The sequence below is a fragment of the Podarcis gaigeae genome (assembly GCF_964106915.1).
Source record: "Podarcis gaigeae genome assembly, chromosome: 15".
NCBI lineage: Eukaryota > Metazoa > Chordata > Lepidosauria > Squamata > Lacertidae > Podarcis > Podarcis gaigeae.
Genome location: NC_139692.1, coordinates 16,629,635 through 16,838,522, shown reverse-complemented (window position 1 = coordinate 16,838,522; position 208,888 = coordinate 16,629,635). Strand labels below are relative to the sequence as shown.

Sequence of the window (208,888 nt, the reverse complement as noted above, 5' to 3'; positions counted from 1 at the left end):
GGCCTGCCTGGTTACAGCACGTTGGAGAGCGCTAGGAGGACTCTATGATAGAGAGAAGCGGTTGCGGTGGGGGGGGGGGCGCGGAAACAGTGTGATGAGGGGGTGAAGAGAGATTGATGGAGTAGGGGGAAGGAAGAGCAGGGGGGGGGTCAGTGTATCACTAACTCAGCACTTTCCAGAGGGTTGTTGTTTTTGTGTGTTTCCCACCTACATACAGATCATGCAGAAGGAAACCAGAGTTTGCTGCAGCTGTCAGAAATGCAAGGGCAAAAGAAAACAATTTGTGCAACTCAAATGGGAGAAGAGACAAGGAAGGTAATGGCAAGGAACAGTTGCCACTAGAAAGATTCCTCCAACTGAGTTAAAGCACAGACATCATATTTCCACCCGCACTTTATAAAAAAAGTATGCCTCTGTTTTTGCAAGCAAGTCGAAGAGAGATTTGTAATTGAAACCCACCTGGAAAGAACCCCAACCAACCAGCAGCTATGAGAAACAGGTAAGGAGACTGCTTGTGGTTCCAATTCCATTTAATAAGTTAAAAGTCCAGCCCATCACACAGCAGTGGAACTTTCCAACATATACAAAGGTGCAGAATTTCACAATCATCCTTAAATATACTATTTTTTCTAGTCCTTTAAATATCTACACAGTTCCTATTTCTTTTAATCTAAACAATCTGGGGGTTACAACAATCCACCCACAGAGAAGGCCTCAGGTACAGAGGAGCCCATGTGTTTGGGGAGCAGGGGAAGGTGAGCTTGGGCTCCATTTTGGGGGGTTTGGTCCAGCACCTGCACAAAGGTGAACGAAGGTTTCACAGCCTAGAGGGCAGTGACGGCTAAGCAGTAGAGGACGGTGGTCGGCTGGGGTCAGGGCGGGGAGACAAAGCAGCTCAGCTTCCCATCAAAACCCACCTCATGGAGCTCCTCACTGCCACCCCAAAACATGACTGAAAAAGCATTGTGAAAACAGAGATTTCTCCACCCCCTGCCTAGTTGCTGCCCCATCCTACCTCAAGTGGGCAGCCATTACCTGCCCGTAAGTTCACAGCCTGCTCTCCTTCCTATTAAAATGGCAAGGATGAAATGAGAAACTCCTGGTGCCCAGGGAGAAAGGAATCTGAATGCAGATGGACAAGGGGTGAGCAGAGAAGGCGAAGGGACCCAGCTTGTTCTAACCTAAGTAATGTTCAAGGTGTTCCATCCTCACCTTCCTGCTGGTGCCTGGCAGTGAGACATTAACACTTCCTCTCCCTCTTCCCTATGCCACCAGCCAGGTTTGGTTTTCCCTAACTCCAGGTGGAAATTGGGGTGGGGCAGGGAAGGTGATAAAAGACAAGGCCACAAATTGTTGCATTCAAAAGTTGACAAAAGCAAGCACTAGGGGAAAGTCCTTTTTTTCCATAGGGAAAGACTGAAAGGGGAAGATGCCAGAACCTTAAATTACTATTTAGCCGCCCCCCCAAGACATTCATCTGAGTCTGTCACATTTCATTCCATTGGAATTTTTTATCACATAATGCCGTTCCCAAGGGGAGACCCTCGTGCCCATTTCTCAGCTTGATAAACCCTGAGCAGTGGAAAGGTTCTCCCTTACCCCCCCTCGCCCCCATACAAGCTGTTGGCAGCACAGCGAGTGCAAGTCTGAGCTACTCAAAATACACATCCATACTGTGCTGTGCTCAGCCTGGGCTTTTTAATTCTTTGATGGTCACTGGCTTGGAGATTCCTTCATTACCTGTATCCAGGGATCTCTATGTTTAATTTCCTCATCAAGCTATATATACACTGACCATCCTGAACCATCAGCAGGCTTTTAAAAGAGAAAAAGACCTGGGCTAAGGTGCCATGGTGATGAAGCCTCAACTCCTAGCATAAGGTGGAGCCATGAACCTTCAGCTGCCTATCACAAGAACATTAAAAAACCATTTAAAAGCCTCTTAAGAGGAGACAAACCCAGAGAGACCCATACGCATCTGCAACCAGAAGGCTTCCTCTGTCAGGATCCCTGACATCAATTTTTAAGTGCAAAAATTAACCCTTGCATTTTTTTATTTTTTCGCCAAGAACAATGCCTGGGTGCAGGCAACCCCTGCCAATCGTCCGGTTCAAGCATACCACCATTGTTGCAAATTTATGCAGCCCCAAGAAGCAAGCCAGAGTGGAAGAGTAAGTAGGAGGTTTGTTTTTTTATGACTGTGATCCCATAATTTTTTTAAAGACTATGATCCCGATCTATACCCCACTCAGAAATGCAAAAATGGCCAGAAGTGCAGAGAGTGGAAGAAACCCCTGAACACCTCTAAGGAATCCATGATTAGTGAACTGACAAATTAGGGAACACGGACAAAGTTGCAGTGTTCAAACTGGCTTAATTCAAGTGAAGGGGTTTCACCCAGGAGGTAGGTAGGTAGGTGAATGGGGGGGATTAGGGGTGGGGGGGGAGCAATGCACACAGCACAGCCTATCTTCACAGTTCAAGTGGACTGGGGGGGCGGCTTCAACTTGCACTGCCGCCACCACCCTCCCTCAGTCAACATGGGCAAGTGCAGCTATCAGTTTTCCCCGTGCACAAATGGCTTCCACAAGATGCCAGGTGGACATCCCCTGGATAAGAACCGCCACCCCTCCCCATTGTTATTTTTTATCCAAAAAAGACCAATTCAAATAATATGTTAAAATGTGGTGGAGTCCCTGGTCCAAGGCTGAGACAGTCACTGTGCAGGCAGATTGAGATGGCTAACTCGTTCCACATGTGAGCACTGTCACAGAACAGTCAAGTTGTTGCAGCCCTCTAGGTGTTGCTGGACTCCAACTCCTGCCCTCCTGGATCATTTGCCATGCTGGCTGGGCCTGGTGGGTGCTGTAGTGCAACAACAGGTTCTCCACTAGTGCTTTTGCAGGAAGGAAGTCTCTGGGGATGGGCAGCAGCTCAGGATCTCCCTTTCCACTGTGTTCCTTCAATACCAGGGCTGGGGAGCCCACCACCCATGACCCAGCTGGCTTCTGTGAGCTGCAGTACAGCAACAACTAGAGGCTGGCAGATTCACTATCCTGTTGAGCTGCCCTTGCTCCGCATTGCCAGAAGTCTCTCCAAAGCACACCCTCCAAGAGGATTTTCCCCCATAGTTTCTTCCAGCCCCAACACAGAATCCAGACTCTTCAGCCTCTGTCACTTTGGACCACGATGGAGACAGTGACCCCAAAACTAAGAGGGATGGAGGGCTGCCTCCAGCCTACAATGGTGACAGAGGGGGGCTCCAGAGGGGACAAGGAAACCACAACTGCAGCACATCAAGGGGTTGCCTAGGTATGCTTTGCACTGCAGAACAAGCCATGGTTTGCCAAAAGGCTGCAGCTGGCCTCGTGTAGGGGAAGACGATGGCAACTTCGCTTGAAGACACTAATCAGAGGAAAAATGAAAAATGGAGGGAGTGGACACCATGAAGCCAGAGGCTGCCAGCGGCCCAGTCATTGCTGGCCAAGCCTTACCTCTGCAGAACTCAGACAGGATTGCTTGGATTCATTAACCCCACTATGGCTGGGCTTCTCCAGCATCTTCCTTGGACTAAAATGCCCTGCAGTCTCTGCTTCCAAGAAAAATACATTTTGTCTTGGGCAAGTGTCTTCCACAATTGTTGCAAAACCTGAGTACTGACTTTTTGGATGACCCAAGAGTTTGTTTCCTTAGCCCCCGCCCCCACCCCTACCCCTCATCTATTTTCAGTAAGCTGCAGGGAGGGACCAGCCCAGCCTAAGCAGATCCCTCCCTCCCTTTCTCCCTCCCTCCCTTTCTCCCTCCCTCCCTCCCATCACACACACTGCCTGTCAGGATCTCTGGTCGCATCCGGCAGGATTTTACAAAAGGTGCTGCTCAACTTCACTCGGGTACACACAAGGCCTCATTTCGGGAGAGCTGCTTCAGCCCTCTGTCCTACTCAGAGTCGAGCACAAGTTTCTGCTGGAGTGACCTTTCTCCGGTCTCAAAGGGAGTTGGGAAGCAGTTACCTGCAGCACCGAGTTCTCTTCCATGCCCTGACGCAGGGCAGATCGGCAACGGTCCTTCCACATAAGCTAATCCCAGTTTGTCAGAGAGAAGGTTCAAAACACAGAAAGAGCCACTTCTTTCTATAGAAGGCAGAGGCCTCTCCCTGCCCAAACACTGTGCAGGGTCCCCTTCTCATCTTCATAAAACACAGGCCAGGTAGGAGCCGGTGGCAGCAGATGCCTCTGTATTGGAGGACCACAACTGGGAGTTCCTACTATGGAGACCTCCGTTGCCTCCATGGAAGAGGAAAGAAGCCACTGGATTGCTCAAGGAGGCTCATCCAGTTTGACATGTCCACACAAATCAGGCAAAGACCAGTAGCTTAGCCAGATAAGCTGGCATCAATTTCTACCTCATCCCCTGTAACCATGTCTTAACACAGGCCCAGCACAGAGAGAGGGGTTCTTGTTAAGCCAACCACCGAAGTCTTCTCCTTCGCGCACTCCCAGGATTTCAAATTCAGGCTGAAGGGAGCGTGGGGGTCTGCATCCCCCGCCACGCCAAGACAGAGCACACAGATCAGCTACAAACAGGGCCATTGTGTGCCATTTGTTCCTCCGGGAGGCAGCGGCATTCACAGTAGCTACGTGGCAAAAGCTCCAAACATCAAACACCAACCATCCAGGTAGGCTCTGGAGGAGAGAGAAACTGGGCTGTGATGTAGATACGGAGTGGGGAAAGCTTCGACAAAAGGGGGCTCCTGGAGAACACTGTTTGACCACTGACGTCTCAGTGCTTGTCCATGGCCAATGTACTCCCGTTGGCCTTGGGTTTAGGCTTAGACTTGAAGGAAAAGCGCTTGATGAGGCGCCGAGAGAAGCTGCCAGATTTTTTCCTGCCAGAGGAGCTAGCACCGGCATTGGGCAAGTCATCATGAGACTGGCTGAGGCCGGCTTCCTTCTGCTTGTTCTTCCTCCGGAAGATGAGTTTGGTGCCACTCCGAAGGAAGTTCACTGCAGCGGGAGAGAGAAACACGTGAACATCCAGGGAACTCTGCCACATCCCATGCCACCACCCTAGCTTCTCCGACGCCAAAGCAATGGGTTGAAGCTCTGCTGAGGTTCTGGGCACCCCCTGGGCACACACTCAGCCTCACCTTTGTGATCTTTCAAGCTCCTGGTCTCCAGAGCACCTGTCGAGCCTGTTTCGGATTCCACATCCTCCAACGAGGGCCTTTCGGAGATGTCCGAGCGCGTCGTCTCATCCAGCTCCCTTTGGGCAGAGTATGAGGCTTCCAGCTGCTGAGTGGCATCAGTGATGCTGTGCCCATATTCAGATATGCCAGTCGCAATGGAGTCATCCTGGAGAGTGGCCTCCAGCGAAGCAGCGTAACCAAGGGAGAGAGCCATCTCGTCTTCAGCAATTGGTACCTGGGGTCAGGTTGGGTTGGTGAGTGAGAAGAACAATCCAACAGAAGCCAAAAGTAGTCACTGTCTCCCTGCCCCTACCCACTGATCAGAACCACCTCTTCCACCCACTTCATCATTCGGAGCTTCCTAAGAAAGGATAGCTGACTCCAAGCAAGTAGATAAGCAGTTACCTTGGAAACTCCTGAGATGATCAGTGTACTTCGCTTTGTCGGGGTCTTTTTGGCAGGTTTATTGGTCAAATCTGTCAGCTGCCTGATTGCCGTCTCGGCCACTGGGTCCAAGCCATTGGACACACGGCTGCTTCCTGGAGGAGACACAAACACACAGATATGCATGGATATAGAAGAGTTATTGTATTGATTTATGGGGCAAGTGAAAAAGGTGTGTAAGACCTTCCTTCTTTGCCACTCCTACTGTCTAGAGCAGGGGCTCCCAAACTTGGGTCCTCAGCTGTTGTTGGACTACAAGTCCCATCATTCCTAACTAGCAGGATCAGTGATCAGGGATGGTGGGAATTGTAGTCTACGAGCAGCTGGAGACCCAAGTTTGGGAAACGCTGGATTGGAGGTCCAAACTGATCGGAACAGATGTTGAAGTGCAGCCTGCTTTTAATATACAAGGTGAGCCAGTTTCTGCACTCTGTCTTCACCCCATCTTTCCTCCAAATGAATTCAGGGTGGTGTATGTGGCTCTTGCTCCCTCCCTTTTTCCCACCTCAATTTTATCATCTGAGCAATCTAAGTAGGTTAGGAAGAGGAGACGGTGACTGGCCCAAGGTCACTCAGTGAGCTGCATGGCTGTGGGGGGATTTGAACCCTGGACTCCCAAGTGCAACACTCTCACAATTACGCTACACAGGCTTCTCAGTGGCTCTTCCTGGTCTCCTCCCAGACAGGAACAAAGCAAGCCAGCAAGAAAATAGTTGAGGAGGAGGACAAGCTTTCCATGGGTTTGTCTCCAGTTGGACCCAAAGGACTCTTCAAGCATTCTCCTGGCACGAGGTGGGGCAGGGAAAGGGATGCCACGTGGCCTAATCCAGGGTCCACTGTCCCTCAGACCTTGTGGGGGGCCAGACTATATTGGTGGGGGAATGAACGAATTCCTATGCCCCACAAATAACCCAGAGATGCATTTTAAATAAAAGTGCACATTTTACTCATGTAAAAACATGCTGATTCCCAGACCATCTGTGGGCCGCATTTAGAAGGCGATTGGGCCTATCCATGGCCTAATCCTTGCAGCTCTTTGCAGTGTGGTCGAGGACAAAAAAAAATGTCTCCCTGATGACTTACTACTACTGCAGGGGGAAGAGCTGGGGCAGCCATTTTCTGGAAGCATTGTGGTCACTTTCTCTGTCACTTCCACCTTCGATGGAGACCTTGAGGGTGAATCTGGGCTCCAGAAGAAAAGGGGTGCAAAATCAGCAAACAAGGTCACAGGACCCAACAGATGCTTCACACACACACACACACACACACACACACACACACACCTTTCCAGGTTTTCTGACAATAGGCATGCGGTTCACTTGCTGGGGAGGTGGAAGACTCCCTGCCCTGATAGAACTCAGTATCCAGTATCCTCAAAGCAGGCGTGCTGTTATATGCCAGAGTGGTACTGCTGCACAGGGCCCAATATCCAAGGGGAAGGCAGGGACTTCAAAACGGAGGGGTTGCTATATAACCCAACAGCCCTGAAGGAAGCTGGCCATTGGGAGAAATCCTTCCCTACCCACCAAGTATGTTTTGCCTGAAAGCGTTGGATGAACTTTAAGCCAAGGCTCACAAGAGCTCAGCCCCAGAAATAGATATCCACACCAGGGACAAGTAAAAGCAGTGAGGAAGTCCTTCTGCCTCTCACAGCACTTGCTGCCAAGTGCATCTCCTTTACAAATCGGTCGCCAGCTACTTGCTGCATCTTTCCAGATCCTGGATAAGATGCTCTGTTTCCAGGAAGGTGTTACTCCCATCGCTATGGCCCATTTGGCAAACAGGCTGGGTTCATAATAAATTGCTGGTGCCTCTCCAGCAACTGCAGGTCCCTCTTGGCTGCCTTTGCCATTCCAGAGGAGCAGACAAAACAGCACCACTGCACTTGTGAATGCATTAAAACACACACACATACACAGAGAGAGAGAGAGAGAGAGAGAGAGAGAGAGAGAGAGAGCGCACTGTGGACACCCTGAAAACAGGGACCCCTTACCAATCTTGCAGTCCATTTTGGGCCTGGACTGGATGGTGGTGACTGTGGTGACGATGGTCCCGTCAGGCATGATGGTGCGGTCCATCTCAATCTTTTTGGTGGGGGTGATGCTGGTTCGCAGCGAAGAGGCCAGCTGAAGCTCTGGCAGTTCCTGATAGAGCAGCTGCCAAGAGAGCCAGATGCAAACGCTTCAGACAGACAGGTGGGGTCACATAGACACACACCGGGGGTAGCACTCAATTCAGGAGCTCCCCCTCAGCAATACCAGCTTTCCTCCAACAGCGGGTGATCTTCTTGCCCCAGAACAGGAAGAGACCAGCACCCCAGAACCTGCCTGCTTTGCTCTTTCTGCAGACATAAAGCTGGCCCAGCCTTGGGAGAGGGATTTGCATGCAGAACAATAACAACAACAACATTTTAATCATTTATTATTATTTATTGAATTTATATACCGCCCTATACCCAGAGGTCTCAAGGCGGTTCACATAAGTTTATATTTATATGCCACCAAACTGGTGGGCGGCTGCCAACAGAATACTAAAAACACAATGAAACATCAAACATTAAATACTCAGGTTTCACCTGCAGCCTCTCCAGGCAGAGCTGAGAGAGACTCCCTGGCCCAAAACTCTGGAGATGCGCTGCCAGTTAGTGTAGGCAATATGAGCGAGATGGACACAAGGGTCTGACTCAGGATGAGGCAGCTTCCAATTGGTTTAGTTGGGAGACAAGGGTCCGTGCCCCTCAAGGGACTGTGGCAACATCAAGGAAGGAGGCTGGTGCCTTTGCTTAATGACTCTGAAGCAGGGGTGGGTGTGGGCAGGGGACCTTCCAGTAAGTTGCAGCTGGACCACTTTGGTCTCAGTCCCTTGCTTCTCCCTCCCCAACATCTGCATACAGAATCTCAAACTGAAAGAGGAAAAGCCCTGCAGAGGCCGCTGGTTATTCTACTCCAGAGATTCCTGCATGGAGTTCTTGCCCCTTCTGCCTGTCACTTCACACTTCACCTCCAGTGCAACGGCTGCTCCTGCAGGCAGCTTCCTGACAGCTCCGGGGGTCAGTGTGTACTGCTGCTGTCCCCGTGGCTCTTTGGAGGGAGAGTCCAGCGGGATAGTGGCAAATCCCAAGAGCACATCTGCAAGAGAGTAGCAACAAAGAGGGAATACAAGTGCTGGCAGCAGCCCATGCTATGCCAGCTAACTTAAATCATAGAAACAGAGCGTTGTAGAGTTCAAAGGGATCCCCAGCGGTCATCTAGTCCAACCCCCCAATCACTGATCCCTTTTTCCAAGTCAGTCTCCAACCTAGCTGCTCCCACTGCCCACTCATCAATATCCAGCCACCACTTCTCAGTGTCCAGCCAGTCCCTGACACCTCATTTGAGAGCCGCCACCGGGCCCAGCAGCCTTGGCCACCCACAGGTCACAGCAATCCTCAGCTCCATGGCTGGTCTCAGAAAATAATTACCTTCTCCAGAACTGCTGCTCCCAAGCACACTCAGCTTCAGCTCTCTGCTCCTCGGTCCAAGCTCCCTGTCCAGGCACAAGAAGAGGAAGCAGGCATTCAGCGGTTTAGAACATTCTCCCTCTGCAAAACACGGGCTCCTTCTCCCATCCTCAAATTTGAGGTCCATGAGTAGTGCTCTCCAGAGTAAGAGGGGAAATGGAAGAGCACCATTTGGGGACAAAGATTAAGGCCTGCTCTGTCCCCTCTGGGTGGAGGTGCTGAAGGGAAAGCATTGAAGTTGTGCAGCAGGACACCCAATCCAAGGAAGCTGGCTGCAAACCAGAGATGGTGCTTCCTACTCCAGACAGCCCTTGGGTTCTGGCCAGCCAACACACCCTTCCCCAAACATGCAAAAGAACAAAAAGGCACTGCTCCTTACAGAACGAGCTTGTCCGCCCACTCCACTTCGGCTGCAGGGCTGGAGCTACTGGCTGGCACCAGCTTCGTCCTCTTCAGCTGCCGGGGGCTGTCCAGCTCTGCCACGCAGCACAGCTGCCCACTTCCTAAAAGGGGCACAGAACAATGCTGGGGTGATGCCATGCAGACACCTGATAAGCCCTGGGAGGGGCTGCCCAGAAAGAAGCAGCAATAGGGGCCACTCGCTGAGCATCAACATGCTGAGCAGGGATTTGTCTTCCCGCCCAACTCACCTGGATTCCCACCCACATCTTTGCACATCTTCAACACATGCATGGCAGACTGGAAAGGAAACCCTGACTCCTAAAGTCACCCATCCCCTGAAATCTGGCTCTCCATTCAGTCTTAACCCTTTGAGAAGCTCAAGTGATGCTGCTTACAGAATCGCCTTAACCCCTTGGCAAGAGGCCTGCTTGGTTCTGCAGGTGAGAGGAAGCAGCCAACGTTGGGTCTTCACACCTAGCCCAAAGCTGGCCAGGATGCTCCATGCCATGCCTTCAAACACAGGTGCTCACTCTCACCCTGCAGAGCAGCCAAAGGCCTGAAACATCCCCTGTTCCTGCATCATACCTCGCGTCTCCTCAGAGCCCAAGTGCAGAGCTCGCAGATGCTGGAGAAGCAGCTTGGGCACCACTGGAGCAGCTGTGCTGGATGGGGACCCCTGGGAAAGTTTATTGCAGGACACCTGAGATAAACAAGGAAGGAAAGCACTTGAGCAAGGAACCACTGACACATACAGTCCCAACTCTCTCCAGTCATGAATGGGGACCTGCAGAGGTGGTTGGACCACAATTTGCATAACTCTCAATCATTGGCTAGCCTGGCTAGGCTTGATAGGAGCTGGAGTTCCAAAACTCCCCATCCTTGCTGCAAAAGCAAATAGCTGACAATAAATGCCAGCTACATCCAAGGGTGTGGAATAATAATAATAATAATAATAATAATAATAATAATGCATTATTTATACCCCGCCCATCTGGCTGGGTTTACTCAGCCACTCTGGGCAGCTCCCAACAGAATATGAAAAGCACAATAAAACATCAAACATTAAAAACTTCCCTAAACAGGGCTGCCTTCAGATGTTTTCTAAAAGTCAGATACTTGTTTATTTCCTTGACATCTGATGGGAGGGCGTTCCACAGGGCGGGCGCCACTACCAAGAAGACCCTCTGCCTGGTTCCCTGTAACCTCACTTCTCACAGGGAGGGAACCGCCAGAAGGCCCTTGGAGCTGGACCTCAGTGTCCGGGCTGAACAATGGGGGTGGAGACGCTCCTTCAGTTATACTGGGCCGAGGCCGATACCAAACTCCCCCCACTCATACTGGGCTAGAAAGAAGAGTCCCCTCACTCAACAGCAAAGAAGCAATTTCCTCCTGGTCCCAAGTGAGGACGTCCATGAGCTTTCCCCTACCACTACCCCCTTACCCAACCCTGCAATCACACAGCAATCGCATGTGGGAAAGACACACCAATGTGGGAAAGATCTTTACCGCATTGCTGCCAGCTACACAGGCCTTCAGATTCACCATCATGGCAGGCTGAGTGCTGACGACAGAGTCCTCAATCAGGTCCTTTATGGTGGACAGGTCCACTTTCCCGTCATTCTCCTGGATCACAAAAATAAGGTCAGAAAACAAGCCCCGAAGGTGGGAAAGACTGCATTTCTTGCAGAGAGTGTTCCCCCCTTTACAGGAAGGTTAAAAAGCAGCTGCAGCCCAAGGGAGGTGTCACCCTCAAGACTTCCACTGACCCCAGGAAAGGAGCTTCTATCAAGTGTTCCACACACACACACACACACACACACACACACAGTTTTACATTTTCTGTTTTACAATTTAAAATACTCATTTAAACATCCTTAAAATATCAGTGACTATCAGTGATATTTTGCATATTTTAATCCCTGCATATTTTACTAAAACAAAACCATTCAGTATTCCACTGCTGTATCCATCAAAACTTATTTACACTGTTGAATTTATCTTAATGCTGCCAACCTTTTCAAGTGTACACATTTCCCCCATATATTCAATAAACGTTTTCCAATCTTCTCTAAAAGTATGTTCTTCTCTTATTCTATATGTTAAATCTGCAAGCTGCGCCCTCCACTGACCCCTGGAAAGGAGCTCCTATCAAGTGTTCCTATAGCACCAGCTGGGTGCCGGGAGTTGTAGAATACAAAGCTTTCATTTGAGCACCCCATGCAATGCAGGTCCTTTCAGGGGCATCCTGAGCAGGTTGCAGAAATGGCTCTGCTGAAAAGCAAGGCAAGTCTGGCAGCACTTTCCTATGCAAAGATGTCTCATGTTATGGAGAATCCACTTTTGCTCCCTCTGAATGTAGCATCGCGTTCGGCAAGCAAGCCCACATAGGTTTGCATGAAAGACAGGGACATATGTCCACCCTGCTGGAGCATGGAGGTGAGCCAGGACAAGCACAGTAGTGAGTTTGGTTCTATTACTGATGGCTTGAATCAGAGTAACAGATTTTCAGCACGCTCCATGTCTTCATTAGCTGACCAGCAGTAGTGGCTGGTAGGTGAAAGCAACTATTTCTAGTTTTGTCCCCATCCTCCTCCCTTTTGAGCTCTACAAGGGGCCAGGGAGGAGGAAGCTGACAGCCAATACTGATTGCTGTAAGGAAGAAGGCAGGCAAGTGGGGGCTGGCTGAAGGTAGACTGAAATGGGGAAGGCAGCCCCCCCCCCCATTTGCCCTGATGGAAAAACATCCACTGCTTGTCACTGCTGAATATTTGTGTTAAGAGCAATACCGCTTTGCAAAGGGTCACCAATCAGCTTCAGCATAATCTGTACTTTTAACTTCCCTCTGACCTCGCTGGTTACAATTTCAGCCCCCATTACCACCGGCAACACTCCCCCATGTGTATATATATCACTGCAGTTTTTAGGAGAAGGCTCCAGGCACTGCATGAAGTGGGCTCTAGGTCCTTAAAGCTTTCAGCATAATGAACTTGTTGATTTCGCCAAGTTGCTTTGCTGTTTCTGCTGCAATCTCACTAGCCTTGCACACACGGTAGCCAAATGAGGGGTGTGCCACTGAGCTTTCTCTAGCAGGAGGGAAGAATTCGAAAGCAGTCATGCATGTGGAATCAGGGCCAGTGGAGTCCTCTGGCTCCCCCCTGCAGAACAGGCGAGTGTGACCTTCCACCTGGCATTGCTCATCTGTTTGTTTGCTCACTTCACGTAGCTGCAGCCTTGGAACGACGGACAGGTTCAGCTCTGGTCTGTCTTTGAATGCCCAGGATACCAGTAGCCCTTCATCTTGAATTTCCTCCAGGTGGATCTCCAACTGGCCCAGTAAAAAAAAAAGTCTTATCGTCATCACCACCGCCATTATCTGCACAAAGATATTTATACCCACCTATTTTGTATAATCTGTAGGCTGGCAATATTCATCTAAAACCACCCAAGTAAACAATATCACAAGCCAAGCTTTTATGCAAAATAGACTTAAGCAAAATAGGCAGAGACCTCTACCTGCAGACCCGCCCAGGCACAAAGCCTGCTAGCAGCAGCCTCTGCCCACAATAACTCAGAGGGTGGCCCAGGGCAAACTCCCTGGCAGGGGAGAAACACAGAGTGGTGGAGTGGACAGGGGTGGGAAGGAGAGAAAGCCCCAGACCCCAGACCCACAGTTACCTGGGCCTGCAGCACAGCCAAGGTGACGTGATAGGTGTCCATGGAAACGGCAGCTGGAGACTGCTGAGTGACTGAGACAGGGAACTGCAGGGTGCTGGCAGAAAGGTGGCAACACAACATCTGGAAGGAGAGACGGGAAGGGAGAGATGGTCATTGTGCCCAGCCGGAGGGCCAGCCAGAAGGCAGGTGACAAAGAGCAGCAGGCAGGGAAGACGGTTCAGGGGAACATTCAGGGGTCTGTTGTTACCACTACGCCCAGTCCCAGACACCTCCATTTGGGTACAACTAGGGTCAGCTGGTAGGGGAGAATGATTCAGCTACCCTTATATTTTTATATGTGCTGGAAGCCACCCAGAGTGGCTGGGGAAACCCAGCCAGATGGGCCGGGTATAAATTTTATTATTATCATTATCATTATTAGGGAAGCTTTTAATGTTTGATCCATTACTGTATTTTAATATTTTGTTGGAAGCTGCCCAGAGTGGCTAGGGAAGCCCAGCCAGATGGGCAGGGTATAAATAACAAATAATAACAAATAACAAATGATAATTATTTTCCCAACTACATCTCTCTCATTTTATACATAAACATAAACCCTGCACTCAAGCATGTGGCCTTGGAAGGAACACCTCTCCCACCCCCATTCCCCCTTGCATGCTTATGGTGCAAAGTGGGGGACACTCATTCTCTCCACAGCAAATGTGTTTCTCCTCATGCCTGCTGACAATCATGGGTTCTCTTCTGATTTCCTGCCCAGATTCTGCCCTGGTCTTCCCCATGTCACGGCAGGAGCTTCCAGCCTCTGCTGCTGCGGCAATTAAACATTCATGCAAGACCCACTGCCAAGATCCTGCACAGAACAGCTAACTCTTCTTTGATCGCCTGTTGGCCTCCGCCTGTTTCTCGTGATGCAACTTGGTATCTTTCCTTCCCTGTCGCTCTCACACCATCTCTCTCTAATCACTACTAACTTCTCCTTTCGGACCTTCCCTGACCGTTTCCTCCCTCGCGGTCCCTGGGGGTGGGGGTCTTAAACATCACTAACCACAACTCAGCCCTGGACTCTAAAAGCCAAAACCAAAGCAGTGAAATGTGTGAAGCAGGGAGGAAAGTTGTGGAGGCAGTTCATTTGGCCATATACAGAGTGTACTCCCATAGCTCATGCCCACATGCCTCAAATTATGGGGTTTTCTGTGGCTCCATACTTTGTTTTTTATATATACACATTTTTATTGATTTTTTAACATATCAGTTCCAACAGTCATACAACATATCTTCTCATCTTATACAATGTTTTAGACTTCCGTAAACACCTCTGATGATTTTTCGTTCTTTATCACTTATTCTGCATTTCTTAATTTCTATATTGCATTTAATTATCCTTAACTAATAATTCTTTTCATATTTCAAATAACCCACCTTACAAAACTTGTTGCAGTCCTACTAGCGTAATCTGTTCATCACAATTACTTTTCAAATAGTTCATATATTTACTCCAGTCCTCTAAGAATCTCTGATCCTGCAGGTTTCGAATCCTTCCTGTTAATTCATCTAATTCTGCATAGTCCATCAACTTCATCCTCCATTCTTCTTTTGTCGGTAATTCTTATTGCTCTGTGGCTCCATACTTTGAGGTAGTCATTGTGTTTGACCTTCTCCAAAATATTCCCTTCCCGATTCTCTGCCTCACAGCCCCACTGTCTATGGGGAATCCTTTTCAGACAGAGGGCCACACATTCCCTTCTAGGCAGCTGTTAAGGGCCACATGCCGGTGGTGGGTGGGGCCAGAAGAAAAGTGGGTGGAGCATGTTATTTTGACTTCCATACAGTAGGCTTGCTTCCACACATACTCAAACATACCCCTCTAACGTCCACCCAGACAAGCAACAATATCAAAGGGCACATTCCAGCATGGAAAAAAACTTTCAAGGATGACATGGAGCAGGATCTGTCAGGGGTGTGGCCTAGGAGAGTCCCAAGAGCTGGATAGAGAGGCCTGCAAGGGCCACATTCTACCCATGGTTCTGAGGTTTCCCATCCCTGGTCTTGGTTGAATGTTAGATTGGTAGTTTTCAGCAGGTATGTTTTCATCTGACACTGAAAGGGTCAAGAGCATCTGTCAGGAGGTCCGTGTAGCTTCTGAGGCTGCCAAATCTTCCTACTCAGACTAAATAAAGCTGGGCAGGCCCAGGGCAGACGCCCCTTTAAGCAACCACGATTTCAGGAGTGCAAATTAACACAGGAATCTGCAATCCAAAAACGGAGCCTGAACATTGCAAAGAATGGCAGGAAGAGGGCAGTGCAGCTGTCTGGATCAGGGCGGCTTTCCAGTGGTTTGGTTCTGAGCACTGAAGGCCAAGGTGAAGACCGGCAGCAAATTCCCATTGGCCTTTGCTGCTCCCCCCTGAACTAACATTGTGCTCCCCTCTAAAGGTGGTGGCAGGGAAAAGTAACAGTACAAGGATCAGAATGTGACAGCAGTAGCCTACCATACTGCGATCCGACTGGTCTGTGCACGTCACGTGGTCAATCTTGACAGCCGGTAGTTGCTGAGGACTCTCCTCAAATGTAATCTGGACTGAGCTCTGGGTCAAGAAGAAAAACGTGTTACTCCCCAGGCCGAGAAACCCCAACACAAATAGGTGAAAATGGGTGCATATCTACATAGGCAAGGCAAGCCTTGCCACACCAGCCATGGCACAGGGGATGGGCAGAGGCATTTCACAAGGCTCACGGACCACCAAGGAATCCCCTGCAAGCATCCAGATATTACTGTCCTCCAGCTCCCATCAGTCCAAGGCAATGTGGCCAATGGCATTGTAGGAGTCCAGCAACATCTGGAAGGCCACTGTTTCTCCACCTCTGGCTTATGGACTCAGAATTGACTTTCAAGCCAGTTATTTCCAATTCTCAGTCCATAGAGAAGACCTCCCCACCGAGTTATAGTCCAAAGAAGCTTGAGAACCCCCAAAGGAAGCATCTAATAATAAGGCTTTGCATAATGTGTTGTAAACTGCTTTGAGATTTTTTTCCTTTAAAATATAAAGCAGTTTAGAAATTAAATGAATAATAATATATCACCACAAAAACACTCTGTTGTGGCATCCATAACCTATGTTTAAGATGCCATTTGGCAATTCACTTATATATCTGATTTTCTAACACTGCTCTCCCCCCATAATTCAGTGGGGGAAAGGAAAACTTGACTTCACTGCAGAAGTGAGAATGAAACAGGAGAATTCCAGATTCAAGTGGTACTGGGGCAGAGGGAGGGAGGACCACACAGGTTGCAACCATAGTTTCTGGCAGGGGTTGTGTGCAGCTGAATAGAAACACAATGGGGAAATTTGGCAGGTGAAGCTTCCCCCAGATGTAATCAATCAGAAGTCTGTGCTATTTTGACCCGATAAGCACCATGCAGAAACTAGATCAGGCAGCCCCGAATCAATAACTCCTCTAACAACAGCCCTGCAGTGGTTGCCTGTTTGGAAAGAGAAGAGATTGCTATGCCCTGCTGGGCAGTTCCTGGCAACAAGGCAAAAGCGAAGGCAGGAAAAAAAGAGTTCTGTGCTTCACAAGCAGCAGGGAGAGTTCCCAGTTTGCTGCAGTTCCTCCTCTCAAGGTATTATTTACTGTGTGCCCAGCAGCCAAGGAACTGCTGTGAAAGCAGCACTCCCCTCCATTCAAATCTCAGATCCGTAGGCTGGCCAAGGCAAGCAGGTTAAGCAAAGGCAGAGTTGCCATGGGAGCCGGGGGGGGGGGGAGCTGGCCCAGCGAGTGGCAGCACAGAGGCTGCCTCCGCACTCTGCAGGACCCTGGCAGTCACGTTGGACAGTGTCTGAGCAACTAGAGGCAAGGAGAGGCTGGCTGGCTGGCTGGCTGGCTGGCTGCTGCCCTCCAGTTTGTTGAAGTGCCCCTTTCTCTGGACGCTGGGATCCACTGAGGCAGATCCACTCACAGCCTTTCTCTGCTGCCACCAACTGGCTGGGACTCTCCCCAAACAGGCCTTGATCTCCAGGGAGAAATGCAAACATTGGTTGCTGGCAGTGAATTCCACTCTGCAAGAGGGCTTACTGTGGCAGCCCCAAGAAAGCAGCTTAGCCCAACCTGGAGCAAAACAGGTTTGGTTGGTCAGGTGCCATTGCCCTGCAGGGAGAGCAAGGGAAGGCCTCCCTGCCCCCAGTCAGAGGCACTCAGACCATCCTTGCCAGGCCAAACAGACGCTGCTGCAACCTTCCCTCTTCCTCTTCCCCAGCCCATCGAAGCACACAGCAAGGAAGGCCAGCTCTTCCCTAGCTCTTGGGGTTGTTCAGCTCTCTTGTTGATCCAGCCACATCTCCACCAAGGCCTTCTGGACAATTCCTGGATCCAGAACAAACTCTTGGTCCTTAGCAAAGCTGCCTTATAATGAATCAGACCATTGGCCCATTTAGCTCAGTGCTGCCTACACAGACTGACAGCAGCTCTCCAGGGTTTGAGGCAGGGATTCCCTCCCAGCCTTACCTGGAAATGCTACAGTACCTGCATGAAAACCCCGTGCTCTACCACTGAGCTATTTGGGACTTTCAGGCCATACTCCCTTCCCCATCAAACTTTCTGCAAGCATCTACCAAGACATCCCGTTCATTCCGCCATCTGCTTCCAACAACTCCACCCATCTGGTGGCCCTAGAGCACCTCTATGTTCCTTCTAATCCTTCATCATGATCCACTTGTTCTATATGGCCTTTGGCACCATCCCTCAAGTCCTCTCCTCCCCTTCTGAAACCCAAGGTCATATAATTGGAGACACAACCTCCTATCCATGAGTTTCACTTCCACCTTGTCTTCAACCTTTAGCTTGCCCAGGTCCCTGCCCAGAAAGACTCCACAAAGCACCACAAACACTGAGAGCATAACAACAAACAACCCGGGCAGGTCTCCCTAGAAAGACACAGGTACACCTTCAGAGGATGCTTAGACATGCCCCACCCCCCAAAAAATCAGTGCAAGGTTGTTGTGTGGATGCAGACTGAAGCATCCAACAGCATGTGTGCATCGGTTCTTCTGCTGGTTTACAAAGGCCGAGATGCCTATAAGGCAAGCATCTCTTTTTCACAAGGTTTCGGCTCCCCTGGGATTAATCTTCCCCCAACTAACTAACACCAAAAAAGCCATTTATATTTATAGTATGCCACACTCTCTGGGAGAGACCAGCCTCACACTGGTCGCCTGATTCCTTGACAACCTTCTTCAGCATAACATATTTATTTCTAATTTCCAAATGTCTTTCTGCATGACTGCATCATTAAATATCAGGGTGGAAAACCATACAAATAACCACGAAAGTGACTGGCTAGTTAAAGAAAAAGAAAGAAAAAAATGTGAACAGCTGCACAGCATAATAAAGCCAAGAGGTGCATGGAAGTTAGCAGCATGAATGCCTGCTGGAAGCATCTTCCCAGCTCATGGGACAAGTGACACTAAATTCCTGACTTCTGATTGAGGCTGGTTGGACCTGTATACCACAGGGGACAACTATAACTGTGCTCCTGCAGATGATCAAGCAGTGATACAAGGGCTCAGATGGTCCTCAAGGTATGCTGGGCCCAAGCTGTTCAGGGCTTTGTGCATCAACACAAGAGCCTTGAACCTACCCAGGTAGCTCATGGGTAACCAGTAGAGATATATTAGCAGAGGCGTCACATGCTGTCAGCCACCTGCCCTCACCAGCAATCTAGTCACTAGCTGGAGTTTCCAGACACATTGCAGTAATCCAGTCTAACGCATGGACTACGTTGGGTATCATGAGGCTTCAGCAGCTGTTTGCTTGTCTTGTGGAGTGGAGCCCATTGTGACCAACTTGGTGAATCCATGACTTTTTGTGTGGAGCGGGGGAAGGGGGTCTTGTGGCTCTTCTGAAAGCCAAGCAGGTATAAAACCCAGAGATCCATTCTGGAAGGGAAGCACCTTGGACAGCAGCCACCTCTAGCCTCCAGGATTCTGAGGGCAGTAGCTCCAGGGCACCACTGCTCAACTGGCACAGAGGGCACAAGATCAATCGTGAGCCTCCATTCTCTCCAAACGGTGCCTCTTGTGCCAGCTCATAACTAGAAAAGGCCTAGAGATAGGTAGGTTTGGATTTGTTCCGAAAAAGGAAAGTCACGGAAACAGGAACTGGGTAAAGAGAAGGCTGCAGAGGATGGCAAGCATGCAGGGCTATTGGGGTCTCTAAGCCACAAAGCCCCTAGGATGGAGGGAAAAGGAGCCCAATCCTGCCCTGCTCCAGTCAGCTCTGAGCACCATCAAATGACTCACACAAGTTCTCCGAATTGGCAAAATTCAGCAACATTCTGACAAGGGCAGTTAAACACTTTAAAGCTTGGAGATTGAAGTCAAGCCCTTTTCATTGTGGCCAGTAGAGGTCTACTGTTAACCTTACCATGATCCTTATCATGTCCTCACAGCGACAGAGACATGCCACCATGTATGTTGCCAGCTCTATTTTATCTCACGTTAACTGGCTCAGTATAAGGCAGCTTCCAATCTGTCCATCATCTGCCCCAGTACTGTCTCTTTTGACTGGCAACAGCCCACTGGAGATGTCAAGAGCTGAAAGGCCAAGCAAGGGCTCTGCTACCACTGAGCAAGGCTCCTTCCCCAAAGGGCAGGAATAGTGATCCCTGGACTGCTCTAACAAGACAGAACAACACAGAAGGAGCAGAAGCCACCATCTAAAAGAAATGTGAGAATTTAACACAAGAGAAAGCAACCATAAAATGCAATCAGGGCTATTTCTCTAGAAAAAGAGGTGCTGGAGCTCACCACAAACTTTCCCCTTGTTCTGTAAGAATGGCAATGGTGCTCACCTGAGAAGCGCCAGAGCTGAGCTCTGGCTGAAAAAAAAAGCCCTGGATGAAATAAAAATGCAACCTAGGAAATATACAGTTGGTTTCTGGTATGGTTTCATTAAAGCCAATAAAAACAAAAACTTGAACATGAAAAATTATGAGAATTCTAAACCCATTACAGTGGTACCTCAGGTTACATACGCTTCAGGTTACAGACTCTGCTAAGCCAGAAATAGTGCTTCAGGTTAAGCACTTTGCTTCAGGATGAGAACAGAAATCGTGTTCCAGCGGCGTGGCAGCAGGAGGAGGCCCCATTAGCTAAAGTGGTGCTTCAGGTTAAGAACAGTTTCAGGTTAAGTACGGACCTCCGGAACGAATTAAGCACTTAACCTGAGGTACCACTGTACTATTGGATTGATGTGCCTGGAAAACACAGCAATATCAAGAGAACCAGCAAAATCTAGAACTCTTGAATACTCAGAATATTCAGGAAGGGACAGAAAGCCTGCAGAGTATGACCCAATATCTAGAAGTAAGGTTTCTTCTTTCATAAATTAACCCTAATCTGGTTGTGTAGGGTTCCCTGCATGCCTTCCAGAAATCCTGAGATGCATTGTCACCTGAGCAAGATGCTTGTGAACAACAAAGACTTCTATTTCATAAGTCCCAAGAATGTGATTCCCATCTGCTTGGGCAGCAATAATGCTTTAAGTCATTAAAATATGAGCAGGAAAGATGACAGAAGTTCGTTGAGTCAGCTGTCTGTGGTAAATCACTGGAAGATGTGAAGCCCGATGCCTCAGTCCCAAAATGAGGAACTTCACACTCCCAAATGCAAACAAAGCTTGGCCTCAAACAGAATGGGAATGGCTCTTGCTGTCTCCTTCCTGCACATGCTGGTGGAGAATGAGAGGGAAATGTTGAAGCAAAAGATGTAGAATATTAAGTCTAGTGCACTGGGAAATGCAAAAAGGGAATGAGAGGTGGGGGGAAAGAGGAAGAGGAGTTCCACATACATACACATCTTTTCCACCCAGCACATTTTTAAGGATTTTCATTTTCATAAAACTAAAATTGTTAGCCGCCCTGAGCCCGGCTTCGGCTGGGGAGGGCGGGATATAAATAATTTATTATTATTATTATTATTATTATTATTATTATTATTATTATTATCCAGTTCTCATTAGCTCTCTCTCCCCCCAATCATCCCAGGGTTTTTGTTTTTTCCATAAGATAGATTTTTGTATGGCTTCTCTACAATTCAAATGGCTAAGAGGGGGAAACTGTGACATCAGAAGGAGCTAAAAATAATCCTATCCAGAGGGGACCTGAGATCAGTTGCCTCCAAAAGAACATTTATCCCAGATTCCTCTTGGATTTTCAGAGGGAGAGAGAGAAGTTTTCATCACTGATTGCACAGAGAAGGATCCAGCCTTAAGCCCCTCCTTGCTCCCCAGATGAAAGATCATCATCATCATTGCAGTCATTGTGGATTAGGCGGGGGGGGGGGGTTAGAGAGAAAAAGCTTCTTATTAAGAGGCCAGAATGTTTTCAGTGGCAAATCACCAGAGCCCATAAGTACTCTGCTAAAACTGAATTTCACCTATGTTAAACGAGAGGGCTTGACTGGTAGTACACCTGATTACTCAACAGTGGACAATTCCTATTCCTAAACATGTCCTTTTTTTGTTTTAGCTTATTTTGATGGTTTAAAATCATCCAGAGGACACAAAGGAGATAACTCGGACAAGCACAAAATGATCAAATACCAAAGGAAAGTAACCAGTCTAATTTAAAACCATGAAAAAAGCTGGCATTGAAGAACTCTCAGGATCAGACTTTGGACAGCTTCTGGAGTAACAGAGTTCTGCAGGTGTTGAGAGTGCCCTGTGGTGCCCTTGCCATCTGGATCCAAGGCACCAATGATAGAGACACTCTCAGATAAGCAGAGATAACAGCAGCAGCAACATCAGCAGCTGTTTCTCAGGTATAGAGCACTGAGCTCCCATTTAAGCTTGCACCATCATTCATCAGCCCTGTCATTGGGGAAATTTAAGCAACGCCAGCAGGATCCTAAGAGGCCTTGAGCAGAGCAGCCTCCTCTTTGAAAAGAAGCTCCACAAACAGGGTCGGTCCCTTCTGGAGACCCCCCCCCCAAGCTTCTGCCTATCCTGAAAAGCTGGAGGAGTTGCACCACTATCTTGGAAACTGGTTGCCAGGCATGGAATATTCCAGCTATGCCAAGAGAGTCCAAGCAGACATGCAGGGCAGGTTGTTGGGACCACAGAGGAAAGATGGAGCAAGCAACTGGACTTAGGATGCTCTTTAGCAAAATAAAAATAGGAATGCTTTGGTGTCTCATATTTGTCAGCTTCCTTACATAATATCTGTAATGAAAAATGACCCCAATACCTACATGAGGTTTGGTCACATGAAACCTGCTTGTTTTTGAGAGCACAGAAGCACCTCACAAATGGCAGGAAAGGCTCCTGCCCGGTTTCTCACGCTGATCAGCTGACAGCTTGCAAGCGTGATTAGGTTTCCGCCCTGCCACTGCAAAGGTCATTACTGGTTGCTCTTTCAATCTGGCTCCGGTTTAAAATTCAGATCTTGCGGAAACAGCCAGAGCTGCCATCTTTATTCTATTCCTTTTGCTTCTAACATTGCCTCCCACCCAGCGAGCTAGTCATGCCTGCTCCCTTATCAATCTCCTCACTCTGGCTAGTTATGAGCAGATTTCTCAAGTAGGTGGGTGTGAACCTAATGCATATCCTGAGTTCTTCCAACAGGCTTCCAATAGGCTTCACCTAAGAGGATTTTTCTGCCTGGGAATCTGTCTAGTGCAGGAAACCATGCATATAAATCATAACATATTGATATTTTGTTGTATATAGCATAGAATTGTGGAGTTGGAAAGGACACTGAGGATCATCCAGTCCAACCCCCGCAATACAGGAATATGCAGCTGTCCCATACAAGGATCGAACCTGCAACCTTGACATTCTCAGCACCATGCTCTAACCAACTGAGCTATCCTGTGTGTCCAAGAAAGGCATTCATGGCTCCCAGCCTCTGTACAGGTAGCAAAACAGAGAGGCACCTGTGACGTGCTATGGAGCACAGCAAACAAATTGGAATGGATTCAGAGGACGCCAAAAAAGATGGAATGGAAAGCAAGTTGTCCCCTGAGGAAAGTTGAAGGAACAAGGTAGGTTTAGCTGGGAAAAGAGAAGACTGAAGAGGAGGAAGAATATGGGAGTACAGTACTCTTTTTGCAGGCAAGATGCAAAGACTGGCGTTCTCTGCAGCTCCAAAAGGCAGGGCTAGACTAAATAACCTTACATTACAGGAGGGGAGATTTGGGCTGAAAACGAGGAGAACCCATTGGATTGTAAGAGCAGCTTGGAAACAGGACCAACGACCCTGGATGGGTAGCTGGGCTCTCTCCTGCTGGAAGTACTTGAACAGAGGCCACCCAGGGAGGTGGGTGAAGCAGCAGCAGCTCTGGATTTCTAGCACTGAAGGAGTGGTGCTGGACAAGGTGTCCCTCCCTAGTTCTAGGTACACACAAGACTCCCAAGGAAGAGTCACCAACTCCCAGAGGTCACCATTACTCCAGTTTTAGAGATGGGGAATCACAAGTACTGGTTGGCCCACATCTACTATGCAAGTTTATGATGAAGCTGCCCTGCGCTAGCTTAGACTCACTCTCACCATCAACATATTTGTAGCCACACCAAATAGGGCGACAGGAATGCAACAGTATCAGAAGACAGCTTGCATTTCCTTTAACAGGATGCTGCGTGCAATGGGTGCTGGGGCAGAAGAGACTTAGCAAGAGAGGGAAAACTCACACAGAAAGCCTTTTGTTGGGAAGGTGGAAGATCCAAGCGAAGACTGAAGCAGGAAGCCCTTATAGATACAGGACCTTCACCCCAACACCACCACAAAGGAAGGTGCTTTCTGTCCATACACAACTAGGAAGGAGCATGCCTGCTGCCACTGCAGTTTTCCTTTGGATTTGGTATCATTTACTTTAAACAAGATGCAAGTGAAGGTTTCAGTTTGCACTGGGAGGAGTCAGCCTGGCCTCTTGTATATACCAAAATGCCACTGGCCAGGCAGCCAGGAAAGTGGGGTGCCTTCCCATTGTGCTAATATGCCTTCTTAAAGAGCAGCTCCCCCCCCCAAAAAAAGGAAGATGAACCCAACTCCACCCTGTTATCAGTGCAATGCTCTTTAGTATAATTGCAGTCTTTGTATTTTGCCCTTGTTTGCAAACTTTTGCCACCCCAGAAGGAATTGCAGTGACCTTTGGCTGATGTAACGAAACGCTTGATTATGTTGTTTACAGAAACAGCAAGGAAGAGGGTTTGGTTCCAGGAGCCTGCCAGCCGGAGTCCCAGCACCTGCAAGACTGAGAAGCCCAGGAAGTTTGATGCGCAGATCCCTGGAGCCGCCCCCACCCCAAGCAACCTCATGCAAGCAGATGGCACATGCATCCCTTTCCTCCCCTGCTTCTTTACTGGTGCCAGAGTCAAACTGGTTTACTCTCCAGGAAAAATCAGGGCTGACTTTCCATTTATTGCCATTTTTAATGGAATAACGCCTCCCACATTTTAAAAAATAGGCATTTCGAAATTAGAGGAAGGGAAGAATATGCGAAACCTTTTATACACCAATCGGAAGGGAAGCAGCTTTGGGGGCTTTTAGGGTCCCCAAAAGGAGAAAGGAAAGGCACATATAAGCAAGAAATAAAAACTTTCGCCTCCCCTCCCTCTCCGAAGGACAGTGCCACGGTAAAGCGACCCTGCCCCGGTCGCTGCTGCTGCCCTAACCTCTGCGGGAAATGGGCCTGGCCGGGGTGGGTGGACAGCGCCGGCGAGGACCCTGCTGCTTAGCAGGGCAACATGCGGGGGCGGAAAGGGAGCTCTTGGCGAAGGCGGCGGCGGCGGCGTCAGGGCAGCTACATGGGCAGAAAGTGGAACCCGCGCCGCTTTCGTCTTTGCTGCTGCGCTTGGCTATCGGGCTGAACCAGCGGCAGGCTTGGGGACCGATCTCTGAACACGTGCAGAGCGCCTCCCTCTGGGATCGGGTGCCACCTCGCGCAGGATTCAGCCTGGGATGCCCCTTTCTCCGCGGGGTCCGGGAAAGAGCAGGCAGTCGAGGAAGGCTGGCACGATGCCCAGGTGGCTCACCTGTCACCCTCTCGGTGTCACCCTCCGAGGGCGCTGCCCAGACGCACCGCTTGCCCCTCCCCACCGGGACCCCCTGGAGCCGGGCAGCCAAGCGCCTGCCCCCGCAGCCTGGGCTGGCAGGAGACCCGCTCCTCGCCCCGCCCCGCCCCTGCTTACCCCGTGCCGGCGGGCCTGCTCGTTGAGGGCTCTCAGCCAGGCTCGCTGCCAATTCTCGCGGAAGGCTCGGAAGGCGAAGAGCGACGCCAGCAAGCCGCGGGCCCCCGCCGCCGCCGCCCCCTCGGAGCCGGCCGCTTCCCGGGCCGAGCCCAGGCGCCGCAGGGATGCCCAGAGGCCGGCGGCCGCAGCCGCAGCTCGGCCCCGCGACGGCAACGGCGCCTCCTTCTCCGGCCGGCGCCGTCCTCGCCACAAGCCGCGGGCGAACTGCAGGAGCCAGGCCGAGACCGTGAGCAGCGAGGCGGCGAACAGCAGCACCAGCGCCGCCCAGCCCAAGCTCAGCCCCGGCTCCGGCTCCGGCTCCGGCTCCATGGCGGTGGCTCACGGGGCGTCGCGGCACATCGCGCTCCCTCTCGGGCAGGGGCGTCGAGGAAAGACAGCCGCTTCCTGCCTCCTTCCGCGCCGGCTTCGAGCTACAGGGGGAGGCGCGCAGCGCTCTCCTTCCTTCCTTCTCGCCTTCCTTCCCGACCGTGCTGGGCGGAGCGCGTTGGAGCTGGAGACGAGCTGCCCTCGACGGCCAGTAGCGGCTTAGCTGGGCAGGGCCAAACGCTGCTGGTGGTGCTGCTGCCGCCGCCTCTCCCCTTCCGCTCTCCTCTCCCTCCCTCCGACCTCTTAAAGGCGCAGAAAGGAGCGCACCGGACCTCCAGCTCGGAGGCCACCGAGGGCAGCTGCTACTGGAAAGGAATGAGGCAGCCCAGGGGAATCCTTCGACAAGCCGCCCACTCGGTAAGGGTACCGTCTGAGGGTATGCGAGGAGCCGGCGGGGGTTACCTGGAAGCGGGTCTGGCTGGCCGGCCAAGATGCGCAGAAAGAAAGAGGCGGCTCCTGCCTTGGGGACCAGGATGACATAGGAAAGGGGAACGTCCGCAGGTCGACGACCGTCGATCATGCCTGTGGAAGCCGGGACGTTCCTTTGCAGCTCGAGCCTAACTTTATGACAGGAGGGGTGTTTAGGATTCCTTCCCAGGTGTGGCTACTGGGAGCGAAGCCGAGCTGAGGTCCCCGGGGAGAGGAGAACTCTGGGTGCTCTGGACGCGTCTAGGGAGGTGGGGACCTGGGCTGGGGGTGAAACCAGGACCTTGGCTCCACTAGTAGACTTTTTCTCTTTTCTGATTTTGTAATCGAGCAGGATATGGCAGGGACGTTGGGATGAGGGTGGCTGTTGATCTGTAGTAACCGAAAGATCTGAGGGGAAGTACCGTGGCACTGAGGATCCGCGACGGGTGGTTCTGAAATGTGGATCGCGGGCACCATTCTGTTGCGGCAACATGCGGAAATAAGAGCCTTCTGCAGAAATGTTGGACTCCAACTCTCACCACCATACAGTATGATTCACAGGGCTGATGGGAGTTGTAGTTGAAAACATCTGGAGAGCATCATGTTGGGGGCGGCTGGTCGTGTGGCACCTTAAGAGATTGGCGGGTTCTGCTACAGTAGATGTTGAAGGTTCCAGAAGATGTCTTGACTGTTTTTTTGCAGGAGGTTATCACCGTTTGGAATAGGGGTGTGGTTTTCTCGTGGCCCTCCAGATGTTGCTGGGATGCCAAATGGCCATCATCCCTGACTACTGGCCATGCTGGCAGGGGCTGCTGGTAGTCCAAAACATCTGGAGGGCATTGGGTTGGGGTAGGCTGGTCGTGTGTCATTTTATAGCATCATCCGAAACTAGGGTGCCTAACCTGTGCTCCACCGGTGCCACCACCACCACGTGTTGTTGGGATTACAACTCCCACCATCCCTGAAATGTGCTGTGCTGGGTGAGGCTGACGGGAGTAGGAGTCCCGAGAACATCTGGAAAAAAACAGGTTTTCCCTCCCGGACATAGAATTTTAGGGAAGAGCTCCCCCTCGTGAGATTTACTAAGAAGCTGCTGTCCCTTTAAATGGCCCCGCTTGGCTCTGGAGCGCCTCGCCGAGCCAATCAGCAGCTAGGTGACGTGTAGTTTAACGAAACGTCCAAGGGCAGTTGTCACGTGATCCTCGGGGGCCGCCATGTTTGGTGTGGGCGTTCCTTACAACTCTGTGACCGTCGTATTTCCTCCGCCAAACCTGTCAAAGAGTTACGGTCACCGGATCTCTCGCGGCACATGGGGCCCGGCTTTGAGGATCTGATATGCCACACCGTCGAGTAGCCAGTAACGAAGATGGCGTCCGCGGCTTCACAACGCGTGGAGTGCGTTTTGTAATATGCTCGCACTGTGTGGGTCGCGCTAGGATTTGGCGGTGTAACGTCATATAATGTCCGGGTGGAAACTCCAGCCAAGCTTATAGGGACGTTAAAAGGAAATCCCCCGCGCCCTTGCCAGAGAGACTCCCTTCCCGAGTCTCGACGACAGCTGGATCAAGCCGGTGTTTCGGTGCAGACGGGCAGGAACCCAGGGCAGCATCCTGCGCCTCTGGTAGGCCGGAGTCTGGCCACTTTATTCGGGCAGGGAGGGTAGAAATTTGGGTGCCGTGGAGCAGACAGAACACGAAAGTCTACCGTCTTCCAGGTGGTGTTGGACTCCTATCAACTCCACCCAGCGTGGCCAGTTGTCAGGGATGATGGGAGTTACAGTCTAGCAACATCTGGAGGACCCCTAGTTTAGGAGGAGACAACTGTACCCCATCACCAGGAACAGTCCAGAGAGCTCATGGAATCGTAGAAACATAGAGTTGGAAGGGACGCTGAGGATCATCGCGTCCTACCCCCTGCAGTGCAGGAATATGCGGCTGCCCCATATGGGACTCAAACCTGCAACTTCAGCGTTAACAATGCCACACTCTAATCCACTGAGCTATCTAGGTCTATATCCTATTCATTGGCACACTTTGCTGTTTCAGCAAAGTGGGTGGGGCAGTGATTTATGGGCCCCAGATTGCTTGATCCCAATGTGCTTTTTTGTCAGTGGTCATCTTAGACACACCTGTGGTGATCCCCCCTCCATGGGCAGGATGATCCCATTTGTGGCTAAGGTGTGCATTCACATCATCTGAGGAGAGTATGAAATGCATGTAAATTTTGCATTCAGTATGAATTGTTGGTTACCAACTATTTTTTTATTCTTAGTTATGAAGATCCATCACTATGGCTGCTGCTGAAGCAGGAACCTTTTACCAGTGGTTGTGGCCTAAGGGTCCCTTCTCTGTTATGTTACTTCTGACAAGAGGTGTCTGCTGTGGCTGTCCCAGATAGGCTACGACTGGAAGAAGTGCACGGACGACAGACAGACTTCCTTGGCTTATTGTCTTTGTCATTTGGGAGCACCCAGATCCAGCTCTGAGATGGGGAGGCTGCTAACCACCCCCCTGCTGATCAATTTCTTTGGCTCCCTTGTGGGCTTTGTAGCAACACTGACACTTATTCCAGCCTTCAAGGATCACTTCATTGCTGCCAAGCTCTTTGGGATTGATTTGAACAAAACTTCCAAGCAACCCATGTGAGTAGCTCTTGATTTTCCTGTATTCAGTTTTGATCCAGACTGCACTTGGAGGCTGCCAGGTTTGGGGCCTGAGAGGAAGTGTGGGGCTCTGATCTGGTGCAGGCATACTGGGGCCCTGTGTAAAGACTGATAATCCTGGGCTGGATCTCATACTCCCAGAGCTGGCAGTCAGCAGTCAGTAAGGAGAATTCCCTTTTTCTCATTGTGCGTTCCAGCTTTCTTTCACCTAAGTCTTAACCCCTAACCCGGCACCCCAGTAAGCAGGACAGGCAAGGTCCTGGTGAGATGAGTAGCGCAGAGAAAACATGAAACTAACCATAATTACCTTGAATTTCTGCTTATCCCTCAAGAAAAAAGGGCATTTTCGCTGGCCAGGTTTAATTCAAATCCATCAAACCTCCTTTGGGGAAGGTTCTCAGGCAGGGTGGAAGGAGAAAGAACTTGCCCATGTGAAGACCACCTGGTGGAAACCCTTACACATATGGCTCTCAATTGTAAACTATATGCTGATCTCCGCCAGCAATTTCTAGATCAACTTTGTATCCCCAAATGGAAACCAGAGTCAGAGGTCATACATTTTCTATTACTATCAGGAGCTCACCAAGTTAGTGGCTAAATATCTCTATTTGGTTTTTGTCGTCGAAATAGACTGCAGATGTCCGATCTCCCTAGAGACAAAGAGATGTGACGATAGACTGCTCTGCCTCCTTTCTTTTTGGCAAATGTTTGTGCCACTGGGGAAGTGGTAATTCTGTATTGATTTGTTTTAGATGTTGTATATGATGCCAATAAAAGGTTTTACGGAGGTACCCATTACCTTCTGTGTTGTCTTTTCCCAGCCCGGAGTCCCAAGGTGTCATAAGTGGAGCAGTGTTCCTGATCATCCTCTTCTGCTTCATCCCAGTGCCCTTTCTGAGCTGCTTTGTGGAAGAGCAATGCAAGGCATTCCCACACCATGAGGCGAGAGTGGCTGTATTGGGTGGAGCTTGGAAGGGATTGGGGTGGGGGTGTTAAGGCTTGAGTCGACTAGATAAGTGCAAGGGGCAGGACTCTTACAGCGTCTCCCTACCTTGCAGTTTGTGGCCCTCATTGGCTCCCTCCTCGCCATTTGCTGCATGATCTTCCTGGGCTTTGCGGACGATGTTCTCAATCTGCGCTGGCGCCACAAGCTGCTTCTGCCCACCATGGCATCCTTGCCCCTGCTCATGGTCTACTTCACCAACTTTGGGAACACCACCATTGTGGTGCCTAAGCCCTTCCGGATGTTGTTGGGCATGCACTTAGACCTAGGTAAGTAGCCCAGGGCTTGCCCAAGCAGGTCTGGTCTGAGAAACATGCTGAGCATTATCCCCATGGAGAATTATTTATTTATTTATTCATTCATTCATTCAACTTATACACCACCCTATACCCAGAGGTCTCGGGGCATTTCACAACAAGACCACAACATATAAAATCAAACCAAAAGCAGTATCCCAATAAACTGCACCACCCAAAGCCACATTCTAAAAGAGTGTTGGATGTCAATCAGATCAACCAAAGGCCTGGTTAAAAAAGAACATTTTTGCCTGGAGCCTAAAAGGGTATAATGAAGGCACCAGACGAACTTCCCTGGGGAGAGCATTCCATAGACAGGGAGCCACTGCAGGGAAGGCCCCGTTCTCATGTTGCCGCCCTCCAGACCTCTCGAGGAGGAGGCACACAAAGGGAGGGCCTCAGAAGATTATCTCAGGGACTGGGTCGGTTCATATGGGAAGAGGTGGTCCTTGAGGTATTGCGGTCCTGATGTTGCATGGTTGGTGGAATTTGAGTAAAAGTGGGTTTTCTCTTGCAGGAATCCTATACTACGTGTACATGGGGATGCTGGCTGTGTTCTGCACCAATGCCATCAACATACTTGCGGGCATTAATGGCCTGGAGGCTGGGCAGTCGCTGGTGATCGCTGCCTCAATTGTAACTTTCAACATCGTAGAGCTAAACGGTGAGAAAGATCTAATGTCAGAGGGCTGGCACATGGAGTTTCTAGAGTGGGATGATATTCAGTTCTTCAGGCTAGATGCAGAGCAAATGTGAGACTGCCCCTCAGCATACATGCTGGGATTGTAGTAGCAGCTGTGGGCTTGGTGTGGACTAGCACATGTGCAGCTAGACTCTCTGCAGTTGGTGCCAACTGGTTGACCTTCCTACTTTTTTATTTTTTTACTCCCAGGAGACTACAGAGATGACCACGTTTTCTCTCTCTACTTCATGATTCCCTTTTTCTTTACCACATTGGGACTGCTGTACCACAACTGGTAAGAAACTCCATGGAATTGAAAAAGCCAGCCTGTTTCCAATGGAAGTGGGTGTGTTTGGGGGAGGTTGCAGGCTTCTGAGTTCACTCATAGCAAGGCAGGCTATGGTGCCTTGATACAGCTGCCATTTTGAGGGTTTGCGTGGCTTGCATAATTCCAGTCAATGTTCTTGTAAAATTTCCAGAGCAGTGCCTTCTCTGGATTGCTTTGTGGGAGAATCTGGTGGCTACGAGGGCAGCTGCATTAGAAGGAGCTTCAAAGTGCTCAAATGTTCCCGTTTAGAATATTTAAACAAAAACACAAATGTGCTTGTAGGTCATACATGTGAAATCTAACTAAGAGGAAGATCCCCACCCTACCAAATGCCAACAAACACTACTGTAGGTGCAGCTTTCTGACACCACTGAAACTGGAATAAGCACTCCAGGACATAATCTCTTTCCTCTCATGCTGTGCCCAGTGTTCCACAAACTGTTTCCTCTTCCTACATCCTTCACCACTCCACATTTAACAACAACAATAACAACACCACACACACACACACACACACACAGAATTAAATCTTGGCTCCCAAACACCAAAAACTCAGATGTAAGTGCTCCATTTTTTTAACCTTTTCCAGGAGCCAAACATCCAACACGACTTCTGCTTGAGTGCAGGAAGCTCTTGCAGCCAATCGGAAGCTGTGCCTTGGTTGTCGAACATTTCAGAAGCCAAATGGGCTTCCGGAACGGATTACGTTCAACAACCAAGGTTTGACTGTAATATGTTTTCAATTCATAAAGTCCATAGAGACCTCTACAGGTCAGTTACATTCTGCGTGAGATGATGCTGTCATAGGAATTGTGAGGCTGTGGGGGGAGAAAAACTAATTTAACCCAGCAAGCTCTTCCCTCTCTCACACACAAACAAAACTCACTGCAATTAACTGAATGCAACCAACCATGCTCTGGGCTCTCCAACCTCATGCACCTCCAACAAAAACAAACACGTTATTTACATTTGACATCATAATGAGTGCCTGGAGTGACCCCCTGCTGGGTCTTCTTCTGCAATGCATTGCCTGTGTTCTGACTGACTGTCTCTCCTCCGGCTGAGCGCAGGTATCCATCCCGTGTGTTTGTGGGTGACACCTTCTGCTATTTCGCCGGCATGACCTTTGCTGTGGTGGGGATCCTCGGGCATTTCAGCAAAACCATGCTGCTCTTCTTTATCCCACAAGTGCTCAACTTCCTCTATTCATTGCCACAGCTGTTCCACATCATTCCTTGCCCACGCCATCGGCTGCCCAGGTAAAAACAACAACAACAACAAAAACCCTTCGCTCCCTGTTAGATGCTGCCGTGCTTTGTGTGCAACTAGAGCACCACAAATGTAGTCCTTGGCTTCTAACCAAGGGATGTTGAGAACTGTAGTTCGATAAAGGGGTTAAGGGTAAGGGGACCCCTGACCATTAGGTCCAGTCGTGGCCAACTCTGGGGTTGCACGCTAATCTCACTTTATTGGCCGAGGGAGCTGGCGTACAGCTTCCAGGTCATGTGGCCAGCATGACTAAGCCACTTCTGGTGAACCAGAGCAGCACACGGAAATGCCGTTTACCTTCCCGCCAGAGCGGTACCTATTTATCTACTTGCACTTTGATGTGCTTTTGAACTGCAAGGTTGGCAGGAGCAGGGACCGAGCAACGGGAGCTTACCCCATCGTGGGGATTCGAACTGCCAACCTTCTGATCGGCAAGTCCTAGGCTCTGTGGTTTAACCCACAGCACCAAGGGGTTAGGGAATCACTATCAAAGGCTGGAAAGCAGTTGTAAATGCCAGTTTCCAAGAATATTTTGTTGAGGCCTGGATAGTGTAAATATGCCCTTCAAAGCTGCCTGTTTTCATAGGAAATGGATTGGTGAGAGTCTCCTAGGTTGGGTACTTTCATCCATTCCTGGCAGAGCCTCATCCTGCATTCTTTCTCCCATTGTTTCCCTTTTCATTGCTGACGGGAGCCTATCTCTCTGCAGATTCAATCCGGACACAGGAAATCTAGAGATGAGCTATTCCAGATTCAAGCCCAAGAACCTCTCTCCCTTGGGAGCAAATATCCTCAAGGTAAGGATAGAATAATATAACCTTCCATATTCTTTGATAGCTCAGCTGAAAGAAAAGGCTTTGAGAACCAGTTAGAGGGGAAAGTGTAATGGGGAGGGGTTGTGTAAGAGAGAAAAGTTGCAGTGGAGGTAGGAGCACCCAGGTTTACTTTGGGCTAATGAAATACAATTGGGTGGAACACTTGCTGCTTCTTTCGCTTAATCCTAGAGCAGCACCAGTAACAAAGGTTCTCTCCCCAGATATCTGAGAAACTCCATCTAGTGGATGTGCATCAAGGAGTGGACAAAGATGGAGAATTCACAGAATGCAACAACATGACGCTCATTAACTTTGTGATAAAGCTTATAGGACCAACCCCTGAGCGAACCCTGACCCTTCTGCTGTTGCTGATGCAGGTAAGAGGCACTGGGAGAAAGAGCAAGCCGGTGTGAAAAGTTTTGAATAATGCTGTATCTCTGTATCTCAAATGGGTTGGTAATCCAGCTCCCTTCTCTGAGTTAAAATTCAGTAGGCATTGAGCCATATCAACTGCCACATAATTTTTAATCAAACATTGATGCGAGGGTGGGGGTGGAGAGAGAGCAAAAAGATTTGCCCTTCCTCTAACCTGCCAGATCCAATTTCATGGTGTTGACAACTATGTGGGCAATATCTCATCTTCTCGGATTATACAATGCCCTTTGCCTCTGTTTTATAGGTTGTAGGGAGCATCATCGCCTTTTCTATCCGGTACCAGCTCGTGCGGCTGTTCTATGACGTCTGAGCAGCCCTTGCCCTGTTGGTGCTTGCTGGTGGACTGCCTCGCAGCTCTCTCCCACATGGCCCACAGCTGCACTTGCCCCAGGGCAGTCAGCCTTCCTTCGCAAGAGGGAGAAAGGCTTCTGGGGGGACTTTGGGGATGCACTGATGTCTTGTGGGCTTTTGTATCCATTTGGAGAGCATCTGCTGCTGCTGCTACTCCTGTTATAGGAACTGCACTTTGTTTGTATGTCAGTACTCTCTCTCTCTCTCTCCTGTATACTGACAGGGGAGGAGACGCCATAATTTGGGGTGGCAGGAGGGTTGGCTTTTGAATATCTTTCTGCAGTGGAGCATTGTGCTGCTACCCTGAAACACAAACAGAAGCAAACAGGCAAAAAAATGCATGTAAGCAGAACTCAGCTCTCCCTATTGCAATGCTCCCCACTTTCCCTGCATCTTTTGTCCTTCAAGTCTCCTGCTGTGAGAGAGAGCGAGAGAGAGCTACGTTATGCTCTAGGAGTAAGTGTGTGTGTCCCTCCACAACAGAAGGAAGCAAATTTCCCCATCAGGCTACCTGTAAGTACTTGAGCAAGGCTTCACTGTCAAAATATTGATAGAATCAAAGCACCAGACAGCTCTGATGGGGGCTTGGGCTTTGCAATTGCAGTTTCCCTCCTAGTTTGTGCTGTGTTTGTTTTGAAGGACTTTGTTTTTATAGTCTCATGGCTAATGCAGTGCCAAAACAGTGACCCCGAAGCTCCCGCAACCAAAGTGGGAAGGAATTCCGATTGAACCTGGTGGGACTGACTTCAATTCAAACCTCCTTAAGATCCTGTTGACGGTCTATTCAGGGCTGCTCTTCTAAACCGTTTCTATACTACTGTCCAACTCTCTCTCACAAACCCAAATGAAGATGATTTGGTATAGTGCTTTTTGGTTTCGTTGTCTTTTGCTTAAACGGAGCTGGCCTGAGTGTTGAAATGGAGGAGGAGGCCTGGATTAGCTGGAAGTGACATCTTGCGGATGGAAGAGGAAAGAGGGAGGAGGGAATGGAGAATAATACATCACCCAGGTGACATCCTAGCTTTTAGTCATGAGGGAAGGACAAATGACTGAAGGAAGAGCAATCTGAGCAATCTTAGGTGCACAACAAAGTTTTCAAGCTTTCTCAGCCAACTATCCCTCTAGAACAGGCATGTCCAACTCCCAAGTGACTGTGATCTACTCCCAGTATAAACATTCTGGAAGTGATCTACCCATGGCGGGGGGGGGGGGGGGGAGAGAGCAAAGGTTTTTGACCTTTTTTTAGAGGGAGCAAAGACAAAGTTGATGACCTTTTTCTAGGGGCGGGGGCTAAAGTTGATAAACTTTTTAAATTTCAGATAGGTAGCCATGTTGGTCTGACACAGTCAAAATAAATAAAATAAATAAATTATCCAGCAGCACCTCAGAGACCAACTAAGTATGTTCTGGGTATAAGCTTTTGTGTGCATGCACACTTCTTCAAATACCACTTTGTAAAGGGAGAAATAGCAAAGCTTGTAGAGCTCACCTACAACAACAACGCAGCTCCTCAACAAAATATTCATTTCACACAACAGGAAGAGTGGCGGCAGGGACTGTCTCTCCATTTCTAATCACTACCGCCAATCAAAACGGATCCCGCAAGCGACCAGGATCATCCTGGGATCAACTGGTTAGACATCCCTGTTCTAGAACATCTACCATGAAGTGCACCCTAGCTACTTCCCCTTCTAGCAGAGCCAGGGCAGCCCCCTTCCCCAAGCTGCTGGGACCTCTGTTACTCCCCCTACCCTTCCATTGCTTTCTCTTAATCCACACTATTCTCCAACATCCATTTGCAGCAGCAGGGCCAATGGCATGGGTGTAGCAAGCATTTTTGTTTTTTTTTTGGGGGGGGGAACCCACGTGATTGGTCATTTAGTTAAGTATTTCTATTGTTTTACTTGATCTAGAGGGGGTAACTGTCCCCCCTTGGCTAATGGTGAGGGAGGATCAGAAGTCATCTTGCCATACTTCCTACTGTCTTTGAGAGATGAAGTTGGAAACTAGATTATATTGCCCCACAAACGTGGGATCTTGCTAGAGAGCTGTATCTTTCTCTGATAGCTCTTCACATGGAGAGCAAGATGCACTTTTTCTACCAGGTTTTGGGCTGATTATCTACTTGTTCTTCTTCCTACTACTATGGGTGCTCGCTTTTAAAAGTAGCATTTACTTTGGGGGTTAACAGTTTAGAAAAGTGGTAGATAACACAAGTGCACATTAATGTATCTGAAGAAGTGTGCATGCACACGAAAGCTCATACCAAGAACTGACTTAGTTGGTCTTTAAGGTGCTACTGGAAGGAATTTTTTTTGTTTTGACTATGGCAGACCAACACGGCTACCTATCTGTAACTGGCACATTAATGTGTACATGATGAATGTGTGTTGGCAGACCCTGATTTTCTACCTGCTGCAGACATACGAAGCAGCAGTAAAGGAGGGGTGGCAGTGGCTAGCTACCTTTCATGAGCACAGCCAGGGAGGTGCAGAGACAGCTGCCCCCGCCCAAATCAAGCAAATAAATCTAAATACAGTAGTGAACTAACTGACCAGATCATTTGGTTCTTCCCCTCACCCCCCAACATAAAGCCTGCCACTCCTAAAATAAATCCTGATTCTGCTCATGCTGCATTTCCTGTTTAAGGTGGAGCTAAAATCGAATGCCAAATACCTCCCCCACATTTAAATTTGGCGCGCGTCTTTCCTACTGGCTCCGCAAACCAACCAATGGGCGAGCAGATAACGATCCGTGCGCCCAATCCCTGCGTTCGCCTGACGCAGCCGAGGGCCAATGGGAATGCTAAAAGGTTGCGTCCAATGAGAAGAAAGAGCGGCGGCTATAAATGGGTAGGAAAGCGCGGGCTTTCTTTCCCCATTCATTCTTCGGTGTCTCGTTCACCTTTGGCGCCAGATCTTTCAGCGGAGAAGCATGTCGGGCCGCGGGAAAACCGGGGGCGGCAAGGCTCGGGCCAAAGCGAAGTCGCGCTCGTCGCGGGCCGGGCTGCAATTCCCGGTGGGGCGCGTGCACCGGCTGCTGCGGCGCGGCCACTACGCGGAGCGGGTCGGGGCCGGGGCGCCCGTCTACCTCGCCGCGGTGCTGGAGTACCTGACTGCCGAGATCCTGGAGCTGGCGGGCAACGCGGCGCGGGACAACCGCAAGACGCGCATCGTACCTCGCCACGTGCAGCTGGCCGTGCGCAACGACGAGGAGCTCAGCCGCCTCCTGGGCCGCGTCACCATCGCGCAGGGCGGCGTCCTGCCCAACATCCCCGCCGCCCTTCTGCCCCGCAAGGCCGGCGCTGGAGGAGGAGGAGCGGCGAGCGGAGCGGCGCCGAGGAAGAAAGCCACCCAGGCCTCCCAGGAATACTAGGCGGGCGAGCAGCAGCAGCCTCTGGACGGGACTCCGGTAGCAGCCGGCGAGGAGCCGGCGAGGGATGGACACGAGGACGGGTCACGCAACCCCCCTGTTTTCCTTGGGGTTTGGTTTGGGACAAGGGTCAGGCGCCGGGACTGAGCGCATGGTTGCCTGGCCCACAAACGGATTGCTGAACTGGGTGGAGATCCCGTTGAAATTACGTTGCAGGGATCGCGGTGTTGGCTTTTCTTTTATTAAACGAATTTGCGCTGTTTAAACTGGGCTTGCTTAAGTTTATATGGGTGGGGGCAAGCCGTTTAGAAAATAAGCGGCAGGTGAGCTCTGCAAGGTTTCGCAAGAGCTACGTTCAGTGCACCAGTCTCAGTAGGCTGTATGATAACTCTTTATGAAGAAATTCTTACATTCTTGCACTTTGCCAGGTTCAAACTCTGGGGAAGACTGGGATTGCCCCTTGCCTGAAGGCATCTGCAGGACCTTTGCCCGTTACTATAAACAGTACTGTACTGAGCTGCATGAGCCAGTGGCCTGGCTGAGTGTAAGGCAGCTTCCTGTGTCCTCTTGGTCCTTACCATAAAAAGTTGAGGGTGTGGTATAGAAAAGCAGAGAGAGGAGTATCCACTGGTGCAGATTAAGATTAATGGCAGCCCAAAGCAGCATGGCTAACAGGCAGGAGAAAGGTCATTGTTGGCTTGGCATAGAAAACAGGTGGGCTTTCCCCCACCCCCCAATTAGACCATGCTGACTGGGACTGACATTTGTTTGGTGAAAGCAGCCAAAGGGAACTCTCTTTCCTAACTTAATGGACTTTCCTGCCATTAGGCAAAAGGGTATTAAATTAATGGAGGTGACAGATGGCTCTGTGGAGCTTACAGCTTCCTGCATCTCGCTTTCATGTCCTGCTTATTGTATGGGTGCCTGGAAGCAGCTAGTTAGCCACTGTTGGAAAGAGGATGGAGTTCTGGAGATCATTTGAGATTTACAAAGTTTTCTTTCTACCCACCCTTTCTTCATGACGGTTCTATTATGACCAGGCAGGTTTGCTCCTTCCTGCTAAAGCCCTTTGGTGATTGTTTTGCAATACTCAGGTGAAAACAGGTCTGTTTACAAACTCAAAGAATTCTGGAAATTGTGGTTGGTTAAGAGTGCTGGTATTGCAGCTCCCGGGGGCAGACTGTGGTTCCCAGGGTTCTTTGAGGGAAAGCCGTGTGCTTTAAAGGAGCTGGCATGCATACGCAAGTAAGCCGCAGTAAATTCAGCTATAGCTAAACAAATAAGAATTCCACTACTTTCAGTTTAAATCTCTTTAATCCATTTGGCAATAATTAAAAAAATATACACTTCATTCTATGCAACTGTACCAGGTTACATTATTCCTTACAGCAATCAATGAAGGCACCAACTTCTTTTAAATGGTTCTCATTCTCAAAATTCAGGCTGTGTGTTAAAGGGAGTGTGATCCCTGCCAGCATGAATCTTCCATTGGAGGCTACAGCATGAGTCAGTCCTTAGCAGCACAGGTAAACTGTGGCGTAGCTACCATAATAAATTAAGATTCCCTTCACCGAGAGGGCAGTGGTTGATTTGCAAGAGACTTCATTGCTTCCATGAAGGACAACGGCTACAGCTTGACATCCACGTCAGGCCCCCATCAGGCATCGTTGAGCTGTCGGGCCACGTTGAGGATGTGCTTTGCCCCTCTGCTCAGGAGGAGCTCAGCCACCTGAATGCCTAACTTCTCTGCAGCCACTTGAGCAGACTGAGAGAAATTCTTTGCAGTGATGCCAACATGCTGGATGTCATCGTTGGGGCCATCTTCATTCTGAAAAGTAAAAGTAAGATGCAAAATTCCTTAGCCAGCAATAGGACATTTGAGGGTTAGAGGCAGCAATTCAAGATTCACATTTATTGAAGGATAGTGGGGGATGCTGTGGTCTAAACCACTGAGCCTAGGCCTTGCCGATCGGAAGGTTGGTGGTTCAAATCCCCGCGATGGGGTGAGCTCCCGGTGCTCGGTCCCAGCTCCTGCCAACCTAGCAGTTCAAAAGCACATCAAAGTGCAAATAGATAAATAGGTACCACTCCAGCGGGAAGGGAAACAGCATTTTCGTGCGCTGCTCTGGTTTCGCCAGAAGCGGCTTAGTCATGCTGGCCACATGAGCCGGAAAAACTTGTGGACAAACGCCGGCTCTCTCAGCCAGTAAAGCGAGATGAGTGCTGCAACCCCACAGTCATTCACGACTGGACTTAACTGTCAGGGGTCCTTTTAGTGAGCCTCCTCAAATTTAACATTGGTTTTGTATCCTGCAGTAAAATTAGAGGAGGGAAAACAACCCATATAAACAAGATGCTAGGATTGTACAGCTGGTCTTTTAATGGAGGTGGCTGAACAAGTGTGACTAACACTATTGGCCAAAACATCTATGAGCTTGTTAGCATATTACAATAAGCCATGGTTTAGTGTGAATGAGGAGCATGCTACTGCATACTTTGCAATAGTTCCTGCTTCACTCCTGTGAAGCAAACCAGGAAGTTGCACTTAAGCTTTGCTTCCTGTTAACACTGAAATCCAGGATTAGGGTCTGTTGCTGCCTTACATACAGTGGCTTGTTTGGGAGCAACAGGCCAGTGTCTCCGTTTTGGATATAATAGGAAACAAAGCTTAAATAAGGTGTGGGGAAGCTTTGTCCCTCCAGATATTACTGAACTACAATTTCCATCAGTCTGAACAAGCAGGACCCATTGCCAGGAATGATGGGAAGCGTAGTTCAGCAACAGCCAAAAGCTCCCCACACTTTGCTTAGATGTAGTTTTATTGGGGGGTTTTCTCTCTGTGTCATGGGAGGAGCCAAGCAGAAAGGTTTTCCCCTGTGTGGAAGCCTAGAAAATGTGCTGTTTTGCAATACAGTAGCGAGTACCTCATGTGGGAAATAATTCATGCTTGCTTGCATGGTCTCACGTAGGCTCTCTGATCCATCAAGGCTGTAGACTGCTCCAGTCAAATATAACTAGGGAAAATAAAGAGAAAACGTCAACAGCACCGCACACAGCTCTCCCTTTGGAGAAGGGATAGAGAAGGGAAAACCAAGGGATAGGCAGTGTGTGACATCTTCTACAAGAGTCTGGGATTCAGAATTAAGTCACCTTTTTTAAAAAGGAAGGGTCCTAGAAGGACAGGAAGGAATTATCAGGCTGGAAGCAGCAACTTAAACTTTTATGTGAACTACCAAATCTTCCAGGATGAGTGCTGAGACTGATCCAGTCAAAAGGGGAAATGAATGTCTGAAGTGGGGGGACTGCCAACTCAGCATTTTTAAAGTGGTTTATAAATGCTTTTTAATAATAACTATCAGCCACAGCCAATAGGATGATGGGGATTGGAACCACAGATTCCCCATCCCTGGCTAGCAAACAGCTAGTCGGTTGATAATAACCATAGATTATCTTCTGGTGATCCTTACAACAACCCTATAGAGTAGGCCAGTGTTGTTATCCTTGTATTGCAGGTGGAAGGCCAAGAAGGTGGGTCACATGTCATGAATGTGAGTTCACTGGTTCGAGGGTTCTTTGCTCCATCTCAGTCAGGGAACCCTTCATACCAAGCAGGGCTATTGCATCCAGCACAGGTCTCTCCCTCCACCAACTGCTTTCAATGCTGGGAGCGGCCCACAAACCATTGCTAAGAGAGACCCAGCCTGGCTGCTGGCTGGAAAAAACAAGGCCTATGGTATTCTGAATTGTCATTACCTGGAAGTCCTTCAGCACGGTGTTCACTGCCACAGGGACACTGCAGCCACCTTCCTGGAATGGAAAATGTCGGGGAGATGAATGACGCTGTTGCCAAGCCTCCCTCTTCATTTTACTTTTAATTAGCATAGCATACCACTTTTCCATATTACTAAACAAGGCGGTTCACAGCAACAAAATATACAACAAAGAACACACAACTTGTCATAACTTGATCCAATTAAAAAAGCCATAACATGGCATAACTTTAATGAATGACATATCAAAGTAATATTCAATAATCTATTTGACTATAATGGTACACAATAAAATAACTCAAAACATCAACCAATGATGACTAAACAAATTCACTCTTAACAATTGCAATAAACTATCAATAATAACCGCAAGTCACAATGCATGCCATGGGAAAGGATCAAACTGAGAAACAAATGCAACTCAGAACTATTTAAAAAAACAAAATCCCTGAATTCCTCTTCTCCCTGGGAAGGAAGCACCCCACTGCCCTGAGCCCCACATAAGCAGGTGGCTGCTGTGGCCTCCGATCAAGCACTTCCTGAAACCTACCAAGTGCTTCATGAAGGCCCTCTCTGCAATGCAGCGCAGCACCGTCTCACCGTCGTGCAGGACGGACACCATATCAAGGATCTCCTGGTCCCTGGCTCTCACCTCCACTGCTAGGGCTCCCTGGAGAAAGGAAGAGGAGCAGGGAAAGAGGCCCTTCTCAGCTTCTAGAACAGCCTAGTGGCTACGCAGCCCCCACAGCGTTCAAAGCCTCTGCTCTGCAACGACCAGGGTCAGCAGTCAGATAACAACAGGAGCAGTCTCTCTCTACTCTGTGAAGCAGGCTTGAGCTTGAGATGGAGACATATGACTACCAAAGCATCCACTACCCCTTTCCCCCACAAGCCCCTGCTAAAAACTGCTTTCAGTGGGTGGGTGGGTGGAAAGCCAGCCATACTGACCCATAAGAAAAATTACTAAATCCATATTATGCCAATGCCTTTATTAGGTCAACCAAAATGTCACAATATAGTGCAAGCTTTTAAGTTTCTGTGTTTTCTTTACTTCAGCCCAATGAATAGTTCTGGGGGACTCAAAAGCTGGCACAATATTTTGTGACATTCTGGTTGGCTTTAGAAAGGAATTGCCCTGTGATGGATTTTGGCATTTTTGTTGCTGGGATTTCCGAGAGACAAAAGAACATGTCTTCAAGGATTCCCACAATGCATACATTTCACCCACTTTTGGACAAGGGGCAAGCAAGGCATGCAGTGAAAAGAGAGCTTAGCAACATTTTTAAATTTGGGGAAACCCACTTTTACAGTTTACAGTTCATGCACTTTACAGTACATGGCCAGGATTGATTTGGGGGTGTAGGCCAACAAATTCTAGAGGGCCACAGGTTAGCCATACCTGCACAAATGGGAGGATGCAGAAGCTGGTACCCATCAGGGCAAGCGGCGCAGCCTCGGAGCACCAAGGCCATTTAACCTTCCAGCTTTGGGATTCACACCAGGTGAGAGTTTGCTCTCTAGAGAGAATTTGTTGGAATGTGTGCATAGCCTGACTTTGGGGTGCTCATTTGAGGGCGAGGAGCAGTTGGAGAAAGAGCGAAAGGCACCCTCAAGAAGAAGGGTGTGTTGGGGAGGCTCAGCTGTTCGCACACACAGCAGGGCCAGAACGGAGAGCACATCACATACTGTACCTGCCCAACTGCGTACAAGCAGTCTGCGGGGCTCAGGACCTGGAAGGAAGCAGAACGAGGGTTGGTGATGCTCAGAACAAAGGCGGAGCAAAATATTTTATTTATTTTAAATTTGTATTCAGCCCTATACACCTCAGGGCGTTTCACAAATTCATTCAGTTTATATATCCCAAAGGAATGCAGAAATCAGTGAGCATCTCAAGAACTGAAGACACAAGGAGGAGAAGCTCCCTGGGCACGATGAAGGGGCTGCGGCGGTGGCGGGAACGACGACGACACAACCTCCATCCCAATCTCTTGTGCCCTACTTACTTGACCAATGCGGCTGTCCCAGCCCATCCGCCTGAGGCCAGCCGCTGCCAGGACAATGGCGCTGAAATCCTCCTTCTCATCCAGCTTCTTCAAGCGAGTGTTCAAATTTCCCCTCTACAAGAAGGATTAAGGGAAAACCACAGAGATCCCTGGTTGGATGGCCCATGGCCTGCACTTCCAGAGCTGGCCACCAGGGAGGGTGTTCTAACATCACAGTCCCTCTCTGCAGGGGAGAAGGCGGCTCAAGACCTTAGCTCCTCTGCCAGGCCTCCGGGCTGCATCTCAGCACAATGCCTGGCTAGGCCCCGATTCAAAGCCAAGCCAGGGATGTGGGGCCTTGAAAAAGTTCATATTCAATATAACAGAAGCTGCATATTCAAAGGAATGGCCACATTCTCCACTAGGACATTCAACCTCCACAAGGTGTCCTTTTCGCACATGGTGGCAAAATTTGAGTGCAAAGGCTAAGCATGGTGAGACGGGGGGGTGTACAGAGAGGGGGCATCACTGTTTGGTTTTTCAAGGGCCAGTCTAAGTCCAGGGGTCATTTTCAAAGGATACAATATCCCTGAATTCCAGGTGAGGGAACTTTCTCTTCAGCTGAGCTGCCCGGCGAAGTGAGCTGGTCCCGATCACGCTGCCAGAGAGCCAAAAGGAAAACGGTGTCAAAGAAGAGTCTGGACTGGTCAGCCTCACCCGTCTGAGCAGAGTTAGGAACAGTCCCCCGGACACCTCTGCAGAAACATTGTCTACATGGGACCATGTGCTGTTATTTCCTGGCAGCAAAGTGTCAACTCTGGGCAAGACCTCAGCCAGGCAGGGACCCCTCTCAGCACTGCTACCCAAGAGGGGTTGAAGCTGGGGCAAAATGCTAATTTCAGCCCTCCCTGCACACCAGATGGAACCCAAGGAAGGAACAAGTGGAACTCACCTCTTCTCAGGGAGGCTGTGGAGGCTCTTGCCTGCATGCTTAGGGTGGAAGACGACCGCATCATATGGACTCTCTCTCCTGCAACGGACAGACAGGGTTGCCTTTTAGGGAGCAGGTCAGCAGGGCTGCTGCTGCATCAGCAGCAGTTGCCTCCCAAATTTCTTGCAAAGAGACAGTGGGAGGCTACACGACCTGGACTTTTGTCTGTTCACAGCAAAGGCCACCACTTGGCCTAAGGCAGTGGCCAGTTGAAATGGGTTAAAGAAGGCGTTACCCATCTGATGCTCTGGAAGTTAGGTGGTTTGGTGGGCAGGGCCACTTCCACAGGGAACCAACAGCTGACGTGGAAATGGGAAGTCGGATGCCTGGCCAGGGCAAACTTTGATGGACCAAGAGCCGGAGCGTTGAGCACCAGTCAGGCAGAAGGAAGCAGAGGAGCCCAAACTCACTTGCAGATTCCACCAATGGTGAAGCCAGGTGGGAGAGATGTGGGCAGGTCCTTCAGGGAGTGAACCACCAAGTCAACCCTGGAAGGGAAGAAATAAGCTGGTCATGGGTGTGTCAAACCTATGCGCCCAGGATGGGCAGAGAGAGCAATTATGAAGCATAAGACCTCAGCGCAGATGCCTGCTTGGCTATGAAGCTTTGCTGGGTGGGCCTGGGCATGTCAGCCTCAATGTGGCCTACTGCTCAGGATTGCTGTGACACAGTTTTAAACATCAGACCCTGATGTTTCAGAAAGAGCAGGAAAAACACCCGTTATTTTACAGAAGGCACCAGAGCTCTCCTCAGTTATGCGCCATGACTAGGTTCCCCCTCCCCACAATTGCTGGACTCCCAACCTGCAACGTTGGGTTAGAGGAAACGCTTTCGCTCAAGAGAAGACTTCCTGGCTCTGGAAGAATCCATTGCCTACCAGGACATAGACTCCTGCTCAAAGGAAAAGCACCAGCACCAAGGGCACCACCAGGCATTGCCTGCCAAGGAGAGCTTTCTCCTGCACTTCCCAGCCAAACAGAACTTACTCATTTCTTTCCAGTGCATTTTCCAGTTCCTTCGTAAATAAGCTTTTCTCACCAATCTAAATAGGAAAAGAGCATGTTACAACCTGGGTTGCTTTTTCTATCCACTGCTGGTTGCGTCTTGAGCCCATGGAGCATACGGCTGCTTACCTTGGACAGAGCTGTGTCCAGGATCTTGTCACCTGTGGTTGACATGGCAACTATTCAGAGAGAGAGGAAGGAAAGAAGGAAGAGGGAAGATCAGGAAGGATGACAAGCACCAGTAGGACATGAGCTACAACAAAGGTGAGCAATGTGTGGACTTCCTAGATGCTCACTGCTTTAGTAGGGTAGGATACAAACTGGCGCCAGGAAAAAACACCCCTCTTATCCCAGGCCTTTGGCTACTTAAATAATCTATGGCCTTTTAAACTGTGTGGGTGGGGGATATTGTTTATGTTTGCTACTATTTAACGTGTGGCATAACTGATAATGTGTTGGGAGTAGGACCTGGGAGACCAGGGTTCGAATTCCCACTCAGCCATGAAGCTCACTGGGTATCTTTTAGTCTAACCTACCTCACAGGGCTGTTGAGAGGATGAAATGGGGAGGAGAACTATGTACAATGCCTTGAGCCCCTTGGAAGGGAAAAAAGGCATATAAATGTATTAAATAAATAAATAAATAAATAAATAAATAAATAAATAAATGTTATGTATTTTGGGGTTTTACAAGGTAAGCCACTCTGTGAGTCTTGAAGGAATGGTCATATAGAAATTAATTAATTAATTAATTAATTAGTAGTAATAATAATAATACAAAGCTAGGTGCCACACAAGCCCATCCTCTCCATGCACCAGGTCAGAAAAGCTCAGCACTCTTTCTGTGCACCTGAGGCTGCTCTCACCCAGCACCTGGATGGAGCTCCTGTGTTGGCTTGCTTTCTCCCCATCCACTACTTGGTCAATACCTAATTCCCAGGCTTCCTGCCTCACACACTCACCAATCTCAAAGCAGAGGTGAGGGTGGCGCTCCTGCAGCATCTGAACTACACTGTCCGTTTGGATCCGGGCGAGCTGCAATTTCAGAGAGAAGGAAGGCAAAGTCAATCAGTGTGCCCTACCTATGACCCAAGAGGCGCAGGCGGCAAGTGTGCCCAACGCACCTGCTGTCAGAGGAAGACATGTGCGCAGATTCTTGCTCCGATACGCTGTTCCCACAAGAGCCCAGAAGACATGAGACTTCAAGTCCCACTTCCTATGCACTTCACTCTCATCGGTTTTGGGTCCGGTTCATGTCTGTGATCTGCTCTGCCCCCCCCCTCCCCCAGCTTTGGGGGCCCACAGAGAAAAAGCCAGACATGAAGAGAGCCAACCTGGCTTGAGCCAGTCAGAGAATGAAAAGGAAGAAGGCAGCAGCGCAGCTGATGTGCGCTCAGCAAACCTCCCAGAATGAAGCTCTGCAGAAATACCATTCATTGAAGCCAAGTGTTGCAGGATTCCGGACAGGCAAAGGGAAGGACTTCTTCACACAGAGCGTAATTAAATTTCAGGGTTTGCTCCCACAAGACATAGAGATGGTCATCAATTTCAGGGGCTATAAAAGGGTGTGAAAGCCTATCAGTGGAATATTAGCTACAATGGCCGTGTTGTGCATCCATTGTTGGTGGTTGTGTGCCATTGAATATCAGTTGCTGAGAATTGCAATAGTGAAAATATTGCTGCTGGACTCAGGGCTTCTTGTGGGCTTCCAAGAGGCATGTGGTTGGCCACTGTGAGAACCGGATGCTGGACTAGATGGGTCTTTGACGTGACCCGGCTGAAGGGCAATTCTTATGTTCTGAGAGAAGGAGTGGAGAACCACTTCTGGCGCCCAGGACAAGGCTTCTAGCGAAAAGGAGATGCCGCCCTGAGGTGCCGCCCCATCCTAGGCCCCTGTTCCAAACAGGCTTTCTGGGTTTATTCCTGAGCTGCCACCAGCCTCAACAACAGGAGGCAGATGGGAGATTAGCTCTCCACCGCAAGGGTGGAGCATTATCTTTCTTTACAAGTCTGCCCCTCCCAGTCTTGGCTCTTGGGCGTACTTCTTTGCTCCTGCTAGGGCGGCCCATGAGGAAATCTTTGCATCCTCCTGGCAAAAGAAAGGTCAGGGGAATTGATGGTTGCTCAACACCACCAAAACAATTCAGCTGGAGAAGTATGGATTAATTGCCAGGTGGATACAAATGAAAAGTTTTAAGGTCGTTCTTCAATAAGCAGCAGCGAAGTAGCACAGCTGACAAACACTTAAGGCAGTATAATGCAAATGACGTAACAGCCTTACAAACGAAACCCTGTGGCTGCTAGCAAATTAGGGTTAGTAGCAAAGGGACAAAGTATTGAGGAGAAGCACTGAGTGAAATATAACTCAGAAAGATGCACATTTGGGAATACAGCTCCTGTGATACTTAGCCTAATATGAATTTGGAATTTGCTACTGCTGAAGGGGAGGGCAAGGATAGTTCCCAGAATATGTGAGTTCCTGCAAAGCAGCCATTAAGAGCTCCGGCAGCAGTGGGGGACTCTAAGTCTAAGCTCTGCTTGATACAGAAAACCCAGCAACATCTCTAAGAAAGGACTGTCCAGCCTCTGCCCCCAGTGAGGCAATACAGGAAACTGCATTATCCCAAGACAAACCATTGCTCCCTCTAGCTCAGTTCGGTCAGCACTGACTAGCAACCATTCTTCCAGGCTTTCAGGCAGGGAGTCTTCTTTCACAGCCCTACCTGGAGATGCCGGGGATTGAACCACAAGGGCTCCACCACTGAGCTCTGACCCTTCCACCATGGTTTCGGTGTCAGGACTGCTCTCGCCTTTAAGAAGTCTCTCCAAATGCTCATCTGAGTTCTCCCCTCCTGGGATTTAAGCCCCTAGGATCTAGTCCTGTCCTCTGGCACAACAGAGGATAGTTCTTCGTCCTTTTCTTAAGGCATTTTTATATATTGCTATTATCCACCCCTATAACTCAGGCCTTTAAGAATACACTTCGTTCTATGACTTGCTCTCTTCAGCACCAGCCGTCTTTCCCTGCCTTCCTCTGTTCCAACCTGGTTACTAGGAAAGCAACAGAAAATGCCCTGTTGTCCCAATGCAAATTCATTCACCAGTCAATGCACAGTCCTGTTTGTACGAACACTTTGCAAGAAGCAGACCCAGGGAAAGCAGAGAGAAAAGCAGCAGGCAGGCAAGAAAACAGTAATGACAAGAACCTCACCTGGCTTTTCCTTGTTCCCACGCGGATAGTCTCTTTCTTCAAGCCATTCTTCTCCTGTGAAGAAATGTCTCCAATTACTCCAAAGAGGGAGGGTTATTATGGTGGCATTTCCACAATCTCCCCGCAAAACCCTACATCAAGAGGAAGCTTGCACCAGCCAAGCCTTTCCTCGCAAAGGGGCTGCCAAGCAGGGTGGGACAGTTAAGCCATGGAAGTGGACACAGAAGGCATCCCAGGAAGCTCCACACTGGAACTTACCTGGGCAGACACCTTCTGCAATGTTCGCTGCATTAAAAGGAACAGCCCTAAAGGTTAGCTGAGCAACGTGCAATTAGATACCCATCCCTCTTGCCTGCCTCCCTTGTGTCAGATCTAAAATTCTACGCTTCTCTGGGCAGGGGCCCGCCTTTCCCTTTGTTGTGCTGTAAAACACCAGAACATTGTTGGCACAACCACAAACAACTATTACTAATGTCGTTTTTATTGCCTGACCTGACCAGCCCTAGACCAGCAACCCTTGACAGGCTTTAGGGCAAAGAACACATGCGTCAAAGACCTGAAAGAAGCGGAGGTTATTCAGTAGCACAACTGGCCCCAAGGGGCAGTCATTTGCTTCCCCAAAGATCAGGCTGTGTAACGCAGGTAAGCAGCACATGGAACGAGCAAGGGCCCTGCAGGAAAAGGTGCCTGCAGAGCCATACAGGGCACAGGACAAGATAGCACTGAGACAAACATTATCAGTTAAGAGCCTATCAAGTCCTAATTGCAGATAGAAGTATTCCTCAGTAGGGTCTGTCTGTTGTGGTAAAGTTTCACCCCTAAATATGTCATAATACACACAGCTGAAAAGAGAGATTGTGTATGCATGAGTGTGGGTAAGAGGCAGGGAGAGAAGTATGAAGTCCTGGACAATAACCCAGGGCCAGAAAATCTTCAGACCTGTCAAAATGGCTCTTAAGATTTGAAATATTTCCTGAGGCCTGGAGAGACATACGCCTCTTACCTGACTGTCCTGCAGCACCACCTTTGCCATCTCAACAGAGGTTTGCAACCCAGGACCCAGTGAAGAGGAGAAGAAAGATGTCTTTGCTAGAGGGGAGAGGAAGACCTGCTGCCTTGCTCTGTCAGCGTCTAATCAAGGGAGTCTCTCCTTGCAAACTAGCCCCAACCTGGCAGCAGAGATAAGGCAGAGAAGGGGAAAGGGTGTTCAAGGGGGGTGGGGAGAAGGAAGGAACTGAGCCTGGAGGGAACTGCAGCTGCAGGGGCTGCTTGCAAGGAACTGTCCGGGTTTTGCACAGAAAGAAATTGTTCTGGGAAAGACAGGCAGCAGAAGACAATCTCCCAGAGCAAAGCAATTGACAAAGGAGCCATTTGCACAAGTGAACAAGGGACATTTCAACCACTTATTTGCAATATAGGGCAGGGGGAGGGTGGCGGCGCAGATGGGGAGATACAATCAAACTGCATGGCAAACAACTATAATCTCAATGGATCAGAATGCAGGAAGCTATCATCCTGAGAACCTCCTTGCTTCCGCCCATGGTGGCGAGGGCTATCTGTGCCATCCACAAAGTTCTGCAGCAAGGAAGTGCACAAGCTGGGCTGATATTTACTTTCTAGGACATCTCCCAAGAGAATGCGGCTCTTCTTAGGGTGGTGGCTGTGGAAAGGAGTACATAAAGACAAGAAATGGGATGCAGCGAGATAGGGCAAAACACAGGAGGTCGGAGCAAAACAATGCAAACTTAAAGCTTTTGCAGATGACCTAGTTTTGACTCTGCAGGAGCCAGAATCTAGTACGAAAAGAGTATTACAACTGATTCAAGACTTTGGTCGGGTGGCGGGATTTAAATTAAACAAACAGAAAACTAAGGTGTTGGGGAAAAATTTGACAGATTCAGAGTCAGAACGGTTTCAGAGAGAGACAGAACTAACTGTGGTTAAAAAAGTAAAGTACCTAGGGGTAAACATAACAGCAAAAAATCTGAGTCTTTTTAAGGATAACTATGAAAAATGCTGGTCCGAAATTAAGAGAGACTTAGACAGTTGGACAAAATTGAAACTTTCTTTGTTAGGCCGAATTGCTGCTATTAAGATGAATGTATTGCCAAAAATGTTGTTTTTGTTTCAAACACTACAGATTGTGGACAGGACGGAGTGCTTCCGGAAGTGGCAGAGAGACATCTCTAAGTTTGTCTGGCAGGGCAAAAAGCCCAGAATTAAGTTTAAGATATTAACTGATGCGAAAAAACGAGGGGGCTTTGCCCTGCCAGACCTAAAGCTGTACTATGAGGCCGCAGCTTTCTGCTGGCTGGCTACTTCTCGAGGACACTGACGTTCTGGATCTGGAAGGTTTTAACAATGCTTTTGGTTGGCATGCATACTTATGGTATGACAAGGTTAAGATCAATAAGGCCTTTAAGAACCATATTGTCAGAAAAGCAGTGTTTAATGTCTGGACAAAATATAAAGACTTATTGGAAAATAAAACTCCAAGGTGGCTTTCACCGCTGGAAGCTAAGGCTCGAAAAAGACCCAATATGGAGGCCAAATGGCCAAAATATTGGGAAATATTAGAAAAAGATGGAGACAATTGGAAATTGCAGAGTTTGGAGAAAATGAAGGATAAAGTGCGAGACTGGTTACACTACGCTCAGATTAATGAAGTTTTTAAAAATGACAAAAAGTTAGGGTTCCAGGTGGAGAAATCGAAATTGGAAACAGAACTGTTAGAACCTAAGACTAAGGTACTTTCAAGAATGTATAACTTGCTGTTAAAATGGAATACACAAGATGAAATGGTTAAATCGGCTATGATAAAGTGGGCTCAGGACATTGGGCATAATATCATGTTTGAGGACTGGGAAAGGTTGTGGTCTCACTGCATGTAATGCTTTGAAGGAAAATGTAATGAAAATGATATATAGATGGTACATGACCCCAGTTAAACTTGCCAAAATATACCATTTGTCTGATAACAAATGTTGGAAATGTAAAGAAAATGATGGAACATTCTTTCACCTCTGGTGGACCTGCCCTAGAGTGAAGGCCTTCTGGGAAATGATATATAATGAGCTGAAAAAGGTATTTAAGTATACCTTTACTAAGAAACCAGAGGCCTTCCTTTTGGGTATTGTCGGCCAGAAGGTGTTAAAGAAGGACCGAATATTTTTTATGTATGCAACAACGGCAGCAAGGATACTCATCGCTAAGCACTGGAAAACTCAAGATCTACCCACACTGGAAGAGTGGCAGATGCAACTGATAGACTATATGGAACTAGCCGAGATGACCGGCAGAATCCGAGACCTGGGAGAAGAGAAGGTTGAAGAAGATTGGAAGAAATTTAAGATTTATTTAAAAAAGCACTGTAATTTGGTTGAATGTTAAGATGGAGGCTAGATCATAAATAATTGAGCACCACTAAATTAGATGCAATTAGGATGATAACTGAGATTGAGGAAAAATCATAAACCTTTGGGAGAATTATTAGATTATATTCTAAATGAATGGGACACAAGAATGTAAACAAGATGATAAATTGCGGGCAAGAATTGACAACGATGCAAGTGGGAGCGGGAGACGTGAGGGAGTCCAAAGAAGTTAAGAAATTATGTTATGATATATGTTACATTGTTCATTATTTTTGCATTTATGTTTAAAAATCTTAATAAATATATATTTTAAAAAAAAATACAGGAAAGGGGCACAGGTGGGCAGTAGAGCTAAAAATGGGCAGTAGATATCAATAGTTCATAGGAGAGATTGGTAGTCACAAGGTACTGAAGCCCCATGTGTGACTTCTGGAAGTCAACCCCAAATCATCAGTTCCTTTCAGTCTTCATCAAACATAGCCATGAGCACTAGTTTCTGTGTTTGTAGGGCAATTATGCAGCCGAGGGGGACAGAAAGAGGTGCTCAGTGTGAAGAGAGAAGAGAATTTGTTTGAATCTGGGACTGAAAACACAGAATCAGGCAAGCTGTGTAGGTGTCCACCATACAGTATCACCCAAAAGGCTCAGGCCCAACAGCCCAAAATCCAGGCAAAGGCTCAGGTTTGGAAGCTAATATAACAGTCTCCCCATGGGAAGGCTATGGGATGTATTCCCAGAGGAACTTTGAAAGGGTATGTGAAAGTGTGAGTGTGCACGCAGAAACTAGAAAAACAGCTTGATGAAGCACCCTATAGCAGAGGGGAATGCAAGAAGCAGCAAACCCACACTTCTCTTCGCCACCACCGCACTCTGGCTCACCTTGGCTGCCAGTAGAAACTGCCTGGAGGTATCTGTACAGTGTACTACCTAACAGGGCAAAGGTGTGTCCTACCAAGCCACCCTTTGGATTAGGCAAGAGTGCCTTTGCACACAGAGGCAGGGCTCAAGTTGCACAACATTGTGCAAGAAACAAGAGGCATCTGATTTTGGCAGGAGCACATTCTAGAAATGCAACCTGCCTCCCTTGACCGGCAAAGGGCAAAATAGCCCTGGGAGAAACACCAGCCTCTCCCAATGTTTCTCTGCAGATATAAAGCGGATTACAGGGATACTAACATGAAACACTTTGGGCACTCAAACGAGGCCAATGCCCTGTTGTTGTTCTTGCTACTGCTGTTACCATAAACAAAATTGTGTGTGTGTGTGTATAAATCGTGTTTCATAAAAATCAAACTAGCACTACCATTTAACAACTATATTCCCCCTTCCTAAGGAAAGTAGCACTGGACGACACACAGGTGTAGGAAAAGAGAGATACCACCCAAGTAATCTTGGAACTTTGAAGTGTCAGGCATAGCTCTAATGGCTTTAGCCCAAACGTAGCAGAGTTTTCCTGCACAGCGAAGAAGCTAGTTGAGGTGGAATGACTAGTCAGCTAGACTCAGAATAACTATTTACAGGATTTATTAAAAGGAAAAATAAAACCAGCAGAGTTTCTGCATATAAAACAAAGCAAAATAAATCCTTTCTTTCTCTCTCTCTCTCTCTTAACCATACACAGCACTTCTACTCCTAACACAAACTGTGCTAGCATTCCTAGATAACAGGGTTGAGTGCTGGTCGTTAACCAATCAGAGAAAGTAGTTTCTAGGTCAAGCAGACCTTGACTTTCTGCCAAGAGTAAATTGACACTGCCTTGAGTTAATTGTGTGAAGCCAGAATCTGTAAGTTTTCATGAGAATCAATTAACAGAAACTGAACAAGTAAGTCGGGGGGGGGGGGGGGAGGAGTAGCAGATAGGCAGCCATGGTCGGAGACAACCCCCGTCCCCAGGCTCATCAGCGGGGGATGAACTCATTTGCATCTCATTAAAGACCCCCGCGACGCGCGTGAGGTCACCACCATGCACAGAGGTCACCTCCCGACGTCCTCCGCCATTGGCTGAGCCCCTGGAAGCCCCGCCCCTTCGCCCCCTCTCTCCCTCCCCCTCCCCAAAGCGAGCGAAGCGCCGGTCAAGGCAGCGGCGCAGAGGCTCACCGAGGCGGGCGGCGAGCTGGTCATGCCGCTGGTGGCGCCGAGCAGCGAAGGGGGCCGGCAGGCAGGCAGGCGGGGCGAGGGCTGGAGGGGGTCCCGCTCTGGGTCAACTAGGCGCTGCCGGTTCCATCGCCACTCCGCTGAGCCACGCATGCGCCTCCCCGTCCCGGACGTCACTTCCGGCAGCTTCCTGTTCCTCCCACAGGCGACTTTCCATGAATGGGAGGTGGCTCCCGATGCCCTTTATACTGTAATTACCGTCGACGCGGCGCACGCCCCTTTTCGGAAACGTGAAGCCGGGGGCGCCGCTGGATTGCCTCGCGTTCCGGTCCTTGCAGTGAGGCGCTGTGGACGCAGCACGTGGCTCCGGCCGAATATTTTACGGGCAGTGGAGCGTCTCCTGCCCGAATACACCAGTTAGGCGTTTGAAAGGGGCTGGCCTATAGTATTATGCAAACTACCTGCAAATCGCCTTCAAATGTGTCACGAGACTTATTCTAAAATTGAGGAAACGTTGCTTGAAAGGCCTGGGAGAGCCGCAGCCAGCCAGCCAATGAGGCAGAAGGGCCAATGGTCTGGTTGGTGTATAGCTGCTTCCTGTGTAACTCTCTGCTACAAGATGAGCTGACAACGAACGCTACCTTAAACGGAGAGGTCTCTCAGGCTTCTCATCCTGTAATATGGAGACCCCAGGTGCACAAGAAGTACGGTATATCACTGCATACTGAAAATGGGACCCACTGACTGGTGTTCATCCCTGATGGTGCTGCAAATGAGTTTATTGGAGGTGGCCTAATTAGCAAGTGCAGCTGGCAGGATAGTAGACGAGTGTGGTGCTCAACTGGATCCAGCAAGGAAATTTGCATGTGTTTTATTAAAAGGGGATTGGACCAACTGATGGAAGTGAAGAGGTTTAACGATGCGTATTAGGAACCCCAGCTCCCAAAGAGCATAACTATAAATAGTGTATGAGCAGCTCTACTGCTGTAGCCCACACACCACCTAGTTCTGTATGCCAGTAACAGCCCAACCAAGTGAGAGCAACCAACCCCTTCACCCCTTTTACCAAACTTTTCTCTAAACCAGTCATTCCATCCATCATTTTTGGTGCCCTTTTCTAACAATGTAATATTTTTTCCAGATTGCTGTTGCAGCATTATGATATCAATAGTTTTCTTTTCATTTTCTTTCCCAATGATTCCTAGCATGGAAGTTGTCCTTTTTCACAGCTGCCACGTGCTACGTCAACACCTCCATTGAGCTATCCACTGCCACCCACAAGGTCTCATTCCTGGCAGCGCACCATCAGATTCAGAGACCACGAGGTATATGTAAAATTAAGGTATTTTGCCCCAACATACATCAATTCATGGTTTAGAGTGAACTGCATTTTCCTCATTATCTCCAGAGAGAGAAAAGAGCAGGCAGCTGTGGGAGGAAGCTCAAACCTGCATCTAGCCTCAAAGACTATTCCTCCCTCTGTGGTAGAAGATGGTGCCCCAAGAAAGATGAAGGAGCAGGAAGGAAGCTCCCTGTGGCTTGGAGCACAGTTCCAATGCATAATTGCTCTTGCAAAGTCAAGAACCAAGGAGGTGAAGTGCCGGGGTGGTAGGAAGCTAATTGCAGCAGAGGAGATGGGAGGAACCAGCTCAGATAACAGCCATCTGCCTGCAGGCCCAGCTTCTACTACCACCCACAAACTATACCAGAAATCTAATCCTGAGCAAGATTAGCCACAGAACTGGGCCTTTTCTATGAAGCAGCTCCTCTTGGCTCTCACAGAAATACCAAAGAATTGGGAAGGCGGGAGGGAGAGAGAGGCAGTTGTTCAGAAAGGAAGAAAAGAGTATACATACATATACAGGAAGACCCATAGTTCTCTTCACCCACAATCACACACTTTATAGCTCAAGCAAGTAAACCGCTATTAAGTGAAGGGTTACAGAGATATTAGTGCTGAACATTATCTACATCTTCAATCCACCTCCCCAGGAAAATAACTCTTCCAGTTCCAGAATCCAGTCAGTTTAGTTCCACGCTGTATATCTTTGATGAGGGCAACTAGAGATCCTCTTCATACAGAGCTTGGAACACAAGAGGCACCAGGAGAAAGTTGGAGCGGAGAGCTCGTTTTCACGACACAGTCTTACAGGAGCCCACTGCTAATGCTGAAGCACCAGACTTTTAACCAGGAGACTTAACCAGCAGGCTGTAAGGCTTGGAGAAGCAGGCCTGGCTGTAGTCAGGCAAAATAATAATAATAACAATAATAAACAAGCCAGAGTTCCCTTGGTCTCTCTCTCCGTTTCCTAAGCCAGTTACGCAGCCCTCCTGGTCTTCAGTCAAATCCTAGCCTCTTTTGGGTCACAGTGCACTAGAAAGAGAAGCTGATTGCATCACTCGTTCGGAGAGCCAAGGTCAGGGGACTGAAGGACACCCACCCACTGCCATCTAAGTGCTCCGTTTTGTGTGTATCAGCAGCTCACGCTGCAAGCCTGCATCGAGTACTGCAGCAGATTTGCCTGGAGGAAGGTCTGTGATGAGGGTGAGCTTGTTGAAAACGCCTCGGCCAAAATAATCCGCAACCACAGAAAAGCTGTCATTGGAGCATTTCATCTGTAAGATGGAACAAACAAAAGCTTCACTTTTGGGGGTGTTTGGGGTGGGAGATTCTATCATTTACTATACATTTTGGCAAATGGTTTGCCTCTATATGTTCAGCCACCTCTTGAGATATCATTGGCAAACTCAGGAACGATGGTTCCTGACATGGGGCAGTAGACTTTGTTGCTGTTTGGGCACAGATGCCATTTTGAACCAAGATGGTGGATGGAAGCATGACTTTGGCATGTCCTCACCGAACATCCAGAGTTATGGGTTCAAACACAAATTACACTACGCATTTAAAACAACACAGTATTCCCCTCCTAAAAAATCCCAGGCAGGGCTGGGCACTCCCCACCAGTTGGATATAAGGTGTCATAATAAACCAGACTGGAAATCCAGCCAGGGAGCCCCACCTGGTGCTGGAACTGGTCATGCAAGTCCCGCCTCTGCTCTTGAGTGCGGATCATGTCCATGACTTTGCGGTTCTCTGGCAAGCAGGTGGGACACTCTGACCCACTCTCCGAGTAGCTCTCAAAGCAGTGCTGGTGGAAGGAGTGGCCACACAGAAAGTGAACTGAGGGCAGCTCCAAGGCACTGGTGCAAATGCTGCACTTGGTCTTCTGGAAGATCTTGGGACTGAGAAAAGGAAACACACAAGGGAAGGGCAAGGAAGAGAGATGGTTTTCAGGGACACACAATGTGCAGAAGCAACAGCAACACATTCCTATAATGCCCACACTGTATTTGGGCATCAAGCTTCTCCCCTGCCCTGGATTCCAGGATTGCTACAGCAGCTGTAAGTAAATAGCAGCTGTACTCTTGATCCATCTCAATCCCTTCCAAGGAACCACCTGGACTTGTTCATCACATTGCACCACCAAACAGAGCACAATGGGCAGAAGGCAGGAAAGTGGCATGTAGTGATGTCTTGCTCCCTCTGGAGCCCGCGTCTTATGGAGGTCAGACAGGCCCAGCAACATGGACTGCGTCTACCTGCTTTTGAGCTCCTCGATCTCCTTGCGGATCCGCTTAGTCTCCTCCCGGTACTTCTGAATCCTCTGCTCGTCCTGCTCAATCTGGCGGCTCTGCTTCTGCAGCTTGCTGACCAGGTAATCCTTGATGACTGACAGGGTGGCTGTGGAGTTGTGAGCCAGAGTCTGCACAACTGGACAGAGGGGGCAATCCATCAGCACAGGGAAGGAGAGGGAGTGGGGCAATTTATAGTACAGCTGGGTGAGCACAAATCTACCTTGTCCCTTCAAACCACAGGGGAGGGGCCCTTCAGCATTCTCTGTCCCATTCCAAAACACTTCAGACCCTTTAACGGCCAAGATTCAGATAGCAAAGGACAATTTAAACTTGTTATCCATTGACAAAGGGTGGATCAGAAAAACAAATAAACCTTCAGCCAAAAGCATCACTGGCGTCAAGAGTAAGAGCAGCATTGTGATGTTAACATATGAGAGAGTGCTGGAGGTGAAATAGTTAAACAGGTTGCCCAATCAGGACCTGGGGGGTGGAGTCAGTGGGACTATAAAACCAGCTCTGGGAGAGGCAAAGGGGAGAGTTCATTGGGGAGTTAGTTGGGTGGTTGGTTGGAGTGGGAGTGAATTGGGCTAGAGTTGTGGGTAGGGTGAGTTAGTGCAGCCAAGCTCTACTTTTAACCCAAAACAAAGATTCTTTGCTACTTGTAAATGTCTATATCCCCCCAACCAAAAACAACAGCAGCAGTGAAAACTGGTCACAACTAACCTCTTATATAGAAAATCTGACCGATAAATACCCAAATGCCTCACTGATAATAGCAGGTGATTTTAATGCCAGAGTAGGAACCAACAATGAACAACTATGTAGCAAACTAAATTGGAATACTGATAATGATATCGCACATGCCCTGAAAATAGGACGATTCTCCAGAGACAGGGTTGTTAACAACGAAGGCTTACGCCTACTTGAATTATGTAACAACTTTAATTTGCAGATTGTGAATGGTTCAACAAAAGGCGATAGAAGCGGGGAGTTTACATACTTCTCCCCCCGAGGATGCAGTGTCATCGACTATATTCTTGTCCCTTATAATATTATAAATTCGATCATGGACTTCAAAATTGGAACACGCACTGAAAGCGACCACCAGCCATTATCGTTGTCTATTAACTTAAAGGACGAAACCAAAATAACTAAGTACAATACCATAGAACCTTCTCAATACAAACAAATGACCCAATTAAAATGGTCCCAGGAAATGAGTGTAGCAGTGGGGCAAAAACTTACAGCCAACCTGAGAAAACAAGTATTATCCAACTTAAAGATCACTAATTTCTACAGTGATATTCCGAAAATTTATAATGAAATCTTTCAAATGTTTGTAGAGCTTAGTACTCCACCTAAAGTTTGGGTACTTAAACATACCGCTAGCCCTTGGTTTGATGATGAATGTTTCCAGCTAAAAAGAAAACTGCGCCAAACATTTAAAAATAATCGCACTAAACTAGAGCCCTCTTATCTTGATGAAAAAAGAAAATATCATTACATTCTGGCCGAAAAGAAACAGAAATACGCAACCCAAAAATGGCTACAATTATTTGACTCAATTCAGAGCAAAAACAACAAAGCGTTCTGGAACCTAGTGTATGGAGGATTGAAAGCCGAAAACCAACTAACTCTACCACCAATTGCAGAATCCAAATGGTTCCAATACTTTACATCTGTATTTAACAATCTACACAGTGAACTTAAAGGAAATGAAACCACCAAAAATAAAATTATTAAACTCCAGGAGTGGCCAAGGGTAGAGGAAGAGGAAATTAGAGAGATAGTTAAAAATTTCAAATCCGGGAAATCTCCTGGACCAGACGGTCTACCAATAGAATTATTTAAGACCTATATCGATTGGTGGGCAGAACCCTTAGCCCAACTGTTTACGCTTATAGATAAATATGGGATCATACCTGAGATATGGCTAAGATCAATAATTATTCCAATCTTTAAAAATGGCGACCCAAAAGAACCAAGGAATTATAGACCGATAAGCCTTCTATCAGTGATAGGGAAAATCTACGCTAAGCACCTCTTATCTAAACTCCTTACCTGGATGAAAAATCTAAATTTACCAGGGAAAGAACAAATAGGTTTCTCCAAAGGTTGCTCCACACTAGACCACTGTCTTATACTTATGCATCTGGTTGAAAAATACAGATCCCAAAGGCAATCTAAGATATACGCTGCTTTTGTAGATTTTCGTGGTGCATTCGACTCAATTGACCGCCCAAAGTTGTGGAGGAAACTCGCAGAATTAAAAATTGATCAGCGCCTATTGATTCTAATGCAAAATCTACACTCTTCCAATACCTGTCAAGTCAAACTTAACATCAAAGGTCACCTTTCATCAGACATCCCAATCTCGAAAGGGGTAAAACAAGGGTGTATTCTCGCCCCCTTTCTATTTAATTTATTTTTATCAGACTTGCCAGATTACCTTCAAAAAATAGAATCACATGCCCCTAAACTTAATCAGAAACCAGTTCCTCTCTTACTATACGCAGACGATGCTGTCCTACTATCCTTAACGAGCTTGGGTCTGAAACGTCTTATATCTTCACTGATCCTCTATTGCGAATGTAACAAACTCTCTATAAACTATGAGAAGACAAAAATTTTGGTCTTCTCGAATGGTTGGAAATTAGAGAAATGGAAAATAAGAGGGCAAGAAATCCAACAAGTGAAAATCTATAGGTATCTGGGAATCTTATTCCAGAGCAATTTAGGGTGGGCAACCCATCGCACAAATGCCATAAAACAGGCAAAGTGCATCTCATCAGCAGTTGCCCGTTTTCATTATCAGAAAGGTAATCAATTTATTCCTGCGGCAAATCAGATATTTCAAACAAAAGTGCAATCCCAGATATTCTATGGAATCCCGCTATGGGTCCAAGCATATAACAATGATTTAAAAAAGATTCACTCTAGCTTTCTGAGACGTATTCTTGGACTCCCAGCTATGATCAAATACGAAACAATGTGTGCAGAAATAGGCATACACACAATGGAATATTGGGCATGGTCCACCTCAATAAAGTATTGGTTACGCTGCCACTTTCGCTGCCCTCCATCAAGTCTGCTCGCTGATTTGCTCAAAGACTCCTATAAATCAAGATGGTATCAGCACCTCGAAAAAAAGATTGAATCTTTAGGCATCGAGCTGGAGCCCCTGTACAATTCTAGTGAGCAATATATCTCCCATAATATCCTAACTAGACTAAAGGATGTCAAGAGACAAAATATTATGGCAGCTGTAAACTAAATTTGCTCCCCCATATTCTATGAATTAAATATCTTAGATAGCAGAGCCAATTACGTCACTAAACTAATAATCCCAGCCCAACGTAGGGCTTTTATGCTGGCCCGTTTGAATGTTTTTCCCTCAGCATTTGTCAGGGGAAGATATCAAAACATTCCTAGAAACAAGAGACTCTGCAGATGCTCTATGAATGTCCCGGACACTGTAGAGCATATTCTCCTTCATTGCCCATTGTACAGTACGCTCCGTCAACGCGTGCTGTCCCCTCTTTTGGGTGGTATGGAACCGCAGCAAGGTGAATGTGTGGGTTTCTACCTATCCGACGTTGACCAAAGGGTAACGGCGGGGGTAGCCGAGTTTTTGGTAGCAGTCCTCCAAGGAGCAGGATAACAAGGAAAACCACTGACTCTATATGTATATATATATATGCATTTAGCAAACTGCTGCCTTTTTATATATATTTCAAGGCTTTTATATGTTATTTTCTCTTTTAAGGTTTTATTTCCATAATGCCTAATAAAGGTTTGATAAAGTAAGTAGAGTTAGTGCAGCGAAATAGGCTGAGTCAGGAACAGTTAAGGGCTAGGCAGACAAGTATATATCTGAGAGGTGGTTTAGTGTGTGAGAGCAGGTAGCAAAAGTTATAGGTCTGGATAGGCACCCCATGAATGTAATTGACAGATACTGTTTATGAAACCACACGCTTGTTAAACTGCAATAAATAAACAAAAGTTTATGTTTCAATTTAACCCTGACTGGACTCAGTATTGTCCCAGGTAGGGCCTGGGTGGTGGCAGCGAGAAATAAAGTGGTGGCACAGGGATCAATAGATGGTGAAACATCCGGGGACCATTGATAAAGGGTGGATCAGAAAAACAAATAAACCTTCAGCCAAAAGCATCACTGGCATCAAGAGTAAGGAGCAGCATCTGGCCTCCATAGGGTCTTGGAAGGCAGGTCATTCTCATAAAGGGAGAGGCTGAAGGGAGCCCTGGATTTAACTAGCAGCTCTTTTGCTTGAGAGACTGGTTTTAATTCCCAGCTCCATCCACCAGCTTCCCAAAGTCAAGCCTCTCAAGCCACCCCCACCCCCCGCCTGGAAGTGGAACCTCCCTCACCCAGCAGGGGCGGCATGAGATTCTTGGTCTCAATGTGCTTGAGCACAGCTGTGATGTACTCTTTGCAGTCCTCCTCCTTGTGGGCGAAGTAGCCGAGGGCTTGTTCCCAAAGGCAGGCCTCCTGGTCTCCGTACAGCTCACAGACTTCCACCACCTTCTTGTACTGCTCGTTCTGCATGTGGTAGTGCATGATCTGCTGGAAACTGGGGAAGGAAGGGAGAAGAGGGCTCTTTCCACCAGGAGGCCACAAAAAATGCCCTTGAGCCCACCTGATGCTCTCCAAACCTTCCTTAGCTACATAGCCTGGGCACAGACCAACCAGGTCCAAACCCTGCACATAGGCTGCAAAGCCTGGTCTACAATATCCGGCACCCTCCTCATTGGGGAAGCTCCAGAAACCCTCTTCCAACCCCCACAAAGAGTAGGAGGCTGCTGGTGCCTCTAGACTCACAGCTTGCCCTGTTCATAGAGGTATAGGACACCATCCTTGAAGTTGTGCATCTGGCACAGGACCAAAGCCTTGTCGAAGACGCTCCGAAACTTCCCACTCTTCAGCAAGGAAATGGCTTCGTTGTGCAGCCTCTCTTTGACCTACATGGAGCCCAAAGCCAAGAAAACATCAAGCTAATAAGCAGAGCTCTGCAGCAACTGGATCAGGCCAAAGGAGGCCCATCCAGTCCAGTATCCTGTTCTTACAGTGGCCAACCAGATGGCATAATGCAAGGAGAGCTAAATGCAACAGAAGCACTTGCCTGCTCCTGCCCACTGATTCTGGAGAGAGCATGCAACCATCAGGAATAATAGCATTGCCCTCCATGAATGTGTCTAATCCTTTTTTGAAGCCATCCAAGTTGGTGATCATCACTAAATTATGTGGGAGTAGATTCCGTATTTTGTGTCCCATCTTCCCGTTTCTCTGCCCTGAATCTCCCACTATTCAGCTTTGCTGGATAACCCCAGGATCAAGAACTAGGAGATGGGGCAAGGGACACGGGTGGCTACTCCTCATTTCAAGAGTCTGTGTGGGTGCAAACTGTCCTGTTCCTGGTCATCCAACTGGTCATTTGGTGTACAGAGAGGAAAAGATAATCTCCACTTCACAGTTTTCTGCATAGATCAGCTGTGTTTGTGTGTGCAGGCAACAGTATGTGATAGTATCTGGTGAGCACCCACCCCTGGAACGCAGTTCCTTGCCCCCTGTGAAGGTTGACCAAGGTTCAATGTGGCACTCAGGCCAAAAGATGGGTTAGCCACCTGCGTCACAGACACCTTGAACCAGAGCCCCATGAATTGAGCTTTTCTCTCTTGCCAGCCAGATTTTCACCAGGCAGGTCACCCAAGACCTTGCTGCCAATGGCTTCCACCAGTCAACCTCCCCTGGGCACAACTACAAATTTGACCCCAAGCGGATGGAGGACTGACCTGTGGATCCTGCTCATGCGCCCAGTTCTGGAGGCGGAGCTCCAGCAGTGTGTCGTACACGCCCTGTGGAGAGTCTGGCTGCACTTCTGACATGTGCTCTAGGAAGGCCTTCAGCTCCCGGGAGTTGTTGGCAAAAATGGGAATGAACTCATCAGGATTTGCCTATATTACAAAGAGAGAAGAGAATGGGGAAAGGCAGGCAGTAGCCAGTCTAGATGGAACATTCTGTGTCTCAGTTCTCCTGGCAGAGCCTTCTGCAGCCCCAAATGTCCCAGAGCTCCCCCCCACAAAACATGTGGGGAACCTTTGGCTCTCCGGACATCGCTGAACTACATTTCCCACCAGCCCCAGCAAGCAAATGGCCAGAGGTGATGGGAGCTGTAGTTCAGCAACACCTGGAGGGTCAGTGACTCCCCACACCTGCCCTACAAGGAGCCTAGCAAAGACTGGCTGGTGCTCAGGACACAGCAAGTATCAGCAAGTGCTATTCCTGGTATGAGGCACCGTATTTTTCGCTCTATAGGACGCACTTTTTCCCCTCCAAAAATGAAGGGGAAATCTGGGTGGGTCCTATGGGGCGAATGCAGGCTTTCGCTGAAGCTTGGAGAGCGAGAGGGGTCGGTGCGCACCGACCCCTCTCGCTCTCCAGGCTTCAGGAAGACATCCGCAGCAGACATCCGCAGCATGGGGAGCCCTGCAGGAGTTCCCCGCAGGGCTCCCCACGCTGCGGATAGCAGCCTGCCGCCGGCGGGCGGGGCGCCCTGAAGCAGAGCGCCCCTCGCGCCGGGCAGACATCGGCCAGCCCCACAAGCTCGGGGGACAGCAGGGAGGCGCAGCGCCGCCATCCCGCTGTCCCTCGACCTGGTTCGGTTTCCCCGACCTGCTTTTGGGGGGGAAATAAAGGGAAAAAATTCCTTTTATTTCCCCCCCAAAAAAACTAGGTGCGTCCTATGGGACGGAGCGTCCTATGGGACGAAAAATACGGTATGTGTGTCTGTTTGTATGGGGAGAATGGCTTATCTGAACAGCAACCAGACAAGCAAAAACTCTGCAAGCCACACAGGTCTGAGCCCTTTGCTGCCTCCCAGAGGTTGTTCAACATTCCTGCCTTCCAACCAGCTCAGTCGGTAGAGCATGAGGCTCTTAATCTCAGGGTTGCAGGTTTGAATCCCACATTGGGCAACAGGGGTTGGACAAGATGACCCTAACGGTCCCTTCCAACTCTACAATTCTATGACTCTGCTTGTCCCCCACAATACCCTGCAAGCTATCACCACTGAGCCTGCTTGCCCAGACTGTATTTTACACTCAGCATTTTGTTCACTTAATGCCGATTACTCCTCATCCCCTGCTCTCCTTGGTGAGCACCATCTTCAGCTACACAAAGGGCAGCAACGCAACCCCCTCCGCGCCCCGAATCCAGCTGATACCTTCCTCCCTTCCAGTGCTCCAGGACCCTCACGATCCCCCACCGGCTGGTAGTTCGTGCACAGGACCTTCAGGAGCTCAGTGGTCTCATTTGGGACGTGATGCATGAGGATCTTGCCGTACCGCTTCATGTTGCTCTCGGCCTGCTCAAAGGGCAGCTTCCCAATGTAACGCAGGGCTTCCTGGTAGTTCTGCACAAGAGAAGGGCAGGTGATAGGATAGAGAGGTTGCTCCAGAGCCAACATGTTGGCCTTCTGTCTGCATGCAGAACAGCTTTCCCAAACCGGGTGCCCTCTGCATGTTTTTCAGGATAACTCTCCTTAGTCCTAGCCAGCACAACCACTGTGATGATGGGGGCTGATGGGAACTGTAGTCCAAAACACACAGGGAAATGTGTGCTGCAGAACCATCACACATGGAAAGTTTGTGAGGTACGTTTGCCAGCTCTGCCCCTCTCACCGCCGTTTCTGTGGGTCCTCCGCATGCTGGATGCTGACCTTGCAAAGCGGGGAGCCTCCTGTACTCAAGGAAACTCTCCAATGCATTTTAGAACCCTGACTTTGGAGTTTAAAAGTACACAGGGAGCCTCAACAAGTACAAGAAGCTCAGAGCTTCAGACAATTGGCCTCCAACTTGGAGGAGGGCAACAGGAATGAAACTTAGGGGGGCAGAGCTAGCACTCCCATCCCCATGCCCCCCCTCCACCAGTAATATTCTACATGCTGATAGGACACCTGAAGAGGGCTTCTGACACAAGCATGGATAATACTCCCAGGGCAAGACAGGCTGAGCCAACTTCAGAAGGAGAGCCCAGTTCCCCTGTATCTTGGGGTTAGAACTAAGTATTTGAAGAACTACCTATAGTGAGATGAAAACGCAAGCAGGACTTGAAATATGAGCAACAGCGTTCATTATTAAGATAAATAGGTTAACATGGATGTACAGTTGTACCTTGGTTGCTAAACGCATTGGAACTCGTACGTTTTGGCTCTCAAACGATCAAAAACCAGAAGTGAGTGTTCCGGTTTCCGAACGATTTTCAGAAGCCGAAAGTCCAGCGCGGCTTCTGACTGGCTGCAGGAACTTCCTGTAGCCAATCAGAAGTCACACTTTGGTTTCTGAACGTTTTGGAAGTTGAACGGACTTCAGATTCCGTTCGACTTCCAAGGTATGACTGTATTGGATAGTATATGTGAAATATGCAGCATTCAAGGGTAAATGTGGAAACCATAGAAGGGGAGGATGAAAAGTCAATTGATAATGTACCGTAATATATGGTCTATGTTAAAGGTTTTTGTCTGTCTGTCTGTTTGTTTTTTGTGAAATTCAATAAATAATAATAATAATAAGGAAAAAGAGCTAAGCAGTGTACGGTCCTGCCTTTTATTCTCCATGGCAACAAGTCACCCAGCTCCTCTTGCAAAATGCAGCACAGGAGCAGCTGCTCAACTTAATGTAAAAATCATGGCAAGCCCTTTTAACTTGCTGCTGCAGCCTTGAGACCCCAAAACGTTTAACAACTAAGAAAGTGTTCGTAACAGGCCAAGTGAAAGACCCACGGGAGCCGGCAAGTTACCCACCCTTACGCTAGTCTAACGCCTCTTTGTCTGCCATGTGGGAAAACAGATGTACACAGTCCCAAACTGTGGACACTACTATCCCCAGTGCAAAAAAGGGGGAATGTAGAGAAACACGGTCATCACACACCCCCCTCCCAAGCCAAAGCGCCTCTCAGGTTTCTCCAGCATCCAGATGCCCTCCAAGAAGTCAGCTTTAAAAGCTGGAAGTGAAGCTCAGCACCAGGCAAGCTGTTTGGCCTCACCTTGATATCCTCCAGCTGGATCTTGAGGTACCACTCGTGGTGCGCATGCTTCTCAGCTAGGTACACGGCGTGGGAGTAGCAGCCTGCCTGGCGCAGAACCTTGATGGCTGTCTCCACATCAAAGTGCACCTCGCTCTCACTGGTCTGTGTGGGGGAGACAAAGCAAAGAAGGCATTCAGAAGGGGCATGTTTACTGAGAAAAGAGGAATGCCTCTGTATCTCTCCCATGAAACCGTAATATATTATGGCTGGAGCCAGAAGCAGCAGATTGCCCCCTGAGACAAAGAGAAAGCCTCTGCTTCTTCCTTCCTATGAGGTTAAAAAGAAATAAGCTTCTCTTCCTGCAAAGGGAAGACTTCTGATCCTTCTCAACTCCAGGACTCAACTCCCAACCTCAGGCAGCCAAATGAAGGGTCCTTCAATTACCTGGAAGGCTCTCTCAATCTCTGCACTGGGAATGTGGAGCAGGCAGGCACCAAAAGTTGGAGGATGGCTGCTCAAGCACACAAGCCCATTGAGGCATAATGTGGAACAAGCCGCCAGCGCGCCAGGGCATCCACACCCTTCCCTGTTGTACCTTGATGAACTCCTCAAGCTTGGATATGTCTTTCAGCTTGGTGTAGCAATTCAGCAGCAGTGTCGTGTGGTCTGCGTTGGCCAATGACTGCAGGTGGAGCGTCTGCAAGTACGCAGTCAGGTTGTGTATCCTCTGAGCATCCAAGAACTTGCGGATGACGTAGGATGGCTCTAGTTTCCCAATGGTACTAGGAAGAAAGAGGACCCCATGAGGACCCTATTCCAGGTAGTCAAAAGCCAAGAGAGAAGATGAGAAAGTGTGCATGTAAGCCCAACCTCACATCTGGTTCTACAGAAGATCAGAAGGTGCAACCACAATTTCCAACCCAAGTAGGGCACAGGGAGAGGAGGTAGCTTGGAGTGCCAAATTAATTGGGGAGAGTGGAAATCAAGTGGGTGGAAATCAAAACTTGTAGTTCTCACAATTTGGGGCTGGAAACTTATCTTGGTCTGCCCCTCACATTGCCAAAGGTAGTGCAATCTGCTGATAAGCACCTCACAATCTGAAAAGCCAGGAGCAACCACAGATAGATAGGCATTCCCTATATAAAGGTAAAGGTAAAGGTCCCCCTGCCCGTACGGGCCAGTCTTGACAGACTCTGGGGTTGTGCGCCCATCTCACTCAAGAGGCCAGGGGCCAGCGCTGTCCGGAGACACTTCCGGGTCACGTGGCCAGTGTGACATCGCTGCTCTGGCGAGCCAGAGCCGCACACGGAAACGCCGTTTACCTTCCTGCTGGTAAGTGGTCCCTATTTATCTACTTGCACCCGGAGGTGCTTTCGAACTGCTAGGTTGGCAGGCGCTGGGACCGAGCAGCGGGAGCGCACCCCGCCGCAGGGATTCGAACCGCCGACCTTTCGATCGGCAAGTCCTAGGCACTGAGGCTTTAACCCACAGCGCCACCTGCGTCCCATTCCCTATATACTATCTCAGTAAATAAATCCCAGTCCACTAGGATCCAGAGAGCCAAACTCCATTTGGATGTGTCAGAGCTCACCAGGGCTCTGTGTGTTTGCAAACCACATTTGGATGGATTTAGTTCCCATCTCATGATGAATTCCCTGGTGAAGCAATTCAGAAAGGAAGCCAACAAGAAGGTGGCAGGTTGGTCAGATTAAAAAATCCAGATTTGTGGCACCCAGATGCTTAGATAGCAAGGCCTCTGGTTTTTCTTCTCACCCCAACATGGCTGTAATGAAGAGGGAGGGCCAAAACTCCCCTGTCCCGCCTACCGAATATATTGCTGAATGGCGCCATCGTGGTTTCCCTTGTTATACAGATGGTCTCCATACTGGCGAAAGATCTCAGACAAGCCGTCACTATCCAGGTGGTGGCTCCTGGCCAGGTGAATGGCCATTTCAAAGAGGTTCTTCCTGAAGAGCATCTGTTGGAAGAGAAGTGCTTGCTTGCTTACAAACGTTGATGGGAACAACAGGGTTTTAAGGGTAATATTGACTATTCATAACTATTCTTCCACGGAGAGCTGCTTAATTACTGGGGTCCTCAAGTATGGAATGCATGCTGATGTATTGTTTTGTGAATGAATAATGACACGCATTTGCAGCTTTCGTAACTGTAAGAGGAGAAACAAGGGGCTCTAGGCCACAGCTGCTCCCTCCCTCTGTGCCACGTGGCACAGATGCTAGTTCAGAGTCACTTCCAGCCCCTTACTAGTGCTCCCTTCGGAGCAACAGCAGACCACACCAACCTCGCACAAACTGGAGCCCTCCAAATGGTTGGGGCTACGGCTCCCCATCAGCTCCAGGCAGCACAGGTGTATGATGCTGGGACTGATGGTATTTGCAGTCCAAACGGCCTGGTGTAGGGCAACATCTGGGCTTTGAGCTGCAGGCAGATGTGAATAAGCTTTGCACCTCAGAACCCCACTAACCACAGAGGAGGAAGAAGCGACCAAGGTCCCTTGCCTCAAGCTTGGTTTGCGTATCCTTCTCCTGCAGTGCATGGAGCTTCCCATCTCTGGTCAGCACATAGAGGCACCCCCACTCGGCCAGGACATCCACCACGTCGTCAAAGACAGAGCTGTATGCAATGAACTTGTTGCCCAAGTCATAAATATTCAGGATCTGCTTGTCGGAGTTTTGTGGATCACTCCCAGCAAATTCCGATCTGGAGTACAGAGGAGCAAAGAGTGAGGGACAGCCTCAGAGATAGTCTTTTAACTTTCACTCACAGGTCAGGAGTTCCCTTTCGTGCACTGGATGAAAGAATGGTCCACACTCACAGCCTCAGAGAGTCTCAAACTGCTGGTCTTAACATTTCCAGGCAAACGTTAAAGTCAGCTGGCAGAGCCCTCTGTGAGTACCTGATGAATCTAAAAAACTAATGACCAAGCTTTTGCATTCCAATGCATAAGATGCATCTGCCTCCTGTTTCTCCCCCACGATATGTACGTCAACCTAACTGTTTCTGAGCCTTGGATAGCACAACATATTGCCTTGCTGCAAAGTAGGGTTTCCCTACCCAACCCCAACCCCCGCACTCAGCCATTTGGACCTTCCAGCCTTTCGTAACAGTCATCACATTCTCAAGATTACTTGTACATATCCCACTCAGCATATTCAGAAAATCCGAAATCTGATAGGAAGCTGGAAAGGAAGGCCAGATTTAACACTGCCTGCAAATAGGGATTGGAAGGCCAAAAAGAAATCCCATGCAACACACAATGGCTTTCTACTGCTCTCTCCTACAGAGGAGTACCTAACCAGAAGCAATAAATAATTTCACAGCAACCACCTTTATCCAGATCCCACACCCCAAGTTTTTAAGAGGTCAAAGGAAAACAATTCAACAAGTTATTCTGTCTTGCAGCTCTGTCTTACTTTGGAGAAGGCTTCCGTTCCTTGGAAACAATGACAAGGTAGCCCCGATACCAGTGGGCTATCAGCTTCTGGCCTTCGAAGGCAAAGCAGGGCCCACGCTCATCTGGCTGGTACAGATATACACATTCATCTCCTGCCACAATGAACTGGAGGTCCTGGGAGGGATCGCTGAGTGTGGAACAGCGCAACCCACAGCCACGTGTGTCCAATTCTAGCTTCGGATAATCCTTCACTGAAAGCGTGTAACACTGCAAAGTCCACAAGGAGGAGGACACAATGAAGCTTGGAAAGCCACAAGAACAGCTCAGAAACTGGGGCGGGGCAGGGCATGACACACACACACACACACACAGTGGTCAACCAAACATCTTACCTGGATGTTCTCTGTGGTGGCAACAAACAGGTGTGTTGTTTTGCCAGACTGACGGAAGGCAAGGCCTGTAATTGGGTAACTGCCTTCATGAAGGATCTGACTTTTGCTGTGCCGATCTCTCGTGATGTCCCCTTTAGTGAGCACAACGCTCCCATCTGTAAAGCCTACAGCAGAAATGGGAAAGGGTGAATGCTGCATTCCATGAGACACCCTGGGAAAAAGCAGGCATTCTCTGCCATCGGAAGACATCAGGTAAGTCCACCAAATGGAAAGCTGAATTAGATTAATATGAAAAGACAGAGGAGTACTCTCCCCAAAACAAAGTAGATCAATTTCTCCTTTATGATTTTATGTCTGTAACTCACAGCAGCAATTTCATTTCCACTTACCAATGGCCATGAAGTTGAGATTCTCATGGACTGTGAGGCAGGACACAACTGTAGGCTTGTTGCCTGGTATTGCAGGGAAAATCCTGGTGCACAGAGGATTCCCACCATCACGCTTCTCTAGATTCCAGACTTTGACCTACAAGTTATTATAGGGGGCTTGTTGAGGAAAACCACCACAAATTGGACCAATTCCCTTCTTATCTAAAAGTAAGTGCTACTGTGCATATAAGATGCACATTTCCCCCTTTCTCCAGTCAAACTCTGGGACCAGGAGTACAGACATAGCTGCTGTGGAAAGAAAGGAGCCACATTTACTCTCCTAACAGGAAGTCACTGCAGGGCAAATAGGCAGAAGGAGCAAGACACCCTTCTTTTGATTAGGCTTAAGCCAAACACAATGGTATCTCTGGTTGCAAACGGGATCCGTTCTGGAGGTCCGCTCACAACATGAAAAGAGCGTAACCCGCAGCAGTGCATCTGCTCATGGCAGGTTGCAATTTGCCACTTCTGCACATGCGCGTGACATCATTTTGCACTTCTGCGCATGCGCGAGTGGCAAAACCCGGAAGTAACCCTTTCCGGTACTCCGGGTCGCCGCAGGAAGTAACCTGAAAGAACGTAACATGAAGCGGACGTAACATGAGGCATGACTGTATGCACAAGTCAGAAAAATACAAAAAAGCCAAAATTCCTGAACACCTGAGTTAAAGTCTTAGGTGACAAATAAATATTTAAAATTCCTAGATTCCAGCAGCAATGTTTTGAAGAACTGGTGGCCCACACTTATCTCAGCCTTGTCATCACGGAAGACTCCTCCTTCCCTACAACTAATCTCGCAAATGCTTTCCATCAAATAGAAAAACAAGTCCGGCTTCCCTCAAACCAACTTACCAAAGGGTTAATACCTTCTTCATCCTCCCCAACTGAAGCCAAGATGCTGTGCTGCTTCAACTGGTAGAGATGTGTCACTCTCAGCTTATAAGCTTGGAAGCTGCTGAGCTCAAGGTTGCGCAGCAGGAACCATATCTGCCCTTCCATATGTAGGTCTGAGTTAAGGAGTCCTCCCCATAAGAGAGCAGAAGGCACAAAAGGCTCAGTGGTTTGCTATTAAAATCTTTTATCGCACTATGTTTATATCCCATCTTTCTTCCATGATGGAACTCAAATTGTTTCCGCAGCTGCCTCCCACCCAGACACTGAACAAGACCTGCATATCTGAGCTGGGTCAAAGGCTGGTGGTGAAGCACCTGCTTTGCATACAAAGGATTCTAGATTCAATCCCTAGAACCTCCAAGCAGGTAAAGGCTTCTACTTTCTGTCTGTTGGTCATCATAGACTCAGAGTGCCTACCTAACCTGTGGTTGCCCAGATGTAGCTGGACTTTTCATAGAATCATAGAGTTGGAAGAGACCACAAGGGCCATCGAGTCCAACCCCCTGCCAACTGCTGTCAGTTTGGGCAATGGCATGGTCAGCAGCAAGGGTGACAACTCAGTCACCACGATGTAGGCAACACTGAAGTAGCTGAGCCAATGCTTGCATCAGGCATCGCCTTATGTTCTTAACTTGAATAAGCTCACGGGGTGGAGAGGAGGAATGCCTTCAGACTTTGGCAGAAGGCGAGCCATGGGTGCAGCTTACCCAAAACTCATGTCCGCTTACCGAGACAAAAGCCCTGCCCAGGCAAGCTGGTTGAGGGGAAAAGAGCACTCCACACACGCTCAGAGGCACCCTGCCCGCCCCTCGCGACACCACTAACAGCAAGGATATCCCCGAAAACGAGACTGCCCCGGCCCGAGTCGCAGACCGTGATGCCCGGCGGCAACAGCACGGGCTTCCCGTCAGGCTCCGTCAGGACATCGCGGTCGAAGAAGCCGAAGCGGCGCCACTGCAGGTAGGCCGCCATCTTGACAGGTAGGCCCAACTCCGGAGGAGAGTCATGTGACCATGCCGCTTCCGCGTTGCTCTCCTCTTAGCGCTGAGGCTGCTGGGATTTGTAGTTCGCCTGGTCTCTAAACCCCCGCCCTAGTGCGCAAGCGCAGAGGAGACCCGCACCCCTTGCGCCGCTGCCCCCTTGTTTCTACGCGGCGGTATTGCAGGCATCCACGCTGAGGCGGCAGGCGGGTGACTGTGACTGACTGGCGGGTCGGCACAGATCAGAGAGGTGCTGGGGTGGCCAAAGGAGAGCGCGCAATCTGCACGTGCTCAGGAGCTCTCCGGCCAGGCCCGTCGCTGCCACCGCCATGCTAGGAAGCCCCGCCCCTCGGCCAATGACCGCGGCCGCTGCGCCCGGCGGCCGAGACGTGGCCCAATGGGGAGCGCGCGAGGGGAGCCGCCGGGCCAATGAGCTCGCGCCGCGTCCGGCTCCGGGGAGGGAAGGAGGGCGGAGCGCAGCTTTCGCAAGGCAGGGAGTCCGGGAGACCGGCCGGCCGAGGGGAGAGAGAGAGAGGGGTAGCCGGAGCGGGAGGCAGAGAGTCCGCGGAGTCCGAGCCGAGAGCGAGCGGGCAGGGAACCCCCGGAGGGAGCGGTTGGCGTGCCGGGCCGAAGACAGCGGCGTCCCCCTTAGAGGCGCCCGGGGGTCGGCCTCTTCCGCGTGGGGGTGGGGGAACCTCTGGGTCTCCAGGTGAACCTTGGCGCCGGGCCTCGCCGCCGTTCCGGGTCTGTCGGAGGAAAGTGCCCTCGCCGCCTCGCCTTTGTTTCCACATCGGGGTTTGGCGGCCCTCGATCGTCAGGATGGCTCCAGCACGCGTGTGGCCGCTGCTGCCCCTCCTCCTGCTGGCTTCCCTGCCTGCGCACTTGGGTAGGTGCCCCTCCCGCCCCCATGGAAGGACCTGGGAAAGATCTTGGTGGTTTTGCAAGTTGCCGAAGAATCAGGCTTGCTAAGCGGAGTTGGGCAGGAGCGAGCCCTTTCATCGCATGGTTTGATCCGGCTCGTCTCAGAATCATAGAATGGTGGAGTTGGAAGAAAGCACTAGGATCATCTAGTCCAGGGTTTCCCAAACTTGGATCTCCAGCTGATCTTGGACTTCCAACTCCCATCATCCCTATCCTTTAGGACCAGTGGTCAGGGATGGTGGGAATTGTAGTCCAAAGACAGCTGGAGACCCAAATTTGGGGAACCCTGATAAAGCCCAACCACCTGCAATGCAGGAATCTCTTGCCCAACATGGTGCTCGAACCCACAAAGACTGAGCTATTCACCTAGTGATGTCTGAAAAGCTAACGTGTATCTTGTAGGTGGGCGGGACGAAACTGACCAGCAGGAAGGGCCGAGTGTTCTGTGAACACCTTGAGGTAGCCCTTAGGTGACAGTCTGTCATGTCCCTGAGAGTGAAAGCATTTCCATTTTAGCTGGTGTTGGACTCATTATGAACTACTGGAATGCGGAAACTGGCCGTGGGACCTGATGGAGACAACTTTTCTAAAGGATGCTGCTGATGCTGCACTACATTTATTTATTTATTTATTTATTTATTTATTTGGTGGTGGCATGTTTCATTTGCCACCTCCTCTAGAAAATGTGTGTCAACATTTAAGCCTTGCAAAATGTGTTGCATAAAGAAAGAGGGACCACAGCTGTACATTCTTGCATATCTTTTTTTTACCAGTTTAGTTCTTGAAAAGAGGCACTTTGAGTGATGTAAATGATAGCCCATTTTAGGTCCAGAAACCATATTAGGAGAGGTGTTGATTATGGCAGGTATTGCTATAATTGCAGGGAGCTTTTTGGGGCCCTGGATATTACATTTATTGTTATTGATATGGGGTCCATTGGCAAGAATAAAGCTCCTTGTTTTTGTAGGCATCCAGCAGAGGTGGTTTTTTTATTCAGACCTATGCCATAACTTGTGTTTACCAAAACTAACTTTAAAGTAAATAGAGAGCCATTTTTCAAAATAAAATTGAGAATGTTATAACCATTTTTTCCCTAGATTTTGACTCCAGATATTTATCTGCCATTTGTAACCTCTAGGCTAGGCTACTAAATATTTGGCATGGGGGGGGCACTATCCTTAGAGATTTCATACGTATCAGCTGGTACAGAATGGGGCAGGCTGTTGAGTTATCAGGAACATGCTAGCGACTTATGTGCCATTGTCTGCACCTCCAGGTAGCCTTCTATTGCAGGATTCACAATTCAGCCTAGATGGTGTTTGAGTGGTTTGGGCCCAATGTGTCTTAGAGGCGAGGTGCCCTTTAAACCAGTTCAGGGCCTCCCTTGGCTAAGCTGTCAGTGCCGCATGTCCATAAGGCACATATTGACTGCCTTGAAGTCTGTTTGGAAACCGCCATTCATACTGCTAGCTATGTTCGACTGGGCATTATTTATTGTATTACGCCTCTGTGATACCAACCACAGTGGCTCGCAGTCCATTTTCAGGTCCAGTTCAAGTGCTGTTTTTCACCTTCAAAACCCTTCATGTCTTAAGCTGGCCTATTTAAAGGACTGAGTGCTTTCATAGGACTCATTAATTCCATAAATTGATATATTCATTGGAGGGTCTCTTGTAGGTGCCCCCATATCTGTGGTGAAGCAAGTAGCTACCAGAGAGAAGGCCTTCTGGGTGGGTCTTTGGAATCTAGTTTATTTTTCTTTTAGTAACAGGAAAGATGCCTCCTAATTTCCATGTAGACATAGTTTTAATTCTACTACTTTGTACCTTTTAGCTTTATAATTTTATTTACATTTTGATTGTGTGTTTGTTTTTTGTATTTACTTCCTATAAACCTCCCTAGGAATATGGTTGAAGGATGCTTAAAAATTCTTAGCGATAAAGAGATATTTTGAGATGTTTCCCTACAAATGAGATGCTCTGGATGATACAGTACTGTGAAACTTTATTCTGGTGGAGTCCTCCGGGTGTGCTGTAACGCATCTGTGTTTAGACTGGCTTTTTGTTTCTTATCAATTCAGCTAAGCATTAGAAATTAGAAGGAGGCTGGAGGGTATTGTCTAAGGTTCTTACTGGAAGAAAGTACATTTGACACAATACTTTTGTTCCACAGATTCATTGGCTGTGATGTCAGTGGACATGGGTAGTGAATCTATGAAGATCGCCATTGTGAAGCCTGGGGTGCCAATGGAAATTGTCTTAAACAAGTGAGTGGGCTAAATATGTGCTGCAATGAATGTGACTGTGGCAACAACTGTTTTGGAGGGCTTGACACATCATAGAATTGTAAAGGTGCCCCAAGGTTCAACCAGTCCAACCACTTACAGTGCAGGAATAAATCCATGTCTTAGTGGTGCAGTACAGAAAATATGGGGCAGCTTCCCATAGGTGTAACTTTCTTTTGCCCTTACTTATTGTTCACTAATCTCAGATGTGGTTATTTAGAAGAGACTCCAATGTGTTTCTCTTCACTTGTTCCAGTGCTGAATCCTGGCATTGAAAACCAGTTCTGCATTTCTCCAAGGAACCCAGAAGTTAGACCCCATGAATTTCTGGGGCAGGGCCATTGTGCAGTGACAGGGCACCTGCTTTGTTTGTAGCAGGTTGCGTATTGAATCCCAGGCATCTCCTTAAATTTATTAGGTACCAGACGACAGGAACAGTGTGCTTCGGTCTGAGGCCCTGGAGAACCACTGCAGACCTGAGTCAGAAATATTGCTTCAGCTGGATGAATAAATAGCCTAGCCTGGTTATTAGACAACTTCCTATCTCCCCAGGAAACAGTTCTAGTTTAATTTTTCTTGTTGTTCTAGGGAATCTCGGAGAAAAACACCAGTGGCTGTAACTCTAAAGGAGAATGAGCGCCTCTTTGGTGACAATGCCGTGGGAATGGTAAGTCCCTTAGATGTCCACTCACACATCCCCTCTGCTTTTTCTATACCAAGAGTATTTATTTGCATACACAGCTTGTTCTTCTGGGGTCCTGTCTCTGCTGCACCTTCCTCTTTACACTTTCAGCTTCAATAACATGTTCCTCCCCACTGAGATTTGTTGAAGAGACAGTACTACAGGTCCTCTTTGGCAGTTTAGCTCAGGTTCCAGATAAGGACTTTTCCAGTGCTGGCATGCAGTGACTTTTTTGGTTTTGGAAACGGAGGATCCTAAATGCCACTTTGGGTATTTTCAGTAGTTCAGTTGTTGAGGGTTTCTGGCGTGTATGCCTTTTAAAAAGAAATTTATGGGGGATAGGTGAACATTCCAGAAGAATCAGCATGGTTGTGTGTTTTTCCTGTTTTTTTAATAGGGCATCAAGAACCCAAAAGTGGCTTTCCGGTATTTCCAGGATCTCCTGGGCAAGCGCATTGATAACCCACAAGTGACCATGTACCAGTCACGGTTCCCAGAACATGAGCTGGTGAAAGATGCAAGGAGGGAGACAGTCAGTTTCAAGCTGTCAGAGTACGTTTCCACTTTGAGGTTTGCCACGTGGCACTGCTGAGCAAGAAAGGCTGTGGCATCTCTCTGCAAGCCACTTTGGGAGTACTGCTGCATAGATTTGGTTGGCCCAATGCCATGGTCAGCTTGTATTTGGTATGTGCCCTGATAATGGGCAAGTGGTTTGTGGAAGTGATGAGGCCCACCCATGCTCAAAAGATGCATTTCACAGCTGGGATCAGGAGTTTAGAATTTATCATTCTTGTTCTTCCTTGCAGCAAATTGCACTATACTCCAGAAGAGATCCTAGGCATGGTGCTCAACTATTCTCGGGCGCTGGCAGAGGAATTTGCAGGTTAGAAATGACTCTTGAGTGTTTGAGGCACAAGAGGTGTCTTTCCTTCTTGGGTCAGCAAGCATATGAATAAAAATGAAGAGGCACCTGAACCAGGAGCTCACACCATACCTCCTCCTTATCTTACAGAACAGCCTGTCAAGGATGCCGTGATCACTGTCCCTGCCTACTTCAACCAGGCAGAGAGGAGAGCGGTCCTGCATGCAGCAAAAATGGCAGATCTCAAGGTTTTGCAGCTCATCAACGATAACACAGCTGTGGCTTTGAACTATGGGGTGTTCCGAAGGAAGGACATCAATGCTACAGCCCAGGTGCTTGTAATTGGAGGGTGTGTGTGGCTCGGGAGGGGGGAGGTTTTTACCCAGGGCTCAAGCTCATTGTGCCTCTGTAACCTTACCTAGAAAACACAGGGAATTTGAGCAGGGCAGTCTTCTTGGTCAGTGAGAGTTGCCTGTTTGAATCCAAACTTTTATGTACAGATTCTGCATTCCCCTAATTCCAGCTAGCCACATACACAAGCGAGCAGGGCCCACTCACCTGTCAGTCATCTGATATTACTATGAAATCTAGTGACCAACTTATCCTTTGTAGCAAGGCAAGCTGCGTTACCAAAGCCAAGCCAAGTTTCAAGTTAGTACCTATTGGCCAATAGGCAGTGACTCCAAACCTGCTTTCTGCAGGGATTGGCTCTGTGGCTTGAGTTTCCTCTGGAGAACTTGGTTGCACATCTGAACCACTGGGCTTGGAGTCACCAAGACCATAGGTCGAGACTTGAGGCCTGTTAAGAGTTCCACATGCCTGCTTTGTCTGTCAGTTGATTGCCGTGGACAGGAAGCCTCCCTTGCCAATGCACAATCTGGAGCATTCTTCAGGACTCCCAGTATATATAGCATCTTGTCAGCTGCATCTTTACCTGTCTCCCACCTGACATCACACATGACATCTGGTGTGGGGCTGGTGGGCATACTTGGCAGAAAATAGCCTCATGGGCCAAATTTGGACCCATGTTAGGTCTAATTAGGTCTGCAGGCTGGAGGGCTGACCCACCTCTGGACCAGATGAACAAACAGTCTGACTTCTTCTTCTTCTTATTATTATTATTATATATCCCACCCATCTAACTGGGTTGCCCCAGCCACTCTGGCAACTTCATACTCTTGTATATATTTTTAAGCTTGGAGATGGCTGATCTGAGTTCCCACAGACATTCATGTACCATCCTTCAGACTGTGATACCTCCGTGCCTGCTGTTGCCTGCTGTCTTTAGCATTGGTTCTTTATTGATTTCCAGAATATTATGTTTTATGACATGGGAGCAGGCAGCACTGTGTGTACCATCGTGACTTACCAAGCAGTGAAAACCAAGGACTCGGGAACCCAGCCTCAGCTTCAGATTCGGGGTGTTGGGTAAGAGCTTGATTCTTGAAATTAAATTTGCTAGGGAGTCAGGAGAGAGCAGGATATCTGAAGTAGAAAGGTCCAAACTGGGACGCATATTGCACAAAGCAGAATAAAACAAATGCATAATGGATCATGTTGGCTAGGTCCTAGCTGGAGTCAACATGCCTCTTTCCCCCACCCTTCTTTTTAAAGTGATTTCCTGGGAATTGCAAATGTGGAAAGTGCTATTGCATTTGTTTCCTATTTGACGGTTACCCATAAGCCACTGTAAGATTGGGATGCTGGATTTGGATGGACATGTGGTCTGATCTTGCTGCAGGGCACTTGTGGAAGGATGTTTAGAAAACCAAAATGCTGGTTTTGGGGTGGGAGGGAATAGAGAGATATCAAGCTTGTTGAGAGGAGTGGTAGCTGGAGAGGTAGTTGCTGGGCTTCATCGCAAAGGGGCTGCTGGCTTGAGTAGCTGCTTCCACTGCATACCTCGTCCTCCTCCCCAGATTTGATCGCACACTGGGAGGGCTGGAGATGGAGCTGCGCCTCCGTGACCATCTGGCCAAACTCTTCAATCAGCAAAATCCATCAAAGGATGTCCGGAAAAATCTCCGGGCCATGGCCAAGCTACTAAAGGAAGCCAATCGCGTGAAAACAGTACTAAGTGCCAATGCTGACCATGTGGCCCAGGTAGGTTGTGTGTGTATCATTTGGCGTGGCCTGGGTGCATGGAAAATGCCTAACTTTCGTAGTCTGCTATAGTCAATTGTAAGCAGCTATCTGCTTACATGTAGATGAAAAGCTTCTACATTTCATTAAGGTCTTATCCTGTTTTGAAGGCACAGTAGAAGCAGTGTGCTGGCTTCGGAGAGGAAGTGCTGTATGTGTCTGTGAGATAAGATGCTCTTGGTTTCTCTCCCTAGATCGAGGGCTTGCTGGATGATATTGACTTCAAGGCCAAAGTTTCACGGCAGGAATTGGAGGAGCTGTGCTCTGATTTGTTCCAGCGGGTTGCAGGACCTGTGCAGCAGGCGGTCAGCAGTGCTGAGATCGGTTTGGTAAGTGCGGATGGTTTTGTTACAAGGTCTCTAGTTTTCACCAAACAACGTGAATTCCACAGCGTAGGCCATTGTGGGAAGCAGTTACTGCTCCTTCCAGGCTACCTACATCTGTGCAACCAGAACTCGTAGATTCAGAAAATGTAACAGAGTTCAAGCTCGAGAGAGTCAGACCCTGTTATCTTTCCCCAATTCCCAGAATGAAATTGACCAGGTGATCCTTGTCGGTGGTGCCACTCGCGTCCCAAAGGTACAGGAATATCTGCTAAAGGCAGTTGGCAAGTAAGCATCAGCCCAGTTTTGGTGGTACTTTCTGCCTCCCACCCCTCAAAATGTTCTCTGTCCAGAGCAGGATAGCACCTAATCATTCTTCTGTTGACAACACAGGGATGAGCTGGGCAAGAACATCAATGCAGATGAAGCAGCTGCAATGGGCGCTGTCTACCAAGCAGCTGCCTTGAGCAAAGCCTTTAAGGTGAAGCCTTTCATTGTCCGTGATGCAGCTGTTTTCCCCATCCAGGTGAGCTGTGGTTCATTATCAAGTATCAGAGTGCTGTGGATTTCAGGGAGAGGGTTGGTAAAAAGCCTGTCTCGGCATTCTGTCTCAAGCAGCCCAAGAAAAGTGCTGATCTTTGTCGCTTAATGTTGGCATGCAATTGGCTCTCCCGTGTGGTAGAATCTGGAAGAGGTACAGTCTGTTCTTTATCCTCTCCTAACCTTAGGTTGAGTTCACCCGTGAGGTAGAAGAGGAGGATAAATCCAAAAGCCTTAAGCACAACCGGCGGATCCTGTTCCAGCGCATGGCTCCGTATCCCCAACGGAAGGTCATCACCTTCAACCGATACACAGATGACTTTGAGTTCCATGTCAACTACGCAGATATGGGCTTCCTGGGTGACAGTGACTTGAAGTGAGTGCAGTTGTGGGTCAACCACAAAAAACAGAGCATGCTGGCTCTTGCTTTCCTTTTCCCTTTTGTTATGGTAGTTACAGCTGCCCGGGAGTTTGGTCTAAGGAGCGAAGAACTGATGGGGTTGCATAAGGAATAAAAACAAAACATGACAGAGGGAGGAATAGCTGGATATTACTCTTTATTGGACATTTGATTGTTTTGAGGAACTCTTGTATGTGGTAGCTGGAAGTCCCTTCTACTTATATTTGTTATCTTTTTCTTTATCTTTCTATTCTGTTATTTCCCTAAATATTATTTCCCTCTTATTTTCTTTGTTTTGTTTCTGCTTTGGTCTGGTCTTCTATAGTATTTTGAAAAGTCCTAATAAAATCATTTTTTTAAAAAAGGCTTAACTTGACTCATGTCCTCAGAGTTTATGATTCTGCCCGAACTCAGCTTTATGTCAGTGGCTATGGCTTTGGGAACTCAAATTTGTTCTCGGCTGTTTGAACTTGTACCCTTGCAGCTGAGTATCCAGGAAATAAAATATCTACATTACTGCCCTTTGGTGTTTCTACAAGGTTTTGTGATTTCTGTGGTAGAGCTAGAGAATGGGAACAGAAAGGAGGGGTGGCCAGCCGCTGTGCTCACCCATCCCAATGTGTGTCCTTGTGTGGTTTCTGCAGAGCTTTTGGGTCCTTGAACCTCACAAGGGTGAAGCTGCAAGGAGTGGGCGAGAGCTTCAAGAAACATTTGGATTACGAGTCCAAAGGCATCAAGGCTCATTTCAACATGGACGAGAGTGGTGTGCTGAGCCTTGATCGTGTAAGTACCGCTTCAATGCTCTTCATCTCCCGCTCACTTGCTGGGCCTTCCAATCTCATTCTGCTCCGTGTGTTGTCTCCCAGGTAGAATCTGTGTTTGAGACTCTGGTGGAGGACAAGCCAGAGGAGGAATCCACGCTAACAAGTGAGTTGGTTGGGTTGCAGCAACAGCTCTTCTCGTACCATGTAGGCAGTTTGACTTAATCTGCCCCTTCCCAGTTTTCAGCATCACTTTGAGTGGTCGGAAATGAGACCTTTCCAACTCTTTGCCCCTCAGCTTTACAACCAAGCAAGCTGCAGTTGCAGGGACTGGTTCCTTGGGGTGGGGCCTCTCTGTTCTTGGCTACCTTTAGTAATCAGGTATGCTGGAGAAACAAGGCAGTGTACACACCAGGGCACTGTTGGCACTCGGAGACATGGAGGTTTCACATTCGTTGAGGGTATTGTAGTTTTTACAGCTGTAGGGGCAGAGGTGGCCTGTGCTGTTTTGCCAGCGAACACCCACCCCAAGATTGAGAAGCTACCACATAGATTATGAAGGCATTCACTAAGCAGAGACAAAGATCTGTCCCTTAGGAGGGGATGGGTCAGGTGGCAGACAGGAGCTGGGTTTTCTGTGTGTAGAACCCAAACCTTTCTTAAATATGTTTCTTCTTTCGAGCAGAGCTTGGGAACACCATCTCTAGTCTCTTTGGAGGAGGGAGCCCTGTTCCAGAAGCATCTGAAAACTTGACTGAGACTGTTCAGGTGAGCTCTGTTCTGTGGAGAGCCTGCCAGCAAGATGCAGGATTTGAGCCTAATGCAAATGTCATCAGGGACTTGAAAAGGGCTACAAATATGAAAAAAAGATATTGGCACTGTTCATTGGCACTGTGTTCTTGGCTAAAACCATAATAAATACTTAAGAGTCAGAAGGAATCCATGACAAGTGACTGTCGCGGCAGAGCTTGTAGCTGGACCTGCTGGGTCCCTTCAGAGTCACACCTGTCTTGGCTGAAGAAGCCTGGCTGCGCAAGATTCTTATAACACCCTTGGGAATTTCCCCTCTGTTGCCCAGGAGGAAGAGGAGAGCCAAGCGGAAGCAGGTAAGGAGGACCAGAAGGATGACAATGGGGCTGCTAGTGAGGAGGAAGAAAAGCAGCCAACGCCATCCCCATCTCAGGAAAAAGCTGCTGAAGATGCTTCAGCTGAGGACCAACAAGAGGAAGGAAGAGAGAAATCAGACTCCCAGGTGAGCAAGCAGTGAGGAGGGTCACTGAAGAGCCTCCCCCCCCCCCTTTTTTATCCAACAGAAGACAAATGAGAAGGCGTCCGTAGGGGTGAAGTTATTGTGGGGAACAGTACTTTTTCATGCTTCAAATCCCCTGAACCATGGTTGTCTACTTATTGGAGAGGGTGGGAAACTTCCTTTTAAGGTCTGATGCCTATGGGGTTGTGTGAGAATTCTCCTAAAAACTTGACATCTACATGGTTCCAAGCATGGCTGAATCCAGGGCCATTACAAAACCTTTTGCTACCTGAAGCAACAAATTTCCACCAACAACAAATTGTACATACAAACTCTGACTGGACCAGCAGTTGAATTTTTTATTTCATCGTTGCCAGTGGAATAATGCCCTCCACCAACCCTGAGGGCAAGAGTAGTTAAGCAGGTACAGATCTTACAACAGAAAGATATGGCCAGGGAACTCGGAAGGAATGGGGTTGGTAGGTGGCTGTTCCCAGAAGTTAGCACTTGAGGTAGTTGCCTCTCTACCTAATGGCAGGGCCGGCCCAACTTAAATTTAAAATTAAAGCAAGCCTGTCAAATGTTGGCTCTAGCTGGTGGCTGAAAACAGCCCCCTGTTAGTCTTGGAATTGCTCCCATCTAGGAAGCCCAAGAAAAGACAGATACTGGGAAGGATGAGGAGCCTACAAAGAGCCCCGAGGGCAATGGTGCCAAAGCAGCTGAGGAGGAGGAGAAAAAGCTGAAGCCGCCAAAGAAACAAAAGCTGGTGGAAGAGATTGCAGTAGAGCTGGATGTGAATGATGTGCCAGAGTTGCTGCCAGAAGAACTGCAGGACTCCATTAAGAAGTACGTGGATCTTCAGGGCTGCCTCTGCCCCCTAGCTGTTAGCTGGGATGAGACTGCTTGCAGTCAGTGCATGGGGATGTTTTTTTGTCTTCTCCCATTAAGAGAAGGTTGTGACCTTGCGTACCTTGTTCTTCCCACCTTTTTCTAACATCAGGTTGCAAGAATTGACTGAAAGAGACATAGCAAAGCATGAGAGGGAAAAGTCAGCCAATGGCCTTGAGGCCTTCATCTTTGAGACTCAGGTAGGTCCCGGGAAAAAGGATCAGAGGGCATTTAGCGGGTTCATCTTGTTGCCGATGATCCCACTCCCATAAAATTATTTCTCTGCTGCCGTTTAACTTATGTGTATCTTGTCTTTTGTGTAAAGTTTCAGCACTATTGCAACTTGAGCTGTAAGAAAATTTGGAATAGGTCAGGGAGGCTGCCGTGTCGCCTTTAGCTAAATTTCTGTCAAACAAAGAAATTGTTTTGGCTCCTGTTTGGTGAATGTTCCCATAAGTGACAAGAACTTCAGAGAGATTGATTTTGTGTGTGTGTGTGTGTCTCTTTTACCAGGATAAGCTACAACAGGAGGAGTATAAGTTTGTTTCAACAGAAGACGAGCGAGAGGAAATTTCCAAGAAGCTGAGCGAAGCTTCCAACTGGATGGAAGAGGAAGGCTATACAGCCACAACTAAGGTTGGGGCACCACATTGAACTGCCAATATCTTTTTCAGGGGAAACTTCTCTGTATTGTTAGGCTAGAGTTTGAAGATTCTCAGAGTGTGTTTCATGTGGGTTATCTGGACTACAGAAGTGTCTTTCCCTCGCCAAAAGCTTTTTGGAAATTTTAGCCAGTACGTTTTGTCAGAATCGGAGAAACAGAAGAATGTGACTTGCTATGGTTGATGAGAACAACTTTGAGCTTCCTTGACTGCACTGCCTTCTGGGCAATGGCAAAGTACTTTGTCATTCATAGCTGCAATCATTGTGTGGGATTCCCGTGGTCTGCATGTCTGACCAACCTACAAGTGTCACATTTGGCTTGTGTGCCCTCTTAACTTTGGGACGGGGGTTTGAACTCCCTGGGAACTGGATGCCTGTATAATAGCTTAGCTGTCACTGTGGAGCCTCCAGGGCGGAGTTCTAGTGTGTCTCCAGGCAGGCTCAGTTTGTGGATGTTTAACCCCTTCTTCCTGAATTTCCAGACCATCTTTGCAAGATGATATATGTGTCCAAGGCAGAATTTTAGCTTTTTAACTTCTATTCCAATTCACAGGAGCTGAAAGAGAGGCTCTCTGAACTGAAGAAGCTGTGTCGGAGCCTTTTCTTCCGTGTGGAGGAGAGAAGGAAGTGGCCAGACCGTCTAGCTACCCTAGAAAGCTTGCTCAATCACTCCAATATTTTCCTCAAGTACGAGCAACCAAGATGTCTTTAGTAGGAGAGGAGGGGACTTGGGTTGGGGCAGAGGGGCTTGCCTTACTCACACTAGCAGCTGAGATCAGCACTCTCTGGACCCAAAGGGTGTGCATGGGGAGCTGTGCAATGCAGCTGTTTAAATCTCAGCAAGGCAACCAGGAGACAAAGAAGCAGTTCACTTTCAGTGAAACCGTTTTTGGTTGTACCACACAACAGTTTTATTTTAATAAGCCTTGTTCTCAAGCTGATAGTGGCACTCATGGAAGAATAGCTACAGGTTCCAGTGCTGTAGCTTCCTCTTGCTAAAAGTTATATAGAAAAATGGTCCCCATTTATGAGAAGTTGAGATTCTTAGCATGAAACGCTAAACTCTTACCCATGAGAGTTGCTTTCCAAATCTCTGCTATCTTGAAAGGAAGTAAGGGTGCATATCAAGGACCAAGATAATTACACATGTGCACGCTGCTATAAGGGTGTGGTGGAGTTTGCTTTTCTTATGGAGGGCTGGTATTTTGCCATAGTCCTACATACTGGGTTTTTTTTCCCTTTCCTTGAACAATATTTTACAATTTTTTTGTGTAGAACTTCAGTTACTGATTCCATATCTTTGTCACCAAATTGAAAGGAAAATTGTTTGAGGCAAAAGAAATTGGCACTCATGGTCACTGGAAAAAAAATCCCGCTTTGTAACCATCTCCCGAAGTTTCACCTGTTGTCTATCTCACTTGTTAACATGGTTGTCAAACTTAGCAGTTGAAATTAGCTAGAAATGTTATGGCCTAGATATTTCTGTGCTGCATCCTGTGTCCCAGTTGTCACTTTTCCTAGAACAGTAAAGCTGAAGGTGTTGTCTTTAGCAGTTGTTGTTGGCTGCACAGGAGCCAGTTACACCAACTGGAGAGCTTTAATATAGTGTGAAAACTGCTTCAGGGCAAGAGGGAGACACAATTCTCATTCACTTTTTCAGGGGCGCTCGCATGATCCCGGAGGCTGATCAGTTATTCACAGAGGTGGAGCTAAGCACCTTGGAAAAAGTTATAAACGAGACAACGGTAAGAAGGGTCACAAGGAGTGCAGAAAATCTTTTCAGTATCCAAACTATGTGCGTTCATGCATGTGCATGTCTTGTCCCTTCTGCTCTAGGCTCCAAAAGATACCCCTTTTGGTTTTTTTACTTAGAATGTTGTGATTCAGTTCACAGGTAAACCTAAGAATCCTGCCAAAATACAGTAAGCCCACAACTTGTGCTTGCTTTATGGAGTATGGGGGTATGAATGAATGAATGGTTGTAGAAATGGGGCTCAGCAGAGGCCACGTGGAGCTTTCAAGCAGTGATTTTGCATAGAGTCGTGGCGTGTCAGGTCAGAAGGCCATTGGCACTTGGTAAATGAGCAGCACCAAACAGGGCTGGTCTTATCAGGTGGAGCCTAAGGATAATATGTTTTCCTGGGTTTGTTTGTTTTAGTTGTGGAAGAATGAGACCCTGGCAGAACAGACCAAGCTGTCGCCCGCCGAGAAGCCTATTCTGCTTTCCAAAGACATTGAGCTGAAGATTGCAGCTCTGGACAGGGAAGTGCAATATCTCCTCAACAAAGCCAAGTTTTCAAAGATCAGGCCCCCCAAGAAGAACACCACAAAAACAGAAGCGGGCAAGAACACCACTGTGCCTCCTGAGGGTGAAAAGGTCATTCCTCCCAAGGATGAGAATCAAAAAGGTAAGAAGGTCTCGCAGCAGCATCAGTAGTCTTCTAATTCCCCTGTTCATATTCCCTGGTGTTTGAAACTAGCCCTGTGGAAGACTGCTTGGTGTAAAAGAGGGTCCTCATTCTTTGCTGCCTCTTCTAGCCTTTAGTTGGTTGCTCCATGAGCTGTGTTGTAAATGGCTCAAATTTCTCTTGGGTGATGTGGTGTGCATCCAGTTTGGTCATTGCACATACCTCTGCAACTATGGATACCTTTTTTTCTCCTTCCAACCAGATAAACCAGAAGATGCTAGCCCAGTCAAAGAACCACCCATAGAAGAAAAGGCACCACTGGATGATGAATTGGGACCAGACTCTGGTAAGGAATGAATTGATTTATTTCGATCACTGACCAGAACTCTGGTAAGGAAATATTGGGCTGAGAGAATTGGAATTCCCCAGGCCATGTGATTGCTTTTTCTTGGGTTCTCCACATCATAGTGGGAATTCAGGAACCTTTTATTCTGGAGCCATGCTATTCTGGGCCTCAAATTCACAATGTGAAACAATGTAAGGAAACAAGTTATTCAAATTACTATTTTAATAGCCGTAGTCAATTTATACAGTTAATGCTGGGAAACTCCATGCCATCCTGGGAATTGGCTGCAAGGCAGGGGGGGACGTGGCTGCTTTCAGAAAAGACTTTTACAGCTGAAATGGGCACTGTGATGCTTAAGGGGCACCAATAGCATTCCCAACATTCAAGGAGGGAGGAGAAAAGACAGTAATACAGAGGGATGAGCTATTCCCAGACAAGACTTGCTCTCTCCTCCTTGCCCTGCCAACTCAGGGGAAGGGTCTCCTGGCAAAAGCTCCTCACCAAGTGATCTCAACAGTCCTGATGGAAGAAGGGGCCTCAAGAGCACGTGTAGGGAATTTAAGTGGCACAAATGTGTGGGTTTAAAGTGCCACAAAACTGATTGAATTTTTATGCAGCATGCATCTCAAGGATGGCAATGTATTTTTTTCCCCAATTACCCTTTTCTTACTTCCTGTTTACCTCATCCCTGTACTGCACGAGGGTTGGCACTGGGAATCTTGAAGAACCAAATCCCTTTGGAACCGTCCAGGGTTAGGGTTAGCAAATGTAGAGGTAGCAACCCTTTACTTTTCAATTCCAAATGCTCTTCCATTCCGCTAATATGTTTGAGTCTCAAGCCATGGCTTTATCTGCCTGCTCTTGCTTTCTAACCCTGCTACCCTGTTTCTTACTCTTTGTGTATCTGAACATGTTTCCCTAGTACTATCTTGATTTGGAAAGTTGTTGTGCATGCTGCACAGTTTTGATTCATTATGGTTTTTCTGCTCTTGCTCTTTTCAGGGCCACAAACTGACAAGAGGTCGGAAACAAGGGAAGACACCAGAACCAATGATGAATTATAACAGTTCCTTAAACGCCCCCCCCCTTGCACCAACACCTATTTATTTACAGTTAACTCCATTGTTTTTATGATGGACCTGGTTAGTGGAACATGGCACAGACTGACAACAAAATGCAATAGAGCTGTACATTTTTTTTCTTTCTGTTGGGGATTTATTTGTTGCTGATTTTGGTGTGTTGTCTTGTCTCTTCCTTTCTTTAAAAATGACTTTGAGCTCACTGGGCACTCTTGCTGTGTTTTCCACAGCACTGTCCCCTGAATTGCACTTCTAACCAGTAGATTTAAATCTACCTGAAACTGTTCTAGGAAATGACAGTTGGCATCAGCAGTTTTTTGGGCTATGCTTCACCTTCTGGAAACATTATTTGTCTGCAACTGGAAATATCAAATTGGAACCATCTGCTGCAGCCTCATCATGTTATGGTTCATCAACTAGGCTTGAATGAGCAAGTCCCTTTATATCCTTACTCTTGGGCTGTTGATGGACAGTTTTCTGTTTTGGGGGTGTCTGTGCAACTGAAATGGATGAAACAGGAGTGGAGAGTAAAAGAAGTTGACAATGCTTGGAAGGAAAACCAAAATGCTGAAACAGATAACTATACAACTCTGCTTTCAGAAGTATTTATCAGACAGCTGTAGCATAGCAGGGATGGCCACTGATGAGACACGTATCCCTGATTCTTATTATCAGTTACTGCCTTTAGCAAAACTCCCTAATGCCAGTCATTTTCTAAGAGGCCCATGAAACTATGCTGTTGTAATAAAGCAGGAAGTCTGATCTATCCCAGAAAGGTACAGGTTTTCTTTACCTATTTTATTTGCTCCTCAAGTTTGTAGTTTTGCTTTCTAATTGCCTTCCCAGCAACACTGGGCACTGTTCTTAGTCTTGCCATTTCCTAATACTGCTGGTGTTATATGGTGATTTGGGAAGCTGGCTTACAAAGCTTGCTGTCTTGGGTGGTGAATGCACATTTGTGTGTGTGCACCTTTTATTTACTAGCTCAGTCACCCTACTGGCAGCTGAACTTTCCACTTTGGCCACCTAGTAGTGTAGTAGGGACAGCTTTGGCTATAGGACAAATAATTGTGATACTTCAGTTTTCAGAAGTACAAATCAGTCCAACTGCACATAAACTAGAATATGTAAAGATATCACAAAGTAGAGGAAAAACTTCATCCAGCCCTTTTTACTTCAGTTTTCCCCTCTACACACAATGTCCAAACTGTTCAAAGGAATATCATATGTAGACCATGCTGAGACCGCGTTTTCTTTAACATCATTGCTCAGCAACTCATTCCTAAGCACTGCCTCCTAGTCCCTAAAATCAATTTGGAAATGTGTTCTTCTCTTGAATTAATTTCAAGACGTCTTTGTCTTAACTTGCAACTTTGAGGAATTATTTCTCTAGTATTCAGGCAGAAGTGGTATGCCAAATGCTACAGGCTCCTAGAACAAGGCAAATGTGAGAAATTAATACTAAATTGTGTGCTGCCTATTGTAATGCCCCCTTTCCTCTTCATTTCAACAAGCTTTATACTTGTGCTTGGAAGTTAAGCTTGCCATCTTTCCCAGTTGTGTGTGTGTGTGTGTGTGTGTGTGTGTGTGTATGTATATATATATATATACACACACACACACACACACAGGTGTTTTTGCCTCTGTTAAAATGTGCATTGAATATTTGGATTTTGATGAAAATGGAGTTTAAAACCTTATTAAAAACAAAGCAACTATTTCTGCATACCTATTTTTTGATGAGAATGTGCATTCTACTGTGAGCATTGATAAAGTAATTGGAATTTGAATGTAAATCTTGGTTTCCTGAAAAACATTTCCCTGAATTTGTCTTGTGCTGTGTCTGTCTTTTCTTAAAAATTTCCCCCTTTTGAACAGGGCAGGCTTAGAAGTTTTAATTTCTCTGCCATGGGAATGTAATTTGGGAGTGAAGGAGGAATGTTCCCTCTTCCATTCCTCTGCTGCTGCCTAAAACCCAACTAAGCCTAATCCAGAAAGCCAGTAGGCAAGAGAGTACCTTGTGCTGCCACCTTTGTGTGCTCTGCAGAAATTGTGCAAGTTCCCTCTGCCATATTGGCACTTACTTAGCTGTGGAGTCTGGAGTTGTTTGTTTTACATCAATGTTCAGGTGCTCGTTGGTCAGTTCTGTTAACTTTTTTTTCTGGAGGGAGGAAAAGAGAAAGCGGGTGGTGATCACATTTTAAGTCATTCAGTTGAAATGTATTTGCTCCTTTTGAAAATGGTTTCAATAAAATAACTTGCTTTTCTAAAAAAAAAAAAATCACTCTTTTTAAATGGAAGAATAAAAATTGGTGGAACCTACACTGGCTACCCTCTCAAACAGATGGATCCTAAAGTGCTACCTACTACCTGCTGCAGTGATGGATTTCTAAAAGGTGAGGGGCTGCCTGTTTGGTAATCCCTAACCCATCCAGGCCTCCTGTGTGGGCAGTGAGAATTGGCCATGGTGCCTAAGTGCAGTTTTTCTTTCCTCTCGCTTCCTTCCCCTTCATATTGGTGGATGCATTCTAGAGCTTGGGTAGTCAATTGTGGTGCCCTCCAGGTGTTAGGCCCCTATTCTTTTAAGCCCGAATGGCTTAAGCCCAAAGGCAGTCCAACAACATCTGATGACCACCATATTGGCTACCTTTACTTGTGTGATTTTTTTCTTGTCCCTGAACCTCTTTTTAGTTTGGAATCCTGTCTCATGTTAAGCCCCCACTATATAAAAGGGTGTTGGATTTTTTCCTAAACTTTAAATACTCCTAGCATGAAGCCAGGGCCTTGTTTGGTGTGGTGCTTGATGCCTTCAGTTGGGGTTTCATTTTTGACAGGAAGGACAGGGAGGCTGTTGCCTTGGTGACCATTCCACTGTGGAAGTTGCTGGCCAAGGGGGGGAAATCAGCACTCTTTTATTTTTATTTTATTTTATTTATGGCCTCCTTCAGCTTCTCCTCAAGGTGCTTCCTACTTAAAATGCTTTCAGCGCAGCCTTGGGCTGCCTCAAAAGGCGCAGCCCTTTCTCGTCATTACTTTTTGGCGGGAAAAGTGATTCAAACTTGGAAGGCCGCGCAGGTCTTTCAGTAGGGGGAAGTGCGCGTGCGCTGCAGCTTGGCTTGGGACGTGAGGTCGACGGGAAAACAGGTAAAGGAGGCCAAACACGGATGGCGACCCTGCTTAGAAAGGGAAGCGTTGCCATAGAGAATTCTGCGCGCGAGAGGCAGGGATTGGCCGGAAGCTCTTACCTGTCGACACGGACAATATGGATTGGAGGAGCTCGGAGAGTGGCGTGCCCCTTGCTCAATAGCCGAGGAGAATGCTTTCCGCAAGGCGGAGCTTCAAGCTGCGGGTCGCTGAGGAGCCACTATCAGGTTAGCCCACTTTTCCTGCGGCTGGTGCAGAGGAACCACCGCGGCCGGTTGGTGGGTTGGCGGCGGCGAATGGTCCACGTCCGGCTTGGGCAAGCGCCCTTGAATTGTATGGGCCCAAGGTGCCCGGGCCGACGTTGATGGGCGCCCGGAGGCCTTTGGGAGCGGGAGGGAGCGTCTGCGGCGAGCGTGATAAAAGTTTCTTCCTGCGACCTTTGCTTCCCTTGTTGTGTAGATCTATACTAAAAGGTTACCGCTGTCGCGCCGCTATCCTCTCGGAGGGTGAAGGGATGGCGCTCCCCTGGGGCAGGTGGGCTCCTCGCGCTGCCTGAACCCATCCCCAGGCGGGAGGAATGGAATGCGAATAGTCTCCGCCCGGGGTCGGGGGACCCGTCCGGTCTCCTGACTGCCTCTGCACCTTCAATTGCCTTTCCTGTCTGGCTCCGTATGGGGTACGTGCCAGGCACCCCCACAAACACCCGAGACAGACTCAAGATGCTGCCGTTTCTCGATTTAGCCCCATCTCTGCCTAGACCACGTCACGCGGGAAGGTGTTTTATATTACGTGGCATTAAAATTCGTTATTGTTTTAGCCTAAATAGCCTTTGGCACCTCAAAATATTTGACTCACGATGTTTGTATTTCTTTTAATACTGATTTCAGCACTGTACTTTTTAAAATTGTTGTCATACTTCCCGCAACCACATGATGAAAAGGGGGTAAGAAATTGGATAATATTTGGGTTGCAGCTCCTAATATATACAGTGCAGCTCCTAATATATAGCGCTGTTCTCCAATCCCAAACTTTTTAAATTCAAACATCCGCTTAAAGTATACAGAATTATCTCAGGCTAAAGTTGAACTGTTAACTCCACCATAACTATTGCCTCCCTCCCCTTATTATTTATTAAATTAAACTTACTAGTCACTTGTAACCCAAAGCGTCTCTCAGAATGTAGGTTGGAATATATATGTGTGTGTATGACAATGGCACACAGAAATACATAAATACATTACATCATATACTACATTAATATTACATACAGTACAGCATATTAGGAAAACACACAAACCCCCATTTTTGGCATCTGTCTCTCAAGAGACAATGAAAGAGTGCACCATCAGAGGTAAAGTCAAACAGTTGGAGAGTTACAGCACCTGTTGTGGCTGTAGAAACCCAATATGAGAGAGACATGTTTTATTGCAGGTGGGGTAAATGAAGGCATCTGGTTTTGCTGCTGCAGATGCCTCACAGCGTTTCATGACCTGACACTCTCCAGGCACTGCAGTTGTCTGCAAGGGTTTCCATATGGCGAGGTTAATGTCAACCCTCATTAATATTTTAATGTTCCATTATTTTAATTGTTGTGTTTTATTTTTGTTTTTAAGTTTGTAATCATTCATCTTGTTTTTATTATTGCTTGTAAGCCGCTCTGAGCCCGGCCTTGGCTGGGGAGGGCGGGGTATAAATAAAAAATTATTATTATTATTATTATGTCACATTTGCAGACATCTTTGTAATGCAGAATTGGTCTGCCAGTGCCAACCTAGTGCCTGAAAGCAAGCTCCTCCAAAAGCACATCCTTGGGGATCCTGTTCTACTTAGGAAGAGACACTAATAGACAGCTGTTCACACAGAGTTGTCTTCATTATAAAATGTAATGTAAAGTATCCTGTAACACAGTCTTAGTTTTAGATAGTGGTGTAACAAGTGACTAGATAAAAGTTTTACTCTGAAAAAGTGTACATATTAGCATTAGCCCTTGGCACAGTCCTCCAGCTTGGCTGACTGCCCATTGCCGGCAGTTACCCAATTGTAAAGTTATCTCTGTTAATTATTCTTTGGCCTAAATTCAGTAGAGGGAAAGCTCCGCTGACTTCATCAGACTTGTATCAGAACCATTTTGATGGACTTTCCTTTATTGATTTTGCATGCTTGTTTCCAAGCCCTTTTAGGCTCTAGAAAGTCATACTGTTTAAGTAAGATATGGGATCTCCTTCAGAGGGCTGTGAAAAACTGGGATAAATGTGACCATGCTCTTACCACTCAGGACAAATGTCTGCAAACTGCTTCACCGTGTCCCAGGAATAAGCCCTTCTAAAAAGCAAGTAGCTGGGGAAATTTAGCTCAAACACAGAGCAATAGCTTTCTGCTGCAACCCTGGACTTTATGTGAAGTTTAAAGGAGTTCTTGTTAAGGACCCTTGAAATTGCAGGACTCTGTAGCCCATTTATAATTTTAGGTGGTCCCACATCTGTGCGGGGAGTCTGAGTCCTGCCTTGTCCATTTCAACTTCATTCTACTTTGCTCTCTACTAGTTCTCTACTAGCTCACTTTTCAATACAAAATTTATCCTTTTGTTCCAAAGTCCCTGTGAGAGGACACAAAAATGGCAGCAAACTACAGTAGTGCTGTCTAGCAACACTGCAGTGAAATTATCACATGTCAAAGCAGATTTTAAATCTCTGAATGAGATTTAGTCTTGGAACTCCTTAAAAGAAGCAAGGAAACTTTTTTAAAAGTGGGGGGGGGAGACATTTTTCAGCTCATGGACAATTGTTTTGCAGAGAGAACATATCAATGGTGCCCAGAGCAGGAGGCAAAAAGTGTGTAGAACAACAGCCGTAACTCTTAGGTCTGTACAAGAGGCTACATTCCAGCAGCCAGCCACAAGTTACCCATCCTTTCATCCATGCTAGCAAAAGGCATTATCACAGTTCAGCGACACATTCCAACCACACAAAAGCACTTAAGAAGGGTACAGAGCTGAACCAGTTAGGAGAGTGGCATGATGGCTGGGTAGAAAGGCTTGGAGGGTTGCATTTGGCTCAGCTCAGATTCCCCATGCTGTCTTGGGGGACTTTTACTTTGCCCCATGGCATATGTGCTATGGAGTGCCACAAGAGTGTTTCATTCTTTCTGTTGCTTAAGAAGAAATTTGCAGAGCAGTTGCTAATATGCTGTTTACACTCAGCTCTATCCTTTTCATACAGGATTCATGTGAGACAGGATGTTCTGAGCAGGGAAATTGCAGTCTGCCATGGACCAGACAAATGCTAATAAACTTAACAGTAATAAGAAGAGGGCCAGTTCATCTAATCAACCGCATGGTGGGTGTTTCATTTTCTCATCCATTCCTCCTACTGTAATAGTTTGCACCTTGGGGATGTCTCAGTTTGATGCAGCCTTATGCTGGAAGCCCAGATGGCATCTAGCACAAGCTTTTCAGCAACTTGGGCTGATTCACCTCCTGCACCTGGTAATCATTGTCTGTGACCTGGTAACATCTAACTTGGGTTACTGCAACGCTTCTAGGAGCTGCCTTTGAAGACTACACATAAACTGATGCAAAATGTGACAACTAAATTTATTGACTGGAACGCACTGCATGGAATTGTGTCTGCATGTCTGTCTAAAACTTACTTTTCTGTTTTCATGGAATAATGATGGGTGAGATTACTCTAGTGCTTGGGGTACCTGTTTTTTGCAGCCCTGGTTCTGTTGTGGCAAAGGACAGGCTGTTGAGCAAGTAGAGCTGGCCAAGAAACTAGCATGTTTATCAAATCCACAGAAGCACAGCATGCGTAACTTTAGGAACCCTAGTCTGGTGAGCAGAGTGCCCTAAGGTACCTGAAAGGAAATAACAGAGACAAAGCCTAAACTTTTCCAGAAAAAGGAAGCGTTAATTATGATAAAAGGCAAATGGCAAGCAAACTTATGGAAGGTTTTCCTCTTATGGGCAGTCCCTTTAACATGGGATATACAGTGGTACCTCGGGTTAAGTACTTAATTCGTTCCGGAGGTCCGTTCTTAACCTGAAACTGTTCTTAACCTGAAGCACCACTTTAGCTAATGGGGCCTCCTGCTGCTGCCGCGCCGCTGCTGCACAATTTCTGTTCTCATCCTGAAGCAAAGTTTTTAACCCGAAGTACTATTTCTGGGTTAGTGGAGTCTGTAACCTGAAGCGTATGTAACCTGAGGTACCACTGTATTAAGATATGGCATGCCCCAACAATCTAATCTTCCAGATGTGTGCTTAAGATCTTTCTATCTGCCCAAGCCTTTTCTGACTGAACTTTTCTGTTGTCATTCATATCAACATACATTTTATACTTATCCTTGTTTTTTGTACACCACCCTGATATTTTATAATGTGAGTGCTTTATAAATAATTAAAAACGGGGAGAAAGCTTAAAGGGAGATGGAGGGCAAAGGTGGACACAAACAGAAAAAGATGTTTCAATGTTTCTGCCAAGCTATATGGGGCAGGTAAAACAGGGCTGAGTCGAAAGCGGGTTTGCAAGCACAGCTGATCAGTCCTGTGCATATGGGCTTTCAAATCCCAAGAGTAAGCTGATTGTCTGGTCTTATGAAGCACTGTTTATGGGACTGTGTTAGTACTTTTCTGGTTGTGCCTTTGCCTGCATGGTTTGATTTCAAACAGTGTGGGCAAAAGCAGTTCATCTAGTGCTTTAAATTGTTTTGGATTTTAATTTTATGCTGCCTTTCTGTATTTTATGCTTTTATTTTTGTGCTTTTACATTTATACGCCTTGATTTTTGTATTTTTGCTCTACATTTAGAAGCTTCCTTAGGAATTTTGATAAATTGAAAGGCAGAATAAAAGTCTTCCAAATTAATAAGCTTGGTGGTCCACCCTGGAAATACAGTAGAGGGAAGTGTTTGGTTTTTAATTCACTTGCAGTATCAGGGCCATCACTCAGTGGTAGAGCCTCTGCCTTGCATTCAAAAAGTCCCAGGTTCAACCCACAGCAGTCTGAGGTAGGGCTGGAAGATACCCCCTGCCAAAACCTAGAGAGATTCTTGCTGCCTGTCCGTGTTGACAATACTGAGCTAGATGGACCCATGATCTGACTCTGTAAGGCAGTCTGCCTATGTTCCTGCCAATACAAGAGACAGCCTTCTTGCCTTCCTGATTTTGACAGAGCAATCCATCAGTGTCTGCGACTGCAGGATAATGTCTTTATAGCTTTGCAACTTCTTTTGGGAGCAAGACTCTTTTCCTAGGAAGGGTGGTGCTAGGTAGACTGCCCAGCCCATAGGCAGCTTGCTTCTGCAGCAGGACTTAGTTCCTATCAAAGATTATGTTGTAGACCTGATTGAGGAAGGCATTGATTCCCCCCCCCCCTTTACTCCATCGTGCTATTTGAGTTCAGGGGTCAGAGTGTAGTGGGAGTGAGGAAACCCTTGTTAATCTTTCTACTCAGAAGACAGCTCTGTTTATCCCAGGCTAGCGTCTCTTGTTTGTTTCACTGTAGGTGGATGGATTTATACTGAACAGTGTGTCCAGCCATGTTCCCGGAGTTAATTATTCTCCAGAAGGTGGCCGTGAGCAGAAAAGAGAGCAACAGCGAACTCCAGCAAACCTCCGGGCTCAGCAGAAACCCTGGCAAGCGCCTGCCGCTCAAGTGCTCTGACAGCTGCTGGTTCCCTGCCTCTCTCTCTTCTTTCTAGCACATTGGTGCTGCCACCCCTCTTCTCACATTTACTGTAAACTGGGATCTAAAGGCAGAACTGCTACAGGCACCTTCTCTCCGTCCTTAGAGGCACAGCTCTGAAATCGCAATGGCAGGAAAGGGCTACGGCTATTATCGGGTGGTGATATTCACTGCCATGTTCATTGGCTACACCCTGTACTATTTCAACCGAAAAACATTCTCGTTTGTGATGCCTTCAATCATGGAAGAGATAAGCCTCGACAAAGATGACTTGGGTAAGAGCTTTCTTCTTGGAGGGAGATGGTGCATGCAGAACATGTTTGTGGTGCTCAAAAAACTTTATCCTGAAAATATTTTCTGGAGATTTTGGGGGACTTCCTTCTTTTGTGCTTAGGGATTCAATTAGAATTCAGCTGTTGCTTTGCCAAGGAAGTTCTCTTTGGAAGGAGGCCAGGCACTTGGAGGCCAGTTTGAAGTTTTGGGACTGATGTTGAAAGGCTGCTAGTTGGGCTTCTCTGAGTACTTGCATTTTCTTTCATTTCCAGATAAAGGCTGTCATTGTTGTTTTGCCTGTAATCTGCCCCCTTAATGTCCACTGTGAAGAATTGCATCACTTCTTAACCTGATGTTACAGTAGTGCTAGTATTTATTTGTTCTTACGCTATGGTAAGCCCAATGCACTGTAGTTAAAACTATATTAATAATAATAGGAGAGCAGGCTCCCGCCCCAAGGCGCTTACAATCAATAATCCAACAAAGGAAAGGAAGCAGAGGCAGAGGCAGGAAAGGCATAAAAGTACATAATGTTTATTTCCAGTATGAGTACTTAGAGTTATTTTCACTAGGATATGGTGACTAAAGGATTATGCCAGACAAAGGGTCTGTGGACAATTGTTTACCCACAAGCTACAATAGATCAGTCTAAAGCCTGAGCAATATATTCCCAGTTTGCCTAGAGAAGGACAAACATGGCCTTTCCTGAATGTAGACTTAAGCTTGAGATAATAGATAGAAGGGCATCAGAATCTATAGAGCCTCTGTGCCGTATATCTAATCCTAATACTGGCTAGCATTTTGCTTGGTTTAAGTACTACTGTCAACAAGGCTGAAGAGTTCATTTGTGACCAAGTTCCTTTGGCATAACATGAGCATGGCATACCTATCTTTGGGTTCTCATCCAATACAGGTCTCATCACCAGCAGCCAGTCCGCAGCTTACGCCATTAGCAAGTTCATTAGTGGGGTCCTTTCTGACCAAATGAGTGCCCGATGGCTTTTTTCCTCTGGCCTCCTGTTGGTGGGCTTAGTCAATGTGGTCTTCTCTTGGAGCTCTACCGTCACCGTCTTCGCAGGGTTGTGGTTCCTCAATGGGCTGGCCCAGGGCCTAGGGTGGCCCCCATGTGGAAAAGTACTGCGCAAGGTAAGTCTGTGTGTGTGTGTTTGTTTGGTTGTTGTTGTTGTTGTTGTGTGTGTGTGTGTAGGGCATGCTGCTGCTTCCTGAGATGTTCCTATCAGCAAGTTTCCAGCAGGGGGCCCTGTGCCAAGAGAGCAATCAGTCGAAATCCATTCTCCAGGGCAATGGAAGCTGAGAGCTGCAGGTGGCAGCAAGCGGTTCTGGTAGCTTTTGTTTAGTGACTGTTTCTGTTGCTGCTGGTCATTAATGCCAGAACCTCACTTGCTGTTTTCCTGTCCCAGGCTACAGAGATAGAGGCCTTGCCACTTCTCTCCGCTCCCAATAGGTGCCATGCTTCTGGTGAGCTTTGACTTGGCAGCGGTGGTGGGAACTATCAATCACAACCCATATCATATTTCACTTCGAGATATTCTTGGGCAGCTGGCACCCCTGTTGCCCCCAGCAGCAGCAGCAGCCTGCCCAGACTGCCTAAAATATGATCAAATGACGCTGAGCAAGTGGGCCTTGCAGTGGAAAGTGTTTTCTGTGTTGGGCTAGGCATTCTGTACCCAGGAAGAGCTGGTGCGCAAGCAGCATAAAGAAGTAAGAAGAGCACTGTCAATCAAATCAAAGGCTCACCTTGTTCAGCACCTGGTTTCCTATAGTAAGCAACCAGCCACCTCTTGGGGACATACAGTAAGCTGGACAGGAAGGCAAGAGCTGTTGTTCTCCAGCAAACAGAGGAAGAGGATGCCTCTGATTCAGATGGCAGCATATATGCCTCATAACCAGTAGCCTTTGATAGTGCAACATACAAAAGGAGAAGGGGAAGCTCTCTGGAGTCCTGGCAGTAACATACAACCCCCATTGCAGAAAGATTGGGGGCTGCAAGTGTTTCTGGGAGCAGTAAACCCCCTTATTCAAATCTGTAAAATAAAGGAAGATTATTGTGAAGTGTTTTTGACCAAGAGGCCACTCCAGCTCCTTTTGTCCCACCTTCAGCCTGTGCAGAAGCCTCTGTCCCTCTCCCATTCCAGGCAGCCCTTTGCTTATTAGCTGTGCAAGACCCTCTGCTTTTTTGAGCTGCCCTTGGTTATGCCCTTTTTATCTATCTCCTGTTATTTTTGAGAGGTTGTTCAGACTTAATTGATTGTATCCTGTTTCATTTTCTGCTGATGTATTTTTTATACTGTAAACTGCTTTGGGAGCCCTTCAGCTGAAAGGTTTTGGGAACTGTGTTTCAAGAGGGGCAGTTTGAGATGCAACTTGGGGGACTGGTTTGCGTCCCATTGGTGACTCCAGCAAAATTTTGGCCATCATTGTTCATGACCAGCCTGGAGGCTTACGGAGCGGAGTTCTAAAGTCACGTGAGCCTTCCGTATGCATGCCGGGCCCTGGAATGGGGACCTGCCCCAACTCATGTCCTTTCTCTCTCCCTTCTGTGTAGTGGTTTGAACCTTCCCAGTTTGGGACTTGGTGGGCCATCCTCTCCACCAGCATGAACCTGGCAGGAGGGCTGGGCCCTATTGTGGCTGCTCTGATGGCGCTGAGCTATGACTGGCGCACAACTCTGGCCCTTTCCGGCTCTGTGTGTGTGGTCGCCTCCTTTGTGTGCCTGCTCCTGATTAAGAATGAGCCCTCGGACGTGGGACTGCCCAACATTGAGCCTGGGCCCAAGAAAGGGAAAAAGGGTGAGTGTCTGGGAGGTGAGAACTGGCTGAGGTGGGACAAAACAGCAGAACTGCCTGATATGACCTACTTTTGACCAAGCTGCAAAGTGGAAGGTGTGGAATCTGGTAGGGCAGGTAGCCCTGACAGGGGATTATAAGAGTCAGCCCATGGAAGCCTCCAGTGAGGATCAATGGGAAGCCATGAAATTCTCCAGTACAGTCAAACTTTTATGAGAGCTTAGCTCAAGCTCAAGTAATGGTTTCTTCCTTGTAGGCTCCTCGGCAAATGACAGCACACTGGCTGAGCTGCTGCTTTCTCCATACCTCTGGGTCCTGTCTACCGGCTATCTGGTTGTCTTTGGTGTGAAGACATGCTGTACAGACTGGGGGCAGCTATTTCTCATCCAGGAAAGAGGACAGTCTGCACTTGTGGGTATGAGACACCAGCCCCAGCCTAATGTTGTGTTTTCCAGAGCTAGTCAAATCCTTGTGGCAGGCAATTAACCCTACCCTTGAAAATGTAAAAGAGTTAATTGTGTGCCAATGTCAGTTGGGAGTTACCAACATGATTCGCTTGAGGGCTGCCTCTGAGCCCTATCACTGCCCCCTTCACCGTGAGGAGGTGAGAGATGGTACCTTTTCCCTACCTTGAAAAGCAAAGAGAGGTGAGAGGAAATTGCAGCTCTGTGTGCTTCTCCTTTTGCTGCTATATTGTGGTTTTCAAGACTCAGATCAGCAGGTAAACAGAAAGAGAAACAGAATAGGGGGAAGGGTTGGAGGGAAAGGGGGCTGATCTGGGAGGTAGGTGCAGGGGTCAGAGAAAAGAGAGTTTGATCTAGAAAATGAATTCTCTTGAAATGGTTTAAGTTTGGTTTTTCCCCCCACAGGCTCACTACCACCACCAAATCACAGGTCATATCTGTCTCCATTGACAGATTTGTAAAAACTACAGACGCAATGTTTTTCGTTGCTGCCATGATGCAAAAACATGGATCGAAGACATGGATCTTTGTGGATCCTCGTTATTTTAACAGGATCTTTTCAAAACCACCATAAATCATAGATCAGATCACCTCTGGATTGTTTTTTTTTTTTTTCATTCTGTGTAAAAATCACAAAGATCAATGAGAATCCATTGCTTGATTCAATGTTTTTGAAGTACTGGAAAGCACTGGATCTTATTTTTCCAGTGTACCCCTCCCTCATTTGTCTGAGGAGAAATAGTGACACAGGTGAGAGAAGAAACTAGAAAGGGTTGAGCCCACACACACCCCTTGCAAAATTTCAAATATGCACACAGGCCTAAAAAGATTGGTGCCCCATGTTCTAACCTGCTACTGGCCATTCTCAATGCCAAATATTGTTTGTTTCCTGAAATACTTCATGGTGGAAAAATATCTGAGAAACTGCTTTCAGCTGAGAAGTGTTAGTGCAGCAGGCAAGAAACTGTTGGCCTGGCAAATCCCTCATTTCCATGTTCTACAAGGAAGCAGAATTCCCATGTGCAGATTCTCCTTCTAGTGTAAGCTGGCTTCTATTTGTTGTATACCCTGTAGGAAGTTCCTACATGAGCGCCTTGGAAGTTGGGGGCCTGGTTGGCAGCATTGCAGCTGGCTATCTTTCAGACCAAGCAGTGGCACGGGTAAGTCACCCTGTCTCAGCTACTCCTGGATGTCTGTTTCAGGCAGCCTTCCAAGGCAGTTGGTGATTGGCAGTATGGACATAGGTAAAGGAGGGGCTTGGCGAGGCACAGGTACTGCTGAGGTTGTTGGCCGTTTTAACACAAGGGCATCTTCATGTCTTCCAGGTGGGCCTGTCAAATTATGGGAACCCTCGACACAAACTTCTTCTCACTATGATGGCAGGCATGTCGGCTTCTATGTACCTCTTTCGGGTCACAGTCACAGCCAGCTCTCCTAAGGTAAGCCATACAAAAGCAGTTTGTTGCCACAGCTCAAGTTAGGTGAGACAGATACAGTTCAGACAGAAAGCTGATTTACAGCATCACAATGTGATAGAGGAAAGGACAAAACTGTTCCCATGCGCAAGCAAGGACTATTTCCTTATTGCAAGACCTGATCGGCTCACAGCATCACCTGCTTCCGGAGTACTTACTGGGCATGTAACTCTCTTGACTCCTTATGCTTTTTAGTAAACAGTAGCATATCCCAGGAGAAGGATTTCCACAATTGAAATGAAGTTTAACTTCTGGGGCATATGTGACGTTCTTTGGCTTTAGATCCCTTAGAGTGAAAGTTTCTTGGGACCCTTCCTTTCTGGGCTTTTTACATTCACAGTCCCACCTATTGAAGCTATAAATTTTGCGGCTTCGCCAGCTTTGCTCTGCCTTAGAGAAGCAGTCAAGGGAATTCCCCAGTTCCAAGCAGAGCATCACACGAGCCGATGCGGGGTATTGCCATTAATGGCAGAAGTAGGACCCTGTGGTCCTTTAATTCCCATCAGCCTTAGCCAGCATGAGCAATGGCCAAGGATGATGGGAGTTGTAGTCCAACAACCTGTGTATGGCCACAGGCCCCGATCATTGATGTACAGCATTGAAGGTGGTGGTGGTGTTTCTGAATGGCAGGCTTTACAGTTATTGCAATGCCTTTTTCTTCTCTCTTTGCAACTTGCTCATTTTTTCCTTCTTTCTCTCTCAGGAAAGCGACTATTGGATTCTAGCCCTCCATCCTCTTTCTAACCTTGTGGGCTTAACAGAACACGAGGTCTATATTCTGCTTTATCTTTATCCTGCCTTAGCTTCCCATATCTTGCTTCTCTGCTGTTATTCTGTGGGGTTTAGAACCTTGAAGGAATGCAATAAACGTCTAAAAGAAACCAAAGCATTGTCTGTTCATGCTGTCAGCTGCTTCACACATCTGTCTCCTAACACGTGCACTTCATAGGTAGCAGCTTTGGAGCATCTGCCTATGGCAAAAGGGTAAAAGTAGCTTCTGGGATGCTTAGGGCAGGAGTAGGCAACCTAAGGCCCGGAGGCCAGATGTGGCCCAATCGCCTTCTCAATCCAGCCCACGGACGATCTGGGAATCAGCGTGTTTTTACATGAGTAGAATCTGTCCTTTTATTTAAAACGCATCTCTGGGTTATTTGTGGGGCCTTCCTGGTGTTTTTACATGAGTAGAATGTGTGCTTTTATTTAAAATGCATCTCTGGGTTATTTGTGGGGCATAGAAATTCATTCATATATTTTTTCAAAATATAGTCCAGCCCACCACATGGTCTGAGGGACGGTGGACTGGCCCACAGCTGAAAAAGGTTGCTGACCCCTGGTTTAGGGAGACATGATATAATCCTCTGATTGTACTGATAGATAATATTGCCCTAGACATGTTATCAGACCAGTGTGCTAAAGGTTTTCATTTTTACAGTGATATATATTTTAAGGACAGTTTCTGGGGTACTGTTGGAATTTGTGCATCTGCAAACAGTGATTTTAAAGCCCTTACTGACATCTAACCCCATCAAATGCTCTTGCACAACCTTTACTTTCTATAGAAACTGTTGCTCATGTTCGTTGTTAATCTAATTAACCAGATTGCTAACCAACAGTTCCCCTTGACTCCAGAAAAATGGAACTAAAGCTCTCACAAGTATATTATATTTCTTAAGTGTAGTCTGAAACACTACCGCGTAGACAGAGATCCAGGTAGCAAGCTGTAGGGTAGTTGGAATTTTATTACCCCCATATTCTGACTTTCTTTTTGGCCTTGTTTTGTTAGTTATGGATCCTGCTGTTAGGAGCTATCTTTGGATTTTGCTCTTATGGGCCGATTGCATTGTTTGGAGTAATAGCCAATGAGAGTGCGCCGTCAAACCTGTGTGGAACTTCTCACGCCATTGTTGCACTAATGGCAAATGGTGAGTTTAGTCCTTCCAGAAATTGAGGATGGCAACACATTCTCTCCCCCTGCCCTCAAGTGACCTTTTCTTTTCTTTTTCAGTTGGAGGGTTCCTGGCTGGGCTACCTTTCAGTACCATCGCCAAACACTACAGCTGGGGAACAGCCTTCTGGGTAGCAGAAATTACCTGCACGGTCAGCACAGTAGTGTTTTTCTTCTTGAGGAACATCCGCACCAAGATGGGCCGTGTACCAAAGAAGGCTGACTAAAGCAGAGCGGTGGATTGGCTGTTGGAGGAGCCTCCCACTGCAACCATGGGTTTTAAAAAAGTACTCCAACAACTATTAGATCAAGGCAGAACTAAGCTTTGACAGTGTATCCTGAACCCAGGGTAAAGTTTTCTGTTTAAAAAAAAAAATCACTTTGCTGCCACCTATTTTTGTTCCTTAAAATGGGAACGGCCAGAATGGTTTGGACCTAATGGACCAAACCCTATTCTGCTTCTCCCTGGCAAAGGCAAGATTTGGCAGCTCCACCTGTATTAGCCTCCTGATGATCTCACTGGCAGCCTGCACTTCTTACAAATGTGTTGTAAGCAAGCAGCGTCAGGACTCATTTTCACTGCCTGGAGAGGGAGGTGTCACTTTTCTACCTCCATCACCTACAGAACACTTCTCTTGTGTATTTGTGCTTAATTATTCCCTTGATTTCTTCACCTTCCAACATTCAGTTAATTCCGAGAACTCTCTTCTCAAACAGTCTGTGGTTCATTGGGGTGTAACTGAATTGGAGACATTCACAAGAGGGAAGGCTTCATTCCTTAATCTTAGTATTTGGGGCTGTAGCTAGGCAAGGATGGACAGGCATGTGTACCTTACAAAGCATATAGACATGCAAACCTCAGAACTGGGCCCAAATGTGACTACCCAAGACTCTTTCATCTGGTCCCCTGGATTCTTCCCCAGACCCCATCCTTACATTGTTTTCATTTTGCAGAATGTGTTCTTGAACTCTTGTAATGCTTCTTCCTTACATGGATGGAAGAGAGAAGGGGATGTGTGTGTGTAGAAACTAGTCTGCTGTACAAAAGTTAAATTTACATGAGTTATCCTTCTGCTTTTGCCTCTGGCTCTGTCTTCTACTGGCATGTTGCCAGCAAGGGAATGCAGCCCTCAGACTGATGTAAATAGATACATGATAATGAGGAATGTAGCATTTTGCAGTTTGCACTGATTAGAACTTCCCTGGACACTTCTGCAGACATTTTAGGGGCCTCTAACTATAATTGCCATGAGGAGCTGATAATGCAGACTAAAAATGGACAGTTTTGTGTGAAACTGGATTCCAGATCTTGTTCATTGTTATGGAGTGTACACCGACGGCAATAAAGTAGAATTAACCTATGTTTCTGTGCAGAGGCCTCTTCCTAAATAGTATTACTCCACTAGGCCCATAGAGATTTGCAATTTGGTTCAGGCTCTTACCCTCCCCGGATGCTGAATGCCAGATAATTCATTCCCAGCTCAAGAATCAAGTCCTTCCTCTTCCTTTAAGGAATGCTTTATTTACATTTGCAAACATACAGTGCTTCGGTTATAAATTAAAAGAATACATTGCAGCAGATATATATGTACATGCACTACTCTTGAAGGAATGGTGTAGCTCTAATGTTTCCTTTCAGGCTGCCAGCCAGCTTCCTTCAGCAACAGCCAAGATTCAGCACCAACCACATCCACTCAACAGCAATACTCCCTGTTCTGTGCTCTGGAATTGCAGTCAAGGTGGCTACGAACAGATGGTTGGTCATCTGTCTGACTCGCATTTTAGTTGTTATTGAAAAGTCCACTGGGTGACTGAAGTGGGATAAATCCACCCTACAATCCTGGCCCAAAAGGCCCCGCTTTCTCTGCTACCTCTAGCGCAAGCTTCAAGTTCTGATCAAAGAGCTCACATCTGAAATGGTGAAACAAACACAAGAGAACTAGAACATAACCACACTGGAGCAGGTTTAGAACAGTAAGTCACCCATTTTCCATTTTATTCTCAGTCTGGGATGAATGTCTGAAAGAAGTGCAACTGTGTGATTCAGCATTAGCAAGGTATGAAATACCATGTCAATGCAGCCTGAAGATCAACCATGGGGAGCCTCTAGATGTTGTTAGACTACTCCCATCAGTCCCAGCAAACATGACCCGTAGTCAGGGATGATGGGAGCTGGAAGGCCCTTACAGGCTTCCAGGTCCTGTTGTAGATGCTTCTGTTTGCTCTCCTTGATAAGCTTAACTTCTTGAATCAACACTGGCACTGTGGAAAATGCCCCCCAGGCATGAAGTATTCAGTAACATGTCTCAGTGTGAGGGCCTATAACAAACTGGAGGTATGCAGACTTACTAGCCCTCGTACACTATCTAATGTAACGCTACCTATCTATTGTGATCACACTCCACAGTTGTTCATGGGATTTGCCAGCATCCCAGGTAATAAACTGAGGGGTTCAGGAGCCAGGAGGGCTTTTCTCTCTTGTAATACTCATGTACATTGATTTCTAAACATATGGTGGGGGGAATCAATTTTAGTAAAGGAAGGGTTTGTTTTAGTGTGAGAATGTGCATTTGATCTCTACCTGATTGGCATCTCCAAGGAGTAGAAAGGATTTTTCAGAGCAAAGTCTGAATAAATCTCATAAATCTTGCGCAGAAGGGAATCTATTCCAGACTGCCGTGGATCAGCAAGCACCACAAATTTTATCCCTGAGGATATGAAAAACAGAGTTAGAGCATGCCACATCCAAAGCAACACATACAACTGGCTTGAGTGATTTTAAAAGGCACAAAAAGGTTCATTCCTTGTCATTCTTCCTCAGTAAAGGCCCTGCAAGGCAAAGGCAGATATCAAATGCCAGATACCAGGCAGATGGAACAGCAAAGCAAGAGAAAGTTACCTATTAGCTACCAAGGTTTTGTTGGTTTTAAAGCCCTACACAACTAGGGACCAGGATAGCTAGCAAGCTCCCAAGGACACCCTGCAAGTCGTTCCACCATCACTGGATTGCCACTTGGTAATGCGGAAACAGGCCTCAGTGATGGCTCCCACCTTTTGCAATGCCTTACCTTGGGAAATTTATGGAGACAGTAATGATATTTAACTGCCTCTTAAAACATCTGTTTACCCAAGCTTCGTTGGACTCCTGACTCTTACACTTTTAATTCTATTTTGTGATACATACTTTTGTTTTTAGGTAACTTAACTGATTGGGAGTTTTTTTGTTGCTTTTTATAAGCTACTACTACTTATTATTATTAATAATAATTACATTTGTATAATGCTCTACACCTGAAAATGAACAGCAGTTCACAACATAAAATTGCAAAATAAAATTATAAGAACACAAGATTAATAATAATAATAATAAACTCCCTGGGGGGAGACGATTATTAAATTAAGCGGTATGAACATTTTATTTTTTTATAAACCACTTGTGATTTTTATATAGTGAAGTATACATAATAGTTATTAAACATTTGTCTTTTACCACTTCTACACAAAGAGTAGCACTTCTAGGAACATCCTCACTGAATGTCGCTGCAGAACTTTACTTGCTCAAGTGGGGACTGCTGTCCATACTAACTAAAGGTCAAGAAATGCAGATATTATAAAAGAAGCAATACCTGTTAGAGTCTGAAAACAGTGTAGCTTGAAAGTGTCGGTCTCTAGCATTTCAATTCCAGAACTCCCCTGCTCGGGAGACAGTTGGGACCCAATTGCAAACAACCTGCACATAAAACAGAGCCCCAAATTGTACCAATTGATAAAGTGCCTTGCCTATATCAAAACCAATCAACCCCTCTCCCTTTTCTGAGTTGTGGCAAACATCTCAGCCACCCCGACTCACGAGTGGAACATGGAGGCCAGCATGAGCTTCTCATTGGATGACAGTCTGGGGCGACCAAAGCGGATTGACACTGGGTAGTTGGCTGGGTTGCCCAGGAACTCCAGCACATCCCTGCCGTCACCAGTGTACCTTCCGTTGACATCAATGCCATTGATGGCAAGCACAGCATGGCCCACTGCAAAGAAGGGAAGAGGCAGTCATCACTCAATACCCCCTTCTCACCCGGCACTGGCAAGCCTTCCTGCATCAGTAACTCCCCTGTTTCCCTCACCCTTGGGAGCTCTGCCAATCAGTGGAGTAAAGGAGCAAGAACAGCTCCAGTATACAATGTACACAATGTCATATCCTGGAGCAGAATTTGCCAGTGACATAACCTGAGATGGGTGGTGGATGTTAGGTCTGACCAGGTTCAGCTTGGGATCCCTATCTTAGGTAGGCAAAGCTTAGCCAGTGAACATCTCTGTGCCACCCTGAGATCTTTGGATTTAAGGTGGTGTGCTAAATAAACAAACAAATAAGTAAAACCTTTGGGAAGTGGTCAAAATGTTTTACTATAAATGTCACACCTGAGGCTAAAAACCCGCATAAGCAGAAATATAAATGTATTGATAATAAATTATCAATGACCATCAAAATCAGCTGCTGGAGGCAGCCACCATACCCTGCCTAATGGTAAGGGGGTCGCAAAGAGTTGCTGGTGGGACCCAGTTGTTTCCCCTCTCCACCGCAAAAAAGCCCAATTCCCTGATCCTTTGTGAGCCACCCTTTGCCAGAGGAGCCTAATAAAGTGGACATGGTTCAGATGTGCGCTGCCACCGAAGCTTTTTCAGCTCAAGGGGCAGCTGTCATGGGTTCTGTCTCCCCTTCAATGTCCAAAGGCAGCGGAGGCACCAGAAAATAATAAAAATAAAATAATAACAATAACAATTTATAAATTGTTTCCCCAGCCACTCTGGGCGACTTCCAACAAAACACTAAAATACAATAACCTATTAAATATTCAAAGCTTTCCTAAACAGGGCTGCCTTCAGATGTCTTCTAAAAGTTTGGTAGTTATTTTTCTCTTTGACATCTGGTGGGAGGGCGTTCCACAGGGCGGGTGCCACTACCGAGAAATAAAAAATTCGCGGGTAGGTGGGGGGAAGGCAGAGTGGGGAAAGTATACTTATGCGGGGGGGGGGGCGTGTTAACGAAATGGGGGGGGCTCCGCCTGTGTCGAAAGGGCCCAGCCCCCGGGGCCGCTCCTTTGCCGGCTGCTTCCCTCCCCTCACCGCGGATGCCGTCGCGCTGCCCGAAGGAGACGAGGACATGCTCGTCGTGCGGGCGCAGCACTAGCTCGAGCGGGAAGCTGAAGGTCTTCTCGGTCTCGGACCTCGGCGCGTAGTGGTCCAGCTGGTAGATGAGCCCTCCGGCCTTGTTCACCACATACACGCTGAAGATGGCCATCGCGGCTTCCGTCTGACGTCACGCCGCTCCCGCCCAGCTCCCTTGCCTGAGCAATCTCTTCCGGTACCGCCCCGGAAGGGACCCTCGGCTACGGGGTTTCCCGGGCTGCCCACACAGGCGCCTTCCTTTCTGGCCGGAAATCGCTGAGGGAGAAGCAGCGACTGTAGCCGCTCCGACTACACCATGGTAGGCCCCGAAATGCGGGGTGGGGGGTGACTAGGCCGCTACTCGCTCTCTGTCTCTCGCTCCCTGCTGCGGTTGTCCTTCTCCTCATCGCTTTCCTCTCCCTTTTTCTCCCCGCAGCCGCCAAAGGACGATAAGAAGAAGAAGGACGCGGGCAAGTCGGCCAAGAAGGACAAGGACCCCGTCAACAAGTCCGGCGGAAAAGCCAAGAAGAAGGTGAGCCTGGGAGGGTCGTCAGAGTGGGAGCGGCGCGGAGCCGCCGTGCTCTTCTCCAGAGGCGCGTGCACGGAGGAGCCCCTCCCCTCCTCCTTGGCACTAACGTGCCGCGTGCTCCGAAAAGGCACGTGGAGGACTGGGCCGGGCCCGCCTTGCGGAGTGGTCTGTACCACATCGGGGGGCGGGCGAAGGGCCGCGCTTTTGAATGGTCTCGCGGGCTTTTTCAATAAATAACGAGGTTTTCCTTACTGCCCGATGTGCCGGAGAGCCGTCGGTATCTTCAAGCACCGCAGCCTGAAGTGGTATATCGTCTCCTCTTGCAACGTATATACAAGTGCAAGAAGTTATAGTGGTGGAAGTAGTCTCTGTGAAGCAATGTTGTAGGCATATAGAGATGGCTACATAAATTTTGTTCAAAATGGTGCTGATTTTTTTTCCTGTATCGCTTTCCAAAGGGTAGTCTGCTTCTGTGTTGGCAGATAGGAGCACTTGCAGATGGGAAAGGAACCTGTGGAATTGTATATAGCAGTGTTTGCCTACCTTAAGATTTGATGGTGAACTCATGGGACATTGTGGTGATGAGGACTTGGATTCAAATTCATACCTTGATGTGTGGGAAAATAGGAAGGAGACAGAACCATATACAACACCTTCAGCCTCTTGGGGGAAGGATGGGATATAGAAATATAATACAGTTGGTGCTCTCCAGCATTTTGGACCACAAGCCCATAAGCTGCAGCTAACGGGAGATGAAGGGCCAAAGTAACTGGAAGACACCAGGTTGGCAGACTGGTGTATGCACATCCTTAAAACCTTACCAGTATGAAGCCCTCAGCACCTTTACTCTTGAGTAAATCTGTGTCATTTGGGCTTTTAAAGCTTTAACTGCTCCCCCCCCTTTTCTTTCTTGAGCAGAAGTGGTCCAAAGGGAAAGTAAGAGACAAGTTGAACAACCTTGTTCTCTTTGACAAAGCTACTTACGACAAGCTGTGCAAGGAGGTGCCAAACTACAAACTCATCACACCTGCTGTGGTCTCTGAAAGGCTGAAGATTCGAGGCTCCTTGGCTAGAGCTGCGCTCCAGGAGCTTCTCAGCAAAGGTAACAACATAGCAAAATTTAGTGCCTCAGTGGAAAGGGCTGCCTGTGGCTACTTAAACCAAGGGTAGCCAACATGGCATTCTCTGGATGTTTATTAGACTACAGCTCCCATCATCCCTTATCATTGGCTACCCTTAGCTTAAATTAAGGTGTTTGGGGGTCACTTGATAGCAGCCCTACTTATCTCATGAATGTTGGAGTCTGTCTCTCATTTGATTGGCAGTGGCAGAGTAGGGTGCTAAACTGACTGGTAGCTGGCAACTGTTGTCAGTGCTGCATGCATGAATACAGAATATCCCTAGGAGTACAACTCTGGTATTTATTACAAAAGCCTCTACCTTAATTGTGAGCACTGTGATGAACAAGTTACAACTCCACAGATTTATTTTTGTACGTATAGGAAGTTGGTTGGTATGTTGCTTTTAAAAGCTCTGCTGTTCTTCATATTGAACTGAACTGTCCTTTTGCCAGGTCTAATCAAACTGGTGTCCAAGCACAGAGCCCAGGTCATCTATACCCGAAACACCAAGGGGGGTGATGCACCAGCTGCTGGGGAGGACGCATAAAAGGTGAGCTGCTTCTCAGTGCTGGCTGTATGGCTTGGTGGAATTCTATCATGGCAGTTATTTAACAGGCAAATGATTCTAATTAATTTATCTGTTTGTTTTGCAGGTTCTTGGGAGGTTTTTAGACTCTGTAAATGACTAAAATAAAATAATTTGGACTGAAGTCTTGTGTGGTTTTCTGCTCAGTGGAGTTAAGTACAGCTCTGTTTCTAATAGTCAGGGACCATAGGCAATCAGTCATTGAAAAGCCTTTACTCACTTTCATACCAGGCTGCCTGGCAAGTGCATGGCTATGTACTTAAAAAATTATGCCCCGGGCCCAGGACATAAAACATACAGATACTACCACCCAGTCTTTGTTCTTACTGTGCCAATGAGGCTATCATGGGAGCTACTTATAAACAGGCTTCAGGTCTCCTTATAACAGCATAGATTATTAGATCCTAGTGGAGGGATAAATGACTCCCAGCTGTCCAGATTTAAAGGCCTTGATGCAGGAGGATTCTGATGAAGAGGTGGTGCTTAACCACCCACTCAAGCAGCCAGGACATTGTGCAGTGTAGGGGGTCTTCAGTCCAGCAAGGAGTTGAGAGCTGCTGAAGTGAATCCTCTGCTTGTAGGAAATGGAGACCTGGCATTGGAGCAGGCCATTATACCATATTCCTACTGGGTACTGTGCAAACAGGATGTGGAATGCTTAGCCCTTTGGGGTAAATGTGACATGTTGCACAAAGTGAGCTAGTGTCTTTTAATTAAAAATAAATAAATACAGGAGACAAGTAAGCCCTTAGAACAGCCAAGGATAAGAACATGTTCCCAACTTTTACAATAACTCCCTTAGAGAAGCTCTCTGTTTAAGATTGTTGAGTTGAGATGAGTGGAATTTTAAAACACATATTTAATGATACTTTGCTACAGAATAACCACATGATACTTGCTGACATACAGAATGTTCAAAAAGAAAAGTCTTCATCTGGCCTCTTCTCAGGCTGCACAACCTTCTGTAATTGAATCAGGCCTTTCTTCCCTTCAGTCAGTTTTTTGCCGTTTCCTTTTAGGGCCAGGATGTTTCTGTGCTTCAGATTTGAACTGATGTCTAGAAAAAGTATGGTTAATAAAAGAAGCTTTAAAGAATGAACCAGCCACCACATCAGTTGCAGAGCCACCCTGTTCATTCCCTTACAAATGAGTGTAGTGCCGGGCAGGGGGAGAATAAACTCCCATACTATATATTTTTCAAAGTGTTAAATCAAATTCACCAAAGGCCTGGGTAAGCAGGTGTGTTTTGACCTGGCCTTGAAAGACAAAGTAGAGGCAATTGACATTTGCAAAGGGGGGAATTCTAATAGGATACAGGAAAGGCTCCATCACTGTTCACCAAGAAGTCCTCTACCCTGATCTCAGGGCAGGTGATAAAGAGAAATGTACACCATCAGGGACTTAAGGTTCTACGTATCAATACTGAAACCTTAAATTGGGCCCAGTAACGTAGTGGCAGCCTGTGCAGATCTTGCAGAATAGGTGTTGCTGCATAGGTCCAGAAAAAAACAAGTAAATTTTCTGGACCATTGTTCAAAGGTAGTTCTATGGAAAGAGATTATAGTAATCAAGACTCTAGGTTATCTGAGCATGTGGCACTGGGCAGGCTATATTTAGAAACAGCCATAGCTAATAAAAGGCACTTCTTGCCATTTTGTCAATTAATGAAAGTGAAGGGAAGTCACCCAGGTCAGTTAAATAATAATAATAATAAACCAGGATAGATAACTTCAGTAACAAGTACTCTACTTAAAGATGAAACTAAAGTTTCTGTGGCCAACCAGAAAGCGTTAATTTTACAAAGCCAGTGTATGTTCAAAATGCTGGAGTCAAAGACTCAACTAGTACGTGCTAAACGTTTGGGAATAAGTGCCTGGTAGGATTCAACCAAAGATCCACCACATCTGGTTTTCTTTGTAAGAGCCCAAGGTGCTAGAGAGCCAGCTAAAGAGCCTACCCTGTAAAAGCTGCTATATTGTCCACTGTTAAATAAATACAAATACATTATAAAGGAAGCAAATGTGGCTTACCTGGACTGCCACCTCCTGCCATGGTTCCAAACCCGCCCAAAGGATGGAAGCCACCCTTCTCCTGTCTGAGAGGTGTGATCGAAGTTGGCTCCAACACGATTAGGTGGGAGCTTCTTCAGCTTCTGTTTCTCCTCTTTAAAGAAAGGTGGGTGGGGAAAGAAATCATTTTCGAGTCCTAGTCTCACTTTGATTTCCAGCAAGTGAGCTGGTGTCATAATAAAGAGTCCCGACTACAGGGCCAAATTTCTGCATACTCACTTTCCTTGAGAAATTCTTCGTAAGAAGGTCCAATCTGTGGTGTGCTTTCCCCTTCCTCCTCCATCAGCCAAGGGGGTTTGGCTCCTATAGTATGGATGGATGACAAGTTAAAGCAGCCCCATTCTTCTTACCTCTGTGTCAAATGGCAGCCTCCCCATCTCTGGGGCCATTATCTTTCCAGATAATGCAATAAGGTGTCTAATATTTTTTACCTTTCTGAACAAGGGTTGAAAGCTCCGTGGCAGAGCAGATGCTTTACATGCAAAAGGTACAAGGTGCAAACCCTGGTGTCTACAGGTAGGGCTGGGCAAGATTCTGGAACCTCAGAGAGCCACTGTTAGTCACAGTGTCAACTATGTTGGGCTAGATGGACAAGTGGTCTGTGTAAGGCAACTTCCTATGTTTCTGTTAACGTGGCTATTCTTAAGAATCTGTGTGTGTTTTGGGGCATTCTCTAGTTGCAACCACAGTTAGGATCTTTCTCATGTAAGACCAGAGTTTATTAAACCTCATCGTAAGACAGGTCAAAATCATATTTCAGAAAGGAGTGATAAAATCTTTGCTAGCATACCTGTGTAAATGTTGCCATGCTCTGCTGGTTCCTGTGTTCAAAAAAGCAAAGGGAAAACCAAGGTAGAAATGATTTAGAGAAGAGGAAGTATGTAAAGAGGAAGCTGCCATTGCTGCAAATAAGGAGCAAGAGCTGCATTTAATTATACAGTGCAGCTTTTAAAGGTAATGTAACTCCCGATTCCGATTCCCCATGTTCACAAATTTATTAAATTTGTATACCACCCTACATCCATAGATCTCGGTGGTTCACAGCATAAAAATACAGGATAAAAACAAAAAACAAACCAATGAACCCCTCTCCCACAAAGGGAATAGGATAATAATCAGCCAAAGGCCTGGCTGAAGAACATTTTCGACTGTTGCCTAAAGGTGTATAACGAAGGTGCCAGCCAAATCTTGTATCAAGCTGGGAATGGGGCATATCCTATTATGTGCAATAAAGGTAAGGGACCACCAGACTGTTCGCTGGTCTGCCACTGGTGTAGGAGCTCTACCGCTCAAGTCAAGCCATTCATGGCAGCACAAGGCACCTGCAGTGGATTTTTTTTTATTCAAGATACTTATATTCTGCTTTCTGAAGAAACTCCAACCAGGTAGACTACAATAATTTTTAAAAAAACTCACTCAGTATTACCCAACCATTTAACAATAAAATCCGTACCACCATGAGAATAAAGTGTAATTATACCCTCGTTAGCTATATTCATCCAGAACCCCAAACTAAAAGGCTTTCGAGGACAAATGGGTCATTGTGAAGAGATGAAGTGGGCTCTCATCTGCCTACCTGATGGCCAATAAAAGTTAAAGACTGTCCTGCTTCCTGCCACTCTGACTCTGGCACAGTTCTGTATGCAGATCGAGGGTGTCCTTCAAGAAATGTCACGTTTCTGCTTGGCCCAGGCTGCTCTTGTTCTTCCGTGGCAAAAGCAGAGTCACTACAACACAGGAGAATGTCTCGAGTAAAGCAGGAAGGATATGGGCACATTTTGGTACACGGGGGTTGAAAAGGCCATATTACAAAGGGGAAGAAAGGGCCCTTGGTGTGTGGAGTCATTAAGGCCTCTAAAGCAAACACCACTGATAACCATGACTAAACAACTCTTACCTTGGGCTTCCTGTAAAAGGATTGGCGGTGGCAGCTCCATTGCACAGCTCTGTCTCTGCCTGTTGCTGAGTTTGATTCAGGAAAAAACACTTGTTTCAAGATACCATAGTAAAGTCTGCTTTGTAGGACAACCTTGGAATGAAATCACTACTAATAAGGTGGACCAATGCCCATCAATAGATAATCACAAAGAAATGCTCTTGCATTGGAGAGAAATGGGGGTCTGCAAATAAGCTTTGGCCACAGATGCCCTCTAACCAACACTTAAGGTGTGGACATATCAAGGAAAGGAAGCTAATTAGGTGGAATATTTTAATGCTTTATTGCCAATAGAGCAAATAGTGGCCAGTAAAGGACTTTGCATTTTTTGGGGGGGGGGGGGAGTCACGGAAAGCGCATTCAAGAGGTGGGAGTGCCCCAGACCACAAACAACAACCAGGCGTTTCTGCTCTGTGCTAACAAAGGGGGTTAGGAAAGGAAGGCCATTCAAATGAAATCTAAACTGGACATGAGAGATGAGATGTGCTGCTTGTATAGTCACTGCTGGGGACATTCACCACCTTCCCTAGTGGTTGAAAGAGAAATCACATGTTTCAGGGCACAACAGCACAACTAGAGAGAAAGGCAAGGGGCACAGAAACAGTTGTGAACGTAATGGTGGATACTGCCCATGTGCATCCTGGGCACACAAACCTCTAAGGCAGCCTGCACTACTTCTTGCCGTCTCTGCTCCACCTCCCTGATGCGAGCAGCCACCTAGAATTGGGGTAGGCAGAAGACACAATGAGAACCTGAAGCAGAGGAGAAACCCAAATTCCTACATCACACACGCAAACACATTATTGTCCTCACCTCTTGAATGAGCTCATCTTCTTTTTCTTCATAAGCTTCCAGAGCTTTGGAGAGTGATTCCTTGAAGCTGAAACAGATTCAAAAGTTATATCAGTTTGTAGAGCAACAACGTGAACAGAGGCAGTGGCCTTTTGCTGCCTCTACCACAGAAGACAGGTGGTGCAACAACAAGAAAATCTAAAACGATTTTACAGAAAAATTATTCCAGCCTGAATGAGTAATTACTTTGGGAGCCCCAGCAGTGTAGGAGGAACAGTATCAAAGCCCTGAAATGACCAGGTACGGTCAACCACCTAACCCTGTCCCACCATCAGGCCCTCTAGTAAATTCTTCTCCTTTGGCCAAGGGGCTACATTCCCTCTTGGGGATAACTGACAGAGGCCATATGCTGGTGGCATGTGGAGATACCTGACCAGAATATGGACTTAGTATTTGATGAAGGCTGTTGAAATTAGGCCAAGGGTGTCTCTATGGCTGCAGATTGCCCACTAATGATCATTCCCACGTAGAACAAGATGGATGAATGTTCTGACTTGGCATAAAGCAGCTTCCTTCTGTGTCAAAGAGGTGGAATAGCTAATCTAGCAAACAAAATGCGACATAAACTAACTGGCAAACCATCTACTCACCGCTCATAATCCTCAGAGGAAACCAAGAAGCGAGACTTCAGGCTAGGGTCTGCTTTGTTCTCCCACCAGAATGCACAGACTGCTTTCTTATGTTCAATGCTTGAAAAGGAATAAAAGACCAAAACACCTTAAGAGTGAGAAAGGCACAAACTTTTAACAGGACTGCCCAGGCTACAGTTCTTATCCAGTTCTGAGGATAATCTCAGAGGAAAACAACTTAAGCAATTCTGCGTGCTGTGAAAGATGTCTGTATCAGAAGCCAAGGGCAGGCACGGACACTCACAAAAAGGGCCTCATTACAAGCATGGAAAAATCAAATTTGATTCCACTCAAAGTCATACCCACATTTAGAACTATGTCAGTTTTTTACTCACTCCCAGGAACCTAATTACCAAAGAAGAGGCCAGCAGAGGAGTTGTTTGGGGTATGTGTGTGACAACTATGAAAAATATGCTCCACTGTTTCATTAATTGGAAGAAAACTGGAATGTACTTGCAAATAGTATAAACAAAGTTTTGCTTTCACTGCTGAAAACTGCCACCAATTTACTATAATTCCCACATTTCAGACTGCAAACTGGGTTATTGATACAGTCCAGTATATAATTGATTGGCTATGAAAACTGCTTGTGCACCTTTCTCCTTCAAAAATAACTGTGTTACGATTAGTAGTAAAGCAAATAAAAGCAAAATGTACATAAGGAAGCCAAACAAGGCTATTCATATTCCAGACACCCCCACCTCATGCTCCAGGCAAGAGGTGGCCTGCCTGAGTGGAGACTCTTCTCCAAGCTTACCTGGCCATGTGCTGGAGGAGGCCGCCATGCAGCACAACCAAGGACCCCTGGCTCAGGTGCAACTTCACCTCCTGCCTGCAGCAAATGCACCAGAATTGCCGCTCGTGCTCCCCAGGGTCAAAAGGCACCACCGAGGCCCTCTTGAGCATCTTCCGCGCTGCAGCCACCTGAGCAAAATGTAAAAGAGAAGCAAAAGTGAGAAGAAGAAGATAAAAAATACTTGCGTGAAAGGTAGCTCAGTTGGAAGAGCATAAGCCCCTGAATCTCAGGATCGGGGGTTCAAGCCCCATGTTGGGCAAAAACATTCCTGCATTGCAGGGGATTGGACATGGGCGTAGCCAGGATTTTTGTTAAAGTGGGGGAGCCAAAATTGTTGAACTTTTGTTAGGAGATCAGCCAAAGTTGAGGCATCTGCTGGGGAGTGGCAGAACCTCAATTAATTGAGTACTTTCAATCATTTTTGTGCCCCCCCTTGGGGTTGGACTAGATGACCCTGTTGTTCCCTTCCAGCTCTACGACCCTGTGAAATCTCTCTGGAGAGCAGCTGACGCCCTTTCGGACCGGCTGCAGAACCAGCCCCCCACCCGCCCACTCTTTGCTCCTCCTTGGACAAACCACCCGCAGCCGGGCAGGCAGAAATGCGAAGGGTGCAGCCTTGCACGAAACTCGGCCCGGCTGCCTTCGGACACTGCACCCGACCCTCCGCGCCCACCCCTGGGGCTCCGGGGCCGTACTTTCTCCTTCAGGCGGGCGAGCGCCCCGCGAAGCCGCCTCTGGTGCCCCGCGCTGTAGAGGTGGCTGCGCCGACCGGCGAAAGCGCTGCACCGGCAGAGCGGGCAGCGGAACAGCGTCGTCGCCATGGGAACGGCGCCAGGCCCCTCGCCCCGATCGCCATCAACGCCGCCGCCCCCGTCCTCCATTTTGCAAATCCCGGAAGCGGCCGGCCAAGGAGGCGGGTCTCGCGGCGAGGGCGACATCTGGCGGCCGTCCCCAGAACTGCAGGATTACGTCATTCCCGCCCACGCACGGCAATCTGCTGCTGCGCGCTCATCCCCCGCCGGCGAGGAAAAGGCGTCGCGCAGTACGTTGCGGGATGCAGAAGCCCCGGGAAGGTGCGCGCTGCTCCTTGGCCTTGCTCAGGCGTGAGGAGCATCCAGCACGTGCTCAGATGCCCTCTTGTTTCTGCTCCTCGCTCTGAATCCCTCGCGAGCTGAAGGAGGCACAGTCACGTTCAGGGTTCCTTCATCGCAGCGGGTTGGACTAGATGGCCCCTGGGTCCCTTCCAACTCTGCACAGTTCTATGATTCCGTCACAGCTGCGAGATGCACACACCCATGCCATCTCGTTGCTTGGCAAGCCCCCTTCTTGGCCTGAATGAAGGCGACAGCCCTGGCTTGTCCTCAGAACAGGAGTTTTATTTCTTAAATCTGTTTTGAAGCCATTTATTCCGGTTTAATCTGGTGGAATAGTGATTGTGCCAACTTTAATTTTAAAAATTTATTTGCACTACTTGCAGATAGTTCACAATTATCATCCACACAATTATTAAATCAGTCTTGCAGGAGCTGTAGCTGTGCCAGATATATATCAGGTGTGCTGAATAGCATATCACTTTACACATTTTTCTGAAGAGTAGAGGAAGTTGGAGTACTGTATGGGGTCCATGAAGTGGCCTAGTGGGCTTGGCCTGACATATTAGGATCATTGGGGTGGACTGTGAAGATGGATGTAGCAACCGTGCAATAAAACAGGGTGAAGGGTGCCAGGAAAGGAGCCTTTCAGTAACAGGTAGAAATACGTTGTCTGGATACCAACTCTGCCTGTAGGTGGAGAGCAGCTTTACCCATTGAGAAGCAAACAGAGAACCTGATCCAGAATACAAGCTTCTCAGAGGCCAGGTTGTTCTAGACTTGGCCACCACTCAGGCCCACATTTCTGACATGCTTATTCACTGCAGCTAGTCAGATCTGTTTATGGGTTTTGTTTTGCATACTTGGTCGCCCTGCTCCCTGGATAAATCAGTGCAGATGCCCCTGCCTGAAGCCAGGCATTGAATTCCTCTCACCACTATTTTCCTGTCACCGCAGTGAGCTACCTGCAATTCTAAACAGTCAGAGGGCAAGCAGACACTATTTTCCACTTCAAGCGTTTTCCATAAAGGCAGGGATGCCAACTTGAAAAAAAATATTGCAGGGCAGGTAAGTCCCACCCCGCATAATCGATTACATGACACAGTACCCACGCTCCATTTGAATGGCAATGCCCATCAACTGGGGGGGAGCGCAGATATTTTAGGGGGCGCGCCAAAGGGATCTCAGCCCCTAGAAGTTGGCTCCTATGCACAGAGGCAAAGAGAACGCACACACACACAATTACCATTTTGTGCATACTTTTAACTGTTTATTACCATACTTTTTCTCCACATTTTCAATAACGAATGAATGAATAAAACAAATAAATAAATAAATAAAGTAAGTTCAAGCACTCAGGTTTATGCATTCTCTTCCAGTGTGCCTTTGAAGAGACTACTCCCATCACAAAACACGGCACCTCCCCTGCTGCAAGTGAAAAACACTGTACAGGTGTTTTTTTTGTTTTGTTGGGTTTTTTTGAGGGGGTCTACTCTCATAGGAAGCTGCCTCTCCATCTGCAAATTTGGGGTTTCTTCCACCCCAAGTAGTATCTTCAGAAGGAAGGAAGCCACAAGCCGGGCTCTCTGAGAACAGCTGTTCCTTTCAACAAGTAGCAGAGTCTTTTATACGTACTGGAGAATGCGCAGTCGACTGCAGTGGGGTTTCCTCCATGCCGTCCAGGTTTAGTGAGGATCCGAGGTCAAAGAGAGACCTCATCAGTTCTGGGGAAAGAGGGAAGCAAATACAAGCTGTCAGGGCTGGTGGCCCCATCGGTTTATCAAGTTATCTTCCATGCTCAGGAAGCCAACAGAAAAGGTAAAGGGACCCCTGACCATTAGGTCCAGTCATGACTGACTCTGGGGTTGCGGCACTCATCTCACTTTATTGGCCAAGGGAGCCGGCGTACAGCTTCATGTGGCCAGGTCATGACTAAGGTCATGTGGCCAGCATGACTAAGCCACTTCTGGCGAACCAGAGCAGCGCATGAAAACGCCATTTACCTTCCCGCTGGAGCGGTACCTGTTTATCTACTTGCACTTTGAGGTGCTTTCGAACTGCTAGGTGGGCAGGAGCAGGGACCGAGCAACGGCAGCTCACCCCGTCGAGGGGATTCGAACCACCAACCTTCTGATCAGCAAGTCCTAGGCTCTGTGGTTTAACCCACAACACCACCCGCGTCCCAACAGAAAAGTTAGGTTTGCTGAAAGTGGAACTGCTTGCCAGATCCCTCCTCTATTTCAAGCTGTCCAGGGTCCCATCTTCCCTCCTGGCCATGCTCACCCTCCTCTCCAGTTGCACACCATCTTCTTCCTACCTGGCTTGTCCATGCTCTGACGCATCAGCCTCACCAAGTCCTCTGGCAGCTCTTGCGTTTCCGCCCGAAACTTGCGCCATCCCTCTGTGGTCAACTTCCACATGCGGGACTTGCGGTTCCCATCAAGGCACACGAAGGCGGCCGTCTTCTCAAAGCTGCTGCTGAAGCACAGGTTGTGCCGGATGGTGTTTTTCCAGCCTTCTGGAGCTGTGCGGAAGAAGGGGAAGTGCTTCCTGGCAAGGAGGGAGGTCAGCAGAGTGGCTAGAGCAGGGCAGGCGGCCCCACGGAGGCAGCAGATGAACCACCAATAGCACTGCAGCGTAACGTTCTTTTCCGTCCCCAGGGATGCTTGTACCCCATGGACTGTGTAGGGAGGGCCCCGGGGGAAAGAGGAAATCACAGACTGCTTTCTAGCACCCAGTTATGCTGCCCACAATCATAGAAGACTCCGGCCAGAACATGCAGCTTTCAACACCAACTTGAGAGCAGCATCAAAGCCAAGCCAAGCCAGGAGAGGAAGGCAAAGTCAGAAGTCCCCATTTTAATCACTGAGCTTCATCTTCACCCATCATCTGCCTCTCCTGGCCCCCACCTGCCCACCCCAGTGCTCAGGGGCCGGTACCTTATGAACTGGTAGATCTCCTGCACTGTCAGACTGCTGCTCACACTGCTGCTCAGGGCAAGGCTGATGAGGATGCAGTAATTAAGAGGTGGACGGGGCCAGTCTCCCAGGGTCCTCTTCAGCTTCTTAGCATGGGATCGGAGGACCTTTGCTTTCCAGGGTGCCCAGGTAGACCGACGAGTGCCCCTCGTCTTCTGAGAAAGCTGGGAGGTATCCTCTTCCTTGGGGACCTGGAACCATAAGATTGCGGGAAGGAAGCAGGGACACCTGGTAATATTTCTCCTTTATTTGCTGGCCAGAAGATTGAGCCATGGCCAGGAAAAAAAAAAATGGCACCACCAGATAGGTGGCTTGCCTCACAGCTGCCCCACACATGACAATCACCAACCCTATATGGGTAGCCTGGCTCTCCAAACAAGGGTTTACCAAACTCAAGTCACCAGCTGTTTTTGGACTACAATTCCCATCATCCCTGACCACTGGTACTGCTAGCTAGGAATGATGGGAGGGGTAGTCCAAAAGCAACTGGAGACCCAAGTTTGGGAAACCCTGCAGAAAGGAGGATTGGCTCTGACCACCCATTTCCACCTTCCTAGGAAACTTTTAATATTTTGCATTGTTTCCTAGCAATTTTTTGATACCAAACTGAAAGGTGGGATTCAAACATTTTAATTAACTAATTAAAAACAGAACGGACACTTAGGCTGCTGGCTCCCATTGAAATCAGGAGGGAAAGTCCAGATTAGAGCCATGCAATAGCTCATATCAAAACAGTCCAGAAGATACGTAAACTTCTTGCCATTGAATTGCTGGCCCGGTCTCCACAGACCTCTCTAGCGGCAGGACAAGATGAAGGCAGTGGCGCCACCACTGAGGCATGCCCAGGGATGCTGCAGGCCAGGTTTGGGTTCACCCACATCCACGGGTGGGGCTGTGGGTCAGATTCTGCAGGGAGAGAAAACAAAGGCTCTCAGCTGGGTTCCTGCTGCCACATGCAATCCCACATTCCACAACAAGGCTAGGAACATCAGAAGTAGAATAATAATAATAATAATAATAATAATAATAATAATAATAATAATAATTTATACCCTGCCCTCCCCAGCCAAGGCCAGGCTCAGGGCGGCTAACAAGCAATAATAAAAACAAGTTGAATGAATACAACTTTAAAAAAGATTAAAATACAACATTAAAATATTGAAACATTAAAATATTAAAATGCAGCCTCATCACAGTAGGAGAAAGGAAAAAGGAAAAAGGGGGAGGGAATCAAATTGGCTCTAAGCCAAAGGCCAGGCGGAACAACTCTGTCTTATAGGCCCTGCGGAAAGAAATCAGATCCTGCAGGGCCCTGGTCTCATGAGACAGAGCGTCCCACCAGGCCGGAGCCAGTGTTGAAAAGGCCTTGGCTCTGGTTGAAGCTAATCTAACTTCCTTAGGGCCCTGGACCTCTAGGGTGTTGCTATTTATGGACCTTGACGCTCTCCATGGGGCATACCGGGAGAGGCGGTCCCGTAGGTACGAGGGTCCTAGGCCATGAAGGGCTTTAAAGGTCAAAACCAGCACCTTAAATCTGACTCTGTACTCCGCCGGGAGCCAGCGCAGCTGGAAAAGCACTGGGTGAATATGCTCCCATGGCAAAGATCCCGTGAGGAGCCTCGCTGCACCATTCTGCACCCGCTGGAGTTTCTGGGACAGCTTCAAGGGCAGACCCACGTAGAGCGAATTACAGTAGTCAAGCCTGGAGGTGACCGTCGCATGGATCACTGTGGCCAGGTCAGTGTGGGAAAGGTAAGGGACCAACTGCTTGATGCGGCAAAGGTTGCAGAGTCAGTCAGACCACTGATCCATCTAGCTCAGCATTAGTGGCGTAGCGTGGGGGGTGCAGGGGGGGCCGGCCGCACCGGGCGCAACATCTGGGGGTTAGGGGGCGCAAATCCACGGCTTAGGGGGCGCAAATTACTTGCCTTGCCCCGGGTGCTGACAACCCACGCTAAGCCACTGCTCAGCATTGCCTACAACACCGACCAGCAGCAATAACTCCCCATGATTTAAGGTAAGAGTCTCCTTTTCCAGCCTTGTCTTGGAGAGGCCAAAGGGGCCTGGGGTTTTCTGCGCGCAAATCAAGTGCTCCACTACCGAGCTGCTAAGATCTCCCTTGCCCTTTAAGCCTCTCCCTGCCACTCACAGCTGGTGGGCATCCCAATCCGCTAGTTGCTGGAGAAGGCAATTCCCGGTGGAAGGTCGATTCCGCCCCTTCTCAACAGAAGCTCGGCGGCCTCTTGCTTACCCGGGGCGGGAGGGTGCAGGACCCGTGTCAGGCTGCGCGTCGTCAGCTGTTCCGAGGGCCACACCAGGCCGCGAGCGCTCGTGATGTCCGCGGGAGCTAGGCGGCAGGAGGGCACACATTAAGCGGGCCGGCTGCGCACACCCGCAGACACCCGCTTCCTCACATGTAGCCGAGTTTCTTCTGCAAACCCCCGATGTTGTCGCTGCCCGACGGGGCGGACGCTCGCGAGAGAGCATCAAAGAGATGCTGGTACTGTATAGGGCTGGGAGAGGGCTCTTCATTTGACCCACTCACTCCTGCCCTACATCCCCGGAGCCCTGCTGCGGAGGCCCCCCAAACACTTTCAGGTGGGCCGAGGACAAACCCCAGAAAATTTCCGCCGGTGTGGCAGGTGGGCGCAAGCCTGACCCGCGGCGCACCTTCTCCTTGGACAGCGAGGCGCCTCCGGGTTAACACCTATTCCTTTCCCACGGGGTTGGGGGCAGGCGCTCTGCACATGCCCAAAGAGGCTTCCTCCCCCTTCCTCTCCGCCCCCAGATCACGCAAGCCTCCTTCTACCCCCAGAATGCCTTCGCCCCCAGGGAAGGGAAAGGGACACAGTGGCCAGGAAGAACTTCAGGCCGGCCTCACCTTGGGGCAGCTCGTCGCAAATAGTGCTCAAGCCCATCTCCTGCCTCATGTTCCAGTCCCAAAGGCCACTGCACAGATGGAGGCTGGCCCAAAAAGCCGGCCTTTGCAAGCGCAACGCCATAAGAACTACACTGCAAACTCCGCGGGGCAGAAACCTTTTCGGGGCGGGGCCAGGAGGGGCGCGCTTCTCACCTTTAGAACCCGGGCCGGGAAGGAGGGAGGGCGGAGCCGCTGATCTACCTCGACACGTGACTGCGGGCTCTGCAACCGAGGCTCGCAGGGAGACCCTCAAGTCTGTCCCATGCGCTTCATGGCCTCTGCGCTCCTAACCCAGCAGTCGCAGGTGTGGCTGAGCCTCCAAGCCGCTAGCAGTGGCTGCCCAGAGGCCTCGGGGCACCTGCATTTCCCCCACTGCCGCGATAGGAAACCCCCATTTGCAAAAAACAGTAGGCTGCAACTTCCATTTACACTTGACTATAAGCACCTTGACTCGACTCCATCGCTTGGAGTCACAAAATCAGGGCTCTCATGCCTGGAGTCTCCAGGTTTTTCCATGGAGATCAAGCACCCCAAACCGAGAGCCTCATGATGACAAGTCAGAAGGGAGGGACTGTGCACGATTAGGGATCTGGGTAATATATTCTCTGGGAATATATCTGAGCTTATGACTGCTTTACTCGCTCTACTGGAGTGCTGTCTCTCAGTAGGTCCTGTTAAGTTCTGCGAGGACTGGAATCCTAGAGGAGGAGAAACACTTTTGCTAAGTAGTGGTTGGGAGAACCACAAGCATTTCACAACAGGTGCATCGCAGTTAAGAGCAATCATAAATTAACTGGTTAAGGGTGTGGAGAGGGGAGGTGATCAAGCTATTATGGGCACTGATATGGCCATAGGTGGGGTGCAGCTCCCCAATTCTGAGAGCAGGTGGTGCAGAAGCAGGTCACCTACTGGTCATGGGGCTTGCTGCATTGCCAAACCTGTAAAAGAATACAGCCCTCACTTTCCTTCCTAACTCCTCCCCCCTCATGGAGATACCCCCCTTTTGGGATAGGTTTTCTCCCTTGAAAAGCACTGCAGCCTCTCCTCGTTAATAATGATTTGTTGCACGTGTGATTTGCAAAGTGCTTCATGATCTTGTGCTGTGTTTGAGTACACCTTTCTCTCTCTTACACATACAATCCTTCATGCCCATTGACATCCTACAGGTGTGAGAAGCTGGGGGAGGGTGTAGCTTGCCACAGACTTCCCAAGTGAGCCTGTGGCAGAGGCTGCTTTTCCAAGCCAGCATCCCATCTATTGAAACAGTCAATGATTTGCCTTTCCTTCCTGATGTCTGGGAGGAGCTTCATCACTGAGTTTCAGTTCTCTGCACTCTATCCAAGTGTGCACAAGCAACAGCCCCTCCAGCCTCTTCCTCCAAGAGGAAACTCGTCCAAACTCAGGGATGCCTAGATGGCTTTGGTGCTAGTTACAGGAAAAGCTCCAGGAAATTAAGGGAGCTCCCAGAGGGTGGAAGCAGCTGATATCCCAGCTGATATAGAGACAGAATGGCAGGTGAAGATGGATGCAGAGAGGTTGGGCAACCTGGGCTGGAGAAGGCTGCCTTGGAAGTAGGTCCCTCCCAACAGGTGAGCAGAGCTGTGGGCAGAATTGCCACCCCTTCTAGCCCCACCCTGATCTAACCATTCAACTCTGCTGCTCTTCACTAGCCCTTGTCCTGCAAAAAAGGACTAGAACCCAGAGCATCAAAGCCCCTTGTCCTCCCTCACCCAGGCCTTAAAGGCAAAACACAGGGTTTCTACACCCCTGCACTGTTGGTCCAGCTAAAAAAATGAAAGAAACAGGCCTGCTCATTTGGTGTCCAAACCAGCACAGTCAAAGAATGGGTAGCCAGAGGAAGCCGACTGCCCCTCAAGACTGCTTGGTGTGAGTGAATGCCTCTGCTTTCCCAGTGCAGCTTCCCGGGGGGGGGGGGGGGGAGAGGCTGACCAAACTGGAGCAGCCTTGGTGAAACTTGTCTGACCAGCCCCCTCCTCAAGGTGTCCCAGCACACATCTTGGCAATTCTAGGGATGAAGGCGTACCCCTTCCAGGTGGCAAAAGCCAGAGCATTCACTTCCTCCACTCCATAGGCTGCCTAAGACTTCCAGTTTTTCACACTAGCCCAGTGGCGTAGCGTGGGTTGTCAACACCCAGGGCAAGGCAAGTAATTTGCGCCCCCTAACCCGTGGAGCATGCCCCCCCAGGTGTTGCGCCTGGTGTGGCCGGCCCCCACTGCACCCCCCACGCTACGCCACTGCACTAGCCCCGTGCCCCACTCCAGAAAGTATGAACATGTGCAGAGCAGAAGCAGAAGTACTTAGCTCCTATTGCAGGTGATTATAACTTGTATTTGCCCAACCCTCTAAGGCAGGTCACAATTAAGACCATTCTAAAGATGGTGAGCTGGAATGAAGAGCCAACAGTAGAGTTGTGGATGTAGCGCCTGTGGGAAAGACTGGGCATCCTCAGGACTGTGGGAGGTCCGGAGGGGAAATTGTTTACTTACTTTTTTTTTTATGAAGCTCAACTTTTTCTGTCTTTGCCAGAGACCCAACAAAATCTCTCTTCCTTCTTTTCAAAAGCTGCTATTTGCATTTCAAATAAAGTTCCTATGGACAGAGTCTTAAAATTAAATGCAAAGAGCAGTCAGATGGAGCGATATTTTGCCTGCACTGGCAAGGAGATAAAGGGTTAAACATCCCTCCCCAGTCCTAAGCCAGCTGTTTACATAAGGAATAATATGTGGCACCAAAGAGCCCATGGTCATTTAGGTACTTATGTCATACATGGGTGAATCTGTGGCAGGGATAGAGTTTGAACCCAGGGCTCCCAGACCCATGTGCAATTTTCCATTGTCTGAAGGAAGAGGTGGCTCTCCTGGTGAGTTGGTCTGACTCTGACCTCTGCTCCCTCCCATAGTGCTCTCTGGCAGGAACCTAATTCTGGTGCAGCAGGTGTGAGCATTTGGCTGTGTGGATCAGGTGCCCAGATACTTGGGGCTGATTACTACCAGCAGAGGAAGCACAATGAGTGTGGTGTTTTGCACCCCAGATATGTTAGCTTCAGGGTAGCCTCAACAGAAGATTCGCCTCCCTCTCCCCTTTATGTTAGAATTCAACAGATACCACCTATCTGGGCTTGTGAAGGATTTTGTTTCCCCCCCTTTAGCTAGCACATGGCTTGGCTTGCTTTCTTGAGGTACCTGAATCGTCCTCCTATGATGAAGACACCTCTTGGGCCATGCCTTGTCATCTTCTATTCAGTACTGTCCTTTATAACATACAGCAGGCTTTTAAAAACTATCAACATGAGGCATTCATCTTCTTAGGAGGAGACGAAATAGGTGAGCACAGGACAAAGGGAAGCAAGAATTACTGATACAGAAAAGAGGTATATTCACAGTCTATTTGCTAAGTCTAGTATGTGGATGGATGCTGACTGTTTTGTGGGGGGTTTTCTCCTGGAGATTCCACTCCTCACCTCCCCCTGTCCAGATTAGTATGTGCTTCCCTTTGTTCTATGAAGCCAGAATGCAAATAGATTTCTCTCTCTCTCTCTCTCTTTCTTTTTCTTTCTCCATGTGTAAGTAAGGGATCAGGTTGCACTGGGGATTTTCTGCGCTGGCTGGAAGGAAACTAGCCTGTACCAGTTAGAATCAACATTCCATCTTTGCCACACAGTTGTCTGGAGTGATTCACCATAGTGTCTGCATTCAGGGGAAAATGCAGAGCAGCAAATGCAGCCATCTCTGCCCATCTTCAGATTCCAACAGCTCCAGTCAACATACAGCCCCCTCTCATAAATGATGTTTGGCAAAGCAGTCCACTGTGCCCCCTCCCTGGATACCGTGGCCTCAGAACTTGTGAAATGACATGCCAAATCCAAAACAAGGGAGTGTATGAGAGAGCAATAATTTAGGTGTGTCAGCAGGAGCAAGAACTAGCGTGAAGAGCTATGAGTACACCAATGACCCCCACCCTTGGAGGGCAGACCATAGTTCACCAGGAGAACACCTGCTTTTGAAGGTCTCGGGTTCAGTCCTCTGCATCTCCCAATAGGGCTGGGAATATCCCCCGCCCGAAATGCGGAGGTGATGCTATGAGCTGGTGCAGAGAAACCATCCTGAGCTAGATGGGCCAAAAGTCAGTGTAAGGCAGTTTCCTATGTTCCTATGGACAAATAAAAAGTTCCCACTATTCCCTCCAAAGTGGAAATGCAGGGAGACTAAGGCCTCTGGAGAAGGGGCTGGAGGAACCACCTGAAGCCTGGGCTCTTTCCAAGGCCAGTTGGAGCTATTCTTCTTCCTGAAGACTCACAGTGATGGCACTAGCAGACAGGCCAGCTGCATCAGAAGCCTCTAAGCACCATGTCTGAACGTGGAAAGCAGATGGCTGTGGGCCCAGGGCCTTGCAAGTGTCCTCCCAGGGAAGGAGGGAGATGCACTGGTGAATTCTTCCTAAGAGGCCTGTGGCTGCCTCTGGCAGTTGCTTCAGCAGGGATCTGGCAGGGCCTGGCTGCTGGCAAGTCAGGGGCTTCTCCTTGGCTCGTGAGCCTTAGGTCCAATCCTGCCTCTCCATGGCTGTTAACAGCCTCAGACTCTGGAGATAAACAGCTGAGGGCAGCCATCACCTTCATGAATCACTTGTGAGTGATCTTTCAGGACTCTGGACTAGTCAGACCCTGGGTCTGATCTTGCAAAGCAATCTTATGTTCCCTCCAAGACCAAGGAGCCAAGCCCTGGAGAAAATGTGTATGGACAGGAGGAATTTTGTAGCCACCTACATGCAAGAACGGGATGCGGGTGGCGCTGTGAGTTAAACCACAGAGCCTAGGACTTGCCGATCAGAAGGTCAGCGGTTCAAATCCCCATGACAGGGTAAGCTCCCGTTGCTTGGTCCCTGCTCCTGCCAACCTAGCAGTACAAAAGCACATCAAAGTGCAAGTAGATAAATAGGTACCACTCCGGCGGGAAGTTAAATGGTGTTTCTGTGCACTGCTCTGGTTCGCCAGAAGCAGCTTAGTCATGCTGGCCACATGACCCGGAAGCTGTCTGCGGACAAACGCCGGCTCCCTCAGCCTATAGAGCAAGATGAGCGTGCAACCCCAGAGTCGGTCACGACTGGACCTAATGGTCAGGGGTCCCTTTACCTTTACCTTACATGCAAGGACAGTGACTTGCTTGGTGGATGAGACACCTGAGCATACCTGGGATCTCCTGGGAGCAGCTGAATCAGATGTGGCCTATGATATGACAATGTGGTCTGTTTCTGTTTATGGAAGGTGAGCAAAATATATTTATTCTGCTCACTTTACCCCTGGAGTTGCATTCTTCCATTGTCTCCCAAGGCAGACAGATGCACACAACACAACACAACATGTGATAAGGGATCCATGTGCTGACACTTTGTTTATAGCTTGAGTAAACTTCTGGAACACCCCAATTATCTCATATTTTGAAAATGATTGGGGGAGTATTGAAAGGACCTTTCCCCCATCCTCCTGCCAGCAATCCCCCTGTTCTGTCAAGTTCTGAACTTCTGGCTCTAGTGGTGGCATCAGATCTTGGTCCCTCCTTCCAGATTTTCAAAACCCTTTCAGGGCTGAGCTTTCAAACACCTGCCTCAGCCACTCACCTTCCGCTCTCTCCCCAGCAGAACAAAGAGCTCCATTTCCCTTTGATTTCCATGTGTGTGGTGAGTGACAATAGCAGAACAAGTCAGGACTGCTCAGGAGAAGACTCTCACATCTGCTTCAGCTGGTGGGGACGGATCAGTGACTTTTGTCAGAAGGGAAGTTGCTGAGAATCAGGTGGGAAGGGAGTTTGACGGCTCCCATCAGTCAACCCCCCCCCACAACCCAAGCTCATGCAGAGAAACCAGAGCTGGCCTTGCCTTCATTGTAATCTGTGCCAGGTGTCTCTCTGCCTTGGAACATGGGGAGTATATTTGGAGAGCGGCAGTGTGTTTCTGAGCATGTATTGAGCAACTTTTCCTTTGTCAACAAGCTCTTGCTCAAAAAGCGGGTCTTCCTTAGCTGAAACCTGACCTGTAGCCCAACAGCAATGGATACTCATCTGCCTCTGACAGGCTTGGGGCCAAAAAGCAAAGAGCCCTTCACCTTGGAAAAGGCATTTTCCTTCCTTGTCAGCCTCGAACTCTTGTCCTGGGGAAAGGGTTGTGTGTTTCACCTGTAGGCCTCCTGCCCAGTGAGCCACATGGGTGCGGTGTGGCCTCTCCTTCCTTCTCTCTGCACATTGTCCTAAAAATTGGTGCTTGCGAACTGGTGCTTGCATGATGCCTGGAGACTCCAAGTGTCCTGTTAATTTCTGCCTTTGCCCCAGGAACTCGTGGGGTGATACACGGTGGTGTTTAGGGGCAGAATCCTATCATGGGGTTGCATCACTACTGATGCTAATGCATTGGTTATCTTTGCCTCTAGGGAAGATGAGAGCATCTTCACTGCAGTTGGCCTGGGATTGGTTGCCACAAATGAATCTTCCATGGATTCCGGGGCTGTGGCCATCACTGTTGCTGGACACATTTAGGTAAGCTCTGGGATAGCTCAGTCGGGAGAGCATGAGACTGTTAATCTTAGGGGTCATGAGTTCGAGCCCCAAGTTGGGGATAGTATTCCTGCATTCCAGGGGGTTGGACTAGATGACCCCTGTGGTACCTTCCAATTCTATGATTCTATAAGTTTGCCGGTGCTGTGCCAGTGATACAGCAGCATCTCCCTCTGTATGGGATTGCTTGGTAAATCTGCATTCATTTGCATATGGGAAAAGAGCAGGTCCCTAAGCCAGGGGTTGCTCCCCTGGATCAGTCTTTGCTGCTAGAGGCCCAGGTGACCTTAGTGGCTAAAGGGGTCTTGTGCCAGCTTCAGCTGGTAAAACAACTACAAATGTTTGTGGACCGGGATAGCCTTGCTAGTGTAGTCAATGTGCCGATAACCTCCAGACTGGATTACTGATTTGGGCTCTACAAAGGGCTGCCATTGAGGTAGGTCCGGAAGCTGCAGCTGGTGCAAACTGCAATTACTTGACTGCTCACTGGAGTAAGGTAAAGGGACCCCTGACCATTAGGTCCAGTTGTGGCCGACTTTGGGGTTACAGCGCTCCTCTCGCTTTATTGGCCAAGGGAGCAAGCATACAGCTTCTGGGTCATGTGACCAGCATGACTAAGCCACTTCTGGCGAAACCAGAGCAGCACACAGAAACACCGTTTCCCCCCTCCGGAGCAGTACTTATTTATCTGACGTGCTTTCAAACTGGTAGGTTGGCAGGAGCTGGGACTGAGCAACAGGAGCTCACCCCATTGCAGGGATTCGAACCGCCGACCTTCTGATTGGCAACTCCTAGGCTCTGTGGTTTAACCCACAGCGCCACCCACGCCCCTCTCACTGGAGTAGGATATCGCTAACAAGCCGTCCCACTGTTAAAATAATTACACTGGCTACCAGTTAGCTGCTGGGCTGTTTAAGGTGTTTTGGTGCATAAAACCCTATACAGCTTGGGAGCAGGATACATGAAAGAACATGTCAGCACTTGATCACTGTGGTCTGCAGGCAGGAACATACATGAAATATACTCAGAGTCGCAAGGTGATTTCATGCTCTTTATTCAGCTCATAGTGGTGAGGAGGAATGAATGAAAGTCCCCTCAAAGTATCTGCTTTATATACATTATTTACACAATGGGCTGCACATGATTGGCTAATTCCAGAATTCTACTGTAAGCCAATCAGGTTGTGGATTCACTTCTATCTGGAGCATGATTGGGTGGTTCCTGCCAACCAATCATACTGCTGCATTGTTCTAGGACCAATCAGACTGCTGCCTTTTGGATCCTATTGTTCTAGGACCAATCAGACTGCTGCAGTTTGGATCCTATTCAATTCAGTACATAACAATACAGTATCTAGTTAGGTGCACCAAAGGTGCAGGCCTGGGGGGGCAAAAAACATGGCATCTCTCCACTCTGGCTCCAAGTGGCTAGAAGCCCTCTTGCCCCCTTGCGGGTTCCCTGGGCCACTCCTCTGCTGCTCTGGGTGGTTGGGCGATGTGTGCAGGCTGCTCTGGGTGCCTTGGCAGAGGAATCTGGCGGCTGACATGGGCCTTTGCAGCAAGCCTGTGGGGGCCCTCTCCCCAGTCGGCAGGCAGTGCTATTAGAAGTGTAGGTGGAGTGTTCAGCGGGGCTCAGAGGAAAGAAAGATGGAGGAAGAAGGGGAGACAATGAGTTGAGGGAGGAAGGCAGGAAGGCAGACAGACAGACAGACCAGTGGAAGATGCAGGGAGGGGGAAGGCAGAGCAGAGCAGATTTGAACTCGATGGTCATGGAGAAAGTGGCTGATGGAGCTCTAAAGGCAACAAAAAGCAAACTTTCTGAGTTTCTTATCCATGGTCTCTCCTGGCTTCAGAGATGCCAATACAGCTCCTTGCCAAGGTGCAAATGAGCCTAGGTATGCCTCTGTCTGCAGGCAGGAGCCTCCTGCAAATACCATTTTATCCATAGGTCTGTCCTTCACAATGTAGTAGGTAGGAACTGGGCCTTTAGTGTGGTGGCACCTGCCGTGAGGAATTCCATCCTCTTGAATACTGTATTAGACAGGCACTGTCTGTTTTCTTTTCAGTGCCTACTAAGCTGAGATCTTTCCCAGTCTGCATCTGTGTTACTTGTTTGTTTGTTTGTTTGTTTGTTTAAAAAATATGTTTAATCACTTGTTGTTTGCTGACCTGGGCTCTTGTGGGAGCAAGGGTGGGATATAAATCAATAAACATACTTGACACCGGCAGTATGTATTTCACACTTTGACTATGAAAAGACTTCCCTTGACATTTGACTTACTGACTTTGGTAGGGGGGGCTCAACTTTCAAGTAAGCACGTTTAGGATTACAGCCTTATTTTAATTGCCAGTCTTTGATTCTGTTTTATGGGTGGAAAGCACCTTACCTTCCAGCAACTTGGGGAGGTGAGTGGGGGAGAGCTACTTGACTGGGGAGGTGTGCTGTCCCTCCCAACACCGCCTTGGTGGCCTCTTTGGGAGGATGTCCTGCTGAGCCACTCTGGAAGGGCTTGGGGGGACAAGAGAAACTGTTGCTATGAATGGCTCATTCTTTGTGTGTGTGTATTGGGGGGGGGGGTGGAATCAGCCTGCAGAGTGGCGGAAGAGCCAAACCTGAGGGCAGCATGCACACCATTGAAAGCACACTCAGCCACCATCAGGATTTAAAGCAGAGATTATATTCCCCAGCCCCACCTGAAGACACCAGGGTCCTTCTTGCATGCAGAACAGGTGCTTGTCCTTCCCCCTTGCAAAGCCCAGATCCTCCTTCAGCAGGACCCAGAGCGTTGCCTGGGGTTGATGGCAGCCTGTGTTGCCGCAACTGCATTGCATGCAGATGTGGACAGGGCAACATCTGCTTGTGTTGCCTCTTCCCTGCTCTTGCACTTTCAACAGCAGCCTGACATGGGAAAACAAACCAGGGGAAGCTTCTCCAGGAACAGGAAAAAGTGCTGGGAAAAAGCTTCACCTACTTCCTTTCTACTAAATTCATTTTTCTGCAACAAGGTTGTAAGTGAAAAGGTAGGAACACTGGCAGCTGGGTGCAAGGGGGCACTGGAGCCCTCTTCTGTTGCTACGGGTGCTTGAAGTGTGAGATGGGGGGGGGCGCAGAGGGAGAGCTCATGACTATCCACAGCCACTCCCCTCCCTCTCCCTGCAGCTGGAAAGAGGGACACTGTGAAGCGCCCCCTCCACTCCCCCTCTTCCCGTAATACCTCCAGGCCTCTGCAGGAGGAGCGGAGGATCAGAGCGAAGAGTCAAGGCATCTCTCCCTGCCCTGCTCTGCTGCTGCACTGCTCACTTACTGCTTCGGAGGCTGTGGTTTGCCATTTCCATGGGAACCATTAGTTGCTAGGCGACTGGAGCATCGTCTGCACTGAGCCCTCGCATCTAATTATCCCATCACAGTGGCTGAGAGGGTCTTGGAGGGAGCAGGGGGATTAAGTCTTCCACCTCGGCAGATCTACTGACAACACTTTAGGCACATTTAAAGGAGCAGCATGCTTTTTTTTTTTTTACACACACACACCAGCCGTGATGATGCTTGATCTCCGCCTCCTAGTACTTCTTGCTTTTCCCACAAATTGGACATTGGATGGACTCTGGCTTGGCCTTTGCTTGGTTTTTTCTTGCTGCAGGCACAGAGCAGCTAACTTTGAAATAGAATATGGCTGTGAAGCCACACGTCCAACCAACAATCTCAAAACCTTTTGGCTTGGGGGCTCTGCTCCAGTCCAGGCAAGTAGGGGCTACATGAAGGGAGGGCACTCTGCACATCCTCAAATGCAGTCTCACTTCTGCTGTCACTTTTAGATGTTCCAGAGCCGATCCCCCCTCCAGAAAACAATTGTGAAGCTGACGTGTCATCCTGGAGCCCCTTGTCTGGTCTCAAGAGTGCTCACCTGGGCACATGCTCTGCATCCCCTTCCTGTTACACATCTACATGTCACAGGTGAAAGCCATAACATTACAGCAGGGAGATCTCCACCCACATTCTAGGAGTCTCTTGGGAAGTGAGCTAAAGAGCAGTTTTGTGTTTCTCTGACTCAGGGCCTTTAACCCACAGTTCCTTTCCCACCCTCAGCAGACCCTGGACCTGCCATCAGGGAGGTACTGGACCCAGGATCTCTGCAGCAGCCTAGAGACCACTGGCAAAAGGGAGGCTATTGGCATTCAGGGCTGGAGATGCTGGCACAGAGACCCAGAATGGGGACAAGGGACTGAGAGGAGGAGGAGGAGGCGGCAGAAGCTGCAGGTGGCTGTTCTCTGGCCCTGTCAGGCCTTCCACATCCCCCCCACCTGATAATCCGATTTACATCCCCTTTTCTTCCACTGAATCCTCCTGTTGCCATGGGAACAGGATTCTCACTATATCACCAGCATCCTAAAGACACCCTTTCCTTGTCTTCTTTCTGCAGAGGTTGCAGAGGCCCCTGAGACCTGGCAGCAGAAGGGTGCGTGGTAACAGGGGTCAAGGGGAGCCCAAGGGGCTGGAGAGGCAATGAGAGGCCTCCATCCTCCACCAGCAGAACATCTGAAACCTGCAGGCTTGCCTCACCTCGCTGCTCTTTGCAATGAAGCTCACGGAGGGAGGCAGCAGTGAGTGGGCTTTCAAAGGACCCAGACTGGGGTTCCAGCTCCAAAAAGGCCTTTGGGGCCTCAATTCGAGGGGTAGTTCCCCACAAATTTCAAGATGCTTTATTGACCTGGTTCTCACAGCAAGGAAAAACAGCCTTAAAACTCCCAGATATATGAAATAACAGTAAGCTTGCCATGACAGCAAAGCACTTTTAATGGAGTGTCCGTCTATGTCTAAACCAGGTAGGTAGCCGTGTTGGTCTGCCGTAGTCAAAATAAAATAAAATAAAATTCCTTCAAGTAGCACCTTAGAGACCAACTAAGTTTGTTATAGGTATGAGCTTTCGTGTGCATGCACACTGCACATGAAAGCTCATACCAATAACTTAGTTGGTCTCTAAGGTGCTACTGGAAGGATTTTTTTTTTAATTTTGTTATGTCTAAACCTTCTGCTTCAGTCCCCGATCATCTCCCCACCCCAGCAAGAACAAGATGCCAGAACCTGCCATGATTTCCTTCTGCCCACATCACACCTGGAAGCCACTTTTTATTTTCAGGTGCGCTGGGCCTGGCTGCTCAATGAGGTCAGAAAACCACTCTGCACACGCTCAGAGGCACCTTTATTTATTTCATCCGTTGCCCGGCTGGGACCTGGCATTGCCAGCAGGCTCCGCTGGGTGTGTGTTCTGGCTCCGACGGGACGCACCAGCGGCTGCCGGTGGGGAAGCCGCTCCCTTCCCCGCCTGGGGGTAGCAGCGCGGGACAGACGGCGGAGGCGCTGCTAGCCGAGCCTTGGGCGCCAGGCGGCGCGCTCTCTGTCTCCTTTCAGTCCGTTGGGTGCTGCTCGACTCCGCTGGAGGGAGCGGGGGCCCGGCCTGGCCGCCAAGGAACCAGCCGCGCCTCAATAGAGGCTGCACCAGGGCATCCCGAGAGCCCGGAGGCGTCCCAGGAAGGCTCTTCCTGCGATTCTCCCGCGGCCGCCCTCGCGGGCTCCGCTCTTGCACGGAGGGAGGGAGGGAGGGAGAGCGCAGCTGCAGGCGCCCGCCCCCCGCTTTACTGGCGCGGCTTTGCCGACGTCTCCGGGCCCGACCTGGGAGGAGGGCGCCCTGTCAGGATAAGAGTCCCAGCTAAGAGCGCCTGCCAAAATTTCCTGCGCCGGCCGAGCCCGCAAATACTCGGAGGACTCGGGGTCCCGCCCCGTCTCTTTCCCGCGACCGGGCAGGAAAGAAGCAGCCAGGCAGCCCGGACTCCTGGGTTCCCCGATTAAGTCACTCGCTTCCCTTCTCCCACCCGCCACGTGCGCCGCCGTCCCTGTTTATCTTCGGCACAAAACAGCGACGGGCAGCCGGATCTCTGGGTATTTAAAGGGTTCCGTCACTTTCTAAAGCTGCCTTTCTCTTTCAACGCAACGGGCACCCTTATGTGTCCACCAAGTCATGTCCACGCGCTAAGCCTGGCTTATAAACGACCTGGAACCACACTTGTAATCACACTTGCGTGGTTGGTTCAAGGATGTGACGCCGTCACTCGTGAGAAAAGGCTCTCCTTCGCCCTGCCTCACAACACGTGCAGACTTTGATCGCTTCCTTAAGCTGGATCCTTGTTGGCGACTTCTAACGACGGGGCGCGCACGTGCCCTTACTCTCCTCCAGGGCCCGCGCACGCCAATGAAACAGAGCCGTCGAACACCCAGTCTTTGCGTTTGCCCTCAAAATTGTCCTCTGAACCAGCTGCGACGACGATGGGGGGAAGCCCCAAGCGGTCCTTGCGACGGCCGAGCTCGCTCTGGGCCGCCCACTGAGGAGAGCGGCCGGGAATCGCTCGGGTGGGCTGGGCTTGTCCTCCCGCCTGCGACGGCGTTACGCAAGGCAGGCGGATGGTGACAGCAACCCGCTTCGGTGGCCCTTCCAGCCAGCCGTGGGCTACGGCGCTCCCCAGAGCGGGCGGTGCTTGGTGGCAGCCAAGGGCGCTGCAGCTTGCAGTCCGTCGAGGAAGCCAGCCTGCTCGCTTGCCGCCGGGGGCTCCCAGGTGGAGCGCCCCCTTCCAAGCAGGAGTACGGGGCGGCGCCTCCTCTGTCTGGGCAGCTGTGCCGGGCCTGGGGGCGCCGAATTCGCGGCTCGCCCGCCCGCCCTTCTCGCTGCCAGCCGGGTGCTGGTCCCCGACAGGCCGCTGGGAGGCCTCGCCAAAGCGGAACCAGGAGGAGGAGGAGGCGGAGGAAGCGGCTCTTATTTTGACACGGCGGCGTCGGCGCCTGCCTGGAGTAGCTCCTCGTCTGAAGCGGAGCGAGCGCTTCTCTTCCCCCCAAATGAGCAGTCGGAGGCGGGCAGAGGCAGGCGGACGCGGCGGCGGGCGCTGCCCGTTGGCACCGGCGGCGTCTTCTGGGCAGGGCGAGGCCGGGCCAGGCGCAGCGGCAGCGCGAAGGGGCGACGCGGGAGCCGCCTCCGCGGCGCGGCCCGGCAAGTGAAAGCGAAAGAGGCGGCCCGGCGGCGCTGGAGGAAGAGGAGGAGAAGGGAAGGACCGGCCGCCGCCGCCGCCGCGCGTCCCGCCTGTCCCCCCGCCTTGCCGAGCAGCAGCAACCGCGGTGCTCCTGCGGCGGCCATGGGCGAGCCCCGCGGCGGCCTCTCCTGAGCAGGTAAGCGGCGGCGGCGGAGCGCCCTGGGCCGAGCGGGGCATTGTCTGGAGCCGCGGTGCCAGGCGAGCGCCGAGCAGGCTGCTTGCTTGCATGCTTGGGCCGCGCCTGGGCTGCCTCGGCGGGCCTCGAGCAGCCCGAGCCCGGGGGCTGCCCCCGAGACGGCGGCGGGCAAGGTGAGGCCTTCGTGCATGGCCTCTGGGCACCGTCTGCTCGCAGGAAGGAGGCCTGCGCGTCGGGGACGTGACTCGTCCCTCTCGCAGGCAAGACGGGACAGAGCTCCTGTTGCTGCGGCTCCGCTGGCAGCGGCAGGGGTGGCTGCTTGGCTCCCGGCGTGGCTGGGACGGGGGCAGCGTGCCTGCTCCCCTGCCTTTCGGTGCGAGCAGCCGGCCACTGTGGAGCAGCTCACCTGGCGCTCCTTAGGGCAACGATGGCAATGGTGCCATTGGCTGAGACCCTCGGAGGGGAAGCTGCATCTTGGCAGGAGGTTTTTACAGGGGGTTGCGTGTGGAGCTGGGGAGAAGAAATCAGGAAAGCCTTTGGGTGCCAGAACCTGGCCCTGTCTTCTCCAGATGTTGAACTCAAACTCCTCCTGGCTTCTGGGGGGTGTTTCCAGGTGGGACTAAAGCCCTCCTGTGGTAAGAGCCATGTGGTTGTGGTGTCCAGCAGTGCCCTTTGCCACCAAATCCCATGTAGTTTTGTCATCTTCTGCCTGGAGGATCTCTCTCCTGCTGGCCTTCCCAACAAGAGGAACCAGCCCTGGGCAAGGTCTATTTGTGAGCTTCCTTGGTGTGCCACTGCCATGCTGGGCCTGGAACAAGCCACGTGGTTGTGTGTGACTTGAACAGAGCAGTGGTGATGTCTCTGTCCAGGAGCCCTCTTTGACCTCTGAATGGAGAGCTGCCTGGCACTTATTTCCTGGCTGTAGGCGGGTTAGGGTTTGGATTGTGATCTTCTGCCTGTGAGAACAAGCTGTGTCTTGGTGCGCTACCATAATAAACCTCACAAGTCTGGAGCTGAGGGATGGCTTTGAAATGTTTTAACATTTTCCCTGGCAGTTGGGGCAGGTGACCTGTTAGGGGGATGGTCTTTGGACCCAAGCAAGGTGGTTTCAGGAATTGACCCAGTTGAAGGTAGCTGCTGCATGGAGGAGGCTGACTCGGAGTCATGAAACGGGCCAGCTCTTGGGTTGCTAGGCTGGGCCTGGGGGCCACTGAGTCCCAGGCTGCCAAAACTGTCTTGGCAGCCTTACTTGTAATGCCACAGAGTTCTTGCCTTTATACACCTGGGCTAGTTGTATGGGTCAAGAAAAAGCAGAGAGGTTATCGGTTTCCCCTGCCAGGCTACCTGAAGGCTCTTATTGCTTTCTGCAGGTGACCAACCTGGAAGTGACTGGCAAGTCTGCTTTGGGCAACTGGGCTACCTGATTTGTGCTTTTGCCTCTGCTTGCACTGGGGTGTGATTCTTTCCTGGCAGATTTGGGCAGGGTGATCCAGAGTAAGTTCCACAATGTTCTGGGAGTCTTCTTCTCCCCACACTTTGCCTGCACAGGATGATTGCAGCCCTAGGTGGCAGGCAGGCACTTGCAGGCTGCTAGCAGCGGCACAAAACTTCCAACTTCCTGGGAATCATCTGGCTTCCCTCCACTCAGATCTTTGGCCTGTTTCTCTGCCCTTCCCCCACCCCCTGTGGTGTCAAGGTGCTGCTTCTGCCACCAGGGAGGTGGTCTGCAGACAAGGCTGCTTATTGGCACCAGCTAGTCATCTTGTCATAGGTTCAGGAGTGCCAGCGACAAAGAGACATGCACCTGAGAGATGCATCCACAAATTGCATGTGACGCTGTGGGGTCCCGGGGTGCACCTCTCAGATTGTGTGGCCCCACTCTTTGCATAACCAAAAAGCCTTGGCCCAGCCTTGACAGGGATGTTGGATGGGCTGGGTTAGCCTACCTCATTATGGGTGCAAAAAATCATATTCTTTATTTTGGTAGATGTGGCTGGGGAGGGCGAGGGGAGCAGAATTCCATTTAGCCAAATGGGCACTGTGGCTGTTGGTGGTGAGAGAGACCTGTCCATGCTACAGCTGGTGCTTTCCAGTCATCTGGACTCATAGGACTGTTGCTATTCTCTGGATCACTCATGCTAATGATCTCTCACCTGGCACTAAGGAGGGTGCTGCCTGTTCCATCTTCAGGACTCTAAAGGTGCCCTGGCAGGGAGCATATCCGGGACTGAGCTGTAAGGCCTTGTGGGTGGCCATGTGCACTGTTTGCTGAGCCACAGGCTCTGTTTGCTGAATGTCTGAGGACAGCATCCCCCCCCCTCAATTCCTTTGCATGTTCTCTTTCTTGGCACTGTTTGTAGCAGACACTGTGTGTCTCCTGGTATTGCGTTGCCTCTCCTTCGAAGCGGCTGCATGCTTAGGCTTTGAGTGTGTTTCCATTGTGCCCCCTCCTGTCTTGGGCTGGACCAAGTCCCTCTGCCACTGAACTCCTGAGATTCTCCTGGTCTTGTTTTCTGCCTCTAGTTGTGGGGTTGTAGACTGCAGCCTCCGCCACACACATGCCTCTGTGGTGTGAAGATGAGCATTTGGCTTTGGGGAAGGGGTGCTGAGGCCAAAACAATGAAGATGTGAACTGTTGAGTGGGCAAAGTGTGTGAGCTTGCTCCAACTGCTAGGCACAACACACTTGTCCCTGCAGTATATATTGGTTAAAACTCAGAAAATGGCCAGGAGCATGGGAGTGAGAGGTTGAAACGTGGTTGCTTTTTGTCCTTTTCTGATCATCTTCTTGATCTTCTGCTTTAGGCCCAAGCAGGCAGCCTAAGTGGGACTTGGAGGGCTAAAAACCTGGCTGGCATTTTTGGATTTCAGCAGTAGCTAATGAAGGTAGCAGTTTCCATTGCTTTCAGCTCAAAATTGCCCTGACCCTTCTGCCTTGACACTTCATGGATTCCTGGGTTTCTGTCTTTGCTGTCTCGTGGAGAATTTTAGTGCACCTCTTTCCCTTCCCCCCCCCCACCTTTATTGGTAGGTTTGTTCTTGTGTTGATCTTCAAGAGGGGAGCAGGTAGAATTTGATCCAGGGAATGGCTGCAAATGGGTTCCTTACTCTGCTGGGGTGGTTCAGCTGTTGAATGATACTAGGGTGATATCCTCAGTCCCAGCAGGATACTCCTTGCCCAAAGGGCTGGGTAAAAACTCTTTGTGGAGAAGGAAGGGATGTAAAGAGCTGGCTTGTACTAAATCAGACCCATTGGTTCATCCAGATCAGTAGTGGCTGGCAGTGGGTTCCCCAGGGTTTTAGGATGGGACAAACTTAAGATGCTGTACCACTGAGCCTTCGAGACAGGACGTATGTGCCCTCCCAGCCATTGAGTATGGGGACTGATAGAATTCCATTGCTACCTCTGTTGCATCTGGATTCCAAATTTCTGCAGGCATCTTGTGATAGTGCTCCTCCCGCAAATGTGGCTGGGCCTCACCCAGAGCAGGCTGCCTCCTATTGAGACAACCAGGAGGAAGAGGAGGAGGGGGAAAGAACCGTTTGCCAGCTGGGCTTTGGCCTCAGGGTGTTGCTGTTGGGAGTTGGGCAAGACGAGTTGAGCCTGGCTGGAACTGCCACGGCTGCACCAGTGGCCAGCAGCGGTGGGTTGACGGGCTGAAAGCAGCTTGTGTCCTGCCTGCCTGCTTGACTGTGGCCTGGTTTGAACTCCTCCCTGGCAAAGGAATCCACTGGGCCAGGCAGGCAAGCCCAGCTCCCACCAGCCCAAACAGGAGCTGCCACCTAAAGTCTCTGGGGCCTGGTGCAATGCCCAGCAAATCAGCGTTGCTTGTGGAGGTCTCTGCTGGGGGTGGGAGCGGTGAAGAGTATGTGTATGTGTTTCTTGGGTGGGGGGGGGGGATGTGCAGCTTGGAATCGGCTCTTTGCATGGCAAGAAAAGTGCTGAGTCGAGGCTTTCCAAGCGACTGTGGCCAAAGCCCAGCTTGGCTGCCAGAAGCAACAGAGCTGGAATTTCCTCTGCCGGGTGCCAGCTCATCTCAGGCTGGCCAATGTGTCTGCGACAGGGCCAGGGTGGGGGGGGGGGGACGAGGGAGGGGGGCTCCTGGAATGGGAGGGGGGCTTGATGAGAAGCCAAGGACTACCCCCTCCTCTTCTTCCTCCTCTTGCTTTATGCCTGGTTCTTATTTTCTCTCCCAGGACTGAGCTGTTTTGCATTAGGAGGAGGAGGAGAAGGCTGCGTCCCTCCCTCCTATTCCTGCCCTGCTCCAGGGGCTCCCCATGCAGCTGCTAATGAGCTGAGCCTCCTCGTCTTCTCTCTTCTAACCCCCCCCCCCCCAATCTTTGGCTTCACTTGGAAAATTTTACAGCCTTTTTCTGAAGGGAGGAAATGCCAGTAACGGCTGTCTCTTGTTTTTATGAGGGGGTCCCAGCTGAAAGGGGAGAGACCAGGGTGGGGGCTAATGTAGCCCAGCCGCTCCCCGTTCTCAAGAACCGCTTCTAATGAGAAGCAAGGCTGTACTGGTTTTATGGATAGGATCCTGGCCACAGAAGTGATGGAGACTGGTGCGTGGGTGGGTGTCCGCCAAGGGAGGGCAGCGTTCTTAGGTGTCAGCCAGCGACCTGAGACCCCTGCCAGTAGCTCAGTTGGTTAGAGTGGGTGCTGATAACACCAAGATTGCAGGTTTAATCCCCTTATGGGACAGTCTCATATTCTTGCTTTGCAGGGACCCACGGGTTCCCTTCCAACTTTACAATTCAGTGATTCAATGTTGGATTAAAGGAGTATGGAGCAGGGATGTGATGCTCTAACACAGAGTTTAGGGACGCTCTTTGGACCCTTCACAGGGGGTTGGAGGCTCATGTTTGGATGAGTCACACAACTCTTCCCGGATCTTTCATAAGGTTTAACTCTTATCAGCTTCACATCCATTTCAAGTCGCCGGCCTCCTTCCCCATCTCGGACTTGCTTCTAACCTCTGTTACGGTAGTTGGTTATGCTCCCCTCTGAATCTTCAGCAGCCTCTTCCAGGGGGGGGGGGTGTGCCCTCAGTGCAGCATGGTGGTACCAGCCCCTTAGCTGGTGCTTAAATGAAGCAGCTGCCACTAACTTCCAGGGCTTGTTCCGGCTTGGGCAGCCTAGAACGGAACCTGCCTTTGGGGCTGTCATCTCAGTTTGTTGTGGCTCTCCTCCCCTTCATTGTGAAGAGGCCAGGCTGCCCCTCCCAGCTGCCCTCACATGCTACCTGGCTGCCAGATGGATGGATTTGAGCATGTGCAGGTACAGCATTTGTAAGGAGACACGGTGGCCAGCAGCCACACAAACCTCTGCAGCAGTGTTAGAAATTTGCCAGGTGCCAGGCACATTTTGAATGTGGCTGTCAGCTACTTGCGACCAAGTGAAGATGCCTGGGTGCCAGGATGTCATCTCGTTGTGCATGCCTGGGGATCCTTGGACCTCGACTGTTTTCACACACTAGCAGCACATCCTGTAGAATTCCATCTGATATTTTATCTGCAAAATCGGGATGAATTTCAGGAACCAAAAAGTCGTATTGAAAAATATGACTTAGGAGCCGCCTGGCCCCAAAATGGCAGCTAGGCATTCCGTTTTGGTGACTGGAACCCTGGTTTAAGGAGCCATTTGGTGCCTGTCTTATACAGCGGTACCTCGGGTTACAGACGCTTCAGGTTACAGACTCCGCTAACCCAGAAATAGTACCTCGGGTTAAGAACTTTGCTTCAGGATGAGAACGGAGATCGTGTGGCGGTGGCGCAGTGGCAGCGGGAGGCCCCATTAGCTAAAGTGGTGCTTCAGGTTAAGAACAGTTTCAGGTTAAGAACGGACCTCCAGAACAAATTAAGTTCTTAACCCGAGGTACCACTGTATATCTAAGTTGCTAACACCTCTCTGCAGACGGCAAATAACCACAAGGGTGTGTGGGGTGTGTGTGTGTTGTGTTGGATCACACGGAGGGGCTTGATAGTTTGGTGTGTCCTGTGGCCCACCTTGATTTTATTGTTTCACCTTTTTGTAAGCCCTTTAAGGGTTTTGTTGTTGTTTACAATCAAGTGGTATATAAATTTTATGAAATAAATAATAGGGGCAGGTTGACTTGACCCTTAATTGTTTTGAGCTTCTGGATGGCTGCTAATGAATTGACAAGACAGAAGTACTATTCTTGGGGGACAGGGGGCGGGCTGGTGTGGAGGACTCCCTGGTCCTGAATGGGGTAACTGTGCCCCTGAAGGATCAGGTGTGCAGTATGGGAGTCATTTTGGACTCACAGCTGTCCATGGAGGCACAGGTCAATTCTGTGTCCAGGGCAGCTGTCTACCAGCTCCATCTGGTATGCAGGCTGAGACCCTACCTGCCTGCAGACTGTCTCACCAGAGTGGTGCATGCTATAGTTACCTCCCACTTGGACTACTGCAGTGTGCTCTATGTGGGGCTATCTTTGAAGGTGACTCAGAAATTGCAATTAATCGAGAATGCGGCAGCTAGACTGGTGACAGGGAGTGGCCGCCGGGACCATATAACACTGGTCCTGAGAGACCTACATTGGCTCCCAGTATGTTTCCAAGCACAATTCAAAGTGTTGGTGCTGACCTTTAAAGCCCTAAACGGCTTCGGCCCAGTATACCTGAAGGAGCATCTCCACCCCCACCATTCAGCTGAGATCCAGCGTCGAGGGCCTTCTGGCGGTTCCCTCACTGCAAGAAGTGAGGTTACAGGGAACCAGGCAGAGGGCCTTCTCGGTAGTGGCGCCTGCCCTGTGGAACACCCTCCCCTCAGATGTCAAGGAAATAAGCAAATAGCTTGAAGGCAGCCCTGTTTAGGGAAGTTTTTAATGTTTAATGCTGTATTGTGTTTTTAATATTCGATTGGGAGCCGCCCTCAGTGGCTGGGGAAACCCAGCCAGATGGGCGGAGTATAAATAAATTGTATTATTATTATTATTATTATTATTATTATTATTATCATCATCATCAGTCTGGCTTTGCAGTTTCAGGCTGTTTTGATTGCAGACGCGCTTATCCCAAACATAGTTAACAGAATCCGTCCCATCTTTGCACATACAGTAGACATTCCTCCAGGGCTCTCCTCTGCTCCAGGACTGATTGATGTGGAACCTCCAATAGATGCCTCTCTGTTGGGATGGTACTGAGGCATAGCTCTTGGTTTTGTTTTTAAACCAATGCAGCAATTGTGGTGATTGCTTGGAGTCCACAGTTCCTCTGCATTCTGAGGCAGATGCCCTGGAAGGCTTGGTCAACAATCTTGATGAACTATTGGCAGCTGAACTATTTAGGCCTGAGCTTCTCTGTTGATTATTGTCAAGAGCTCTAGGCTCCAAATACAGATGAAAGCAAGCTTGCATGGCTTAAACTTGGAGATAGGAGAGAGTTAGGAACTCAATAAGTCTTTCTTTCTCCACTAATGTTGAAAGAATTATTTCTCATTATAAAGCTATTGAAATTATACGTGGCTCTTCCTCTCCTTGTTGGGGGACAAGCATTCTGTTGAAATAAGAAACGAGCCTGGGGAGGGGAGGACTTGTTCAGACGAGGGTGGAAGAAGGCTGTGTGGGTGGGGCTTCAAATTCCTCCAAGAGTTGAGGAATCTCCCCCCCCCCCCCAGTCTTGCTGATTCAGGTAATCGGAGGCTTCCGTCAGTTAATCAAAGCAGTTTGATCGATTAAAACTGGCAGCTGCATTTCTAAGCCTTGCATGTCATGCTGGCTTTGTGAATTCTCCCTTGTTGGGATACTGGCTGCAAAGATGATCTTCTTAGCCACCTCTTTGTGTCGCACATGCACAGGTGACCAAGTTTTCCATTGATGGCAAGAACAACCTAGCATTTCTTGCTGGGATGGGGAGTGGAGACTGCATTGCTCTTAATGCCATTTTTGTGGATTCCCCCTCTGTATAGCACTGGGTTCAACCCACTTCCAGGTATGTTGCCAGTGCTAGTGTAGCAGCAGGAATTGTACTTAACAAGTTTATGTTAGCCGTTATGATTTAGTCCTCAATCTTTCCATGTTGAGGTCCTGCATTGCAGGGGTTGGACTAGATGACCCTCAGGGTCCCTTCCAACTCTGCAATTCTGATTCTATGGTCTCTGGCTCCTCCCTCCCCACATTCCTTCCAGCATGCCTTTGGTATGGCACCCGTTCTTCATAAATTGCTCCTCTGTAAGACAGACAGAGTTTCTGAGATGTGCCTAGCATGGGCTGAGATTGAGGATTTGGTGAGAGACTTTAGGTGTATTTGCACAGCTCACTGATATGTAGTATCTCCTAGGGCCAAGGTCTTCTGATTGCAAGGGGGAGAGTTTCCGAAGGGGAGTACCATCCTCCCCCACTGGGTGTGGGTCAGGAGGCAGATTATGGGCGGGTGGCATTGTGGGGAGGGGGTCTGGGGGAGTCAGCTGCTTGAATGCTCTGGCACATAGCTGTAGAAGCTCACCCATGAGCCACCTCTTTCTCCCCTCCTGCAGTTCAAAGCGACATTCTACCCCAGAGCACAGCAGGGAACGAAACAGGCAGCTGAGCAAAAAGGATGCAGAGGACTTGAGCAAATGAGCCAAACTGCAAACTGCATGGAGGAGATCGAGAAGGGGGTGGATTTGGCATGTGTTGTGTTTGTGAATCACAGTGGCTCTGCTCAGCTGCTTGGTGCTGCTTGCAGCGGCAACCTGGGAGCCACAGGTGTGCTGCCACCCTGGGTTCTGTGATAGGAGAAAGGTGAGATACTTGCAAAAGGAAGAAATAATAATAATAATAATAATAATAATAATAATAATTTATTTGTACCCCACCCATCTGGCTGGGTTTCCCCAGCCACTCTGGGCGGCTTCCAACAAAGACCAGAAATACACTAAAATGTCACACATTAAAAACTTGCCCAAACAGGGCTGCCATCAGATGTCTTCTGAATGTCAGGTAGATGTTTATCTCTTTGACATCTGATAGGAGGACGTTCCACAGTGCAGGCGCCACTACCGAGAAGGCCCTCTGCCTGGTTCCCTGTAGCTTTGCTTCTCGCAATGAGGGAACCGCCAAAAGGCCCTCAGCGCTGGACCTTAGATTCCGGGCAGAACGATGGGGTTGGAGACGCTCCTTCAGGTATACTGGGCCGAGGCTGTTTAGGGCTTTAAAGGTCAACACCAACACTTGGAATTGTGCCATGATGGGGAACTTGCCCTGGGCTAGCTGCAGCTTGGGCAACCTTTGGGGTTCCACCTGTGTGTCCCTGTGTGTGACTTTTCATCCTTGGGTTGGGTGCGTCCCTGAACCCACTAGGCGGGCTCTGTCCTGTTATGCCACGCACTGGCAGAGACACTCTGCTCTCTCAAGAGTGTTGGGAGAGGCAGGGTCTGAAGTGCCAAGGCTTCAGCTGGGCAGAGGCCGGTTGGTCTGGCCCACTCAAAGTGCCCTTTGGAGGGGATCTCTTTGTAGCTCGGCTTGTTTTTCTGCCTGGCCGGGGAAGGGGGTGGGTGGGCAGTGACTGCCTCCCACATCTCCTGTGCCATAAAATGGAGCATAGGGGGGGTGTTGTTCTTTCCCTCTGTGAAAAGAAGCTGGAGGGGAGGGAGGTGGGACTGGCCAGGCCAAGCCAGTCTGGCCGCTTCTGCTTTGCAGGGGTGGGAATGCTCCCAAGCCCCCCCTCCACCCCGCTGCCTTCCGGGCCTCTCCTCCTGCCCTTTGTGTGTTCTGCAGGCGCAAGGGCAGATGCCTGGCTGCCTGCAGAGGCTGCGGTTCTCTCCAGCATCAGCTGCTCCCAGTCGTCGTGGATGAGCGTCAGGCAGAGGAAGTGCGCTGCCCTGGGTGGAGGGAGGCCTCGCGCCAATCCCCCCTCTCGGGTCTCGCCTCTTTCCTTCTGTCAGGAATGCAGCTTGGGAAGGCAATTTGATTTGGCAGCTGAGGCGAGCCCAGCAGTGAGGGACAGGGTTGGGGGCGGGCGGGCAGCAGGCAGCTACTGCTGCAAATGTGAGCACACATTTTGCAGAACTGGACCAGCGGCAGCGGTGCAGGCGGGCTGCTGCTCCCAGTGGGGCAGGGTAGGGAGTGCTGGAGCTCCACCCGCTGACCACTGGAAGCCCTCCTCTCTGTGGCTGGGGGGGGGGATTTCCTCAGGGTCTGCCCACAAGTTTTTGTTTTTGTTTTTTTTTCATTTCTGCAGCCTTCAGGGTGGTTCAACACCTCCCTTTAAAGGAACACACACACACACACACACAAGACTCTTGGGATGCTCCATTCCGTCCCAGGTGATTCCCTGGCTTGCATAGTGCAGTTTGTGAGGTGCCATTCCCGCTCAGCTAGTGCTGGAGCCTGAGGCTCCTGCTGCCTGGTTGGGGGAAGCAGGAATAAACCTACCGTATTTTTCGCTCTATAAGACGCACCAGACCATAAGACGCATCTAGTTTTTGGAGAAAAATTAATATTCTGAATCTCAGAAGTCAGAACAGCAAGAGGGATCGCTGCGCAGCGATCCCTCTTGCTGTTCTGGCTTCTGGAATAGTTGAGCAGCCTGGTATTCGCTCCATAAGACGCACACACATTTCCCCTTACTTTTTGAGAGGGAAAAAGTGAGTCTTATAGAGCAAAAAATACGGTACTTTCAGGGAGGGGACATGGCTACCTCCCCCCCTCTGGCTCCAGCTGTGTGGACTACAGTGGGCAAGAGAACCAAGTGCCTTTCCTTCCTGGCTCCTGCTCTGTGTTGGAAATCAGCTGTCAGCTCTGAACACCTGTACCTGCTGCTGTTACCAATTTTCTGTGGCTGTAGAGCAGGTTGGGTTGGGTCATCCTGAATGCAGGTTATCTGTGCCTTTCCCAGGGTGCTCCCTCTGGAGGTGCTGTTGGCGTCAGAAAGCCTTGCCAGCAGTGTGGTTCAACCCTGCTCACCAGCAGTTCCTAACCCTGATGGATATGTTCTGCCTCCACTGCCAGAGATGGTGTGCTTCTGAATATAGTGATACCTTGGTTCTCAAACTTAATCCGTTCCGGGAGTCCGTTAAGACTCCCGAAACCATTCGAAAACAAAGGTGCGGCTTCCGATTGGCTGCAGAAGCTTCCTGCACTCAAGCGGAATCGCATTGGGCGTTCGACTTCCGAAAAACGTTGGCAAACTGGAACACTTACTTCCGTTTTTTTGGCGTTCGGGAGCCGATTTGTTTGACAACTAAGCCATTCGGGAGCCAAGGTACCACTGTACCAGTTTCTGGTTAGCCCCTATGAGAACTGGATGCTGGACTAAATGGGCTATTGCTCTTCTTGTGTGCTTACCTGCTTGGGAAGAGATGATCTTAGGCAGTGGTGCTGTTAAGTCATTTCAAACTCTAGATAGTCTTATGCGACATCCCCCTTCCAGGGTTAGAAACTCAGATATATAAGCTAGGTGCCAAGTGACCCCTTAAACCAAGGTTACAATCGCCAAAATGGAATGCCTAGTTGCCAATTTCGGGCAAGACGGTTCTAATGTCTTATTTTCCAAACAATAGACTGACAACTTGATTCTTAGTTAAATGTTTGGTTCGTTCAGATGACAATTTGAGCTAGTTAAGAACTTGGGGAACTTAAAGAAGAAAAGTCGCTTGATCCAAGGACAGACCACACATATAATTGACCTGTTACAATGTTGACTGTTCCTGCATAGAAAAAGCATTTTGGTTCTTGAAATTCATTCTGATGCTGCAGACAAAACATAACTGATAGAATTCTATAGGGTGGGGTTTTAGTGTGTGAAAACAGTTTAGATCCAATGACCCCCAGGTATGCATTTCAAGGTGCCATCCTGGTGCCCAGGCATCTTCACTTGGCTGCAAGTGGTCGAAAACCAGGTGCAAAATGTGCCTGGCTAATTTCAAACACTGCCCTTGCCCTGCTTTAGATGATGACGTGTATTACTTCACTTACTGCCAATGTGCTTAGCCTACCCTGTTACTGCATTTGGGGCCCCTTCTGCTAGTTTTTCTGAACAGAGAGCCCTGACCCTGCTGGCACCCCTGGTATTAGTGCTCTGTATCTTCTCACTGAAAAATACTGTGTTTCATGGGATGGCTGGGCAGGAAGCAAGCCTTTACATGACTTTCTGGATAGAAGGAAGCTGATGGCATGCCATGGGAGATGGGCAAGGGGAGCAGGCCAACATTACCTAGTGGGATATGGGGCAGGCTGGAAGGAGTGTGGCATTATCAGGAGGTGGAGCAGGTAGTTGTCATGGACTGGTTGGATGCAGAGAAGTAGCGGCAAGCACCAGCTGGGTAATCCCCAAGGGGGGAAAGGCTCAGACCCAGGGCATTGGTGGTGGGAAGACAATGAGCGGTCAGAGGGAGAAGGCTAAGAAGAGGAGGAAGCTGAAGAGGTAACAGGATTCAGTAAGCAGGAAGAGGCTGGGACACAGAGTAGGCCTGATTCAGAGGCTGGAGTGGAGGCCAGGGGCCAGTAGACAGAGATGAGGTAGGCTGCTGGAGAATCCAGGGAATCTCCCCCTCCTGCTGCAACCAACTCCCCTTACCCCTTGTCTCCCATAACATGCAGAGAGATGAAGAGGGCAGAGGAGAGTCTGGTTGTGTGCAGGCACAGTCTCTGGTTGTTTGGGGGAAACCCTGGAGGGGAGGGGACTTATGCCTATCTGTGGAAAGGCGGGGACCTTCAGTCCTTGCAACTGTCTCATTGGGGCAAGGCCTACCGGGAAGAGTTGCTGGGATCAGTAGGCCTGCACTGTTTTGGTTTCTTTGCATAAAGAGTTAACTTCACTGACACCAGTCTTTTGTTATTGCTGACCTTCACCTGACTCCGGCTCCTGACAGTAGTGGGCAGTGTGCTGCCTTAGAGTTCCCTGGGAAGTAGAGAGCACTTGACTAAGGACCTCCTGGGCATGTGGGGTGGGGAATTGTCACTGCCCTTGCTTCGCAGCTGTGTGGGGCACTGATGATGGGGACAGAGAGCATCATCACAAGTGCAGGAGGGTAGACTTCCTGCGTATATTGTGGGAGCTATCTTTGCCCTCTGCTGAAGCCCACATGCATTTCTTTTGCCCTGTCTGCATTACACGGGGGGGGGGCTCCTTTGCCACACCAGCCCGCTTCTGCTTCCGTGTTTGTGTTCCTGCCTCTAATGCTGCTCAGCATGTAAAGGATTGGGCCTGCCACTGAAGTCTCATCTTTCTCTGCTTCCGTCTCCGCTGGAAGAGGGGCTGATGCAATCAGCAACGTCAGGGGAACTCTGGATTGCCTTGAGAATGTGTTGCTGGTTGCAGTTCAGTAAGTGGTACAGCTGTCCACCGTGATAACATAACGCCATGCTGCCCTCGAGTGACCTTACATGCTGCTCCAGTCAGAGCTGGGATATCCTACTTTGGGGGGTGGAGAAGGGAAGAGAATATAAGTTGGAGAAGTGCAGAGATGGACCAATAACCCTGGAAGCATGCTGTGTGCATGCACCCAACATTTCCTGAGGAAGGAGCAATATTCTGTTCTCACTGGGCTGCCTCCCTCTCTCCCTCCCTCTGCTTCTGGGGGCTGAGGCATCCTACCCATGGAAAACCCGCATGTGCCCAGGCTTGAGTCTGGGCCAATAAGGAGTCAGCTTTAGATACGGTCTGATGTGCCCCAAAGTGCAGGTTTTGAGTGCTGCTTGCTTTTTGGTAGGGAACTGTCTGCAGGTGGGTGAATCTGCAGCCTGCTGCCCATCTCTGCCAGCTGCTGCTTCTGTTGCATGTCTTCAGGATTCCCAGTCCCAGCAGGGACAGTTGGCCTTCCCTCCCTCCACCCTGGAAGGCCAACTGTCCCTGCTGGGACTGAGCAGAGCTTGTTGCCTGCTTCCTGCAATGGGTTAAGAAAGCCACAGCTTGCTCAGTGCGGTAGGAGGGGGTGTTAGCAGTTTGCTCCAGTTGGCGTCTTTCCCAGAGTGCTTTGGAAAAGCACTGACCTTAGACCCTCAGTACAAACTCAGCCCAGCACGTGGGAGGCAGAAATTGCTCCCAGACCTTCAGGCTCCAGCCTGCAAGAGACGCCTGCCACAAAGCAGCCATTTTCTTGCTCCAGAGCGGGCTTCCTTGCCTCGGACTCCTCCTTCCTCTACTGGGCTCGAACATGGGCTAGGGGTGAGGTGGCATTGGGCAGTGCCACAACAGTCCTGTGGAGCAGGCAGGCGGTCACCACTATCCTTAGTAGAGAGCTGACCCATGTGTGGGGTCTCACACATTTTGGTGTGTCCTGCTCTGCTGCCAACCCCAGGCGTGAATACTCAGGGTTACATTTGCACAGCACACAGTCAGTCCTTCCCCATTGCAGGACTGAAGCTGCTCTGCAAGAGCGAGAGCCACATATTTTATCCTGGGTTGACATTCTGCAACCGAGGGCTTGTTTGTTTTATTTGAGCTATTTATATACTGCTTAATCACCGGGATTTCTTGCTCCAAGGGGCTAGTGCATCGCAAACGAAATAACCTGTCCCGGATAGAACTCTGTGGGGGAAGCTTTGGAGAAACCCAAGAAGCTGTCCCAGCTCCGGTCCACCTAGCTTGGCATTGTCTTCGCTGCACTGACTGGCAGCTGCTCCCCCTAATTTTCAGGCAGGAGTTTTCGCCAGTTCTACCTGGGGATTGAACCTGGCCCTTATGTATGCAGAGTTGATGCTCTGCCATTAAGCCGGTGCCACCAGGGGGTACCTGCTATGAAGCAGGCAGCTCCTGGCCCCCAGCAGCAGCAGCAGCCCTGTGTAAAGCCCTCTGGAGCCAGGGAACCTTTCCTAGTGTCATTAATAGAACGTCTCCTTTTTGCCAGCTCAGGGGAACTAGGCCGGCCCTGGGAAGGGATGCCACAGTTTAGCACTCAGTGCCCCCCTGCAGTGTTCTCCTGCCCATGGCTGATGCAGGATCCGCTCCTTGCTCTGCCCGCCCCCAAGCCCCACTGCTTACCCCCACCGGTTCCCGGCTGCAGAAAGTGTTTTGTTTTTAACTGTGCATGGCAGGCAACCAAGCTGGCTGAGTCAGTGAGCTGGCTGGCCACCAGAAATCAAACTGTGGTTTCTCCCCCTTTTCCCTCCCGCCTGGATTTTTTCTTTCTTTCTTCACTTAGCGACAGTTTCGTGTATGCACAACAAAGCTCTTGCTGCCTCCGCTCCCCTCTTGGGGCTGGAACAAGTGTGAGCTGGTTGGATTCCTCCATGGGGAGAGCAAGCTGGGTGGCAGCAGCATTTGGTATTTCGGCAGCGGGTGGAAAGAGCAGCCAGCTCCAGCCATAGGGACTTTACTCTCTCTGAAAGCCCTGAGCATCCTGCCGGCCCCCAGCGGGTCTTGCAGGAAGGGACCTCTTGGGTCAGCCCTTGCTGGGTATTGCTAGGTCCCCAGCGAGGAAGACCTCTCTGCTCCTTGGCTGTTCTGCATTCAGTGCCAATGCCTGTGTAGTGCCAGTGGGCACTTGCTTCCTTAGGCAAGGCACTGCCGGGCCGGGGGGGGGGGGCTTCCTCTTTGTTTAAAAACAGCATCACCAAGACTTATAGCATCTTGAAAGCTTAACAGATTTATTATGGCACAGGCCTTTGTAGATTAAAACCCACTTCATCCAATGATCAAGTGGGCACAAAAAAGCTTATGCCACAGTATGTCTGTTGGGCTTTAAGGTGCCACACGATAGGGCTGGACGATACCTGGTTTTCAGCATCATGATATATCACCGCCTAAACGTTGCAATATACCAATATATTACACTGTCTGAAATAAGGATGGAACTATGTCGAGGCATTGGCTGTCTTCGCGGTTTCCCCCCACATCATGATTTTTGCATAGTGTGTGCGCACACATAATAACTCGTGATATATTGCAAGGTCAAATATTATGAAACCAATATCATGATATGGACTTCAGACCAGTTTTGAACGATATATCAATATATCCCCCAGCCCTACCACTCTGGGTCTGTTGGAGCAGAATAGCAAGTGTGGGTCACCTCTCTGGCTGGCTCTGTGCTGTTCTGGGTCTGAACTCCACGATTTTTTCTGCACCTTACAAAGGGTTCTGTTGTCTATTGATAGCCTAGTGCCTGGGCAATTGCAGGGGTGCTCTTAACTCTCCCCAGCTCCTTTTGTTATGGGTTCAAAAGCTATTGGCCCAGAGCAGCTCCACACACTCAAGTAAACAAGGAGGACCTGCCCCTTATTGCACAAGACTTTCAGTTGAGAAGTGTGTGTTAGGAAATGTTGCTGGCAGGAGTGAGAAAAAAATCCTTGGCACCCAGATGACTCCTCAGAGGGGTGGGGGGTGGGGTGGGATGCTGGCACCCAGGACTCTGGAAGCCTTTATAGCCCTGGCTTCAGGGAAGTTTGCACGAGGAACCAGAGACTGTTTCTTAAAGCAGACCAGCCTCATTCCTTAAAACTTGGGAGAATTCTCTTGGACTGTGAAGTGGAAGCATCAACAATATGATCCTTGTATGAGCAAACTGCGGGAACTTTGCTAAATATTAATTCTCTCCAGGCGGAGTTTTCACCTGATTAGCATGTGTAAAGACTCCCAAAACGCAGCAGCGGCTGCAGCAGTGTGTTACCATCTCTCTGTTGGAGCAGCGGACAATAACGACCATTCAGACCGAAATTGAAGTGTGAGCTGCTTGGGCTGTGTGTGTGAGATGGTGGGTTTGTTCTGGAGGGGCCACACAAAAGGAACTCCCCCCCAATAGGGTCCCAGGAACAAAGTGCCAGGCTCCCTAGCAGACCTTTTCCTTCACTCACTGCCCCCCCCCGTAAGTGTGTGCTTGCGTCTGTGTGGTGGGAATAAATGATTAAATTAAAAACAATATGCTTCAACTGTGTCATAGCGGTGGTTTTAAAAATAAACAGGCTCAAGGTGAAATCTAAATTTAATGCAGAATGTTGAAGCCTGCCATTACCTTACCTGCTTAAAAACCCCGTGGCCCTCTATGCAGCATGGGCTGTGTGGCTGTTTTGCTTTCCCCTTCCGTTCCTTTCTCACATTAAAAAAATAAAATAAAGGAGGGAAACCATCTGACTCTGAGGCCAATTATTCCTTGCATCCTCCAGCATAGGTCTTGTATTGTTACTGTTTGATTACTATATGGGACGGGTCCCTCTTGGTCCCCCTGTGGTCTGGCAGGCATAGCTGCTGATACTCCAGGATCAAGTGCTCCAACCTGGAATGCTTGGCTACTTGATCTCTGTAGCGCTTGTCAAATGCTGTGGGTTAAACCACTGAGCCTAGGGCTTGCCAATCAGAAGGTCGGCGGTTCGAATCCCCACGACGGGATGAGCTCCCGTTGCTCGGTCCCAGCTCCTGTCCCAGCTCCTGCCAACCTAACAGTTCAAAAGCATGAAGTGCAAGTAGATAAATAGGTACCACTCCGGCGGGAAGGTAAACGGCATTTCCGTGCGCTGCTCTGGTTCACCAGAAGTGGCTTAGTCATGCTGGCCATATGACCCGGAAGCTGTATGCTGGCTCCCTCGGCCAATAAAGCAAGATGAGCGCTGCAACCCCAGAGTCATCCGCGACTGGACCTAACGGTCAGGGGTCCCTTTACCTTTTACCCACTAAAAAACACAGGGGTTTCCTAGCCACTTTGTGTAGAAACACACTTCTCAGTAAGGACCAGTGTGACTGGCTTTGGGAAATTCTGGTTGAAATAGTGATGTGTCTCTTTCTCCTTCTGGGTGCAAGAATCTTGCAGAGGGGTATACGATTTCAACTGGAAAAATACCCAAAGGCAGAAGAACAAAGCAGCTCCCACCCACCCCTTCCTCTGCTCAGAACAAAAAACCCCCAAAAGCTAAAGAGAGGCCTTTAGCTTTCAAGTAAGCAAGAGGCCTTCCTTGCAGGTGGGTTGGGGCCCCCAAAATGAAATCTATCCATTTCCCAATTCCCACCTCCATCTTCTCTCCTCTGACTCAATATAATTCTCAATATAATTCTGATGGGGGGACAGGGGGGGAGCTGCATGGTGCTGCCTTTCCAGAGCCTGTGATGGATTTGGGTCACCCTGGGTGCCAAGTCTTGCTCAGGAGTAAGCATCAGGGTGGATAAAAATGATTTTTTTAAATAAAAAAATCGGATTTTTAAAATTTAAATTGGATTTTAAAAATAAAATGCTTTTGGAGGAAAAATCTTTCTAAAGATAGTTTTCTGTTTAAGTTACATTATAGTCCAAAGGCTATTCATCATGAAATAAGGATTTGTTTTAAGTTTTTCATGTGTGCTAAAACTCAGTCTACGGTGTTTTTTTAATTGTTTAACCACATCAGTTAACAAACATGGATACATGTGATGTAAGGTTATTGTTTTAGTTAAATAAATTGTTTAAATTGTTATTAAGGAAATGATGGTTTCCCCCCTTCCAATAAAGTACAGCAGAAAAGTTATCCAAATATAAACTTATTAAACTGCACAATAATTTCATAATTATCTGACTATGTATTTCTAACAGCATAACCAAATCAGTAATTTTTGATATAGCTGTAAAAACTACTCTGAAAATTGATTATTCCAAAAATGAAAGCTCCATCTGGTTGTATTGTAAATATTAAGGTTATACCAGCAAGAATGAGTCTTTCTGTAAAAAAATGATTTAAATCAAGTCTTACTGACTAGCGATTTAAATCAAATTCACCCTAGTAGGCATGTTCTCTGCTGCCATATGTTGGCACTGGAAATGGGCATGTGAGTACCCCTCTGCCCTGTTGCAGACACTGGTCAGAAAGTACTTTCCAGCATCTCCTGCCTGATGCCTGCTGGCTCCCTTAGAAAGCACCTGCACAGCATGGGACCCACTGGAAGGAACAAGCCATTTGTTTGAGGCCTGGCAGTAGCTTGCTGCTGAGCAGCAGAACCAGGTGCCATATTGACCCAGTGCATCACTGGTTGTGCTGGCAGGTTTAGAATAATGTTTTCTTAGGTGAGGGGAAGGCACTGTGGGTCTGTCTGTTTGGGCCCTTGGAAAGCCGAAGGCTAGAAAAGGAGAGCCTTAGGCTCAAATGCTCATTCAGGTATGAAGCTGAGAGGCTGATCTCGGGCAGACATGCTCTTTCACGCTTGCCTACCTTACAGGGTTGTTGTGAGAACAACAACAACCACTGAACCACGTACCTCATTTAGAACCCTGCAGAGGAAAGGCAGAATACAAATGCAGTAAATATTATTACTTTGCACATCTTGAAGGCAGCAGCCTCAGGGAAGGCTGTTGCAAAGTACAGTGACCTAAGTTTGCTTTTTTTTTGTAAATTCCTCTGTTTTCAAAATATTTCTCTTGCGAGGGAAGAAGTGGCATAGAAGCTGTTGCATCAGCTGACCTGTAAACAGTTTGCTTGTATAGGGAGGGTTCAAAGACTTCTGAGCATCTCAGTTCTTACCCCTGCCCTCGAAATAAATAAAGCAAATCTGAATGATGTTATGAAATATAGGGGAGGGAAACGGTTTTAAAGCTTGCTTGCAGGCACTACCCGAGGAAGCCACAGAATTTGGAACCAGTTTGAGTGGGAGGAGATTAAATATTGTCACTGGTCCTTGTCCATCAGTAGGAGGTAAAAGGACTGTAGGGCAGCAGAGAGGATTCTTATGTTCTCTTGCTTACTGCAACACCAACCATTGTCTAAAAGTTCGCATGCCAAAAGATGTAGGGAGCTGCCAGTGTTCTTTCAGTTTGGGTCAGCAGGTGTTGTACTACAACTCCGGTCATTTCCTAGCCAGCTTAGCCCCAGTGGTCAGAGTTGATGGGACTTGTAGTCCAACAGAGACCCAAGGTTGAGGATCACTGGTGTATAGGTCAGTCACCACTTGTGGAAATGGGTAGAGCCTGATTATGTTGCTTAGGAGCAGTTTTGGGCCTTGAATGGTTAATTCCAGAGCTGTGGTTACCCAAATGAGAGGGGAGCCTCACTGCCAGGGGGTGCGGACAGTTGCCAGGGGAGGGCATGGGTTTCTCCCACCATGCAGCAAGAACAGGCCCTGCATCACAGCACAAACTTGCCCTTCATCACGCCAGACCTTACTCTCTTTTTTAAAAAATAATTTTTATTCATTTTCCAAACAATTTTATACAGTCAACAAATAATTTAACACTCATTCTTCGATTTTTGACTTCCCTCAGTTTCTCTGTCAATCTTTCGTAAAATTTCTATTTGTTAACGCATTTCTAAACATAATATTGCCTTTTAGAACTCCTTTTCCTCTTACTCTCTTTTTTGCAGTATTTCTTACTATCTCACAGAGTCTCTTCAAAACCAACAAGCGTTGTCTGTACATCACATATGTTTTTCAGATATTCTGTAAATTTTCCCCAGTCCTCAATAAACTTTTGGTCTTTCTGATACTGAATCTTCCCAGTCAGTTTGTCCAATTCTGCGTATTCAGTCAATTTCCTTCTCCATTCTTCCACTGTTGGAATTTCTTCCTGCTTCCATCTTTGGGCCAGAAGTATCCTTGCAGCAGTCACTGCGTATTGAAACAGTTTACAGTCTCTCTTATTAATTTCGTTTCCTACCATTCCTAATAGGAAGGCCTCTGGTTTTTTTAACAAATGTATATTTCAACATCTTTTTCAATTCATTGTATATCATTTCCCAGAAGCCTTTCACCCTTTTACACTCCCACCACATGTGATAGAAAGTACCTTCTTTTTCTTTACATTTCCAACACTTGTTGCATGTTTTGTACATTTTAGCCAGTTTAACTGGCGTTATATACCATCTGTAAACCATTTTCATTACATTTTCTTTCAATGCAGTACATGCCGTAAATTTTAACCTTTCATTCCATAATTTCATCCAGTCATCATACTGTATATTATAACCAAGATCTCTTGCCCAATGTATCATTACTGCTTTTACCGCTTCATCTTTTGTATGCCACTCCAGCAACATTTTATACATTTTAGACAGATTTTTATACTCATTATTCAATACCTCCACTTGAAATTTTGATTCTTTACCTTCATACCCACACATTTTACAATCTTTTTTAAACATTTCATTGATCTGATAGTAATGTAACCAGTCATAAACAGATTCTTTCACCTCTTCATAAGTTTTCATTTTCCATTTCCCCCCCTCTCTTATTACCAATTCTCCATATGTTGTCCACCTCCCCCTCATATTGATTTTTTTCACACTCATCACTTCTAATGGTGAAATCCAATGGGGGAGTCTAGGTTCCAACAAATTTTTATACCTCTCCCACACCTCTATCAGTGATCTTCGGAAGATGTGGTTTTCGAAACCTTTGTGAATTTTTTTCTTCTCATACCATAGATAAGCATACCAACCAAATCTGTTATCAAATCCTTCTAAATCTAACAGCTCTCCATTCTCTAATTTGATCCATTCCTTTATCCAACAGAGGCATGATGCTTCGTAATATAATTTCAGGTCTGGCAGGGCGAAGCCACCTCTTTCTTTCGCATCTGTTAATAACTTAAACTGAATCCTTGGCTTCTTGCCCTGCCAGATATATCTTGAAATTATTTTTTGCCATTCTTTAAAAATTGATGCCCCCTTGATTATCGGCAGTGATTGGAAAAGGAATAACATCTTTGGTAGCACACTCATTTTTATCGTAGATATTCTCCCCCAAAAGGACAGTTTCAGTCTTCCCCACACCTCCAAATCCCTTTTTATTTGGTTCCACATAGGTAAATAGTTGTTTTGAAACAGGTCAATGTTCTTGGGGGTTAACCATATTCCTAAATACTTCACTTTGTTCACCACTTCTATCTCTGTCCTTTGTTGTACACCAGACCTTACTCTCAAACCAAATTATGTGCCCCACTTAGGAATTATGAATATTAAGCAGCGTATAAATACTTGGAAGTAACTAAAATGGGGAGAGGCACCCTGCCTCCTTTAAGTTGGTTGTCTTTGCTGAAAGGTAATGGGGGGAGGAAATTATCTTCTGCTTTAGACAAGGGGGGGGGGACACGGGTGGCACTGTGGGTTAAACCACAGAGTCTAGGGCTTGCCGATCAGAAGGTCGGCGGTTTGAATCCTCGCAACGGGGTGAGCCTCCGTTGCTCAGTCCCTGCTCCTGCCAACCTAGCAGTTCGAAAGCACATCAAAGTGCAAGTAGATAAATAGGTACCGCTCTGGCGGGAAGGTAAACAGCATTTCTGTGCACTGCTCTGGTTCGCCAGAAGCGGCTTAGTCATGCTGGCCACATGACCCGGAAGCTGTATGCCGGCTCCCTCGGCCAGTAAAGCGAGATGAGCGCCGCAACCCCAGAGTCGGCCACGACTGGACCTAATGGTCAGGGGTCCCTTTAACTTTACCTTTTAGACAAGAGATGTGATACTGCCTTTATTGGGGTCTTGTCATTTAGCGCCCAAAGAAAGAAGAAAATAAACTCCCACAAGGAAAATAGGCAGGCAGGTGATGAGACTCTTTCCGTCTGGGCATCACGGGCCACTTGTGGTGCGGAGAGGGATGGCAAGCAGAGCAGGTTGATCTGCTAGGCTCTTGTTAGAAAGCCAGCCAGCATTTTGGGGGGGGGGGTCCTGCTCCAATGGCCAGGGACGCTCCCATCAGCGTCACCTGCTCAAGCTGTCCCTCTGCAGAGCTGAACAAGAGAGAATCTCCCCCCACTAACCTGAAGAAATGTGTGTTGAGAAACAAAAGGGCTGCCTGTGTGTGATTGCAGCCTGGCCTTCCTTCCTGGTGGGAAAGAGAGGCTGCCAAGGAATATCCTGGAATGGGCAGCCAGGGTGGCTGGGTGTGCAAGGGGGGGGGGAGGGCTCCTTTGTTTGGCTCGCAGACGCTTCATCCTGGGCCTGTGCAATAAGGTCCCTGTACTGGCCTTGCCCTCTGTTCTGTCCTTTGAACAAGCAATGCAAGTTATAACAAGGAAATGGTAGCAAGGAGTAGTATCCAGTAATGCTTTATGCAGAACAGGCACACTGAAATTAATGTACTTAAATTGGACCTGTATTCATAGAATCATTGGAAGGGACTCTGAGGATCATCCAGTCCAAACCCCCCCCCCCCCTTTTGCAATGCAGGAATATGCAGCTGTCCCTTACAGGGATGGAACCTGCAACCTTGGCGTTATCAGCACCCACGCTCTAACCAACTGAGCTATCCAGGCATTAAAGTAAACAAGGAATTATGTCAAGGATAGCTGAGTCAGCAGAGCCTGGTACTCTTCATCTCAGGGTTGTGGGTTCGTGCCCCAGTTTGGGCAAAAGTTTTCTGCATTGCAGATAGTTGGACTAGATGATCTGTGTGGTCCCTTCGAACTCTACAATTCTGTTATTCTATATTGGGGAGGAAATACGCTGGCAGTTGCAATCCTTTTGCTTCTCTTTTTACAGGATTTATGTTTTTTTCATGTCTATGCCTTTCCTTATCAAAGTTTCAGGGTGGCTAGTGGCAAAAACATACCCCATTTTAAAAAAAGGTTTTTTTATTTTATTTTTAAAGGTTGGGAAAAGTACATACAACATCTCTGTTTTCAATTCTTAAGAGTCCTTTCTTCAAATTATTTATATTCAATGTGAGACACTAACAGTTATAGTCAGTGGATATGAGGTCGGGAGAGAAGAGTTTTTGAACAAGATAATGCCAATCCATTGTAACAGCAGGTGAAAGCAAACAACAAAATCTGCGTAAGAACTTAAAACAAGCCCATCTAGTCTAGCATCTTGTTGTCACGGCAGCTAGCCAGGTACATAAGCAGGACCTGAGCACAAGAGATGCCCGCTCTCCTGTGGTTTCCAGCAACTGCCATTCAGAAGCAATTGCTGCCTCCAAACCAGGGGTCAGCAAACTTTTTCAGCAGGGGGCTGGTCCACTGGGGGGGGGGGAGAGAACAAATTCCTATGCCCCACAAATAACCCAGAGGTGCATTTTAAATAAAAGCACACATTCTACTCATGTAAAAACACCAGGCAGGCCCCACAAATAACCCAGAGGTGCATTTTAAATAAAAGCACACATTTTACTCATGTAAAAACACGCTGATTCCCGGACGGTCCGCAGGCTGGATTTAGAAGACGATTGGGCCGGATCCGGCCCCCGAGCCTTAGTTTGCCTACTCATGCTCCAAACTCTGGAGGAAGAACATTGCTAGTAGCCGTCGATAGCTTTATCATCCAGCCTATACTTTTTTTTAAAAAAAGAGAAAAGATCCCATTTAAACACAGTGTTAAAAGACTGCCTCTTCTCTTTTTAATGAAATACCTTTCTTGTGGTGTCTCAAAATGTTTTAGGTATTTTTAAGTACCTTGTTATGAAGGACACAAAATATGTGGAGTTGAGGCAAGCTGGCTAAATCTGGTGGAGCAGCAATATGGAAGCAATGAACATCCTGTGGACTTCTGGCAAGAGAGATGCATTCTCCGGGGGGGGGGGGGGCCTCCCAGAGGCCACTCTTAGTCCTGGGGAAACGGATTCAGAGTTTGCAATGCAAGGAGCTGTCCGTGTTCTTCTTGGAACCGGAAACCAAGGGTTTAAAAAGACTGGGGTGTTGGGGGGTGTTAAGAAAAGCAGATAGGTTTTTTTTCTCCCTCTCTTGCGATATACTTTTCTCCCTCTCTTTTCTCCCTCTCTTGCGACAAATAAAATAACCTCTTTCTATGACACGCCCAGTTAATAAATGCATCGCCACATGGAAATGGTCTCTGGCTTAGGTGGTCTAAGAAGGGGAATAGACATGTTCAGGAAGGAGGAGAAAGGTATTTCAGGGGCTATTACTATGTAAAACCTCCCTGTTCAGAGGCAGTCTATCTGAATGCCAGTTGCTGCAACTGGGGGGAGAGGCTGCTGAACTTCCCAGCGGTATCTAGTTGGCTAAAGTGGTAAAGAGGTTGCCGGGCGTTGGCCTGATGAAGCCTCTCCCTGCCCTTGGGTCGATCTTTGTGGCGTAGTGGGTGGCTGCCCAAAGGAGCCTTGTTAAGCCAGCTGCTCAAGTGTCCCTAGTCTTGGCTGGCAGGGTACTTGTACTTCCATACTACAGCAGCAACTAGCCCTGGTGCTTCCTTTCCAAGAGAAAGAACCGCCCAGACTGGCAGGGCCTCTGAACATCCCCTCTGGGTTGCCTTTACATCTGCCTACCCAGTGGGCCTAGGGATGTGGGTGGCACTGTGGTTTAAACCACAGAGCTTAGGGCTTGCCGATCAGAAGGTCAGCGGTTTGAATCCCCGTGATGGGGTGAGCTCCTGTTGCTCAGTCCCTGCTCCTGCCCACCTAGCAGTTCGAAAGCACATAAAGTGCAAGTAGATAAATAGGTACCACTCCGGCGGGAAGGTAAACGGCGTTTCCGTGCGCTGCTCTGGTTTGCCAGAAGCAGCTTTGTCATGCTGGCCACGTGACCCGGAAACTGTACGCCGGCTCCCTCGGCCAATAAAGTGAGATAAATGCCGCAACCCCAGAGTCGGCCACGACTGGACCTAATGGTCAGGGGTCCTTTTTAGCCAGTGGACCTAATCTCCCTGCAGCGGGATGCTGAGTGCCATAGCTGGAGCAAGCATGGCTGCTGGAAGGAGCCAGGTGCCTTTGCAAGAGGCTGAGACTCCTTGGCTTATATTATAACATGTCAGGGCAGGATCCTGTGTCACTCCCTGGAGGCTATTGTGGGTAGTAGACTGTAGCCGTGTCTTTGGGACATGTGGCTTTGCACGGAGGGAGTGTCTGCCTCTTTTCTTTCCCACTAAGCTGAGATTTGCATGTTTCCCCTTTTGTGGAGTGTGCTGGGCTTGTTTCTTCCTCTGCTTTCAGCCAGTCCCCCAGAGTGGTTGTGCCTGGGCAGGGGAGCGCTCTCTGTGTGTTTCCTCCTTATCCTTTTCATAGCGCCCTGGCAAGTGCTGAATACTGCTGTGTGGGCAGGGGTGGATGCAGGCATGTGGACACACGCGGAAGCAGGCTCTGCCATGCATGCTGGCTAGTGCTCAGTGTGTGCTTGGTTGCAAGGTGCTGAGAATCACCAGACTGGCCTTGGAAGTTGCACAAGAGTTCTGGGTGCTGAGCAGCTGGTTGCTATTGCTCCAGTACATGTGGCGCCGAACTGCTGATGTCCAACATTTAAAGGTGTATTTACTTCAGGGTGGATAAAAATAAATGATTTTTTAAAAAAAAAACAACCCTAAAAAAACCAGGTTTTATAAATTTAAATCAGATTTTATTTTATTTAAGTCTGATTTTTCAAATAAAATGCTTTTGGGGGAAAATCTTTCTAAAGATAGTTTTCTATTTAAGTTACATTATAGGCCAAAGGCTATTCAGCAGGAGATAAGGATTTGTTTTAAGTTTGTCATGTGTGCTAAAACTCAGTCTGAGGTGTTGTTGTTGTTTTTAAAAAATTGTTTAACCACATCAGTTAGCAAACATGGATACATACGCTATAATGTTATTGTTTTGAATAAATTGTTTAAATTGTTATTAAGGAAATGATTGTTTTTTTCCCTTCCAATAAAGTACAGCAGAAAAGTTGTCCAAATATAAACAGTTAACTTATTAAACCCTACAATAATTTCATAGTTATCTATGTATTTCTAAAAGCATAACCAAATCAGTAATTTTTGATATAACTTTAAAAACTACTCTGAAAATTGATTATTCCAAAAATGAAACCTTCATCTGGTTGTAAATATTAAGGTTATACCAGCAAGAATGAGTCATTTCTGTAAAAAAAAAAATGATTTAAATCAATTCTTACTGACAAGTGATTTAAATCGTGATTTAAATCAAACCACCCTGATTTATTTATGCAATGCACCTTTCCTTTCTGGGTCCTGCAAACACTTTTATGATCAGCGTCTGGTCAGGTGCTCAGCTATGTTATTGAGCTGCAGCTTGAGCATCTGTTTACTCCTTCCCCATTCACCAGTTACACAAGAGGTACACTCCCACCCGCTCCCCCATTTGTCTTCCAGCAGCCCAACAAGATGCCTCCTCCGGGATCCATCTTCAACTGAAATTCTTCAGCTTGAGGCAAAGATTGGGGGGGAGGGGCTTGCAAAAGCAATTTCATTTCGTTTTTAATTTCACTTTTTATTTGCATACCCCTTTCTTGTTTTACTATACTACAAGACAGTTTGCAAGCTAAAGAAACAACAACATAGGCAGCAAAGATAATAACACCTAACAACAATCTGATCCAATACAAAAAAAACCATAATGAAAACATAACTTTAAGATAAACAACTTAATGTTTGTCAATTAAAGCAATATTCAGTAATCCATTACAGTAAACAGTAAAATTAATTATCAGCAGATAATAATTATAAACAGTTTACACTTAACAATTGCAATAAAGAATTACTAAACTATAATCAATAAAAAATAACGGCAATTTGCAATGCATAAAATACTACAATACCATGTAAAAGGGTCAAATTGAGAAACAAGGACCATTGTTTACCTTGTAGTTGAGGAATCTGTTCTTTAATGCAGGCCTTAATTTTTCCCAGTATATATCAGGACCGGCCCTCTGAGCAATTTTCAATACAGTGGTGCCTCAGATTACATATGCTTCACGTTACATACGCTTCAGGTTACAGACTCCACTAACCCAGAAATAGTGCTTTAGGTTAAGAACTTTGCTTCAGGATGAGAACAGAAATCAGGCTCCGGCGGCACGGTGGCAGCAGGAGGCCCCATTAGCTAAAGTGGTGCTTCAGGTTAAGAACAGACCTCCGGAACGAATTAAGTACTTAACCCGAGGTACCACTGTACTACTATGAAGTCCTGAAATATGTGTAGTAGTGTTTTCAAGTACCTCTGAACGTGTCCAGAGTGCCTGCCAACACCCATAGCCTCAACCTGTCCTCACCTGCTCAGATCTAAGAAGCAGCAGTCCCAGCCATTCCAAGTTAGCAGATCTGCCTCTGAGGAGACGGAGTCCTGCGTAAGTGGAGCCCATTGCATTCGAGGTTCATGAGGAGAACTTGGGGAAGTTCACTGCCCCACAGAAGCCATTAAAAGTTGGCTCCCTCCCCACCCAACAACCAGCCAACAATTGATGTCCAATGACAGTAAATAGGAGGAACAAGATACCAGTGATTGGGAAGAAATGGCTAGCCAGTGTGGTGTAGTGGTTAGAGTGTCAGACTGGGACTTGGGAGACCAGAGTTCAAATCCCCACTTGGCCATGAAGCGCACTGGGTGACTTTGGACCAGTCACTGCCTTTCATCTGTCTCAAAGTGTTGTTGTGGGGATTAATTCTTCTTCTTCTTCTTCCTCCTCCTCCTCCTCCTCCTCCTCCTCCTCCTCCTCCTCTTCTTCTTCTTCTTCCTCCTCTTCTTCTTCTTCTTCTTTATATCCTGCCACTCTGGGCAGCTTCCAACAAAATATTAAAATACTGTAATACATTAAACATTAAAAGCTTCCCTAAACATTGCTGCCTTCATATGTCTTCTAAAAGTCTGGTAGTTGTTGTTCTGTTTGACATCTGGTGGGAGGGCGTTCCACAGGGTGGGCGCCACTACCGAGAAGGCCCTCTGCCTGGTTCCCTGTAATTTGGCTTCTCGCAGTGAGGGAACCGCTAGAAGGCCCTTGGCGCTGGACCTCAGTGTCAGGGTAGAACGATCGGGGTGGAGACGCTCCTTCAGATATACTGGATAAATGAAGAAGCAAGAGAATCACGTACACCACCTTCCCCTCCTTGGTTTGGGGTGAGCAGGGGGAAGGTGGAATATAAAATGCAGTAAATGTGAGTAGCACAAGAGGAATATGGAAGACCTATGCCCAGAGAAATCGGAAGCAAATGTACACGTCTGGGTTTTTCTGGGATGGGCTACCTGGGATGGTTTTGAAAAGAAGGGCTGCAAGGGCACTGCCCCATGGAAAGACCTACCACCCGAAGGCATTCCCCAGCTGAACTAGGGGGAGAGGGGGAGCGATTGCACTGGCAACTTGGGTGTCACAAATGCGGGAGCTGTGCTGTGGGCAGCCTTATAGACTGGGTGGGGAGGGGCCGGACTGGCGGCTTCCTGTGACCCTTCTTGTTTAACCAGGTCAGCCCAAGAGGTGGTGATCATACCATGCATATGCCATGAAAGCTGGGTTAGAACATGGTGCTCATAACACCAAGGTTGCAGGTTCGATCCCCGTGTGGGATGACTGCATAGTCCTACATTGCAGGGGGTGTGGGAATAGATGAACCTCGGGGTCTCTTCCAACTCTATGATTCTGTGTATGCATGGCACAACTGGAAGCCTCCGGGCACAGATGCCACCTGTTGCCCTCCTGCTATAGGACCCTGTGGCATCTGTGCATAGCCTTGGGTTACTCTTCCTGCTCCTCCACAACTTGCAGCGGTGTGCATGCGCCCTCTGTGTTATCTGCGTCTGCCCCAGGTGAGAGCCCACGTGTTGCCAGGGGGCATCTCAGGCCTTTGGCCACATCCTGTTCCCCACCAAGGCAGACTTCGCAGCAGGCAAGCTCCTCTCTCCTCCCCCTACTCTGCGTGTGTCTGGCCCCCCCCCCCCCCCGCCAGGCAGGCTCTTGTGCTGGGCAGGCCTGGGTTAGGCAGCATGGAAATAAATCTCTCCTGGTGTGGAACGAAAGGGGTATAAATATCCCGGGAGTGATGTGATCTTTCCAGCTGCTATTAATAGGCCCCCAGAGACTGAGCCAGCCAGTGCGACAGGCTGACACTTAAAGGGACAGCGGCTCGCCTCCTTCCCTCCCTCCCAGATTGCAGGCAGAGAATTAATCTTCATCCCTGCCTCTGGGATTGCCACCATCAGATGGGAGTTAGAGATGGGCGCTGGTCAAGAGGAGGAATGAAGGGGCTGACCAGGCAGTGCTGCTGTTCCAAATTAAACTTTTCACAGGCATGGAAGTGTTGACTGCCTGGGTGCCCTCTGGCCTCAGCTAGCTAGCGGGCATTGCTTCACCTGTAGGAATGAGTGCACTGGGTTCTTCAACTGTGGGCCTGGCACGGTATGCCCCAAGGAAGCTTTTCCATTCCTCTGTCGTTTCTCGGTGTGTCTGCCTGGTGGCACTGAGTTGGCAACCCTGGAGAGAGGGAGAGAAGTTCCATTCCCACGGCTGCCTCTGGCAGACTCCCTGGCAAGGGCAGCACGTTGGAAGGGAGCTGAACAAGAACAACTGGCTGCTGAATCACAGAGAAATGCCTCTCCTGGAAGCAACAGGAAAACCATCCAAAACATCCACATAGCTTTCCATAGAGATCTAGCTCTGTTCCTCTGGAACTGGGTGAAGCTGTGCAAAGTGCCTAGGGTTAGTAATGGGCTGCATGACAGTCAATGAGCTAAAACTATCTCTTTTTTAAATAATATTTTATTAGATTTCCACAATAAAAAGATTATAAAACAATAAATGGGGAAAAACACAAGAAAAATACAAAACCTCAAAAATACAAAAATACAGACACTTAACATAAAAAAAGAAAAAAAAAGGAAAACAGAGAGCACTCTTTTCAAATTCATATCCTTCATAGCCTTATTTTCTTGACTTCCACCCGCCCTCCTTTCTTGTATTCCACTTCAAATTTAATTTAGCAAATTCATTTATATTAGTTTTATCCTTTAAAAGTTCCTTCAAATATTATATTATTCAAATTTTCATTCAATATCTATCCCTTCTTTCATATTCTTATTTGTTTTATTCACTTGAACTTCTTCGTTTCATTTCAATGTCCTCAACATTCAAAGATTTTACAATGTTTTTGTAAGTAGTCTTTAAACTTCTTCCAATCCTCTTCCACCTGCTCTTCTCCTTGATCTCGTATTCTGCCAGTCATTTCTGCCATTTCCATATAGTCCATTACTTGCATCTGCCATTCTTCCAAGGTGGGTAGATCTTGTGTCTTCCAATGCTTTGCAACAAGAATTCTTGCTGCTGCTGTGGCATACAAAAAGAAAGTTCTATCCTTCTTTGGCACCAATTGGCTGACCATGCCTAGGAGAAAGGCCTCTGGTTTCTTCAAGAAAGTATATTTAAATACCTTTTTCATTTCATTATATATCATCTCCCAGAAAACCTTAATCCTTGGGCATGTCCACCAAAGGTGAAAGAATGTCTCTTTACATTTCCAACATTTATTATCAGGCAAATGGTATATTTTTGCGAGCTTGACTGGGGTCATGTACCACCTATACATCACAATGAGCTAAAACTAGATGCCAACAAAGCAGAGGTACACTGGTACCTCGGGTTAAGTACTTAATTTGTTCCAGAGGTCCGTTCTTAACCTGAAACTGTTCTTAACCTGAAGCACCACTTTAGCTAACGGGGCCTCTTGCTGCTGCCACGCCGCTGGAGCACGATTTCTGTTCTCATCCTGAAGCAAAGTTCTTAACCCGATACTGTTTCTGGGTTAGCGGAGTCTGTAACCTGAAGCGTATGTAACCTGAAGCATATGTAACCCGAGGTACCACTGTACTGTGGATTGGTGGTTCCCATGTCTGGGAACTGGAGGGTTGATCTCTTCTGGACGGGCTTACATACTCCTTGAAGGATCAGTCTCTTACTATGGCGTACTCCTTGACTTCCACCTGGTCACTGGCAGTGCCTATGTCCACCTCCAGCTGATAGTTGGGCCACGGTGACTGTAGACTTGACTACTGTAATGCAGTCTATTTAGGGCTGCCCATGGAGATGGCTTGGTGATGGCTGCTATTGCAGGCTGAGTTGTGACTGTGAGAGTGTTAACTGTGTGGCAGCACAGTACCGTATAACCTTGGTCATGAAGGAACTGTTGTGATAATTGGAATGGGCACTTAGGTGGCAGTCTGGTCTGATTCTGAACAGAGGCTAGCAGTGGTTGCTCTCGCTCCACCACCCCCAGCTCTGACCGCCATTTTTCTTCCTTTTCTCTTTCCCCCGCCCCCTTGCACAGGTGTTTTGCCCAACAGGAAGAAGCAGCAGGGACTTGGAGCTTCCTCCAGTGTCGCTGCCAGAAGCCTTAGCCAATCAAATGCACCCTGACAATAAACTGACCAATCATGGAAAGACAGGTAACAGCAGTGCCCAGCCCCAGCACCATAATGTGAGCCAAAGCCCCACCTGCAACCTGGGCACGAAGGGCGTGGGGGCAGGGAATCATGGTGGCAAAGCCAGCCAGCAAACTCCTGGCAACTCTGGACTGAAAACCAGCCAGCCTCCTGTGCCCGTCTTTGGGGCCTTGAAGGGCAAAGTGAAGCGAGAGCGGAGTGTCTCCGTGGACTCCGGAGAGCAGCGGCAGGAAGCCACCACTACCTCACAGGACAAGGAGCTGAAAGGTGAGGGGCCTGTTGGCTGGAGGGAGAACGGCAGGCTGGAGCCATCTCTGCAGTGCTGCCCCCTGCTGAGGGCTCCTGCCTCTGCCCAACTTGGCTCCGCCTTGCCTCTCTTCCAGGCCGGAGGGTGGGGGCAGGACCGGCAGAGGGGGCGTGGCCATTCCCTGGGTGCCGCTGCCTGCTTACCTGCCTGCCGCTTTCCCCTCTCGCTGCGCAGTTGCCCCTCTGGGCCAGAGGAGCAGTGGGAGGCTCACGGCGCATTCCTTCCTTGTAGGCGAAGTGGTTCCCCGGAGCAAGCGGCGCTGCGTGCTGGAAAGGAAGCAGCCCTACAGTGGGGACGAGTGGTGCTCAGGACCAGACAGCGAGGAGGAAGAGGAGAAGCCTCTCAGCAGCGCCCACAGTGAGTCGTCCTCATCCCCCCATGTGTGTCTTTCATGTCCAGGTGTGCGTGGTGAAATACTGGCCCCTAGTGGCTTAGAATGAGCCCAAAGGGCTCCTTGACTTGCAGCATTTCGAGCATCGCTTACTCTGGGATTTGCATGTTTTGCTTCCTGAAACTGCAGTGAATTGACACCCCAAAACCTTTGCCTACAGCCCTTCAAAGCAGCGGGCAGCAGCCCCGCCGGAGCACACACACAAACCATACATTTAAACTACACCCCTGCCCCAAGAATATTGGGAGCTGTAGTTTGGTCAGAGTGCCAGGAATTGTAGCTCTGTGAAGGGTGAACTACAGTTTGCAGGATACTGTGAGTGGGGTGGGGGAAATGGACTTTAAACATATAGGGTTTTTCACAGCATCCGTCTCCTTCGGTTCTTTGCGGCTGTTCAGTTTCTTCTTATTATGGAGCGCATTTATTACCAGTATGCTGTTTTATTTATGCTAAAATTTCGGTCTCACTTTTCTGGTTGGGTGGAGAGGCAAAAAGCAACTAACTGGATTGTTGTACATACGAATTGTTACATAGGTTTTTTTAAAACAACAACAACACAATAACAATAATCATTAAAAGCAGCAAAGTAGTAGTAGTGGTAGTAATTATTATTATTATTATTATTATTATTATTATTATTATTATTATTATTTATTGTTGTTGTTGTTGTTGTTGTTGTTATTTATACCCCGCCCATCTGGCTGGGCTTCCCCAGCCACTCTGGGCTGCTTCCAGCAAAATATTAAAATACTGTAACACATCAAACATTAAAAGCTTCCCAAAGTAAATAACAGACACCCCTTGAAACAGACACACATACAGCCATGACTTCCCATCTCTTTTCCTTTGGCCATTCCAGCCATTTCCTTAGTGAGAAGCCTCCCCACCCTCATCTCCCCCAGCAAAGAGTGATCTGTGATAGCTGGAACCAGCAAATGTGAAATGCATGGGGGACAAGGAGGGATGGGAACCTTCTCTTGCTGTGTTCTTTTGGCAGGTATGACCAGGAAATATCATCACATACAGGATGGGGATTGAAATAAACTGGGAAGGAGGTTGAGGCTCCCTGGATATGGACCTCCAGGCTTTTCAGCTCCCTGCTCCCAGCTCCGAGGTTCTCCTGCTGGACTCAACAGCTGACCAGCGGCTCCTGCTCTTGGCTTTCTAACTCCTCCTCTCCCCTTCCACTGCAGATTGTAATGTAGCGGAGTCGGCAATGACCGCGGCCTCGCAGCTGGGCCCAGGACCCAATCCGCTGCCAGCCTTGAGCGAGAGCAACGCGTCCGGAACGCCCCATGGAGCAACCCCCGGCCTGAGGTCAGACACCAGGAACAGTGGCGGGAAGCAGCCGTTGCAGTTTGTTTATGTCTTCACAACGCACCTCGCTAACACGTAAGCCTTCATGTGGCGGGTAGGGTTCCGGCTTGGGCATGGCTTGGTGGGTAGCTTTCCAAAAAACCCCACTTCTACCCAGAGTTTGTGCCCCTCTCGGCTTCTCCCCTCGGCTCCCCTCACCTGTGGCTGAGGCCTTGAGGCTCATGCTTCTCCCCAACGGGAATGGAAAGGCCCTCCAGCCACACTGGGGCAGCGTAGAGTCAAAGGAAGCGTTGGGTTCCATGGGACCCTCCCCCTTCCTCAGCCAAGGCACCCCTTCTGTTGCATTCAGGGACCTCAGTCATGGGTACCGTCGGTGGGGAAACAACAGGCAGGGGAAGGGGAGAGCCCAGGTTTCTTAACAGAATGCATGTGGGCAGGGCCGGCAAGACGTCTGCTTGATAGCCTGCCTTGTTTGTGTCTGCAGGGCGGCAGAAGCTGTCCTTCAAGGCCGAGCGGACTCCATCCTGGGCTACCACCAGCAGCATGTGCCCCGGGCCAAGTTGGATCAGGTAGGAAAAGGATGGGGGCTCAGGGCTTCGGAACTGCTGAGGGCAGAGGTGTCACGGTCCTGTTCACAGGCGATCAAAGTCCTGGCATAGGACATCAGGACCAGGGGCAAGATGGGGTGGGAGCAGGAACGGGGGGCCAGAAGCCAGGAGTCAGGAAGCCAAGAGTCCTAGGGAGTCAAGATGCCGAGGGTCAGGAAGCAAGGTATCACGAAGTCAGGGGTCTGAGGATCAAGAAGCAGGGAGTCAAGAAGCCAGGGTTCAAGGATCAGGAAGCAAGAAGCCAAACACAGCAAGGCAGGAAACATGTTGCTGTGGCAAAGAGCCGAAGGGAAATGCTGACCATATATCCCTTCCCGGCTCTTGCCACCAGGTGCTGTGAGTTACTAGTCAGCCTCACCTGTGCGGCTGCGCCTTGTGTCTTCAGAACAAACCTAGGAAGGCCCCAGTCCTGCAAAATCCTATTGGTCACAGGGCCTGGCTCCTGCACGCACACCTGACAAGGGGTTGTCAACCTGGTCCCTCCCACCCACTAGTGGGCATTTCAGGATTCTAGGTGGGTGGTAGGGGGTTCTAAGGCACAAGCTGAATCCTCCTTCCATCGAGCACTGGTGGGCGGTAACGAAATTTTACCATCAAGAAAGATGCATTAGTGGGCGGTAGGTATAAAATGGTTGACTACCCCTGGCTGAGGGTTTGGGTTGGCGCGGGCCACACCATTGAAGGTGAAGGTTGGACGTGTGCACCCTGAACAAGGCATCCACCCACCCCACTGACCCTCCTTCTTTCCTTCCCTGCAGGTGCCCATCCCAAAGATACAAGCCACTCCCGAGCCGCTGCCCATCAACCCGTCTCCTGCCAGCACCCCCCAGTCCCAGCCCGCCGTGCCCCCGAGTAGCCAAGCCCAGGGGCAGCCTCCGGCTTCTGCACCACCGCCTCCCCAGCCTCCGGCACCCCCACCGCTGGGTCTTGGCCAAGGACCGCTGCCCACGGCCGGCCCCCTCCCGCAAGAGGGGGCTCCCGAGGATGCCCGCCGGGATCTGACCCCCAACTCCGTGGGGAACGGCAGCAGCAGCAGCACCGCCCCCAGCGGCACCCATCCCAACACGCCCACCGCCCCCAGCTCCTTGCCTGCTGGGGCAGCCGATGGATTGATGGGGGAAGGGGCCAACGCCGGGCCCCCCTCGGCGGGGAACGGGCCCCGCAACGCCCTCAACACGGAGGGCCTCTCTAAGGAGCAGCTGGAGCACCGTGAGCGGTCTCTGCAAACCCTGCGGGACATTGAGCGCCTGCTCTTGCGCAGCAGCGAGGCCGAGCCCTTCCTCAAGGGGAGCCCCGGGGCTGGCGAGGGGGGCGTCCTGCCTCCCCAGGCCCCTCCACCGCAGGCCCCCCAGGCCCCTCCCCCTGGGGCCGCCGGCTTGAAGAAATACGAGGAGCCCTTGCAGTCCATGATCTCGCAGACTCAGAGCCTGGGGGGCCCCAGCCTGGAGCAGGAGGGCCCTGTTCCCTCCGGAGTGGACATGGGGCAGCAGATGAACATGATGATGCAGCGGCTGGGCCAGGACAGCCTGACGCCCGAGCAGGTGGCCTGGCGGAAGCTGCAGGAGGAGTACTACGAGGAAAAGCGGCGCAAGGAGGAGCAGGTGGGCATGCACGGCGGGCGGCCCCTGCAGGACATGATGCTGCCCCAGCCCATGGGCACCATGATGCTGCGGGGGCCTCCGCCGCCCTACCACAGCAAGCCCGGCGAGCAGTGGCTGCTGCGGGGCGTGCCCATGGACATGCCCGAGCAGATGCAGCTGCGGCCGTCCTTCGCGGGGCCGCGATTCCCCGGGAACCAGATGCAGAGGGGCTTCGGGGGCATCCCGAACCTGCCCCTCGAGTCGCTGGGCCCCATGGGCAGCGTGCAGCGCCCCCCGAGGCCCGGCATGGCCTGGAACGAGGACATGCCCATGGCGGGGCCTGGCAACTTCGCCCCCGGGAACCTGCCCTACCTGCCGGGACAGGGCGAGGCGGAGCGCTTCGTGACGCCGCGGGCTCGTGAGGAGATGTTGCGGCACCACCTGGAGAAGCGGCAGGGGGCGATGCAGCGGCCTCTGGGCATGGAGATGGAGCGCATGATGCAGGCGCACCGGCAGGTGGAGCCGGCCATGTTTGCCGGGGAGGGGCTGGGCATGGAGTTTGGGGGCTCGCGGGCCATGATGAGCCCGCCGCTGCGGGACATGGAGCCGGCGCTGGGCCCCGGCAACCTCAACATGAACATGAACGTCAACATGAACATGAACATGAACTTGAACGTGCAGATGACGCCTCAGCAGCAGCAGATGCTGATGTCGCAGAAGATGCGCGGCCCCGAGATGATGCCCTCTGAGGAAATGGCTCGGCTGCGTGCCCCCAACGGCACTGCAGCCATGATGGGGGGCCCCCCGAAAATGATGATGGGCTCACCGTTCCCCAGTCAGGGGCAGCAGCAGCCGCCACCGCCACCTCAGCAGCAGCAACAAGGCTTCCCAGGCATGCAGGGTCCGTACCCTCCTGTGCCACAGGAGATGAGCAACACCACAGACATGTTTGGCCCCGAGCAGGGGGGCATGGGCAGCACCACGCGGCTCAGCCACATCCCCCTGCCCCCCACCACCAGCGCCCCGTCCACAAACATGCACCAGGCGCCTGTCAGAGGCCTGGGCCGCCGCCCTTCCGACCTGGCCCTCAACATGGGCCAGATGAACTCTCCCAACGTGGGCCGCCTCAAGTCTCCAACGCTCAGCCAAGTTCATTCCCCGCTGGGCACCTCCCCTTCCGCCAACCTCAAGTCCCCGCAGACGCCCTCCGCTATGGTCAACCTGCCAGCTGCCAGTGCCACCAGCGCCCCACTCAAGTCCCCGCAGGTTCTCAGCTCCGTGCTCAACGTCCGATCCCCGACCAGCTCCCCCGGCCACCTCAAGTCCCCGTCCATGGCCGTCTCTTCTCCAGGGTGGGCGCCCTCGCCCAAAAACGCCCTTTCCAGCCCTGGCATTGGGCAGAGCAAGCCAGCCCTTGGAATGAGCAACTCTGCACCCCTGGGCAGCATCGAGCAAGGTAATGGGCCTAGATTGTACCCTGAGGGCAGGGATTGCAAAAGGAGCACATTGCAGTTTTAAATTGAAATGCGACTCTCCTGTTCCTTTTTTAAAAAAATAAAAAGAGTAAAGCCTACATTTATCTTAAAATCAGTTGTTCTTATCAAACGAAGTAGGCATCTTTTTAAAAAATGGAAATAAAACAGGGCGGGGGGGGGAGTGTCTGCATTTGATGTCAAGCATTGCAAATACAGCTCAATAGATTAACCATTATATTATTATTTGCTTGATGCTGAGTTTCGGCTGCTAACAAGTTATCAGCAACATCTGGGTCCAGACACTCTCCTGCTGCCCTGCACACCAAGCCCATTCCCTGGGCCCTTCTATGTGCTCCTGTCGCCCTGCTTTATGCAGTGCTTGCAGTTCTCAGGTTGCATGTGCCGTTCTGCCAAATTTCAATGAATATTTGCTTCCTGTTTCATAAAAAGGTAAAGGTACCCCTGACCATTAGGTCCAGTCGTGACCGACTCTGGGGTTGCAGCGCTCATCTCGCTTTATTGGCCGAGGGAGCCAGCGTTTGCCCGCAGACAGCTTCCGGGTCATGTGGCCAGCATGACTAAGCCGCTTCTGGTGAACCAGAGCAGCACACGGAAACGCCGTTTACCTTCCTGCCGGAGCGGTACCTATTTATCTACTTGCACTTTAATGTGCTTTCGAGCTGCTAGGTTGGCAGGAGCTGGGACCGATAGGAAAACACAAATTATTGGGAAGAAGGCTCAGCCCTTTCCTGTTTCTGGAAAGAGCTGGGCAATGGGTCTGAAAGCAGGTGGTCTGTTTCTGTGTTCCGAGAGAACCTCCAAATGGAAACCCTATTGAAATAGGAATACTATGTATGCCAGCTTTCTCCAACCTGGTGCTCTCTAGATGATTTGAACTGCAACTCCGTCGCAGCCTCTACTGGTTGGGGTTACTGGGAGTTGTAGTCCAACCTATCTGGAGAGTTACAGGTAGGTAGCTGTGTTGGTCTGCCGTAGTCGAAACAAAATAAAAAAATTCCTTCCAGTAGCACCTTAGAGACCAACAAAGTTTGTTATTGGTATGAGCTTTTGTGTGCTGCCACATACCTCTGGACAACACCATTACTGGCCCCAACAACATCAAACATACCATCTCAGGACTATTTAATTGCTCATCTTCTAACATTGTGTATGCCATCAAATGCCAACTGTGCCCTTCAGCTCTCTATATTGGACAAACAGGCCAAACCCTACGCCAAAGGATAAATGGACATAAATCTGATATCAGGAATCACAAGAGACAGAAACCAGTAGGAGAACACTTCAATCTCCCAGGACATTCTACACAAGATCTCAAAGTAGCTGTTTTATTACAAAAGAATTTCAGAAATAGACTGGAAAGAGAAGTTGCTGAATTGCAACTTATTACCAAACTTAAAACCATGGAGAGACCCGGTCTGAATAGAGACATTGGATTCTTATCTCATTATACATGATATAGCTATTTTTAGCCGCCACACCCATTGCTTTTTCCTGTAAGACCAATTGCAGTCGTTAACAGTCATCAACAGGTTTACCACACCTATCAGCCAATCACCCATTCCCACCACCCTTCTGAGTAATACCCCTCCCCACCCTCTCACTGTTTCAGTGTATCTGAAGAAGTCTGCATGCACACGAAAGCTCATACCAATAACAAACTTAGTTGGTCTCTAAGGTGCTACTGGAAGGAAGGAATTTTTTTATTTTGTTTCGACTATCTGGAGAGCACTAGGTTGTGAAGGCTGATATATGTGCATGTTTTCATCCTTCAACTAGCAGGCACCTTTAATCAAAAATAGACCTGAAGTATATGTGCAAAACGGTGGTTTTTAAAAACATGACCTGAACATAGTTTTTCATCAACTCTTTGACCTTTCCCACACCGGTGGGTTGGGTGCGAGTGAAACGCAGTGGCGATCATATCTCTTTGATTACAAATGCCGCCCTCACTCTGGGGCCAAGATGTGCCACTGTCTTTGGCTGGCGTTGTTGCGTTGGGCATTTGTTCCTGCGCAAGCGCTGCTCCATACCCTTGGGGCAGTTGACCACAGAAAATGTTCAGAGGTTTCTACCCCCCTCCATAGGAAGCTTCCTAATACCCTGTTGGTCCAGTGGCCTAGTATCGTTCCACACTGTAGAGGAGCATGAGGTGAGACAGGTATTGAGGATGGTGAATCCGAGGAAGGCTGCTGGACCTGATGGCATCACGGGAAAGGTGTTGAAGGGCTGTGCGGATCAGCTGGCGAGGGTCTTTACTAAGATCTTCAACAAGTCCTTACACCAGTCTATTGTCCCACCCTGCCTGAAGTCGTCAACTATTGTTCCTCTGCCTAAAAAATCCACAATCAGTAGTCTGAACGACTACAGACCAGTTGCACTGACTCCAATCATCATGAAGTGTTTTGAGAAACTGGTGCGCCGTCACATTATTTCCTGTCTTCCATCAACTTTTGACAACTACCAGTTTGCATACAGGGCAAATAGATCCACGGAAGACGCTATCACTACCACTCTCCATGCTGCTCTGTTCCATCTGGAGCAGCCGGGGAGTTATGTGAGGCTGCTGTTTGTGGATTTTAGCTCTGCTTTTAACACTATCCTCCCCCATAGACTGGTGTCCAAGCTAGAGGCGATTGGACTCTCCAACTCCACCTGTCTCTGGGTTTTGGACTTTTTGTCAGAACGTTCTCAGAGGGTTAGAGTAGGGTCACATATGTCCACAGCCCTTAGCCTTAACACCGGCTCACCACAGGGTTGTGTGTTGAGTCCCCTGCTCTATACTCTCTATACGTATGATTGTACAGCCATTTATTCCAGCAACAAAATCATCAAGTTTGCTGATGACACTACGGTGGTGGGGCTCATTTCAGGAGGGGATGAGTCCGCCTATCGGGACGAGGTGGAGCGGCTTTGTGCTTGGTGTGGAGAGAACAATCTGGCTCTTAATACGACTAAGACCAAGGAATTGGTGGTGGATTACAGGAAAAAAAAGGCGGACATTCAGCCCTTGTATATCAACGGGGAACGGGTGGAGAGGGTGGCGGAATTCAGGTTTTTGGGAGTGACTATCGATCAGGGCATGACTTGGAGCGCAAATACCACTGCTCTGGTGAAGAAGGCCCAGCAGAGAATTTATTTCCTCAGACTTTTAAAGAAGAACAATCTGAGTGAGAGACTGCTGGTGTCCTTCTACCGAGGCTCCATAGAGAGCATTCTCACATACTGTATTTGTGCCTGGTTCTCCAGCTGTACAGCTAGGAAGAGGAAGGTGCTCCAGAAGGTCATAACCACAGCCCAAAGGGTTATTGGTCATCCCCTCCCATCTTTGGAAGAACTGTACGGTTCCCGTTGTCTTAGGAAAGCAAACAATATCCTGCAGGATGCATCTCACCCGGGACACAGTCTGTTTGTACTACTGCCTTCTGGCAGGAGATACAGAAACATCAAGTCAAGGACAAATAGACTGAAAAATAGTTTCTATCCAAGAGCTGTGGCCTTCTTAAATGCAGTAACTCGATAGTGTGACCTGGGAGTTTGATGGGTGTGGGTGTGGGTGTGGCTGGAATGTGGTTTGTTCGGTTGTTGTTGTTGTGTTGCTTTTGTTGTTTTTAAGGGATGGCATCCAATTTCGTTGCACTTGTGCAATGTTGCACTTGTGTAATGACAATAAAGAATCTATCTAAAGAATCTATCTATCTATCTAGTATCGTTCCACACTGACTGGCAGCCGTAGGCCCTTCAAGGTTTCAGACTTAGGTGGTCTTTCCCAGTTCTGCCGGGAAATGTGGTTCTCTGCCGCAGAACCACAGCCCTTCCACACAAATATTTCTCTATGCGTCCAAGCAAGGGGTGTTGTCCCGGTTCAGGGATGCTGTGGAGGCTGCTGCCAGCCGACCTCCTGCTTTGAATCTTGGTTCCTAAGCCGCTTGCTGTCTCTCTCATTACAGGTCCGATGGCGCCTGGGCCTAGGAGCAGCTCCTCTGCCCCACCTAGCAACCCCTCTGGCCCCCTGAACCCCAACCTGCCTTTTCCTTCCTCTCCAGATCCACCCCCGTCCCAGAACCCCTTGTCACTCATGATGTCCCAGATGTCCAAGTACGCCATGCCCAGCTCCACCCCTCTCTACCACAACGCCATCAAGACCATCGCCACCTCGGACGATGAAATGATGCCCGACCGGCCAATGCTTCCGCCAGGTGCCATGTCTGGTAGGTATCGGTATCGTGGGGCCCGCATCCGGCTGGATAGGGAAAGGAAGTGGGGCTGCCTGCTGCTGCCTCTTCAACCATAGGGTCGTGCAAATCTCCTGCAGTGCCTTTTTTGTGGCTGGCAGAGAGAGTCTCCAGCTCCTTCCCCCAGTCATCCCAGAGAGGCTGCTTCAGATATTCCTGCAACCCTGAGAACCCCAACAGGCATTTTGGCTAAATGCAGGTTAAATGGCACTCGAAGTGGCAGCTGGTCTCTTTGCCTTCCTTCGTGATCTCTGCTGCCAACTGTGCTGGCTAGGAAGGGCATCTCTAGCTGCAGTGGGGTGAGCCCCTGGCATCTTCCTCCAGTTATTTCTGGGGAGAGAAGTGGGAAATGTGCCTTTCCTCCCTTAATAAATAATTCTGTCTTGAGAGAGATTGGGGTGGGGTGGGGCTGCCGTTGCTGAGCCTCAACACGCCAGCCCTGCTTCTGTCCTGCCTTTTGGCGGTGCGGGGGGGGGGTGCTTGGTCCCCATGGCTTCTTTGCTTCCTGTTGCCTTGCCTGCCACCTAACAGCCCCCCTCTCTCTTTCTTCCCCCAGGCATGGGTGGGAACCAGCCCAACCAGATGCACATGAACTCCGTGGGGCCAGCTCCTGCTCAGAGCCCCATGGGAATGAACCTGCCGGGGCAGCAGCCACTCTCGCACGAGCCCTCAATGTCCTCACCAAGCCCCCTGGGCGCCAACATTCCCATGCACAGCGGTGCGCCCCCCCAGAACCCGATGATGCTGCCCCCCAATGCCCAGGACTCCCTGAACCAGCCCTGCGGCCCTTCCGGACAGCTGATCTTCCCCCCGCGCCTCCAGCAGCCCCCTGCGAATGGGGGCAATATGCCCATGGCTCCCGGGGGCGGCGGTGTCCAGCAACACTATCCACCAGGCTTGGGACTGCCCCCGGAGGAGCTGCCCCCACCACAGCCGGGGCAAATGCCGCCGCAACAGCAGCAGCGCATGGCCGGGAGGATGCCGCCGGAGCCCTACCCATCGGTGCTTCCTGGTGTGGCTTCGGTGCTCAACGATCCGGAGCTGAGCGACGTGATCCGCCCCACGCCCACCGGCATCCCCGAATTCGACTTGTCGCGCATCATCCCGTCCGAGAAGCCCAGCAGCACGCTGCAGTACTTCCCCAAGGGTGAGGGCCCGGGGCCCAAGCCGCAGCCGCCCTCCAACCTGCACCTCATGAACTTGCAGAACATGATGGCAGAGCAGGCCCCGGCCCGGCCCGGCCCTCCGGGCATGCAGCGTGGGATGGCCATGTGCCACCCGGGACAGGTGCCCCCCGTGCTGGGCAGGACAGGCCTGGCGCCCCAGCAAGCCATGATGAGCAACAGCATGCACCAGGGCATGATGTTGCCCCAGCAGCAGAACCTCCTTGCCCAGCAGAACTTCCTGCTCATGCAGGCCAAGCAGCGCAGCATGTCCGTCTCGGGGGAGATGTATGCGCAGCCGGGTCACATGATCTCCCCGCAAGGCTCGCTCATGGGCCCCCCACCCCAGCAGAACCTCATGGTCTCACACCCCATGCGGCAGCGCAGCGTCTCCCTGGACGGTCAGATGAGCTACGGCCCAGGAGCGGGCGGCATGGCCAACCTGCCCTTCTGAGGCTGGCAGCGGGGAGCCTCCTGGTGCAGCCATGCTGATGCCAGCCCCTGTCTCTGCCCTGGCACAGAGTTTGGTTTGGATCTTTCCTCTGAGTGTGAATTTCTTTCTCTCTTTCTCTCTTGGTTTCTCTCTCTCTCTTTTTCCCTTTTTTTAAGTAACCAAAATGTGCAAGAGGGTTTGGAACAGCTGTAAATAGGTTGGGGGGAAGCAGCAGCAGCAGCAGCAAAGTTTTGCTGGCTTGGAATTGTTTGTATTTCTGTGTTTTAATAGAAGCCTCAAAACCTGTTTTTTGGAAGAAACAAATGAAAATACAACCCATTGACAAAGTTCGACTCATTGTGGACTGGAAATCCCGAGCTCGAGGGCCCAGATGCAGGTTTCACCAGCTGATTCTCTCTGCTAGGTGCCAGCTAGTCAGATGATGCAGTGGCCCTCTGCGTAGTCTGGCAGAATGCCTCCTCCTCCCCCCTTTCCCCTTTTCCCTATGTGAGGGAAGGATGTCCTTTGGCTTGTATGGTTTTGGTCCAGTCTAGCCATGCTGTCAGCCCAGCAGCTCTACTCTGGGTTACTACTTTGGCACACAACCATATATATTTTCCCCCAGAACTCTGCACAAGACATTGGTCCCGTAGCAGGTTGGGAGTCTGCCTCTCTTCTCTCTCATGTGTGCAATTATTGCATTTGGAAATGAATGGCCCTCTTCTACAAACACACACACACAGCCAGAATGGGAAATGTAACTTAAATGTTGGCCACCTCCTCCCATAAGCACCTCACGTTTAGCACCCTCTTCTTCCACAGTTTCCGCTCCAAGGTTCCTGATTTGCATCTGTAAGATGGGAGAACAGAAATGCCAGCATTCCCATCTTATTTTGGCTTGTTGCACTTGCCACATACGTTCTCTCACAGGTCGAGCAACCCTTTGCCCTGGTGCATCTCTTCCTGTCCCCTGCCCACCCCCTCAAAAAAACCACACACCTCTATACACATATGTCACATAATGAGAGCAAAGTGGGGAGACGTCATAGTAACTATGATTCAGTCCATGTCAAACAAATGTTTCATTGATCTCCTTTATTTGATTTGGCTTGAATCATAGAAACGCGCCAGTTGAATGAATGGAGACTAAAAGCTGGCTTTGCCAGAGCTCTGAATCGGAACGTTTGAAAAGCCCCGTCTGCAGTTTTGGACTGTTCCGGATTGAAATATTTGCATACAGGAAAGGTGAGCAGCTTGATGACTAAAAGCAAATACAATGCAGATCTGTGATACCACAAAGTTCTAGGCACCTTGTATTAAGGAGTAGGTGCTCCCCACATCTCCCCATGCTCTTCTGCGCTTGTTCCAGTGCTGCACACACCTCGGTAGCATTTATCTGTTTTTGCTTGAGAAAGGCCTTGTTCGCTCGCCACCAAGCCTCTATGGCAAACACCATCACCAGCTGAGTGGTACCAAGATGGCACCAGGACCTGCAAGCTTGCGATTGCTCACAAGGACGACATTCCCAAGCCCTTAGAGCGTGCCACGTAATAAAGCCAAAATCACCTGCCCTATTTTAAATTCCATCTGGCCCTTTGAAAGGTGTGCAGTACTCCTTGCAGAAGTGTGGAGATGTCTTCATCCTCCCGCTGGCAGCAAAGATGACCTGGGAGGCATCTAAGGTGTTCTGCACTCAAAACTGATCAGTGAAAGGGGTACAGAAGTGAGGGAAGGGGAAGCAGGGAGTCAGTTGTCCTGAAAATCAAAGGGAAATGTTCCTGGTTTGCGTATTTGCCCTGGTGGCTGTTGCCCCAGCCGAAGCCTGCGATCCTGATCCTCTGTGGCAGCCACACCTGCCAGGTGTGTCACCTTCCAATCTGCTGCGTCTGGTTCATCAGCAATATGGTGGTCCTGGGCCCCTTGCCACGCAGTCATTCGCACAGCCCTTTGCTCCCTCCCTGCCTCACCTTGCGCTGTGAACGTTGTCCAGTCTTGTGTATTGTGCTTTCTCACTCAGCTCCCCAGCTTGAGCGGCGTCTGCTGAAAGTCTGCCCTGTTCTCCTCTGTCTCTTGCCACAACCTGTCCATTTCCCGTTCTCAACACACACACATGCACACACACCTGACCCAAGCGATGCAATTTCAAGCAATCCAAAATGCCCACAACGGATGTGTTTGTGCCCAGGTAATGGGGACTGGCCCGCTTTCTTGTCATCCCATGTGGGGAGGGGGAAGGACCCTCTCCCTGCCACCCATGCATTTTGTACCATTCTATAAATATATATATATATAAATATAAATATATAAATACAATATGTGAAGACATCTTATTGGTTTTTATTTTGAAATGATTTCTAGGCTTGTTTTTGGGTATCTGTGCTGCCTGTAACGTATTGATTGACCTGTTTTATAGGTGCCTTTTTATTAAAAAGACATTTCAAAACTCTCTTGGAAGGAGCCTTTTGTGGTGTCTTTGAGTGTGGGCAGGAAAGGGCTGCTTGCTAGTCTAATGTATGATTGAGAGGGGCCCCGATTCTGCAGGGCTGGTTTATCTGGACTTTCCGTGGCCGCAGTATTCTGTGCATGTACACACACACCCTCGTGATAAGACCCATTTTCTGCTGATAAGGGTAATGTGTTAGTCACTAGGTGGCTCTGGACTTGGTTGTATCCGATTCGATTCAGGGTAGTCCATTTACAGTCGTACTTTGGTTCTTGAACAGAATGCATTCTGGGAGTCCGTTCGACTTCCGGAACTGTTCGAAAACCGGAACACTCACTTCCGGTTTTTGATCATTCAGGAACCAAAATGTATGAGTTCAGGGCGTTTGACAACCAAGGTACGACTGTACTATTGCTCTAAGTCTCAGCCTTCCCAAGAATCTCTCCAGGCCTTCGTTTTGCCATCCTGAGCCTGTTTTATTTCACAAACGGATGCCAGCAGGAACAGGAGGGGAAAGTGGGCACAAAATCACTTTATTTAATGTACCCTCTGATATTATTTGCAATAGGAGCAGAGTTATGCTGAGTAACATTTCACACAAGCTTCTTGTGCCCTCCTCTCCACACACAGCCCTCCCCAGCTGCATGAGCAACACACACACACACCCCTTGCCAGCTCCCAAACAAACAAGGACTCCTGTGCAGGTAGCAGGTGTTGCACTGACAGGAGATGTTCACCTTGTTGAATGGGGAGCTGCATGTAATCCCATTGTGCAAGTCCAATTGAGGTTCCCTGCTGAAAGAGAGCGGCTGCAGAGTTGGCTTTCCACGGAGTAAGACAAGGTGTCAGGTTGCATTTCCCACTGGCCATGGAGGATGTGGAAGGTGAGAATTTCACCCATTTGGTCCAAAGGAAATCTGGGATGGGAGAATTGCGTTTGTTTACCAGGAAGTTAGTGGTAGTAGGGAAACCAACTCAAAAGAGTTCACCCTGTGCTGTTGGTGCTGGCTTCAGTCTTTCCACTGAGCTAGGAAGGCAAACGTCTGCCCTTTGTTTACTTCCTGGGCAGGGTACCCTGGCTGCAGACATCCTTACTTGAGCGCTGGCAAGACAGCTCAGCTGCCAAGTTGCACAGAGGCCACTTTGCGCCATGGGATTTCCTTGTCCAAGCAAGAGGAATTTAAACGGGCAGCCATAACATGTCCATTGAGCATGGCGCTGCTCTTTTCCCTTTCAGGGTCTGTGACAACACCAGCAGCTTCTCTTTGGGTTTGCGTTGCCTCATCCTGCTTGCTTAAAAGCTACTCTGGGGAATATCTGGATGGGTCTCCAGTTGGGGAGTCCAAAACAACTTCAGGAGAACTGGGCAGTAGCCACAGGTATTTCCAGATCCTGTTTGGAACAAGCTCATTACTGGGCATAGGCCAGTGCCAGGTAGGGGAAACTGTGATGGAGAGAGGGACCTGACCCTGTTTCCTTTCACAGTGTTTCCCTGCCTTTCCCTAAATAATTTTGTAGAATGCTGCAGGGGTCAAGATTTGGTACAACTGTCGCGAAGGAAGTTTTGGAGGAAAATAAAATTTCGAGTTGCAAAGGTTTTAGGTTATAAAGCCCCTTTCACCCAGAATTTCATTTTAAAATAAAAATCATGTGGAACATTTGGTTAGGCCAGAACGTAAGGAACTGGTTTTTATAGGCTTGTTGAGCATAGAATCCTGTACACAAAATATTGGAGATTATTTCCAACACTTAAAGAATAGATGGGTAAAATATATGACTGTCCTTTATTTATTAAAATGTATATATAAGCTTTTTTTTAATAGGCTTCTTGAGAATAGAATCCTGTACACAAAATAATGGAGATTATTTCCAACACTTAATATTAACGAATAGATGGTTAAAATATGTGACTGCCCTTTATTTTTTAAAAAAATTATATACTGCTATTCATAAAAATAGAGTGGTTAACAACAGTTGTACATAGAGCCATACAATATAAATGATATTAAAATATTAAAATCAGAAATCAGCAATTATGGAAAGATGTATTCTTAATTGCCTGCATAGGCCTCATGGAGCAGAAATGTTTCCAGCAGGTGTTTAAAAGTTGGAACAGAAGGTGTCTGTTGAATCTTTTGTTTGCAGCTATTGCTAACTCCACAACCTTTTAAGGCTATCGAGAAGGGAGAGAGGCGTAAAAACTTGGTAAAATGAAAGATATTTATTGATTATGGTTTATTCCCAAATATGAGTTATGAGTTTACCATGTATTAATGTATAATTTGGTAATAAGTAATGGTGTATGTGTGTGTGTACGTACGGGGTTTCCTAGGGTTGCCATACATCCGGAAGCAGTGTCCGGGCAGAAAGTGGCAAAATATCTGGGAAAATCTGGACGTATGGCAGCGTATTTTTTGCCAATTTACCTTTAAAATAGCTCAAAAACATCATTTTTTTGCGATTTTGCACAAAAAGCTCAGCAATTTGGGCAAAACTAAAAAAAGATCAACAACTTTGGGCAAAAAAAGCTCAATAACTTTTGTGTCTGGATTTTCATTTTTTGAAATATGGCAACCATAGGTCTCTCTTACCCCCCCCCCCTTGAAATTGTGCTTTTCGAAAGTGAGATTACGGTACATACTCTGCTGCTTTTTTCTGTTATAATCTGCCATTTTATTTCAAATTTACTTAATTTCTTGATATAGTATCGTGTATGTTTTAGCAATAGAAAAAAAAACATTTCACCAAAAAAAGAAAAAAAGAAAGCCTGGTGGGAGGGTCTGGGGCTTGTGGATTTCATTAAGAGCCCCCAATTCCCCCCCTCCCCGAATGTTGAGCACGGGGTAAGCAGCAGGATAGGAGTCTCTGCAGCCCCAGAGGAAGTCATGCGGGCCATAGCAGATTAATAGTGGGGCTCCCCCTTTGTATGCCTGGGCTAACCTTGTGCTCACAACTTGAGCAGATGCTTGTGAGTCGTCTTGCTTGAACGCTGGGGCACAGCAGAGCTCTGGATGAATAGGCAGGAGAGGAGAGTATTTCAACACAAAGGAGTGGCAGGGCTTGCACTGAAGCTGACAGTTACACATTCTCCGAGGCCCGGGGGGGGGGGGCTGGGGGAAGCACTAAGGGAATATGAACCTCGGAAGCAAAAGCAGGATCTGTATCTGGAAGCATCGCATGTTCACCAACATCACGGGACTCTATTCCAAGGAAGCTGGAAGGAGTGTGCACATTCATCACACACAGGATTTCAGGAAGGTGGTGCCTGGCTTGCTAAGCGAAGTTCTGATCGTCCAGTCTTTGGTCTGTCGATACTTGCTTCTGACTTGGCCTAAGCTGAGCCCCAGACTCTCCCCCCTGAGCCCTTTGGTCAGCTGGGGCTGGGGGACAAGAGGAGGAAGAAGGAGAGCCTTTGAATGTGGTTAGGGGATTTGTGGAAGATGGGGAGGAAGGGTGGCGGTTGACAAGCGATATGTTGGTCTCTGCGGTGCTGCTATCAATCCTGCAGGTGCCCAGGATGTCCTGCAAGGTGCTCTGGCTCAGGCAGCCCAGACTGTTCAGAAGTCGGCAAGCGTCGTGACGGAACCGGATGCCCACAAAAGCATAGAGGATGGGGTTGAGGCAGCAGTGGCTGAAGGCAACCATCTCGCTCAGAATAATGGCGGTATTCAGCTCAACCGCACACCCGTTGTTGGCGGTAGCCAGTTTGTTGAGGGTGTCCAGAAAGATCACCACGTGGTATGGAGTCCAGCAGACCAAGAAGACGCTGGTGACCAAAATGGCTACTCGAACCACTTTCTGCCGCTTCAGCCGCTGGGAGCGGCACAGGACCCTCACGATGGCTATGTAGCAGAAGCACATGACCAGCGAAGGCAGGAAGAAGCCCACGATGTGATACAGGAAGCGTGTGGCCAGCCAGGCATTGATCCCGTGTTTGCCGTATTCTCTGAAGTGGCAGATGCTGGGCTGGTTGTCCCTGCTCGGCCAGACTTCTGTGAAGAGCAGGTCAGGCAACGTCAGCAGCAGGGAGACGACCCAAACTCCCAGGCATGTCAGGTGGACAGAGATGGCTCGCTGCTTCTGAAAGGCCCACAGTGCGTGCACCACGGCCAGGTAGCGCTCCACACTGATGCAACCCAGCAGCAGGCTGCTGCTGTAGAAGTTGATTCTGTTGGTGGCGCTGAGCACCTTGCAGAGGAAAGGTCCAAAGATCCAACCGGCTATGTTCTGGACAACCCCAAAGGGGAAGGTGAACACAAGCAAAAGGTTTGCCAAGGCCAGGTGGAAGAGGAAGAGCTCAGTGGAGCTGCGGGAGCGTCGGTAGCACCACAGGATCACGATCACCATCAGGTTTCCGACACCCCCCAGCAAGAAGATCAGCATGTAGACGAAAGGGACCAGGAATGCCCTTAATTGATGGGTGGTGCTCTCATCCATCGTGGGGCACATGTAGTCGGTGTAATTGGAGAGTTGTTCCGCATAGTCTGATGTATTGTAGTCATCTAACTGTGGAACAGAGAAAGCAAGACAAAGACATTACCAGGTGATGTGGCAGGGATAGAAAAGTGATTTCCCCAGCCCCTGCTGCGCTGATATTCAGCAATGCCTCCATGCCAAAATGCTTGAAGACAGAGAAACATTCGTGGAAAGACTGTGTGAGTGTCTGGAGGCATAGGTGTCAACGTTTCCCATTTTTTAAGGGAAATTCCCTTATTCTGAATAGGATTCCTTGCAAGAAAAGGGAAAAGTTGGCAGCTATGGTCTGGAGGTGGTTGGAGGATGGATGTTGGCTAACAGATTGAGGTTGAATCCTGACAGGACTGGTGACTGGAGACCATATAACACCGGTCCTGGAAGAACTACATTGGCTCCCAGTACATTTCCGAGCACAATTCAAAGTGTTGGCACAGACCTTTAAAGCCCTAAATGGCCTCAGCCCAGTATACCTTAAGGAGCATCTCCACCCCCATCACCCAGCCTGGACACTGAGGTCCAGCGCTGAGGGCCTTCTGGTGGTTCCCTCCCTGTGAGAATTGAGGTTACAAGGAACCTGGCAGAGGGCCTTCTTGGTAGTGGCGCCCACCCTGTGGAATGCCCTCCCATTAGCTGTCAAGGAAATAAGCAACTATCTGACTTTTAGAATACATCTGAAGGCAACCCTGTTTAAGGAAGTTTTTGATGTTTTATCATGCTTTTAATATTCTGTTGGGAGCCACACAGAGTGGCTGGCGAAACCCAGCCAGATGGGCGGGATATAAATATTATTATTATTATTATTATTATTATTATTATTATTATTATTTGGCTGCTTGGTTTCTGCCAAATTGTTTTTATTGATTTCCCAAATTGTATCAAACCCAACACAAACTAAAACAAATTTAATACAATCAATCAATCAATCAATCAATCAATCATGTATTGTGTTTGACTAAAAGCCATTACAAATTCAGTAACAGATCCAGCAAGTAATTAAAACCTGTTAAAATAAATCCAGAGATATACATCTATTTACAATAAGTCAAATTAATGAATCGCCTGCACAGCCTACAGCATTGTCTTTTATATACTGCAGCTAACACGAATACTTTAAGCAGCTTTAGCAAATAGGGCTGTTTTGTACGTGACAAGCGAATCACAGTCAGCTAATAGTCAACATATTTTCACTTTAAGTTTCTGTCCCTGTAGCAGCGCCAGCATCTGTTCCAAAAAAAATCTCTTTCTGGGGTTTTGATAGAGCTGACAATGGAGTATATAACTGGGGAGATCTTCTACCTCACCTACCCCACAAATACAAAGTCTTAAATGCCTTGGAACACTTCTATAACTTCCATCTAAAACTGATGTAGGCATTGTTTGAAAACTGAGAGCTGTAAATGCAGTTCTTGGGGAGGCAAGTTAAGTTGACTGCAAGTATTGAGCTCTGGTGTGGTTAGATTTCAGCCAATAGTACCAATGGGAGAATTCTGAGATATGGATTAGAGTTAAGTCTTCCTTGTTATCCTGTTTATAAATCCAATCCCTAAGCAGTCTTTTAACTCCAGGGAATACAAAAATATCTGTTGTCTGGTTTTTTGAGGCTAGCAGGTCTTGTACTAACTTCTTGTACTAACACCCTTCATCCATTTTTTCTCCAGGCAGAGTCTAGGCAAGAGGTCCTCTGGCATATCAAGGACCCTTTTATAGTACGAAAAAGTAGCCATCTCTGCTCTAGCTTTTACAGTGGTACCTCGGGTTAAGTACTTAATTCATTCTGGAGGTCCGTTCTTAACCTGAAACTGTTCTTAACCTGAAGCAGCACTTTAGCTAATGGGGCCTCCTGCTGCTGCCGCACCGCCGGAGCACAATTTCGGTTCTCATCCTGAAGCAAAGTTCTTAACCCGAGGTACTATTTCTGGGTTAGCAGAGTCTGTAACCTGAAGTGTATGTAACCTGAAGCGTATGTAACCCGAGGTACCACTGTACGGACAGCACGCCTGTCTCTGTCCTAAGGAAGACAGCTGGGGTACCTGGAGGTATTGCCTGCAGATACTTCAGGAACTTATTCTGGCACACTTCCAGGTCTTTCAATGTATTATGATTCATTCCCCAGATCTCAATACCGTACTGCATCTGAGCTACTACTTTCCCAAGATAAACATTTAGGGCTGGTTTTACCAGCCTGCCACCTTTAGAATAGAAAAACTTCAGGATAGCATAGGCTGACTTCTGTACTGTTGCTGTTATATTTTGTATCTGAGGTTTCCAGGAATTTTTATCATCAAAATATACCCCCAAATACTCTGGGCAGCTCGCAACAGAATATTAAACAGAATAAAACATCACTTGGGGGTATGTTTGCCAAAGACAAAATCTTTGAAAGTGATGGTGTCAGCAGTCCTAATGGACCAACTGCTAATTAGGACCTGCTAACGTTACCAGAATGGCCCCCAGTTTCAGAACAAGAAGTGATCTTAAAGGTGCCTTAATGACTGACAAAAGTACTGGAGAGGACATAATCCCTTCAGAGTTCTTTAAGAATAATTCTGAGTGGTGGTCTCCCCTCCTAGCAAAATTATTTTCCTATATAAACTACTGGCACTTTCGCTGAGGACTGGAAGCAGAGTATTATCATCCCAATTCTCAGGAAAGGTGACAAACATAACCCCCAGAACTATCGGCCTATTAGTTTATTGGATATAAGCTCTAAAATTTAATACAATTTTCCCCAAAATTGACTTCCTGCACTCCATCCTTGATGGGTCCATAATTTCCTCTTGTTGCTGCATTGCCTCCTTTGGCAATCTTCACAGAACTCTAGCCAGATGGTTGCCATCAATTTGATTTGAAGTAATTTTTTTATGAAATGATTTTAGAATGTTGTATTATTTTATTGTTGTTAGCCGCCCTGAGCCCGGCCTCGGCTGGGGAGGGCGGGATATAAATAAAAAATTATTATTATTATTATTATTAATTGTTTTGGAACCTCATAGCTTCTGGTACCCACCCCACACAGTCAATCTAGGAAGATACCATGGTCAATGGTATCAAAAAACACTGAGAGATCAAGAAAGAGTGATGAACTATGCTGAGCTGGCTAAACTAACATATAAACTGCGAGATAAGGACAACTGTGACTTCAAAGAAGAATGGGAACTTTTTACAATTTACTTAAAAAGACAACAAAATGAATTGGACTCCTTGGCAGGTTTTGAATAAACATACACAAATTTATTGATTAACATAGCAAATAGATAATATAAGGATTTGTACAATTTAACAGTATGCAGAGAATAATATGTGTTGAAAAATCAGAGAGAGGAGTTGAGGGAAGTCTCGGGAGGGAGGGAGGGAGGGAGGGAGGGAGGGAGTGTTTGATGGGGAAGTGGAGGGGAAAGGGGGGAAATAATGAATATGATATGTTCTGATATTTTGATATGTTGAAGTTGTTAATAAAAAAAAACTTTAAAAAAGAGAGAGGGATCAAGAAAAAGTGATAGGGTTGTCCTCCCTTGTCCCTCATTCAATACCAGATCATCCAACAGGGCAACCCAAGCTGATTCAGTCCCCAAAGCTGGAAGTGGTATTCAACTACATTTTTACTCTGAGTAGACCTATTGGAATTCATGAATATGACAGGTCTATTAATTCCAGTGGGTCTGCTCTGAGTAAAAATTTAGCTGAGCTAAAGACTCAAGAGACATATTTGAACCAGGAACTGCCAGTCACAGCTTTCAATCTGCCAGATTGCAGATTCATTTGATGCCTTTGTTGGACCCATATCTGATGCAAATACTTCTAAATAAGGCCCAAGCTGCTCCCTCAAGATAGCAATCATCCTCGCTGCTCACAATGACCCATTTCTTCAGTTTTATCATTCGGTTTGAACAAACTTTCTCTCAGAAAGGATGTTGTGGTTTTCAGCTGCAGAGAAGCAACTTGGTTGATACTTTCTGGTGCCCTGGTGCTGACAAGCTGCTGTGCTGTTTGTTTTGCTATCTGGACCTGAGAGGAATTATGCCTGCCTAACAATGGATCTGGGACGTGGGTAGTGCTGTGGGTTAAACCACAGAGCCTTGGGCTTGCCGATCAGAAGGTCGTGGTTCGAATCCCCGCGATGGGGTTAGCTCCTGTTGCTCGGTCCCTGATCCTGCCAACCTAGCAGTTCAAAAGCATGTCAAAGTGCAAGTAGATAAATAGGTACCACTCCAGCAGGAAGGTAAACGGCGTTTCCGTGTGCTGCTCTGGTTCGCCAGAAGCAGCTTAGTCATGCTGGCCACATGACCCGGAAGCTGTACGCTGGCTCCCTCGGCCAATAAAGCGAGATTAGTACTGCAACCCCAGAGTCGGCCACAACTGGACCTAATGGTCAGGGGTCCCTTTACCTTTACCTAACAATGGATCTATAGCTTCATTAGACATGAATGACCAAGAGCAGCTAGTGCTCTATTCTTTAGCCTACAGGATCTGGACTTAAACAGTCCAGTTTTGTTGGAACATAGAAGTACAAAACAGACACACAGCCTTCTGGGTGAGATCAGGGTCATGGGGATCCCATTCTCAGCAGAAGTCCAACTTTCACGGCGTTGATTGGTTGATTGTCCCAAGCAGCAAAGCCATCTCTTTCTCCTCTTTGAACAGTTTTTTAAAGTGTGCAATCCTCACCCTCCACATTTAAAAGTACTGATCAAATGTTTAATCAGATTATGTCACCATTGGGGGTGGCAAGTTTAAGACTGAAATGTGATTTAAAAACAACATCATTTCAAGTACTTGAAAGGGTGAACTACTGCATTCCTGACATATACAGTAAAGGGAGCGTAAACACAAAAAGGCAATCAGAATTCAACCCCCAAAAGTGTTAACGGGAGTGAGCTCACCTCTTGACCCCAAAACATACACCTGATTATTTTAGTTTTGTCTGAATGAAACTATTCTTTTGTTTAACACTGCAATTTTTGTTCAGAGTCATTTAGAAGCTCTGATCAAAAACCACATCAACCTCATATGCCAAAGTGGTTGCAACTGCGCAGATTGCAGAGCTCCCATAGACATAAAGCCAGCTGAACTAGGATAACTTATCCCTTGTAACTTATTCCTTTAGAAGGAATAAGTTATCCCAGTTCAAGCATATGTTGGCTCAGCCTAGCAGTGACTGTGGCATAAGAATAAGAGAACATCTCTGGAACTGAAGGTCAGTTAAGGTCAGTTAACTGATAGATTATTTTTGGAAAGTTCTCAGACTATAACCCTACCTCTCTGCCAAGTAGAGATTGAGCGGTCTGCCAAATTTGGTTCTTTCACTTTCTAATTTTTCTATAATATTAATTTTTCTCTCCACATTTCTGCAGAAATTTGCAATAACAAAACCTCATGAAAATTCATTGGCATCGCAGTGCAAATTTCTCTCAATGAACTCATTTCTGTATAAAGTTTTGACTAATGTACACATTTTTGTAAGCAATCACCCCAAACGTAATGCATTTTGTATATCATTTTCACCAATTTATTTATATTCATGCACACTTTCCTCTAATACCGTATATGCATTTTTGTAAGCACTGTTTAGTTGCAAAACTTTGTTGCAAAATGCAGATAAGAGTGAATATCAAAGGATGGTGGCGTTTTAGTTTTCATATTGTTTTGGGAAGTGCTAGTTTGATAAATTTGCCTTTAAATGCAAACTGAATCGAATTCCCCCTCATCCCTATCGCCAGTTGCTCTCAAATTAGCTAACAATATGAAATATTCTCTGACAATTTGTCTCATAACAATACAACAATAAACACAGGCTTAAAAGCATATTCTCCAAGACTCTCAGCAGCAAAGGAGGCTGAATAGAAGGTGGAGCCTACACACACACACACACACACACACACACACACACACACACACACTTGCATTGTCTTCTGTTCAATTAGCCTGAACTCCTCCCCCCCCCCCCCCCCGATTCTTTGGAAGGCTGAACCCAAGACCCTTTAGAGCTCTCCTACTTAGGTTAAATGTGCTTTGAGCCATTAAAGAAAAGATTGACAGGAGGCCACCGCAGTGTGGTACAGTCCAGCAAGAGCTGAATGGAGAAACTGGACAAGTATGACTTTTGTGCCTCCACACCCACGCACTGCGTTTTAAAGTGTCAGCTCACCAGCCGGAGAGAGGGAGGGAGAAATGAGAATTCATCTTTTTCTCTAGGGGGATGAGGGGAGCAGATTTCTTGCTCTCTCTCCCATGGGACTCGGTGGTTATGGTGTCCTGCCTGCAGCGGAAATCTCACCAATCTGTGAAGTACCAGCCAAACCACCATTGCAGGCAACTTCCTCCTGTTGATGAAAAGCGCCCAGATCCTGCTCTCAGCTTCTCAAAGGTGTCTTCTTCTGAAACCTATTTGCATACTGGGACTCATACCCCCTTTGCCATGGCACCCTCTTTAGGCTTCACTCAGCCCCCCCCCCTGCACACACATGCTATTCTACACACACGCAGCCACAACTTGCACAGAGTGAGCTAGTCCAAATTAGACAACTGTGTGTCAGTTGCCTCTGTGTGGCCATGCTGACGTCTTAGCGATATGTGGAAGGAGCGATCTACAGACTCAAGAATGGACCACAAGCACCTTCCGAGTCTTTGTTGCAGAAAACCTCCCCATCAAATATAATTGCACAACTTTAATTTGACAGTACATGTGAATGAAACCCACCTGAAAAGAGTTACAATTCAGAAGCACCCCAGAAGTTGCTTTAGCAACAGCTTGATGTGCCCACTCCTATCTGCAACATTTCCTAGCCTTAGGATGGAACTCCCTCTCCGGGGCTGAGACTACATCTTTAGACTTGCACAGGCCTCTTTGAGAGGGGAGATACTCTTGAGAGCCCAAAGATCCACAAATCCACAAAGCCCCCCACCCCGAAGGATTTCAGCCCACAACTTCCATTTGTAATATTTCAACTTGGAAGATTCCCAAATGACACATCTCAAATCCCAACCCTCACCCTTCCGTTGCCCCACTGTGGAAGCTGAGCCTATGCCAAACTAGCCACAACTCACCATGAAGTTATCAATGGAGATGCCTGTCATTTCTATTACTTGGGAGTCAACCATCCTCAGCAGAGTCTCGCTTTGTCTTCAGAGACTGCAGCTAGTAAGAGGAAGGGACGGGTGAAGAAGGCTCCTAAATTGCTTTGCAAGGCAAATTGAGAATCTCCACCCACACACTCCACGATCACGTTTTTTAAATTGTCATTGAAAAAGTCCCCTGTTGTTGTTGTTGTTGTTGTTTTTGGGAGGGGGGTGGAACAAAAAACTTCCTCCATTTCCTATTTCAGCGTGTTCAGTGAAGTTCTCTGTCCCCTTTGCTTGAAATAAATACTACTACTACTACTACTACTACTACTACTACTACTACTTATTATTATTATTATTATTATTATTATTATTATTATTATTTACCCTGCACATCTGGTTGGGTTGCCCCAGCCACTCTGGGTGGCTTCCAACACATTAAAAACATAATAAAACCTCAAACGTTAATAGTAACAATTTGATGCAATATAAAAGTCACAATAACTTTAAAATGAACAATTTATATCAAACAAAGCAACATTCAACAATCCATCAGAATCTAATGGTAAACAGTAAAAGTAAACATCAAGAAAGAATAATTAAACAGTTCACACGTATCAACCACAATAAAGAATTACCAATCTACAATCAATAAAAATAACAGCAAATCACAATGCATAAAATACCACAAAACATACAAAACCATGTACTGTAAAAGGATCAAATGGAGAAACAAAGGCACACAACTTATAAAACTTTTTTTTTAAATAAATATCCTGGAACTCTCTTCCCAGCTGCTTCTTCCCAGCAGCTGCTGTTCTCAAAGTCATAGTCTGGGAAAGGCTGGGTTGGGGCAAGGCAGTTGGAAACGCCACTGTCTGATGAGAAAACAGAAAGTCTCCCCTCCTGGTTGTTCCTCTGGAGCAGCTCTCTTATGAAGGCATCCAGGGTTCTAGTGTGAGGCAAGGCAGGTAGAAGTATGCCAAAACTTTTTAAGTTCAGCATCTAGGCCTGAAGCCAGGTAGAAATGGGTCCAGATAATCCTTTTCCTTCAATCACATACCCTCCAACATTTCTTCGATGAAAATAGAGACATCCTATTCTATCATCATCATCATCATCAATAATAATAATAATAATAATAATAATAATTTTTTATTTATACCCCGCCCTCCCCAGCCAAGGCCGGGCTCAGAGCGGCTTACAAGCAATAATAAAAACAAGATGAATGATTACAACTTAAAAACAAAAATAAAATACAACATTAAAATAATGGAACATTAAAATATTAAAATGTAGCCTCATCGCAGGAGAAGGAAAAGAGGAAAAGAAAAAAAAGAGGGAGGGAATCAAATTGGCTCCAAGCCAAAAGCCAGGCGGAACAATTCTGTCTTACAGGCCCTGCGGAAAGAAATCAGATCCTGCAGGGCCCTGGTCTCATGAGGCAGAGCGTTCCACCAGGCCGGAGCCAGAGTTGAAAAGGCCCTGGCTCTGGTTGAAGCCAATCTAACTTCTTTAGGGCCTGGGACCACTAGGGTGTTGTTATTTATGGACCTTGAGGCTCTCCGTGGGGCATACCAGGAGAGGCGGTCCCATAGGTACGAGGGTCCTAGGCCGTGAAGGGCTTTAAAGGTCAAAACCAGCACCTTAAATCTGACCCTGTACTCCACCGGGAGCCAGTGCAGCTTGAAAAGCACTGGGTGAATATGCTCCCATGGCAGAGACCCCGTGAGGAGCCTCGCTGCAGCATTCTGTACCTGCTGGAGTTTCTGGGACAGCTTCAAGGGCAGCCCCGCATAGAGCGAATTACAGTAGTCAAGCCTGGAGATGACCGTCGCATGGATCACTGTGGCCAGGTCGGGGCGGGAAAGGGAAGGGACCAACTGCTCGATGCGGCGAAGGTGGAAAAATGTCGCCTTGGCTGTTGCTGTAACTTGCGCCTCCATGGAAAGGGAGGCATCAAGGATTACACCCAAACTCTTAACGGAAGGCAATGGCACTAATTGGGCCCCCGCAAGAGAAGGGAGTTGGTCCCTCATCCCCATGCCATCCCGACCTAGCCATAGGACCTCTGTCTTTGAAGGATTTAGTTTCAATCGGCTCCCACGAAACCATCCAGCCACAGCTTCCAAGCATCTGGTCAGTGTGTTCGGGGCCGAGTCAGTGTGGCCATCCATCAGCAGATAGAGCTGAGTGTCATCAGCATATTGGTGACAGCCCAGCCCAAAGCTCCGGATAATCTGGGCAAGGGGGCGCATAAAGATGTTAAAAAGCATCGGGGAGAGAATTGCGCCCTGCGGCACTCCACACACCAAGGAGTGGCGTGACGACATTTCCCTCCCTAGTGCCACCCTCTGTCCCCGACCAGAGATAAAAGAGCACAACCAGTTACAGGCTATGCCCTGTATCCCCCTGTCTGCAAGGCGGTGGTCCAGAAGATCATGATCGACCATGTCAAAGGCTGCTGACAAATCTAAAAGGATCAGCAGTCCTGACCCGCCTCGATCCAGTTGTCTACGGAGATCAACTTTTAGGGCAACCAGAGCCGTCTCCGTCCCAAAACCAGGACGGAAACCGGACTGAAATGGATCTAATGCCGATGTTTCCTCCAGAAACCTACCAAGCTGTTCAGCAACCGCTCTCTCAATTACCTTACCCAGGTATGGAAGATTTGAAACTGGGCGGTAATTGGATAGGTCTAAGGGATCTAATGAAGTTTTTTTTTAAGAGTGGACACACCACTGCTTCCTTCAATTCCCCTGGGAATGTCCCCGTGACAAATTGATAATTTCAACCAGGGGGGTCCGCACAACATCTGGACACTCCCTAATCAGCCAAGACGAGCATGGATCAAGGAGGCAGGTGGTGGGCCTACCAACTTGGAGGAATCTATCCACATCAGTAGGGAGTATCCGATCGAAATGGTCCAACACTGGACCTGAAGTCAGTCGAGGGGCCTCCAGTTCAGTCACTGTATCTAAATTGGCAGGGAGGTCACAGCGGAGCAACAGGACTTTCTCCGCAAAAAAACTCGCGAATGCCTCACAGCTGTGGGTCGAATTTGTGCTTAAATTTGGTTGTCCTCCTAAGGACGTTATTTACCTAATTATTTTAAAAAGTTGTGCCGGGTGAGAGCTAGCGGATGTAATGGAAACTGCAAAGTAAGATTTCTTAGCAGCTTTCATAGCCATCTCATAGGCTTTCATAAGCGTCCTATAAGATGTTCTTGAGGCTCCGTCACGAGTCCGTCGCCATACTCGCTCTAGCCGTCTGAGATCCCGCTTCATTTTCCGGAGCTACTCAGTAAACCAAGGGGCCCGGTTTTGACGGGGTCGCAGAGGGCGCTTAGGCGCGATCTCATCAATGGCTGCCAAGAGCCGGTTATTCCAGTCCTCAACAAGGTCATCTAATGAGTCGCCAGGAGGAGCAGGGTTCCGCAAGGCTTGTCGGAATCTATCAGGATCCATCAGTTTTCGCGGACGAGCCCAAATAGGTTCGCCACCCGAGCCGGTGGCAATGCCCCACTCATCTGACTGGGTTGCCCCAGCTTCCAACACATATAAAAACATAATAAAACATTAAACATTAAAAAACCTCCCTATACAGGGCTGCCTTCAGATGTCTTCTAAAGGCTGACTTATCTTCTTGGCTCAGGGGTCTCATAACTCCATATCCTCCAACACTGGAGAAAATAGGGACGTCCTAAGGAAAAGCAGGACATTCCAGAATCAAATTGGAGACTGGGGTGGCTTCTGTAAATCTGGGACTGTTCCTGGAAAATAGGGACACTTGGGGGGTCAGCAATCACACCTGAAGCTGACATGCCACCACTGATGAACCACCTTGCCCAAGCACCCCAAATGGTTTTTAAATGTACAGATGGATGCCAGCAACAAGTTCCATGTAAGTGTCTATAGTTCAGGTAGAATGAAACTTTCATCTACTTTCATCTATTGCAGTGCTGCAAAACAATGAATTTGATAACCATGGCTAATCCGTTGTGGTTTTGTGTGTGTGTAATTTTCCATGTTATTATTAAATATCCTGGCAATCCTATGAGTTACTATGACTTTATTGTTTTGATTTTATTTTGTTGTTATTATTTATATGCTATTGTGTATGATCTAATAGTGACTGCAATGTTTGTTGATTTTTTAATGCTATTGTGATCCTCTTTGAGGCCAACACTTGTTGGAAAAGCAGAATACAGTGGTACCTCAGGTTACATATGCTTCAGGTTACAAACTCTGCTAACCCAGAAATAGTACCTCGGGTTCAGAACTTTGCTTCAGGATGAGAACAGAAATTGCGCAGCGGCAGCACAGCTGCAGCGGGAGGCCCCATTAGCTAAAGTGGTGCTTCAGGTTAAGAATAGTTTCAGGTTAGGAATGGACCTCCAGAACGAATTAAGTATGTAAGCAGAGGTACCATTGTACAAATATTAAATCAAACATCACCCCATCAAACCTGCTTCCATCATTGGCAGCCTTGTTGTTTAGTCGTTTAGTCGTGTCCGACTCTTTGTGACCCCATGGACCACAGCATGCCAGGCACTCCTGCCTTCCACTGCCTCCCGCAGTTTGGTCAGACTCATGTTTGTAGCTTCAAGAACATTGTCCAACCATCTCATCCTCTGTCATCCCCTTCTCCTTGTGCCCTCCATCTTTCCCAGCATCAGGGTCTTTTCTTCTCTTCTCATGAGGTGGCCAAAGTATTGGAGCCTCAGCTTCAGGATCTGTCCTTCCAGTGAGCACTCAGGGCTGATTGCCTTCAGAATGGATAGGTTTGATCTTCTTGCAGTCCATGTGTCTCTCAAGAGTCTCCTCCAGCACCATAATTCAAAAGCATCAATTCTTTGGCGATCAGCCTTCTTTATAGTCCAGCTCTCACTTCCATTTATCACTACTGGGAAAATCATAGCTTTTACTATACGGACCTATATTGGCAGCCTACAGACACATATTTAGAAGCACCACAGATGCTCAGGTCCTGTTTCCCCAATTTCATTGCCTCTTTTTCCTTGTTTTAAACATAGAATGGGCAAATCAATCCTATATTTGGATTACACCAGGACTGGAAAATCGTTGCTGTAGCTGCGCTGGTCTCATAACTCCATATCGTCCAACATTGGCTGGTGTATTAATTGTATTCTCAGCCTGAGAAGGCATAAATACACTTCAGACTCTTAATAGCCAAATTATATGAAGTTTTATTAAGATTTTTTTAAAAAAGTGAGCAGGGCAAATGGACAAAGCAGAATAAGGAAAATAAAATGCAACCTGCTTGTTCAAATATATCTAGTACGCTGGTGACTTACAAACAGGCTTCTGGACTACTCATGAACAACACAGTGTAGACAGTCAGTTGCAGGGGGTGTTGTTGTTTTAATTGCTATTCTAGCAAAAAACCAAACAATGTATAACATCATAAACTTGTTGTTGTTGTTTAGTCATTTAGTTGTGTCCGACTCTTTGTGACCCCATGGACCAGAGCACGCCAGGCACTCCTGTCTTCCGCTGCCTCCCGCAGTTTGGTCAAACTCATGCTGGTAGCTTCGAGAACACTGTCCAACCATCTCGTCCTCTGTCGTCCCCTTCTCCTTGTGCCCTCCATCTTTCCCAACATCAGGGTCTTTTCCAGGGAGTCTTCTCTTCTCATGAGGTGGCTAAAGTATTGGAGCCTCAGCTTCATGATCTGTTCTTCCAGTGAGCACTCAGGGCTGATTTCCTTAAGAATGGAGAGGTTTGATCTTCTTGCAGTCCATGGGACTCTTAAAAGTCTCCTCCAGTATCATAATTCAAAAGCATCAATCATTCGGCGATCAGCCTTCTTTATGGTCCAGCTCTCACTTCCATACATCCCTGCTGGGAAAACCATAGCTTTAACTATACGGACCTTTGTTGGCAAGGTGATGTCTCCACTTTTTAAGATGCTGTCTAGGTTTGTAATTGCTTTTCTCCCAAGAAGCAGGCGTCTGCTGTCACCATCTGCCCAAGAAAGTAAAATCTCTCACTGCCTCCATTTCTTCCCCTTCTATTTGCCAGGAGGTGATGGGACCAGTGGCCATTATCTTTGTTTTTTTGATGTTGAGCTTCAACCCATATTTTGCGCTTTCCTATTTCACCCTCATTAAAAGGTTCTTTAATTCCTCCTCACCTTCTGCCATCAAGGTTGTGTCGTCTGCATATCTGAGGTTGTTGATATTTCTTCCGGGAATCTTAATTCCAGCTAGGGATTCACCCAGCCCAGCCTTTTGCATGATAAATTCTGCATATAGTTAAATAATCAGGGAGACAATATATAATTGTTGCTTGTTACAAGTTTTTATCATAGTCAAAGCAGCACAAGCATCCCTGATGCAAGGGGGGCCAGAAGGCCTGCCAGGTTTTTAAATGGTTCCCTACCTAGGTTCGGCTGAGTGACAGCTGGCACTTTTAGCAGTTAGTCTGGGCACAAGGCACACTAGCCAGGCAGTCTGCAAACACCTTTCAGGAAGCTGGGGAAGATGGTGGACACCTCCTGGGGCAGGGGGATGTGTATTTCTGCAGGTTGAAATTGCCACCACAATTTTTCAGTCTTCCTGCTAGATATAACCTATCCTTTGCTTGTGTATTTCAGAAAAATCAGGAAGTGTGTCTCTCAGGTCGAAACAGAGAGCAAAAGATTGGGGCTTTTCTCCAAAATCAATATATGGGCAACTATTTAAAAACTTTTGATTGGCAAAACCTGTTGGTGTTTCGCAACTTTCTGACTAGTTGCAGAACCTTAGCCAGACCTAGCAGAGTATACGCAGAATCCATGGAAGCAATTGGCAACTTGGCTGCAGACAGGATAGACGAAGCAGGAACCAGGAACTTGTAGTTAGGTGTTTATTATATACAGTGGACTATTTACAGGAACAGAACACGGATCTTTTGCTAGCTCTCTCTGACACGACTCACAACTCCTACACTCACTGACACACTGAACCACTGAACTCCAAACTCTGAACTACCAGTTAGTAGGCCATTAATTATCACTCCCTTGAGAGAGCTTGACCAGTCAGGGAGCCTCTGTTATCACCAGGCAGACTTACTCCTTCAGATTGCCTTCTGGCTGTCTGCCAAACCTTAATTGACTCTCTGTGGGTAGCTGCACGTACACAGTTTCCCAACACGTTTTACCTCTCCTACTGAAGTTAATGGGAGGGAAATTTCCTGGGTCAGATACCACGTTAGTGTGCAGCTGCTCCATTGATGGAGGTGTAGCTGTGGACTGCAGAGGTATAAGATCTGGCATGGATGGGCTGCTCCCATCAGTGACCCACCCACAGCTCTTTTCCACCAGTGTTATCCATCTGGTGTCATTTTGGTGGCATGACAAAATTTCCACCAGCTGGTGGGTCCTCAGCAGTAGGTTGGGTCTTGAGTAGCAGTGGCTGCTTCCCAGTCTGCAAGATTAAGAAACGGGAGCCACATCTATAAAATCTGCAAAAAAGTTCTTTGATTTCGGTTTAAATGTTACCCGTAACTGGGAACTCTCAGGCTGTGGAACACACAAAGTGTGTTAATATGCATGTGGATTACACAGATCTAATGTTTCCATATGTACTTTGGTTTACATTTGTCCACACATGAGCACTTTCTGCTGAACTCTGGTGACATCCATACCTGACATTTAAAGCACTCTTACAACACTTTAAAAGCCGTGGAGAATGCTGGGAACTGTTGTTTGTTATGGGTGCTGCTGGGAATCATAGATTTGTGAGGCCAGCTCCCTTAACAAAGTTTCCAAGATTCTCAGTCACTGTTAAAATAATTTAAGAGTGGCTCTCCATCAGATGCATTGTTATATTGAGTTAGAGGAGTATGCCTGTTGATAACACAGACATCTGGGATTGGTAAGCCAATTAAAACCTGTAGCATGATTATTAAGTAGTGGGTGGACATAGCAGACGACACAGAGATTTATCCAAGTAGTTATTTATAAGTAAGCTGGAACTGAACTGAACAGCAAACAACTCAGCCGGCCTGCTTTTATAGGCAGCCGGCTGTCAACATTGTAACAACAACAGCCCAGGGTTTCCCGCCTAAATAAACTTACGTGGACCTGAGTGAAAACTATATACACAAAACCCCCTGGTGGCCAGCGTGAGAACTTCAATACATAACAATGATAAAAAACCATTGTGTCAAATCAATAAAAAATGGTAGCACTGATCTCTTCCTCCTGACAAATTGCATTTCAGTGGTTTCATACATGACCTGCCATTGATTTCACTATATTTAAAGTGCCTCTTAGGTCGTCAAGTCAAGTCTGCCCAAACTTCCGGTTCCAATCTGCCTTGATGGAGGCAGCTCCCACAACAGCGGGAGATCTTTAGCAAAGGAGAAACAAGGCTGATTGAGGGTAATTATCCTTGCAAGTTCCCCCCAGGGACAGGGGGGGAACGGGCTTCACTCACAGTTCGTCTCAGTAACTGTATTTCGCTGCGGCATGGAACGTGTGAGGCAGGGAGGCACTGAGTGCAAAAGTACTTCGCCTGCTGATAATGCTCCATTGAGAAGCAGAGGTTCTCCTGTTAATTAGAGCCTAATTTGGACTAATGTACAAACAAAGATCACCACAGCCAATCACAAACAAACAACCACACCCTAGGCCAACCCCAACCTCTCTCACCACCAAAGAAACACAAATGAACAGCAGAGAACCTGCATAAGCAACTCTGACACCAAACCCTACATACATTAAGCAAAATAGAAACATCGCCACCCGGCCCCACCCCGCCCATCTTCCCCCCTCCCCCCCCCCAATGTCTCAACAAATGAAACTGATTTGTAAAAATGTTACATGGAAAAAATACGAGAGACATTACACATACTTCTGTAAAACAAGAAAATCTTTAATAAAAAAAATGGTACAATCTTTAGAAGACATCTGAAGGCAGCCCTGTATAGGGAAGGTTTTTTTTAAATGTCTAATGTTTAACTATGCTTTTATATATGTTGGAAACTGCCTAGAGTGGCTGGGGCAACCCAGTTGAATGGGCAAAGTATAAAGTATTCTTATTCTTATGGAATAGGACGTACCTATTTTCATTGGAGAAATGTTGGAGGGTATGTCATAATGGTTAATGGCTCTTATCTCAATTAATGCCTCACTGAGGAGTAAAAGCATGAATATGAAAGGAGTCCTGATCCTCTTATTTGACTGTGTACACAACAATACCTTTAAAACACCCTGTAGTTTGTTAAGGAGTGCTAGGAATGGGAACTTGGTGATGGGTAAACTACAGCTCCCAGAATTCTTTGAGGAAAATAATGTACTTTAAAGGTGTAGTGTGTACACAGCCTTCATCGTCCTCCTCTTCCTCTCCAGGGTGTATCTAAGTAGGAATCCTTCTCCATCCACAGAAAAGTAAAATGAAACATTTCAAAATAGCCACACATAGACTTCCGTATAGATAAAATGGGCAGGGCAGGAGCACGGCCACAGGTAAAATGGTTTGGGAATGTTATAGAAAAATAGAGGGTAGGGACGTTTTATCCTATGTGGTGGGAATGTAGAGAATTTTTTAAAATTTGGGAAATGATATATAGTGAGTTGAAGAAAATGTTTAAACTAACATTTGTGAAAAAACCAGAAGCATTCTTGTTAGGGATTGTAGGAAAAGACCTGCCAAGGAAATTAAAGAACTTATGTATGCGACAACAGCGGCAAGAGTCTTGATAGCACAAGGATGGAAGAACGAAGAAATCCTGACAAAAGAACAGTGGCAAGGGAAATTGATGGACTATGCGGAACTGGTGAAATTGTAATACAAACTGTGAGACAAGGACAACTGTGGCTTTAAAGAAGAATGGGAACTTTTTACAAATTACTTTTAAAAACCCCAAAATGGTTTGGACTCCTTGGCAGGTTTGAATAAACGTACACAAATATATTATTGTTAACATAATAGAGAGACAATTTAAGGATTTTTACAATTTTATAATATGCAGAGAATTATATGTGTTGAAAAACCGGAGAGAGGAGCTGAGGGAAGTCTGGGGGTGGGTGGGTGGGAGGGAGAGTCTTTCTTGGGGGGGGGGAATTGGGGGAAATGAAGATGATATGTTTTTGATAATGTATGATGTTGAAACTCTTAATAAAAACTATTTTTAAAAAAGAAAAGAAAAATAGAGGGTTTGGCTTTTGCTGCCCATCTCCCCAAGGGACTGAGTCCCCTAAGTCTATGATTGGTCAGAGATGAATGGATAGAGGCAGGATCCAGTGGAAAGCAAAGCAGATATTTCTTTTTCTGTTGAAACAAGAGTTCCCTCCCCTCCTTGCAAGGAGGTAAGACAGACAAAGAACAAAGTGTGCAGGAATCTTTAAAGACTTTTGACATTGCCCAACCCCTTAGCCCAAGGGTTGTCAGCCTGGTACCTCCTGCCCACTAGTGGCTGTTTCAGGATTCTAGGTGAGCAGTAGGGGGTTCTACAGCACAAACTGAATTCCCCTTCCATCCAGCACTGGTGGGTGGTAAGGAAATTTTACCATCAAGAAAGATGCATTAGTGGGCGGTAGGTATAAAAAGGTTGACTACCCCTGCCTTAGCCAAAGACCACCCTAAAAGCATCATATGTACATCACAGACAGCGGTCTACAACAGAGATCCTGTCTGCCAGGATACCTGATAATGGTCACTGATTGCATTTCCTGGGCACCCTGACCATTCTATTGAGATGGTAAATACTGAATCTCTTTTTTACAAACTTACACTTATTGACAGTTTGCTCAACTTAACAGAAACTTGCCAGACTGGATTTGCAGGAAGGGCGTGTTGTAAGAAAAACTACTGCTCCCTTTCCCTTATGGGGTATTCCGGAGCCCATAGAGAATCCTTGAGGGTTCCCTATCGGTAGGAGGAACTAACAGAGGCCAAGCAGAGTATATTTGAGAAGCAAAGTGGTTAGTAAGCCTGATCTTTATTAAAGGAAAATAAACTGTTGCAATGGGACGCGGGTGGCGCTGTGGGTTAAACCACAGAGCCTAGAACTTGCCGATCAGAAGGTCAGCGGTTCGAATCCCCATGATGGGGTGAGCTCCCGTTGCTCGGTCCCTGCTCCTGCCAACCTAGCAGTTCGAAAGCATGTCAAAGTGCAAGTAGATGAATAGGTACTGCTCTGGCGGGAAGGTAAAAGGCGTTTCCGTGTGCTGCTCTGATTCGCCAGAAGCGGCTTAGTCATGCTGGCCACATGACCCGGAAGCTGTCTGCGGACAAATGCTGGCTCCCTCGGCCAATAAAGCGAGATGAGCGCCACAACCCCAGAGTTGGTCACGACTGGACCTAATGGTCAGGGGTCCCTTTACCTTTACCTTTACTTTTGTGATGGTTAATACTGAATCCAGGTCACAGACTCACCCTATTCATATGCAAATACGCCCTTAAGACAGGATTTGTAAGCAAATATACAATGGGGAGGCTTTCCCATTTTCCTTCCTCACTGCAAAGGAATATTTGAGGTCATTGGGAAAGTCAAAATTGCTTCAGGATTGTTCTCCTGTGCTATTTCTGACATGTGGTATATATACTTATGTATGTGTTTGCCTTGTACATTTTATATTTGAGACCTTAGAATTCTTATAACAGTGGTAAACCCCCCAGGTTCCAGGCGGTTTCATTAATGGGATTTGCAAGGGAAAGGACAATGGGAACGCTTTCCCCATTTCCTTCCTCCTACTGTAGAGGAATATTTGAGATCATTTTGGGAGAGTCAAAATGGCTTTTTGGGATTGTTCTGTTTGCCAAAATAATGTGAGATTTTCCTGAACTAATATTTCCTAATATTTTAAACGGTGAGGGTTTGATTTCTGTGGAGTGTGTGTCTACTATGTGTGTGCACCCTAACTTTTTATGACAGGAATAATTCTGAGTCTCCTTAATCTCAAGACATTTGGAACCAAATGGCAGCTTTGTGGAGGAAAGAGGGGGATCCTGGAGGAGCAGAGGGAACTGAGAAATCATTGCTGCAACAGGAAGACTTTTTTCATCCTCTCTCTCTTTCACACACACTTTCATTGTCTCAAAGCAAGAAGTGAAAATCTGAAGGGCCTCTTTTGATCTGAATGCTTCTTTAGCAATCAAGAATAAATATAATTTGAGGGGTTGCAGTATTACAGCACAGCCCTATGCATCTTGATGTGAAACAATTCCTGTTGAATTCATTGAGAATTACACCCAGATAAATGTGCATGTCCCACTTTGCCCTAGTGGATTGTAGTGCTTCTCTAGGGGGGAAAACTCTGCTCATACAAAGCAAAACTGAATGGAGTTTGGGTGGGGTGATGATGTGGGAGATTTGCAGTCAAATCTAACAGTGCATATTATTGCTAGTTAGCATGTGAAAAGGTTAAGACCACAGAGGTGTATTGCTGATAGGCAGACTCAGAACATAGAAACATAATTGGTAGAGAAGGTTCTGTGTGATGTCATTTCCCCTCTTCTCCTGGGAGGAAGAAGCAAATAAGTATTTCCTGTTCCTTCTCCCACCCCCTTTAACCAGACATGGGAGTGGATGTATGTCTGCTTACTCCTGCATCAGGCGCATTTGCTGTAAGTACTAGTATTTGTCTGCATTTGTTTTGCTGCTGTTGCTGCACAGGACGAATGCTTGACTGTGAGTAAACTTTTAAAACTTACTTTTCAGTTTGTAGCCTGTTTCTTTGATAAACAGGGTAACAAAAGGGCGAGATCGACCTAATGGCTAATTCCTATGCTTTCATTTAAACTGCCTAAGATAGGATTTAAACTTCGCTCAGCCCCGTGCTTTTAAATGCAAGCAGTGAGCTGATCCTTTTTGTAGGTTTACACACACACACACACACGGGTTTGTAGAGGGATAAAATATAGTTAATATTGCTGGGAACGCGAGAAGAGTAAAACCAAAGAGATTCCATTTTGCCTCAAGTACTAGGCATAAGCTTGAAGCAAGAAAGGCATAACTTTGGACTTTTCTGTAAACTTTTCTGAAACATCTCCCACGCAAGAGAGACCCAGAACCAAGAAGAAACATC

At 48.3% G+C, this 208,888-nt stretch overlaps 13 protein-coding genes across 31 annotated transcripts; 6 read left to right on the top strand and 7 right to left on the bottom strand.

Annotated features, from left to right (window-relative positions):
* Window positions 1–3,809: 3,809 nt before the first annotated feature.
* C2CD2L (C2CD2 like) lies at window positions 3,810–25,757 on the bottom strand (the record flags this gene model as incomplete). The annotated part of the gene is made up of 14 exons (XM_083713993.1): window positions 3,810–5,003; window positions 5,147–5,420; window positions 5,591–5,724; window positions 6,713–6,811; window positions 7,623–7,785; window positions 8,630–8,757; window positions 9,090–9,154; window positions 9,508–9,631; window positions 10,116–10,230; window positions 11,037–11,153; window positions 12,745–12,855; window positions 13,206–13,325; window positions 15,695–15,790; window positions 25,389–25,757. 14 exons carry the CDS (start codon window positions 25,755–25,757, stop codon window positions 4,780–4,782), a joined length of 2,139 nt encoding a protein of 712 aa, XP_083570119.1. The 3' UTR covers window positions 3,810–4,779.
* A 273-nt stretch (window positions 25,758–26,030) lies between these two features.
* Window positions 26,031–34,929, top strand: DPAGT1 (dolichyl-phosphate N-acetylglucosaminephosphotransferase 1). 2 transcript variants are annotated; one of them, XM_083714096.1, is made up of 11 exons: window positions 26,037–26,171; window positions 27,505–27,843; window positions 28,494–28,863; window positions 29,706–29,826; window positions 29,943–30,156; window positions 30,701–30,847; window positions 31,076–31,160; window positions 32,264–32,452; window positions 33,172–33,259; window positions 33,499–33,654; window positions 33,957–34,929. In XM_083714096.1, the coding sequence occupies exons 3-11, from the start codon at window positions 28,709–28,711 to the stop codon at window positions 34,020–34,022; spliced, it is 1,221 nt and encodes a 406-aa protein (XP_083570222.1). In that variant the 5' UTR covers window positions 26,037–26,171; window positions 27,505–27,843; window positions 28,494–28,708; the 3' UTR covers window positions 34,023–34,929. The 2 variants fall into 2 exon arrangements, with proteins under 2 accessions (XP_083570221.1, XP_083570222.1); XM_083714095.1 differs by lacking the exon at window positions 27,505–27,843 and having other exon boundaries at window positions 26,031–26,171.
* Window positions 34,930–36,429: 1,500 nt separating this feature from the next.
* On the top strand, window positions 36,430–37,701 carry H2AX (H2A.X variant histone). Its single transcript, XM_083713917.1, has one exon. It carries the CDS (start codon window positions 36,998–37,000, stop codon window positions 37,436–37,438), a length of 441 nt encoding a protein of 146 aa, XP_083570043.1. The 5' UTR covers window positions 36,430–36,997; the 3' UTR covers window positions 37,439–37,701.
* A 1,029-nt stretch (window positions 37,702–38,730) lies between these two features.
* HMBS (hydroxymethylbilane synthase) lies at window positions 38,731–54,039 on the bottom strand. 3 transcript variants are annotated; one of them, XM_083713912.1, is made up of 14 exons: window positions 53,864–54,039; window positions 48,393–48,446; window positions 46,144–46,216; window positions 45,312–45,361; window positions 45,165–45,220; window positions 44,589–44,666; window positions 44,140–44,217; window positions 43,770–43,845; window positions 43,209–43,322; window positions 42,897–42,935; window positions 41,756–41,875; window positions 41,189–41,242; window positions 40,360–40,449; window positions 38,731–39,263 (listed from the first exon to the last, which is right to left on the bottom strand). In XM_083713912.1, the coding sequence occupies exons 1-14, from the start codon at window positions 54,011–54,013 to the stop codon at window positions 39,093–39,095; spliced, it is 1,203 nt and encodes a 400-aa protein (XP_083570038.1). In that variant the 5' UTR covers window positions 54,014–54,039; the 3' UTR covers window positions 38,731–39,092. The 3 variants fall into 3 exon arrangements, with proteins under 3 accessions (XP_083570038.1, XP_083570040.1, XP_083570039.1); XM_083713914.1 differs by lacking the exon at window positions 53,864–54,039 and adding an exon at window positions 49,396–49,668; XM_083713913.1 differs by lacking the exon at window positions 53,864–54,039 and adding an exon at window positions 48,651–48,717.
* Window positions 54,040–55,736: 1,697 nt separating this feature from the next.
* On the bottom strand, window positions 55,737–72,640 carry VPS11 (VPS11 core subunit of CORVET and HOPS complexes; the record flags this gene model as incomplete). Of its 2 annotated transcripts, none has more annotated exons than XR_014558239.1 (16): window positions 55,737–56,476; window positions 56,881–57,103; window positions 57,461–58,121; window positions 61,320–62,088; window positions 62,337–62,476; window positions 63,308–63,469; window positions 64,738–64,926; window positions 66,558–66,701; window positions 67,135–67,321; window positions 68,366–68,517; window positions 69,059–69,260; window positions 69,974–70,221; window positions 70,347–70,510; window positions 70,736–70,871; window positions 71,627–71,775; window positions 72,505–72,640. XR_014558239.1 is itself a non-coding variant. In XM_083713898.1 (16 exons), the coding sequence occupies 16 exons, from the start codon at window positions 72,638–72,640 to the stop codon at window positions 56,312–56,314; spliced, it is 2,772 nt and encodes a 923-aa protein (XP_083570024.1). In that variant the 3' UTR covers window positions 55,737–56,311. The 2 variants fall into 2 exon arrangements, 1 of the variants encoding a protein (XP_083570024.1); XM_083713898.1 differs by having other exon boundaries at window positions 57,461–57,632; window positions 61,886–62,088.
* HYOU1 (hypoxia up-regulated 1) lies at window positions 72,562–90,477 on the top strand. 2 transcript variants are annotated; one of them, XM_083713897.1, is made up of 24 exons: window positions 72,562–72,648; window positions 75,742–75,835; window positions 76,442–76,520; window positions 76,933–77,087; window positions 77,342–77,418; window positions 77,548–77,729; window positions 78,710–78,825; window positions 79,317–79,500; window positions 79,734–79,868; window positions 80,068–80,150; window positions 80,256–80,388; window positions 80,591–80,778; window positions 81,447–81,585; window positions 81,669–81,729; window positions 82,249–82,331; window positions 82,642–82,815; window positions 83,456–83,658; window positions 83,813–83,900; window positions 84,214–84,336; window positions 84,917–85,050; window positions 86,024–86,108; window positions 86,522–86,771; window positions 87,034–87,117; window positions 88,120–90,477. In XM_083713897.1, the coding sequence occupies exons 2-24, from the start codon at window positions 75,756–75,758 to the stop codon at window positions 88,179–88,181; spliced, it is 2,898 nt and encodes a 965-aa protein (XP_083570023.1). In that variant the 5' UTR covers window positions 72,562–72,648; window positions 75,742–75,755; the 3' UTR covers window positions 88,182–90,477. The 2 variants fall into 2 exon arrangements, with proteins under 2 accessions (XP_083570023.1, XP_083570022.1); XM_083713896.1 differs by lacking the exon at window positions 72,562–72,648 and adding an exon at window positions 72,923–73,534.
* Window positions 90,478–91,312: 835 nt separating this feature from the next.
* SLC37A4 (solute carrier family 37 member 4) lies at window positions 91,313–105,348 on the top strand. 12 transcript variants are annotated; one of them, XM_083713903.1, is made up of 11 exons: window positions 91,313–91,567; window positions 94,559–94,675; window positions 96,844–97,298; window positions 98,210–98,442; window positions 99,863–100,106; window positions 100,360–100,518; window positions 101,642–101,727; window positions 101,893–102,006; window positions 102,746–102,811; window positions 103,826–103,964; window positions 104,048–105,348. In XM_083713903.1, the coding sequence occupies exons 3-11, from the start codon at window positions 97,151–97,153 to the stop codon at window positions 104,212–104,214; spliced, it is 1,356 nt and encodes a 451-aa protein (XP_083570029.1). In that variant the 5' UTR covers window positions 91,313–91,567; window positions 94,559–94,675; window positions 96,844–97,150; the 3' UTR covers window positions 104,215–105,348. The 12 variants fall into 12 exon arrangements, with proteins under 12 accessions (XP_083570029.1, XP_083570031.1, XP_083570034.1 ...); XM_083713904.1 differs by lacking the exon at window positions 91,313–91,567 and adding an exon at window positions 91,594–91,673; XM_083713905.1 differs by lacking the exon at window positions 94,559–94,675.
* Window positions 104,356–109,290, bottom strand: TRAPPC4 (trafficking protein particle complex subunit 4). Its single transcript, XM_083713916.1, has 5 exons — window positions 109,109–109,290; window positions 107,838–108,012; window positions 107,614–107,717; window positions 106,569–106,695; window positions 104,356–105,898 (listed from the first exon to the last, which is right to left on the bottom strand). Exons 1-5 carry the CDS (start codon window positions 109,281–109,283, stop codon window positions 105,820–105,822), a joined length of 660 nt encoding a protein of 219 aa, XP_083570042.1. The 5' UTR covers window positions 109,284–109,290; the 3' UTR covers window positions 104,356–105,819.
* Window positions 109,291–109,336: 46 nt separating this feature from the next.
* On the top strand, window positions 109,337–111,510 carry RPS25 (ribosomal protein S25). Its single transcript, XM_083713918.1, has 5 exons — window positions 109,337–109,469; window positions 109,587–109,682; window positions 110,598–110,781; window positions 111,253–111,350; window positions 111,454–111,510. The coding sequence occupies exons 1-4, from the start codon at window positions 109,467–109,469 to the stop codon at window positions 111,345–111,347; spliced, it is 378 nt and encodes a 125-aa protein (XP_083570044.1). The 5' UTR covers window positions 109,337–109,466; the 3' UTR covers window positions 111,348–111,350; window positions 111,454–111,510.
* Window positions 111,511–112,225: 715 nt separating this feature from the next.
* Window positions 112,226–118,621, bottom strand: CENATAC (centrosomal AT-AC splicing factor). Its single transcript, XM_083713915.1, has 11 exons — window positions 118,364–118,621; window positions 117,630–117,796; window positions 116,834–116,932; window positions 116,205–116,271; window positions 116,046–116,108; window positions 115,353–115,417; window positions 115,032–115,182; window positions 114,246–114,276; window positions 113,675–113,758; window positions 113,417–113,549; window positions 112,226–112,443 (listed from the first exon to the last, which is right to left on the bottom strand). The coding sequence occupies exons 1-11, from the start codon at window positions 118,604–118,606 to the stop codon at window positions 112,377–112,379; spliced, it is 1,170 nt and encodes a 389-aa protein (XP_083570041.1). The 5' UTR covers window positions 118,607–118,621; the 3' UTR covers window positions 112,226–112,376.
* A 1,649-nt stretch (window positions 118,622–120,270) lies between these two features.
* FOXR1 (forkhead box R1) lies at window positions 120,271–124,797 on the bottom strand. Its single transcript, XM_083715368.1, has 7 exons — window positions 124,619–124,797; window positions 123,989–124,084; window positions 122,485–122,643; window positions 122,340–122,343; window positions 121,699–121,965; window positions 121,077–121,309; window positions 120,271–120,483 (listed from the first exon to the last, which is right to left on the bottom strand). Exons 1-7 carry the CDS (start codon window positions 124,737–124,739, stop codon window positions 120,365–120,367), a joined length of 999 nt encoding a protein of 332 aa, XP_083571494.1. The 5' UTR covers window positions 124,740–124,797; the 3' UTR covers window positions 120,271–120,364.
* A 13,508-nt stretch (window positions 124,798–138,305) lies between these two features.
* Window positions 138,306–184,318, top strand: BCL9L (BCL9 like). Of its 3 annotated transcripts, none has more exons than XM_083713895.1 (8): window positions 138,306–138,430; window positions 170,231–170,348; window positions 170,884–171,009; window positions 172,237–172,435; window positions 172,845–172,929; window positions 173,727–176,004; window positions 179,992–180,252; window positions 180,833–184,318. In XM_083713895.1, exons 2-8 carry the CDS (start codon window positions 170,309–170,311, stop codon window positions 181,891–181,893), a joined length of 4,050 nt encoding a protein of 1,349 aa, XP_083570021.1. In that variant the 5' UTR covers window positions 138,306–138,430; window positions 170,231–170,308; the 3' UTR covers window positions 181,894–184,318. The 3 variants fall into 3 exon arrangements, with proteins under 3 accessions (XP_083570021.1, XP_083570020.1, XP_083570019.1); XM_083713894.1 differs by having other exon boundaries at window positions 170,231–170,612; window positions 180,088–180,252; XM_083713893.1 differs by having other exon boundaries at window positions 170,231–170,612.
* A 1,845-nt stretch (window positions 184,319–186,163) lies between these two features.
* On the bottom strand, window positions 186,164–195,920 carry CXCR5 (C-X-C motif chemokine receptor 5). The gene is made up of 2 exons (XM_083713911.1): window positions 195,836–195,920; window positions 186,164–188,821 (listed from the first exon to the last, which is right to left on the bottom strand). The coding sequence occupies exons 1-2, from the start codon at window positions 195,887–195,889 to the stop codon at window positions 187,589–187,591; spliced, it is 1,287 nt and encodes a 428-aa protein (XP_083570037.1). The 5' UTR covers window positions 195,890–195,920; the 3' UTR covers window positions 186,164–187,588.
* Between the last annotated feature and the right edge of the window lie 12,968 nt (window positions 195,921–208,888).

Bases quoted from the DNA above. Each gene is read 5' to 3' on its own strand.
- DPAGT1 (XM_083714095.1), top strand. From the start codon at position 28,709: ATGGGGAGGCTGCTAACCACCCCCCTGCTGATCAATTTCTTTGGCTCC. The intron at 30,157-30,700 runs GTAAGTAGCCCA...TTTCTCTTGCAG, and splicing joins GGGCATGCACTTAGACCTAG to GAATCCTATACTACGTGTAC. The intron at 33,655-33,956 runs GTAAGAGGCACT...TCTGTTTTATAG, and splicing joins TTCTGCTGTTGCTGATGCAG to GTTGTAGGGAGCATCATCGC.
- H2AX (XM_083713917.1), top strand. From the start codon at position 36,998: ATGTCGGGCCGCGGGAAAACCGGGGGCGGCAAGGCTCGGGCCAAAGCG.
- HMBS (XM_083713912.1), bottom strand. From the start codon at position 54,013: ATGCGTGGCTCAGCGGAGTGGCGATGGAACCGGCAGCGCCTAGTTGAC. The intron at 45,362-46,143 runs GTGAGTGTGTGA...CTCTCTGAATAG, and splicing joins TCACCTCTGCTTTGAGATTG to TTGCCATGTCAACCACAGGT. The intron at 40,450-41,188 runs GTAATGACAATT...TATTTTCCCTAG, and splicing joins CCGTGCTGAAGGACTTCCAG to TTATATTTGACTGGAGCAGT.
- HYOU1 (XM_083713896.1), top strand. From the start codon at position 73,078: ATGAGCTCGCGCCGCGTCCGGCTCCGGGGAGGGAAGGAGGGCGGAGCG. The intron at 80,389-80,590 runs GTGAGCTGTGGT...TCCTAACCTTAG, and splicing joins CAGCTGTTTTCCCCATCCAG to GTTGAGTTCACCCGTGAGGT. The intron at 81,586-81,668 runs GTAAGTACCGCT...GTTGTCTCCCAG, and splicing joins GTGTGCTGAGCCTTGATCGT to GTAGAATCTGTGTTTGAGAC.
- SLC37A4 (XM_083713905.1), top strand. From the start codon at position 97,151: ATGGCAGGAAAGGGCTACGGCTATTATCGGGTGGTGATATTCACTGCC. The intron at 100,107-100,359 runs GTGAGTGTCTGG...TCTTCCTTGTAG, and splicing joins GCCCAAGAAAGGGAAAAAGG to GCTCCTCGGCAAATGACAGC. The intron at 103,965-104,047 runs GTGAGTTTAGTC...TTTCTTTTTCAG, and splicing joins TGTTGCACTAATGGCAAATG to TTGGAGGGTTCCTGGCTGGG.
- TRAPPC4 (XM_083713916.1), bottom strand. From the start codon at position 109,283: ATGGCCATCTTCAGCGTGTATGTGGTGAACAAGGCCGGAGGGCTCATC. The intron at 108,013-109,108 runs GTGAGGGGAGGG...CCTTCTTTGCAG, and splicing joins GCAGCGCGACGGCATCCGCG to TGGGCCATGCTGTGCTTGCC. The intron at 107,718-107,837 runs GTGAGTCGGGGT...TTTTATGTGCAG, and splicing joins CTGGCCTCCATGTTCCACTC to GTTGTTTGCAATTGGGTCCC.
- RPS25 (XM_083713918.1), top strand. The intron at 109,683-110,597 runs GTGAGCCTGGGA...TTTCTTGAGCAG, and splicing joins GCGGAAAAGCCAAGAAGAAG to AAGTGGTCCAAAGGGAAAGT. The intron at 110,782-111,252 runs GTAACAACATAG...TCCTTTTGCCAG, and splicing joins CCAGGAGCTTCTCAGCAAAG to GTCTAATCAAACTGGTGTCC.
- CENATAC (XM_083713915.1), bottom strand. From the start codon at position 118,606: ATGTCGCCCTCGCCGCGAGACCCGCCTCCTTGGCCGGCCGCTTCCGGG. The intron at 116,933-117,629 runs GTAAGCTTGGAG...TTCCTTTTCAAG, and splicing joins CTCCTCCAGCACATGGCCAG to CATTGAACATAAGAAAGCAG. The intron at 112,444-113,416 runs GTAAGCCACATT...TACTTTTTCTAG, and splicing joins GGCAGGAGGTGGCAGTCCAG to ACATCAGTTCAAATCTGAAG.
- FOXR1 (XM_083715368.1), bottom strand. From the start codon at position 124,739: ATGGCGTTGCGCTTGCAAAGGCCGGCTTTTTGGGCCAGCCTCCATCTG. The intron at 124,085-124,618 runs GTGAGGCCGGCC...CCTGCCGCCTAG, and splicing joins TTGCGACGAGCTGCCCCAAG to CTCCCGCGGACATCACGAGC. The intron at 122,644-123,988 runs GTAAGCAAGAGG...CTCTCCCTGCAG, and splicing joins CCTGCACCCTCCCGCCCCGG to AATCTGACCCACAGCCCCAC.
- BCL9L (XM_083713893.1), top strand. From the start codon at position 170,309: ATGCACCCTGACAATAAACTGACCAATCATGGAAAGACAGGTAACAGC. The intron at 170,613-170,883 runs GTGAGGGGCCTG...CCTTCCTTGTAG, and splicing joins ACAGGACAAGGAGCTGAAAG to GCGAAGTGGTTCCCCGGAGC. The intron at 176,005-179,991 runs GTAATGGGCCTA...CTCTCATTACAG, and splicing joins CCTGGGCAGCATCGAGCAAG to GTCCGATGGCGCCTGGGCCT.
- CXCR5 (XM_083713911.1), bottom strand. From the start codon at position 195,889: ATGGTTGACTCCCAAGTAATAGAAATGACAGGCATCTCCATTGATAAC. The intron at 188,822-195,835 runs GTGAGTTGTGGC...TCTGTTCCACAG, and splicing joins TCTCCATTGATAACTTCATG to TTAGATGACTACAATACATC.